Source organism: Dipodomys merriami, unplaced genomic scaffold, assembly GCF_024711535.1.
Source record: "Dipodomys merriami isolate MVZ:Mamm:240054 unplaced genomic scaffold, mDipMer1.0.p SCAF_5, whole genome shotgun sequence".
NCBI lineage: Eukaryota > Metazoa > Chordata > Mammalia > Rodentia > Heteromyidae > Dipodomys > Dipodomys merriami.
In genome coordinates, this window is record NW_027206068.1 from 40,589,526 (window position 1) to 40,877,883 (window position 288,358).

At 37.1% G+C, this 288,358-nt stretch overlaps 6 protein-coding genes and 1 long non-coding RNA gene across 27 annotated transcripts in view; 3 read left to right on the forward strand and 4 right to left on the reverse strand.

The window, feature by feature from the left end:
* Nucleotides 1-1,375: 1,375 nt before the first annotated feature.
* Nucleotides 1,376-131,765, forward strand: Akap9 (A-kinase anchoring protein 9). Of its 11 annotated transcripts, none has more exons than XM_069996454.1 (52): nucleotides 1,376-1,394; nucleotides 2,009-2,061; nucleotides 23,181-23,426; nucleotides 24,954-24,998; nucleotides 27,651-27,704; nucleotides 28,059-28,226; nucleotides 29,599-29,754; nucleotides 31,711-31,908; nucleotides 33,632-36,010; nucleotides 39,906-40,119; nucleotides 46,255-46,334; nucleotides 50,144-50,282; nucleotides 50,966-51,051; nucleotides 52,404-52,518; nucleotides 53,563-53,761; nucleotides 55,475-55,571; nucleotides 56,499-56,591; nucleotides 59,882-60,238; nucleotides 63,194-63,418; nucleotides 64,449-64,589; nucleotides 65,061-65,164; nucleotides 68,023-68,228; nucleotides 73,405-73,637; nucleotides 79,291-79,453; nucleotides 80,158-80,370; nucleotides 81,756-81,794; nucleotides 83,161-83,393; nucleotides 85,397-85,516; nucleotides 90,762-90,935; nucleotides 92,064-92,168; nucleotides 96,335-96,487; nucleotides 96,835-97,014; nucleotides 97,928-98,977; nucleotides 100,938-101,075; nucleotides 101,545-102,027; nucleotides 102,657-102,720; nucleotides 102,845-102,966; nucleotides 103,658-103,849; nucleotides 108,357-108,545; nucleotides 110,760-110,901; nucleotides 115,279-115,498; nucleotides 116,632-116,782; nucleotides 119,003-119,671; nucleotides 119,871-120,079; nucleotides 120,322-120,427; nucleotides 121,824-122,006; nucleotides 123,029-123,229; nucleotides 124,242-124,474; nucleotides 127,496-127,581; nucleotides 128,667-128,793; nucleotides 129,268-129,407; nucleotides 131,219-131,765. In XM_069996454.1, exons 2-52 carry the CDS (start codon nucleotides 2,014-2,016, stop codon nucleotides 131,254-131,256), a joined length of 11,706 nt encoding a protein of 3,901 aa, XP_069852555.1. In that variant the 5' UTR covers nucleotides 1,376-1,394; nucleotides 2,009-2,013; the 3' UTR covers nucleotides 131,257-131,765. The 11 variants fall into 11 exon arrangements, with proteins under 11 accessions (XP_069852555.1, XP_069852558.1, XP_069852560.1 ...); XM_069996453.1 differs by lacking the exon at nucleotides 1,376-1,394 and adding an exon at nucleotides 1,809-1,863; XM_069996457.1 differs by lacking the exon at nucleotides 1,376-1,394 and having other exon boundaries at nucleotides 1,800-2,061; nucleotides 127,496-127,533.
* A 2,813-nt stretch (nucleotides 131,766-134,578) lies between these two features.
* LOC138809668 (lanosterol 14-alpha demethylase-like) lies at nucleotides 134,579-163,880 on the reverse strand. 2 transcript variants are annotated; one of them, XM_069996465.1, is made up of 10 exons: nucleotides 163,526-163,880; nucleotides 159,199-159,297; nucleotides 154,586-154,762; nucleotides 153,935-154,061; nucleotides 151,919-152,093; nucleotides 142,508-142,627; nucleotides 142,077-142,272; nucleotides 139,500-139,595; nucleotides 137,074-137,242; nucleotides 134,579-134,838 (listed from the first exon to the last, which is right to left on the reverse strand). In XM_069996465.1, the coding sequence occupies exons 1-10, from the start codon at nucleotides 163,697-163,699 to the stop codon at nucleotides 134,660-134,662; spliced, it is 1,512 nt and encodes a 503-aa protein (XP_069852566.1). In that variant the 5' UTR covers nucleotides 163,700-163,880; the 3' UTR covers nucleotides 134,579-134,659. The 2 variants fall into 2 exon arrangements, with proteins under 2 accessions (XP_069852566.1, XP_069852567.1); XM_069996466.1 differs by lacking the exon at nucleotides 142,508-142,627.
* Nucleotides 163,881-179,531: 15,651 nt separating this feature from the next.
* LOC138810092 (uncharacterized) lies at nucleotides 179,532-189,827 on the forward strand. The gene is made up of 3 exons (XR_011367023.1): nucleotides 179,532-179,593; nucleotides 189,091-189,217; nucleotides 189,692-189,827. It is a non-coding gene; the product is annotated as an uncharacterized lncRNA (long non-coding RNA).
* A 4,613-nt stretch (nucleotides 189,828-194,440) lies between these two features.
* LOC138809670 (lanosterol 14-alpha demethylase) lies at nucleotides 194,441-217,015 on the reverse strand. 2 transcript variants are annotated; one of them, XM_069996469.1, is made up of 10 exons: nucleotides 216,889-217,015; nucleotides 213,905-214,003; nucleotides 210,352-210,528; nucleotides 209,524-209,650; nucleotides 207,523-207,697; nucleotides 204,842-204,961; nucleotides 204,421-204,616; nucleotides 201,116-201,211; nucleotides 199,837-200,005; nucleotides 194,441-195,256 (listed from the first exon to the last, which is right to left on the reverse strand). In XM_069996469.1, the coding sequence occupies exons 1-10, from the start codon at nucleotides 216,913-216,915 to the stop codon at nucleotides 195,078-195,080; spliced, it is 1,365 nt and encodes a 454-aa protein (XP_069852570.1). In that variant the 5' UTR covers nucleotides 216,916-217,015; the 3' UTR covers nucleotides 194,441-195,077. The 2 variants fall into 2 exon arrangements, with proteins under 2 accessions (XP_069852570.1, XP_069852569.1); XM_069996468.1 differs by lacking the exon at nucleotides 216,889-217,015 and adding an exon at nucleotides 216,453-216,754.
* A 5,479-nt stretch (nucleotides 217,016-222,494) lies between these two features.
* Nucleotides 222,495-233,965, reverse strand: Lrrd1 (leucine rich repeats and death domain containing 1). The gene is made up of 6 exons (XM_069996467.1): nucleotides 233,893-233,965; nucleotides 230,451-232,431; nucleotides 227,021-227,219; nucleotides 225,773-225,934; nucleotides 223,381-223,495; nucleotides 222,495-222,809 (listed from the first exon to the last, which is right to left on the reverse strand). The coding sequence occupies exons 2-6, from the start codon at nucleotides 232,365-232,367 to the stop codon at nucleotides 222,629-222,631; spliced, it is 2,574 nt and encodes an 857-aa protein (XP_069852568.1). The 5' UTR covers nucleotides 232,368-232,431; nucleotides 233,893-233,965; the 3' UTR covers nucleotides 222,495-222,628.
* Nucleotides 233,966-234,053: 88 nt separating this feature from the next.
* Nucleotides 234,054-288,358, forward strand: part of Ankib1 (ankyrin repeat and IBR domain containing 1) — a 131,683-nt gene continuing 77,378 nt past the window's right edge. For 4 of the 8 annotated variants that reach the window (XM_069996474.1, XM_069996470.1, XM_069996475.1 and 1 more), the window contains exon 1: nucleotides 264,853-265,357. The gene's annotated coding sequence lies outside the window, so the exon portion shown is untranslated. Of the gene's footprint in view, nucleotides 234,169-235,009; nucleotides 235,194-264,851; nucleotides 265,358-266,961; nucleotides 267,097-288,358 lie in introns of those variants that run through there. The other 4 variants (XM_069996472.1, XM_069996471.1, XM_069996473.1 and 1 more) reach the window with 3 other exon arrangements.
* Nucleotides 240,601-264,774, reverse strand: Krit1 (KRIT1 ankyrin repeat containing). 2 transcript variants are annotated; one of them, XM_069996480.1, is made up of 17 exons: nucleotides 264,273-264,774; nucleotides 261,079-261,202; nucleotides 260,178-260,337; nucleotides 259,263-259,355; nucleotides 257,682-257,811; nucleotides 256,848-257,091; nucleotides 256,526-256,641; nucleotides 256,172-256,315; nucleotides 252,574-252,730; nucleotides 251,839-251,946; nucleotides 249,183-249,339; nucleotides 247,785-247,936; nucleotides 245,921-246,087; nucleotides 245,066-245,153; nucleotides 243,655-243,861; nucleotides 242,028-242,144; nucleotides 240,601-241,074 (listed from the first exon to the last, which is right to left on the reverse strand). In XM_069996480.1, the coding sequence occupies exons 2-17, from the start codon at nucleotides 261,178-261,180 to the stop codon at nucleotides 241,006-241,008; spliced, it is 2,211 nt and encodes a 736-aa protein (XP_069852581.1). In that variant the 5' UTR covers nucleotides 261,181-261,202; nucleotides 264,273-264,774; the 3' UTR covers nucleotides 240,601-241,005. The 2 variants fall into 2 exon arrangements, with proteins under 2 accessions (XP_069852581.1, XP_069852580.1); XM_069996479.1 differs by having other exon boundaries at nucleotides 261,079-261,231.

Consider the following 288,358-nt stretch of genomic DNA (forward strand, 5'->3'; position numbering starts at 1 on the left):
CCTCCTCTTAGACAATCAGTCTTAACTAGTCCTAACTCTGTTTACCTTGATAAGTGAGTAAATCACTTCTTCTTTTTTTGATCTCAATTCTTTTATTCCTGTGATAAGATGTCTAATCTCACTCAGTATCCGGTTCAAATTGGGATAACGGGACAATTTGTACTTGGTTGTTTCTAGTTGGTACAATTTGCATGTAATAGTGAGCTTGAGAGAAGAAAAATTCTTAAATCTATGATTTCTGAATTGGGGGCTATTGGAATTAGATTTTGGCTTATAGTCAAGGTTTTAGTCTGTCCCTATTTCTTTTTAAATCTAACTTTTTTGGGGGGGGGTCCGGTCGTGGGGCCTGAACTCTGGGCCTGGGTGCTGTCCCTCAGCTCTTCAGCTCAAGGCTAGCGCTCTACCACTTGAGCCACAGCGCCACTTCCGGCTTTTTCCTTTTTCTTATGTGGTGCTGAGGAATCGAACCCAGGACCTCATGCATGCAAGATAAGCACTCTACCACTGAGCCACCTTCCCAGCCCCTAAATCCAACTATTCTAAATCCTATTTTAGTTTTCACCTCCCAGTCCTTTAGTTCAACCTAGCTTAAAACCAAGGAGAAACAGTATGACATTAAAATGTGTAGCTCAGCCCAGGAATGGGTTTGAGAGTGGATGATAAAGGATGTACTGAGAGAGCAGATGAGGATTAGAAAGATAAGATAGCATAGCATTGTTCAATTTATAAACCTGGCTCAAATCTATCCAACAAATTTACTACTACAAATTTAGGACAGTGTGCTACATCACTACATTAATGTCAAGATAGGTATGATGTATGCCACCAAGGAGCTGGGAATCCTGAGCTGAGAGTCCTGATGTATGAGCTGAACCAAGACTCACACAATTAAAAAATCATCCAGGGACACAAAGGAAACACAAGGGGAAATAAAACTGTCATTAACTCAGATGTTTTAACATGCTAGGGTCAATCATACATATTAACAATCCTTCCGAAAATCCTAGGTAAGATCAGAGAGGAAGAGTAACTGTTTTTAAGCTCATTAAAGCTAGAAAGCTAATGTAGACCAGCTTTTGTCTCCGTGGTAAATTCTCAAGTTCAGGCTTCTTTCAGAACACCATAGCTCCAGGAGTGGCAGGAGCATGTGCACTGGAACAAAGAGTTCAGTAAAGCTATCTATCTGGTGGTAAGCTCGTAGGTAGGCCTTGAAGGATGCAGCTGAGATGGGGGTTTAGGGAGGGGCTTAGTCAAGCTAGGCTGAAAAGGACTCCTCCCTCCAGGCATTTTTTCCATTAGTCTTTTCAGCGCTCACCATTCTCACCCTTAGGCGTCTGAGATTTCTGTAATTTGATTAAAAAAAAATGCTTTAGGTGCCCTGAATCCCTGAGACGGTAGGTGAATGACAGGCAGGCCAGGAAGAGAGGGGAGGGGGGGAAGAGAGAGAGAGCGAGAGCGAGCGAGAGAGAGAGAGAGAGAGAGAGAGAGAGAGAGAGAGAGAGAGAGAGAGAGGGAGAGACAGAGAGACAGAGAGACAGAGAGACAGAGAGAGAGGAGAGAGAGAGAGACAGAGAGAGAGAGACAGAGAGAGAGAGAGAGAGAGTGTGTGTGTGTGTGTTGGGGGGGCAGGGGCGGATCCTGATCCTAGCTGGGGCGGGCCCGAGTCCCGGAGGAGGCGGGGCCACGGGCGGGGCTTAGTTCCCGGGGGCGGGGCCTCCAGCGCACCTGCCAGGCGCGTCGAGGCCTGCCTGCGGCAGCGGCTGCGCGAAGTGACGTCCCCTCCCCCGCCCCGCCGTGTGTTTACGTGGAGACGAAGATGGCGGCGGTGACGGCGCGGCCCGTGCACACCGGGACGATTAGCCCGTGAGCGCGCACTGGTTCCACGGGAGGGGGAGGATCGCCGGCCGGGCCCTGCGCCCCGGGCCGCAAAGCCTGCCTCCTCCTCTATCTGAACCGCTCTCTCCTTCCCACCCGACCCTCCCCGACTCTTTCCCCGCCCACTCCGCAGAAGCCATGGAGGACGAGGAGAGACAGAAGAAGCTGGAGGCCGGCAAGGCGAAGGTAGGAGAGTCCCGGGTCAGCGGCCCGCGGCGGGAGGCGGTGGCCGGGACCGGTGGGAGGAGGCCCGGCGAGCGGGGTTCCGACGCCCCCCCCCCCCCGCCACGCGCGGCCCGGGCCCGGAGGGAGGTGGGGCCGCGGCGTCTGCCCCGCTTTTCCCGAGGGGAGCAGCCGGGCGCCCCTGCCTGGCCCGGGACACTGCCGAGACCGTGCGACCCCGCTCCCGTAAATGGCCGGAGAAAGCCCTTGTGGTGGCCGGGAGCCGCTCCTCAGGGGCCTGTCGGTCCTTTTTCCCGGGTGGCGGCGGCGGCGGCGGCGGCTTTGTGCGGGTTTTCCAGGGCGGGATTTGGGCTGGTCTTCTCCCCGCGGGGGGCTGTGCGCCGCGGCCGGCCCGGCCCCGCGGCTCGCCGGCTCTCCCGAGTGAGTGTGTGACAGGCCCGTGACAGCTGGCTCGCCAGCGGTCGGCGGCGGCCACAAGTGCCCGTGGAGAACTTGGCCTGTCCGCGGCGTCCTCCGAAGCTGGTCTTTGTATGCCTGTCGGAGGGCTGTTTTTGTCTGGTGGCTTCGTGGTGGGTTTTTTTGTTGTTGTTGTTGGTTTTTGTGTTGTCATGGCACACGCTTTTGTAGCCTGCTCTGCTGGGTTGGAACTTGGGGGACAGAAAGGTTCCACGTAGCAGGCAATACTTGTAGAATCTGCTTTGGTGGTTTATTTGTTGTATGTGTGAGCTCGGTGTGTGTGTGCGCGTGTGTGTGTCTGTGTGTGTAAAATGCTGTAAAGCAAACAATAAGGAATTAGACACTACCGTTCTTCAGTGGGTGTCATTAAAAAACGTGACCTAGACAGAAATATAAATTGAATAGCCTATTTCTTTTAAACATAATTACTTGTTTGAGCCTGTCCTCTGGTCAGCCCCGAAGGCCCCAACAATGAAATTACCTCTTATAGGTCATGTTGTCTTTTAAAAAACTAATTGTTAGCAATCATCCTTGGACCACAGTTTTTAATTATATTAACTGTTTTACCTCTCTGTCTTTCCCACTCTCCACACAGAAACAAAGGAAACCAGCCCAGTGGTTTCAGTAATAAATATGGGCCATACTGCAGATATGTAGTAGTAGATGTATCCAATGCAAGTTTGTTAAAAGAATATGTACGTTAACTTCCTATTTCTAAAATAGAATTGGCTTTTCCATGTAGCCAGGTGGATTTTTTTTTTAAACAGCCATAAACAGGAAAGTGAATCAGGGCATTTTCTGAAGCCCTGTTGCTTAAATTTGTGCAAATCATGTGCATGCACAGAATTCCAAGCATAGTGTGCGCCCCATCAATAAGTGCACTGAAGTTCTCATGAGATGCCTCATTTGTTATCTCATAATACTTACTACTCACCCCTAAGTGTGCCCTTCCTAAATGTATATCCTATTACACAGGCTACTACATAGGGTTCAATTTAGACAGACATATTTCATGATTGAATTGCTTGCCATGAGTACCTGATTTGGAAAAAATAGAATTTTAGTTTCCTTATATGTGTATTACTTAGTCTTTCAGAATTGTCCCTAGTGGGCTGGGCTGAGGTGGCTCATGCCTATAATCCTAGTTACTTGAAATAGGAATTCCATTAGTGTCACACTTCCCAAATCCATGAGACTTACCTCCAATTAACCAACCAAAACTGGAAGCTTGGCCCGTGTTGAAGAGTGTCAGCTATGAACCAAAAAAAGAAGCTGAGCAAGGCACTGGGTTCAAGCCTCAATACCAGTACACACACACACACACACACACACACACACACACACACACACACACACACACACACACACACACACACACACACACACACACACACACACACACACACACACACACACACACACACACACACACACACTTTCTTCTATAATTGAGGTTTTTTTTTTCCAGTGAAAAATAAGTTTGTACAACTTGTAAAGCAAGGTATATTTGCTCCAGTATTAACTATACAATATAACACTCAATAGCTTTTAAAGACAACTTGAGAATAATCATAAGTTGTGTAAGTACTATGGAAAATTATAAAGTCATAAGTTTATGAAAATTGATAGGAATGTGGGAAATAGAGTGAAAACAGCATAGTTAAAAATAATAGCTGGCCAGGGGCCGGTGGCTCACGCCTATAATCCTAGCTACTCAGGAGGCTGAGATCTGAGGATCACTATTCAAAGCCAGCCCAGGCAGGAAAGTCTGTGAGACTCTCATCTCCAATAAACCACTAGAAAACCAGAAGTGGTGCTGTGGCTCAAGCAGTAGAGCACTTGCCTTGAGCTGAAGAGCGCAGGGACAGTGCCCAAACCCAGAATTCAAGCCCCATCACCAAAAAAAAAAAATGTGTATATATATATATATATATATATATATATATATATTAGGAGCCCACCATGGTGGGACAGGCCCATAATCCCAGCATTCAGGAGGCTGCATCATTGGAATGGCGAGTCCAGCTTGGACTACATTCCAAGATCAAGCCTGTGTCCAAAAAGAAAAAGTGGCCAATGTGCCTCTGATTATATAAAATAATATTTATCAAAATGAACTCCAGGAAATGGAAACAAGAGAGCTTTTTTCGTTTTGTATTCTTTTTGTTGTTTATCAGTCTTGGGGAAGCAAATGAGAGCACATAACTGGAGGGACAGAGGGTGAACAAATGCAGCAGTAGTACTGAGACACTATGTTGAAAATAAACTGTACAACTTGTGGATGGGGATGGGAGGGAAAAGCTGGGAGAGAGCAAAGGAAGTGGTGACATTGTCCAAAAAGAAATATAACATTTCCTGATTTATGGAACTGTACCTCTCTGTTTATCACCTTTATAATAACAATAAAAATAAATAAAAGTAGTGATACATTATTTTCTTTGTATAAGCATACATACATTTCAGTTGGGACTGAAAAACTGTATTGTAAGTTTTATTCTGAGGCTGAGGGTGTAGCTGTGTGCTATAGGGTGAAAAGCCCTGGATTCTGTCCTCAACACCAAAATATTTAAAAAAGTAGTTCAGCAAACCTGTATTGTGTTCCTATTTTATCAAGACCTGGAAATGGAGAGAAGCTGCCCTATGTTTCTTCTTTCTAGTTACTCAGTTATAGTGGGAGAGACAGGCATTGGACAATCAGTATAGGGAGAGTAAAGCGTAGTGGGATTTGGGGTTATTGTTTTCACTTATTGTTAAAATAGTTTTAATGCTTCCACCTTGTTTTCTAGAACACTGTGCAAAGAAGGCTTTAGTGTTAAGATCAATGCAGTCTAGCATCATGTCTGTCAGGTAATAGTTATTCAGTAAATCTTTGCCTATTGAATGAATGAGCAGATTGACTTGAGTCCATCATGGGTACTGATTTTACTGGAATGGTTATAATTTAATAACAGTATAATTTTAAAATAGAATTCAGAATGTTAATTAGGAATTTCATATTGATATCAGAAGCAGTTTCCAAAATTATTTAGACTTGGTTCTCTAAATCTTATTTGCTCATTAAACTTTATTGTATTTGATAACCACAACTGTTTACTTCTGTTCTTGGTAATTGATAAACTGTTCCAATGAAAATTTTATTTTACCTAGACCTCATAAATGATCATTTTAAAAAAAAGCTTGTATATACAGTATAGCTTATGTTATTAAATACTTTATACCAACCAAAAATATGTAATAATAGAACAAATAATAATATTTAGCTGTTGAGATCATTCTGCAAAAACTTTTTTTTTTTTTTGGTTGGTCGTGAGGTTTGAACTCTGGGCCTGGGCGCTGTCCCTGCGCTCTTCAGCTCAAGGAGAGTGCTCTACTGCTTGAGCCACAGCGCCACTTCTGGTTTTCTAGTGGTTTATTGGAGATAAGAGTCTCACGGACTTTCCTGCCCCGGCTGGCTTTGAACCACAATTCTTAGATCTCAGCCTCCTGAGGAGCTAGGATTACAGGCGTGAACCATCAGCGCCCAGCTTGCAAAAACTTTTTGAGTTGGAAAATGTCAGGTTAAAAAAACACAAAGCTCAGCACTGGTGTCTCATGCCTGTAATCCTAACTACTCAGGAGGCTGAAATCTGAGAATCAAAGTCAGACCAGGCAGGAAAGCCTATGACACTCTTATCTTAATTTACCACCCAAAAGCTGAATATGAAACTGTGGCTCAAGTGTTAGCCTTGCACAGAAAAGTTCAGGGACTGTGCCTATATTGTGAGCTCAAGCCCCAAGATTTGAAAAATAAATAAAAATGAAATGAAAAGGTTCTGCACACATTTTAACATGTGAAGACACCTAAAAATGTATATTTCTGGTACATTTATAAATGGTAGTTATCTTTGGGAAGTAGGTTATAGATCTTTTATGATCAGGCCAATTATTCAGATGTTATATTTCAAAATAATAGAATTATTAAGAATCTGTGTTTTTTATTTTTTAATGTTTTGGTTGGGGTCAGTTTGGGGCTTGAACTCTGGGCTTCTCTGTATTTTTTTTTAAATGACAATAATAGAAAAGAACAGGAGGAACAAAATAACCAGATATCCTATTTCAATGATGTCCTGAAGCTGTAATTCTTCCTCCAGGATTGCTTGCTTGATACACTTCAGAGTAAATTATTAGACATTTATAGATCTCCTTTTAGTTTTGTCATTCTTATCCTTGCCTTGCTGTCAGTTCTTATGTAACCCTGTTCCTTTTCACTTTGCCTTTTCCTCTCCTTGTCAATTTATCTATTTTTTGTTGTTTCTTTTTGGTGGCACTGGGATTATTCTTTCTAGGCAGACAATCCACTTGAGCCACACCTCCAACCCACTGTTTGGTTTAGTTATTTTTCAAATAAGGTCTTAAGCTTTTTGCCAGGTGCTGGCTTTAGGCTGCGATCATTCTGATCTCTAGCTCCTGAGTGGCTGGTATTACAACTGTTTTCCACTAGACTCTGCTTGTTTGTTGAAATGGGGGAGTCTTGCTATCTTTTAGCCCTGGCTAAAGTGCATCACTAAAACCAACCTTACTTGCAGTTTTAGATTTTCTGACCAAATAACTCAGAAACTGAGGTTAAGAGAGATTTGTAAAAATCAAAGACCTTTGGAGCACAATGGAATGAGTTTTATGTCTTTAGTTTTTCTGTTGTTTGGTGGTGCTGTAGTTTCCTATTGAGGCCTCAGCTATGTCCTTAGTATGATGTTGCACATACCTGCCTGATACCTGCAGCAGCAAGACATTTATATATTGTTAAGTATCATTTCAGAGCTAGAGTGATCCCATTTACAACATGCTATCAGGGATGGTTCTAGATAGGCTGTCTTTCTATTAAACCAACTCCACTTCATTTTTTTCCAAGTTATTCATGGTTATATAAACATTAGTATTAGTGGGCAAAACTAGAGGACCGTTGTATATTAGTATAAAGTTTTTCCCATAAATTATATAAACTATATAATCTCCTTCTAACAGCAAAATCCAAAATTTTACACCAGCTAGTCGGGATTTTATATAATTGACATTATTTATTGAATAACTAAAATTGCCTTCTACATCTTTAACGTAATTATCTGATTTGTTTTTCCATTGTTTGCAGTTTGAACAGTTGTGCCAGTTGTATGTGAAAAGGACAGTGTTTTTGTGTAAGCTACTAGACAAGACTTTTCAATTCCTGCTTCCACCATAGTAGCCAAAGTTATAGTGTGAAATTGTACTTTGCATTTTTCAGATACACTACCCACAGCTATGTTACTGTTCTCCCTCCTTGTTTTCTTTTAAGCCTTCTAGGTTTTATACTTAGGTGTGACTGATCTAAAAATAGCTTTCAAAGTAGATGCCGCAGTTTGATGCTTCTCAGCATTTGTATATTCTGGTGCAATGTCTTAAAACCAACTTATGACCTTGAGACTTTGCTGAAAATAAAACCAAACAAGACGTGTCTAGAGAGATAAGATGGAGGAAAGAATGAACAGAACAGACTTCTTGAAATGTATTTAGAGAAAGGTCCCTGAGGCAAATTAAAAAAATGCAGCTATATGAGCTGAGAAGTCATGGTTTTGTTTGAAAACTTCTGTCTTACTCTTATCATTGTTCAGTCTCTTAGATATATTCCATCTTCCTTTGCTGCTGCTTTTCTGTGTGTGATCATTCAACAAGGAGGTTCTTCTGTCAAGAAAACAAAAAGCTGAAAAAATGTAGTCAGTAAAAATGGGATAAATCTAAGAAATTGGACTGTTACAGGACTGGGGCAAAAATTGGATCCAAACTAAACTGTAGCTTACTTTTGTAAAAAGAGTTGTAGTGCAAGCTCATCTTTAACTGCTACTGATTATTAAAATGTAAGCAAATGCTTTCTTGTATTGCAGCTAGAGAAAGTTCTTATGATAAATTGCTAAATATTATTGGTAAAGGACATTATATTTATTTCTCAATAATATTCCTCTAAAATTGGACATTCTGTGTAGTGTTTCTTTAAAAACTTTAATTTGGAAATGCTACTGAAAATTTAGAAGTTTATTGAATATTATTTTAAACGTGTGTGTGTGTGTGTGTGAGAGAGAGAGAGAGTGAGAGTGAGAGAGAGAGAATTTGGGTGTATGAAAGAGAATGAATTTAATCTAGCAGAAAAGGCACTAGGATTCTTGGACATTTATTTTTCTCATTTGGTCAGTGAACATTTTTGAACGCCTACAACTGCAACTATGGATTTTTACTTAGCAAGCATTTATTTAAGTCATTACAAGTTCTTATTGTCTGGGAATAATACTATCACAGTATGTGGAATGTAATCTGTGTTTTGAAGGATAAGTGGGATAATGGTAGAAAGTTTTTTTTTTTTTTTTGGTAAGTTTGTTCATACTGGTGCTCTAACTCAGGGCCTCATATATATATATATTTTTTATTGTAAAAATACTGTACAGAAGGGTTACAGTTACGAGTAAAGTAATGAGTACATTTCCTATAGAGCATTGTTACCTCCTCCTTTGTTTTTCCCCTACCATCCCTTCCCTCCTCACCTCCCCAGCTTCTCCCTCCCCCCCCCCACGCTGAAGTTGTAAAGTTCGTTTTCAATGTAGTGTCTTGTACATCTCATTGTTACAATGGGTCATCCTGTATCTTTATTTCAACATTTTGTTTTTTCCCTTTACCTCTCCAAATTAAAAAAAAAGTATATACAAGATGCAGGGCACCGGAATCAAATGCAGTGAAAACAGGGGTTATACCATGGGGGAAGAACAAATAAAAGAGACAAAAAAAAATCACATAGTACATGATAAGTACATTAAAACCAAGCAAGAAAGATAAACCCTCTTGTGTCCCTATCTTGGGGTTTATTCGCTTAGCATCATTTTATATGGTCATATGTACATAGCTTTTGACCTTTTCTGCTTGTCCTAGACATATACTACTTATTGCAAATAAGGGAAACCATGGGACTTATATTTCTTTGGGCCTGGCTTACTTTGCTTAATATAATTTTTTCCTAGTCTTTCCGTTTCCTGACAAATGGGGTGGTGTCATTCTTTCTGATAGAGGCATAGGATTCCATTTGTGTGTGTGTGTGTGTGTGTGTGTGTGTGTGTGTGTGTGTGTGTGTGTGTGTGTGTGTGTGTGTGTGTGTGTGTGTGTGACATTTTTTTGATCCATTCATCTACGAGGGGCATCTGGGTTGTTTTCATATCTTAGCTATGGTAAATAATGTTGCGATAAACATAGCTGTGCTGGTAGCGTTAGTATAGCCTTGTTTGTGATTGTTTGGGTAAATGTCAGGGCCTCATACTCTTAAAAGGCTTTCTTGTTCACAATTGGTGCTCTACCACTTGAGCTATGGCTCTAAATCCAACTTTTTGCTGGTTAATTTGGAGATGGAATCTACCAACTGTAATCCTTCAAGTCTTACCCTCCTTAGTAGCAACACCAGCAGCTGGTTTTTAGAGAACTTTTTCAGTTCTTTCCATGCTAGCTTTATATGGTTTTTAAATTGAAGTGAGACATAACAAAGATGAAGCATTTTAAAGCAAACATTTGAGTGGCATATTTATTATGCATCTACCACTTCTATATAGTCCCAAACACATTTATTATCCCATAATAAAACCCTGTGTTGCAGACACTTTCTATTTTTTCCTCCTCCCTTCATCTACTAGCAACTATCAATTTACTTTGTTTCTATGGATTTTCATATTCTAGATAATTCACATAAATGGATTAACTCAATACATGACTTTGTGGGTGTGGCTGCTTTCCGTTAATATAATGTGTTTGAGGCTCACCAGAGTTGTAGCATGTATCAATACTTCATGCCTTCTTTTGATTAAATAATATTCCTATGTGCCTATATACCAGAAATTGTTTATATTTTTATTCATCAATAGGCATTTAAGTGGTTTCTACCTTGTAACTATCATGAATAATGCTGTCATGAACATTTGTGTACAAATATTTGAGTACCTGTTTTCATTATTGGCATATATACCTGGATCATATGCTAACTTTTAACTTTTTGAGGAATCACCGAATTGTTTTCCACTCTGGCTGTACCATTTTGCTTCACTTTGGCAATGCATAAGGATTCCAGTTTCTTCCTATCTCACCAACATTTGTGTTTTCCTTTTTTTCTCATAGGCACCCTGGTAGGTAATCTTATTGTGGCTTTAGTTTGCATTTCCCTGATGATTAATGTTATTGAGCATCTTTTCATGTACTTGTTGATCATTTCCATTTCAGGTGCATTCTTAGCCTTTAGGGAAATATCTTGCTGAGTCTTTTGCCCATTTTTGATTGTGCTGTTACCAGCTTGTTTTACATACTATTTACATACATATTAAATGTAATATTGTATATTACATATATATAATCAACATTTATATGTATATGGAAACTTGCTTGTGTGCAAGAACAAAGCAGGCAGGAACATGAATTTCTAGTTTGATTATTTTTCTGGGCTTATTAAAATGTAAACTGTTACTTCCTTTGAATATAGGTAATTTGATTAGAGCATCATGCTAAAATTTGATTTCTATGTTGGCTAGTGAGTCATTGAGTTCCCTACAAGTGCATTTAGTTGGTCCAAGGAACAGCTTTTGGATTTTTAGTTTGATCATTACCAATCCATATGTACTGTGGGGCATAAAAAACAAACCTTAGTCTTAAGTAATGAAAAGGTCTTGTATTTTTATATGTGAACACAATAATCCATATGTTTGTTTCACCAATGTAAGATAGTTTTGTTGTAATACTCCTCTGTTACTTATTTTGGTGCTTGTTACAAAAGACAGTTTTGGTTACTTAACTGCCTATCAAGGAACATAAAGCTTTGATTGAGTTACACATGGGCTGAACATTATTAACAAATACTGACTGTTCAAAAATTTAGCATTGCTCTAGTAGTAGTGCCAGATTATTTATTTAAATCTGTAGATTTTCTGTGTAGAATTCATTCATCCTTTTTGTTGAGCAATGTTTTTTAGTTGCTTTTGGGTTTAGTTGCTTTTGTGGGTTAAGATTCACAGATGTTTATGTCATTTAACGTTCTCTAAGTCTAGGGACTTCGTGTTTATGCTATTATTTTTAACTTCTTTTCAAGAGATGATTTCTTAAAGCTTGAAAGTTATTTTGTCTTTTTGGGACTACAGTAAGCTTTGTTGTACAAACTTTTAGAGATTTGAGTTTATAATAAATTGTATTAATCAATTGTCTAACTTACAGTTCTCTGAAAAACTAACAGTAAGAAGTGGGAATGAAGCCAGGGGCTGGTGGCTCACGCCTGTAGTCCTGACTACCCAAGAGGCTGAGACCTGAGGATCACAATTCAAAGCTACCTCCCCTTACCCTTGATCAGAAAATTCCACAAGAGTCTTATCTCCAAAAAATTTTCCCCTCAGAAGAAAAAAAGAAAAAAGCTGGAAGTGGAGCTGTGGTTCAGTTGGTAGAGAACTAGTGTTGAGGAAAATAAGCTCAGGGACAGTGCGCAGGCCCCAAATTCAAGCCCCAAACCACCACCACCAAAAACAATAAAAATAAAATAAAAGAAGTAAGGGTGAACAGTATCAAAATACACTGCATCTGTGAATGCACATGGCAGAACAAAGCTAACTGGAAGCAATTGAACTACAAGGATAGTGGGGTTGGGGAAAGTAGGAGTAAGCAAGGGGCCAGTCTGATTAAATTACTGTCTGAATATGTATGAAATACCACAGTGAAGCCCTTTTGAATAATTAACATGCACTTTAGCAAAAATGAATATGAGAAAAGTGAAACGTGCTCTGTCTGAGGTGTGGGTAGGAGCAATGAGGTGTAGGTAGGAGCAGGGAGAAAGGGGGGGAAATGAATGTGAATATGATCAAAATATTTGATGTGTGCACATGTATTAAACCATTTTAATACATGTGCACACATCAAATATTTTGATGTGAAGCTTGTTGAGGCTAAATTGGGAAGAGGGAAGGTCAGATGAGGGAAAGTGATGGAACAGGTGATTCTGGTTATGTGGACATGCTAAAATAAAACAACCTTATACAACTAATTGCTGTCAATTAAAAAAAATCACAGCATACAACCTTGAATCTCTTTTCAGTTTTTGCTACTGAATACGCCATAAAATTCTTTATTGCTTTTATTGTGGGCTCTGTGATTAGGTTGTATTTATTCCTTGGGGTCTCGCTTTTATTTAAGTTGGCATTGTTTTATTGTTTCTACAGGAGAGACAAGGTCAGGGACCAATTATAACTAAAATATTACTTTTCTACATGTATCATGAACAATTGTGAAAGTGTGAGAGGGAAGGGTAGGAGATTGCAATAGGTATGGAGAAGTAATTTCAGTTAGTTCCCATACCATTTATGTTCTGTTGAGTGTATATGGATATAGTTACATTTCATATACATTTGACTTATTTCTTAAGAGTCAAATAAATTATTTGATGTTCTAAAGAACAAGTCTAAGAAAATGTAGAAAAACCTCATTAGGCAAATCAAAACAACATTGAGATAACATCCCACCCCAGTTAGAATGGCTATAATCAAGGACTCTAATAACAACAGATGCTGGATGGGATGTGGACAGAAGGGAACCTTACTGCATTGTTGGAGGGAGTGTAAACTTGTTCAACCACTTTGGAAAGCAGGATGGAGGTTCCTCAAAAGACTCCACATAGAGCTCCCCTATGACCCAGCAATCCCACTTTTGGGCATTTACCCAAATGTTTACAAACAAGACCACACTAAAGCTACCAGCATGACTATGTTTATTGCAGCATTATTTACCATAGCTAAGATATGGAACCAACCCAGATGCCTCTCAGTAGATGAATGGATTGAGAAAATGTGGTATATATACACAATGGAATTCTATGCCTCCATCAGAAAGAATGACATTGCCCCATTTGTTAGGAAATGGAAAGACTTGGAAAAAATTATATTAAGTGAAGTAAGCCAGGCCCAAAGAAACATAGGTCCCATGGTTTCCCTTATTTGCAATAACTAGTATATGTCTGAGTCAAGCAGAAAAGGGTCAGATAAGTTGATATTAGGGAAATGAACCCTAAGATAGGCATTCAAATGGTTTTTTTCATGCCATTGTTTCTAACACATTTATAAGATTATTTCTTTGTTGCTTTGTATGTTACCCCCACACACACACAGTATAACCCCTGCTTTCACTGTATTTGATATTTGATGTCTGTGTAATTTGTGGAGGGGAAGGGAAAAAAAACAAATCGTTTAAATAGGGATACAGGTAGACCCGTTGCAACAATGAGATGTACAAGTCATTATGTCAAAAACGAACTTTACAACTTTGGTTGAGGGGGAGGAGGTTTGGGTGGGTGGGGGAAATGGTAAGTGATGGGAAGGGGAAACAAAGGAGGAGGCTACAATGCTTGATAAGAAATGTACTCATTGGGGCTGGGAAGGTGGCTCAGTGGTAGAGCGCTTGCCTTGCATGCATGAGGCCCTGGGTTCGATTCTTCAGCACCACATAAGCAAAAAGAAAAAAAGCCGGAAGTGGCACTGTGGCTCAAGTGGTAGAGCGTTAGCCTTGAGCTGAAGAGCTGAGGGACAGCGCCCAGGCCGAGTTCAGGCCCCACGACTGGACCCAAAAAAAAAATAATAATAAAAACAAAGAAATGTACTCATTATCTTGCCCATGTGATTGTAACTCCTCTGTGCAGTATTTTCACAATTAAAAAGGAAAACTTCATTAGCAAATGCCTACAGGGGAGACTTATAGGAAGTAATGAGGCTTAGCTAAAAATTATATACATCCTGTATAGGATCACTTTTATTAAAACATATTAATTACATTATGATATTTCCACATTGTATACTTACTCCTCTATTACTCTTATCACTCTCAATCCTCCCTTTCCAGTAACAATTCTTAAGACAAAGATTGAGAAAAAGGAATATTTGTTGGTTGAGAAGTGTGTAAAATATGTACATATTCATGAAATGAAAGGTGAAATAAAGTAAGATTTAAATAGGTTTCAGGGTTTTAATCAAATGGCAGAAGAGTCAGTATCTTTCCCCTTGATTCTAGATTTAATTTTTTAATATTGTAAGTTTTTTCTTTCTATCTTATGTGTCATCATATTTTCTGGGTACAGTTTATACTTAGAATAAAAAAATTTCTTTGAATCATTCTGTGATTATTTTCCTGTCTTGTGCACAATTATCCCAAATCTCATTGCTTTTTTAATTCAAATTTTGCCTCACATTTAGCCTTTGCTTTCTTTTCTCACACTATAACCAAATAAAATAAGTCCCACCTCGCTTTCTTTCTGGTTTTCTTGCCTCAATTCATCTTTTCCAGTTGGTTCTGTACATTGTCACTGGATTAAATTTACCTTTCTTTTTATTACTCAGTTCTTTCAGTCTTTCAGAACAAATCCCAGATTTGTTAACCATTTATTTGAGCTTCTACTCTGCAGTCAATGGGAATTTGGACAAGAATCACATCCCTGCCTCTGATATTTTCATATCCTAATAGAGTAGGAAGTTAATCACAAAATAAGTTAAATATTCACAATGAAGTTGCAGGATATGAAAGACAGGGATTCTGCTGAACACAAGTGTTATCTAGATAGTAGACAGAATCATAAACAGTTACAAATAGAGGCTTAATATGATTCTGTCTGAAAAACAGGAGGGATATCTGACTATTTGACAGAAGAGGCTTTCTTGATGGGTATACAGGGAAGCCTTAAAGTAGGGGGAAGAACTAGCCCTTCTCTTGAATGTGTTTAGTCATTCTAGGGAGAATAAGACAGCGTAAGTGAAGTACAGAAGTGTCACAGTTTAACTTCCTGGGTGGAAGGTATACCAGAGTGGTAGTATTGGAGTATGAAGTTAGAAGTAGAGTGTAGTAAGGGATGAGGGTAATGGAGTAGGCCAGGGCTCCATCTTGAATATCCTTGAATCTCATTTAAAGGAAGTTGATTTTTATTCTGTACATTGTGGCATCTATTGATTAGTTCATAAATAATGAGCAAGTTTTACATTTTTAGTAGCTTATATTAGTTATACAAGGGAGATGTTATTGTTACATCTCCACACATTTACACTGTATTCTAATTAGTCTCTTTAATCTCACTCTTCCATCACACTCCCTCCCTACTTCCCCTATTCCCCCCCTCCCAAAAAAAATCCTCAACTTACAGGTATGTGCCATTATGCATAGCTTATTAACTTTTTCCCTCAGCTGACCTTCAGTCCTCCTGATCTTTACCTTCTAAATAGTTACAATTATAAATGTCAGTCACTACACCTTCCAGTTCTGTTCTGATTACCCAGGGTTTTTTTGTGGGGGCTTGAACTCTGGGCTGGGTGCTGTGCCTGAGCTGCTCAAGGCTAGTGCTCGACCAAGGTGCCACTTTCAGCTTTTTCTGAGTAGTTTATTGGAGATAGAGTCTCACAAACTTTCTTGCCCAGGCTGGCTTTGAACTGTGATCCTCAGATCTCAGCCTCCTGAGTAGCTAGGATTACAGGCATGAGCCGCCAGCACCTGGTGAGCAATTATTTTTGACAGGTATAATACTACACTGCATTTTTCTGCACTAATGTGGCCATGGGTCTAATATATCATCTTAGTTTTTTTTTTTTTTAGAGTAAGTATTCTCAAGTTTTGAGGAATAACACCTAATATTCTTTAGTGGGGCCCCTTTGCTGTAAAATTTCATTTGTTTTTGTTTAAACTCATCCAATATTTATTGAGGACCTATCTATAACCAATATCTAGGCTTAGTGTAGATACATTTTGCTTTTGTCTTCCAGGACTTTACTTTGTAGCAATCTATATGAAACAACAAGGCTACATACTGTTAATAACATGGGACTAAAATAATCTTTTGGCAATCTTATTTACTTAGAAGTGATTGATTGTAAATGTTAATTGAATCATTGCACTGTTGAGTCTATATAAGCTGTTTTCCATTTGGGATGATTTAGTAATGGATATTATTTATTGATGTGTTTTTTCAAGCAAGAGTTTTTAGTGTTTCATAATATATCTCCTTGTACAGTTGAAGAAACTGAGCTCTGCTGAATTTAAGTGGTTTGTCCAATGTTAGTCTTTGTACATTTAGCAGTCTAGTACACTTATTATTTGTAATCCACATTCTTTTTGAAATTCAACAAATATTTGTGTTTACTATATGACAAGCAATGAACAACAATAAAGCATGAAACTATTCCTTAGCTACAGAATCTCCTCTCTTCTACTGATCATTTTTTGTGTAGTATGTGTGTTCATCCTGGGCTTAAACTCAAGGCCTTGATGATGTTCCTAAGCTTTTTTGCTCACTTTCCCACTTGAGCATAGCTTTACCTCCAGCTTTTTTGGTGATTACTTGAAGATAAAAGGGTCTCATGGACTTTCTTGCTCAGACTGGTTTTGAACTGCAATTCTCAGATAGCCAGATAGCCTCCTTAGTAGTTAGGATTACAGGCATGAGCTAGTATTGCAGGACTTGATTGTTTTAAGCTCATATATAAAAGAAAAAAATACTGCATTGAAAGATATTATATAGCCTGTAAATAAATTTGGTGACTCAATAATATGGTCTTAAGACCTCTTACTTATTTATTTCTGTAAGTCTGTTTGGCATTTTTTTTGTACTGTTTGCTTTTCAACAGGTTTTTAAAAAATATTTTTATTTGTTTCATTGTTTTTGTTTGAGAGGATCATGCTGTGTTGCTCAGGTTAACATCAAACTCTTATGCCAGCCTTCTAATTAGCTAGGGTTATAGTGCTGAACCTTTTCATATTAGAACATGTGCTTCAGAACACCTTAAAATGTAGCTTTTGGAGCTAGGTGCCAGCGTCGGTGGCTCACGCCTGTAATCCTACCTACTCTGGAGGCTGATATCTGAGGATCACGGTTCAAAGCCAGCCTGGGCAGGAAAATCTGTGAGACTCTTATCTCCAATAAATCACTAGAAAACCGGAAGTGGTGCTGTGGCTCAAGCAGAACAGCGCTCACCTTGAGCTGAAGTGTGCAAGGACAGCCCTCAAACCCAGAGTTCAAGCCCCCCGCCAAAATGTGGCTTTTGTCTTTCTTGCTTTCACTTGCTCTGTATCAGCTATCTATGCAAATGGTCATTATGTCAAGACACTAAAGTTTTGTTGTAATAGTTCATATAATATTCTTGTTTATGGTTCATTAAAGAATATTAAAAAGTTTTAAAGGCAGTATTGAGAAGTCACATATTTAGAATTAATAATTAATGAATTAGGGTTTATTAAAATATTTACAGCAAAAATAAGGAAATCACTATATAGTTACTTAGCTAGTCAATACCACAGAGTCTAGATTCACAATTAAAATATTTTGCATCATTCTCTTTGGGATTTGAATTCAGGGCTTTGTAATTGCTTGGCTTGCTTGTTCTGCTGGTTTCCCACCACTTAAGCCATGCCTCCAGTTGGCTTTTTGATAATCTAGATATGGAATCTCACAGACTTTTCTGCACAGGCTGACTTTGAACTGAAATCATCTGGATCTCAGCCTCCTGAGTTTCTAGATTTGTAGGTTTGAGCCACTGGCACCTACCTAGTATCTTTGGTTTTATTTTTCCTCTACTTTCGTTGGGTAAAAAAAGAACCTTGTTTGGTGATTTTGTTTCTTCATATCTTTAAGGTTAGCATATTGGATTGTGAGGTTTACAATGACCTTGAAGGAAATGAGCTACAAATACACAGAAAGCAAGTTGACACAATGGAATGATATATATGAAGTCATATTCTGTCTTGCCACTTAATAATTGTGATCATCTTTATGTCTCAACCAGCTCCTATGTTCTTAATAGGTTGTTTTCTGCCATCTACCCAAACTCTATTCAATTTAAGATTTTCTAATGTAGACTTTCTTAATACCTATACATTTTGTTCAAAGCCCCTTTTATCACTTGAAATTATACATTTCAGTGTTTATGTTTATATAATTTGTTTTTCCTATTGCATTGGAATTCATAACAGTAGAGAACTCTTGTCTGCTTTATTCACCGCTTCATACCCTGCCTTAACACACTACTGGTTACACAATAGACAAACAATAAATATTTGTTGAATAAATAAGCTTAACATATAACATATGCCCATCTTATATCTTTCACAAATATAAAACTGTACAACTACATCTCATCTGGAAAGCCTTTGAAAAAATTAAGAGTGGTTCTTATACCCTATACTTAGATATATCTAGGAGTATCAAGCTTAAGAAATTGTGCTCAGACCTTTATGTCCCTTGTGTCTCACAAATTAGTGAAATTGGCTTAGACTGAAAAGCTCTCCTGTTAGAATCACATATTTTGACTTATGGCTAATAGAGTTGCTGGCTCATATAGTAAGTACTAAGAATATGCAAAAAAAAAAAAAAACCTAAACCCAAAACACTGCCCCCCCAAACCTAAATGAGTTAGCAGTCGTCTTTTTTTGAAATGACATTAGGAATAAATTGTTAATTTGTGTTTAGACATTCATTTTCTGGTTAGAGTAAGACATTTGTTTGGGATGTGAACCAGCTTTGAAAGATAAATGTATACAGACATAATCTTTCCAGTAAATCTTGCTACTATTTCTGTGACTACATATGTTAACATTTTTATAATTTGCTTCCAAATGGCAAACACAGATGGCCGTAGTATGAATTTTCAGCATGTTTTAGAATAAATGTTTTCTCAGTAGTTTAAAATGCATCATTTCAGTATCAGATGGTTACCTAATTGAGTAGTTTTTAAATTTTTTTTTTGCTAATTTGCCAACTACTTTTGAGATTTAAAATAAATAGCTGTTAGAAATTGAATAAATGATAAGATCTGTGTTTTCTCTCATTTTATCAAACAGGACTCTTGGCAGAAACCTACTCTAGCTATTTTTTTTTCTGAAAATTTGTTTCTTGGAGAAGATTATAGAGGGAAAGATTAATTTCATGTCTTCATGTGCCTAATAACTAGAAATTATTTATTTTAATCTTGAACATACAACTTTTTAAGAGTTGAATTGTATATGCCTTTTATGTTGTCTTGGTTTATCATGTTAAGTGAAGGAGTACTTAAAAACTATTGTTTGGTGGGTGCTAATTTTGCTGTAAAAGATAAATATATTCAGTGTATTTTTATTCTTGAGTATTGTTTTAGTACTGAAAGTTGTAGAATACTTGGAATACTAGTATTCAGAATTTAAATTTTACTATTTTGTTATATACATGTATGTCTAAATAGATGTTGAATATAAACTATATGTAATTTAACAATCAGAATTTTGAATACTTCCATTCTTATCCTGACTTATTCTGTTTTCTAAATTTATTCTAAAGAGATAATGTGCTGCTTCAAGAAGTTACTAAAATATAGAATAAATATTGAGAATGTCATTATTAATATTTTTGGCATTTCATCCTTTCTGAAGTTTCCTTCCTTATTAAATGATGTATTTAGACTTTTAATTCTGTTTACAGATTATGTATTCAGATGTATTTCAGTTTATTTTTAAGAATGAATCTGTTGTCCTTCAAAGTAGTTTAAGCACATTCTAGCAGCTGAATAATGTACAAATAGACACAACTGGTCTTGCACCTGTTCCTCAAGCAGACATAAGTTGAAATAACTAAGTATTTACTTAAATAAGTAGGACCTTTTAAAATATGATATATTTTATAACTAGTGATTAACTGTTTCTTTTCCTTTTTTCCTTTTGAGACAGTTTTATGGGTAGCCCATGCTGGCCTCAAACTCCGAATCCTGCTTACCAGGATTATAGGAGATTACAGTGATACCTGGTGTCATTATCCCTTTTTAATTTATGAGTTAAATGATACCTTCATATAGTAAGTAGAACAGATATATCTTTTTCTACTATAGCAGGTAAAAATAACTATGAAAATACTACATTTTATTTATAGGTAATATATTTTCCACATATTTTGGTAGTTAATAACATCAGCATCATGAACATCATGTTTTAATAAATAAGAAACTGGCCATTTAAAATTTTTCATAGTTAATAGTTATAGCAATTGTAGTTGTATATTCTTTTTAAAAAATTTATTTAGTTTTTGTTTATGTGGTACCAAGGAATCAAACCCAGAGCCTCATGCATGGTAGGCAAACACTCTACCACTAAGCCACATTCCTAGCCCTATTCCTTCTTTTTAATGCACAAGGAAGTCTAGTCCTCTCATTTTTCTCAGGATGATTTAAGTGCGTAAATTAAATTTGGAAATTGTTTATAGTTTCTTATAAAAATTAGAACATTTTTTATTGCATAAAATGAAATTTAATCAGGAAAAAGAAAATTACCTATAATCTCAAATGTAGAGATATACCAAAGGTATATATATACTTTTTCAGAATTTACCTGTGCCTATGTGTAAGGTGTTATTAAAATTCAGGCTACGTATAATTGTTGAAAGCTATGAGTATAAGGTTTGACATGCTTTGTCTTTATTAAAATGTTTAAGCTAGGTGCCAGTAATCCTAGCTATTCTGAAAGCTGAGTAAGATCTGAGGATCATGGTTCAAAGCCAACCTGGGCAGGAAAGTCCCTGAGACTCTTACCTCTAATAAGCCACTCCCTCCCCCCCCCCAAATAAAAAAGCCAGAAGTAGTGAATCAAGTAGTAGAGAGTACTAGCTTTAAACAAAAAAGCTCAGGGACAGCACTGAAGACCTGAGTTCAAGCCCCAAGACTATAAAAAAACAAAAACAAAACTAGGTGTTTAATTTTTTTCTTCTATGAAAATTATAGCACATAAATGACTGGAGGAAGGATTACAAATATAATCATTATATTCAATGTATACTGTGGAAAAATTGAGCTATAATTGAGAATGAAGAAAGGGGTAATTTTGATCAACATGCATTGTACTTATAGCCTAACTTTTGGAATTGAAGCCTCTATGTACAAGTACTTAACAGTAAAAATTTAAAAGTAATTGTACTGCAATACTATTTCCTACTACCCTGTCATAACTATCTTTATTAGCAATAATAGTTTGCACTAATTATTATTTCTTACTAGGGTAATTGAATTCAAGGTGCTCTACTCCTAGCCAATTTTGCTTTAGCTATTTTTCAGATAGATTGTAGCATTCCTGCTTGGGATTGTTCTTAGACCACAGCCCTCCTACTTGTGGACTCCCTCATATCTGGGATTACAGCACATACCACCATAGCCAGCTTGTTTGTTGAGATTGAAGCAGGTAGAGGGAGGAGAGTATAATAACTTGGGTCTAAGTTGGCCTTAAACTATGATCCTTCCAGTCTCTGCCTCTCAAGTGGCTGGAATAATAGATGGGAGCCACTGCTCATAGTCATACTTATTTATATTAAAAAGCACTAAGTATCATTGTAGGAATGCTTTACCTCTCCCAGTTTTCTTCGGATTTTGATAGCTGTGGTTTACGTACTTTTGTCCTATAATCCTTCTAGTACATGTCCATATATCTCAAAGTCTTCAGCAACCTCTAACATTTTAATAATGTATTTATTATTGTTTTTATTTTTATTTCTTTTGAAAAGGAAATGAGATACAGACTGATTTTTAACTTACACAGGATTAAAAGTGTCCATTTAAGATACATTGAAATAAGAAAATACACTAGTTAGCTGGGCACTGGTGGCTCACGCCTGTAATCCTAGCTACTCAGGAGGCTGAGATCTGAGGATTGCTGTTCAAAGCCAGCGTGGGCAGGAAAAGTCAATGAGACTCTTGTCTCCATGAGACTCTTTTATCTTAACCACCAGAAAACCAGAAGTGGAGCTGGTTGCTCAAAATGGTAGAACACTAGCCTTGAGCAAAAGAGCTCAGGGACAGCACTCAGGCCTAGAGTTCAAGCTCCACAACTTAAAAAAAAAAAGAAAGAAAAAAGAAAATATACTAGTTAGAACATACTAAGTAATACAGTAATATATAGGTGGTATTAAGGTGTAACAGAAATCCTAGTTAGATTTGCTGATTATTAAGGGCCTAAGCATCCTAAAGTCTGAAATTTAAATTATTCTTTATTTTTTCCCTCTTATATTTTAGTTACAGTGACCATTTAAAGAGTGTTTTAGCATAGAGTAATTGCTTTTAGTATAAAGTAGAATCCGCAGAAACAGAGTTGGAGCTACTTTGTGTGTGTGTGTATATATATGTTTTCACTTAATCTTAGATCTAGAGATTTTACTGTTCCCAAATAAACACATTTCAATATCTATTTTCTCTGAGTCTACCTAACCCTTGAGCTAATTTCAGACATGACATTTTCAGTTTTCACCCCTAATTTAGATGGGACTAGTTTTTTTTTTTTGGGTGTGTGTGTGTGTGTGTGTGTGTGTGTGTGTGTGTGTGTGTGTGTGTGTGTGTGTGTGTGTGTGTGTGTGTGTGTGTGTGTGTGTGTGTGTGTGTGTGTGTGTGTGTGTGTGTGTGTGTGTGTGTGTGTGTGTGTGTGTGTGTGTGTGTGTGTGGTTTGTTTGTTTTTGCAGTATAGTTAGACATCATGTTAAAGACTGTAGTGGTTGTCCTTTACTTTTCTCTTCTTTTAGGTTGAACTTTGAAAAATCATTTATTCATAGCTTTGATCCCAAAGCTGCTTTATTCTTAATAACAATAAAGATCACTTGAGGATAATAGCACTTTCTTTTTTTTTTTTTTCTGTAGCTTGCCCAGTTTCGACAAAGAAAAGCTCAATCTGATGGGCAGAATCTTCCTAAGAAGCAGAAAAAAAAGAGAAAAGTCTCAAGTTGTAAGCATGATGTGCATGGTTTGAGTATTGATCAACAGAGTGATCAGATATATATAAATAGTTCTCAGGAGGTAGAATCAACTATGACTCCTGATTCCAGCATAATGAGAACTTTGCACAGTGGAGGAATTGTCAAGCATGACCAGCTCTACTCTGCTGAGGTAAGTATCCATTCTGATTCTGAAACCTTAAGAGCTCTAAATGGAAAGTAGTTGCAATTCAGTTGTAGTTTTTGTATTCTTTTGCAAATTTAAGTAGTATGACAGCTAAATAGACCTAAAATATGCAATAACTCTTGAGAGTAAGTTTGTGAGAGAAATTGTAGTTGGATTAGGATGATGAGTGGATCAAGGCTAGGTAAAGAAAAAAGATAAATTGCTTAGAAGGAAAAGGCAGATGTTGATAATTATTTGGATTATTCTATGACATATTTATTTGAAAACAGCAAGACTAGCATATGAAGGGATTTAAACTGTGTTGAGAAGGTCAGGATAAGCTGGACAGCAGTGATTTATACTTGTAATCTTGGCTATTCAGGAGGCTGAGACTTCTAGTATCACAGTCTGAAATTGCCCTGGGCTGGAAAGTCGGCAAGACTCATCTCCCACTAACTAATTTGGAAGTGTGGCTCAAGAGTGCCAGCTGTTAGCAAGACAGCCCTGCAAAAGTATAGGACTTTAGTTCAAATCCTGAAACTGACACACAAGAGAGGGGGAAGGAGGTGTCAAGATAGAATGGAAGGCAGTTTCTCTTGCAGAAAAATAAGAATACAGTGTAAAAAGAAAGATGAAAAGGCATGGGTAGCTGAAACAAGAGGGCCTTAAGTTTAAGGTACATGCTATTGAGCAATTTTTTATCCTTCAAATACAGGGAATTCCTGTCATCTGCCCTGTATGCTGAATTAGTGGATATTGAGCCATTTCTCTTAGGAGAAATCAGAATTAGTTTCCTAGGAGCCATGGAATATTTTATCAGCTATTTGATACAGTAATTTCATTTTATATGTATTTGTATATCTAACTCTCTCCTTATTCATTATTACCATTAAACTGTAGTTAAAGAATCAATAATATACATTAATGAATCAGCCATGTATATTAAGAAATAGAAACATAAACCTATATCACAAAAAAAAATATAAGCAAAGCTCATCCTAATACACATTTTCTTCCTAAAGTACATCACAACCTTTCTACTCCTAGGAGCACTATGACAGCATTATACTTTGTGGTCATTTTACACAGTGAATGCCCAAGTTAGCCTATTGTATATTTGGGAGGATAGAGATACAAGGATTAGAGTAATGGTATTCTCCTTGGTGCTCTTGGCTTATAGATCATATGTACTGTGTATAAGAACACACATGGAATATGGTCTCATACATGTGGAACATTCCTCTTGAGAATACTATCTTTAGAAAAATGCTTTGATACATTTTATATGCTTTATTTAGCCATGTAATTTATTAAGTAAGCACAAGTTGTACAAATCTGAATGTTCTTTGTTAGACTTTTAGTAGTATTTTATGTGATGTTTAGAATTTTATGTGAGTTTTCTAATATAGCTTAGTAAAGTTATGTGAGTTTTCTAGTATAGCTTAGTTAGTTTTCTAATAATAGCTTAGTAAAGTATGATACTTAGCAGTTTTAAAAAGTCATGATTATAATAGGTTTTTACTTTTGTTTTAGCCAGAAAGTGAAATTTCAACCACAGCAGATGATTATAGTTCAGAGGTAAGACTTCATAACATCTTACATTTTAAACAAAATTGATGTTCTATATTATTGAAAATATTAGTTGGTATTTTATGTCTTGTAAATTTACATGATTCTATTGTATTTTATGAATATAACAATGTAAATAGAAAACACGCAGATGTATTTTACAATGACATCTTTTTTACAGATTGTTTGCTTGGTCTTTAATTAGAGAACCAGTTTTTGTTTCTGGAAAAGTAATGATATTGGATTTTTTAGTACACATAACCATAACAAAGTATCCTCATTTAGTATAGTAGAAATTTTGTCAGATATTTTCTTTGGAGTATATGCTTTACTTTTTTTTTAAATTTGGAGTGAAACATTTTATAAATGCTTGAATTATAGTTAACAATACAAGTTTGTCTATTGAAATTAATGTTGTAACAATTATTTTAGGTTGTAAACTATAATTAGCTTTTTGGGAATATTTCTATATGTATTGGTAATATAATATATCATTTTGTTATCTTATTTTAGATGTGATTGTCATTTCTTGACAATCATATTGGAGTTAGAGGATATGGGAAATTATTCCATTCTGTCTCATCAACTTAATGTATTCCTGAGTCTCAATTTATTGTAGGTTTCCAAAATAAGTATCTGACTTATATTAGTTATATAAAGTTGTGCCTAGGGGAAGTATCTTGATTTAAAATTTTTCAGAATCTGCTTTTGTGACTTCAAATTTAATGTTTATGTATAGTATTAGAAATTCTTGTTACAATGAGACATTCTTTGCCTAAATTTTTAATTAAACTAATGGAGATTATGAAATTTTAAAAAATATATTGAAATTTTTTATTCATGACATCTATGATGTGTTTCAAAATAATGTATAAATGGAATTTAATATAAGCATTAAAGATAAAATTTAGAATAGTATTTATCAAACTTGTTAACAGTGGTTCAGCAAGAAATATATTTTGCATATGTATGTAATTTCATATAATATAGTTACATCTATGTGGTTATATATATGAATAATCCATGAATAAAGACATACATACACACATATGTTTTTCAAGCAAGCCTTACTTTTATAGTAGAGCTTATACTGTGATACTTTTTCTTAACTGCCTTACAGTTTGGGGAAAACAGTGATTTAGAAGATTACATTGAAAAAAATTATGACTAGTTGTAATCACAAAGCATAATGATGATAAAAATCAGTGCTTGAGAGTCTTCTGCTGGTGATCCTTTACTGTATGTACAATTCCAGTGATCCCAATTGGCTGGGGTATTGAAGTAATCCTCTGCTGTAAAGAATATCAGATATAGGCTGGACACAATAGCTTATATCTAACATATCAGCTACTTGGAGGTATCCAAGCAAAGCGAATTGAAATTTAGAATTATTTAACTTGGAAGGTATTAGTTTATTTTAATAATCATAATAGAATATTGCCTTTTAAGAATTTTCACTAACCTCTTTAATGTGTTGTAAACGTTTTTTTTTTTTTCCCTTAGATTTTTTTCTCTCTCTCTTAGAAATTATCCTTAGGATTAAAGCAAAAGAATCAAACTTGGATTAAGAAGACATGATTAGGATTTTCAGTTTTGAAAGTATGGCCTATATGAATAAATTCTAATTCTAGGATTTTACACATTTCAGTAGTAACAACTTAATTATCTTAGATTCTGTTACTATAGAATTGTGACCAAGATAAGGAAAGAAATAGAGTTGAGTTTTATATTGGTAATGGGAAAGAGGGAATTAAGTAGACTGATTGAGCTGAGATTAATTTCCCACTAGGTACATTGGAAAAATATTCTATGATTCTTTCTGTTACTGCAAATCATTGTAAAGAGACAGATGATGATGTATTTTTGAAAAAAAAAAACAAAAAACTCCATACTTTTCAGCTTTGGCATGATTATCCAAGATGAAAGTACTACGACTAGTCTCAAAGGAATGTTCTTTTTTTTTGGGGGGGGGGGTTGTTCCGGTTGTGTGGGGCCTGAACTCTGGGCCTGGGCACTCAGCTGTCCCTCAGCTCTTCAGCTCAAGGCTAGCGCTCTGCCATTCGAGCCACACTGCCACTATTGACTTTTTTCTTTTTGCTAATCTGGTGTTGAGGAATCAAACCCAGGGCCTCATGCATTCAAGGCAAGCGCTCTACCTCTGAGCCACCTTCCCAGCCCCCCAAAGGAAAGTTCTTAGAAGAATGTTTTTCTTTTCATTCTCTCCAATTCCTTGGCTTGCTTGCCAGCCTTCAAGGAATTTATACCAGTAAATTACCTTACTGGAAAATGTGGAAAAATAATTACTCAGATTATTTTAAGAAAGCAGTTTTGTAGAAAAGGATCTAGTAACTTGAGGGTTATAATTACCTTCTAAAAACCAATAGAATCTGCACTTAGAATTTTAAGTCATTTACATGAAAAACTACAGTATAGTGGCTTGCATTTGTAGACATTCAGGTGTGTGAGGAATGATTGGCATTTGAAATGGTCATATGTTTTTGGATATGTCAATAAATTTAAACAATGTACCTGTTTGTTTTTTGTTTTTTTTTAACCAATGAGGCATTTTTTTGCTAGCCATAAGAGATAGATATAGTTAGAATGTTGTTGCTAGGTATATTAAATTCAGTTTAAGATCATCACAGACTTGTTTTTATACAGGTAAATGGTTGCAGTTTTGTGATGAAAACAGGAAACCCCACAAATTTATTAAGGGTACAGTATTCAAAACTACTTATGATACTAATGTTTTATACTACTTAAGATCATCTGGCTTACTAACAGCTTTTTCCTGCATGTTCTTCTTTGGGTGTAGAATTTCTAAATGCATTTAATATTTAGCAAAACAAAATTATCTACTTTTTGTTATATAACAGTTGTAACAGAATTTGCAGTTATTATCTTTATGCTCTTAAGATCTATATCAGAACAAAGTAGATTTCCATTTAAGTAAACTTCCAGAAGGTGAGTGTGTGTAAAGTAGACCTTGATAATGAATTCAGTACTTGAATCCCTCTCCCTGTGGAATGTTGCTAGTACTGAATTATTAAAAGTCTTGGGTTGATTTAGGAAGAAGAATTTGGTGTTGATTCTTACTCTGAACAAGGAGCACAGTACGGTCATACTCAAGTAGAGATGATGGAAAATGAATTGGCTGGAAAACAGCATGAGATTGAAGAGTTAAACAGAGAACTGGAAGAAATGAGGACCACCTATGGGACTGAAGGACTGCAACAGGTATGTTCACCTTTTGTGGCTATTATTTTCACAACTCACAGAAACAGGAAATTTGAGAAATAGTGTAATAGAGTATTTCTCTCTCTTTATTTCTTCTCTTTCCTTCATTTTCCTTCTCTTCCTTCCTTCTCTCTTTCTTTCTCTCCTTCCTTCCTTCTCTTTCTCTCTCTTTTTCTTTTTCTTTCTCTTTCTCACTCTCCTTTCCTCCCTACCTCCCCCCTCCCTTCTTTTCTTTAATTTTCTTTTCTTTCCTTTTGTTTTGTACTGGAGCTTCAGCTCAGGGCTTGGCTCTTTTTGCTCAAGGCTAGTGTTCTACCAGTTGAGCTATGTCCAGCTTTCTGGCTTTTTTGGTTAATTGGAGATAAAGAGTTTCACATACTTTTCCTGTCTGGGCTGGCTTTGACCTGCAATCCTCAGATCTCAGTCTCCTGAGTAGCTAGGATTACAAGCATGTGTACCACTGATGCCCAGCATGTACTCTTTAAAACTAGTGCTTTGTTGTTTTTATTGTTGTTTGCCAGCCCTGGAGCTTGTACTCAGGCCCCATGCTCTTGCTTTCCTTTTTCAGTCAAGGCTGGCACTCCACCATCTGAGCCATGCCCCCAATAGTCTCTTGGATTTGTTTGCCCTGTCTTGTTTTAAGCCTTAATCCTTGGATTTTAGCCTCTTGAATAGTTAAGATTATAGGCGTGGGCCACCAGTGCCCAACTAAAGAAAGGGTTTTAAAATGTTAACATTACTTCATAATTTCTGTCCTTGTACATAACATGATCTACTCCATTTAAAACTAGAATTCTATTACCAGGCCTTTTTAAAAAAACTTTATATACTAGCTAGAATTAAATCAGTAAGCAGATGTTTTTCTATTCAGCCTGAGAGAAAGTAACAAGCCAAAAAAAGCCATTATGATTATAAGGATGTCAGTGAGTCCTTGTAAATAATTGCTGTAGTTAGAGTGACATCTCTTGTCCAAGCCAGTTAGTTATGAAACCAAGATAAGGAACACTGATGAAAATGATGACAGAGAGCATACTTCAGTTTTAGCCTCTTCAGAGACAAGTTGGGATGAAATCTATGAGTGTTATCTATTAGCAGATTGAGGAGTCACAGAATGTAAAAAGGTTTGTTCTCCTAGAATTAATTGCATGAAAAAAGCCAGATTAAATGTATCTTTTTCCTTAATGCAGGTAACTTTTTTTAAAGTTGATTTAGAAATAAATCAGTTTTAGCAAACTAATAGCATTCAAATATGGAAGGTTGTTTAAAAGTTATAAAAATTCACCAGTGTCTTTTGAGTATCTTATTTTTGAAGACCAACACTTTACTTAAAAAATTAAGTCTAGCACTTGTTCTTTTCACTTGTTTTCTTTAGTTACAAGAGTTTGAAGCTGCCATTAAGCAAAGAGATGGTATCATAACCCAGCTCACCACTAATTTACAGCAAGCAAGAAGAGAAAAGGATGAGACAATGAGAGAATTTTTAGAGTTGACAGAACAAAGTCAAAAATTACAGATTCAGTTCCAGCATGTAAGTACTATTAAAACAAGAATATTAGTACTGGTTTATTTTTTTTCCCCACTTTCCAGACAGACTTAAATTGGTTAGAAAGCCATTTACTTGTTTTTTTTATATTAGCTCATTCTTTAGTACGATACTTACTGAGAGGTTTGCTGTTACTATTTTCTTTGTTCTTCCCTGTCTTTGTTTTGAAATGACACAGTATCTTACCAGGCTGATTTAGAAAATTTTCGTAGACATAAACCTTTTATTACATCCTCCCTGTGCCAACCCAGGTATGGTTTTGTTTTAGTTAGGTCTAGTTTAGTTGGTAGCTCAACTGAATGAATTGTTTATTTTTTTGAGAGTTTTAACAAGGGTTTATTGTAATATAACAGGCAAAAGTAGTGAAAAATAGAAAAGAGATGAGAGTTAAAGTCTCCTCGATTTTCTTTCAATTAGAGCTACAGGTTTTGTTTGTTTGTTTTTTCCCTTTTGTCTATACTGGGGCTTGAGCTCCAAAGACAGGGAAGAACAAAGAAAATAATAACAGCAGACCTCTCAGTAAGTAATATAATAAAAACAAGTAAACCATCCTTGTTGGTTCTCTACACTTGAGCCATACTTCCACTTCTGGCTTTTTGCTTGTGAATTAGAGACTAGAGTCTCTTGGATCTGTCTGCCTAAGCTGGCTTTAAATGGCTTTGAATGATCAGATCTCAGCCTCCTGAGTAGCTAGGATTGTAGGGCTGTCACCAGTGCCTGGCTAGTAACCTTTTTTTTTTGTTTTTGGTCGGTCATGGGGCTTGAACTCTGGGCCTGGGCGCTGTCCCTGAGCTCTTCAGCTCAAGGCGAGCGCTCTACCACTTGAGCTACAGCGTCCCTTCTGGTTTTTCTGGTGATTTACTGGAGATAAGAGTCTCACGGACTTTCCTGCCTGGGCTGGCTTTGAACTGCAATCCTCAGATCTCAGCCTCCTGCATAGCTAGGAGTACAGGCATGAACCACCAGTGCCTAGCAACTAGTAATCTTTTTTTCTTTTGATTTTTAATTTTTAATTTCTAGGAATTATTAATAGTTTAAGGGAATTCATTGTAAAATTTTCATAAAAAGTAATTTTACTTACCCGTGTATTATACCTTAATCATTTCTATGGATTTTATTTCTTGCTTTTTGAGATTGTAGCATATAAATAAATAAAAAGACAACTAAGTAACTGTGCCAAAACTTTCCCAGGCTTTGGTTTGACTTGTTATCTGACGTAACTGTGATAATGAATATACCTTGGTATATGTCTAGATATAGCATTAACTACATTTTCAGAATTGTATTTTGAACAAATTCACTTTCACTATATGTTCTTAACCTTGCTTTTTCCAACACCTCTCCAAACAGTGTTTGGTTGTTTTCATTATGGTATCTTCATATATAAACTTCCCCATCCTATCCCAGTACTCTTCCCCTCTCCACTAAGTTTCTCTCCCCCTACTCCTCCCGTAACACTCATGTTTTATTGTTGTTATTACTGTCATTTTGACACAGATTCTAAATATGAGTGAAAGCATGAGATATTTGTCTTTTTGAGCTCAGTTTATTTGTTAGAGCCACAGGAATCTAATTGCATTAATTTGAAATAGCCTCAGCCAAAGGGAAGAATATAATCTTACAGAATTTATGAATAAAAATAAAGCCAGGCCTTTGAATGTAATTGGAACTAGAATCTAGAAACTTACTAAGAATCCACAAGGTACTGTCATCAGGCCCCACTTGTCTTTGCATGTGTATTTGTTTCCTTACTGGACATACTTTCTCTGACTTGTCAAGTAAAAATCTTTTATAGTGCAGTCAGTCATGGTAACATGTTTGTTGAAATCTCAGGCCTATAAAACAGAGTTCCCAGATAGCCATTGTGGATTGAGTGCTACACTAAAAGATGTCTAGTCTGTAGTTGCTCCAGAATTAATTTGAGATTTCTCTGTTTTCAAGTTACAGGCTAGTGAAACTCTGAGGAACAGCACCCATAGTAACACTGCTGCAGATTTACTACAAGCCAAACAGCAGATCCTTACTCATCAACAACAGTTGGAAGAACAAGACCATCTATTAGAAGATTATCAAAAGAAGAAGGAAGACTTTAAAATGCAGATTAATTTCTTACAAGAGAAAATTAAAGTATATGAAATGGTATACTAATTTTAAAAAAGACTACCAACTTGTAGTATCTTTGAAATTTTAAAGCTTTTTATGCATGTAACATAAACTTTATAATTAAGAAACAGTATTTGATCAAAGATAGTTCTACTTAGACCTGTGTTAGCAGAATCAGATGTTAGGTAACAGTAGGCTGAGATAAAATGATGTATCCATTTCAAAGCAATAATGTTCTTACTGATAGATTCAAATTCTTTTTTTTTTTTTTTAGATTCAAATTCTTAAATGCTATTTTCTGTTATTCCCATGACTGCTTTCTACATTAGGTATGATTTTTCTAAAGGACCAGAATTCTCAGACTAATGGTACATTGGTCTTCTGTGGGCTGTACTTGGTCACTGCAAGGTTTCTGTCTAAGACTTCTCCTTTTTTAAGTCTTTTGTCTTTTGACATTCTTTCTTTACATGTGTTAATAATACATTCATTCAAGGTATCTTTAAGTACTTTTACCAAGGACTCTTCTCTTGCTTATACTTTGATCATTTCTATGGATTTTATTTCTTGCCTTTTGAGATTGCAGTGTTTATATAAAAAGAAACTAACTGAGCCAAAACTTACCCAGGCTTCCGTTTGACTTGTTACCTGATATAACTGTGATAATGAATATGCCTTGGTTTATGTCTAGACTTAGCATTAAGTACATTTTCAAAATTGAATTCTAAATAGAAACTGGGAAAAGTGTCTTCTGTGTTTTAAAAATTTCTGTGTAAACAACAAGTCTAGGGTTGAGTTGATCTTCCATAAGCACTTTAGGTGACTTAGATATTACTTGTGATATGGACAGTTAAACATTGCATAATAAACTTCTGATTCATCTATGTACCCATGGGTGCAGTTAAGGTAGACCCATAGTAATCTTTTTTTGTTACTGTTATTTTTATAGTGCTTGTTAGTAGAATACCTTTAAGTTCCTAGAGTCCATGCGAATACCTGGATTCATTTTTTACTCAGAGAGAATCCAAAGAGTATGTAATAATATAATTAGCTATTAAAATACTAAGTATTTGCCTAATACAATGACTCATGCCTGTAGTCCTAGCTACTCAAAAGGAATAGATCAGCAGGATCACAGCTTGAGGCTAGCCTGAGGAAAAAAGTTACCAAAACCCCATCTCAAAAATAAAAACAAACGCTGGGTATAGTCACACTTCTCTTTTATCCCAATGGAGGCATAAAATAGGAAGACTACAGTCCAAGCTGGCAAGAAAAGCAAATCTACATGAAAAATAACTAAAAAATCAAAAAGGGCTGGAGTGGTAGATTGCCTTCTCTGAGTTCAAACCCTGTTACTACTGACGAGAGGAGGTGGGCATTTGATTAGTTAGAAAAATGAAATAATACTGGTTTATTTAGGGAAATTTTAGTCTGACTAGATTTTGTTTTGTATAGCAGTACTGGATTGAATTCAGGGTCTCATACACATTGGGCAAGTCAGACTATGTTTATAGGTTTAAAATTGTAATCATAACAATTTAAGAGATTTTTTTCTTTTCAGGTAGGCTAAAATTGTTGTATTATTTGCTTGCAAGTAGTGTCTAGGTACACAAAATTAGGTGTCATTGCTATGGGAGAAACTGGGGCAAGTCTAACAATTTTTTAGAATTATGTAAAAAGGAGATTTCTATCTGTTTTAATAATGAAGGTAAGCAATATTAGTGGCCAAAGTGCTTATATTTTCCTGTTTTTGTTTCTAAAGGAACAAGATAAAAAAATAGAAAACACAAATAAAAAAGAAATACAGGAAAAAGATGCAATCATTGAAGCATTAAATACAAAAATAGTAGAAGAAGAAGGAAAAAATATTGAACTCAAAGATAAAGTAACAGCTACTGATAAGTTACTGGGAGAATTACAGGAACAAGTTGTACAGAAGAACCAAGAGATAAAAAATATGAAGCTAGAGCTGACTAATTCTAAGCAAAAAGAAAGACAGTGCTCTGAGGAAATAAAACAGTTAATGGGGACAGTTGAAGAACTTCAGAAGAGAAATCATAAAGATAGCCAGTTTGAAATTGATACAGTACAAAGAATGAAACAAGAAACACAGAGAAAATTAGAACAGCTCCGAGCAGAGTTGGATGAGATGTATGGACAGCAGATAGTACAGATGAAACAAGAATTAATAAAACAACATATATCACAGTTAGAGGAACTTAAAATACAGCATAAGGGAGAAATGGAGAATGTTTTAAAAGCACATTCAAATATTACAGTTAATGAAGATCAAGTAAATTTAATGAATGTGGCAATAAATGAACTAAATATAAAGCTACATGATACTAACTTTCAAAAGGAAAAACTCAAGGAAGAACTAGGGGTAGTTTCAGGAGAAAAGTCTACTCTACAGAGACAGCTTGAAGATCTTCTTGAAGAATTGAGCTTTTTAAGAGACCAAATTCAGAGAGCTAGGCAGACAATAGCTGAACAGGAAAGCAAGTTGAATGAAGCATATAAATCTCTTAGTACAGTGGAAGATTTGAAGGCTGAAATTGTTTCTGCATCAGAATCCAGAAAGGAACTTGAGGTAAAACATGAAGCAGAAGTTACAAATTACAAGATTAAACTTGAAATGTTAGAAAAAGAAAAGAATGCTGTGTTAGACAGAATGGCTGAATCACAAGAAGCTGAATTAGAGAGACTGCGAACACAGCTCCTATTTAGTCATGAGGAAGAACTTTCCAAATTAAGGGAAGATTTAGAAATTGAACATCGAATAAGTATTGAAAAACTTAAAGATAATTTAGGTATTCACTATAAGCAGCAGATAGATGGCTTACAGAATGAAATGAGACAAAAGATAGAAACTATGCAGTCTGAAAAAGATAATTTGATAACTAAACAGAATCAATTAATTTTGGAAATTTCAAAACTAAAAGATTCACAGAAGTCCCTTGTGAATTCAAAATCAGAAGAAATGGTCCTTCAAATCAACGAACTTCAAAAAGAAATAGAAATACTCAGGCAAGAAGAAAAGGAAAAGGGTACTCTTGAACAAGAAGTTCAAGAATTACAACTTAAAACTGAATTCTTGGAGAAACAAATGAAGAAAAAAGAGGATGATCTTCAAGAAAAATTCACACAACTTGAAGCAGAGAATAGCATTCTTAAAGATGAAAAGAAGGCCCTTGAGGACATGTTAAAAACTTATACTCCTGTTAACCAAGAAGAAAAATTAGTTTTCATAGATTCCAGTAAGTCTAAATCCAAAGACTATAGCTGGCAGAAAGAAATACAGATACTTTCAGAGGAAAATAAGGACCTCAAACAACAATGTATTCATCTAAATGAAGAAATAGAAAAGCAAAGAAATACGTTTTCTTTTGCTGAAAAAAACTTTGAAGTTAACTATCAAGAGTTACAGGAAGAATATGCTTGCCTTCTTAAGTTAAAAGATGATTTGGAAGACAGTAAAAGTAAGTTAGAGTTGGAGTATAAAAGTAAGCTTAAAGCACTTAATGAAGAGCTTCATTTACAAAGAATAAATCCAACTGTGATGAAAATGAAAAGCTCCATGAGCTTTAGTGAAGACAAAACTTTTATTTCTGAGCCGTTGGAAATTGGTGAGGTTGTTGAGAAAGATACAACAGAGCTCATGGAAAAACTTGAAGTGACCAAGCGAGAAAAATTACAGCTGTCAGAAAAACTGTCTGATATTTCTGAACAACTGAAACAGAAACATGTTGAAGTTAGCTTTCTAAGTGAAGAAGTTAAGTCTTTAAAGCAAGAGAAGGATCAAGTTTTATTGAGATGTAGAGAGCTAGAAAGCATAATTAACCACAACAGGGTAGAAAATATAAACATGTGTGATGTTCAGTTAAGTGTTTTAAAAGATGGAGATGTGACAATGACAAGTGGGGATTCTGGAAGACTGATTTCTAAACTAAGTAAAGATTTTGGTGCAGAATCAAAAGTAATAGAAGATAAAACGCCTTCTGAAAATACTGCTGTTAGAAAGGAAGGCAAGCAAGAACCATTATTTTCCCCATTATTAATAAATGAATTGTTGCCTGGATCAACTGAACCATTGGAAAATGATAAACTTCAGCAGGAACTTCATTTACTTCAATCAGAACAGGTATGTTTATTTATATTTAATAAAGCACATTAAAATATATTTCTAACTAAATTAGTTAGAAACAAATTCATATCCCATAAGAGAATAAAAATTAACCCTTTCATTTGAACCCATCTTTATCGTGTAACTACGTTTCTTAAACATTGTTGCCTGACTTTTAGTTAATGTTATATATTTTATTCAGAAAATAAAACATACTAATTGTTTTAGTTTCCTGAGGACTAATGTTGAAATAAGTTTATTGAGAATCTCAGCTTTTTAAAGTTAGTAACTTTATAGAGTAGTTACTTTATACTATTTTTTTCAAGACTCCAAAAATGTAAAGAACTCTTTAAGATTTTTACTGTTCTCTACATAGTTGTTCATTAGTTATGAAATTATATTTCTCTGGGGAAATGAAACATTAAGTAATAGAGTTCTCTGAGTCTTATTATATCTGAAGAGGAAAAACACTATTAACTCTAAATATAGTGAAAGGAAATAAAGACTGCATATATTGAGCAATAAAAACATTCCTGATAATTTATATTTGCCAGATATTGACATTAGAAATAACAAGAAAATCTAGTGTCTGCATTATAATTTATAAACACATAAAGACACACAGCCTTTATATGTTTATAAATACATGAAACAAATACTTTTGGATGTCTTACCAGTATGAGTATAGTGGTGAATGAGAGAGAGGGGAGTTTCTATTCTCAAGAGCATAACTTCTAGTGCAGGAAGTAGATAATAAATAAATGGGAAACAAGTAGAGTGGTTAGAAATGGTGATCAGTTCCCTAAAGAAATAAAGCAGAGGGGCTGGGAAGGTGGCTCAGTGGTAGAGCGCTTGCCTTGCATGCATGAGACCCTGGGTTCGATTCCTCAGCACCACATAAGCAAAAAAAAAAAAAAAAAAGCTGGAAGTGGTGCTGTGGCTCAAGTGGTACAGCGCTAGCCTTGAGCTGAGGGACAGCGCCCCGGCCCAGAGTTCAGGCCCCATGACCAGACCCCCCCCCCAAAAAAAAAGAAAGAAAGCAGAAACTAGGCATCAGTAGCTCATACCTGTAATGCTAGCAGCTTCTTAGGAGGCTGAGATCTGAGAATCCTGATTTGAAGCCACCAGTTCATTATCCACAATAGAAGAAGTGGAGCTGTGGCTCAATTGGCAAAACATTAGCCTTAAACATAAAAGCTCAGGGACAGCCTCCAGGCTCTGAATTCAAGTTCTAGTACCAGTACCAAAAAAGAAAGAGAGAGAGAAGGAGGGAGAGAGGAGGGAGGGAAAAAGGAAGAAAGGAAAGAAAGAAAAAGGAAATAAAGGGGGGAGGGAAAAGAAAAGAGAAAAGAAGGGAAAGAAAGCAGGATGTTAGGGGCTGGGAAGGTGGCTCAGCGGTAGAGCGCTTGCCTTGCATTCATGAGGCCCTGGGTTCGATTCCTCAGCACCACATAAACAAAAAGAAAAAAGCCGGAAGTGGCACTGTGGCTCAAGTGGTAGAGAGCTAACCCTGAGCTGAAGAGCTGAGGGACAGTGCCCAGGCCCAGAGTTCAGGCCCTATGACTGGACCCCCCCCCCAAAAAAAGCAGGATGTTATAATAGAGACTGATGGGTGGTATAGTTTTGAATACAACATTATTTGATATGTCCTTTGAACTGAGATCTGAATCTGTGACAGGGAGGAGCCTATCATGTAGGACTTCGAACCATCCATTGTGAAGCCATGAGTGAGTTTGTAGAAGAGAATGAAGGTCTTTGTAGTTGGCTTAGAGAGGGGCAAAGGAGGAAAAAGAAGCGTTTGAAAACAGAGCAGACCAAATATTAAGAGGACCTAGATTTTAAGTGGGAAGCGACTGGAAAATTTTTATTTCTAATAACATATTTACAGTTATGACCTGATAACATGTGGCAAGTTCTCATTCATCATTACCAAGAGAACTTATGGGTAGAGAGGGGAATAAGAAGTGTATATGTGCAGAGAGAAGTTCACAGAGGAAATGCATCAGTGACTTAGGCATCAGCAACAGAGAGCAGCCTAAATATGCTCAGACTAATGCAAAACCACAAAAATACTTTTGCTATTGGTACTAAGCTTAGCGGTTAAAACATGTTTTATTAAAACCAAAATAAATGTAGCCATAAGGACGTTCTTGGTATTTTTTAACTGAAAATAAATTTGAAATGGTGGTGCAATAATCCTAGCTATTCAGAGGCTGAGATCTGAGAATTGAATTCAAAGTCAGCCTATGCAGGAAAGTCCATGAGACTTTTATCTCCAATGAACTACCAAAAAGCTGCAAGTAGGGCTGTGGTTTCGGTGGTAAAGTGCTAGCCTTGAACAAAAAAGCTCAGGGATAGCAGCCAGACCCTGAGTTCAAGCTCTAGACTAGCACAAAAAAAAATTAATAAACATGGGTAACTTTGGAATACAATTCCAAATTATTTTAGTACTCTTGGGAAATTTGGACAGAAAGAAATCAGCAATCTTCTCAGTGTTCAGATGCATGGAAGATAAGAACAGCAGGACTAATATAAGTGCTTGTTATTTATACTAAGTAAAAGTCATGGATTGAAATGTATTTGTTTAAAATTCAAAGTAATTAGAATGGAAGCCAGTAACTTCAGGAGAAACTGCTACAATGGTCTGCCTACTATACTCCTACTGCTAGAATAATGTCTGACACATAGTAGGCAGTTAACACATTTTTTGGGAGGTGAGGGGGCGGTCCGGTCGTGGGCCTGAACTCTGGGCCTGGACGCTGTCCCTCAGCTCTTCAGCTCAAGGCTAGCTCTCTACCACTTAAGCCACAGCGCCACTTCCAGCTTTTTTTTTTTTTTTCTGCTTATGTGGTGCCGAGGAATCGAACCTAGGGCCTCAGGCATGCAAGGCAAGCGCTCTACCACTGAGCAACCTTCCCATCCCTAACACATTTTTATGAATGAATAAAAGGGACAAAAAAGGAATCAACATAGGTCTTCATGTTAGGAAGATTAAAATAGCTTTTTCTTTTTTTGGGGGGGTCCAGTCATGGGGCCTGAACTCTGGGCCTGGGCACTGTCCTTCAGCTCTTCAGCTCAAGACTAGCACTCTACCACTTGAGCCACAGCGCCACTTCTGGCTTTTTTCTTTTTTTGCTTATGTGGTGCTGAGGAATCGAACCCAGGGATTCATGCATGCAAGGCAAGCACTCTACCACTGAACCACCTTCCCAGCCCCTAAAATAGCTTTTTATAATTTGCTGTTCAGTATTAAGTCTTAATTGACAAAAGGAAAAGATACATAATATCAATAGAAAGATAGTTAATTGTCATAATTCATTGGTATATAAATAAGAAACTAAGAAGATCTACACAAAATGAACCACAAAGCCATAAAGTAAAATAAGTATGAAAAAGCAGACCCAGAAATGTTATGTAAAAGAAATTTCCTGAATTTGTATCAGATTTATAATAATGGTTGCTGGTAGAGAAGAAGTAATGAGAAAGTAGCAGATTGAATTTCATCTCTATAGTGTTTAAATTTTATCTGTAGTGTTTTCTTTCTAAATGAAAAGAGTTGTATTAGGAGTAAGAGATTTGCATTGTGAATAGATTAGTATTTGTTACAGTATTCTTTGCATTTATTGGTATTTAACATGTTTTAAAACAAAAATCAAGTATAAGTCATACTGGTTACAGCAAGTATCAAGTTTTACTATAAAATTTAAATTACGAAAATGTGCTACTTTTCTTGAAAATAGCAAATGGATCAGTGCAACTGAACATCAAGTGAGAAAATAGAATTCAGTTCATTTTGTGAATTTTTAAACTGTAAATTAATGCATTTTCTCTTTATAGTTCACAATATGCAAAAAAGAGTTACATTATTTGTAAGGATGTTCTAACATTTATATATGTATATATTCACTTAAAGAATGATTTAAGGCTACAAATGGAAGCTCAACGCATATGCCTCTCTCTGGTTTATTCAACTCATGTGGATCAGGTTCGTGAATATTTGGAAAGTGAAAAAGATAAAGCTCTTCACAGTCTTAAAGAGGAGCTTATTTCTGCTCAAGAGGAAAGGATCAAGGAAATTCAGAAAATACACCAGTTAGAGCTGCAGAATGTAAAAGCACAAGAAACAGGTAAATAGTTTTTGACTTTTAAATACCATAGAGCTGATATCACTAGAATCCACCATACTATAATTTTATCCTTGTTTCAGAACCAGTAGGAGAAGGTGGCCTGTATTATTTGAGTTCTGAGTTGATTTGTTCATATAATCATTATACATTCATTGAAGTGCTTGGGAAAGGTAATATCCTTGAATCATTTTCCCATCATAATCCATTCAGAAAGCATATATAAAATCAACGGATACATTCTGAAATAGATGAATGGGTAGGAAGAATGGGAGGGGAAAGGAAGGGAAAACCTAGTGCTTCCCGAGTAGATGAGTAGAGGTGGTTGGCAGATATGATTGGGATAGTGATACTCAGTTAAAGTCACAAACACATTCTAACTTTCCTGGAGCAAATTTTCTATCACAGTCTATAACATTTATGAGTTCTGTGAGCTTTGCAATACAGTTATGTCTTCCACATTGGATGGTATGTACATTTCTTTTGTTTTGCATAGCATCAGCTGTTCCCTCTTTCCCATTTGTTCCCTCCCTCCCATCACTGCCATTGAGTCGCTTAGTTCATTTTGGTCAATGTCCAGTGCAACTGATGGGTCCTGCTGTTGTATATTTTTTCCCTGATTCCTTCTAGTTCTGTGTCGTCTTTCTAGTTTTCCTCCGGTGGTTCGACCAGATGAGTGGAAGTTCTTTGTTTCTTAAGTCCTGTTAATTTTGTCATATCACCTAACATTTTGGATTTAACATCCACTTATCAGGGAGACCATGTACCGTTTGTCTCTTTACTCTTGGCTTACCTCGCTCAACATGATTTCTTCTAGCTCCATCCATTTCCCTGCAAATGTCATTATTTTGTCATTTCTAATGGTTGCATAATATTCCATTGTATATAGATACCACAATTTTTGGATCCTTTCATCTGTGGTGGGACATCTGGGTTGTCTCCATATCCTAGTTATTGTGAACAGTGCTGCAATAAACATGGAGGTGTATATGTCCTTGTATACTGGTTCCTGTTGTTCAGGATAGATGCCTAGAAGTGGTATGACTGGGTCATAAGGGAGGTCAATATTTAGCTTTCTGAGGACCCTCCAGACTGCTTTCCAAAGTGGTTGTATAAGTGTACATTCCCACCAGCAGTGTAATAGGGTTCCTCTTTCTCCGCATCCCCTCCAGCATTTGTCGTTGGCTGACTTGAGGATGTGGGCCATTCTGACTGGGGTAAGGTGGTATCTCAGGCTTGTCTTTATTTGCATTTCCTTCACAACCAGGAATTGTGAACATTTCCTCATGTGTTTCTTTGCCATTTTTATCTCTTCTTCTGAGAAATCTCTCTTTAATTCCCTTGCCCATTTAGTAATTGGTTTGTTAGGTTTGGGGGGGGGATTAGTTTCTTGAGTTCCCTGTATATACTGGATATTAACCCCTTGTCTGATATATTGCTGGTAAATATTATTTCCCAATTAGTTGGTTGTCTTTCTAGCTTGGTTGCGATAGCTTTAGCTGTGCAGAAGCTTTTTATTTTAAGGTAGTCCCATTTGTCAAGTCTCTCTCCAATTTGTTGTGACCCTGGAACTCTGTTCAAGAAGTTCCTTCCTGTGCCTATAAGTTCAAGTGTCTCTCCTACTTTGTCCTGAAGTAGTTTCAGAGATTCAGGTTTAATGTTAAGGTCTTTAATCCATTTTGAATAGATGTTGGTGCATAGTGATAGGCTGGGGTCCACCTTTAGTCTTCTGCATGTGGCCACCCAGTTTTCCCAGCACTAGTGGTTGAAGAGGCTGTGTTTCTTCCATTGTGTGTCTTTAGCTCCTTTGTCAAATATCAGCTGACTGTAGGCCTGTGGATTTATTTCTGGATCTTCTATTCCATTGGTCTTTGGGACTGTTTTTGTGCCAGTACCATGCTGTCTTTGTTATTATAGCTCTATAGTAGAGTTTGAAGTTTGGCATGGATATCCCTCCCATGTTGTCTTTATTCCCTAGAATTGTTTTGGCTATTCTAGGTCTTTAGTTGTTCCATATGAATTTTTGGACTGTTTTCTGTATTTCAGAGATGTACGTCATTGGGAGTTTAATAGGAATTGCATTGAATTTGTATATTAATTTTGGCAGTATTGCCATTTTCACTATATTAAGTCTGCCTATCCAAGAGCATGGAAGGTCTTTCCATTTCCTAGTATCTTCTGTAATTTCTTTCTTTAAGTTTCTATAGTTTTCATTAAATAGTTCTTTTATATCTTTGGTTAGGTTAATTCCTAAATATTTTATTTTTTGGGAGGTTATTGTGAATTGGGTTGCTTCCTTTATTTCCCTTTCCGCTTGTACATTGTCAGTCTACAGGAAGGCAACTGATTTTTGTGGGTTGATTTTGTATCCTGCTACTTTGCTGAAGTGATTTATGATTTCTAAGAGTTTGAGGATGGAGTTTTTGGGATCGTGAAGGTACAGTATCATGTCATCTGCAAAAAGAGATAGTTTAACTTCTTCTTTCCCTATGCAGATCCCTTTAAATTCTTTTTCTTGCCTTATTGCCTTGGCTAAGGGTTCCAGGACTATATTGAAGAGGACTGGAGACAGAGGGCATCCTTGCCTTGTTCCTGATTTTAAGAGAATTGGTTGTAGCTTTTCCCCATTAAGTATAATATTGGCTATTAGTCTGTGTAAATGGCTTTTATTGTTTTAAGAATTGTTTCCTTCTATTCCTATTTTCTCCAGAGCTTTTAGCATGAATGAATGTTGAATTTTATCAAAGGCCTTTTCTGCATCTGTGGAGATAATCATGTGATTCTTGACCTTGGCTCTGTTGATGTGTTGGATTACATTTATTGACTTAGGTATGTTAAACCATCCCTGCATCTCTGGGATGAAGCCTACCTGGTCGTAGTGTATGGTTTTTTGTTTGTTTGTTTGTTTTTAATGTGTTTCTGGATTCTGTTAGCTAGAATCTTGTTAAGGATCTTTGTGTCTGTGTTCATCAAGGAAATTGACCTTTAATTCTCTATTTTGGTTGGGTCTTTGCCTGGTTTGGGAATGAGTGTGATATTGGCATTGTAGAATGAGTTTGGGATAGCTCCCTCCTTCTCTGTTTCTTTGAAGAGCTTGAGGAGTATGGGTATTAGTTCTTCTTTAAAGGTCTTATAGAATTCTGCTGTGAATCCATCTGGTCCTGGGCTTTTTTTTGTTGGAAGTCTTCTGATTGCTTCCTGTATCTCGTTGTAGGATATTGGCTTATTTAATTGATTTACTTCTTCTTTGTTCAGTTTGGGCAACTTGTATTTCTCTAAAAATGCATCCATTTCTGCCAGGTTTTCTTTCTTTAGAGAGTATAACTTTTGAAAGTAGCCTGTTAAGATTGTTTGGATATCTTGGGTACGTGTTGTGATTTTTCCCATGACATCCCTAATCCTGTTAATATGGGTTTCCTCTCTTCTTTTTTTAATTAATCTTGCCAATGGTCCATCAATTTTATTTATTTTTTCAAAGAACCAGCTTTTTGTTTGGTTAATTCTGGCTATGATTCTCCGATTCTCTAATTCATTAATCTCTGCTTTTAGTTTGGTTATCTGGCTCCGTCTAGTAACTTTAGGACCCATTTTTTCATGTTTTTCTAGCTGTTTTAATTGCAACATGAGATTATTTACTTGGTCTGTTTCCATTTTCTTGATGTGGGCACTGAGGGCAATAAATTTGCCCCTCAGGACTGCTTTTGCTGTGTCCCACAAGTTTCTTTGTGAGGTGTTTTCATTTTCATTAAGTTGTAGGAAATTTTTTATTTCTTCTTTGATCTCCTCCATTACCCAGGCATTGTTTAGAAGTGTGCTGTTCAATTTCCATGTATTTGAGTAATTTCTGCGGTATGCTTTGTTATTGAGAACTAGCTTGATTCCAACGTGGTCAGATAGGATACAGGGGATTATGTCGATCCCCTTGTATTTGCTTAAGGTCTTTGCATGAACTATGATATGGTCTATTTTGGAGAAAGTTCCATGAGCTGCTGAGAAGAATGTGTACTGTGTTGTTTTAGGGTGAAATAGTTGGTAGATGTCAGTTAGTTCTGCCTGAAGTATGGCCTCACTTAATTCGGTAGCTTCTTTGGCAGTCCTCTGGTTGGTAGACCTGTCCTTTGGTGAGAGTGGGGTGTTAAAGTCTCCTAGTATTATCGTATTGGGATCTATTTTCAGAAAGTGTATTTAAGCATTATGCTTTTGAAAAGACCCACTGTAGGATTTTAAATAAAGTAATAAGATTTTTTTTAGATGATACTAGTGAATCATTTTCCCATCATAATCCATTCAGAAAGCATGTATAAAATCAACTGATACAGTCTGAAATAGATGAATAGGTAGGAAAAATGGGAGGAGAAAGGAAGGGAAAAACTAGTGCTTCCTGAGTAGATGAGTAGAGGTGGTAGGCAGATGTGATTGGGTTGGAAATTTAAGGAAATTTTTGAAGAATTAAGAATTGAGCTGTGAGAGTGCATCCATCTTGGAAAACTGAGAGAAAGTATCAGGGATATTGCTGGAGACATTGACCAGAGCTTGGTAAGAAAAAAACTTGACCCTACAGAAAGTATATTTAAGCATTATGCTTTTGAAAAGACCCACTGTAGGATGTTAAATAAAGTAATAAGATTTTTTTTTAGATGACAGTAGTGGGATGGATTGGATACCACGTACATAATTATTGGTGGGAAGACTCACTTTCAACTTTGGCAGTGATAAACTATTAATTACACTAAATATTATGGAGAGTAGAAAAGAAAGTTCAAGTGTTAAAATGGTAGTTGGTAGTTGGTAGTTAGTATTAGTGAAAGTAAGAATAAATAAGAACCATCCCTAAGTTTCTTGCTTGGGTTACTGGATTAAATGTGATTCCAGTCACAAAGAAGAGCATATTTATAGACAAATTAGTTTGGGACATACTAAATATACTTACTGACTTTGAAAAATAAATATTCACTAGTCATTGAAAATGGAAGTCTGAAAATAGAACTCAGAAATTAGAGGCTCAAGATAAAGATGTAGAATTAATAAGGAAATGAAAAGTAAGAAGCCCTAATGCTAAGTTAATAATGAGACATCCTGGGAGACATAAGATGGCACTGTATGAAGCAGTAGCATTCAGGGGACCATAAATGGAAGGAGAGACCCATTTATGGACTCATTGAAGATAACTTTTGTCTTTAGTAATTATGTAGTTGCTCAGTTAACTAGGATTCCTCTATTTAAGGTATGAGGTGGTTCATAACTTTTTAATAGAATTGCTCTTTTTAATACAGAATTTCAAATAAGAACATTTTCCTTTTTTCCTTTAGGAGTTCTTTTGGTTTGAATTTGCATGGAATAATATTTTTTAAATGTATGTTTGCTTAATTGATCTCCTGTTTAGAGAGTCTGTTGAATATTTCCAAGAGTAGAATGAAACAAAAAGTCTCGGCATACATAGCATGTAAAAAAATATTTTTTATTTATCTTATTGGAGGTACAGAGGTTGGAACTCAGGACTGTGTGCTAGCTCAACCACTTGACCCATGCATAGTTTCATAGGGTCCTACATTTTTACTCAGATCAATTCTCCTGTTCACCCTTCTCCATGTAGCTGGGATGACATACACCTACCACTGCATTCAGGACTTTCATTGGTTGAGATGTCATGTCTTGAGCTTTTTGCTCATGTTGCCTCAAATCCTGATCTCTATTTCCCAAGTAGCTAGGATTACTGGTGTAAGAAATCAAATCTGACCCTTTTTCCTTTATTATCATTATTATTTTTCAGTACTAGGGACCAAACATTCAGCTAATTTTTTTCTATTCTGAGCTGTACCCTCTGCCTGAAAAGAAAAATAGTGATTTTGAAACTTTTGTCTCAGCTTCATAGAGCGTTATATAAGAAATAATGATATATGATGCATAATATAATATTTCTTATATTAAGTGGTCATTGCCTTATATAACTTTGTAAAATAGAAGCTAAAAGTATACAAATTTTATCTGAGATAGTTAACATTGAACAATGGAAACTAACTTGGAAAAAATGAAGAATTTAACACCAGTTTTTTTCAGGGAAGCTTCTAATTCAGAGATAGGTTAAATGTAATAGCACTCAAGCATATATAAGTTAACTAACAATATCTGTTCTATTAGGTGATGGAGCAAAGCCTTTGCAGAAGCTCATTGGAAGACTTCAAAAGGCAGTGTCTGAAGAATGTTCCTCTACTTCAAAGGTAAGATATTAATCATACAGTTTTTATCTTCAGACTCTGAATGAAAAAGTTGAGAATTGAAAGAGAGATTATATTTGGAAGACCAAAAGTGAGGAAGAGCACTTAGAACCATGAAAGAGGAGTAGGAGAACTGTAAAGTGTTAGGAAACAGAAAGGGATGCTCACACCTGTGATTCTAATTACTCAGGAGTCTGAGATCTGAGCATCACAGTTTGAGCCCAGTCCTGGGAGGAAAGTCTATGAGACTCCAATTAACCACCCAAAAGCCAGAAATAGAGCTGTAGCTCAAGTGGTTAGAGCACTAGCCTCAGAGCCAAGAAGCTCAGCATGCAGGCATGAGGAACCCAAAAGAAAACTAACCCAAAAAGAAAAACTAAGAAACATTTTGCAGGTTCATCCCTGTCTACCCTGGTGGAGAGGGAAAGCCAAAGTCGCCTTCATCATGTAAACAACTGACTTCTGTAACAAACTGGCAAACATATATATGGGACAAAATCTATACCTCCTGCAAGAAATAGTAGAAAAAAAAATAAAAAATTCATATGAAATCACATGAACCCCTAATAGTCAAGACAGTCATAAGACAAAAAGTAATGCAGGAGATATTACAATACTAGACTTTATATTATAGTATAGTCAGCTGGTGGTTCATGCCTGTAACCCTAGCTTCTCACGAGGCTGAGATCTGAGGATTATGGTTCAAAGCCAGCCCAGGTAGGAAAGTCTGTGAGATTCTTATCTGCAGTTAAACAAAACAACAAAAAAAAGGTGGGGGAAGGGAGGGAGGATAGAAAGGAAAGGAAAAGGAGAGAGAAAAAGGAAAGAAGGAAGGAAGGAAGGAAGGAAGGAAGCAAAAGGGAGGGAGAGAGGGAAGGAAAGAGGGAGGGGGGGAAGAAAGAAAAAGATTGGCTAGAAGTGGAGGTGTGGCTCAAGTGGCAGAATACTATCCTTGAGCAAAAAAACTCAGGCCCTGAGTTCAAGCTCTAAGACTGGCACACACACACACAAAAGAAATTATACTACAGTCATAGTAAAAATAGCATAGCACAAAAACCAACCTGAAGATCAATGGAACAAAATCAAGACCCAGAAATAAAACAACTCTCAGCTAACACTCTAATTTTGACAAAGGAGCCCAAAACATTTGTTGGAGTAAAGATAGCCTTTTGAACAAATGGAATTAGGAAAACTGGACATCCCTAAGTAGAAGACTGAAACTATATCCCTATTTTTCATGCTGTATTAACATCATTGAAAATAAATCCAGGGTCTTGATGGAAGGCCTAAAACTGAAACTACTATAAGAAGGAATAGGGAAATCTCTGGAATATAAACAAATGGAGTGAAGATGGCCAGGTGAAACTTGTTGAAAGCCTTTGAACAATTGGGGGTAGTGGGCATGGGCAAAACAAAAATAGGTAAGTCAGCCTGATGAAAGTACTATATATATGCATGTGTAAAATACCACTGTGAAAGACCTTTAGACCATTAAACACTTAAAGAAAATTAATGACAGGAATATAAACCATCCTGTTTCATGTATGGGTACTAATGAGATAGGGGAGGACAAAAAAAGAGGGTGAAGAGGGTAGATATGGTCAAAATACTTTACGTTTATGTGTGAAAAGGGAAGTGTGAAGCTTACTGAGATTGACTTGGAAAGGGGAGGATGGGAGAGAGTGACAAAACAGATGGGTCTAATCAAGATACATTGTATTTAGATGTAGACACGCAGAAATGAAACCTTCTGTACAATTAATTGTTGTTAATTTTAAAATGTGGGGGAAAACAGCAGTATTTCACACACACACAGTAGCTTGGGACAAGTGGAACTAAATTTTAAATTGATACTTACTTGATGGAAAGAATTATCCATCCTAGATTTTTCAAATACCATATTTCTAGAACTTCACTTAGAACACACTCCTAAGTTGTTTTTTGTTGTTGTTTGTTTTTTAGCTCAAAATGCACATTTACGATTTGTCTGGTAATCAGTATGAAGCCAAAGACATAAAGGACTGGGATTATAGCTCAGTAGTAGAACTCTTGCCTAACAATATGACATCTTGGACTTAATCCCTAGCACCATATAAAAGAAGAAAAAAATTCACATAAATTATCAGAGCAGAACAGACAGTAATCATCAGGGGAGCTATACAAGGACTATTAATCATTCTGAGTCTCAATTCAACTCGATAAAATTTTATGTTAGGAACTGTGGTGAAAATTTAGTACACTCAGTAACTGATTACATAAGAGATACTAAGAAACAGTTGTATAATCTGTAAGCCACACTATTCAGGAGTCTGAGATCTGAGGATTACAGTATTAACCCAGCCCAGGCAAGAATGTCTCTAGGTCTCTTATCTCCAATTAACCCACCTCCCACCCCTCTAAAAAAAAAGCTCAAGTGGTAGAGTACTAGCAATGATCAAAAATGCCCAGGGACAGCACCCAGGCTCTGAATTCAAGCCCCATGTTCAGCACAAAAAAAGTAGCTATATATTGTAATTTGATTTTAAGTCTAGAATTAGTTGATGTTTGTTTCCAGTTATTGAAGGGCAACAGTGAAACTTTTTTGGATATTTATAACATCATTCACAAGTCATGCAAAACTATCAATACAGTCAGATGGGCAGCAGGCAGCTGATGAGAAGCCTATGTGTCTGTTCTGTCATGTACTAAAAGCTTTTCAAGGGCTTAGAGGACAAACATTCTTCACCTCTGCAAACTGATCATAGAATGGTCAGTTCTCTGGAGAACAAGCACAATATCAAATGTTTTTAATTTTTGTGTGTGTTTAAACTGTCCAAAACTACTCTCCTATGTTATTCTATGTGAGTGTTATCTCTTGCTCATTACAACTTTAAATTTCATTTGTGATTTTTGTCTTGTGCTGCATTGTTTTGTCAAGGATAGTTTACATAGTAATACAACATGTTAAGGGTACCGAAATAAATTGGAATAGGATCTAAGCTAGGAAGTGATGGGTATTAAAAAGTGTAAGTTACACTTCATTGGGCTGGGTATGTTGGTGCATGCCTTTAATTCCATCTGTCAGCAAAGATTGAGCGCGTCATAGTTCAAGTCCATATCAGCGAAAACCTCATCTCACCCAACAAGTTAGGCATGGTGTTATGCCTCTGTAACTTGAGAAGCATAGATACAGACACTATAGGAGAAATAACAAAGGTGCAAAAAAAATGACTGAAAGCTTGACACAGTGATAGAGTACTTGTTTAACAAGTGTGTGGCCCTAAATTTAAACTGCACTACTGCAAAAAAAGAGAAATCAAATTAAAAAATAGAGGCCAAATTAAAAATACAGTTTGTTTTGTTTTGTTGTTGTGGGACTTGAACTCTAGGCTTGGGCGCTGTCCCTGCGCTCTTCAGCTCAAGGCAAGCGCTCTGCCACTTGAGCCACAGCACCACTTCTGGTTTTCTAGTGGTTTATTGGAGATAAGAGTCTCACAGACTTTCCTGTCTAGGCTGGCTTTGAACTACAATCCTCAGACCTCAGCCTCCTCCTGAGTAGCTAGGATTACAGGCATGAGCCACCAGCGCCCGAAAAATACAGTTTGTACAATGAAGATTATCAGTTTTTTCCTGATGTAAGAATTTTGTGTTAGAGAAAGAATATTTAGACTTAATTTTGTCTCTTCTGCAGCTTGATTTGGTGTATGGAGAAAGAGTTATGAGTTTTCCCTGCCATTTGACTATCTTTTGCTTCTAGTGGAAGGAATGCTTAATGATATTTAGAGGTAGAAATAAAAATTTTAATATTTTGAAATATTCAATTTTGTTACCAGACTTTGAGCCATGTCCTTGGTGAATATTATACTCCCGCTTTAAAATGTGAAGTGGATGTAACACAGAGAGAGAATTCTGGTGTTGATGTTTCTCTAAATCAAGGTCCAGTATTACAAGATTATAGATACGAACTTCAAGGTAATAAAATCTTACCTTTAATTTTTAAGTTAATTAAGAACAAGCTTTGAGCTTTCATCATGATCTAATCACTCTGTGAAGTTGAAGTTAACTCTCAGTATCTTGCCTTATTCCTAGATATGAAATACTGCATTTACTGTATACATTTTATTATGCTGCAGTAATTGTGCAATGGAAATAATCACACCTGTCTATAGAAGGTTCCTCATCTCCCTTGCTGTTTCTCAACTCTCACCTTTTTCTTTGTTGTTTTTTTTTATTAAAAAAGGCATGGACCTAGTTGTTACTGCATATATTTATGCAAATGGTTTATCATTTTAAAAATCGATAACAAGATTGAGAGATAAGTTATGTTAAGGAATGCCTTTCTTACTATAAATCCAGTATTAGTACACTTTAACAAACTGTTAAACTCAAGATTTTGGTGCTTCTTCACAGATAAAATATTCCATTAGATTCCAATAGATATTTCATTTCCATGAGTAGTGGATGAATTGTATACAGTTTGGAAATTGTATACAATTCTTTAAAAAAAAAGAAATTTACATTGTAATATAAAATTTCACAAACGTTTCATGTTGTATTTCAGAACATTTCCAAAGTTATAAATAAATGAATGATACTTACTGAAAGGTATAATCTTTTGTTATGAAGTGTAATTATTGTCATTATTTACTACATAGACTTTCAAGAAAACATGTACATCCTTCTCAACAAAGTAACAGAAGAATACAACAAACTCCTGGTACTCCAAACTCAATTAAGCAAGGTTTGTAAAATACAAAATGCACTCATGTGCATTAATTGTGTTGCCTGCTGGTTTTTTAACTGCTTTATCAGTCTAGAAGTTCTAAAAGAAGTAAATATGAACAAAGGAGATTAAAAAAACATTTAGGTCCATAGTAAAGCATTTAGAGCAGTGAGCTGAAGGGATTTCTGTACATATATGTAATACATAACTCTGGAGAAGATTTTTTTAAGCAATGATAAATTATATATGTCCAGTGTTAAATTATGTGACAAAATTGCATCATTTAATTATGTGTAGACCTTTTTGTTCACAGTGGTTGGGACCAAACCAAGGTCCTTAGACATGATAAGCAAACACTACCACTGAACTACATCTCTAGTTCCCTACACTTAGAAAGCAATGGATCTATCTTAATGATTTTTGAAAAATATGATTATTAGTTCATTTGTTTCACAGATAGCTAATTACTATTTAACAAGTTAATTATTTAACATAGCTATTACATTGGGTTGTGACTATATCAATTTTATTTTCAAGCAATTAAGAATAGTTTATAAAAAAAAAAGTATGAAAGCCGGGCGCTGGTGGTTCACGCCTGTAATCCTAGCTACTCAGGAGGCTGAGATCTGAGGATCACAGTTCAAAGCCAGCCTGGGCAGGAAAATCTGTGAAACTCTTATCTCCAATAAACCACTAGAAAACCAGAAGTGGCGCTGTAGCTCCAGTGGTAGAGTGCTCGCCTTGAGCTGAAGAGGTGAGGGACAGTGCTCAGGCCCAGAGTTCAAGCCCCACAACCAAAAAAACAAAAAATAAAAAAATAAAAAAATTTAAAAAGTATGAAAATAGAGTATGCATGGCCTAATACTTTTAACTATATTAGGAAAATAAAGCACATATTGGTGAAGATGTGTTGTAATTATAATGAAAAAAATTAAGAAAGTTTTTTTTTTGGCAGGACTGGGGTTTAGACACAAGGTCTTGCACTTGCTAGGCAGTTTTTGGTTTTGTTTTGTTTTTAATCAGATATTTATATATTAAATATTGTGTATGAGTTAAAACTTGAAGATGAAGTTGTATAATAGATATTGTTATGCTCTTTCTATCAGATTGTCTTGGAGCACTTGTTTTTGTGACAATGAACTTATGAAAGAATATTACTAATATAATTTGAGTGCTGTAAAAAGGATTGGATATAAATCACTCATTTGTCAAAAAGAACAGGAATGCTTATAATAGAAAATGTGTCAGAGTATCATACTTTGGAGTGGTTTTACAAAAATATTAAATGCAAATCTGCTTTAATTGCTTTAGTATTGATTTTTAAGTATTGGACTGTATATTCATGCTACTGCTCTTATTGTTTTTTATAGATTCAAGGTCAGCAAATAGATGGTATGGAACTTGGACTTACAGAAGAAAACCTTACAGAACAAGAAACAGAGATTTCATCAACCCATTTACAGATGACCAATTCACAAAACATTGGTAAAGTTTAATGATATAGCACTTTGTTATTTTTATATCAAGTATTCAGTAATTTGCCTTTTTACTTTAAAATTTGAGATAGTTTGATGATTTTCAGCACTTCATTAAAACCTGTTAGATCTTTTCTTTTCTTTTTTCTTTTTTTTTTTTTTTTGGTCAGTTGTGGGGCTTGAACTCTAGGCCCTGGGCCCTACCCTCAGTTCTTCAGCTCAAGGCGAGCACTTTACCACTTGAGCCACAGCACCACTTCCAGTTTTCTGAGTGGCTTATTGGAGATAAGAGTCTCACAAAGTTTCCTGTCCAGGCTGGCTTTGAACCACGATCCTCAGATCTCAGGCTCCTGAGTAGCTAGGATTACAGGTGTGAGCCACCAACGGCCAGGTCCTATCTAGTCTTAATTTTCTCATCTATGAAATGATAACTGTAAAATAGTCTTTTGGTCCCTTCTCACTTTTTATATTCTTTCTTTATTTTTATTTTTATTTTTTGGTGTGACACTGGAACTACAACTCAGTACTTGATGCTTTTGCACCTACCTAGCACTCTACCAACTGAGTCATGCTTCTAACCCATTTTTTTCTGAATTATTTTAAATTAAAAGTTATATATTGAATTTATCCAAGGTAACACATAATCCTTGCTGCTTAGGAGATTGAGATCTAAATATGGTGACTTGAAGCCAGCCCAAGCAGACATACCCTAAAGGCTCTTATCTCCCAGTTAACCAACAAAAAGCTAGAATTGGTATTAGAAGTATGGCTCATGTGGTAGAACACTAGCCAAGAGCAAAAATGTCAAGCAAGCCATTAGGTCTTAATTCAAACCCCACTACCAGCTTGGACAAATAAGGAAACAAAAATTACAATAATGATGACAGACTAATGGTCTTGAATGCATCTATTTTCTTATTTTCTTCCATCAGAGTAAATCAAATTAAAGCCTGAGTTATTACTAAAAACAATCACTGCATACAAATAAGTGATACTTTTATTTCACTAAGAAATTTTTATTAAAATAGCATTTTACTCTGTTCCTGTAACATAGGTGTCGATCACAAATACAAATTATATTCTCCGCAAGATGTCAAAAAAATCCAACAACTTGAAGAACAAATTCAAGAATTAGAAAAACTCATATCCTCTTTGCAGCAACAGTTGAAAGAAACTGAAGAAAGCTATGGAGCAAAGATCTATTGTTTGCAAGAGAAGCTTCAAGCTGTTAGTGAATCTGCAGTTCAGACAAGGTATCTCATCTTACAGCCTGCTTTATTTTATATATATATATATATATATATTTTTTTTTTTTTTTTTTTTTTTTTTTTGGTCGGTTGTGGGGCTTGAACTCTGGGCATGGGCGGTGTCCCTCAGCTCTTCATCTCAAGGTGAGTGATCTGCCACTTGTGTTACAGCGCCACTTCCGGTTTTCTGATGGTTTATTGGAGATAGGAGTCTCACAGTCTTTCCTGCCTGGGCTGGCTGGGCTGGCTTTGAACCGTAATCTTCAGATCTCAGCCTCCTGAGTAGCTAGGATTACAGGCATGAACCACTAGTGCCCGGCTAGCCTGCTTTATTTTAGAGTAATTGTGGGTTACTAAAAACTAGAATCACCTGGATCTGGTTATTTTTAGACTAAAATGTAACTTATTCAAGGAGATAGGATGTAGCATTTTTAAGACATTTAGACCAGGAGATAATTCTGTACCTTAAAAATGTCTGAAGTAAATGAAGACATAGGAATATGTTTTAGTTGGATTACTGTATCTCCTCCCTACAGTCTATTCCCCACATAGACCAACACAAGTGGCCGAGCTTTGTCTTTAGAAAATATATATCATAGGGCTGGGAATATGGCTTAGTGGTAGAGTGCTTGCTGGCTAGCATTCATGAAGCCCTGGGTTCAATTCCTCAGTACCACATACACAGAAAAAGCCAGAAGTGGTGCTGTGGGTGAAGTAGTAGAGTGCTAGCCCTGAGCATAGAGAAGCTCAGGGACTGAGCCCGGACCCTGAGTTCAAACTCCAGGACCAGCAAGGAAAAGAAAGAAAGAAAAAGAGAGAGAGAGAGAGAGAGAGAGAGAGAGAGAGAGAGAGAGAGAGAGAGAGAGAGAGAGAGAGAGAGAGAGGGAGGGAGGGAGGGAGGGAGGGAGGGAGGGAGGAAGGAAAATATAGATCATGTTAATCCAAGGTTCTTATGTTCTTTCAGTGTCTTACTAGGTTTTATATAATAAGCCACCTTGACCACTCTAATCTCTTATGAATTTGGCTGTAACAATCATAAGCCATACAACCTATCTGGGGTCCTCAAATAGATTTATCTGTATTGTTCTGCTTTAGGGAATTGTCATTTGCTAATTCTTCTGTATCTAAAATGGTCATTCTTCAGGTGTTTATGTGCCTAACCTTTTATCTCTTTTGGATCTTTAAAACAATCCTACTTTCGAACAAAAGAAGAGTTTCTTTTTTACTGATTATACCTTAATGACCTTGTAAGAAAGTACCTCATATGAAACATTGAAAGTGATCTTACAGATTTAGTGATCTGTTAAAATATTCTGTCATGCAATTGTGGGCTTTTTTGTGTATTTATTTATTTATTTTATTCATTTATCTATATATTTAGTTTGCTGCTAGTACCAGGGCTTGAACTCAGGGTCTCATGGTCTTCTTCAGTGTTCTTGCTCATGGCTTTGCACTTACTACTTGAGCCATGACTTCTTCCTAGGCTGGCTCCAAACCACAAACCTCCAGATCTCAGCCTCCTGAGTAGCTAGAGCCACTGGTACCCAGCCAGTTGTGTTATTCTTACATGGAAAAGATCATCAAAAATACATTGTTACAATACTTGAACTCTTGACCTGTCATTTTTGTCTCCCCTACCCCCATATATATTGTATGTATGATATAAATTGTGGATGAACAGTTAACAGCTTTCTTTTACTCCCTTTTATTTATATTTAGCTTCTCTGTTGATTCAGTGATAATGAAAGAATCTGAGGTACAGAAAGCAGTGTACCCTGGAAACTGTCTTACAGAGAATATTGATGGTACAGTAAAGGTATCATTTTTTTATCTTTCTTTTTGAGCTGTTCTGAACACTTTCTTACTACCATTTTTATGACTGGTTTTGTAATTATGCAATAAATAGTTGGTAAGAAGTAATAATACAGGTATTAGGATAATGCCAGTATAAAGACTCAATAAAGACAAATGCTCCTGTTCTGAAAAATAAATAAAGACTCAAATATATAAAAACAATGTATTTTCTTTTCTTTTTTTAATTTAATTTTATTGTCAAGGTGATGTACTGAGAGGTTACAGTTATATATGTAAGATAATGAGTATATTTCTTGTAGAACATTGTTACCTCCTCCCTTGTTTTGCTCCCTTTTTCCCTCCCTATAATTCTCCCCCAAGTTGTAAAGTTCATTTCCAACATATTGTCTTGTAAGTATCGCTATTGCATGATGAGACAAAGGACAAAGGGCAAACCAATGTATTTTCATAACATAGGAAAAGCACTGAGAAATTTAAATTTGAGGAAATTTTCCCTTTATATGTGGTTTGAATTTTGTCTTGGTTTTTATGACATTTATTTATGGGTTCAAATACAGATATTGTCTAACTTTTTACTTAAAGTAACATACAGGAATATACAAAATATTATTCTATTTAAACTGTTAAGCCATCCTATAATTACATTAGTAAAATTATAAACATGTAACTGTTTCTTTACATCTACAGAAGTAAGTATAATTAGTAAGTTCACAGAAGTAAGTATAATTAGTAAGATTATTCACTAATTACTCACTTTTTAGCTAAAAGGAAGAACTAAAATTTTATTTTTGTTGAAGATGCCCTGAAGTTTTATAAGAAATAATATTTGAGACCATTATGAGAGAAGACACCTTAAAAATAAGTAGCATTTTAAAGTCAGTAGTGTACAATTTGTGTAAATAAATGTCATTTTTTGTTTTGCATTTAGTCTTCTGGTGAATTTGGAGTAAAACAAGAAACAAATATGGTTAAGTTGCTGGAAAAACAGTATCAAGAACAATTAGAAGAAGAAGTAGCTAAGGTATGCTTGTAGTTTATCTTTAAGATTATTTTAATTTACATTCCATTTGAATCTTCCAAAAGTATGTGTTTTTTTGTATACTATATTCTTTGGTATAAGTTGTTTCAACTTGAAGTTGTCATGTAGTATCAACTATAATTGCTTTGTTTTCTATTTTGTTGTTTTGTTAAGATAGGATCTTGCTTATGTAGCTCAGGTTGGTATCGGACTTTGCCATCCTCCTGCCTCAGCCTCACAAATGCTAAGATACAAACATGTGTCACCATAATGAAGAAAAAGATACACACTTTGATCACCCCCAGAAATTTCCTAATGCCCCTCTGAAAAACCCCCTCTATTTATATATTGCTGGATTTTGGTTACTAATACTTTGTCAAGATATGTATGTCTTTGTTTGTTTATGAGGACTTTTACCTGTAATTGTAAATTTCAAGTTCCTTCTGACATTACTTCTCTTTAGCCTGAAAAGTTTTCTTTACCCTTAACTTATCCTTTTTTTACTCATGTCAAGATATGTAAAGGATTTTGCAATGCACAACGTTAAAGTTCTAAGAGGTACATTAATCTATTTAAAATAATTATGTGCTTTTTCATTAACTAGACTGTGTGATATATATGTAAAAAAGTACTTTTGCATGTGTTCCCCAATTTTATATGTGTTGACGTGTAAGGTGCTAAACTCTGCCCAGAGATGCTCTTGCCAGAACATTATGACATTTCCAAATGGACATTTTCCAGAAACCTGTAAAAGGAAATTTCAGAGGCTTCTTTTTTTTTTCTTTTTGAGTTTGAAAAATAGAAGTAAGACAATTATATTAACAATTCAGACAACTGAAATAGAAAACAATATGTAAAAAAAGGATTAAGAAATGCAAATACTCAATATAGTAAAAAAGTCAGTATAGATAAAAATGAGCACAAAACATTATCAACATCTACAACTTACCATATAATGCCATATAATTAATTATAAAGCATCCAATTTTTACGTTTATCGAAGAATTTGAATGTCACATTGTATGGTCTCATTACAATCCTCTGAAGAAGGTAAAGATAAAAACAACAACATACAATTAATCCAGTTAACTTCAGACCACAGTTCCATTTCACCTGATGCCTACAGGTCAATTTTCTTTTTTTTTTTTTTTGGGTCCGGTCGTGGGGCCTGAACTCTGGGCCTGGGCACTGTCCCTCAGCTCTTCAGCTCAAGGCTAGCGCTCTACCACTTGAGCCACAGCGCCACTTCCGGCTTTTTTTCTTTTTGCTTATGTGGTGCTGAGGAATCGAACTCAGGGCCTCAGGCATGCAAGGCAAGCGCTCTACCACTGAGCCACCTTCCCAGCCCCAATTTTCTTTTTTTGTTTCACTCCACCCCTCTCCTTTTCATCCTACCCACCCCCCTTCCCTTCTCTCCTCCTCTCCCTTCTTTTCCCTTTCTCTCTCATCCTTTCCCTCTTCTTCTTCCCATCTCTTCCTTCACTCCTCCCTTTCCTTTTTCTCTTCTCTCCTCCCCTCCCCTTCCATCTCTTCTTTATGTCAATTTTACAGGCTAACATTTCCCATATAGTTCAGAATTATTTTTAATTATTTCAGTTGTTGTACGAAGGGGTTGCCAACAAAGCAGTTTATTAATAGAATATATCTTGATCAGTGTCACCCTGCTATCAATATTTAGATTTGTTTTTTACTTATTGTATGGGATATCTTTGCATTTATTTTATTTAATATTCAATCTTTTTTTGCTTGGTAGACTTTCCTTTTAGGATCATTTCCCCCCTTTTTGAGTTCTAAAGGACTTTATTGAAAAACAAACTTTATTTCTTTTATGTCTTTATGACTAGCTACTTGCATCAAGGTTGATAGTTGTTTTTATGTCTGAACTTTCAAGATAGCATTTCACTGTTTTCTAATTTCTCTTGTTTTTTACTGAGAAGCTCTTTATGAACTTATTCCCATAAAGGCATTATTTTTGGAAGCCTTTTGATCTTTCTGTTCTTGGTGTTTTTATTTGTCCATATAGCTCATAATTCTTGAAATATTTCCTTTCCCTCAGTCTCCATTATATCCTCCTGGAACTCTGCTTAGATACTAATTGAATATTCTTACTCTATCCTTCATATCTCTTTGATTGTCTTTCTTTTTCTTTGTTAATATGGAGAAACCTGGAGGCCAATCAGATTTAATGCAAAAGCCTTAAAACCTTGCCCACTAGTTAGAAAAGATCAGAAAATACATTTTTGCTAAGTTGTGTTGCTTAGTTAACTAGTTCTTTCTTTTATATCTTTTAACTATAAGGGTATATATTCCAACATATCTGAACATTATTTTTCATTATTTTTCTGTCTGAGCTAACATAGCCATCTAAGAGATCCAAAATGATAGATAAGACATAGGCAAGACGTAGTTTACATGAACAGAAGCAGTGTGTAATATACAGTGCTTTGAAATGCTTGCTCTCTATAGTTAGACATACTTTTCATTAAAATGAATTCAGTATGTAACATTTGATGTGATTCCTAATCTTTTGCACTTTATTTTTCTTATCATTTGGCTTGGTGTGACGATCATTCTTTTTATTTTTTTTGGGTCCGGTCGTGGGCCTGAACTCTGGGCCTGGGTGCTGTCCCTCAGCTCAAGGCTAGCGCTCTACCACTTGAGCCACAGGGCCACTTCTGGCTTTTTTCTTTTTGCTTATGGGGTGCTGAGGAATCGAACCCAGGGCCTCAGGCATGCAAGGCAAGCGCTCTACCACTGAGCCACCTTCCCAGCCCCACGATCATTCTTTGTAACTCAATGGTAGCATTATATTTCTAGACAGATTAATTCAGATTTGATTATCATACTATGATGCTACATTTTAGATGAGATGAAGTAAAATGGCAGAATCTTTTTATTTTTATTGTGAAAATACTGTACAGAGGGGTTACAATTACATGGGCAAGATAATGAGTACATTTCTTATCAAGCATTGTAGCCTTCTCCTTTCTTTACCCTTCCCATCCCTTCCCAGCCTCCCCCCTCCCCCCCAAATGGCAGAATCTTAATCCCAGGTTCCATCAATTTATGTAATCTGTTTCCTTATTTTTCTAATCTTTTAAACACAGGCTGTAAAATACTTTGATGTTACATTTGCTGTAAAATAGAGAATCTATGTATCACATTACATGATTTCTTTTTGTTTAAAACTATGAGACAACACATTCTTCTTAATATTATTTTTAAATTTCAGGTGCCTCTAATAAATCTAATCCAGTTTTTTCTTTTTTTTTCAATTTGTTTACTTTCTTTAGGTCATTGTGTCAATGAGTGTGGCCTTTGCTAAACAGACTGAGTTGTCTAGAATATCTGGAGGGAAAGAAAATGTTGCATCATCAAAACAAGCATGTGTTCTGGATCAACGGGAAGAATATTATTTTAATGAAATGGAATTTTCAGAAGGCCAAGTTGCTCTTCAAACTTGTGAAGCAAAAGACAAAAAAGTTAAAGAAGAATTTAAACCACTTAGTAAAGAGTTAGGAGAAGATGGAAAAGGAGTTCTTTTGTCAAATAATAATGATCTTGATGATATACTAGAATCAAAGGACCACGGACTGACTATTTCACAAGAAGTGTTCTCCAAAGATAAAGCCTTTGTAGACAGAGATTCTGTAAGTATGCCTCCTTGTATATAAAATATTTTATAAAAATAAGACTCCCTTCAATATGAAGTTATTTTATTTATTTATTTATTTATTTATTTATTTATTTTGGTTGGTTGTGGGGCTTGAACTCTGGGCTTTGGTGCTGTCCCTGTATTCTTCAGCTCAAGATGAGCACTCTACCACTTGAGCCACAGCACCACTTCAGATCTCAGCCTCCTGAGTAGCTGGGATTACAGGCGTGAGCCACTGGTACCCGGCAATATGAAGATATTAGTAGTAATACTTCCTTAAAAGAGAAGAAAAGAATCGAGTTCACTTTGTTTTTAATTTTACTCTGTATAGTTCCCTGTATTTTCATTATCTTGTCTTTTGTTTGTTTCTTTTCCCAATATTCACAAATTAGAGAAAACATGGGAAGTTGGTTTTATGAAACTGGCTTATTTCAATTAGTATGATCTTCAGTGCAATCAATTTTCCAGCAAATGACATAATTTCGTTCTTCTTTATGCTAAGTACAACTCCAATATATACATAAGCTAAACTTTCTTTATCCATTCATCCATTAATTGCTACCAAGGATGACTTTACTGATTATCTATCTCTAATAGTTGTGTGAGAAGTATGGGCATAAAGAAGTAAGTTAATGTTGATTCTGGAATGGGTATGGCTGGATCATATAGGAATTTTGTGTTTGTGAGAGCCATCTTTTCACAAGTAATGAACTAATTTGGGTTCCCACCTTCAGTAAGTAAGAGTTCCATTTTCTTACTTCTTCACTAGTATTTGTTACTTTTTTCTTGTTGAAAACAGTGCTGATTTGTGTGAGGTAGAGTTCAATGATATGATATGCATTTCCCTAATGGCTGATACTTACTGTCACATATTTATTGGCCATTATATACTTTATTGGAGAATTGTCTGTTCGGTTGATTTTTCCGTTTATTGACTGGCTTATTTGCTGTTTTGGTGTTTACTCTTTTGAGTTCTACATATATTCCAAGTATTAATCTCCAAACAGGTAAATATTTGTCAGCGATTTTCTCCCATTCCATAGGTTGTCTCTTCACTGTGGTTAGGCTTTTGTTGTGCTGAGCTCCTATCTTGACTTAGGATTTACTTTTTTCTTTTTTTTTTTTTTTTTTTTTTTTTGTCGGTCGTGGGGCTTGAGTGCTGTCCCTGCACTCTTAAGCTCAAGGCAAGTGCTGTACCACATGAGTCACAGCACCACTTCTGGTTTTCTAGTGGTTTATCAGAGATGAGTCTCACGGACTTTCCTATCCAGGCTGGCTTTCAACCGCGATCCTCAGATCTCAGCTTCCTGAGTAGCTAGGATTACAGGCATGAGCCACCTGTGCCTGGCGCCAATTTACATTATTATGTTTCATTCATTGTCACGTATATGGTTAAAGTGATATAATATTAGTAATAAGTCAAAACAAGTCTGATCTATAGTACTCTGGTTTGTCTTCAACACATTGTACTTCAGATCTAATTATCTACATTAACTTTATTTCACTTATTTAAAATTAATTATACTATATTTTGCCAAAATCTGTGGCTAAAAGATTTGCTCAGTTAACTGTAAGAGCATATAAGGAAGTAGCTCTCTGTTTAAGAAGATAATTTAAAGAATTTTACTTTGCATATTCTTTTTTTCTTTTCCATTTCCTACTTTTCCTAAAAATTATCTGAATCCAACTTTTTTATTTTAGGGTATGTTATATCTTGTTCAGACGATATTCAAATATAACTGCTTTTCATGAAATGCAAAATTTATGAAGTTATAAAAACCTCATTAATAGTACTTCTTCATGAATTGAAGTAGTAATAGAACCCTCTTAAGCAGTTAATTCTTCTATGAATAAAAAATCTGATATATATAAAGGTTTTATTTCTAAATGAAGTTTATTGATAATTTTTTATCAAACAGTTCTCTATATTACAATAATGAACCACTGAATAATAGAAATTAAATAAGTAAAACTTCTCTTTTACAATTTTAAGCTGTGTCTATGTTATTTCCCTATTATAATACAATCAAAAATAGTGGATGAAGATCTTATTTTTAAATTTTTATTTTATTGTAAGAGTGATGTACAGAGGGGTTACAGTTACATATGTAAGTTATAGCTTATTAAGGGTAGAGGAATCATTAGTGTTTTTATTTTTCTCCCTTAGAATTCAATTTTAGACAAACTGACAAGTAGCTAGTTTCCTTTTAGAAAGTAACATACAATAGTAATACACTTACTTAATTTTGTTTTGGAATGATAAATAAGAGAGACACCTTTTTTAAAGTTAACTATGCTTTTACTTATTAGTAAAATTAGTCCCCTCCCCCACAGTATAACCCCTGCTTTCACTATATTTGATGTCAGTATAACTTGTGGAGGAGATGGGGAAAAACCAGTTGTTTAAGGATACAGGTGGACCTGTTGCAACAATGAGAAGTACAAGTTGTCATGTCCAAAACGAGCTTTACAATGTCGGTGCAGGTGGGGGGGCGGGGGGGGGGAAGGGGGGGGAAAGGAGAAGGATTGGGATTGGGGGGGAGGGGGGAGGCTGGGAAGGGATGTGAAGGGTAAACAAAGGAGGAGGCTGCAATGCTTGGTAAGAAATGTACACATTATCCTGCCCATGTAATTGTAACTCCTCTGTACAGTATGTTCACAAATAAAATTAAATTTAAAAAAATGAAAAAAAAATAAAATTAGTTAGTTTTTTTTTTCTTTGTCAGTCCTGGGGCTTGAACTCTGGGCCTGGGTTCTGTCTCTCAGCTCCTCAGCTCAAAGCTAGTGATCTACCACTTTGAGCTACAGCACCACTTATTAATAAAATTAAATACCATGTGTGTTACAGGTTTGGTAGAATTGCTTTCGTATTAATTTAAAATATCAGTGTTAACAAACTTTCACAAATGTGGTTTTTTTGTTTTTCATTGTTTATTTTTTACTATTAAAGATGCATAATGAGATGTTGGCATCAGGCATAGATGCTTCTAGACAGCTGATGTTAAATGAAGAACAGTTGGAAGACATGAGGCAGGAACTTGTACGACAGTATGAAGAGCATCAACAAGCAACTGAACTGTTGAGGCAAGCACACATGCGACAGATGGAGAGACAGCGAGAAGACCAGGAACAACTGCAAGAAGAGATTAAGAGACTTAATAGACAATTAGCTCAGGTATGGGACTTAGATTCCCTTTCCATCTAATTAAAGTAGCAGTATTCTTAATGTAGAAAATATTTTTGTCTTAATTACTTCCCCACGATCTGATATTTTATATCAGGAACACATTCCACCAAGCCCACAGATTTTGTTAGACATTTCTAACTCAATCTTATAGTGCAGTAACTTCTTGTTTTATTTAACTGAATTTAGAAAATAGAAAAGTGGCTGTAAAGTTCGTTTAAAAGATAATAATTCCATTTACCACAGAAGTACAAAAGCACTTCTACACTTTTGGAAATACTTTGTACGGAGGTACCTGCATATGTGATTGCTATCATTAAGCTTTCCCATATTCATTGTCTGAGTCCATTAGTTAGCATCTCCCACGTTTACCTTTCCCTTATCTTTACTTTTAAATCACAAATTTAAATGTGAAATAGCATGTTTCTGGGACTTTCTCCTGGGAAATATCTCTTACTGATTTAAGAAATACAAATTTATATAATATTCTTACCACTTTCTTGACTAAATTTAAATATTCCTTGGCATTTGGGTATTCTTGGTATTCTTGTATGCTGTATATAATACACTTGCAAAATCATTGCAGAAAAGCAAGAAAGACAAAGTTACTATGAAAAAATTTTTACTGGACTTGATTTTGAATGCTGTAAGGAGAAATAGAGCTCTTAACATGTACTTTTAAATGTAAAATAATATAAAAATTGGAATTGAAACATAAAACATTATTGGGGAAACCAAGTTTGCTTTTCTTCATTGCATTTTGTGAATTCAGTTTTCTGGATTTTCAATGCAAAATTGACATCAAAGTATTAATCAAGCTGTACAAATTAACAACTTTTTCCTCAAATTTCAAATTTTGCATTGAACTTTATATATGCCTTTTAACCCCTTTTAAGGAAATATGAATCATAGGTAGAAACAAGGCCTGTTGGTCCAAAGGGGTTAAAAGAAATCTGCTTAATGTTCTGTTCTTTTCTTCTATCACAAACAATATTCTCTCATGACCTTTTTTCTTATTTAGAGATCCTCAATAGATAATGAAAACCTGATTTCAGAGAGAGAGAGGGTGCTTTTAGAGGAGCTGGAAGCACTAAAGCAGCTGTCTTTAGCTGGAAGAGAGAAGCTGTGTTGTGAGCTGCGCAACAGCAGTACGCAAACACAGGTAGTATGGACCTTGGCCCGCTAGGAGCAGTGGATCAACAATGCAGTAGGATTTGTTTGTGTTTGTTGTTGGTGTGAAATGTGTTTTTTTAGCTATTGAGTTTAACACATTTGTCATTGCTTACATGTAAGGTAGGTAGAATTCAAATGCCATGCATTCAAATGCCATGCATTCTACGGTAATTTGAATCTGTCATTGCTATGGCAGCAGGTGTTGTTCCACTAAGGAACAGCCTAACAAACTTTATTGTTGCAATAGATAGCATGCAGTAGTTTGAACTCATTAAAATTGCTTTCAGTGTACTAGACTGCTTTATCTTTTTTATAATGCTAATCTTGATAAAATATGGTTAAATATTATTTCAAGCAGTGTCTACTTTGTACACTTCAGACCAGAATATGACATGCTCCTTCTAAGATGACAGGTTTTCTTTCTGTCTTGTCCTCTCTGCCTTTACACAAACTTAATCAGGATCGAAATGAAAACCAAGGGGAAGTTGAAGAAGAGACAGTTAAAGAAAAAGAATTAGACAGAAAACCTGAAGATGTACCTCTTGATATTCTTTCCAATGAAAGGTATTTAAAATGTACTTTTTCATTGCAAAATAAATTAAGATTGTTGTTTCTATATAATGAACTTTATTTGTCCTTATTTTTATTTTACATTTGTATTTAGTCTTATAATACTATGTATGAGTATATCCATAGATGTGCAGTATATAAAGGACTATCAATACGTAAATCATTAAATGGATAAATATTTTAGAAATCTCATAATTTGTATTGGATATTGTGCACATACTTGGCTGTAAATATTTAGGTTTTTTTTATATTAGACTTTGATTACTTTTCTTCTTCTTAATGCTATATTTTGAATCTTAAAAACACTTCTATTTGTGAGCTTTATTTTTTGTTTCTTCATTCATTTTTTGAATAAGCATTTAGTGTTAGCTATTCTCTCTTTTTTTTTTTTTTTTGGTCGGTCGTGGGGCTTGAACTCTGGGACTGGGCGCTGTCCCTCAGCTCTTCAGCTCAAGGCGAGTGCTCTACCACTTGAGCTATAGCGCCACTTCCGGTTTTCTGGTGGTTTTATTGGAGATAGGATTCTCATGGTCTCTCCTGCCTGGGCTGGCTTTGAACCGTGATCCTCAGATCCCAGCCTCCTGAGTAGCTAGGATTACAGGCGTGAGCCACCAGCACCCGGCATAGTGTTAGCTATTCTCTTATTGGTTTATGTTAAGCAAAAGTACGATAAATACAAGTATTTCACATTCAGGTTCTTTCATATGTTTACTGTATTACAGAAGTAAACTTTTAATCCATATCCCAGTTTTGAAGAAAATTAAATTGGTCAGCCAATGTTAACAAAACTTTTCCTCACTTTGATTTATGTAGTAATTAATATGAAAATATGTAAAACAATACCATATGAGAATTGTCATTCCACATTAATATTAAGGCCTTTTAAGCAGCACCCATGTTTTAAATTTTATTTTGTTCAAATGAAGATAACTTCTATAAGATTAAGTTAAAACTAATATCTACTAACATAATTTCCTCCTTTTCTAACTTCTGTGACCGTCAATCCTTTGTGTCCTCCTAACCTCCTTCCTCAGCTTGCATGGAGGAATTTGGCCCTTAAGATTTTGGCTTCCCCATTGGATCATCAGTATGGAACACAGTCAGTATGGAACTCAAACAAGAAAGACAGTGTATGAAATTTGGAGTTACCATGGAAATATAAAATAAACAATGTTTATTTTATATTATTTTATATTATCACTAATTTACATATTTTACAAAATATGCAGTGTATAATTTTTAGGAATCTTATACTGAGTGCTGATAAACTGAATATTCATCTTTATTTCTTTTTACCGTTATTTTTATCTATTTCTCTTTTAAGTAGAGATATTTTTCACAATGTCTTACTCTTGAGACTTGAAACTTGAACAAAAACAGTAAATGTTAGGGAAATAAAACCATTTATTTCTTACTAATTTGTTTAGGCTTTTATTTTTAATATTCTTGATCATCTAAGCAAAGAACCTGATCTGGATACAAAAATAGAACTGTGGCTTTCACTTGACAAATACTAAAGGAAGTCATCTCCATTTATTACCTTGCCTAAAAATAGGTGTATCATGTGCTTGTGAAATGATATCTTTAGCCTGATTGTTGGTAATCTCCTGCAATGTGAAGTTGAGAGCTAAAACTTTGTTAAGCTAGGGGACCTTCCCATAAAAGTCTTTCATTTTGTCTCCATGCATTAATAATTCTATTTGCCATTGTAATACCTCTGGTGAATTAAGCTGTTGAGTTATTCAAAATATTAATCAAGTAATGTTTTGGATTACCATTTATGGAAGTACATTTGTTAGCATGGTAAAATGTTCATTGTAGAAAGAAAACTTACAAAATCATCTTGTCCAGGATGACCCCTCTTTGTATTTAAAATGTTTATAGGGGGAAATGTCTATAAATTAAAATTATAATGCTGATTATTTCTGAGGTCCAAGAGTTAGGAGGATGATTAACAATATTTTCTACGTAAAAATGATGTATTCTTTTTTTAAAAAAGGAATGCTATTGATTGAATTTAGTTGAATTTTTTTTCTATTGGCTGAAATGTGTGATGTGTATAACTAGATATATTTTTGTCTCAAGAGCATATGTTATAAAAAATGAAACAGCCTATGATATTCCCTCTCACTGAAATTTCATGATAGACCTTTGTAAAAAAAAGTGTTCTCTGCCTATTTGTGCAATTTAACCTCCTATTTGTAGTTATTAAGTACTAGAAACTACCACATTTTTTTCTAGTGGAATTAAATATTTTTAAATCTGTTCTTCAAAACATAAAAACATGGAAGGTAAATATATAGAGACATATATTTAGAGAGACAGATAACCATGAACAATATTAGAAACTAGTAATCTACATATGCTTGAGTATTGCCACACTTTTCTGAACTTGAATTGTATGTATCCTTAATTTTTTTCTAATTAAAAGTTGAGTTACTTGATTTATTTGGTGTCAATAAGATGTAGATTTTACAAAGATTTCAGTTAATTTGCCCAAATTTTTAGAAAAGAAATCAAATCTTCTGTAATATAGTCTTACTGTAAATCAGAATAGGAAGCACTTCCTTGTAGGTATTGTTATACTTTATTTAATGGGATCCTATGGGAAGGGATGGTAGAGGAAAAAGAAAGGAGGAGGTAACAGTGCTTGATAGGAAATGTACTCATTACCTTATTCATGTAACTGTAACCCCTCTGTACAGTATCTTTACAATAAAAAATATATACTAAAAAATAAAGTAAATAGGATCATATATTTTTATTTACATTTTATAGTACATGTTTGTGTGATAATAACAATGTATTTCCTTTAAAAAGGTCAACATTTTAATAAGTGATTCTTTGTACAGGTATGCACTCCAGAAAGCTAATAACAGACTTCTAAAGATCCTCTTAGAAGTTGTAAAGACAACAGCAGCTGTTGAAGAAACAATTGGCCGCCATGTCCTGGGGATTCTAGATAGATCTAGTAAAGGCCAGTCAACTACTAACCTTATCTGGAGGTCAGAAGCTGAGGCATCTATAAAGCCTTGTGTCCAAGAGGAACATCCAAGAGGTACTAGTGTTATATGTTATTGAAATAATCATCCTCAACAAATCTGTTTTTTTAGTTTGTTTTTATTAGCATACATTAATTGTGTAAATAGGATGTATTGTATTTCCATACATGTATATAATGTACTTTGATCAAATTTGCCTCTCCTATTTTTCTTTCTTATTCTTTTACTTTCTTTTTTTTTTTTTCCTTTCTTTTCATTTCATTTTATTTTATTTTATTTTTTGGTGCCAGTCCTGGGACTTGAGCTCAGAGTCTAGGCTCTGTCCCTGAGCTCATTTTGTTCAAGGCTATTGCTCTACCACTTCAGCTTTTGTTCTTACTGTTATTAGTAGGTAATTGGAGACCAGAATCTCATGGACTTACCTGCTCAGTCTGACTTCAAACCAACAATCCTCAGGTCTCAGTCTCCAGAGTATCTAGGATTATAGACATGAGCCACCAGCACCCGGCCCTCTACCTTTTATTTTATTTTTATTTTGTTTTTTGCTGAAAGTGAGACTCTAACCACTTCAGCCATAGCTTTTGGTGATTCATTGGAGGTAAGAGTCTCATCGGTTTCCCACCCAGGCTGTCTTTAGATCATCAGATCTCAGCCTCCTGAGTAGCTAGAATTATAGTCATGTGTGCCTGGCTTTCTACCTTCTTTTTAAAACGATTTTTAGCTGATGTCATTTTTTGTATTTTGATACATGTATATGAAGTTCTTCCATCGTATACAACCCTCTTCACACTCCCCTCCTACCCTTCATACTGGTTTGTACCCAAAAGAGCCCCCATTCCCCATTTTATACTCATGATAATCATTTATTTTTATGTCTAAATTCCATATATACAAGACCATATGATATTTCTATTTTTTGTCTAGTTTCTATAATAATTTAACATGGTAATTTCTGGTTTTAAACCATTTTTCTAGAAAACACCATAATTTCACTTTTTGTGGCTGAATTATAATCCCATTTTGTATATATATCATATTTTCTTTATTTATTGATTGGTGGACTCTTAGGTTGATTCCACAGAGTGGCTGTTGTTGACTAGTGTGTTGACTTCATCCGTGTGTGTGTGTGTGTGTGTGTGTGTGTGTGTGTGTGTGTGTGTGTGTGTGTGTGTGTGTGTGTGTGTGTGTGTGTGTGTGTGTGTGTGTGTGTGTGTGTGTGTGTGTGTGTGTGTGTGTGTGACATTGTGGTTTAAACTTAGGGCCCTTTTCTTTCTAGGCAGGTGCTCTACCACTTGATCCTTAACCCTAAACAACCTTTATTGAATTTATAGAAACATTTGTTATACAATTTCTATGTAGTTTCTGCTTTATAACAGTTCATAGTCTAGTGAAGGAAGCACTAAGATTTCTACTCAAGGGAAGGTAAATCTATAGTACTTAATAATTTACTTTAAATCATTCACTGAAGCTAATCACTTAAATCTTTTAAAATGCTGATTATTGTTAACTAATTCTGAAAGAATAATATTATGACCTAAGAGAAATTAGCCCCAGAAAAGAAATATAATGTTGAGAATATTATGACAGATAATTTTGCTGGTATTAGTATCATTGGTTATATGCCGTTTCCATTTAACTCAATTTTTATGTCTTTTATGTTAAACAGTATTTCTTCACAGTAAAGTTAATATGATCACCAATATTATTGGGGGACACTTAATCTGATCTATTTTACATCTTGAAAGATATTTTGAAGTACTAGACTTCATTGTTTAAAACATTCAGTTTTGGGCTGGGAAGGTGGCTCAGTGGTAGAGTGCTTGCCTCCCATGCATGAGGCCCTCCCTGGGTTCTTTTCTTAGCACCACATAAACAGAAAAAGCCAGAAGTGGCGCTGTGGCTCAAGTGGTAGAGCACTCGCCTTGAGCTGAAGAGCTGAGGGATAGCTCCCTGGCCCAGAGTTCAGGCTGCATGACCAGCAAGAAAGAAAGAGAGGGAAGGAGGGAGGGAAGGAAAGGAAAGTTATAATCTAAACATACCCTTGGAAAGATTTATTTTATGCTTCTATAACATAACAGGAAATGCTGTTTTATTTATTTATTTATTTATTTTATTTTATTTTTGGGTCTGGTTGTGGGGCCTGAACCCTGGGCCTGGGCGCTATCCCTCAGTTCTTCAGCTCAAGGCTAACACTGTACCACTTGAGCCACAGCACCACTTCCAGCTTTTTTCTTTTTGCTTATGGGGTGCTGAGGAATTGAACCCAGGGCCTCTTGCGTGCAAGGCAAGCTCTCTGCCACTGAGCCACCTTCCCAGCCCTGAAATGCTAGGTTTTAATCTGATTAATAACTCACTTGCTTTTGAGCTTTTGCATATGACTGTTCTAAACAAAACTTGTGATCTGTTTTCAGCCTTCAGGTTTGAACTTGTTTAGAATTTAAACATGTATGGACTTGTTAACACTTGAAAAAATAATTGGTTTGCTTCTGTTTGTTTCTGAAGAACAAATGAGCTCATGAATTGAAAGGAAATTTTGAGCCACTATGAAATCACCTCAACTTGAGCAAATAATAGACCAGTTCACAAAAATTAAGTTTCTCAGTTGTATTGAAAGAAAATTACCTACATTGTAATAGTTTAGGGATAGAATGTTCTCCTCTCTTATAGGAGGGTAGGGACTAAAGTTTGTTTGCTTCATCCTTTTGGAACAGTGTGATATTGTGGAAAATACCGACTTAACAATAACAAGGCCTTGCTAGGTTTTGGCTGTCTGTTTCTTTGGACAAATCTCTTCCATTTCCCAGATCTTCATTACAGTTTTTCTGTCTGTTATTCTTATATGTCAGACTACATGCTGATGATTTCCAATTAGTGCCATAAACATCATCACAGAGCCATTGAGGCAGGAAAAGATCTTACATTAATTACCCACTCTAACCTAAAGAGCTTATTGCTATCTATTAGAGAATGAATGATATAATCCATAAAACATGTGATTAAAAGACTACAACTGCTGTTTTTTGCTTTGTTATCAATATAAGTCTAAGTGGTTCATCAATATAAAAAGATTCTGTTCACTAAACTGGAGTTCAAGATATGTCTACTAGCATGTTGTGATATTATTCTGCTTATTTGTATTAATTACTCTTGAAATTTTTTCATCAAGACTAGTATGAGCTTGATTTGATTCAGAATATTTCCAAGAGTTTATATCTTCAAAATATTTCTTGTTTTGATTTTTGTTGTTTCATTTTATAGTGCAGGCAGTTGTATCTAGGGTCTTCTGTATGCTAGACATTGCACTGTTTAAGCTAGTTGGATTTTTTATCTTTTCCAAGTACTAAAATTTAGTGCACATTATTCATTAACTGTTCCAAAAAACTAACATTTTGTAATCTGCTTTATTGTCCTCTCCATGTTGTGCTTGGGATTTGCTCTCAGGATACATTAGTATCTTTAGTCTTTTCCTTATCATTGATTGCTGCTCTATACCACAAAAAAGGCTGCAATATTTATACTATTTTAAAAAGGGGGGGATTGTTCTTAGCTTTACCCTCCTCCAAGATAAAATTCAATACATTTAGTGAAAAAATAGACTAGCTCCTGCCTACATTAACCAACTTACAGTACCAAAACTGTTCTCTCAGAGGATAACACGACTTCCTAGTTATTGAACCTATAACATCTTTTCAGTCCTTGCCTTAATAATGTCATTGATTCTTTTTGTCTCCTTTATATTTCTGGTATTTTTATGCAGATTCTTTTGTTGTGGTATCTACAAGTTCCAACTTTGTTTTCTTTTTTTCCTCTAAATGTTACTTCTAAAACAAATGTCATTTCCAGTCTTTCCAATCTTACCTTTCTACAGATAACTTCTAGGTCTCCAGACCCAAATTTACAACAGTTTACACACATCCTATAAACACTTCAGATTAATAATTTTTTCATGCCTACTGTGAATACTTTCTCCTGACTTTTTTTCTTTTTTCTTTTTGTCGGTCATGGGGCTTGAACTCTGGGCCTGGGCGCTGTCACTCAGCTTTTCAGCTCAGTGCAAGCGCTCTCCCACTTGAGCCACAGTGACACTTGTGGTTTTCTTATGGTTAATTGGAGATATAAGAGTCTCATGGATTTTCCTGCCCCAGCTGGCTTTGAACTGTGATCCTCAGATCTTAGCCTCCTGAGTAGCTAGGATTACAGGTGTGAACTACTGGCACCCAGCTTCTCCTGATTTTTTTTTTAAGCATTTCTTTTCTTTTCTTTTTTCTTTTTGTCATTTGTGGGCCTGAACTCTGGGCCTGGGCGCTGTCCCTCACCTCTTCAGCTCAAAGCTAGTGCTCTACCACTTGAGCCACAGCGCCACTTCCGGCTTTTTCTATTTATATGGTGCTGAGGAATCAAACCCAGGCCCTCATACATGCAAGGCAAGCACTCTACCGCTGATCCACCTTCCCTGCCCTAAGCATTTCTTTTAATGGCTTCAGTCTTGTAAGAATCATTTAAGCTGGAAACCTAGACTCATGTTTTACTTTTCTTCTCACCTAGTCCTATACATTCAGTCTTTTCCAACATGTGTCTTTTCCCAGTTGCCACCAATCCTGCCATCTTATTTCATGTTCACCTCACTTCTCATCTGGGTAATTGAAGTAGTCTTTTAACAAGTTCTCTCTCCTCCATTGTTGTTAATGACCTGAATAAGTCATGCAACCTAGTGTTTTTTCACGTGATTATATGTTTATTTCTTGTGAAAGGAAATAAAATATACTTTCTTTGAGGATAAGAACCAGATCTTGTTAACTACATATTCTTGTTACTTAGCAAACTGTACCTCTTTGACTTTTGGTAAATATCTACTAAAAGTTACCTTGAAAGTTTTTGTCAGGCTGAGAATATAGCTCAATGATTAGCGTGTATACTTAGCAAATTGAAGACTTCAGTTTGATTCCCAGCACCAAAAAAGGAAGAAATTTTATGAAAGAAAAATTCCATATAACACAAATACTAGACTTATTGCATATCTACACAGGATATACAAAAAGGATAATAATCTAATGTTTCTTTTATAAACTTGGCAACTTGATAATATTACATTATGCATTTTCATGTTATTTGTTTCATTACAATGCTGTTATTAAAAGACCTTGTAATTTCAATGATTTCAGGCTTCTGACTTATAATTAATGACATAACACAAAACACCTAACATATGCCTTTAGCATACTATTATTCTAGTTACAGATGAATCCATGCCTTCTTATTCTGAAAATGATATGCCAAGAAATGACAGCAGCATGTGGTCAAAAATAACTGAGGAAGGAACAGAGTTGTCACAACGGCTTGTGAGGAGTGGTTTTACTGGAACTGAAATAGACCCTGAAAATGAAGAACTTATGCTGAATATTAGCTCTCGACTGCAAGCAGCTGTTGAAAAACTCCTAGAAGCCATAAGTGAAACCAGTAGTCAGGTAAAACCTCTTAATCTTCCTAATATCTACTGAGCTTGAAGCAGATTTTTTTCAAGTTGGAAAATAACTAAAAGTTTCTCTCTGCTGTCCCACAGAAATTTGGTTAGGTTTTCCTTTAGTAATTGGGTGTTTTTGTGACAACCAACACTAGTGTCAGAAATCTTCTTTTTAGTTCATAAGGGATAATCTAATAGTAAAATTTATTTCTCTTTTAATATTCATATTGTTACTTTTCATATTATTCATATTATTTTCATATTATTCATATTATTACTTTTTATCAAAAAATTTTCAAAGCTGAGCATTGGTGGATTGTGTTTGTAATCCTAGATATTCAGAGCCTGAGATCTGAGGATCTCACTTGGAAGCCAGCCTGGGAAGAGTTAGATAATAATAATAATAAAGGCAGGTTCATCTTCATAGCCTAGTAGGGGACATAAGAAACCACGACAGCATTTTTCTGAATTTTGAGAGGTAGCTTCCCTCTCCAGCCACAAGCTAACTCCCTGAATACCAGGCCTTCTGGGGGAAAAAAAAAAAAAATTTAAAAAATCTCACTTTTTGTTTTTTGGGTTTTTGGGTTTTTTCTGCGAGTACTGGAACTTGAACTCAGGACCTGGGTGCTTCTCCTGAGCTTATTTGCTTAAGCTGGTGCTCTACCACTTGAACCATATCTCCACTTCCAGCTTTTTGCTGGTTAATTGGAGATAAGAATCTCACAGACTTTCCTGCCAGAGCTGGCTTTAAACCTTGGATCTCAGGCTCCTGAATAGCTGGATCACAGGCATGAATCACCATCACCAGGCTAAAATCTTACTTTGTTTCTGCCTAATTATTTGTGTCCCACAAAGAGGTTGAATAATAGCTGGAACAACTTTATGTAGTGAGAGTGTCTACTAAGAGATTTTTCTTATTACCTGCATGCTTTAGTATGGGTTTTTCTACTTACATAAGGTCTTAGTGGTTTTGTGATGTTTAGTTACTAGACAGAAAAACATGTGCCATAGAAAAGCCATTTTCTTTTTTAAAGCAACTCTCATTATTGAGAAAATTTTAGTATTAAAAACTCTCTTTAAAAATTCACTTTTTCTTCACTATTATTCACAGGTTTATTCACTATTATACAAGTTTCTGGATCACCAGTAGCTAGCCACAAACTACCAACTATTATATACTGAACAGCTTTAAAAAGGATTATTTTTCCTTAGCACACACTCTGTAAACAAGTCTGAAAATAGGTGACAACTGGACTATCTATATTTAGTCTCAGTAGCTGCTCAAATGTATTGTTTCTAAGAAAATGTCAAAAAAGTGTTCTAATTCATAGAATTCATCATGATTATTTGATATACTTCAGTAACTGATTAGTGCTCCAATAACTAATATTTATTTTTAAATTTCTAGTGAGATGGAAAAACTCTAGCTTATCTTAGAAACATCATAAACTTATCTAAATAAGTCTTTTTCAAAGACCTGATGTGGAACTTGGATCCTGTTAGGCAGGCTTTTTATTTTGTGGGCGTTTTAATTCACATTCCACCTGTCATTGTACCTATATAGGTAAAGACATTAAACCACACCCTCTGTGCTGACCTTTCTCTCCAGGGACACTGAGTAGAATCTTTTAGCTCAGGGAAGAAACTATTTGAATACCTCTGTTAGGAAGAGCTTCTGAATAGAGTGAAGCCGCAACCAGGAAAATAATGTTGCAACTACATTTTTCAAGACTGCTACTATGGAGATTTAAAACTTGACCTTCCCTGCCAGGAAACTTGGAAGGCTTACTTATTACAAGATGCACTGGAAACTGCGAGCAGTTTTTCTGCCCAGCTAATTTGATAATTATATTTTCATTTGTCAAGGACTTATTCTAGTTAGAACCAGTTTGGGTTTTTTGTGTGCTTTTATTTTTGTTTTTATTGTTTTTGTTTTGTTTTTTGAGGTGAGGTTGCCTGATGAACTTTTTTTAGGTTTGTAAATTTTTATCTAGATTTTTCAGTCCTTTTATTGTTTATTTGTATGAATTTTATGTTTATTTGATAATGCTAAAATGAAATTTTTACAATGGTATGGAAAATCTTGATAAACTGAAAAGAACTTTTTAACATGGTGGAAAATTGAAAAAGTAAATGGAGAAGTGTGGCAGCTTCATCTTCTAGAATGGATTCTTACAGGACCTATTTAGCAACTGTTAATCTCAATGCCTCTTGCTTGGAAGAACAAGATGAAGACATTTATGAGGTTGAATCTCGAGTACCTTTACCATATCCTTTTCCTCTTTGTGAACATTTGGATGAAAATAATTCAGTAATTATTAATACTTCTATTTTTCATTTTATTCACAAAAGAAATGGGCACATATTAAAGCTTATTTCTAAAATTTCATTGCCCACCCCTCCTTATTCAGTAAGTATTTTAAAAAGTAGTTTGGTTTAAGAACTAAATATAATGAGAAATGAAAAATTATCCTTATTAAGATTAAGTACAATCATGTTTTGTTATTAGTTGGTGTGTTACTGCTCATTGATTCTAGATACATTGAAGGACTAAATTTTTTAATTCCAGAAAGCAGAATGCGATATTACACTTCTTCAATTCCAAGAAAGCTATTTTAAAAGATCTTACTTGTCCTTGAGATTCTTGGATTTGTATGTGTATAATGCTGATCCTAAATAAAATGGAATGAATATATTTGATAGAATCGCATTGTAATACATAAACAGCAAAGTAAATTGTCAGCCATTTGGGAAATATTGATAATCATGCAGCATATTAGCTGTGCTTTCTAGACAAAATAAAGTCAGATTCTAAATTTTCTCCGCACATTAAGAAGCTTAACTTTTCTGTTTCTAATATGCCTACTAATCTTGTAGAAAAATGCCCTTTTCTGCTTTTAATTGGAAATGTCTTTTATAAACATTGCTATGGGTGTGTTTAGCATAATGATCCCTACACATTCAGTATTTCAGGCTCATTTGATACTTAAATCTGCTGTAAATGATTCACTAAAAGCTTACAGCCCTTTTTATTACTTTCTAGCTAATATTTAACAAGTCAGATGGATTTTTAGAATAGTTATAACTCTGGAATACCTACTGCTTTACCCATACTTTACATCTATAATAAAGTTGTCTTAAAACATCAGATACTGAATTTGAAACATATATACTTGCAACTATTTCAGTTACTAGGGCTAAATTGTACACTGCTTGGGAGAGATTTTTAAGTATGAAGTATTGAGGTAAGACTTAGCTCAATAAACTGTAAGCCCCATCTGTCATCATAAAATTTGTTTGCTGGATTTACTTTACTTGATTGCATCAACATTTTTGTTTCATTTTTGTAAAACTAATGTTATTGCTTGTGTTTTTATTCTATTTAAATGAATGAGAAGCTAGTTGAGATCTTGTAAAATAGAACATAAAAGCCAAGACTTAGTTTACTTTTCTAAAGCGAGCACTTATTTTGTTACAAATAATTTATAGTAAATTAAAAAAGGAAAATTTAATTGTTTTAGTTATGGCTTTGAACTCTTAGAGATTTCATGTGTTAATAAGTAACGATTATAATAATATAATAGACTAATGATAATATAATATATAATAATATAATAGGAAAAGTACATATGAATATTTAAAAGTAATTGATATATTTTAAAATACTGATTGTGACTAAACAGATTTATAAGTTACATATAAATTAGTTCATGCTTTCTGGTCATGTTCATTTGATTTATAAGTTCATGTGTTTTGATTACCTACAACTAAAGAAAAAGGAGTATTTGCCAGTGAACAGTTAATAACATTAAAACTGAGTTTGGTGATTCAAGTCTGTAATCCTGGCTACTGAGACTTTGGTCTCAACCAATGGTTTGGTATGGTGGTATGTTCCTAATCCCAAACTACTAGGGAAACACAATGGTTAAGTGCAGTGATATGCACCTATCATCCCAGCTACATAGGGAAACACAAAGAGGGAGGATCTTAGGAAGATCAAAATCTGGACTGCCCATAAGTCAAGACCTTATCTTGGAAATAACCAACCCACAAAGGGAATGGCAGAGTTGCTTAAATGGTAGAGTGCCTGACTAGCAAGTGTGAGGCCTAATTTCAAATCCTAGTACAGTCATTTGTAATTTCAACTTCTTTTGTGTGTGCAGTCTTGGGGCTTGAGCTCAGGGCCTAAGTACTATCCCTCTGCTTTTCTACTCAAGGCTAGCACCATATCACTTGAACCTCAGCTCCACTTTGGGCCTTTTGGGGAGTTAATTAGAGATAAGAGACACAAATTTTCCTGCCTATGCTGGCTTCAAATTGCAATCCTCAGATTCTAGCCTCTTGAGTAGCTAGGATTATAGGCATGAGCTAACAGTACCCACCTTGTAATTTACATTTTATGCTTAATTTCCCATGAGTCTTATATGTTTACTCATTTTAAAATATAAGTTATAAATGGTATTTGAAACATCCTATTAAAATAATGACTGCACAGTATTTTAACAATAAAAAATAAATAAAAATTAAAAAAATTCAAAACATGATCACGTTGAACACAAAGAAACACACAAATATAAAGTATTTCTTTTAAAAAAAAATAATGACTGCATACTAGATATTTTTAGAAATTGATTTCACATGACCATAGAAAACTTCAGTAACACTACAATCATGTTCTTTGGAAAATAACACTTTAGATATGAAGATTGGAAGTCTTTTAAGAATACAATATTATTCAGCCTCTTAAAGAATACAATATTAAATATATCATTACTTATGATAATGAGTAACTCCTCTGTACAACCTAAACATTAATAACAATTTTTCTAAAAAATTAGAATGAAATGTTAAGTATATCATAATTTTATAATGCATTACTAACTCATAGGTTAGAAACTACTACATAATAAGCTTAAAATGTAGTAATGTATCTTTCAGATGCATAAAAACTTCAATTTTTCCCAACAAAGTTTTTTTGGTAGGACAAATAAGCAAATAGTGATATTAACAAACCATGTAACCACAGTGGAGACAGTGCTTTTTTGTTATTTCATATACCTGACTCAATCCCTAGTGATCCATTTACCTCCTGAGTGAAAGCTGTGGTCTCAAATCTATACTGACATTTTTGAAAATGTTTAGGAATGTCGCCAGTGTATGCCAATGTATGTACTTTAATTAGGCTGTATTTTCAATATCTTTGTGTTGTAAGATTTTTGAAAATCAATTATTTATACTGGTTTGTTGTTTGATACCACTAGATTAATCTGTATCATTAGTCTGCCATATAGCATATACTATAAGAGTATAGTCAGTATATGTTAGTTAAAAAAGAAATAAAGTTTGTCATAGATCAAATATACAAAATTCTTTAGGAAATACAATAAATGTCTTGCTTTAGTTTTTTTGTTTTCATTTATATGATAGAATATTTATCCATTCATTTAAGGTGATTTATTTCTAAAAGAAGCACATTTCCCTCCCCTTTTGGAAATGGTACCGGAAATTGAACTCAGGGCTCCATGCTTGCTAGGCAGCTGCTTTACCACTTGAGTTCAGGCCCCATGACCACCACCAACAACAACAAAAAAAACACCACAATACTAGTTTTCCTAACAATTTATTTTCCTTTATATATTCTTTCCCTCTTTGTATAGCTTGAACATGCAAAAGTTACACAAACAGAGTTGATGCGTGAGTCATTTAGACAGAAACAGGAAGCAACAGAATCCCTTAAGTGCCAAGAAGAACTGCGAGAACGCCTTCATGAGGAGTCCAGGGCTAGAGAACAGCTGGCTGTGGAACTCAGTAGAGCCGAGGGTAAGCACCTTACCATTGGCAATTGGGAGGAAAGAAATTCCAATATTAAAATACAGATTTTTTTATATATAGCCAGTTTTTGGAAACTACTAGTCTACTGTGATTTATAGTCACCACTTAAAAGTAGTTGCCATTTGTCTTTAGAGTTCTTTATGCAATATTTAAATTTATAACTAAGAAAATGTACTTAACTATAAACATAATTTGTAGAATCAGAAAATATTAAAAATGTTAGAAAATACAGAAATAGGTGGTGGTGAGTTCTTACTGTAATTCCACCAGCGTAAGACAATTCTTAGAATTTAAAGAAGAGCAGACTAGGTCTAAAAGATACTGTTGTATTATAAGGTCTTTATTAAGTGTGTAAGCTTCTGAAGCCTCTGATGCTGTTGTAGGTGTTAAACTTATAGTAGTACTTAAAGTATCAACCTCCTCTAGTATATTTGAAATGTGATTCAGTTCACAAACACCTCATTTATATGAAGCTTTCCACAAGCTTATCTACTTCAGTCTATTAAATAAAATGAGTCACATGAACAAAATGTGATACTTTAATGTAGCAAAGTACTGGAAAGTTTAGAAATTCTTCATATTTGTATATTTATCTCATACAGAGATAAACAAGCAAAAGAGTGTTGAACATACCGTAATAAAGTTTAAGAGTTGGTACTGTCAGCAAATTCCCTGTTGATTCTGTTTTACAGGTGTCATTGATGGCTATGCAGATGAAAAAACTCTTTTTGAAAGGCAAATTCAGGAAAAAGCTGATATTATAGATCGCCTTGAGCAGGAATTGCTATGTGCAAGTAATAGATTGCAAGAATTGGAAATAGATCAACAGCACATTCAAGAAGAAAGAGAGTTACTGTCTAGACAGAAGGAGGCTATGAAAGCAGATGCAGGCCCAGTTGAACAGCGTATGTATTTTCAGACTTCATATGTATTTTCAGACTTTGTATGATAGTTTTCTTTTTATTCATGTTTATCAAACGTTCAAGTTGACCTTTTTATCTCTTTCAGTGCCATTATTAATATATTTTATATAAGAACTTAAAAAATTACAAGATAATGTATTTTGTAGCCAAATGTCTTTATTCATGTGGAATTGGTTTTTTCAATTCATTTTTATTGTAAAGATGATGTACAGAGGGGTTACAGTTACATAGTTCAGGTAATGAGTACATTTGTTTTTTTAACAGTATCACCTCTTCTCTTGTTTTCTCCCAATTGTTTCCCTCCCAACCTTCCTCCCCACAAAATTGTATAGTTCTTTTTCAACATAGGTCTAGTGAATATCACTGCTAGTGGAATTGGATATTTTTGTTGTTTTACCTTTGACAGATAAGATAACAACAACAACAAAAGAAAATTTAGTTCTTTATTTTCAGACCTGTCCTCAAGTAATTATTGCTGGATTTTTGTAAATTGTGTTAGCTTTCTTGTTTTAACAGAAGAAAAGCATAAAAATTAGATGGTTTGATTAAGTAACTCAAAAAAACTGATCTTATACCAGAAGTGAGCAGGTATGGGTTGGGCTTATAAGCAGAACATGTTGAAAAGGTCTGTTGCTGTTAAAACAAGCTAGCATCTAGTTTAATTATAACAGGAATTCAAGCTGGAAACTGGTGGGTCATGCATGTAGTGTTAGCTACTAAGATCTAAGGACCACAGTTCAAAGACAGACTAGACAGAAAAGTCCATGAGACTCTTCTTTTCTAACCAGCAAATACCCAGAAGTGGAGGTGTGATTCATCTTGAACAGAAAAAAAAAAAAAAAAAAAAAACTGAATGAGAGTATGAGCTTCTGAGTTCATGCTCCATTACCTGTACATACACACAAATGAGTTCAATATTTAAATATTTAAATTTACAGTAATCTTTAGTTTTCCTTAAATGAAAAATGAGGTAACATCTTAAAGCTTGTTTAATGGCAAATATCAGTCTTTGAAACAACGGAACATTAAATTCCATTTTCATGATCTCTTTAATATTGAGCAAATACTTGAAATTATAGATGTATATTTTCTCTAGTTTCATTTGTCAATTTAGAATGCAGCATACATTTTTCTGATGCTCAAATTAGTTTAAAACATTTAGGGCTAGAATTTTTAATGTGGGAAAGAATATGTCACACAGAAAATATACAGGAACTATTGGTCCTTCTCAAAGTATTAGCAATAATAACGGGTATCTTAAACTTTTTTTCAAAGTATGTGTGCACATTCATTAACTTATTTTAGAAAATAGAAGGCGTAATTCTATTTCTGTTGTGTTTTGTTTTGTTTTGTTTCTGTTCTCATAGGATCCATAAATGCTGCAGTTGATGCAGCACCTGGAACAGGTGTGTGTGTGTGTATACAATTGCATGGACTTCTTTTTGGTAGTAGACTTAACTCAAATTTTGGTGGCCCTTGATTTTTCAACCAACTAACATGTTCCTAATTTTTCAGTCTTGTTGCTGTTTCATGCTTACAGTTTTCTATTTAACAACACAACTTAGTGATGTAAGAGTGCACACTTTTATTTGAAATTAACAAATGAGAATCATAGTAACCATCATCTTATTATACCTGTTTTTTTTCAGAGAGCTTAAAAATATTTAGATTTTTTTTCCAAGAAAATGTTTTTTAGAAAAAGAACCAAAAAACATTTTGTCTTGCCAATAGCTTAATCTCTTCCAGTCTGTTGTTTCAGAATGCTCCTTCTAAATCAGGAGGTTTATAAGATGATGGTAGGAAAAGGATTAATAACATTTAATAAAAGTTACTTTCTGATTGATTTACTGTTATATTAATATTTAATACCAGGATTGCTTTAAAGGAAAGACATTTTCTATAGATTCCCAGTCCTGAGTATAATGTTGGCATATCAGTATAAAAACTATATGTCCTTTCCATTTTCTCCAGTAGTGAATAGTTTTACTTTGGCTGTGTACTCTTTATCATTGTAGTAATAATAGTTAACACTTCCATAGTATTTACCATACACCGGTCACTGATCTTGACAAGCTTTACCTTATTGAATGCCAAATCTAAGAGATAGTTAATGATGGTATCCCTATTTCACATATGAGGAAACTGAAGATCTTTACATTGAATGTCACACAGGAACAAATGGCAGAATTAGGGTTTGAACTCAGAGTCTACTCATGTGACTATGCAAAAGCAACTCAGGAGTATGAATCTAATCAGGAGGAAGACTAACAGGAAATTCTGATTGTAGTCTTGGTTGTTTTTCTTTTTTATTTTTTATTTTTTTGTAACTCTTACTTGCCTTGGTTAACGACTTTACAGAATTTGACTTTTGTGTGTATTATATATGCATATAAAGTAAACTTTTGGGGTTTGGAATGAATGAATTTGCCTGTGATAAAGAAAATGGTGAGTTTTTTCTGTTTGAATTTAGTTGAGATTTCTTCTTTTCCTAATAGTGGAAATAGATTACTTTGTTATTTACTATGTTGTATTCACAAGAAGTTATTTTTTGTGATAAGGTAAATTTCCTTTTGTTATTGTATAATGTTATTACTGTTAACTTGTGTATATAGGAATAAAAGACAATAGTTTTATAAGAGAATATAACACTTTCTATATATATTTAAAATTCTAAATCGTATTTCATTTAGGCAAAATTTAAACATAGTTATGGATGATTTCATTACAACATTAATTATAACTTAACTAAATATATGTTCCCATTTTAAACAGAATTACTACAGGAGACAGAAAAACTAATGAAGGAGAAGCTAGAAGTACAATGTCAAGCTGAAAAAGTATGTGATGACCTTCAAAAACAAGTGAAAGCTTTAGAAATAGATGTTGAGGAACAAGTCAGTAGGTTTATAGAACTGGAGCAAGAAAAAAATGCTGAACTAATGGATTTAAGACAACAAAGTCAAGCACTGGAGAAGCAGTTAGAAAAAATGAGGAAATTTTTAGATGTAAGTATTCACAATTTCAGTATTGATTTTTCAATACAGTGCTACTGGGTTCTACTTTAGGCTGTATATGAGACATTCTGAAGAATCTTAAATTACTATTTTCACTTATATATTCTACCAGTTTATCAAAAATACTATTATTAAAATTTGACCAATTTTGAGGGGGAATTGGGGCTTGAACTTGGCCCTCTCACTTTCATTCTGCTTTCTTGCTCATGGTTAACTCCCTATCCTTTGAGCCATGCCTCCAACCAGCATTTGCTGGTTGATAGGGGACTGAATCTCTCAGTTCTCTGCCCAGGCACTCCTTCAGATCTCAACCTTCTGACGTTCTAGGATTATAAGCATGAGCTATCAAAAATGTTAACAATTTTTAGTTTGTGGTAATTAGAATTAAAAGTAGTACAAGATATGGGCATCATGGTTACATCTGTAATCGTAGTCACTGGGAGGCTGAAGCAGGAGGATCATGAATTCCAGGCCAGCTTGGGTTAGATAGGTCCCTGTCTATAAATAAATGCATACAAACATACATATGTATAAATGTAATCCCTAAAGTGTCAGTACAATTAGAGCTAGGACTGGAGTTATAGTGTAGTGGTAGAGCCCATGCTTATTATTATTAGCCCCTGAATTTAATCTGTAGACCAGGAAAGAAGGAAAGAAGGTAGGGAGAGGACCCAGAAAAGAAGGAAAGTAGAACATTTAACTTGTGTATAAGTTTAACCAGTTAGCTTATCTAACTTGGGAATTAACCTTATACTAGTCTTTCATTTAACAAAGAGCAAACTCAGGGAAGATTTCCCAGTTCATGGGCTACCACTGCTTCCCTTCAAAAGGACTAGAGCTCTTATCATGTTGCCTTTGCTCTGTCCCCCCAAAAAATGATTTTTCTTCATTAGGATTTTATAAGCTGATGTTTTCTTCATATAGTGACCTATCAGTCTTGCACATTTTACAATTTTAGGTATAAAACAGATAGCATTAAAGAAATTGATTTACCAATTTGTGTAGTGATTTTTTAATACTAACAGTGGAATGCTTCTTTTGTATAAAAAAGTAAGTTCATTTTAAGGAGAATTACTTTATTTCAGTCTTCATTTAATTTTACCTGAGCACTGGAGCTTATGCCTATAATCCTAGCTACTCAGAAAGCTGAGATGTAAAGATTGTAGTTGAAAATGAGCCTGGGCAGACAAATCCAGTCCAAAATTGGAAGTGGAGGGTAAAGTTCAAGTGGTAGAACAGAAAGGTCAAGCAAGAGTGAGAGTTTCTGAGTTCAGTAACAATGTCAGCTAGAAAGAAAAAGAAGAAGAAGAAAAAAAAAAACTGTACTTTAGAGACTTGAAGTATGGCTCAAGTGGAAAAGTGCTTACCTCGCTATCACCCTGAGCACAAACCCCAGTACCCCCCAAAAAAGAAAAAGTATTTTAAAATGTTTACTATTTTACTGAAGAGACTAGACTGGATGTGTAGTAACTGATGCCTTTAATCCTAGCTAAGATTGGGAGAAATGTGGTTCAAAGGCCAGCCTGTGCAAAAAGTTTGTGAGACCTTCCTCTCAGCTAATTACTAGGCATGATACATCTGTCATCCTGGGTCATCCAGGGGGTAGAGGACTGAGGAATGCTCATAAGGCTCCATTTCAGTGGAAGAACCTGGACATATTGATGTGTACCTGTCATCCTAGCTTAGGCAGGGAGCATAAAATAGAATGACCACAGTCCAGACATAGGCTGAGACAAAAATCAAAAGCCCATTTTACAAACAACTAGCGCAAAAAATGGACTCAGTACTTCCACCCCATAAAATTAGAGCCAAAGCAGTCTCTGACTATACCAAAAATTAAGTTAAATTTTCATACCTCTGTGGCTTAGGGTATTAAGTATTCCGTGGTGATGTCCTTCATATTCAAAGTAACTTAAAACTAAAGAGTGATATAGGAAAACATAAGCTTAATAATTACTGTTTCTTCTGTTATTACTATTATTATTCATCTTCAGGAGCAAGCCATTGATAGAGAACATGAAAGAGATGTATTTCAACAGGAAATACAGAAGCTAGAACAGCAACTTAAGGTTATACCTCGATTCCAACCTGTCAGCGAACATCAAACTAGAGAGGTAAGAACTGTTACTGATATTGCCTGATTTTATATATTAGCTTATCTTGAGTATAAAATGAGGATTTTATCATGAAACTTAATTGAGTTCTTTCTACTATGTATAAATCTTATAAATCAGATAATTAAGTATTACTTAAATGTGAGATATTCACCCTAGAAATTTTAGTGAGCTGATACAGCTCAGTGGGGTCTTGAGTTTAGTCCCTAGTGTCTCTCTCTCTCTCTCTCTCTCTCTCTCTCTCTCTCTCTCTCTCTCTCTCTCTCTCTCTCTCTCTCTCTCACACACACACACACACACACACACACACACACACACACACACACACACACACACACACACACACACACACACACACACACACACACACACACACACACACACACGCACGCACGCACGTTGAAATTCTGAATCAGTCCCATCTGAATCTAATATTACCCAATTAAGCAAAACTTCTCTGTTCATTTCTCCACTAAAAAGAGTTACCCTGTTTCCTTTTATATCCACTCCAGTGAAATTTCCAGCTCTTTTATCTCCATTCAGACTATTCTGTGAAAGTATCCAGAGTCCAATAATTACCTCTCTGTCTTCACCTTACTCAACCAATCATAGTCTTGTGTAAATACTTCCTTTTCTTTGCTGTAACATACCTTCTCCACTGATTTTTCTTCTCTAATATTTTTCTTCTCTGTATAACCAAAGTTAATGATGGGATACCCTACAACTTAGTTTGAGTCCCCCTTCTTTAATATTTTTTATATTCTCTTCCCATGCATCCATGTATAAATCCACATTTGTACCTTTATTGCTGACAGCTCTATATTTGAATAGTCAGCTGCCAACTCTGTCCTGAAATGTCTCAATTAATTTGCCCAAAAGACAACTCTTGATTACTGACTAGCATATACAAAAAAGGTAATGTTAAAATATGTCCCTTCTTCATGCAAATAAATTTTGTGCCCTCTATACCTTTCTCATTACTTAATCTTAGAATTCTTCAATCTCACTCCTTTTGTCAACCTTGCTTCCAATTAATGGGTCATATTTGTGCTGCATCTTCTATTCTTTCCACCTTGACTCATTTTCTACATTCTAGTTGTCATCATTGCTTGCCTAGATGGTCGTGATAGACTCCTGTTCAGTCTCTTCTGTTTTACACTTACTGCCTGTTTCCCATGTAGAAATGTCAGAATTCTATTTTTAATGAATGAATTCTCCATGAATGAGGAAAGATTGAATGTGTAAATTTCTAAAGATGGTTTGTCATAAGACTAGATGTGGTAGCTCAGGCCTGTACTCCTGACTACCCAGGAGGCAGAAATCAGAAGGATTATAGTTTAAGGCAAGCCTAAGCAAAAAGTAAGAGAGATTCCCATCTCGCCAACCATCCATGTGGTGATGTTCATGAATAATCCCAGCTACACAGAAGGAATAGGTAAGAGGATCGCTGTCCAAGACCATCCCTAAGCAAAAATACAAGACCCTATCCAGAAAATTCACAAAGCAAAAAAGGGATTCAGGTATTACGTAAGTACGTAAGTGGTAGAGGTCTTGCCTAGCAAATGCAAGGTCCTGAATTCAAACTCCAGTAACCAACAAAAACAAAAACCACCAAGTTTGTTATGGTGATATAGAAATTGTACTTGATGCAAGGCAGACCTATTTTGGATCATGGCTCTCTTGTTTCCTATCATGGCTCTCATGTTTTTCCTATGTAGCAATGTTTCCTATGTGAATGAGTAAATTGAATTAACATAGTTTCTGAATAAAATTTTCATTTATAAAAATTGGTTTTTCTGGGGCTGAGAAGGTGGCTCATTGGTAGAGTGTTCGCCTCGCATGCATGAAGCCCTGGGTTCAATTCCTCAGCACCACATAAACAGGAAAAGCCAGAAGTGGCACTGTGGCTCAAGTGGGAAAGTGCTAGCCTTGAGCTGAAGAGCTGAGGGACAATTCTCAGGCTCAAAGTTCAAGCCCCATGACCGACAAAAAAAAATTTTTTAATAAAAAAATTGGTTTTTCTATTCATTTTATTGGACTTCATCTAAAATGAATTTCTAAGAACTTAAAAATACCTATAAAGTCACTGTAATAAAGTGTTACTTCTAGAGAAGCAGAAAAATTATCGATCCTACAGAGTTTGTATTCATTGCCCTTACTCTTCACAAAAGCATCTTCACCTTTTTTGAAAAAATAGTGTTTTATTGAAACTCAAAAGATTGTATAAACTCTAGAACTTAGAAAAACTTAGGCAACTAGAAAGGGTATTTATGCTCAATTTTTCTTTGGAACATTATACTCCATTTTTTCTCTCTTTCCTTTGCCTGATCTGATTCAGATTCTGATTTTCTCAAGGTCAGAAGAATGTATTAATTGTATATTGTACCATTTTAGTCTACTTGGTTTTGCCTTTTCTTTTGACTTTACTCCAAATCTTAGCCAACATCTCAGTAGCTTTATTACAGTCATCTTTGAACCTATAATCATAGTTAAGCTTATAGTTTTTAAATGTTTTGAGAAATAATTATCATTTTGGGTAATTTTCTCAGTAGTTCACTGGCAGAGCACTATTCCTTTCTTTCTTACCATCATGTGTATTTTTAGTAACTTTCTTTACTTGATCAGAACTAATTTCTTAGGGTGTCATTTTAGTCTGTTTTCTTCTGTCACAGAGCCATTCATCTGAAAGGGCCTGTGTATCAGTCTTTTATTTCAGGTAGAAGAGAAACAAAGGCTAGAGACACTTGAGAAACTTATCTTCAGCACCAGTCCTCTTAGTTCTGGTAGGGTAAAATGTGTGAACTGAATGACTTTCCAAATAACTGTTGTTTTTCCAAATAACTATTACAAAATATGCATGAAAAAGGTTTTACGGTCTTCTTATCTCACATAAGAATAAATCAGTACCCCTCTATACAGTATCTTTATAATAAAATATATATTTATTAAAAAAATAATAAATCGGTAAATAATATTTGTCATCTTTACAAGGTCTTGGTGTGGTTGTGCCATTAGATAATCATTCAAAGTATATTTCACCCCTTTACTATCTAGAGGCAGTCTTAATCTTAGGACAAAGAACAAGTTTTACAAATAGTACTGCATCAAACTCAAGCTTCTGCACAGCAAGGCATAAAGTCACTTTGCAGAAGACAATCTACAGAATGAGAGAAAATCTTTGCCAGCTATTTATCTGAAAAAGGTCAGAGGCATGGTTCAATCATGAACTATCAAGTCCCAGTCTTGGACCAAAAAAATAAGAGAGAAAAGAAAAGAAGGAGCTTAACAAAATACTAATGAACCAATAATCTTATCAATAAATTGGTAAACTGAACAGACACCTACCTTTTGGAAAGAAGTAAAATTGCAAGTAAATACATAAAGAAATGCTGAACATCCCTGGCCATAAAGGAACTGCAAATCAAAACAACATCTTACTCTAACAGAATGGCCATCATGAAGAACACAAACAACAAATGTTGGCAAGGATGTGGGGAAAAGGGAACCCTAATATATTGATAGTGAGAATGCAAACTAGTACAACCACTATGGAAACAAGTAAAGAGATCCCTCAAAAAATTAAGAATACCTTACAACTCAGCAATGTCACTCTTGAGTGTTTATCCAAAGGAATATAAAAACAGATAGAATATGGACACTTGTACCCCACTGTTTATTGCCATATTAACAATAGGCAAGATATGGAAACGGCCCTAGTGACATGGACTAATGAATGTATTAAGAAAAATATATATATATATATATATATATATAATGGAATATTAATCATAAAGAAGAATAAAATGTCATTTGCAGGGAAATGGATGGATCTGGAACCATCATATGAAGCAAGGTTACTTGTTTACTCTCATATGTATGTAAAACCTAAAATATAGACATATATAAGTATGGGCATGCAGATATCACTGTTATGTTTATCACATTAATATGTATATACATATATATATGTATACCTCCAAGAGTGAATTGCAGATTCTTAAGATAGTTCTATTTTTAGCTTTTTTATTAACCTTCATATTTGATTTCTAAAGTGGCTACACTAATTTACATTCCCATGAAGAATGTATTAGGGTTCTTTTTACCCACATCTTTGCTGGCATTTTTGTTTGGTTTCTTGATGATTTTCATTCTAACTGGAATGATGTGGGATTTTAATGTAGTTTTGGTTTGCATTTTCCTTATGACTAATATGTTGGATATTCCTTTATATATTTATTAGTTATTTGTACTTCATTCTAGAAATGTCTAATTGATTTGCCCATTTGTTAATTGGGTTATTTGTTGTTTTAATGTTTAGGTTTTTGGGCTCCATATATTCTGGAGGCTAATTCTTTATCAAATGAATAGTTTTTGAAGATTTTCTCCTGCGTTTAGATGTAAAAATTATCTATAAAATACTTGCAAAGGGGCTGGGAAGGTGGCTTAGTGGTAGAGCACTTGCTTTGCATGCTTGAGGCCCTGGGTTCGATTCCTCAGCACCACATAAGAAAAAAAAAAAAAAGCTGGAAGTGGCGCTGTGGCTCAAGTGGTAGAGTGCTGGCCTTGAGCTGAAGAGCTGAGGGACAGCGCCCAGGCCCAGAGTTCAGGCCCCATGACCGGACCCAAAAAAAAAAATACTTGCAAACTAAATTCAATAACACATTCAAAATATTATATACCAATCAAGTTGGTTTTATTCCAGGGGTACAAGGATAAAGGTATACGCCCCAAACAATAAGTACTTAAGTTTAGAATCAAAGACAGTGACGACATGATTTTCTCAGTAGATGCATTTGACAAAATTTATGATCTTTTCATAATAAAAGCTCTGAATAAACTAGGAATAGAACGAAATTACCCCCAACAAAATAAAGGCTATACATAACAAATCTCTAGCCAAAATCCTGTCAAATGTATTAAGAAAATGTATATATGTATAATGGAATATTAATCATAAAAAAGAATAAAATGTCATTTGCAGGGAAATGGATGGATCTGGAACCATCATATGAAGCAAGGTTACTTGTTTACTCTCATATGTATGTAAAACCTAAAATATAGACATATATAAGTATGGGCATGCAGATATCACTGTTGTGTTTATCACATTAATATGTATATACACATATATATATATATACCTTCTGAGCTACACTCTCAGCTGTAAAGAAAACATTATTTAAAAATAAAATATGGTTTTCAGTTATGTATCCTAATTTTTTAATGTGGCTTATTATATTTTCAGGTTGAGCAATTAACAAATCATCTAAAAGAGAAAACAGACAAGTGCAGTGAGCTTTTGTTGTCAAAAGAACAGCTTCAGAGAGATGTGCAAGAGCGGAATGAAGAAATTGAGAAATTGGAATGCAGAGTAAGAGAACTGGAGCAAGCATTACTGAGCACAGACACTTTTCAAAAGGTGAGACAATGTTTTTGAGTTGACGTGATAAAGTGTCTTAATAAAGATCATTCTTGGATATACAAACATTAGGTCTAATAAATTTTAAAAGTGTTAATGAACTTGTTACTTAAAGAGAGTAATAATGTATATCTTTATGTCTGTTGACTTTTTCACCATTTTTGTTTATTTACTTTTAAATGGTATTTGTATACCTTAGACTTTATGAAGGATGATTAATTGTACTAGAAGAGTTAATTATCTTTTTAGCCATCAAGAATAGCTAACTGAAAAATGAATGCCAGTTTAGGATGATGCTTTATCCCAGTGTAAGAAGTAGTGAAATACGTCCCATCATCCTGCAGAAAGTAAAGATGAGTAAATGAAGAAGCCCAGAATGAGGAGCTTGAGAGTAGGACAAATGGGAGCTAAGTCTTCAGTTTATCTTTTTTTTTTTTTTTTGGTTCCAGTTGTGGGGCCTGAATTCTGGGCCTGGGCGCTGTCCCTCAGCTCTTCAGCTTAAGGCTAGCACTCTACCACTTGAGCCACAGTGCCACTTCCGGCTTTTTTCTTTTTGCTTAATGTGGTGCTGAGGAATCAAACCCAGGGCCTCAGGCATGCAAGGCAAGCTCTCTATCACTGAGCCACCTTCCCAACCCAGTCTTCAGTTTATCTATGTAATGAATTTTACCTGTTAGAAATTCATGATTGTAACCAGGCACCAGAGGCTCACGCCTGTAATCCTGGCTACTCAGGAGGCTGAGATCTGAGGATCAAGGTTCAAAGCCAGCCTGGAGAAGAAAAGTCCATGAGACTCTTATCTCCAATAAACCGCTTAGAAAACTAGAAGTGGCACTGTCACTCAAATGGTAGAGCACTAGCCTTGAGCTGAAGAGCTGAGGGACAACACCCAGGCCCAGAGTTCAAGCCCCATGACCAAAAAAAAAAAAAAAATTCATGATTGAATTTATGCAGGACGATGCATTCAGCATCAAATATATGCAGCTTTTTTACTGCTCATTGATGTTAGTTTTCTCCTTACCAAAGAGATCGAATTGGCACTTCTTTTTAAAATGCTGTGCACACACACAAATTGAGTAATTAAAATGTAATAGCTAAAATTTTGAGAAAATTCTTATATGTTTAAAGGTAGAAGATGGCAAACAGTTTGGAGCTATAGAAGCTAAAGCAGAATTGTCTCTAGAAATACAGTTGCAAGCTGAACGAGATGCTATAGACAGAAAGGAAAAAGAGGTAAGGCATTTATTTTTTAATGTTAAATGTAGTTTGAAATACTTTCAATCTATTTCCTGAAGGGATCATTTGAACAGAATGTCATTTATGGCCTGAGGCCAAAGTTGGGCTGTTTTTCAGTTCAGTGCTTAAATCACCATTTTAGTAGGTGTAGACTGAATAAAGAAGAGAGTAATGTAAGGATAAAAGACAGTATCTCTCTTCTCCTGTCTATACTTTAGGAACTGAGTTACTCCTAACCTCCTGTGAGGTTCTTTTTTCCTTTTTTTTTTCTTACTGTTCCTTTGAGATTATACTTTTGTTTACACATGAAGCATATTCTTAGGACAGATCATTAACAATGAAGTAACTAAGACTGAGAATGTAGCCTGCACAATATAAATATACTTTAATAAGTATTTTTTGAACTTAACATAGAAGTATTCGTAACTACTATAAAAAATTTTTTGTTGTTAAAATAATTTAGATAAAACTATAGCTCCGAAAAGTTATGATTTAGAAAAGATCCGATCAGGAAGTGGCGCTGTAGCTCAAGCAGTAGAGTGCTCAACTTGAACTGAATAGCTGAGGGACAGCGCCCAGGCCCAGAGTTCAAGCCCCACAACCTACAAAAAAAAAAAAAAAAGAAAGAAAGAAAGAAAAGATCCGATCATTTTTATGTATGATTAGGAGCTGAAATTATTTCTATTAGAAATATTGTTTTCTTACTATCACACAATAATAAGGTTTATCTGAGAAGTTCTTGCTTATTTTGTCATGGAAGCAGTAAGCATGTTTATTTATATTAAATCACTTCACACTCATTTGCAAAGAAATAATATTTAAACGTGTCTTTTACATTATCTTCTCAGAGTGAGCTTCAAAAATGTATCCATAACAGTGGAAATTGATTATTTATGGGTAATTGCTTAAGCTTGCTAGTTTGAGACAGAGAAAAAAAAATTTTCCCCAGTGTGGGATATTGAATCCAGAACCACATATAATCTCTACCACAATCAGCTCCCAGCTGATTGTGTTTGTGTGTGTGAACATACACACACATACACACACACACACACACATACACACACATATTGCTTTAGATGTAATTTCTTTATCCTGCCTAGTCTTCCCCCTGGGTTCAAGAGACCCTTCTACCTCAGCCTCTTGACAGAAAGCAACCATCAATCACCATGACAGCTAGTTTTATTATTTATTGGATACATATAGTTCTGACACCTTAATTCCTTAACCATCTAATAAATATCTGCATTTACTCAGAAACATACACTACAATAAACTGTAGAGAGCATGTACAGGTTAAATTAGCAGCAGATGAAGATCTGCTAGTTTTTAATAACATGAACAAGTATTTTGACAGAACCCACTCAGTTATCTGTAACTAGAAAATCTGTAACTAGAAAATTTCTGTAACTAGAAAGGTAAGATCATGATCATAGATGTATGATCTTACCTTTCATTTTCTAGTTACACTGTCTCACACTTGTAATAGTAGCTACTCAGGAGACAGACCAGAAGGATCTTAGTTCAAAATCAGCCCAGGCAGAAAAGTCTCCATCTCTAAATAACCAGCAAAAATCCAAGCTTAAAAGCATGAGTCAAGTGGTAGAGTGCTAGTTGTGAGAAGGCAAGCTGAGCAAGCATGAGACTACCAAGTTCAAGCCCAAGCCCTGACAAAAAAACAAGACAAAAAAATTGTCCTCTCTGAAAACTAAGCAAACATTAAAAGAATTTCTTTCAGGTTTTGCTGATCCTAGAGCTCTTGTAATGTTATGCTGCCAAAACATTAGGATATATTTTGTTTGTTGGCAAGATGTATTAAGGACTGTAATTCAATATTCATTGAGTTATATGTAGAGTTGTAACCTTTACAACGGTAAAGAGGTACTCTATACATAGTAACCAACAGACTTCGAGGAATCTACTCATAATGAGATATTTGTGTGTTAATAAAAAAAGTTTAAAAAGAACCCACAAAACCACACAAATTTATGTAATCCTAATAGTTGAGATATCAGTTAATAGATAAACATGAGTAAAACAAATTTAAACCTTTATAATGATTTTGTGGCTTGGGAAATTGTTCAATAGTGAGATAGCCTGAGTTATTATTTGCATTTACAGAAGTATTACATAATGAAACCCCTTAGTATATCTAATTATAAGTATGTCATTTTAAAAAATGACAACCTAAGCATGAAACTAGAGTAGTTGAATAAGAAGAAAGAAAATCACCTGCAGTTCTTGTAAAAAACAAATCTTGAGTGTAGCATGAGATTCTGCTCTAACAACATGCTCTCACATGATGCTAGATCTCACTTTGAGTAGCACAAAGCTAGGAATTTGTAAAGTGATATATCAAAAAAGAATGTGTATGTCACGTGAGGTAAGGAAGAGATTTTGAACAAATTACTATTTACTTGTAATGCACCTGTATCTTCAAAAGTATTTGTAACAATAGGAAAGAGGTATAAATACTATTATGCAAAACAACTTTCAAGAAGGTATAATCATTAGTTTTTATCAAATAGTCTGTTAATTACATATACATAACCACTAAATATATTTAAATGCCTACCGAGTTTAATGCCCAGTGTTACAAAAAAAAAATTAAATATAAGTCTCCAGAAGTTAAATAGAAGGTTACAAAGGTTAACTCTGAAGGTTCAAAAGATAGCTTCACCACATACTAGCCAAGTGACCTCAGGACAGGTTAGTCATCTTTATGACTCCCTTCCTCATTTCTAAAATGAAGATAATCATAGACCTCATGAGGTTCTTACACAAGATTTTTTTAATACAAGTAAACATTTTATATAGTGAGTAGCAGTAAATTATCTATATGAGATGGCTGTTATTAATACTGATACTATTTTTGTTTAAGAAATATTAGTCCTGTTTTTAAGGCCTTGCCTTGCCAGGCCTAAGATATGAGTCTACTTAAATAAATTGTCAGTGTGTAAGCGGCTTGTGTCCAAGCAACTTCTCAGGCACTGATTTATAGGGTACACTGAGCCACTGTTTCTGAATACTGCTTCTGTGTCTTAGGTTACTTTTGGTACAGCAGATTTGATCATCAGGTAAATACACATTTAGAAATGCTTTCATTGAACATTTATTAAGTAGTTGAAAAGCAGTTACCTAAATGACTGTTAGGTCCTCAATCAAACACAGTCTTTTAAAATATAATAATAATTAGCTCTTAATATTTGTCCTTTGTTTCAGTTTCGCTATTACCATCACATATGGTGGCTTTAGACAGGTAAAATAGTGGCATATGCCTGTCATCCCAGCTAGCAGAAGGGTTAAGATTGAGAGAAGGGAGGTTTCCATGCCAGCCCCAACAGAAAAGTCGGGGAGTCCGTGTCAGTAGAAGACACTGGGCATGGTACACATACCCCAGCTAAAGTAGGAAACGTAAAATATTGAGGTCCAAGTGTGTACCCAGACAGGAAGTGACAAAAAGGCTGGAAGCATGGCTTGGCAGTACAGCACCTCCTAACATGCACAAAGTCCTGAGTTCAAACCCTAGTACCGGGAACTGGGGGAGACAATAGAAGAATAGTGCTTTACTATTATTACTGATAATCTGACTTCAGAAATTAAATTTCTTTGGTTCTGCCAGGGAACTAATTATCTCTCTAAAATTATATTTCCTTACTTAGAGGTTTCTGTAATTTAGACCTAGCATCCCTTGGTGTTGTCAGCCTCTGCTTTCTGCCATTCAAACCATAAGGAAGATAGGCCTCCTAGTTGTTTAATTCAGTAGTTGAAATAGTTTTAGTGGTAAAATAACTGAATATTATGGAGTCTTTGAGTTTTTTGAAATATACAACTAGATTTAACATAAAATACAGACCTCTCTTTCCTTTTATGCCCTCTTAGGCTTCATCAGAATATACTTTACATAGGAAAGAGTACCTTGTATTCTTTTTGCTTAAGGATTCCTGTCTGCTTTAGACAGGATAGTTTAAGAAGGTGTAGGTTGAACATGTCTAGGAATCAAACATGTGTACCTGGCTTAGGAAACCACTCTCTTTTATTCCAATGATTTACTTGTTTTAAGCATGCATACTTTGTTTAAAAAAAAAAATACAGTACTCTTCTGTCTTAACCAAAATCCATTGTATAAAGTTCTTTTCCTTTTGACAATTGCTATATTGAAGATCACAAACTTGGAAGAACAGTTAGAACAGTTCAGAGAAGAGCTAGAAAATAAGAATGAAGAAGTGCAACAACTTCATATGCAATTAGAAATACAGAAAAAGGAATCTACCACTCGCCTACAAGAACTTGAACAAGAAAACAAATTATTTAAGGTAATGGCTTTAGAAAAACTTTTGAAATAAATAGTTTGGTTTTCATACTTTATAATGTTAGTATTTGCTGTGTCCAGCTACTGAATAATACTTAACAGAGGAATAGTTGTAGGCAAATGGATTTGCAGGGAACCTACTTTCTGCTCAGCCTAAACATTTAGAATTAATCATAAATGAAAATACGTTAATTCTTTATTAAAATATTATAAGAATTACTGAAATTCATTATCTATGACTTTTCTTCATTTTTACATATGAGTATTGTTATATTTCATAAACTTAATTGAAAGAATATTCTGAAAATGAAATGAAGTATGTTCAACTGTGACAGTTATTTTTGTCCCTAGACTGAAATGGAGAAACTGGGATTTGCCATAAATGAATCTGATACTATTTCTACCCAGGATCAACATATACTATTTGGGAAATTTGCTCAAATAATACAAGAAAAAGAGGTAGAAATTGACCAATTGAATGATCAGATTACAAAACTTCAACAACAACTTAAATTTAAAACAGATAACAAGGTATATTCATTTAAAATTGGTTTTTATCCAGCTATTATAATATAGAATTTTAAGACAAAGTGCTAACAATTTTCATGTCCTTGCTGAACTTAAAAAACAAATCTTAATTCTCTTTTACTTTTTAACTTATGACCTATTGGCTTATTAACAAGCTGTGGGTACTTTTGTTCCCTCCTAATTTTTTTTTTTTTTTATGAAGGTGATGTACAGAGAGGTTACAGTTACATACATAAGGTAGTGACCCTTCTAATATTAAAAAACATCTTTTAAAGATTATAATAAAGATTATATTGGCTCATGCCAATAATCCTAGATCTCAGAAGGCTGAGATCTGAGGATTGCAGTACAAAGCCAGCCCAGACAGGAAAGTCCGTGAGACTCTTATCTCCAATAAACTACCAGAAAAACAGGAAGTGGTGCTGTGGCTCAAGTGGTAGAGCACTTGCCTTGAGCTGAAGAGCTGAGGGACAACGCCCAGGCCAAGAGTTCAAACCCCACAACTGACAAAAACAAACAAAAAGATTTCAAGAAAACTCTTGTCTCATTTCATCATATCATTCTAACTAAATATGTTCAGTTTTTTCCTATAAAATAAATTGGATATGGTAATTACCTATGAGTGCCATTTGTTGTAGATATTTCACTACTTTCTCCTTTTCAAAAGAATATAATGTTATTAACTATTTCTTCATAGGAAATAAACTACTAAAAGTATAAACCAGATCTTCCAGAATAACATTCTAAATAAGGTCCTTGTTTTACATGATAGAGGAGATGGTGCTGTATATTGAAATTTGTCTCAGTAGTGCATTGAGTTTATATATAATCATCTCTTTTAAAATCTTGATCTTAATAGAGCTTCCAAAATATTGAACACATATTTATTATGTTTCCTTTTTTCATTAACTAATAGGTCATTGAAGAAAAAAATGAAGTAATAAGGGATCTAGAAACACAAATAGAATGTTTGGTAAGTGATCAAGAATGTGTGAAGAAAAACAAAGAAGAAGAAATAGAGCAACTTAATGAAGTGATTGGAACACTTCAACAGGAATTGACAAATATTTCACAGAAGCCATCTGTGGATACTAATTCTTTTCCAGAAGAATCTGATAGTTTAAAACATCAGTTGGATAAGCTTATAGCTGAAAAATTGGCTTTAGAACAGCAAGTAGAAATCACTAATGAAGAAATGGCCTTCACAAAAAATGTTCTTAAGGAAACCAATTTTAAAATGAACCAGCTAACACAAGAATTATGCAATTTAAAGAGAGAACATGAAAAAAATAAGGAGAAGATCCAAAGTGAACCTGAGAAACGTGTTAACATTGCTATGGATGATCTTAGTAATGACAAACCTGAACTGGAAAGAGTCCTTACTGAGAATGCTCTTAAACCCCTAGAAAGCACCAAGGTTTCCAGGAGAAATTTAGAAACAAAGGTGCTACAACTTGAGAGCTCTGTTAGTACAAAGGACTTAGAACTTACCCAATGTTATAAACAAATAAAAGACATGCAAGAGCATGACCAATCTGAAACCAAAGCACTTCAAACAAAGATTATAAACCTACAGAAAATACTTGAGGAAAAAGTAGCTGCTGCTCTTGTTAGTCAAATCCAACTTGAGGCAATTCAGGAATATGTGAAATCCTATCAAGAAAAAGAAACAGTTTCATCAGAGTCTGAGAGGATAAATATGCAGAATTTAAGTCAACTAACAGAAAACAAGATGGAATATGATGTTTCTGCATTAACCTTGAGAATATCAGAGTTAGAAAGCCAGGTATTTGAAATGCACACTAGCTTGATCTCAGAAAAAGAACAAGTAGAAATTGCAGAGAAAAATGCTTTGGATAAAGAAAAGAAACTGCTAGAACTACAGAAGATATTGGAAGACAGTAAGAAAAGGCAGGAAGGGAAAGAAGACAAAGGAAACCCTCAAAAAGGTTTTGAAGTTCTCAAGGTTAGTTTTATATGACATTTGTCATTAACCAAATTCCCTAGAAAACTTTTCTTTTGTTCATTAGGTTGATTATTTACTAGATTAAAAAATGTTCTGTTTATATCTGGCAATTTTTATATGTAGTAAGATTTTATGAAAATATTTTACTGTTTAAAAAAAAACTTGAATCAAACTAAATTTAATAGAATTTATCTAAAGTGTGTTTTACGAATTGTGCTGCTTTCAGACCCAGAAGAAGTTTAGAACATTTACAGCAGTCGGCAGTATTTCCCCACCCTTTGATTGGTCATGGGGCCTGAACTCTGGACCTGGGAGCTGTCCCTCAGCTCTTCAGCTCAAGGCTAGCACTCTACCACTTGAGCTACAGTGCCACTTCTGGCTTTTTTCTTTTTCTGCTTATATGGTGCTGAGGAATTGAACCCAGGGCCTCATGCATGCAAGGCAAGCACTCTACCACTGAGCTACCTTCCCAGCCCCAGTTGGCAGTATTTATACTCAATTATAATACTTTACTTAATGTGTTGTAAGTACTTTACTGTCTACAATACTTTTTCTGTACTTATTCTCAATAATGTATGGAAATAGTTTAATTGGTTATAGAAAGACTTTTGTTGGGTATGATCTGATCAGCTGGTTGTCTGTGATTGGCTGAGATTTGTTGTTTATTATACTCCTAAACTCAATTTTGTTTGTTTACAAAGCTGTTAGGTTAAATTAGGTTCCAGTTCCATACACAGCAAACAGTCTAAATTTAACGTTCTAAAATCTTTATGTACAGCAGTCTAAATTTAACATTCTAAGATCATTGTTATCACTGAAATAATAGATAAATCAATCAATCAGAGTAGTCAATTAATTACAGTAGTCAGAAATGAAGCTGTGGTCCAGCTGGTAAAGCACCAGCCTTGAGCAAAAAAGCTAAGGGACCAGTGCCTATGCCCTGAGTTCAACCTTAGGTACTGGCACACACACACAAAAACAAGATAAGCAATGTCCTCTAGAACTTAAGTAAAGATTTTTCCTCCAAAACCTCTTTCTAGTACATGTATCATGTCTTCATTTCTTCTAATTCTCCCAAATTAATGTGTGACAGGTAAGTATATTCTAAAAATATTATACTTGATCATAGATTTTGCCCTTATGAAAATATTGTTTGACCTCTGTATGTCTACTTAAATAAAGATCTAAAATTGTAGTTATCTCTTAGTGTATAACAGATACGACAAAAACTTTTTTCATTAGATTGTCACTTTAAATTTACAATTAGGACTAGTAAAAGTATAACCTTATCTGAATACCAGGAAATTAATTGGTGTATCAGGATTTTATAATTTATACTTAAATAATAATTCCACACTTACTATATTGTCCCCTACCTCATTATAAGTAATTAATGTGAAATATTAATATGACTTCCTATAAGAAGTATCACAGTTATATCTGCTATACTTTAAGGAAAGGGAAGGGAATATAGAAACTCTTTAGAATGATAACAAAAATATCTTAATTGTATATATTTTCCATATATACATGATTTACCTTTATTCACAGAAAACCTTTTTTTTACTCTCTTTAAGAATCTAAAGTGGGGCTTGGAAGGTGGCTCAGTGGTAGAGCGTTTGCCTTGCATGCTCAAGGCCCTGGGTTTAATTCCTCAGCACCACATAAGCAAAAAGAAAAAAGCCGGAAGTGGTGCTGTGGCTCAAGTGGTAGAGCACTAGCCTTGAGCTGAAGAGCTGAGGGACAGCGCCCAGGCCCAGAGTTCAGGCCCCATGACCGGACCCCCCCCCCAAAAAAAAAAAAGAATCAAAAGTGGTTCCAAAACATTTCCTTATTTGTTGAGAGAGGACCTCTTCCATCTGTAGCCTGTCATTCCTGAAAAGGCTTTATTAGAAAGCCTAAGAACCTTAAAGTTGACTATAGTTTTTAACTGTTTCTCTTATTTTCTATTGTAATTCAGACAACTACTGAGCTAATTCATACCAGTGGAGAAAGTAGATTTTTTGGTGAACTTGAGGCTCATAGAGCCCAGTCAGTGGCTATCCAAGACCTTGTCCATTATAAAGAAAAGGCAGAAAAACTTCAAGAAGAGCTTTTGGTAAGATAAGTAACACAGCTGTAATTCTTTTTTATTTTTGTCGTTTTTTTACAGCTGTAATTCTTTTCAGTATATTCTGTAAAATTAAACCCAAATCCATAACTTGAGTGCTAGAAAATAGTCTTGTAGACCTCATGATAAATTCTTTTGTTACAAGTTTATCGCCCTTTCTGTGGTTGGTTTTCCTAGGAATCTTTGTCTCTTCATCTCAGCCTAATCAGACATAGAGAAGAAAGATAATTATTGAGGAGAAACATAAGTCTAATGAGAACCAAAACAAAAATAAAAATATTTCACTTTCTATAGCAATCCATGACTACTATACTGATACATAACTGTGAAGGCTTCTAAGAATTTTTTTATTCTGAGGCAAATGAACAATAAATATGAATTGTACTTTCTCACTTTCCTACCCAAACTTCCACATTGTGTGAAATTTTTAACTGAATTCTATTCCTTATGTTTTTAGGTAAAAGAAATTAATATAGCATCTCTTCAGAAAGATTTAAGCCAAGTGAGGGATGAACTCACACAGGCAGAAGAGAAATTATCCTGCTTAGAAAAAGATGAGTCCAAGGTACAAGAAAACAGAAAGATCTGCATATTAGAGCCACTTCCCACTATAATGGGTAAATGTTCTGCATCCCAGACAGAGGGAAATCTCAAGGTCAGCAGCAGCAATCAGACTCCACAAATTCTTGTTAGAAATGCAGGAATTCAAATTGATTTACAAAACGAATGTTCATCAGAAGAAGTTACAGAAATAATCAATCAGTTTACTGAGAAAATTGAGCAGATGCAAGAACTACATGCTGCTGAAATTTTGGATATGGAATCCAGACATATTTCAGAAACAGAAACTTTGAAGAGGGAGCATTATGTTGCTGTTCAGTTATTGACAGAGGAATGTGGCACCTTGAAAGCTGTGATACAGTGTCTGAGATCCAAAGAGGTATTTGGTTTTAATAAAATAGTTTTTTCCAACACTCCATGATATTTCCTTTGATATTTCCATGACATTTCTCTGTTTTCAAGAAAAAAATTTAAACATAAAAGAAATGTCTTTCATGATACATTGTAATTTTAAATCTTCCCCTTGTATGGAATTAGAAAATAAAGTTTCTAGCCGGGCACCGGTGGCTCATGCCTGTAATCCTAGCTACTCAGGAGGCTGAGATCTAAGGATCCCAGTTCGAAGCTAGTCCGGGCAGGAAAGTCTGTGAGACTCTTATCTCCAATAAACCACTAGAAAACCAGAAGAGGTGCTGTGAGTGCTCGCCTTGAACTGAAGAGTGCAGGGACAGCGCCCAAGCCCCACAACCGACCCAAAAAAAAAGAAAAGAGAAGAAAAGAAAAGAAAGTTTCTATGGTATTAGAACCTTTTGATTCTTTAATTCATAATTGTCTCTCCTCAGAGTGATATCCATGAGGAAATAGTTATATAGACATAAACTATAGATAGTTTTATTAATAATACAAATTGAAATATTAGATTGATTTAACTCTCAGAATACAGCAGAGCAATTCATAGGGTCTTACTAAGTAAGAAAATATTTAATTTTTGTTGTTTTCTCTAAATAGGTATCTTCAGTTCCTGAATTAATGTATTCTAAAGCTTACCAAACTAGAGAAATATGTTCCAGTGGTAAGATATGTAAATTTCTGTAATATTTATAGTGTTTACAGTGTTTATAATGTTTACATTGTTATAGTTGACGGGTGATTGAGGGGGGCTATTAACTACATTTAGTTGTTTTTCTCATTTTTAGATTCTGGATCAGACTGGGGTCAGGGAATTTATCTTACACAGAGTCAAGGGTTTGATGCAACATCAGAAGGCCAAGGAGAAGAAGGTGAAAGTTCAACAGATTCATTTCCAAAGAAAATAAAGGTACTAAAAGATAAAGATCCCTTAGGAAATTTAGCCAGTACTGTATTTATTTGAAGTTACATGGTAGAATTCTCCCTTAAGAGAGAATTGAATAGCCACACAGAGTTTTTGGGTCCTGTGCATTTTATTCTCTTATTTCACAAATAATAAAGTGAAATATGATCAGTGATGTTTTGTATGAGGATCCTTTTTTCTCTACCACTTGAGCCACATGCCACTGTTAGCTCATTCTGAGTCATTTATTAAAGATAAAAGTCATGAACTGGCTTCTTCAAACCACAATCCTCAAATCTCAGCCTCTTGACTAGGATTATAGGCATGAGCTACCAGCAATGAGATTCAAGATCTTTTTTAAATAACTTTATTCTCGATTTTGCTTGCCAAAATTACTAAAGTCATCTTAAGGAATAGAAGTTACTTTATTTGGGTCTAATCATTAAATCTAGGAAGAGTATGTTAACTAAATAAAAAGAAGAAATTTGATGATGAGAGTTATGAAAAGTCATGGAGGGACTGTTGGGATTGTCTTATTACTCCATAAGAAACAAGTGTTCAGTAAAATTGGAATGGAGTTTCCTGTGGTTTTTATTAATCAGTCTAGCTTGATAAAACTACTTTGCTTAAAATATATTTACCTTGTATGTCTAACTATGAAGAAGTCAAAATTTTGCTTCTGGATTTTGATTTTTAGGGATTACTAAGAGCTGTCCATAATGAGGGCATGCAGGTGCTTTCTCTAACGGAGTCACCTTATGGTGATGGAGAAGACCATTCTGTTCAGCAAGTACCAGAATCTTGGCTAGAAGAGAGAAGAACTTACCTCAACACCATCTCATCTCTTAAGGATTTAATTACCAAAATGCAAGTGCAAAGAGAAGCTGAGGTATTCAAACAGGATTATGCTTCTAAATAGGTTTTTAAATTTTTTCTTGTAAAAGTGATATACAGAGAGGTCACAGTTACATAACCCCAAGGTGTATATTTCATTTCCAACATAGGATCTAGTGACTAACACTGCTGAATTGGTTCATCCTTTGTCCTACCATTTCTGTGCTTCCCTTTCCCCTCCTCAAATCAGATAAACTTATGTAGAAGATAAAGGGTACAAAAAATTTTTTTTAAAAAAGGACAAAAGGAAATAAACCAAAATTTTTTTAAAGAAAGAAATATCAAACTGCAATCAGTACAGTAAAAAAAATCTCTTGTTTCTCAGAATTCATTTTGATAAGCATCATTTTATATGACCATCTGCACATAGCTATTGAGCTCTGTGATCCTCTCCTAATAATATCCTCCTTTGATCTCACTGTGAATGTTTAGAGTGCTGTTTAATTAATCATGTCCAAGTGTAATTATTTGTCTTTTACTATCCTTTGGGTTTACTTGTAGATTTATAGACACATTCTAATTATTACAAATGAGTGAAAATATGTAGCCTAAGTTTCTTTGGGTCTCTCTTTCTTTAGTATAATAGGGCAGTGTCATTCGTTCTGATGGAAGCATAGAATTCCATTGTGTATATATGCCACATTTTCTTGATCTATTTGTCCACTGACAGGCATCTGGGTTGATTCCATATCTTAGCTATGGTAAAGAGTGCTGCAGTGAGCATGGTTGTGCTGGTAGCTTTACTGGGGCCTGGTTTGTGGTCATTTGGATAAATGCCAGGAGTAGAATTGCTGGGGCATCGAGAAGCTCTATGTTTAGTTTTTGGGTAACCTACATACTGCATTCCAGAGTAGTTGAACAAGTTTTCATTCCCACCAACAGTATACTAGCATTCCCTGTTGACCACATCCCACCAGAATCTGTTATTGTTAGTTTTTTTGATAATCGTTATTCTAACTGGGGTGAGGTAGAATCTTAAAGTTGTTTTGATTTGTATTTCTTTTATAGCCAGAGATATTGAGCACCTCTCCATCTGTCTATTGGCCATTCTTATTTCTTCTTCTGAGAAGTCTCTTAAGTTTTTAGCCCAATTTTAAATGGGGTTGTTGTTTCTTGAAGATTTGCTTTTGAAGTTTTAATTTTTTTAGCTCTTTGTATATTTTAGATTGAAACCCTTGACATCTCCTATTCTGTGGGCTTTGTATTTTTCTTGCTAGCTATGTCCTTTGTAAAAACTCTTCAGTTTGATACAATCCCATTTATCTAGTCTTTGTTTGATTTGTTGTGATTCTGGATCTTTACTTAGGAAGTTTTTATCTCTTCCAAGGAGCCCTAGTGTTTCCCCTATCACTTCCTGTAATATTTTCAGGGTATCTCGTCTTACATTGAGGTCTTTGATCCATTTGGAATTGATTCTGCTGCAGAGTGATATATGAAGATCTAACCAGTTTTCTGCACGTTGTATAGCCAATTTTGCCAGCACATATGTTGAAGAGGCTGTCTTTTTTCTATCCTGTATTTGGCTCCCCTATCAAAGATTATGTGGCTATAGGTCTGTGGGTTCACTTCTGTGGTCTTCTATTTCATTGATCCTCAAGCTTGTTCTTTTGCCAGTACCAAGTTGTTTTTATTACTACGACTTTGTAATAGAGTTTGAAGCTTGGTGTTGATATTTTTTTCAGCACTGTTCTTCCTGCTAAGGATTGTTTTCAATATTTGGAGTCTTCCACTATTCCATATTGAGTTTTGGATTGCTTCTTCATAGATTACTGAAGAATGTTATTGGGATTTTGATGGATTTTGCATTGAATTTATACATAGCTTTGAGCAGTATTGTCATTTTCCTGATGTTAATCCTCCCAATCCAGGAGCATGGGAGATTCTCCTATTTCCCTAAATCTACTTTAATTTTCTTCACATCTTTGGTTAATTTAATTTGTAAGTTGCTGTTTTTTTCTTTTCTTTTCTTTTTTTTTTTTTTGAGGATATTACAAATGGAGTTGCTTTCTTAATTTCAGTCTTGTTCTTCTCATTGTTGGCATAGAGAAAAGCTACTGCTTTTTGTGAGTTAATTGTATACCCTGCTGTTTTGCCAAAGTTTCAGATCAGCTCAAGTAACTTGGAAGAGGAGTCTAAGGGGTTCTGTAAATACAGGATCATGTCAGTTTTACTTCTTCTTTCCCTATTTGGATCCCCTTTATGTTTGTCTTTTGCCTCATTGCTCTAGCTAGGAATTCCAGTACTCTATTGAAATGAAGAGAGCAGACATCCTTATCTTGTTCCTGATTTTAGAGGAAATGGTTTTAACTTTTCACCATTAAGTATAATGATGGCTGTAGGTTTGTCAGGTACAGCCTTCATTATATTGAAGAAAGCTCCATGGATTGCTATCTTCTTTAGAGCTTTCATCATAAAGGGGTGTTGGATCTTCTCAAATGCTGCTTCTGCATCTATTGAGATGATTGTGGTTCTTGTCCTTGCTCCCATTGATCTGTTAAATTACATTAATTGACTTGCATATATTGAACCAGATTTGCATCCCTGGAATAAATAACATTTTAATTTTTTTGGTTAGTGGTTGAATTTGGTTGGCCAGAATTTTATTGAGAAGTTTTACATCGATGTTCATCAAAGAGATGGTTCTGTAGTTCTCTTTCCTTGATGGGTCCCTGTCTGGTTTTGGGATGAGTGTGTTATACTGTTTCATAGAATGAATTGGTAGTGATCTTTTGCTTTCAATTTCATAGAATAGTTTGAGGAGTGTTGGGGTGAGTTCTCCTTTGAAGGCCTTATAGAATTCAGCTGTGAATCTGGTCCTGGGCTTTTCCTGTATGGCGGGTCTTTTATTGCCATTTCTATTTCATTATTTGCTGTGGGTTTATTTAGTTGGTTTATGTCTTCTTGGTTCAGTTTGGGCATATCAGCATTTGCTAGGAATTCTTGGTATTTCTTCAGGTTCTCCAATTTGTTAGCAGAAAGGTTTGCAAAATATTCCTTATAATGTTCTGGATCTTTCTTGTTTCTGTCATGATGTTCCCATTTTCTCCCAAATTTTATTTGGGGGGGTGTTCTCTTCTTTTTTGGTCAGATTTGCTAAGGGTCTGTTAATCTTTTCAAAGAACCAATTATTTGTTTTGTTGATTCTTCTTTTGGTTTTTTGGTTTCTCATTCATTTATTTCTGATTTAATTTTGATTCTTTGTTTCTGTCTACTGGTTTGGAATTCAACTTGTTCCTCTTTTTCAAGGAGTTTAAAGTGCATCATTAAATTGTTTATTGGCCACTGATGGCACATGCCTGTAATCCTAGCTACTCAAGAGATTGAGGCCTGAGAATCATGGTTCAAAGCCATCCCACGCAGAAAAGTCCATGAAACTCTTATCTCCAATTAACCAACAGAAAACCAGAAGAGTTGCTGTGGCTCAAAGTGGTAGAGAGTGCTAATCTTGAGCAGAAAAACTCAGGGGCAGCTATTTTTATGCTTGTTTTTGTTCAATTCCATAAACATTTCAATTTCTGTTCTGATCTCTTCAGTGACCACACTTGTTATTCAACAATGTGTTGTTCAGTCTTCATGAGTTACAGAATTTTCTATGATGGGTTTTAGTGTTGACCTTTAATTTTATTCTTTTGGTCTATATATAGGGAATAGTTTCAATATTTCTGAATTTGTACAGACTTTTTTTTTTTTTGGTCGGCCGTGGGGCTTTAACTTTGGGCCTGGGCTCTGTCCCTCAGATCTTCAGCTCAAGGCTTACGCTCTACCACTTGATCCACAGTGCAGCTTCTGGTTTTTTGGTGGTTAATTGGAGATAAGAGTCTCATGGACTTTCCTGCCCGGGCTGGCTTTGAGCCATGCTCCTCAGATCTCAGCATCCTTAGTAACTAGTATTATAGGCATGAGCCACCAGCATCCAGCTTGTACAACTTTCTTTGTGGCCTCAAGTATGATCTATTTTGGAAAGTGTTTCATGTGCTGCTGAGAAGAATCTATATTCTCATGCTGCTGGGTGAAATATTCTGTACATGTCTGTTAAGTCTAGTTGATGGATGTAATTATTTCTGAAGTTTCTCTATTGAGTTTTTTTGCTGGGATGATCTATCCAGAGGTGACAGTGATGTGTTAAAGTCACCAGCAATCAGTGTGTTTGGATTTATTTGTGTTTTTACATTAATTAGTATTTGATAAAGTTGAGTGCTCCAGCATTTGATATGTAGATACTTAAAATTGTTATATCCTCCTGTAGGAGAGAACCTTTTATTAGTATGTAATGCCCTTCTTTGTCTCTTCTCGCTAATCCTAATTTGAAGTCTTAGTTTTATTTTAATAATAATAATTCACTTTGTATGTGTTCCGTTAGTGTTACTATTTATGTTTTCAAACTAGAAATACATATATTCTCAGGCTTTAAAATTTTATTTTAGTCAGTAGATTAATATTTTTAGAATGTTTTTTAACTATGCTTATTTGAGAACTAACTTTTATATTTTGTATTCTGCTAGGTTTATGATAGTTCTCAGTCTCCAGAGAGCCTCTCAGATTGGCGGGGTGAACTTCTACTTGCCCTTCAACATATTTTCTTAAAGGAACGCAGTTGTTTACTAGCCACATTTCAAACTGAACTGACTGCTTTAGGTACTAGAGATGTAGGTGGATTATTAAACTGTTTGGAACACAGACTACAAGAACAGGTATCAAAACAAAACTTTATTTTAAAAAATATTTTTAAAAAGTAAGAAAATGAATTACTGAGTCATTCAAGTATTAAGCATAATTTGAACAAGGACTACTAATGATACAAGAAAAAAAATTATCTTACATATCTTATGGTAGACAGTAAGAAAGAAAATGAATGAGCTGTTTATCAAACTTGGGAAATTTATTTAAAAAAATAACAGACTAAAACCAAAGAAGAAGAGATAAGATAATCATTTCTCATTTTTCCCATTAATTATGTTTTGTGAACTTGCCAGCAGCCATTGCTCCTAGTGGAAATACACAAGTTTCTGTAACCCTCTATTACATTTTTATGTTAGAACACGATCTTGCTTTCTGTGCAGTTGTATTAGACTTTGTGTGTCTATAACAAAATATCTAACACAAACAACTTTAGACAATAAAATTTGTTTCAGCTTGTAATTTCAGAGGTCTCAAGTCTATAATCCTTAGCTTTGTTGACGGTGAGTGGTGAGCTACAAAATTGGAATCTATGAATAATGAATGTGGAAGTTCTTTGAAAATGATAAAAACAATTTCTGGAGAACTGTTTTAAGAAAAATGACACATTACAATGTTAAAACATTAGCTTAAGATATTAAAAAATAGAATATTGTGAATAATTTCCTTTGCATTTTGAAGCATGGGTGAAATAAACAGATTCAGTAACAAACAGAAAACCTAAAACGACCTGTGTCTGGTGATAGAGTCTACACCATAGTTAAGTTTACTCACAATTCTTAGTGCATGGGTCTAAATTTTAAATACATTCTCTGTTAAAATAATAAGGTTCTGTGGACAACTTGGGATTCCAGGGGTGCAGCAAGGAAGGTACTAAATAGATGAATTTGGAGTATCTTGTTAAGGCTAAATTTGGAAATACAAGCATCAAACTAAATGATATTGGTAGATTGTAAAACTGAGTAGAACAGTGAGTTCATATTGATAGGAATGGATATGTAAAAAGTATGACAGTGGAATGACCTTTATTAATGTAGAAGGGTTGATAGAATTAGCAAATCACCTTCATTAAACCTGATCTATTCAAACAATAATTAGCAATGGATGCTAAAAATTAGTAGGAGAAAGTTGTTCAAATAACATTTGCATAGTTTTGTAGTTCATTTTGTACACTGAATATAATGACTGTAGGGGGAATATCAGGGAGAACGATAGAAGGGATGACACTGACCAAGAAACATTCTTGAGTACCTAGAAGTACTCATAACCTAACTTAAGGAATTCTAGTCTCTTTGTACAACTATTTAATAGTAAAAGAATGTTTGGACAATACCAAAGTAAACGTCTAGAAGGACTTCTGTAATTACAAAGAGAAAAGCAATAACTTCATAGTGGAGAGACATTGCAAACAACCACAAGACCCAAACAATCAGTTAGTATTACTAGCAATGAAAACATGCATGCATGTTTTCACATTTATTCTTATCTGAAGATGCACATCACTTTTGTGATACTTCCGTTAAATGTATAACCAGAATCCACTCTTGAGAACAAATCACAACACTATACAACTATAAGAATAATGAAGATGAGGGCTGGGAAGGTGGCTCAGTGGTAGAGCGCTTGCCTTGCATGCATGAGGCCCTGGGTTCGATTCCTCAGCACCACATAAGCAAAAAGAAAAAAGCCAGAAAGTGGCATTGTGGCTCAAGTGGTAGAGCGCTAGCCTTGAGCTAAAGAGCTGAGGGACAGCGCCCAGGCCCAGAATTCAGACCCCACGACTGGACCCCAAAAAAAAAAAAAGAAGAAGAAGAAGAATGAAGATGAAAAAAAAAAATACAAAAACCTTACTCAGATTTTACTAAATGCTAAAGCAAAAAGATAGTGATATTAAGTTTTTGTGACTTATTAATTGAAGAATACTGATTAGGCATTTTGCTCTATGTCCTTTGATTTTAGGAGGTATTTTGTTAATTTTTTTGGTAGTTATTATTGCAGTTAATAGAATTTTCTTGCTTTTAGGAAGTACACAGCAGTATACAAAGATGAAGGAGCATCTGTCTAAACCATATCTGCACACATTGTGGGACAAAAAAAAAATTACTGACATGTCTTCCAAAGGCCATTCCATTCACTCTTCAGAGTTTATGGTTGCTAATTTTATTCTTGTTATTTCTTTACAACTCTCTTCATTATTTTTTTTCATTTTCCATTTTCCTTTGTTACAGGGCATTGAATATCAAGCAGCTATTGAATATCTACAAAAAGCAGATAGAAGGAGTTTGTTATCTGAAATTCAAGCACTACATGCTCAAATTAATGGTAGGATGATCCTGAAAAGAGACCAAGAGAGTGATAAACCAAGCCAAGGTATGTTAAATGGTATTTTCAGCTTAATGCCATTATTAGTCAGTTAAAACATTTCTTCGCATTTTCTTCTCATTTTCTTTATGCTGAGTAGATAATTTATCATTATTACTGTAGGGTTGGCAGCTGTATTGAACTTAAAATGTGTAGGCTTACATTCAGGTTAAGATTGTTCTTCATGTTTGTTTTAATTTTTTTCTTATTTATTGTAAAGATGATGCAGGGAGTTATAGTTACATAAGTAAGATAATGACTACATTTCTTTTTGGACACTGTTACCCCCTCCCTCATTTTCTCCCATTTTCCCCTCCCTGCTCCACCTCCCCCCAAGTTGTAAAGTTCATTTCCAACTTAGTGTCTAGTGAGTATCATTGTTGTATTAGTTCATCTTCTGCTCAGCTGTTCTTTGATTCCCTTTTCCTTCTGTGGGCCAGATAAACTTATATACATGACAAAAGGTACAGCAAACAAAACAGAACAATAAAACAAAAACAAAAGAGAAAGAAAAAAGAACTGCAAACAGTAAACAGTACATTATAGAAACCTTTTATTTCCAGTTATGTGTTTGTCTTAAAGCTGTATGATAAGAAAAGTCTTTCCTACTCTTTTTGTGAACAACTATCCAAAAAAAAGAAAATCCACAATTTTTAAATAGTTTGTTTACAAAATTGGGAGCAACCATACATATTTCAAAAAGTACAAAATTCAAATACACATTATGACAAGCTTATTAAATGAATATTAAGTTATCTGAGTGCTGGTGACTTACACCTGTATTCCTATCATCTCAGTTTTGTTTTATATAATGGTAGAAACACATTTTTTCCAATTTTGACATCACATTCTAGGCTTACACATTCATTTTAAAGCTGAATCAAGTTTAAATTACTTTTGAAAAAGCAGATATGAGATAAGCATACCCCTTTAAGCACAGGTTTAATTAAAAATTGCTTTGAAGATAACTATTAATATCTTATCTAACTTAAATAGAAGTTCATTGAAAACATGATTTCAAAATTAGGAACTATTATACATACAGAAAAGTATAAAATTTAAATACACATTATAACAAGTTTATTAAATGAGTATTATGTTAGCTGGGCACTGGTGATTCACACCTGTAATCCTATACTCTCAGGAGGCTGAGATCTGAGGATCAGAGTTCAAAGCCAGCCCAAGCAGGAAAGTCTATGAGACTCTTGTCTCTAATTAACCACTCAAAAACTGGAAGTGGAACTGTACTAGCTGTGAGCAGAACAGCTCACGGACAGTGCCCATGCCCTGAGTTTAAGCCCCACAACTAACAACAACAAAAATTACATATATATATATATATATATATATATATATATATATATATATATATATATATATATATGTAGTGTCAGCATCAATGTGTAGAAGAACATTCCCCAAATCCTAAAAGGCCCCTCATATGCTACTCGGTAGTAACTTATAAGTAACCATTATTTCAGCTAGGTGCCAGTGACTCTTCAAGATATTGAGACCTGGAGGTTGCAGTTCAAAGCCAGCCAATGCACAAAAGTCTGTGAGACTCCAATCTCCATTTAACCAGCAAAATGATGGACTAGAGGCATAGCTTGTGGCAGAGTGCCAGCCATGAACATGAAAACTGAGCCAGAATGAGGCTTGTATACACACACACATGCAACCAATGTATATATTTGTATGCCAATATAAATATACCATTTTATGTATTCCTAAATCTACATGTTTGAAGTTTGCCTAATTTTGAACTTTATCAATCTGTACAAATTTTATGTCTTACTATAACAATCTTCCAAGTTACTTCATTTATCAGTAGTTCACTTTGTTATTCTATTGAATTCCTTTGTGTTGATAGTGCATGATTTATATATAAATTTATATGTAGTTGAACAGTTGATATACTTGTCAGTTATTGCAATGCTGATATTAAAATTGTTTGCTATGTTTCTATTACACGTATACATGTAAGAGTGGAATTTCTGTGTCCAAGGATTCATAGGTTTAAATTTATTAGATTTTGCGAACAGTTATAACAAGCAGTCACATCAATACACTCATTAGCAGTGTGTGAATTCTATTTGCCCATGTCTTTGCCAGCAGTATCATTAGAACCTTTGTTTCCAAACTGCTGGTTGTTCTGTGGCTATTAAATATTGTAGGATTTTTTTGGGGGGGTGGGGAGGGCCTTGTGCTTGTTTGTTTATGGTATTGGGCATTGAACTCAGGACTTTTACAAGTACTCTACCACTTGGATCACACTTCTGATTTCAGATATCTTTTAATTACTGAAATAAGTCCTTTTTCATTATTATGAGTTAGTTGGATTTTTACTTTTGTGATATGATATACTAACAAGTCTTTTCCCTACTTTTCAGTATAGTCATCTATTTTTTTTTTTTTTTTTTTTTTTTGGTCGTGGGGCTTGAACTCTGGGCCTGAGCGCTGTCCCTTAGCTCGCTCAAGGCTAGCACTCTACCACTTGAGCTATAGGCATCTATTTAAATTGAGCTATAAGTGAAAATCATTAGAGATTAAATGTTCATGGTATCTAGTGAGGACAGTTGCCTACATGTAGCTGTAATAGTTTTGTTTTATACAATGGTAGAAACACATTTTTTCCAATTTTGAAGTCACATTCTAGACTCACATATTCATTTTAAAGCTGAATCAAGTTTAAATTGCTTTTGAATAAGCAGATATGAAATAAACACCCCTTTAGGTACAAGTTTATTTAAAAATTGTTTTGAAGATAACTATGAATATTTTATCTAACTTAAATAGAAGTTCATTGAAATCCTGACTTGTATCATATAGATTAATATTTATATATGTGTAAATCTTTAGCTTTACTCCTATAAAACAGGTTTAAAATCTTAAATTAGCATTGAACATGATTATCATTAGTTCCAATCTCCTTGTAATTCACTGTAATGTGAATTGATGATTTTGATAGAATTTCTAGGTTAAGAAATTGTTTTCTTATTAGAGTACTGTTGTATGTTGGTGATAGAATAGGAAGCCAAACAAGAGAGCAGAAATCCCACATAGAATTATATAAAGCCTAAAATAATGACTAACGTCCAGGTGACCATGTCCACAGAGCTTTTCAGTGTTGTGCCAATGTATGTAAGTATATATTGTTCATAAACAAACTCAGTGCATATTTGGAACCTTTTATCACCTCACATATTTGAAGATTTAAATTCCGGGATATATTTTCATAATGATAAACATGTAGCAAGAGTTTGACTGGTTTTGAAAAACCAGGATCCAAACTGGGGATTAGACTCTACCTTGTGAGATAAAGTTCCTAGGGACCATCTGCAAAGAGAACTGAACTAAAGAAGCCAGAACTGTTTATCGTTGTAGTCACAGCTCTATGGGATACTTCAAGTACTGTGTATGGCACTTTTAAGTGTAAATGTTTAGCATTCTAAATGAGCAAATAAGTACAGAAATCCCTCCTTAGAGCATATTGTGTACATGTAAAATTTTGCATTTTAAATTTTTTTTTTTTGGGTCCGGTCGTGGGGCCTGAACTCTGGGCCTGGGCGCTGTCCCTCAGCTCTTCAGCTCAAGGCTAGCGCTCTACCACTTGAGCCACAGCGCCACTTCCTGCTTTTTTCTTTTTTTTGCTTATGTGGTGCTGAGGAATCGAACCCAGGGCCTTGAGCATGCAAGGCAAGCGCTCTACCACTGAGCCACCTTCCCAGCCCCTGCATTTTAAATTTTGCACCATGAATATATTCTGTCAAACTTTTATTTTTTTTTTGTTTTTTTGTTTTTTTTGTTTTTTTTTTTTATCCGGTCGTGGGGCCTGAACTCTGGGCCTGGGCGCTGTCCCTCAGCTCTTCAGCTCAAGGCTAGCGCTCTACCACTTGAGCCACAGCACCACTTCCGGCTTTTTTCTTTTTGCTTATGTGGTGCTGAGGAATCGAACCCAGGGCCTCAGGCATGCAAGGCAAGCGCTCTACCACTGAGCCACCTTCCCAGCCCAATATTTTGTTTTTGTTTTGTTTTTATTTTTATTTATTTATTTATTTATTTATTTATTTTTGTCGGCCGTGGGGCTTGAACTCTGGGCCTGGGCGCTGTCCCTCAGCTCTTCAGCTCAAGGCAAGCGCTCTACCACTTGAGCTACAGCGCCACTTCCGTCTGTCAAACTTTTAAACTTACACATTTATAGTTCTCAAATAGCACAAGCACAATGAGCAAAACAAGCAGTTTATTTGTGTAAATCACCAACTTGAGGGACAATACTCTTTTCACAGTTGCTTTGCACTAGTATCCTGTTACACATCAGTTATTAATAATATAAGGCAAACATTAATTTCTAGATTGTATTTTAACTGTTAAACATATTCCCTTCAGAGTTCCTGGAATATAACATGCAGCAGAAGCAGTCTCAAATGCTGGAGATGCAAGTGGAGCTCAGTACTGCGAAGGACAGAGCAACTGAACTGCAGGAACAGCTAAGTTCAGAAAAAGTGGTGGTTGCAGAACTAAAAAGTGAACTTGCACAAACAAAATTGGAGCTGGAAACAACACTCAAGGCACAGCATAAACACCTAAAGGAATTAGAAGCATTTAGGTGCGCCAGATTTTGTAATTACAAAATAAACATGGATTAGGAATTGGAATAGCTTTGTCTAAATATTGTGCAAATAATACAGAAATAAAACAACATACATGATGTTTAAGTAGCATTAAACCTTGCTATTTACAAGAAAAACTGATGTAGACAGGGAAACCTCAGATTTTTCTGAATTATAAACTCAATTATTTTGTCATATTGTTTACCATGATTTCAGTTCTACTAAAGAATTGTAGATGTTGTTTTGGCCTGTATTTTACCACCAACTAATTTGAAGTAACCTTCATGATTTCTTTAGAAATAATTCATGGTTTAATTAGCTAAAATAGACTTAAGTGTTTGAAGAGATAATGCTGTAAAAAAAGAGATGTTTGTTGTTAAAAATACTGAGATATTGTTCTTGCCAATGACACATTTCAAGTGCAGTTGTTTTTATTTTGAACATTTATTTCATATGCACAAATCCATGAGACGATTTCCTTAGTAAAAATAGTCAGTAAAAAGACAAGGGAGGAGGCTGCAATGCTTGGTAAGAAATGTATGCATCATCCTGCCCATGTAATTGTAGCCCCTCTGTACAGTATGTTCTCAAATAAAATAAAATAAAATTTAAAAAAAAAAGACAAGGGAAAATATTACTTAGTAGCAGTAAATGGTTTAATTGTTTACAATAGCATTATAAGAATTACTGAAAATAATTAATTTGAAATTAACTGCAATCAAGAATCCATCTTTACAAAGTTTATAACATTCTTTATGCTATAATCTAACATGCTTTAGCTTAATAGCCTAAAACATGCTTCAGCCATCCACCAGAGGCTCATGCCTATAATCCTAGCTACTCAGGAAGCTTAGATTTGAAGATCACAGTTCAAAGCCAGCCCAGGCATGAAAGTCCGTGACACTCTTATCTCCAATAAACCACTAGAAAACCAGAAAGTGGTGCTGTGGCTCAAGTGGTAGAGTGCTCACCCTATGCTAAAGAGCACAGGGACAGCGCCCAAGCCCAGAATTCAAGCCCATGACTGACCAAAAAACAAACAAACAAACATGCTTCAGCTTTTCATTGGTACCTAATTTCTCTCTATAAATATGTACTTAGATCAAAACTCATTTTTCTCTTGATTTAGGCTGGAAGTTAAAGATAAAACAGATGAAGTACACTTGCTTAATGATACTGTGGCAATTGAGCAAAAGAAATCAAGAGAGCTCCAGTGGGCTTTAGAAAAAGAGAAAGCCAAGTTGGGGCATAGTGAAGAGCGTGATAAAGAAGAGCTTGAGGTATTATCATCTTTGGCTTTATGTGTCTCTGGTGTATTTGATCTTCAGAATTTCCCCTGTGTAAATGATAAGCGGGGGGGGGGGGGGGGCGGTTACGTTGCATAACTAAGACAATAAGTGCATTTATTTTTAATTGTTACCCCTTCCCTCATTATCTCCCACTTACCCCTTCCTATTCCCCCACCCAAGCTGTATTAAGTTTTCACTGTGCATTGACTAGTACTGAAATGTTTATCTAACCTGTTCTGACTTAATGTAAATGACCATAATTTTTTTTATTTTGCTACATCCAAGAGTGCATATAGATTCGACCCTGAAATATGTTTTGGAGATGTGAGTTAATACACACACCATTTAATAAGTAAGAATGTCATGGCATTCTTTAGTGCAGAAGTAGTATGGGTTCCTGTTTTCTCCTAGTGAAGGTGAACAGGAATCTTTTTCTGGTACCTTGTCCAGTATTTTCTAACTGTGGTAATAAATAAGTGTTGCTAGCATTTTTGCCCCACCTCCCATCCATCCCTCCCTCTCTTTCCTTCCCTCTTTCCTTCCTTTCTTCCTTCTCCTTTTTTCCCCTCTTTCCTGTTTATTTAATTTCCACTGTGGTATCCCTGTTTAATTTCCACTGTGGTAAACTCCACATGAGTACATGTTACTGCTATACTACTAGTCTTTTTATTATTAAAAATTCTCATATAGTTTAAGTACTCTGTCCCTAACTCTGCCTTCCTTATAAGACCTATTATTTTTAGTTGGTAATACTGCCAAACACAGGTTTTTCAGGAACTCCTATCACTTTATATTAGGAACACATGTATTTTCAACTTTTTGTAAGAGAGAGAGAGAGAGAGAGTGTGTGTGTTTATGTGTGTTGGTAATGAGGATTAAACTCAGCACCTGGGAATTGTCCCTTAGCTTTTTCTCTCTAGTTTTGGTATTCTACCACTTTAGCCACAGCTCTACCTCTGACATTTGATGGTTAGTTGGAGATAAAATTCTCCTTCCCTGCATGGGCTGGCTTCAAACCATGGTACTCAGATCTCTAGACTACTCAATAGCTAGGATTACAGGCATGAACCACTAGCACACAGGTTTTATGTGTTGTTTTTAATAGTTTCGTGAATGAACCAAAATTTTTTTCTTTGAACAAAAAGGAAGCCACCCTGCAGGATATTGTAGTTGTTTGGTATCTCCATCATATTACTGATGGATAATGTTATTTTCTCATACTTACTTTACTAATAGTAAAGATTTGATATGATATTACATAAAAAACTCAATAGGGAACCCTTATTTCACATCCATGTGGCAGAAAAGTGTCTACACTAACTTAGATCCCTTTGTACTCATAAGTATTTGATTTATAAAAGAACTGGGTATTTTGAGGATGTAAAGAAATACATAGTAACTCCCAATTTTGATAAAAATGGAAAAGTTTTAATGAAAAAATGAGTAAATATAGGACTCAAATTTAGGTTTTTTCAAATATGGATAGAGGCTCACATACTTGAATGGTCCAATTGTATTTTCTACACTTAAAATCATACTTTAATTGGGAGTTAGAATTAAATGAGAACTAAAATATTGTGTTGCCTGAGAAATGTATAGTTTTCATCAGTAAAGTAGATCATATCACTTCAGCCTAAAAAAGAGAGTGATTATTAATACTGTGAGAATATAAGAATACTTACTTTTAAAAATTGTTACTAGCAGAAAAGTCCCCTGCTTCATATTTAGCCAGAGAAGGTTAACATTTTAAGAGAAAGATGTTATTTATTTTACCTATTTTTGTTAATATTCATTGATGAAAAATCAGTTAACTATCTAAAGAATTACAGTGTAGCTGGGCACCAATGGATTACACCTGTAATCTTAGCTACTCAGGAAGCTGAAATCTAAAGTTCACGGTTGAAAGCCAGCCTTAGCAGGAAAGGCTATGAAACTCTTTATCTCCAATAAACTACCAGAAAACCAGAAGTGGTGCTATGGCTCAAGTGGTAGAGCACTAGCCTTGAGCTGAAGAGCTGAGTGACAGTGCCCAGGCCCACAGTTCAAGCCCCATGACTGACAAAAATAAAAATAGAATTATAGTCTAACCCCTGAAAATGTAAGTTAACTGGATCACACACTTCCAATTTGGTATTAATAAAGGCATGGTTGTATACTTATAAAGTATTTTTAAGAATATTAACACAATTTCAATTTTATTTTCTCTTAAAGGATCTGAAATTTTCACTTGAGGATCAGAAAAAGAGAAATATTCAGTTAAATCTTCTTTTAGAACAACAGAAACAACTCCTTAGTGAATCACAGCAGAAAATAGAATCACAGAGAATGCTATATGATGCCCAATTATCAGAAGAGCAAGGTCGAAACTTAGAGCTTCAAGTACTTCTAGAGTCTGAGAAAGTTCGAGTTCGGGAAATGAGTAGTGCCCTAGACAGGGAACGGGAGTTACATGCACAGCTGCAAAGCAATGGGGATGGTGGGCAGCCTCGACCATCTTTGCCCACAGAGGACTTACTTAAAGAATTACAGAAACAGCTAGAAGAAAAACAAAATCACATCGTAGAATTATTAAATGAGACTGAAAAATATAAACTGGATTCCTTGCAAACAAGACAGCAAATGGAAAAGGATAGACAGGTTCATAGGAAGACATTGCAGACAGAACAAGATGCCAACACTGAGGGACAGAAAAAAATGCATGAGCTACAATCCAAAGTAGAAGATCTCCAGCGCCAGCTGGAAGAGAAAAGACAGCAAGTTTATAAGTTAGACCTTGAAGGAAAACGACTTCAAGGAATCATGCAGGAATTCCAAAAGCAAGAACTAGAACGAGAAGAAAAACGAGAAAGTAGACGCATTCTTTATCAGAATCTTAATGAGGTAAATTGGCTTTTTCTTTTTAAATATTTTAAAGTTTTTTTTAACTTTAAAACTTTGATCATAAAATTTTGATACTGCATTAAATTATTTAAATATTTCAACTGAAGTTTATAGGACTTTGGAAAATAATTATTCTTTAATAGAGAATATTAAATAATACTCATTTTTTTATTATTGCTGTCTTTTTCTAAATTGCCAGCCAACCACTTGGAGCATAATTAATGATCGAACTAGAAATTGGGTTCTTCAACAGAAAATAGAAGGAGAGACAAAAGAATCAAGCTATCCAAAATTGATTGAAATGAATGGAGGAGAAAGTGGCTATAATCATGAATTAGAAATGATCAGACAGAATCTTCAGCACGTGGATTTGAAACTTCAGCATCTAGCCCAGAAAGCCTCAAATAGGTTAAACATTTTATTTGGTCTTTGAAAATGGCATTCTTAGACATGCTAGCCAAGAATGGGGAATTTGTATTAGGAGATGATATAAAACTCCTGAATCTGCAAACAAGTAAAACCTTTGACACAGAGAAAAAGAACACTTGGCTTCAGGTTCCAGTGATAAGTGAAATGAGGCATTGTAGTTTTTAATGTGTGTAGTAAATGGTCCTGAAAAGATCTCTGATGTTTTTGTCTTTTTCTTGAAGACTACAGTTTGAAGCAGCAGATGATGAAGCTTTCATTTGGGTTCAAGAAAATATTGATGGAATTCTTTTACAACTACAGAAATTAATTGTCCAGTCAAGTGAAGAGGTAAGACTTTTTTAATGTTATTTATTAACAATAGGGTGCAAATTATGAATTAAGAATTGTTTTAGGGCTGGAAATGTGGCTTAGTGGCAGGATGCTTATTTAGCATGCATGAATCCCTGGGTGTGATTCCTCAGTACTACATAAACAGAAAAAACTCAAGGTGACACTGTGGCTCAAGTGGTAGAGTACTAGCCTTGAACAAAAGAAGCTCAGAGACAGTGCCCAAGCCCTGAGTTCAAGCCTCAGGACTGACTGGCAAAAAAGAAAAAAATTGTTTAAAACTATTGTATATGACTTTTCAAGTATCTGTGTGTATGTATGTCGGTATGTTGGTATGTATGTGTGTGTATGTGTATTCCTATTTCTCCAATAAGAGGAAAAGTTTGAGGGGAAATTAACTTTCATTATTGTTACTGAAAAACTTCATTGTCCCCCTAAGAGGCCAAGATTCTTGAGAGAGCATCCTACCTTCATCCACACTTCATGGAACTACTCTTCAAGTTCACTTAGTCTTCACTGTTGACTCATCTGATGAATCTTTTCACTCCCTATCTTTCTTGACTATGTAGCATTTGAATTTTGTTTTCTTTCTTTGCCTGTCCTGGGGCCTTTATCACAGGGTTTAGTGCGGTCCTTGAACTTTTTTTTAAAAAGGCTAGTCTACAATGATCCTATTATTTATGTTTCCCACATAGTTGTGCTGACAAGCCATGTACTAGCACACCCTGCTTTACTGGTTGAGATGTGGCTTACAAAGTTTTTGCCAGAGCTGGACCCAAACCATTACCTTCCCTATCTTAGCCTCCCAAGTAGCTAGGTATACAAGCATGAGCCAGTAGGCTATTGCCTAATAAAATCCTGTGGTTGTAAAGACCCTTTAACTTGTGGTACAGGCTTATATTTTCAGTTTGTTACTAGACCTCTTTTGTAGGAAAGTGACCCCTTAAGAACTTAGCAGGCATATTCTAAACTGAGCACCATCTTCCTTTTATCTTTCCTGACGCAGACCCTGTGTGCCCTTGCCTCCCTGTCCTCTGTACGTAGGCATTGCTCCAGGCTTCCAGTGTTTCTTATATGGAACTTTACTTCACACATACTACAAAAGGAATCTTTAGGAACACATATATTTATTTGAGTCATGCTCCTATCTGAAGACTTTCAGGCCCTCCATTATCTTCATTTAAGGCTGTTACATTTTATGAAAATGATGTGACACTGTCTCACCAGCAACTTATAGCAGCATACTCTTGCATAAGCTCTGTGCCTCCTAAGCACATGTAAATGTGCTCTCTCTTAGACTTTCTGTGTCCTTTCCTAGCTTCTTTCCTACCTGGAAAATTTCTCCCTATGACTTAACCATGCATAGTTATGTGACCTTATGCCACTATTTTTCCAGCCTAGATTCATGGCCCCCAATACTTCTTGTGGCTCACTGACTGAAAGACTACTGAGACAAAATGCTGAGCTGACAGGACATATCAGCCACCTGACAGAAGAAAAGAATGATTTGAGGAACATGATTATGAAGCTGGAGGAGCAGATCAGGTGTTACCGACAGACAGGAGCTGGGATAGATTATGTACGTTATTTTCACTGGTAGTGAAAAGCTAGTTTTTGCTATCTAGTTTCACTTTTGAAACTTGATATAAAAATATCAAGTGTCTGACTCTCAGGAAGCTCTATGAATTGTTATAGAAATGACGGGAATAATAATTGCTATTCTTGGGGACCTTCTCTCTTCTAGACTCTGGGTTATATACATACAGAATCTAATCCCCAGTAAGCCTTTCATGCAAGAAACCAAGATCTGTCTCCAGAACAAATGACAGATACATGTAAAGAAACTCTCCAATGTGATTCAGTGAAAAATGGCTTAAATTATACATTTCACTCTGAGGACTTAAATTTTCCCACTTAAAAAAAAACTATAAAATAATTAGATTCTATTTAAGTGGGAAAGACCAGTGAGACAACTATGTAATTAAATAAATTGTAACATGTTTACTAGCTTCCATAGAAATTCTGCTTCTCTGTGTACATTCAGGGTTATTTCTTCTTCATTTCAGGCTCCGTATCCTTTTGACTAGATTTGACAAGAGACTTGGTCTGTCAAGTCCCTCGACTTTTTATTCAGTGCTCAACTATATCTGCTAAACTTTCTTTGTCCTTTCTGCAAGGACACAAAGGACATTGAGTTGAAAAGCTAGTCTCTTCAGCAAAGGACTACATACTTAGAGATTGGGAATATTCTTTCATGTCAGTAGTGATTGGCTCTGAGCTCTCTCTGACTGAGGTTAGAAAGCCAAGAGTAGGTATCCAACATAAGGATCCCTCGAGGAGGAGGCTACAATGCTTGATAAGAAATGTACTCATTATCTTGCCCATGTAATTGTAACCCCTCTGTACAGTATTTTCACAATAAAAAAAGGATACCTTGAATATGTTTAATTCACATTCTTATATAAATTTTGTTCTTAAAAACCATACATGTCCTAACTGATAAAGTACCTGTCTAGCAAGTGCAGAGGCCTCAGTTCAAACCCTTCAATCAGCTCCACCCCCAAAAAACAAAATTATATAAGTAAGCTGTGGTCTCTCCAGTCTTCTAGGTTTGCATTTGGTGGTAGTGCCAACATTGAAGCCATTGTTGCTTCTGAAAAAGAAGTATGGAACAGAGAAAAATCAGTTCTCCAGAAATCCTTGAAAAGGGCAGAAGCAGAAGTGTGCAAACTGAAAGCTGAACTACGAAATGATACGCTGTTGCAGAATCTGAGCCCTGACTCTGAACATGTTGCGCTAAAGGTAGGAAACCTGTCCATCCCTTTTTGGCTTGTTTCATCTCTCTGTCACTTTAATTGAACAATCTAAAGATACATGCAGGTTCAGGCTGTCTCTATATAGTCTGTGTCATGATTGCAAGGCCTCTCTAGCTGTACACAGGAGGTTGTAGAGATGGGCTGGGACTAGATTATGCTCCATTGATTGTCACAGTATCATCATCCAGAGTTCTCTTGGTCATGCTTCCCATAGTTCCTTCCCAAAAAACAGGTAGTATCCTTTAACTTTTATCTTTCAACAAAAACACTACTGCCATCCATGTAAGAGCATTGTGCGACTAAAAGACAGGAGTCTTTCTGCCTAGCCTACCCAAATTTTTAACATAATCGGTTCAGCTAAAGTATAACACAAAGAGGTAAAATATTTGGAATTAAATATTCCCTATTAAATATGGAGTAAACAAACATGACTTACAGGAACAAAAATACTAATAAAAAAGCTAGATAGATAAATGAACATAACAATAAAAACATCTCTAATAAATATAAATAAAGAAAACTTGTATGATAATAGGGTAACAAACAACATTTGCATTAAATAAAAATATAGACTAAAATCTGAAATAAATAACAAGCATAACTATAAGATTGATATTCATACTCATTGACCAAAAGAAGAAAAATACAGAGACTAATCCTTTATCTTAATTTTCAGCTTTGCTAATAATGTGGACCACCTAGAATTCTACAGGTTGGGGAAAGAGAAGGAGAGAGAGAGAGAGAGAGAGAGAGAGAGAGAGAGAGAGAGAGAGAGAGAGAGTGTGTGTGTGTGTGTGTGTGTGTGTGTGTGTGTTTGCTGGTATTTGAACTAAAGACCCTATGTCTTGCTTTGTTTTTTTTTTACTCAAAGCTGCTGCTCTACTATGTGAGCCATACAGACACTTATGCAACTATTTTTAAAGAAGTCTAAGTAACTTCCCCTCAAGGACAATTTAAATGACTTCTATGTCTTAATGTTCCCCCTCTATTAAATGTAGAGAATTTATGGAAAGTACTTGAGAGCAGAAAGTTTCCGCAAAGCTCTCATTTATCAGAAGAAGTACTTGCTGCTGTTACTGGGTGGGTTCCAGGAATGTGAGGAGGCCACCCTGGCACTGCTCGCCCGCATGGGGGGACAGCCAGCCTTCACCGACCTAGAGGTGATCACCAACCGCCCAAAGGGCTTCACCAGGTTTCGTTCTGCTGCCAGAGTGTCCATTGCAATTTCCAGGTAAGTCCTCACAAGAAAACTCATTTTATTAACAGATTCTCCCAATGTAACTTTACATGATTGGAACATATTAACCACCACTGAAATATGTGCTTATTTCTCTCTGAGGATCTCATTCTTTTAGCATAGTTTCCATTATTTAATTTATTTATTTACTTATTTATTTACTTATTTATTTATGTCAGTCCTGGGGTTTGAACACAAGATAGGCCTTACACTTGCCAGACAAGGGCTCTATACTTGATACCCCAGTCCTTTATGCTTTACCCTTCACAGAGAGATCTTGGTTTGGTTTGGTAGACTGTAATGCTCCTATCTGGTCTCCTGCGTAGCTGGGATTTGAGATATGAGCCACCATGTTTGAGTTGTGGATTGTGATAGGGTCTCACTTTTGTTTAAGGTAGCCTGAAACCAGGATCTTCCCAACCTCCACCTCCCAAGCAACTGAGATTATAAACATGAGCAACCACATGCTGTGGTAGCAGGGATTCTTTACACTGTACTGTGTAAATCCTCTGAAATGGGACATTCCAAATAACATGCAGCTGGTGACTCAGCTTATATATCCAGCCTGCATTCTTTTTTTATTATTAATTCCAAAGAAGCCCATGAATATATAGTTGAGATCATTAAAGGGAAAGTTTCTGCAAAATTGCTCTTTAGGCTACTGTACACTCCATTTCAGTGCTGAAATAAGTCACACATAGTACCCAACATAGAAAGCCCTGACCTCACTCTGCATTTAGATACTAAGCTATAGGGCTTGAGGCTTTGCTGGTGCTGTCACTGTTTCCCTAGTAATCCCAGGCTAGAAACTTGCTCTGGGTTCTCTGTGGTTAAAATGGAGGCTTAGCCCAATGTAGTCTTGGCCTGGCCAGTCTATATACCATACACCTAGGCTTCTCTTAGGACCCCCTCCCTTGTGGGCCAAAGGAATTTTGCTTTGCAAAAAATGCTATGATCAGATCAGGTTATATCTGATGCTTCATCAGGGACTTTTGCTCTGCTTTTCTTCACTTAGTTTCTTTGAAGTATACACTACAATTTCTGAACTGGCAGCTGTCTGAAATTACTAGTCCATATTCTAAGTTCACAGATGAGGAGACTGAGATGGATGAGGTTACAAAGCCAGTAGACCAAGTCCCAAAAGCAATCCTGGGCCAAAAAAACAGTAGTTCTGGCAGTATAACAATACAAGACTTAAGGGCAGGGGAGGTGGCTCAGTGGTAGAGCGCTTGCCTTGCATGCATGAGGCCTTGGGTTCGATTCCTCAGCACCACATAAGCAAAAAAGAAAAAAAGCCGGAAGTGGCGCTGTGGCTCAAGTGGTAGAGCCCTAGCCTTGAGCTTAAGAGCTGAGGGACAGCGCCCAGGCCCAGAGTTCAGGCCCCACGACCGGACCCCCCAAAAAAAATACAAGACTTAAAACTTTACTACAGAGCTGTAGTAATAAAAATAGCTTGGTACTGGCACAAAAATAGGCCTGAGGACCAATGGAACAGAAGACCCAGAAACAAACCCACAGACTTACAACCACCTAATATTTGACATGCATGATTTCTCTCATTTGTGGAAATTAGATCTAATTTATAAATATATGAGTAATTATGTATTGAATCATATGCAAGTGTTCACAAACATATTGACCAAAGTATGGTATTTACAGAGGTGAATTCGAGTGATGTGAATCCTTAAAGAAACTAACAAGTACTTTCAACAGCAACTTGTACTTGAAAGGTGGGGGAAGGCCCATGGAAGGTGGGGAGGCAAATGAAGAGAGGAAGTGGGGAAAATGCAGTCACAGTATTCAATGCCTAGCCATGAAGACACTAGGAACATGGAGGGTAGTGAGATGGGGAGGGATGGGGAAGATGATAAAAGGAGTGTTATCAATCAACATGCATTGTTCTTATAAACTAACATACTGAATGGTCACCCTTTTGTATAGCTACTTTACTTTTTAAATTTTAAGCTAGTAGGGCTAGGCACTGGTGGCTACCTGTAATCCTAGCTACAGGAGGCTCAGATCAGAAAACTGAGGTTTGAAACCAGCCATGGGAAAGTCCATGAGACCCTTATCTCCAGTTAACCACTAAAAAATGGAAATGGAGCTGTGGCTCAAGTGTAGAGAGCTAGAATTGAATAATAAAAACTCAGGGACAGTGCCCAGGTCCTGAGTTCAAGACCCAGGAAGCTAGTAGGACCAGCCAGTTCTCTAAACCACAGCTCAGGTTTTATCTTAGTGTTAGGTTGTTTACTTTCCTGCCTCTTTCATTCCACATTGTAGTTTCACATTCTCCAGTTGGATAGGGTAATCAAAGTAAGTGCTGACACATACTCTGATTGACAAAATAGACCTCATACCTGCCTAAAAAACCTTCAGGCCACTCACTTTTTAGAGACAGAAGTAGACTCAAACTTTGAAGACACAAATGAGAGGTCACAAGAATTAGTAATTTTGAACAGAGAAATTGAGGCTCCATGAGGTAAAATGCGCTACTGGAAGACTTCCATTCTATTTTTTTGGCACCCTTATCAAAAATTAGGTGACTATAAGTGTGCAGGTTCATTGCTGAGTCTTCAGTTCTATTGCATTGGTTCTCAGGTCTGTTCTTCTGCCAGTACAAAGCTATTTGATTACTATGCCTAAAGGACTTTTCTTTTCCACTCATGTGTCTTTCTTTCTCCACTTTTTTCTCCCTTTATTGTCTTCTTTTTTCCCACGTTTTCTTTGTTCATCTACTTTTCCCTGTCTCCTTTTGCTCTAGATGTTTTTAGGCCCCTTTCATCCCTGAAGCTAGAAATTTAGGAGGACAACACTAGATTTTTTATTGCCTCTTGGGAAGTGGGTGAAGGGAGCTTTTAGCCTTGTTCTTTTCTTCCAGTTGATTGTTCTGTAAACCACAGGGGCATTTATGTAGTTTAGGTGAAGCAATTGTGATGATGTTGTACATTGTTCATATTCCATACAATTTATCTTCTATACATGTGCTGCTAAATGTTATGTTGGCATCTTTTTTAGGATGAAATTTTTGGTTCAGCGGTGGCATCGAGTCACAGGTTCGGGTTCCATCAATATTAACAGAGATGGTTTTGGACTGAATCCAGGTGAAATCCAATAGTGTATTTTCTTAGAACTCTCTGAAATCTCTGCATGTATAATGACTTCCAAATATAAATTCTTAAGCCATTGTTATCCAAAACAAGCCTAAGTAACAAGGCTGAAGGCTCATCATTTCAAGAATATCAATAGCCTATTTAAAGGAGCACTTAGTTTGAATTATGCTTTATTCATGTAGTCTCCCAGCACTGTGGTGGACACACAGTTACTCTTATTTCCACTGGTAAGATGAAAAGCTGAGCCAGAAAAAATATATGTCTTTTGTTCCAGATTAGCTATCAGGGAAGTAGTGGAGCCAGATCTAGAGGCTGCCTGCCTTTCCAGCCTCGTTCTCCTTACAGTACATTTAAGTATGGTTCAAGAGAGAGTATTTGTTAGTCTACTGAAAGACTTAAGGGTTGAGGCTTCATAATTTAACAATGTACAGCTTCTGAGTTTACTAATAGGCTACATAATTATGATAAGTTACAATTCCTTCTCTGTGCCCCTAATAGAAAGTCCTGTATTTTGGACATTACAGGGGTGAGGCTGAGGTCAAAAGCTGAAGAACACAGAGTTCTCTCTCAGGCACTGTGGACCCACAGTATGGCTCTGAGTCACCTGCAGCTCCCAGGAACTGAGCTGTAGGGAACATTTGCTACCTGAATATAGTCTGAAAGACACTGAAACAGCCAAGATTTTTGCCACAGGTTTTTCTTGTGTATTAAAAGTTAACAAATCTTGATTGCAAGGCTTTTTTTCCCCTATAAAGGTCAGAATATAGTGGTAAAAGGACACAATTGTATCATATTAATTAATTTTATCCACACTATATTTTGCCTCAAACCCCTCCCCTCAGTCTTATAAAGAGGTTTTTTTAAAAAGAAAATTTTCCTATTTCCTTCAAAAGTGAATTCCAGATACCAGAGAGTCATGTTCAGAGAAAAACCCCGTTTGAAAATCTGAAAGGCAGATTATTGTCTGCACTATTCCTTTCTTTGAGCAAAATTAATTGAAACTGTTGTAGACCTTTTTACGCATGTTTAATGGTTTCTTTTTATTTTTTACAATGGTATATTTTGTATTACTTTAGGTAATGAAAAGACTGACTCGTTTTATCATTCTGGTGGGCTGGAGCTCTATGGAGAACCAAGACACACAACATACCGGTCAAGATCAGATCTGGACTATCCTAGGTCTCCTTTGCCATTTCAAAATAGGTAAAAATCTCATCAAACCTGCCTGGTGTGTAAATACATTAACATTTGAGTCATACACACCATTAGAGCTTTGACTTCTGCGTATTGCAATAGCTAGACATATTTTACATAACCTAAGATTCAGTGTCATCATTTTTGAGTTTATAAATGGCTTTTAAGGGTTTATAAAACAAGTGACCAAGTGTTAGTTAATATATGTTGTGGTTAGGGATTTGGAAAAATATTGACTAACCTTCCTACTGGCCATTAGGAAGCCATTACAATCCACACAGAGGAAGCCTTTCTACTAGGACCTCTGGCAGCCTTTGCACTAGGCATTCTTATGATGGCTCAGGGGATATATTGAAGTCTCATTTCTTTGTCCTCTCAAACTTAGAAGCATAGGGAGGGGAGTTGGAAAGAGAGGGATGGAACTAGGTTGGTAATTTAGTTCCATGGGATCATTTGGATTCATTACATACTTTTAATCCTTAGGTATCCAGGCACTCCAGCTGATTTAAATCCTGGTTCCCTAGCATGTTCTCAGCTTCAGAATTACGATCCCGACAGAGCCCTGACAGATTATATCACTCGACTAGAAGCACTGCAAAGAAGACTTGGAACTGTACAGTCAGGTACTATTTTTAACCACTTCAGCAGTAGTACCAGAGAGCTATACCCAGAGCTCATTTGGTTTTTGAAACTCCTTACTTTCATAGTTTAGGATAATCCAGTCCTCTAATTCAATACACAGCTACCAAATTAAGTCAAAACTCTGTAAGTAACAGAGAAATTGACATTAAAAAATTTAAGTCATGGTTTATCATCTCCATTGCTGCTTTCTCCAAAGAATGATTCTGTATTATCTTCATTAACAAACAGGTTAAATAACATATACCTGGTGCAAGGGATGCTGAAGCTTTGCTCTAGCATGGAAGAAACCTATAAAGGCATGCAAATAAGGGTGTTGAAAAGTAGTTGCCTTAAGCATGTACCTTGTCCCCTCTACCTTACCCTTTTTATGACATCCAAAAAAAATCCCACTTAAAAACTTTCTAAGAATAATCTTTTATTTCTCCTATGAAAAATACACCTGAAATGTCGAGTCCCTGATCATAGTGAGCAAAGGTCTTTTCCTTATTTCTTTACAATTCCTTCCTGATCCATACTCACCTCAGTTGACATGATTGTGCTTTTCAACTTTTATAATTTGTCTATTAAGGACAGTTTTTTCTACTAAACTCACAAACTGTGGACTAAAAGAAGTTACATTAGTAGCCTTCTAAGAAATTTCTTTCTTTCTTGTTTTTTTGATACCAGCCCTGGGGATTGAACTTGGTACATGGGCATTTGTCCCTGAGCTTTTTTTTTTCCCCTCAAGGCTAACCCTCCACCACTTCACCCACAACTCCACTTTGGCCTTTTGGTAGTTTGTTGGAGATCGAGTCTCATAGACTTTCCTGCCTTGGCTGGCTTTAAACATCAATTTTCAGCCCTCAGCCTCCCGATTAGCTAAGATTACAGGCATAAGCCACTGGCACTAGCCTAAAGAGTCCTTTTTTAACCCAATTTGTAGTTTAATTTAAAAGAAAAAAAGAACAATAACTTTGTGTGGTATCTGAGTTTCACTTTTTTTGTGTGTACTTGGCTTTTTATTTAAGCAGCTGTGTTGCTTAAGGCAGATTATTCAATACCCAAGATTTCTCAGGACATATGAAATAGAATGCCCACTCTCACCAGCACTTCCTCTATTATCATTTACTTTACTTACCTACTATGGAGCTGGTCATGATAACTTTGAAATAGATGTTCAAAAACATTTAACATGGGTGCCAGTAGCTCACACCTGTAATCCTAGCTACTGTGGAGGCGCTGAGATCTAAGGATCATGGTTCAAAGCCAGCCCGGGCAGGAATGTACATGAGACTCTTATCCCCAGTTAATCATCAGAAAACTGGAAGTCACCATATGGCTCCAGTGCTAGAGTGCTAGCCTTGAGCTGAAGAGTTCAGGGACAGCACCCAGCCGTTCAAGCCCCATGACCGGCCACAAACAAAAATTAAAAATCAATGCAAATAATTGCAGCCTCCTCCTTTGTTTACCCTTCACATCCCTTCCCAGCCTCCCCCCTCCTACCCCCCTGTTAAAGGTCTTTGAATAGAAATATTTGTTTTGAAATTTCTGGTAGTCTCTCCACCAAAACCATGTCAAATAAACTTGCAATCATTGAAACTAAAAAAAAAAATCAATGCAAATATAAGATATTTTAATGAAAAAAGGCTATTTTATTTTCCAGAACTGAGAACTAAACTCACAGCCTTTCCCTTGGCAGGCAAGACCCCAGGCTATTTTTCCATGGAGCATAATAGTAATAGCGGGCCCTATGTGCTAACATAGGTATCATTCTAATTTGCAGTCATTTAAATGTCCTGTTTTTCTCTTGCAGGTTCCAATACACAGTTTCACACTGGCATGAGAAGATAATCGTTTGAAACTTTAATGCTTGACATGTTTTAAACAAATTCCCTTTTGTAAATCAATGGCTCTTTTGTGCTTTTGTATTGTGAATATTCAATGGGACCAATACAAACACAGCTTCTGATTGTAGACAAATCCCTTGCCCAGCCCAGGAAAACAAACTGGAGTTTGTACATACAAGCATTGTGTATGTAGTCATGCACAATAATCATTGTTACATGTATATGTGTGGAATGCTAATTTAAATGATTAAATTATAAACCTGTGTATTTATCAAATGGGTGAACAGATCAAACTTTTGCAAATTACGATACTGCTGAATGTGTAGCTTGCGGTGTCCTGCACTTTTCTTACAAGGCTACTGAAGTTACATGTTTCTGCCTAATAGATTTGCTACTGGTGATAAGGACAGAACTTATCACTTGTAGAGACTTATTTTTGTATAACGGTAGAAGTTTTGAATTTTATGGGGTATTTTGTCAAGTACTGAAATAAAAATGACTTCACCATTTTCACCATACTGTATTTGATCTGTCTTCCTTTTCAGCAAAGCTGTAACAGGTGCATATCATCCTGTTACTTATCCCACCTGGGCAGGACTTAGGGATTCAGAACTTTGTTGAAATCTGTGTTAGGGTTTTTCTATCCCGTAGTGAAGAAGAAAGCTTTTCATGTGCCTTTGTCTCAACTTCCCAGCTGTAGATATGTGTTGGTATTTCCATAATCAAATATAAATTTGCTGTTATTACTTCTATCTAAGATGTTTCCTCACAAATTTGTGATCTTTTGCTGAAAGAATCTGAAATTTTTATTAATCACACTATAGCAAGTTCACCACAAGATTCTTGTTCTCCAAACCAAATCCAGATTGGGAAGCTCTCACAGAGATAATAGAGTGTTTGGGAGTGGGGAGCAGTAAAGGCTTAAACCAGGCAAGGCAGATGCTGTACTCTTTGAGCCACGCCTCTAGCTCTTTGGGTCCTGGTTATTTTTCAGATAAGGCCCTCACTTTTTCCTAGATCACCAACCTTACACTTATACTTCCTATGTAGCTGAGATGACTATGTGTACCACCACACTCAGCTGTTGGTTGAAATGAGGTATCATAAACTTTTGCCCAGACTACCCTCAAACTGAGACTTTCCCTATCTCTGTTTCTTAAGTAACCAGGATTAGAGGTCCAGACCAGCACTTCTTTTTGTCTAGTCTTTCCTAAAAACATTAGTAATAGCCAGGCACTGGTGGCTCACGTCCGTAATCCTAGCTACTCAGAAGGCTGAGATCTGAGGATCACGGTTCAAAGCCAGCATGGGCAGGAAAGTCCATGAGACTCTTATCTCCAATAAACCACTAGAAAACCAGAAGTGGCACTGTGGCTCAAGAGGTAGAGAGCTGGCCTTGAGCTGAAGAGCTCAGGGACAGCGCCCAGGCCCAAGCCTAGAATTCAAGCCCTATGACCGACCAAAAAAAGAAAACTTCAATAATATTTATTGATTACATTTAGAGGCTTTTTCTTCTTACTGGATGTTCTGTGGTTTGTATTAGCACAATAGACATGACTGCAAGTTGTACATTCTTGGAAATTGCAATTACTTAAATTTCTTGTAGCAGCAGCTAGTCTCCAGTAAGAGAAATTCTAGAAATAGCAAGGGTGTTCTAAAACAGCTTAAGGAGCAGTTATAGACAGAACGCTTTTTTTTTTTTTTTTTTTTTTTTCTTATGTGGTGCTGAGGAATTGAACCCAGGGCCTCAGGCATGCAAGGCAAGCACTCTACCACTGAGCCATCTTCCCAGCCCGACAGAACGCTTTTAATAGCAAACATGGTTGCCATTCAAGGCTGTCCTGCTATCGAGCCAGAAGAAGAAAAAAAGCAGGTGGGCAAGTAGTCTACAAATGAGTGCCTCTGCAATCACTGCTATTCAGGTGTATCAATAATTAGTGTACAAAGTCTGAATCTTGCCTAGCACGCACAAGGTCTAAGCCCTTAGTACTTTAAAAACAAAATCCTTTGAAAGTGAATTCACTAAACAAGACTGATCGTTTTTCAGAGTCTGGATGTTTTTTGTGCCACAAATCTCTCTCGATCTCTAGTGAGAATAAAGATCCCACCTCAAAATAATGCCAAAGAAACTACAGTCAACTCTTTTTTAAATTTAATATAATTGAAACATTAAATACAATCTAGCAGTAGGCAATATAACTACATAAACTTCAACATGAGAGTAAAATATACTTCAATAAATCTCTATCATCTATAATTTGTTATGAAAATAGTTGTGATTTATACTGACAGATTCACAAGGCACTACACTAAGAAGGAAGTACTAAATTACAGTTAGAAGTTAGTGTAAATAAAGATGTAATTTTTCCCATCTATGTTCCTATTTCATGAACACTATTCAATGAAGTAAATACTACAGATTCATGAATAAAAGTTGTTTAAATGGTGGACTAAGATGTGGGCCACCAGACCCAGCAAGATAAAATAGTTTATCTAGTAGTAACAGAGGACAGGTGGCTGATATTGTTAGGCTCCAGTTACGTCGTGAGTTAGGTCAATTCCTGAATACTGAATATGACCAGTGGACCATCTCCCAAAGACCCTGCTTCCTATTACCTTATCTTCAAGTTGATCTTCAATCTTACTTTAACTGTTCAACAAAACTTGTAATAAAACCCTAGTTGTGTTCTGGAGACAGTGAAGGAAACAACATTGAGTAAATAATAAAAACAAAATTCCCTAAGGATTTGATTTTGGAATTTGACACAAATGCGGTCTTGTGAAACCAGATGCATATTTATTACACATAAGCACTATTTAGTATTAGTGTATTGTTTTTAGGAAATATGTTTATGTAGGCATGGCCCTAGATCTCTCAATGTCATATAGCAAGGCTTCAAATAAAATTTTCAAAGGACATACTTTTCTATAGCAAAGCTCCATCACTGCTGAATATTATTGTATCAAAAAATAGACTACACCTATACCTAAGGCTTTAACTGTCAGTATTCCCACCCACCCCATCTTTATATACAAAAAACACTCCAGGTAAATGAATTACTTAGGCTTTTTGAAGTATTTCACTAGACTTTTATACTAAGAGCTATTTGTACTTTTAAAACTGAAACCTGGAAACTACCATTTAAAATCTGTCACCTAAATCCCCTAAAAAAATTTTATTAATGAATGTAACGTCCTTAAAGTACATAGTTTCAAAACTGTTAGAACACTGTTTCAATACCATTGACTTAAAAGTATGATTCAGTTAAGAAATCTTCAAATCCTACTGACCTTTAGAATTGCACACTCAAAAGTATTACACAGAGTTGTTTCATAAACTTTATTCTCTTCAAATGCCTTCGCATCTTTACAGTGATGTGTTACATGTTAGTTCCCTGCAGCCTTTTTCATTTTGATCTTCGTTTGTAACGGATTACTGGGTTTTCAGGGGTGTGAATCATGGTTGTATAATTCACAGTGGGGAAATACCCATCAATGAGATCAAATTCATATAAACGGAGCATAGTGGACCAAATTGTCTTAATTTGAACATAAGCAAAATTTTCCCCAATACAACGATGACGTCCTGTTGGATAAAAGAAGTTTCATTAGTCAGTTTTAAATACTTTAACATAGAGTGAAATTTAAAATCAATAACACATGTACAAATAATGAAAGTAAATTATTTTCTATCACATAAAATAAGGATGTAAATAGTTAATTGAACATCAGTGGAAATTTTCAGTGTTCTAAGCAAATGTCATTTGACTATTACTTTTCCAATGATGTTTTTTAGAAATTTAACAAGAAGGTTTTCATCATAAGATAGTGATCTAGACTTAGAATGTACTAGAATATTCTCACTTCCTGTCCCATAAGAACTCTACTATTAAAGTCAATATGAACATACTAAAAAAAAAAAGTCAACTGTCATTACAAATGATTGTGGAAGGTGAAAGGACTTAATAAACCCATAATAACAAACTGAGTTCAAAATTTAGAAGGTCAATCACACAAGTTGAGAAGATAATGCTCAAATGCAGAGAAAAACTCAAGAGCCTAGGATTTCTAAAACAATTCTAAAAATAAACCATACTAGACAACTTAAGTTGAATTGAAGTTTGACTTCCTGACTATAGGTTCAGTAACCAAGACAGCATGGTACTGGACAAGGAGCAACAAACAGACCTGTGAGACAGGGCAGAAAGCTCAAAAATGCTTAGGTGTTTATTTGGTTATCAACACAAGTGCTGAACAATCCAGTGAAGAGTCTTCATAGGGGTGGGGTAGGGGAATCAATTCCTACTTAATGCCTTTTTAAAATAATCATTGGAGCTGGGCACTGGTGGTCATGCCTATAATCCTAGCTATGCAGGTGGTTTAAAATCTGAAGATGGTGGTTCTAAGCCAGCCAGGGCAGGAATCTCCAATTAATCACCATAAAACTAGAAGTGGCCCTGTATCCCTACCTTGGACAGAACCTGTTTTACATTCTTCTCATACATTTTGTTAGTATGTAATATTAAAAGAGGTTTCACCATGGTATATCACAATGTATATACTGTATTTTAATCATATCAGTCCTCTTACTCTTGAAAAGATGAGAGAAAAGATTATTTTTAGGTTAATTTTGGCAGCCAACTAGAAATATTCTAACTGAATTAACAAAGGAGTTGATAAGATCTGAAGATTAAGGAAACATAACATCATGAAAATGAGTGCACTTATATGAACCAATATAGAAAGATAAACAGCATTTAGAAGTTTAGAAAGGAGTCCTCTCTTGTGTTATAGAATTTGGGCCTCAGAATTAATATATTGTTATTAACATAATAACTTAATAATCTTAAGATCCTTTGCTATATTATATATCACATTATTAAATTTATTTTCATAACTACAGATCTAAAATTCTTGAAGTTCTTTATATTCTCATTTACATAACAAAAAGTCATCTGACATTATAAAAGCCACAGAATAGAGTACCGATAGAGAAATTATTGGTCTCTGTGATTATTTTGGGATCCTTCTAGAAATGCTTGACTAAAACTCCACTTATTTCTGTGTGCAAACCTACACACAGCTTTCTCAGATTTAAAAACCATATAAGAATATTCAGAAAGACAAAAATATTGACTAACACTTCAGAAAGGCTTCAATTATAAAAGCAGCCTTTGCTCTCTTCTGAATACTAATAAAGTTATATTTAACCTGACATAGCTCCCTAAATGGTGTGCTAACTCCAATGTTTCTTTAATTTTTAATTGTCATTATAAGAGTGATGAAAGATGGGTTAGTTGCATAAGTCAGAATTGATTTAACAGAATTCACAGAGGTCCCTAAATAATATAAGGGAAAATACAAGTACACTATAAAAATTAGAACTAAGTTAAAAGGTATTAAAGTATTAAAAGTATAAAAGAGATTAAAAAGGATTACAAGGATTTATAGAACAATTCCCCGTGAATAAATGAGTTACATTTTGGGTTTCTTTGTTATTTGTTTTTTGTTTTTGTTTTTTTGTCGGAAGGCTTGAACTCTGGGCCTGGATGCTGTCCCTCAGCTCTTCAGCTCAAGGCGAGCGCTCTACCACTTGAGCCACAGTGCCACTTTCGGTTTCCTGGTGGTTTATTCGAAATAAGAGTTTCACATACTTTCCTGCCTGGGCTGGCTTTGAACCACGATCCTCAGATCTCAGCCTCCTGAGTAGCTAGGATTAGAGGCATGAGCCACCGGCACCTGGCATGAGTTACTTTTTTTTAATTTACAATGGAATGCTCCTATGAACAAACAGTCCAAACCCAAATTGTAATCATCTTACCAGCTCCAAAGGGCACATAGGCAAACTTCTCTCCTGACGCCGGGTTATCTTGTAAATAGCGATCAGGATTAAAGTCCAGACGCTCTATCCACAAGTCTTTCAGTCTCTGATTGACAGTGGGAGAAACACACACCTGATGTCCTGGGGGAATGGTATACCCTGCCACGGTCTACAAAAGAAAGCAACACATTTTATTAGAGAATACTGAAATATGCTACTAAAAAACACATCGTTATGTTAGAAAGCATTCATACACTTAGCCTTTATACAGATATAGAAGGTGGCTATATAAATAGGTCAGCTACCACACTAAAGCTACCAGCACGACTATGTTTATTGCAGCATTATTTACTATAGCTAAGATATGGAACCAACCCAGATGCCCCTCAGTAGATGAATGGATCAAGAAAATGTGGTATATATACACAATGGAATTCTATGCCTCCATCAGAAAGAATGACATTGCCCCATTTGTTAGGAAATGAAAAGACTTGGAAAAAATTATATTAAGTGAAGTAAGCCAGGCCCAAAGAAACATAGGTCCCATGGTTTCCCTTATTTGCAATATCTAGTATATGTCTGAGTCAAGCAGATGTTAAGGTGATGTTAGGGAAATGAACCCTAAGATATGTATTCAAATGTTTTTTTTTCTTTCATGCAATTGTTTCTAACATATTTATAAGATTATTTCTTTGTTGCGTTGTATGTCCCTTCCCCACGGTATAACCCCTGCTTTCACTGTATTTGATGTCGGTATAATTTGTAGAGGGGAAGGGGAAAAACAAATCATTTAAATAGAGATACAGGTGGACCCATTGCAACAATGAGATGTACAAGTCGTTATGTGGAAAACGAACTTTACAACTTTGGTGGGGGGGGGGAGACGATTGGGTAGAGGGGAGGAAGGATGGGAAGGGATGGGAAGGGGAAACAAAGGAGGAGGCTACAATGCTTGATAAGAAATGTACTCATTATCTTGCCCATGTAATTGTAACCCCTCTGTACAGTATTTTTACAATAAATAAATAAATAAATAAATAGGTCAGCTAAATTTTAACTCAAAATGATTTGCAAGTGAGCCACCAATGAGTTAGAAGTATACAGACAAACCAAACTCATAATGCATATGAGGTAAAGTAGAATTTCAAGGAACCGTCCATTATCTGATGTGTATGATTCATACTGTTACAATTATTTATAACAACAACTTGCTTTACAATTATTTATAACAACAGCTTGCTTTTTTTAAAATAAACCAGTGCTAGTGATCAAAGCCAGCACCTCATATATACTAACTAAACAAGCACATTGCCATGCAGTTTTTTCTCCAACACAAAACATTATTTTAAATTTAATTTTATTGTCAAGGTGATGTACAGAGGGGTTACAGTTACATACATAAAGTAATGAGTATATTTCTTATCAAACATTGTTACTCCCTCCCTCATTTTTCTCACACTTTCCCTCCCTCTCCAGCCCTTCCCCAACAAAACATTATTAGTTAAAGCAAGTAAAATGTATTTCTAAAAAATCCCTATTGTTGGGCTGGGAAGTTGGCTCCGTGGTAGAGCGCTTGCCTTGCATGCATGAGGCCCTGGGTTCAATTCCTCAGCACCACATAAGCAAAAAGAAAAAGGCCGGAAGTGGCGCTGTGGCTCAAGTGGTAGAGCGCTAGCCTTGAGCTGAAGAACTGAGGGACAGCGCCCAGGCCCACAACCGGACCCCCAAAAAAAAAATCCCTATTGTTAACTGAGAATGAATAGCAGAATTAGCATTCGAGATTAGTACATATGCTACCTGCAATTATGTAAAAATATGTCTTTAAAATTATCTTTTGAAAAAGTTCAGAAAAATTTTTTAAATTAAATAAAATGTTAAAGAAAATTATAACTTACTTAACAAAAAATTAAAAACTATTCTGAAGTGAAGATAATTTAACTGTTTTAATTTTATTTTATTGTAAAGATGCTGTACAGGGGGGGTTACAGTTCTGGAGTAACATAATGAGTACATTTCTTCTCGAACAGTGTTACCCCTCCTTTGTTTTTCTCCTACTGTCCTTCTCTCCCACACTTCCTCCACACCTCCCCCCATCACAGACGTTGTAAAGTTCATTTCCAACATAATGTCTGTGAGTATCTCAGTGGGTCATTCTGTGTCCTTGACAATTTAACTTTCATAATTTAAAAAAGTGTCTTTGGCCATAGTGGTGGTAGATACCTATAATCCCAATACTTAGAAGTATTGGTTGGACAATTCCAAGTCCAGCGTAGGCCAATCTGAGCTCCATAGAAGACCCTGAATAAAAGAAGCTAAATAAAGGAACCTAATAAAAATTAATTTTAAAATGTTGTGATGCTATTATATTTCCTTTCTTTGATTAAAAAGCAAGGACATAGAAGGGGAAATCTAGCCAAGACACTCACCTGAGCAGTTTTGGCCATTCTCATTATAGTCATTACAGGAGGTCTAAGTCTGAATGTTTCTTTTATGCAGCGATCAAGCAAATGTAAGTCCTTGAGCTAAAAAGAGAAAGAACTTCCTGAGTTGTTTTTTTAAAAAAAAACATTTAACAGACGAACAGTATAAAAATTATTTTAACTTCTTAGTACATGATTGGCTGGTAGAGGAGAAGGGGGAACCGGTTTAATATGGCTGAACTCATCATGTTACATTTCTATCCATCGAAAGAAAGAAAGAAAGAAAGAAAGAAAGAAAGAAAGAAAGAAAGAAAGAAAGAAAGAAAGAAAGAAAGAAAGAAAGAAAAGAAAGAAAGAAAGAAAGAAAGAAAGAAAGAAAGAAAGAAAGAAAGAAAGAAAAGAAAGAAAGAAAGAAAGAAAGAAAGGAAAGGAAGGAAGAAAGGAAGGAAGGAAGGAAGGAACAAGGAAAGAAAAGAAAGAAAGAGAGAGAGAGGAAAGGAGGGAGGAAGGGAGGGAGGGAGGGAGGGAGGAAGGGAGGCAAGATGTGACAAGAAGAGTGGCAGCCACTCTGAAGAATAGTTCAAGTAAGGACTTACAGAAAGTTTTCTTTCAAAGAATAAGAACATTTGCAAAACTCGCCAATGTCAACTTCTTCAGAACTCAGATAAATTAACCAAATATTTTGCAACATCTAAATAGTTAGCTGGCACTGGTAGCTCAGGAGAGTCTAAGATCTTTTTTTTTTTTAAGGAGAGGCTAAGATCTGACAATCATAATTCAAAGTCAGTCTGGGCAGTCTCTCAAAAAAATAAAAATAAAAATGCCTGCAATGGAGGTATGGCTCAAGTGGTAGAACACTAACCTTGAGCTAAAAAGATTAGAGACAATGCCCAGGCCCAGAACCAGTTCAAAAAGAGAGAGAAAGAGAGAGAGATAGTTAACTCAAGGATGAAAGAAAAAAAGAATCTTAGAAGAGTAAATCTTGTAGTAATGTAACTACAACTTGCAGATCCATTGTAGTCTTGGAAACAGTAAGATTTCAATTACAGCAACCAAACAACTCTAAAAGAGCCAAAACTTGTCAAACCCAACCAACAGAAATTATATTAATATTACAGGCAGATGAGGTTGTGGTATTACTTAGAGCCAACAAGACATAAAACAAAATGTTTAACAGGAAAAGTAGGGAATCAGATGGCTATAAGAGACTTTAAACTTTGAAGTGTGTTTGCATATACAGAGTAACCACATGCCCAAGTAATATCTGACAAGGCTCTGATGGCTCACCTATTACTAATCTACACAAACAGAAATGAAGGCTGAATTTTAATTGCTATTATTGATATATAAATGGTATTAATAACATGTTGACATAAAAAGCCCCTCAGAAAAGTTGAAAGACTTTATTCAAGACATAGTAAAAAAAAATCTCTAAATATCATTAGGCGACTACTAACATTTAAAAAAAGAGTTAAACAACTTTATAAGACAAATATGTACTTTAGATACTTAATCCAGAAAAGTCAGTTTTTTAAAAAACTAAACAAAAAAACCCACCTTCCAACAAAGAACTTTGATGCCCAGAATTGTCTCATTCTGGTTTAATTTTAGATTTTTCATGGCAATACTGCAATTTCAACTCAAGACCTCCAGCTTGCTAAGCAGATACTCTACCACTAAGTCCACCCCAGATCAATTTTACTTTCTAAATATATAACCTTTATGAATTTCAGTGGAAAATCCTCAAAAGAATATATTAGCAAAAAAGATGCAGGAACCTATAAAATGACCATAAAGCCCAGGAATGTAGCAATTATTTACCATTTAAAAATTAATGTTAACACACCATGTTAAAGGACTTAAAACAGACACACACCCAGAAAAGAAAAAAAAAAAACTCCAGGAAGAGTATATAGCCAGATTTGCTTCAAAGACAAAATAGCAGGTTGCATAGTCCTCTTTTTTCTGCCCAGCAAGCTAGATGCAATGTTTTGGGTTTCTAATCTCCATTACTATCATTATTACTCTGGATGTTCCCTGAACAATTTGACCATCTGGACCAGAAACTTTATTTTTATTTTTATTTTTTTGGGTCTGGTTGTGGGCCTGGGCGCTGTCCCTCAGCTCTTCAGTTCAAGGTTAGCCCTCTACCACTTGAGCCAAAATGCCACTTCTGGCTTTTTTTTTTTTTCTGGTTATGTGATGCTGAGGAATCGAACCCAAGGCCTCAGGCATGCAAAGGCAAGCACTCTACCACTGAGCCACCTTCCCAGCCCCTGGACCAGAAACTTTAATTCAGAGATTTTTACCTTTTCTAAGACACACAACATACACAATACTTTCCTGAACCTACAGAAGCCAGACTTGAAAGCCAAAGTACCACCATAGAATTCCCAAAGCATCTGTGTAAAACAGAGTAAGTTGAATAGAAAAAAGCAATCACACTGGAATAGATAGATAAAGTTATTGAGTTTTCTAAAAATATAGAAGCTTATTAACTTAAAATATACAGACAAATCTCAAAGTGTCTATTTAAAAGGGACAATATAAAAGGCAGCAATGAAACAGAAAACTCCAACAAACCTGGTCATAAGTTAAGGGAGGCAGATTCTCTCCGCAGACAGTTTTCTGTTCTAAGTAACACTTTTCTTGAAGTGTTTTGTCTCTGGCCAAAAAGAAGCCCATCCAAGCACTAGTGGTTGAGGATGTATGCTGCCCAGCCAAGAGCAGCACAATAAGCATGCCTGCCACTTCGTCATCTGTCAAAGGCCGCCCATCTCTAGGGAAGAAAGCACACAGCCACTCAACATTCCATGCCTCCACCCTTAGACAAAGAATCATATTTACATACCAATTTCATTATTCTTGGTCACAGGGTTCAATACTAATTTAGGTTCCATCAATTAAAAGCACCTTAGCTTCTACTCTTACCTTTTAACTAAAAATACTATTTAATTATGCGTTAATGACTACTTTCCTGCTTCAATTTGATATGCAATCTGATCTGCTCTTACTTGTATGTAGAATCTAGTAAAGTTTGAAGAATGTCATCAATTTTTTCTGCTGACTGCCTGCGTTTTTGGATTACTTTGTAGAACATATTCTTGATCTTCCGATGAGCTGTGTCCCTGCGCCTATAATTCAAAAATAAAATTATTTTTTAAAAAATAGTAATATTTTCGAATGGGGGAGAGAGAAGATGGCAGAGGAGAAGCTGGGGACTAAGCAAGCTCTCACATAGAAGCCAGTTTTAGTATTCCAGTGAAAAGTCCAAGGCTGGAGAGTCACACTAAGTGTGCCATCATAGTACAGAGAGTTTGGCCAGAGAGGAAAAATTCAGGCAACTTGGTTAAGGAGAGAGATTTGAGCACTCATCAGTGTCCATAGCAGCTGCCATATCAACAGAGAAGAGCCCGCGAAAAAGGCGCCAGAGATGGTGTGAGAGTGGATTCTACTCACCACCAGCAAGAACTGAGAAGGAGTGGAAATCATCCTGCTGACCACAGACAGTCGCAGACTGTGGACCACCCAGAAACAAAGGGAAAGACGTGAGTACCCCACAAGACATTCTCATGCTTTCTCACAGAGCAGCAGTGGGAAGGTAGCCCCTCCCCCACCACCAGAGAAGAACTCCATCTTTGATACTGACAAAGACCAGGTTAGAGCAGCTAGCTTGTAACTCAGGCCTTCGAAGAAGACAATAGGGTCTTTCAACAGGTCCAAAGAACCTGACCTGCTGGGCTCAGCTCCACCCCTGTCCCCAAAGTTGCCCTTCTCAGCAGAGCAAGTTCTGCCCAGGGCAGAGTAACTTTCTTCACTGGGTAAACAGCCACGGGCTGCCCCATCCCTCTGCAGCACAGGCAGCAGCCCCAGGTGCAGAAGGGTAAAGGAAAAACAATTGGAAACTCAGTACACATAAATCCTGACATTCATTGGCTTTAGGCTGGGCTGTGTGAGTGTCTCAGGAGCTATCCCTCAGGGAAAAGCTACTGATTGCTGACAGGCCTCAACCCTACTCACAACTGTAGCCCCAGCACAGGAACTCCAAGCTAGAGGAAACAGCCATCTCCCTCTTTTGTGATACTCAAAGCAGTTCACCTCCTCTGAACTAGCCTGGGAGGTGGGTCATAAAGTCCCTGGGAAGGCAGAGCTTCTTTCTGCCTGCTCAAACTGATTTAAGAAACCAGGCAAGCCAGAGGAAAAACTAAACACCACAAGAAAGCCAGAGATTCAACCAAGAGTCTGGTTACAGATACAGGGGAGACTCAGATCCTCCCCCCAACCCCCCAAAAAATCGAAGAACTCTTTTTTTCTACCTAATTTTCTTTTAAAATAATTTAAAAATTGTTTTCCATTTTTTTCATCATTTTTATTTAAAGTTTATTTTTTAATCCTCTTTATACTCTTTTCACTTTTGGTCCTTTTTGGGTTTTTTTGTGTTGCTTAATTGCTGTTCTGTTCATCCCCAGAAATATACCTGTCTTCAATTATTAGACTTTATCCTTCATTGTGTGCATACCTAATTCAGATATTAAGTATTCAATTAACAAACTCTGAGCCTTAAATCCTTTAATTGTAGTATTATTTCATTATACTTATATAATTTTTCAGTGTTTCATTTTTAAATTTTTTATTATTCCTTTTTCTTTATGTCTCTCCTTTTCTTCTATCCTTTTCCTCTCTCTGAATTTAGGTCTATTATATTTCCTCTCTCCTTTTCCCTCACCACATTCCTCTAATCTTATTTTCTCACAATTCTGCCAAATTAATTTAATTAATTAATTAATTCTCCCCTATTAATTTCTGGCCTGCTGACTCCTCCTTTGATTTTCTTAGTCCACTGATCTCTAGTTGTTTTTTATTGAACTAGATTGTATCAGTTGAACTAGACTATATCTGTACCCATTTTGACTGTGTCAAACAATCTGTGCAACTACAGGGCTCTAGTTGATGCTTGTCTTAAAATAGTGTTCTAGCATGGAATTGGTTTTGTTTTCTTACCCAAATGGGCAGAACAAGCCAGAAAAACACAAGAAAAATTGCAAGTCCAGGTATCTCAACTCCCACTCATGATAATCAGGCAACAGAACAGTTAATGAATAATTTAGAGGAGAGTTCCCAAAATGGCCTGCAAACACTACTAGCAAACATGTTGAATGAAAAGACTAAAAGCCTGCAAAGGGCTCTATGCAAACCTGATAGGGAAAAGGGTGAGGGTGATGAGGCTAACCAAAAGGTAATACAGGAATTTCGTGAGTATGAGGAGGCTAATAAAAGATTAATAGAGAAATTGCGTGAGCAGAATGAGAATAAACAAAGATTAATAGAGGCATTTATGGAATCCACAAACAGAAAGCTGGAAGAATCCAGGGAGGCCACAACAGGAATGATGAATGAAGCCCAACAGAAGGAAAGGGAATCCAATGAAACTATAACTAATCAACTAAGGGATTTGAGAATGAACACTGAAAACCAAATTAAGGAAGTAAAGAAGTCCATACAAGATCTAAAACAAAGTTCCAACAAAGAATCTGACCAATTAAAAGGAAAGGAAATAAAAAACAAAGTAGAAAGTCTTGACAGTAGAACATGCAGAAGATTGAACATCTGGGATTGAAGATAGGCTAAACATTTTAGAGAAAGAACAGACAAGTATTCAAGAAAAATTCAAGAACTATGATAGATCCATTCAACTTTTAGAAGGCACCATCAGAAGGCCTAATTTAAGGTTAATGGATGTAGAGGAGACCCTAGAGACAGAAGTTAAAGGTCTAGGAAATGTATTTAACAGGATCCTAGCAGAGAACTTCCCAAACATGCAAAAAGATAGGCCCATTCAGATACAAGACACTTTTAGAACCCCAAACAGACAAGACTAGAACAGGACATCCCACCGTCACATTGTAATCAGCACAGGATCAATTCAGACCAAGGAAAGGATCCTTAAACCTGTCAGGGAGAAAAGATCAATCACCTATAAAGGGAAATCAATCAGACTAACCATAAATTTCTCAGCAGAGTCCATGAAAGCAAGAAGAGCCTGGAATGATGTATGCCACATCCTGAAGACAAACAACTATCAAACAAGAATAGTGTACCCAGCTAAACTCTCCATAGCAGAAGGACAAATAAAAACCTTCCACAGCAAAGAAAAATTGAAGCAATATATCTCCACAAAACCAGCCATACAAAAGATACTTTAAAATGTCCTACACATAGAAAACCAATAAGAGCTCAGTAAAGGCCAACAAACAGCCCCCAAACAGAGAATCCAAGAATCATGGAAAGAACCCAGTTGGCACAACCCTCCAAAAATGTGGATAACATGGCAGGAACTACCAAAAACCTCTCAGTCCTAACTCTCAATATTAATGGACTTAACTCTCCAATTAAGTGACAGATTATCTAGTCGGAACAAAAAGCAAGATCCTTCTATCTGCTGCCTTCAAGAGTTACATCTTGCCCACAAAAACAAACATATTCTGAAAGTGAAAAGCTGGAATAAAATCTACCAAGCAAACGGCCCCCAAAAACAGGCAGGAGTTGCAATATTAATATCAGATAAACTTCAAATTAAAATTAGCAAGAAGAGATAAAGAAGGTCAGTACATACTAATTAAGGCATCTCTCTGTTAGGAGAATATTAAAATTTAGGAACAAAACATGGATTTCTGCTCTCTCCACTCCTCTTGAATTTAGTATTAGAATGCCTAACTAGAGCAATAAGACAAGATGCAAACATAAAGGGGATCCAAAAGGGGAAAGAAGAAGTAAAACTCACCCTCTTTGCAGATGTCATGATCTTGTATTTAAAGAACCCCATGGGCTCCAGTCCCAAGTTACTCGAGCTACTTCAAAACTTTGGCAAAGTAACAGAGTATAAAATTAACCCTCAAAAACCAGTGGCTTTTCTGTATGCCAATAACCAGAAGATTGCAACTGAAATCAGGGAAGTAATTCCTTTTGTAATAGCCCCACAAAAAAATACATAGGAATTAACTAAAGAAGTAATACTTCCTAGGATTCATTTCATTTTGACTACTTTAATCTTAATGCTTCTAAAATAATTGATAAAACTCAGAACCAAAGTGGAAAAAGAAGTCATAAAATATACTGTTAAGAATTACTACAGTCACTGAGGGCAATATGCAGTGTTACATCTATCCATCTCTCTATCAAGAGTGTTAATGTGTTGCCTATCTTCTACCTTAGGTCTGAAACAAGTGTATAATTCCTTTAGAAGCATTTTCCAGTTCAAGAGAAATCTGCACATGATTTTCATCATGAAATACTAATTTTAATCAAGTCAGTTCTTGGGGCAGAATAGTTCTAGAATGGTTCTTCTAGAGGATCTGATTAGACTTTTCAGTTTCTAAAACAACATAGTTTTTACAGTAGATTTACTACTACAGTAGTAGTAGATTTGTAAAATAAGCTTTACTCTCAGAAGGTTATCTTTAACATGCTCACTATGCAGCAAGTAATTTGAGACAGATAGTCATCCTAAACTCACTGGTAGCTCTTGAGCACTGAAGCTGGAATTTAAATCCAGGCAATCTCACTCCTAGGCTCCCTCTTAAGTCAAGCTTTATAATAGGAACTCCTGCCCTGTTTCCCTTGCATGAGTGCTATTGAGGATTAATAGAGAATATGCACAGGAAGGAAGCACTCAGGGTTAACCCTGAAACAAAACAGAGCCAGAAAAACTCATGGCTTATTTAAGAAAGTAAATGAAGGCTAGATGTACAGCTGTGGAAGAGCATCCTTATGCACAAGGCATTGGGTTCCATATTTCGCACCAAAAACCACTAAGAATAAGTAAAATTTTTGTCCAAGTAAATGGAACAAGACTAGCTTATCATGTCAAGCTAAGAACTGCAACTTAACCCAAAAGACTGGGAGTTGGAAACAGGGTGGGGGTGCACATTTATGGAAAGCTGACAATGGACCAAACTCTCTGCTGGGTGTTCTCACAGAAGATAAAAAAATTTCATGCAATCCCACTTGTCCAACCTTTCTTCGATTTGTTGTGTTTCTGGGTCTCTATTAAGAAAATTTTGGCCTGTGCCAAGGAGACCTAGAGTTTCTCCTATTCCATCCTGTAGTATTTTCAGGGTGTCTGCTTTGACTCCAGGTCTTTGATCCAGCACCATTTACTGAAGAGGCTTTCTTCCATTCTATTTTTTTAGCTCCCTTATCGAAGATTAGATGGCTATAGGTCTGTAGGTTCATTTCTGGGTTTTCAATTCTATTCCATTGGTCCCGAGGTCTGTTCTTGTGTCAGTACCAAGCTGTTTTGATTACTATGGCTTTGTAGCAGAGTTTGAAATTTGGTATTGATATTCCTCCAGCGCTGTTCTGTTAAGGATTGTTTTTGCTACTGAGACAAGCAGAAAAGGTCAGATAAGTTGATGTTTGGTGAAATGAACCCCATGATAAGTATTCGAATGTTTTTTCTTTCTTGCGATTGTTTCTAATATATTTATAAGATGATTTCTTTATTGCTTTGTATGTCCCTCCCCCACAGTATAACCCCTGCTTTCATTGTATTTGATGTTGGCATAATTTGGAGAGGGGAAGGGGAAAACAAACCGTTTAAAGAGGGATACAGGTGGACCCATTGCAACAATGAGATGTACAAGTCGTTATGTTGAAAAAGAACTTTACAATTTTGGGAGGGGGGGAAGGGGGAATGAGAAGGGATGGGAAAGGGAAACAAAGGAAGAGGCTACAATGCTTGATAAGAAATGTACTCATTATCTTGCCCATGTAATTGTAACCCCTCTGTACAGTATTTTCACAACAATTTTTTTAAAAAAAGAGATGCAGGAAGCAAGATGGAAACGAAACGGTGGGGAAACACCAAGCTTTCTCCAGCCAAATAGAGAGTTTGCGTTCCACCTCTCAGTTCCCCCAAGAGATCGACAACAGCAAAAAGACAAACCAGAGAAATACACGAACGAAAACAAAAGAAGAAAAATACTTCAGAACCTGCACAAAGATGAAAAACATGAAGACCCTTCCCCTGCCCCTCACAGGAGCCATCGTGGTCCATACAACTCCAGCCCAGAAAACTCCATGGCGCTGGACCTGACCCAGTAAGCAGACAGAGACTGTGAAACCTAGGCCAGAGCCCCACACGGCTCAGCCCACAATCATCGCAATGGAGCACAGTGGCAACCAGTGATCTACAGTACACAGATACAGTGATCTGCCACACCATCACTGGACGGCCCTTAACCAGTTCCAGGATAAGTGAGTGCCCCATGGGGGACACCCCCACCCTGCCACGGGAGACCAGCGCTGGTGGTAACGCCCAGAGCTAGACCTAGACCCCTCTGCCTCCCACCTGGGCTTCTGGTCCCACTGAGGCAGGAATTGTGAAATCGCCCCAGCAACGTGGGGAATACACCCAGCCTGCCAGGTCACAGCCGGTCCTCGGAACCGCAGAAGGAGCCCCGCCTGTGTGTGCGGGGTGGGTGCTCTAACAAGTTAAACTGGGGGTTCCTGGCTGAAATCGGGAGCCGTGAGCAGACTCCAGCAGCCAGGGGCAGAAGGACCCCCACAGGTGTGTTCTGGATGGCTGCTGTTGACCCAGGAACCAACGCAGGATTTAACTCTGATAATCACTGAGTCCTCAGGCAAAAATCCCAGAGAAAAATTACAAGACTCATCAGCAGGGAAGACATCAAATCATCCCCAAAGGCCAGCAGCCACACAGCCAAGCACGCCAGTGAAAACGAAAAAGAAATGGAAGGCAAAGGCTACCTCCAAGAGATGATAGAGGATTAAAGACCTTCACATCAAACCTGAAACTCTGAAACTGCTTCAGGACAGAGTAGGAGACACATTTGAACTTATAGGCACAGGCAGGAACTTCCTGAACAGAGTCCCAGGGTCACAACAAATTGGAGAGAGACTCGACAAATGAGACTGTCTTAAAATAAAAAGTTTCTGCACATCTACAAACATAGAAAGACAACCAACCAATTAGGAAAAATTATTTACCAGCAACATATCAGACAAAAGTCTAATATCCATTATATACAGGGAACTCAAGACACTTGTAATCCCTCCCAAATGTAGCAAACCAATCATTAAATGGGCAAGGGAGCTAAAGAGAGACTTCTAAAAGAAGAGATAAAAATGGCAAAGACAACGCCGGGCGCTGGTGGCTCACGCCTGTAATCCTAGCTACTCAGGAGGCTGAGATCTGAGGATCGCGGTTCAAAGCCAGCCCGGGCAGGAGAGACCGTGAGACTCCTATCTCCAATAAACCACCAGAAAACCGGAAGTGGCGCTGTAGCTCAAGTGGTAGAGCGTTCGCCTTGAGCTGAAGAGCTGAGGGACAGCGCCCAGGCCCAGAGTTCAAGCCCCACGGCCGACAAAAAAAAAAAAAAAAAAAAAAAAAAAATGGCAAAGACACACATGAGGAAATGTACATCATCCCTGACCATAAAGCAAATTCAAATAAAAACAATCCTGAGATACGACCTTACCCCAGTCAGAATGGCCCAAATCCTAAATCAGCCAACAACAAATGTTGGCAGGGATGTAGAGAAAAAGGAACCCTATTACACTGCTGGTGGGAATGTACACTTAATACAATCACTTTGGAAAGCAGTCTGGAGGTTCCTCAGAAAGCTAAATTTAGACCTCCCCTATGACCCAGTCATACCACTCCTAGGCATCTACCCTGAGCAACAGGAATCACGATATGAGGGCACATGCACCCCCATGTTCATTGCAGCACTGTTCACAACTGCCAAGATATGGAAACCCAGTTGCCCAACTACAAAAGAATGGATCCAAAAATTGTGGTACCTATGTACAATGGAATATTATGCAGCCATTAGATAGGAAAAAAATGATGGCACTTTCAGGGAAATGGATGGAACTAGAATAAATCATTTTGTGTGAGGTAAGCCAAGATCAGAGAGACAAACAGCACATGGTCTCCCTGATATGTGGATGTTAAATCCAAAATGCAAGGAAATATGACAAAGTAAGCAAGACACAAGAAACAAAGGACACCTACTTAATTTGTCATATAATTTCTAAATGACTCCATGTTCTTGATCTCACATATTATACATATGCACATCTGAGGAAAGCTAGGAGGACGGCACAAAATCAGAGGGAAGTGGCGGAAAATACAACAGAGGGGCCCATCAGCTACACTGGACATTGATGAAAATGAACTAAGCAACTCAAGGGCAGAGATGGGAGGAAGGGAATGAGAAGGAAAGAGGGAACAGTTTATACTAAGCAAAAGGAAAGAAATGTACATATCACCTGATGTGGAAGAAATGGTTGTATTGTCTAAGCTTATAGAATTCACAAACTGTATAGACCATAATAATGACAATTTGCCTAGTGAAGTTTAAAATGTATATGTGACTTTAAGTATCACTCTCCCACAATAGTGTGAAATCTGTGACATTTATGTAATCACTTAATCTCAATAAATAATTATTTCTTTTTCAAAAACCTGCAAACTTGCCAGGTACTAGTATCTCAAAACTCTAATCCTGGCTACTCAGGAAGCTGAGATCTGAGACTCAAGGTTCAAAGACAGCCTGGGCAGGAAAGTCTGTGAGACTCTTATCTCCAATTAATAACCATGACCAACAGAAAAAAAAAAAGGAAGAAGAAAGAGCCAAAGTACCAACTAACTCCACCCCATTCTTTTTTTTTTTTGGTTTTTTGGTTTTTGGGGTTTTTTTTGGGGGGGGGTGGGTCTGGTCATGGAGCCTGAACTCTGGGCCTGGGCACTGTCCCTCAGCTCCTCAGCTCAAGGCTAGTGCTCTACCACTTGAACCACAGCACCACTCCCGGCTTTTTTTTCTGCTTATGTGGTGCTGAGGAATCGAACCCAGGGCCTCATGCATGCAAAGCAAGTGCTCTACCACCGAGCCACCTTCCCAGTCCCAGCACCCCAGTTCTTATCTAAAAAAGATTCAGTAAAGTTAGAGGAAGGCTATTAACAGAACTCAGAGCTGCACAGCAAATAAGGGTACTATTGCTTTGCATCACAGATGGTCACTGTCCTTGAGGAAATCACAGTATAGTTGGCAAGCTGACCAACAGAAAACTAAATGAAGGGCAAATATTCCCAAGAAAGAAGTTTCACAATGTGCATATACAAAAACCATCGAAGACTTTCACACAGTGCTTTAAAGAGTGCTGCATCACAGAGGTCCAGCTCAGACTTTCCTGAGCACAGGAATATGTGACAAGTAAATGTTAAAACCTTAGGACAGACAACAAATTCCCTTTTTCAATCAGCTGAAACAGCTTCAATGAGTGCATTAAAGAAACCTGTCTTGATTTCTTATAAAACAATAGGGACTCTCCTAACACACCAATATCACAGTAGTTACACAAAGTTAAACAACCAAGTGCAACATTTTCTTTATCCATACCTGAAACTCGGCAGAGGCAGCCATCCTGGCAGGAGCCAGGCTGCATGGCTAAAACCTCCATCCAGATCTGCATACAGCTGGGCCACCTTCTCATTGAGTTGACTTCTGATTTCCTTTCCATGCAAACAATGGCTAGCGGTTAAAATTATAAGCTCAGAAAGAGCTTCAAACACATCTAAGGGAAAAAGGATCATTATCATCACTACTACCCAAAGTCTTTGGAAACATTTTTGTAAAGGCATAAAGGATTTGTGAAGAAAAAAAATGACAATTAGAAAAAAAAAAAAAAAAGACAAGCACAGCCAGGCTTGGTGGTTCATGCCTGTAATCCTAGCTACTCAGAGGATAGAGGGAGAAGGTTTGTGAGTCTGAGAGGCCAGCAACGCTCCAGCTAAAAAGGCAAGGAAGAACAAAAAGGGGAGAGGAGGAAGCTATAGGTACAGTTCAAATAGCAGTGTGGTGATCCGAGGCCCAGAATTCAGCCCCAATGCTACAATAGAAGAACATAAAGACAATAAGCAAAATTATCCAATGTACAATGCACTTTTTTCAGCCAAAATAGATGCCACAAAGGCATCTCTAAATTCACTCATGAGCTCTTCTACACCGTGAAAATAAGGATAAATATGGTTATGTGGTTTTCAATTCACAGTAAAAACCATCAATAAGGTTGTTTAAAGCCTCTGAGGACATGCCAGGCATGGTGATGCATACTTGTAATCCCAGCTACTTGGTAACTAAGGAGGGGGAGGGGGGAATCAAGGTTTTAGGCTAGCCCTGGTTTAAAAAAGAGAAAACATGGCAAGACCTCCACCTTAACCAATAAGCTGGGCACAATTGTCATATGTAATTTCAACTATGCAGGAGTCATGACAGGAAGATGGTGGACAAAGTGGGGAAAAAAATGTAAGACCTATCCAAAAAATAACTGAAAGAAAAAGGAGCTAGAACATGGCTGAAGGGGTAAATACCTGCCTAGCAAGTACAAGGTCCTAAATTTAAATCCCAGTAAATGAAATAAATAGAATGAGGACAATAACTGGGTGCTTTCCCAATACAAGGCCAAAGACTGAATTTTTTTTTACCTAGGTCAAATCAAGAAGATAAGGAAAAATATTGAAGTGTTAGCCATAGAGGATAGGCAACTATAATTGCCAATTGCTATATCCCAGCATTAGAGACAGATGTGTCAGGCAAAAGCCACTTTGTTAACTTAAAAGCCACGAAAATTATCCAGTTAATTCCTTGTCCTTTAATTCCACATTCATCAGTGACCTTCTATGTAACTATGTAACTACGTAAGGTCAGCAAATGTTCTGGCCATCTTGATGCTAAAAGTATCTATCAAACATGCATTTATTAAATTGGAATTCTAACCAAAGGGGTAGCACATGCCAATAGTTCCAGCATCAGAAGGATGAGTTAGAGGGAATACAAGTTCAAGTCCAGCTTAGGATATAAAATGAGACTGTGTATGTATATTTGCAAGGCATGCACTCTACCGCTGAGCTACCTTCCCAGCCCTGTATGTATATTTGTACATATATGTGTATATATGTACATATGATGTGTGCTTAAATGGAGAGAGAGAGAGGTAATAGAATAAAGAAATGTTCTAATATTCACATCAGCTTCTTTCATAGTTAGAAAATATACATATCACCTTTAGGTGCATTAATGATAAGAACAAGTTTCTAGACACTTTACAGAAGCTGAAACCTAAGGCCTGAATGTAGTGAACTGATGTTTTCTACTATAAATAAGGCTATTGCTTCAAAGGCAATAGTTACAGTCTAATGTAGACTGTATTTCTGTTTACAACTCCATGGTAGTCAAACATGTCCTTCTCATTAAATCCACAGTAGCTTGATACATTCTGCTTTGTTTGGCACACACACACACACACACACACACACACACACACACACACACACACACACACACACACACACACACACACATTCTAGATCCCTGTTCACAGAAAAGAACAGGACAAGTGTAAAACATTTTGCTTACTTTTTTCTCCACTTTCTCCCCAACTTTGGAAATATTCCTTTGTTTCTTTTTCAATTATTGAAACACACTGCTTAAAGTAGTCTAAGTTAAGACCACGTACTAACATTTTCTTCTGTTCTTGGAAAATCTTCACAAAAAAAAAAAAAAGACAGAAAATTTCAAGGGTATACGTTAAAGTAACTTTTTGTTTTATCATAGGATCCTGTGGGTTGTTCTAACTATACAGCACTTAGAGAAAACCACATTCTAAAAAGTAGAAAATAAAAATAAGAGCACTTTTTAGCTATGGGACACTTCAAGCATTTCTGTATTTATATGAAGTAGCCTACAGCTATCAAGGTCCTAGGCAAGTGATAAACTAGCCCCAACTCCTGCTTCGCTTTGGTTCCTTTTCATACTCCTAACTCCAGGGACCATTTTGCTATGGAGGTTACTTTCCAGTCTCCCAACCCAGTACAAATGCCGATGCAATGTCCCAAGCGTCCACCATACTTTGACATTATTTTTATCTTCCTTCAGTTTTCACTTATTTAATGCCTTCTAGTTTTTCAGATCATTTGATCCAAGAGATAAATTATTTATACATTATAAATGTATAACACACATCTAGCTATATTTAGTTTAGTACGGAGCCATAACAGTACCACCTACCGCATTAGGCACATCATATACAATTCCCTTTCCAAACACAGGTGTTGTGAGTCGACTGTAGACATCTTCTGCATTCAGGTCTTCATTTTTACTATTAAAAAGCAGTGCAGCAGCATCACTCCCCAGAAGGTAAGTAAATGTCTTGCCCATCATGGTAAAACTAAATACAGGTCCATACTAAAGAAATAATCCACAGTGAGGTTAGCACACACACAAAAAGGCAACACAAAGGTACTTCATGTTCTTAAATTACAAAATAATATTTCATTGAGAAACATTTATGGCATTTGAATCTTTAAAAAATTCCCTTCATCTTTCAATACCCTCAACCTTTGTTTTAATTTGTAATTATGTGCATCCAGTTGTAAAGACTGTATAAATACATTTAATTCTTCCTTTTCTCATTTGCCCTGTTCTATCACTTAAACATCATATTTTCTACCATTAGATAGGACAATATTAATTTAGTTAATTTCTCAGTTAAAATTGGACATGTTGATAATGTGTCACAGGTATGTTGGGGTTTTTTTTTCTTTACTATAAAATTCTGTAATGAACACTTCTGAGAACTCTGAGAATATACTTCTTTTTTCCTTGTGTAAAATAAATGTACGGGGGAAGTGGAAGCATGGCTCAGGTGATAGAGCACTCATGCCCAGCAAGCATGAAGCCTGAGGTTAAACCCTATTACCACCATAAATAAAAGAATGAATGTAGAGGAGCAACCAAACGTTCTGGCCTTTTTTCTAGTATTTGGTTCAGGAGGGTACCAGAACACTATTTAATTATCAATGTTTTGCTTGCTACCTCATCAACACTGATTTCATTTTTGCTATTACTGTCAGTTTTGATAGGTATCAAATGCTTCAGCTTGCATGTTTATAGTTATTATTAAAGACTAGGTTGTGGGATATAACCATGAATAAAAAAAGGATTGTCCCTGATTCATGAAGCTTTTGTCTATTAGAAAAGATAAGACAAATAATCACATTAACAAAAGTAGAATTCCAAATGCAAACACATATTACACAAAGAAAAGAAACCCAGACTACAGAAGGAAAAAAGACACCAGGACTGAGAATGAATGGCAAGTGTAGGAGTAGTTGAGTGTGCACAAAGGCCTAAAGGTGAAAGGGGGAAAAATAAGAGGAGATGGGAGCCAAGAGTCAGGCAGAGCATAGACATATAGACCCTGACAAGCCATATTGAGGTTTTTCTTTGCAAGCCAAGGAAAACCGGATATATTTTCAATTATATGGTGAGGACACATTTATGAATGTGGGTGAATATACATATTAATCTATGCAAAATATGTGATAGGAGCAAAAGCAATGCCACCATAGGAATCAGAACCTACTGCAAAATTTAATAAACACGTGACATGAGGTCATAGTGGCACAGGGAGATACAAGCAGAGAGAAAATTGCTATTTTGGAGATGGAATCTGCAGAACTGGCAATGGATAAGAGTTAGAAGTATCAAGAAGGAATTTTTTCTTTTTTCTTTCTTGGTGTCAGTCCTGGGGCTACAATTCAAGGCCTGAGTGCTGACCCTGAGCTTTTGTGCTCAAGGCTAGTACTACCACTGGAACTAGACCTCTGCTTCTGACCTTTTGGTGATTAATTGTAGATAAAAACTCTCACAGGTGGGCTGGGAAGGTGGCTCAGTGGTAGAGCGCTTGCCTTGCATGCATGAGACCCTGGGTTTGATTCCTCAGCACCATATAAGCAAAAAGAAAAAAGCCGGAAGTGGTGCTGTGGCTCAAGTGGGAGAGCACTAACCTTGAGCTGAAGAGCTGAAGATAGTGCCCAGGCCCAGAGTTCAGGCCCCACGACTGGACCCCCCCCCCCAAAAATAAATAAATACAAAAAGTCTCACAGGCTTTCCTGGGGAGGGGCGAGAGGGAAGGAGGTTTCCAGCAGTGATCCTCAGATTTCAGCCTAAGTAGCAAGAATTACAGGTGTGAGCCACTAGTGTCCAGCTTCAAAAAGCAAGTTTATGCTTCTAGTATGCCTTGAAACTTGGAAAACAACAAGGAGGAGACTAGGATAAGATGATCATAACTGGAGAGAGGAAGAAAAAACAGTGGTTAATTAGAAATATTGGCTTTCAGAAGCCTTTCAAACAACTAAGAGAATCCTATGGAAATTGGACATCCAGGTTTATAGCTCAGAAAAAAAGACCTGAGCCACAGACATGAATTTGGGTGACACCTACATATAGCCAGTAACTGAAGCTGTAAGAAAAAAGATTACTAAGAAAATACAGGCATAGGACAAAAAGTTAGAGCACCCCAATATTAAATGGCAAATATCTGCCAATAATTGAGTTACAAAAGAGACCAAGACCTTTGGGTTAGTGACATGGAGCTTATTGATGAAGGGAGTAAAACAGAGACCAAAGAGAACTGAAGAAGATGTAATAAAAAAAAAAATAATAATAATATGCTGGGCGCTGGTGGCTCATGCCTGTAATCCTAGCTACTCAGGAGGCTGAGATCTGAGGATCGCGGTTCAAAGCCAGTCCGGGCAGGAGAGACCATGAGACTCCTATCTCCAATAAACCACCAGAAAACCGGAAGTGGCGCTGTAGCTCAAGTGGTAGAGCGCTCGCCTTGAGCTGAAGAGCTGAGGGACAGCGCCCAGACCCAGAGTTCAAGTCCCACGACCGACAAAAAAAAAAAAAAAAGAATATGTAATAGGAGTCATCGAAACAGACAGTGAACACAGACAAGTCCGTAAATGGGTGTGACAGGAGACTAAGTAGTTAAGAGAAGTCTTCTACTTCTTAAATGAAAAACACTGAACATTTTTCACAGAAAAGGAAAAGAGATTCAATGAGGAGATGTACACATTGACAGAAAAAATAATAATAACATAAGGTTTTAGAAACAAAAGAAAGGGATCAAGAGTTCAGTCTTCAATAGGAGACAAAGGATTACACAATAAAATTAGGGTAGAACATAGTGAGCTAGAGCACAAGATTCTGATCCCAAATTGCCTGCGTTCAAACCCCTATTGGTCCATCATCCAACATTCAGAAAAATTAACCTTTCTGTGCTTCAGCGTCCCTGATCTATAAAATGGCACTAGCCAAAAGAGTCTAAAGTTCGTGGAACTGCTGTCAAGATAATATAAATTACTCATAGAGGGAAAAGTATCTTGGTCATAGAAAATATCATTTGTTTTCAGTAAGAAATCATTGTGTGTAAACCTTGACTTGGCCCCCAGTAAGAAATGACCTGTTTTGTTATCTATATAATACATACACCTGAAGGAGGTTTTGTGAGGCTTCAGTGGAAGAATTTTTACAAAGCACTAAACTGTGAACAAAGTAGATGTTTAATAATTATTACCATGATTATAAAAAAATAAGATTATATAAACACAAATGGGTTGATATGTTTGAAATCAAGACTATGAGGGGTTTGTTGTTGTTTTTTAGCTCATCCTGGGGCTTGAACTCAGGGTTCTGAGTGCTATCCCTCAGCTCTTTTGCTCAAGGCTAGTACTCTACCACTTGAACCATAGCTCTGCTTCTGACTTTTGGGTGGTTAATTGGAGATAAATGTTTTGTGGAATTGCCTGTTCAAGCTGGCTTCAAATTTCAACCTAAGATCTCCACTGCCTGAATAGCTAAGATTATAGACATGAGCCACTAGCTCCAAGCTAAGTGGCTTTTTAACTCCCTTTTCATTAGGAGCCAAAATCATCTGCTTGGATGAAGAAGTAGAAAGGCTCAGAAGTTCAGACATATAAAGGCTTGAATTAGTCATTAGGGTGCATGTTAAGTCAAAAACAAGAACATTAAATAATTGAGCAATATGAAATTTCATTTAATATGAGTACTCATGACATTAGGAAGGAAGCAATCTGGCACAAGGAATAAGAAAATGAGTAACTCTCCCCACAGATAGTGTTTAGCCAGGTGAGCACAGTGAAAAGATCCAAAAACAAGGGAACTAGACTGGTTGACAATGCTGTAACTGAAATGAGGGGCCATGGACCCAAAGTAGCAAAAACCGGAAAACCAGAAAGAAGTCTGCTGGATCAAAACTTAAGCAAATGGGAACAGGGACTAATAATGTTAAACAATGCTTATTTTCCAAGAAGTTGCACAAGAAATCAGAAGGTATGATCTAAGAATAAGGTGACTTGCTGTTGTGAGGTAAAATAGCAAAGTCCAAGGCACAAGTATAGAGTTAACAGCTGAACTGACAGGAAAACTCATTAGAGAGGATCAAAGATTCCAGTGCCCATGATATCATGTAACCCAACCCAAGGGGCAAGTGAAATCACAGAAAATGAATGGAACAGGTCAACACAATCTGAGATACATGATTAACAAGAGTATTAGTTTTATCAATCTTAAGTATAATCAGTGAAAAATAAAATTTAGAACTATCCCAGAACACTGGGAGAAACTAAAGGGATCTACAAGGCCTTTGTCCTTCTCAAACCAGAAAAGCTTCAATTTTTATGTTTTTCTTTCTCCTGTCAATAAGCATAACATCACCATTTTACAAGAAAAGTTTGCAAAGTACTTATCTAAACTAGCTCTTTTTTTTTTTTTTTTGCTTGTGGTTTTGGGGGGAGTCTATTTTTAAGACTTACCTTCTCATATGCATTTTCTAGGAATTCAATTGGACTTTTCCCAAATGCTATGGCATGCCCAAGGAATGGAATTGGGGAGAAAATGTATGGTGGACTTTTCTGTAAGAGAAAAAGAAATATTTCAGTCTCCACTTCATTTTAAGAGAAAAACTCAGACTAGTTCAATGAACAGTTAAATGAATTTGCCATTAATCAAAAAAAGTTTACCAAAAACTGAAGCATCAAAAGTAACAAGAACAGCCAAACAGACAATATCATTGAAGAGAAGCTAAAAAGAACAAAATCTGTAAAGATGATATATAACATAAATAACTAGACAAACAGGCTCTGGGACTTTAAACGATGGACAGTGCCAAGTATGTCTAATATTAGTGGTGTACCTGTTCAACCTAGGAGAGAGGCAGAAAGGGAAGAAACCTGTGTCATCACTTCTACTACCACGGGCAATTTTAGTCCCAAAATCTTGTTTAAAAAGAAGGAACCACAAAAGCTGAACTATGGAATTGGCCTAGCACCCATCAATTAATGAATGGATAAAGAGATTCACTGGTGACTGATGCCTGTAATCCCAGCAACTCAGGAGGCTGAGACCTGAGGATTACAGTTCAACGCCATCTCAGACAGGAAAGCCCATGAGACTCGAATCTCCTATTAACCGCCAGAAAACAGGAAGTAGTGCTGTTGCTCAAACTGGTAGAGCACTGACCTTGAACAAAAGAACTCAGGAACAGTGCCCAGGCCCTGAGTTCAAGTCTGTGACCAGAAAAGAAATGTAATTCATACACAATAATTATATTATTCTATTATTCAACCACAAAGAAGAATGAAATTTTGTCATCAGGGAAAAAATAGAGTAGACTATCACGATCCAGACTCACAAAAATTAATACAGCATGATTTTCTCCTATGAGTAATTAAAAATAAAAAATAAAATAAAAATAAAAATAATGACATGAATATAAAAGCATAAGTATTTGGGAAGGGGTAACCAGTAGGCAATAGAAGGTGAAAAAGCATGGGGTCAAGGGGGTTAAATATAATCAAAGTACATTATATGTATGTATGAAAAGAGTGTTTAAACATAATAAAAATTGTACAAAAAAGGGGGACAGGAAAAGTAATAGAGAAGGTAAATATGATCAAAATACATAGAATAAATTGCATTGCACTATTAAAAATATAAAATAAAATATATCCACACAGGACTGTAAAAGTACGGATTTTTTCGCTAGGAATTGCTTTAGCATTATCCATCATATACATATTTATATATTTCTTTACACATATTATTTACACACACACACACACACATATGTAGGTAGGTAGGTAAGTCCTGGGGCTTGAATTCTGGGTGTGAGCACTGTCCCTGAGCTCTTCAGCTCAAGGCAAATGCTCTACTATAGCACCACTTTAGGTTTTCTGGTGGTTAATTAGAGATGAGTCTCATGGATGTTCTTGCCCAAGCTGGCTGTGAACTGTGATCCTCAGATCTCAGCCTCCTGAGTAGCTAGGATTAAAGGCATGAGCCACTGGCACCTAGCGATTTACATATATTTTATATATTTATTCTTTAACCATCGTCTCTATATTCTGTAGTATTGTTTTATCTCCTCTAAAAGATGTGTAAGTGAATTTTTTAATATTTTGAAATAATGTTAGACTTTTCACCTTAATTTCAAATATTATACCACTACAATCTGAAATAAGAGAAAGATTTTTTTTTAAGCTGAACAAAAACTTCAGATCTGCAAGGAAAGTATTATTTAAGCAACATTTACAATCAACATGTTTATCTCACTGCAAATGAACTAGCTCTGCCAGGCCACCTCCCTCGGAGTGATCGCGTTAGACAAAGAGCTTCAAGGAAGCATGCCTGCAGGAAGGGGGTGTTGGTTCAAGGCTTCCCATACACTTGGCTGCACCTTTGTAGCCTCTACCTTTATTCTTACTATATTCTTCTTGGCTGTACATTCATTGCCTTTATTCTCATTTTGGCTATTTTTCTATTGATCCGCGAACAGAGTATGTTGTATCTTTCCAGTCCAATAGAGATGGCTTCTCTGAATAATAAAGACTAGGACCAAAGATTAAATGTGGGCAATGCCCCAATCAATCTATCATCTAATGTGACGCTGCCTCCAGAAGAAACTCCTACAACTTCACAAGCAGTTTTGCGGCTCACACATAGTAAATATAGAAACTTAAAATTTCCAGATATGTTACAACAGGCAGAATTAATGAATTAAACTAAGCTAGAAGGAGTTATCGCAGAAGCTCAGAGAGTTCTAGAAAAAGGGACCCCTGATAATAAAAGGAAAAGAAAGATTCCCCCAACAGTTATGATTAAGTTTAGTCCAGCTTACGTTATAGGGAATAGATGGTGGTTTCTCACTAAATATAAAGTTAGTGACATCACATTTCCTGAACCGACCGATGAACCATTACCTTATACAGGAGCTTATACAGATGAAAATAGATGGATTAATGTAAAAGGAAAAAGGGTATTATGGAACTCATTAGATTTTATGTAAAGATTAGGTAGATCTAGACCATTATGGTGTTTATTATCAAAACAACAATAAGATAGTTTAAAATAACAATTAGAAATTAATGTGAACAAATATTGGGATTAAAATCATAGGAAACAGAGAATGCCTGGCTCAACCTGGAAGTGGTTTTTAGGATGGTTTCAAAGGGACTTGAAAAATATATGGAAAAAATGAAAAGAGTACAATATAAGTACAACCCTGTCTTAGGTTTGTTAATTATTAAACATAAAAAGGCTGAATAGATGAGGCATTGTATTAAACAATATTTTAGACTTGTCTCCCACCACTTAGCCTTAGTCATCAATTTTCATGTAATCCATCAATGTTTTGCTTTTCTTAAAAATTGATTACGTGCTTAAATAAACAAAGAATCTATGTCACAGTCGTTATGTCGAAAAACAAACTTTACAACTTTGGTGGGGGGGAGAAAGGGGGGGACGAGAAGGGGAAACAAAGCAGGAGGGTACAATGCTTGATAAGAAATGTGCTCATTATCTTACCCACATAATTGTAACCCCTCTGTACAGTATTTTCACAATAAAAATATATTTAAAAAAAAATCTATGTCACAATCACACACTGTATAAAAATGTTAATTCTCCTCAATAAAGATACACTCAGATGCAACTCTTTTGAGTCTGTGTCTGTTTGTCACTTGGCCGACTCCTTGCCCACCTATCCCGAGATCCCTGCCCAGTGCTCCGGCGGAGCTGGTCTGTCGCATAGACCCACTGTTTTTTTTTTGTTTGTTTGTTTGTTTTGTTTTTTTAAACAAGGAGATCAACTCCAAGAGGAACCTTCTTGGCACTCATCATAAAATCACCACAGATTACAAGACTAAGACTCCTGAAAAATCTAAACATGTAATGATAGAAAAGGATGATGTTAGGAAAACGGAAGAGAGAAAAAAAGGAAAAAGCCAGACTCCATTCTCAACAGTCTAGGACTGTTTATTGAGGCCCAAATAGCATGGAACCCAGCTTTCCCATGACCTTGGAGACTGGGGGGGTGGGGGGGAAGGGGCAGGGAAGAGGGTGGAGGTTGAGTCAGGGTTTTATAGAGTCTGAGCAAGGAGAGAGGTTACTTGAGTTTAGTATAAGGGAGTGACTGCAAAGACAGAGCATACGGTAGGTATTCACTTATCTTAGGTTTAATGTTTAAACCGCTCTGTACCTGTCCTGCCTAAAGGATATGACCTTCACAGGGTCCAGTCCGGTCTTCCAACTGGCCTCACAGCCTGACCTCAGCGCCTTACAGGCCAGGTCCACAGTGGAGTGTTGACAGCCAGGCTCGGGTCTGATGGCCCCGCCTGGGGGGTCACGCACACCCTGGCATACCAGGGGCTTCGCCTGACATGGGTGTGCACCTGGCATAATAGGATGGGGGTCAGTCTTTCAGATGACCTTTCTCAGATCTTTGGTGGTCTCAAATGGGCCCAACACTCCTCAGGTAGGAAGAAAACAGCTTCAAACACCGAAGGGATCTCTGTCTTTCCAATGATTATAAACAGTAAACACAAAATCTCATGTGTAGGCCGGGGACCGTGCTGGTCGATGCGAGGCCGGCAAAGGCCACGGCGGTGGCCGACGGTCGGCTCCACCAGCAGCAGTGCTGCAGTCGCCCGGCTCCCACCCCGACCCCAAGCCCGGCTGCGGGCGCCGGCATCTGGAACCCGGCACTGGCATCACCGGCTGGCTGCACCGAAGCCGGCCCGTGCCCGCCCTTCGGCCCCCGGGGCCGCCGTCCTCCGCGCCCGGACCCCGGAGGGTGCAACTTACCGCCCCGGGAGGCAGCGGGACCATGTGGCCCATAGCGAGGCGGAACAGGTAGACCAGGCTGAGCGTGAAGGCGCAGGCGACCAGCAGCGTGGACAGCAGGTTGCCGCCCGTCACCTGCTCCATCGCCTGCTCCAGCACCGACCCTCCAGCCTGCAGTAACCCCAGTAGCACCATCTCGGCGGCGGCTGCTGCTGCGGCGGCCGCGGCTCCGCTTCACTCCGCCCGGGACACTGGAGGCCGAGGTCGCGGCCGCTCCTCCCAATAGATGGAGCCAGAGAAGCCGGCAGATGGGTGATGGGAGGCGGCCCCGGCCTCCAGGTCTCCAGCTAAGGCCGGTGCCACCCCGCCTGCCACACCCACCACCCGCCTGCCCGCCACGGAACGGGGCGGAGCCTGCCGCTGGCCACGCCTCTAAAGAGCACTCCGTGACCCTAGTCCACCACAGAAAGGACCTGAGGAAACCCGAATGCAGCTGTGCCCCAAGAGTACCAGGACGGGAGAGATTTGGCTTAGCAGGTGACAATCCCCCTAGGAACCTCATGCTAGTCGCAGCTGTGTGTCTGGGTTAAGATAAATGTAATTCACCTTGTCAACAGAGCCAAGGTCAAAAACCACATGATCATCTCAATAGATGCAGAAAAAGCCTTGGACAAAATACAACGTCACTCGTGTTAAAAGCTCTGGAGAAACTAGGAATAGAAGGAATTTTCTTTAAAACAATAAAAGCCAGGGGGGCTGGGAAGGTGGCTCAGTGGTACAGTGCTTACCTTGCATGCATGAGGCCCTGGGTTCGATTCCTCAGCACCATGTAAGCAGACAAAGCCGGAAATGGCACTGTGGCTCAATTGATAGAGCTGTAGCCTTGAGCTGAAGAGCTGAGGGACAGCACCCAGGCTCAGAGTTCAGGCCCCACAACTGGCAAAATAATAATAATAATAATAATAATAATAATAATAATAATAATAATAATAAGCAAATAAATAATTTTAAAAAACAATAAAAGCCACATACAACAGACCAACAGCCAGTACCATACTTCCCCTAAAATCAGGAACAAGGCAAGGATGCCCACTTCTACTCCTCTTCAATATATTCTGGAATTCTTACCAGAGCAATAAGGCAAGAAAAGGACATGAACGGGATCCACATAGGGAAAGAAGACATTAATGAGTCTGATGGCTTCAAATAAAAGCATCTCTGACAACATCACTGCCAAATTTAACCCTCCTTCTAGATTATTAACAGGAGGTCCTGACCAGATTGATTTATTGATTTAAAGCTAGGTTTTATGCTAAGCTTGGGAATACAAGGAACAAAACAAAACTGCAAGGCCTTTTGGAAATGAATAGGTATAATTGCCTGCTAGATACTTCTACGAAAAAATCATCTCATCTCAGTAAATCCAAAACCTAAACTCACATCCTCCTATCTATCTGCTCTCCTATGATGCCCACATAGAGATGGCAACACTGTCCACTCTGTTTTCCTTCTCTTCCATTCCTCACATCTACTCAACTTCCTTCTTAAAAGTTTCTACGTTCCTATTGCCAATGCCTTAGGTAAGGCCTTGATCATTTTTTTTGTCTACATTGCTGCAACAGGACCCTACTGTTGTATCTCAAGAAAACAGAGAAGCCACATTTTGAAAGGTCAAATTGGGAGTCTTTATTAGAAAGCCAGCATCTGCAGGAGGACTGCTGTCACAAAGACACAAAGACCTGATGCAGAAATAGAGCTACCACATAGCTTTTCAAAACCACATGCTTGGGGTGGAGACCAAGCCTTCACAAAAGTGCTATACATAAAACAAAGCAAGCTAGATGAGGATATTTATTCCTAATAAAAGTGTTATACATACACAGAGCAAACTATGCAGGGGAAGAATAAGGGGCAATCAGAACTCCAATTTTCTAGAAGGAGCTAGAACTCCTCATGACATGTTTATAATCCAAAGATGTCCTCTATCACCTCCAGAGTTCTCAGAAAGTCCCCATTTTCTATTAACTTTTATTAAGATGGCAAGATAGAGTTAGTTAGATACAATATCCATATTTCATTACTACAACAGAAGCCTCTTACTTCCAGGTTTTTTTTTCTTTTTTTTTTTTTCCGGTCCAGTCGTGGGGACTGAACTCTGGGCCTGGGCGCTGTCCCTCAGCTCTTCAGCTCAAGGCTAGCGCTCTACCACTTGAGGCACAGTGGCAATTCTGGCTTTTTTCTTTTTGCTTATGTGGTGCTGAGGAATCAAACCCAGGGCCTCATGCATGCAAGGCAAGCGCTCTACCACTGAGCCACATTCCCAGCCCTACTTCCAGGTTTATCTTTGTCCTTTACACTATTGTTACTTCTTGAGTCATTAAAGTAACTTTGGGCCATAATCCCAAAAGACACAATCCTCAACACCATGATCACAAATGTTGAAATCCTGATCAAAAAAGCTGGGCACTGGTGGCTCATACCTATAACCCTAGCATAGGATCCCATAAGATCAGAGGTTGTGCAAAGAGATGTAGTTGACTGGGCCTTAAATAGGGTTTAAGTAAGGAGGCAGAAGTTAATGAAAAAAGTCCTTAAGTCAAAGGAGGTGGGCTTTTTGGACCAACAATGGAATGTTTACAGCCAGGCTTAGGTGGATTGCCCTGCCAGCGTCAGGCAGTCTACAAATATCTCTACCTGACATCTGTATAAACCTGAGAAAATAGGGTGGGGGTCAACCCTTCCTATTCCATCTTTAGATACATAAAAAGATTGGGCTGAGAGGGAAGAGCCAAGTCCTTCATATAGGGTCTTTGGCTACATAAAAGGAGTGGGCTGGAAGAAGAGACTGGGTCCGACTCCTCTCTGGAAATTCTTTGTCCTGCCCTGGGGTCTTATTGTCCCAACTGTCCTGTTTGGGGCTTCCAGTGTACACAGTCCTGTATGGAGAGTTCTATGGAGGGGGATCAAGCCTGAAGTCCTTCAGATAAGGTTCCTGAGAACCAGGCCCTGAGTGAGGGTAGTCAGTGGGCCATGGGAGCAATACGGAATTATGAGAATAAAGCAGATGCCCATCGTTTGAAATGCTGAAGGGGTATAAAAAGTTGAAGGACATCATGGTCTTTTCTGGCTACTTCCTGCTGACATGAGGGCATCAAGGAGTCACTGGAGCAGGGGTCTTCAGGGTCCAGGTCTGTGTTGGGCAAGGCAGGGTGGCATAAGTGAAGCCTCCAGTTGCCTGCAGTAATAGGATGGCCTTGACTTGCTCTAAGGTAGTGTCCTGTATGAGGGTTGTTATCCTGTTAAAGAGAAACTTTTGAATATGGATAAGAAAACAGGATCCAAGAAAGTGGAATTTCCATATAACTGGACTGGGGTCAGGAAGGGAGTGTTTATGGCTTCTGATGACGGGGTAGGGGAGAGCATGATGGTAAAAAATAAGCTGTCAGAAGGTGGGGCTGGATTGGAGTGGTTAAAGGCTGGGTGAGAGTTCTTGATCATTTCCTGTAACTGCATGTCTGGGCTTATAGAATCTGGACTATAGAGTACAGATGGGAGACCCAGTAAGGTGCCAAGGCAAACTGTCCTGAGTCCAAGACTCATTATAAATAGAAATAGTAGGTAACAAAGGCAAGAATTAAGTTCCTGGAAGTAGTGCTGTGGCTCAAGCAGTAGAGTGCTCGCTTTGACCTGCAGAGCTTAGGGATAGCGCCCAGGCCAAGTTCAAGCCCCATGACTGACAAAAAAAAAAAAAAAAAGAAAAAGAAAGAAAGAAAGAAAGAAAGTTTCTGTGTCCAATTAGAAGATAGACAGGTATGGACATTAGAAAGGTATGCTTATTAACTATTTTCTTTTGATCTCCCTGCTGTGGTTAATTTTGAAAGGGTGAGTGCAAAGTAACTCTATTTAGGATGTGACACCATCCATTCTTGCTCCAGGACTAAATTTGTTCCAGGGGTCTAGGTGCTCATTGCTGGGATGGCTTGTCCAGGTTGGCATCTCTTTTGTCAGTCATGGGTTTGAACTCAAGGCTGGGCTCTGTCTCTGAGCACTTCTTCTCAAGGCTAGCACTTTACCACTTTGAGTCACAGCACCACTTCCAGGATTTTGCTGGTTAATTAGAGATGAGAATCTCACAGGGATTTTTTTTTTTTTTTTGGGTCCGGTCGTGAGGCCTGTACTCTGGGCCTGGGCGCTGTCCCTCAGCTCTTCAGCTCAAGGCTAGCGCTCTACCACTTGAGCCACAGCGCCACTTCCGGCTTTTTTCTTTTTGCTTATGTGGTGCTGAGGAATCAAACCCAGGGCCTCAGGCATGCAAGGCAAGCGCTCTACCACTGAGCCACCTTCCCAGCCCACCTCACAGGGATTTTTCTGCCAAGGCTGGCTTTGAACTATGATCCTCCTTACTCCCAACTGAAGCAAGAAGGAGATCAAATTAAATGTTGTTATTTTAATTGCATATAACATTTTAGGATAGTAATTGAAGTTAAGACATTGTGAGTGTCAGTATAAGCCTTTGTGATTACAATGAAGAATGCAGGAGTTGGTGTCCTTTGAGCTCTATATCCAAGGCAGCTTACATATTAAACAGGGAAAAATGTAATTCGAGTTAAAAGGTGTTCATTTGAAGGAGCTTGACCTAAACAAACACTTAAGTGAACTTTGGTTTATACAATTACTTATATAGATGGACATAATAAATAAGATGTTGGCTTTACATCAGTGTATTAATCTTGACCTTATTTAAATCATAGTCAACTTAATTACATACCAACTTTATGAAGGATGTAGGCTTGCTAGTTTTTTTCCAGCTTTGTTTCCAAGGAGCCTTGTATACTTGGGGGGCAGAAATATTAATAACTTAGGAAAAAAATCTTAGATCAGTTTTTAAATTACAGATAATTACATGCCAATTTTACCAATGTATAAGCTTTATCTTATAAAACTCAATATTCACATCATCCTCTACTGACTCACACCATATTCTACTTATTCAAACCTTCTGGGGTTAATTCCTCCCATTTTGGAGAGACATTGAAGACAATGCTTACTTTCCAAAATATTTTCTTACCCAAAGGAAACTGTCAGGCCACTGGTGGAAGCAGGCAGCCGGAGAAAATGTCAGGCGCCCGGGGTGGGGGTGGGGGGCAGGGTACAGACCTGCTGCCAAGAAAGACCACATCCTTCTGAGTCAACCGTTCTTTGAGTGCACTGGCCTAAAACCTAAAACCCCTGCTCAAACTTGCAAAACAAGCTACATGCCACAAGTCCCTACTCACTAACAGTTCAGTTTTTACCCCCACCTGTTAAAGCTCTGCTGCAACTAAACTCAGTGCAAGCTCTCTGATCCCAACCAGGGAGTTCACCCAGGAGCGTACCCCAATAAACTTTCCTGTCAATCTTTTTATTTCTCTCTGAGTGGTCCTTTTCTTGCCTAAAACCTTACAGAAACCATTTTGCCTCCTCAATTCCTTTCTCAATGCATTCTCTACTGGCTTTCCTCTTTCTTTACATTCCTAATTTCTTTACTGTTTTTTCCTTAATTTGTGTTTTGGATTAACTCTTTCTTTGGCCTGTGGAGCCAGGTTATCTCAAAACTGAACTGTTGCTCCACCCCAGTCAGGCTGCCAGAGCAGAGCAGTTTGCTAGATTTTATCCCAATTGAAACTGTCACATTCTAAGCATAATTGATTAGCAAGGTTAGAAAGGAGTCTACAGTTTTGTCTATCACAGCTGGCTAAGAGCCAGACTGGGTCACAATCCTTTTACTGCTTTCATTGATAAAGATTTCTCCTTCTAACAAGCAGTTACAACTGCAGTCAAAAAGCAAATTATTTCAGTAAATACTAAGTTTGAAGCATGTTAGTTGGTAGAAAAGACTTTTTCTTACTCCATAATGACAGATTTTATGCATTAAGATGAGATTATTTTGGACATGTCATCACACATACACATGCACAGAAGTTTTAAGGCACACTTAGGTTTTAAGAAATGAAAAACGTCCATAAGATTTTTGGAATTCCAATGGTAAAAGACATCTTTGCCCACTGTATGATAGATCCATGTTGTCAATGCTGTAAAAACAGGCAACCCTGAACAAAATACAAGGTAAAACTCAAAATGTAAAACTTTTGCTAACAACAAACAGAATTTAATCTCCACGCTTAAATATTGATAACACTGATAACAAGAATAGAAAACCTTTACAATGACTTTAATTATGAGGCACATTAGCATATGAATTGACCTTTGTACACCTAGAGGAGTGAAGAAGGAGTAAGCCTAGTATAGATCTTGCTAGGATGATGTCCCATTTGCTCATTGCGAGGATAGTTTGTCACAGTTGACTGAGGCATGTCCTATAGTGGAGGGGCAGGTGATTGACAGATCAAGTAGAGTCATGCCTATTGAAGCAACAAGGAGGTCAATAAAAAAATAGTTTTTGCAGGGCCTACCTAGAACTTATTAAGAACAGTTAATAGTTAATAAGTTAATAGTTTAACTTATTAAGAAATTAAGTTTACTGGACTCTGGTGGCTCACGCCTGTAATCCTAGCTACTCAGGAGGCTGAGATCTGAGGACCATGGTTCAAAGCCAGGCCAGACAGGAAAGTAGTCCATGAAACTCTTATCTCCAATTAACCATCAGAAAACTGGAAGTGGCACTGTAGCTCAAGTGGTAGAGCTCTCACCTTGAGCTGGCTGAAGAGCTGAGGGCACTCAGGCCCAGAGTACAAGCCCCACAATGAAGAAGAAGAAAGAAGAAGAAGAAGAAGAAGAAGAAGAAGAAGAAGAAGAAGAAGAAGAAGAAGAAGAAGAAGAAGAAGAAGAAGAAGAAGAAGAAGAAGAAGAAGAAGAAGAAGGAGAAAGAAGAAGAAGAAGAAGAAGAAGAAGAAGGAAGAAAAGAAGAAGAAGAAGAAGAAGAAGAAGAAGAAGAAGAAGAAGAAGAAGAAGAAGAAGAAGAAGAAGAAGAAGAAGAAGAAGAAGAAGAAGAAGGAAGAAGAAGAAGGAAGAAGAAGAAGGAAGAAGAAGAGAGAAGGAGGAGAAGGAGAAGGAGAAGAAGGAGAAGAAGGAGAAGGAGAAGAAGGAGAAGAAGGAGAAGAAGGAGGAGAAGGAGAAGAAGAAGAAGAAGAAGAAGAAGAAGAAGAAGAAGAAGAAGAAGAAGAAGAAGAAGAAGAAGAAGAAGAAGAAGAAGAAGAAGAAGAAGAAGGAGAAGAAGAAGAGGAGGAGGAGGAAGAGGAGGAGGAGGAGGAGGAGGAGGAGGAGGAGGAGGAGGAAGAGGAAGAGGAAGAGGAGGAAGAAGAAGAGGAAGAGGAAGAGGAAGAGGAAGAGGAAGAAGAGGAAGAAGAAGAGGAAGAAGAAGAAGAAGAAGAAGAAGAAGAAGAAGAAGAAGAAGAAGAAGAAGAAGAAGAAGAAGAAGAAGAAGAAGAAGAAGAAGAAGAAGAAGAAGAAGAGGAGGAGGAGGAGGAGGAGGAGGAGGAAGAGGAGGAAGTTAAGTTTAACCAATAAACACTTATCCCTCTGTGGGTCTGACTATAAATTCTGTAGAGGATAAAACTTTGTAAAGTCAAAACTCAATAGACATGATGAGAGTTTTGAAAGAGTAACTGATCAAACTGAAGATAGCACTTTAGGACACTAATTAAGATTAAAACCATTGTCCTCTCTGTATCAAAGATGGTTTCGAGTGGATTTGAGTTAAAAGGAGTTCATTTAAGGACCTTGACATAAACACTTACATGAATTTTGGTTTTAACTCTTATACACATTTGTTAGAACCCAAATCTGATAAGGAGTTTTAAACTGCCCAATTTTTTCTCTTGGCCTGCAGAGCCAGTTTAAGCCAGTTTAAGCTTTGGTTACCTTAGAACTGCATGATGAGTCTCAATGCAATTTATTATTATTCTACCCAGAACCAGGCTTCCTGGGCAGAGAAGTCTGTTTGGTTTTTATCCCAATCCATACTGTCCTTTCTCCTTGTCAAGGAGATAGACTCACATTCTAAGTATAATTGATTACCAAGGTTAGAAAGGGGGTGAATTATTCCTTTTATGTCCATTGATAAAGATTTCTCCCTCTAACAATCACTATCAAAAAATCTGTAAGACAGAACACTTTAAAAAAGACAGAAGCACTTTAGTTTGATTTTTTAAAAAAGACTTTCTCACACAATGATCACAGTTTTTATGTATTACAATGAGTTTTTTTTTTATCATGTTCACACACATACACACTTGTGCACAAAGGTTTTAAGGCACGCTTTGGAATTCCAGTGGCAAAAGATATTTTTGCTCATTGCATGATAGAACCACATGGTCAATGCTAGAAAAACATGCAATACCAAACAAAACTCAAACCTTTGCCAAACATCTTAACAAAATCTCCACGCTTAAACAAGCATTGATTAACAAGTACAGAAAATCCTTAAGATAATTTGGTAGTGTAACACATTAACATATGAATTGATCTTTGAACACTGGGACTAGTGAAGAAAGAGTAAGCTTGGTGGAAGAGTGGGGGTGGGGGTTCCTGTGAAACCTACTATGTGGCCTAGATGGCAAATTTCTGGACAAATCACGATGGTAAAGAAACTTGGCATAATAAGCCAGCAAGCAGACAAATAGAGAAGAAGAAAGGAAGGGTGCACCCTAACAGAATGTGGGTGCTCTGGAGGAGAAACAATGAGTGAGACAAAGAGCTTTAGCTAAGAGAATACAGGCCCTAGAGAAGAATACAGTGACAGGAGCAAAGAAAGAAAAAAGGCTTGAGCTTTAGGGACCTTGGGCCCAGGATGGCTAGCCTTTAAGAGGGAACCTCCAGGACCCAGCCTTGCTTCACACTCAAGGGGATAAGCCAAAGGGCTGTCACCTGGAATGGAGGCCATCCAATCTCAAACAATCAAATGGGCGATCAAATGGGCGAACGTGTAGGTGGGGGGGGGGGGAGGGGAGGAGGAATTGCTACAAGACAAGGAAAATTACCTTTCCAGAGAAGATGGCTGGAAGACACAGAGGTGAAGGTTGACAGAAGGAGTTTGTTTAGAGAGCTGGAGAGAAAGACAAGCAAGGAGAGCAAAGCTTGGACATAGGGAATTTCAGCCCACTGTCTGTGTAGGTCTAGAAACTGTTTAGATCAGGAAGGACTACAAAGTCTAGGGTGCCATCTTCTGGCCATTTGGAGTCATTATCCAATCTATATTGTGGCCTGGCCATGTTGCAAGAGAAGATTAATTTAGGAGGCCTAATATGGTCTTTAAGGCCCAGAGCAACGGAAGTTGCTCAAAAGACAGCCCAGTGGCTTGCCTTTGTACTGTTTGGAATGTGCAGTCCCCATGACTCTTAGGAGAAGCAGGAAAGGCCCAGAGAGGAAGCACAAAAGACATCCCAGTGGCATGCCTTTGTCCCATGAGGAGTGTGCAGCTCCTAGGACTCATGGGGGAGGAGGAGTAAGGCACAGAGAGTCAAGGGAGTGCAAACACAGCCTAGAGGCATGCCTTTATCCATTACTGACTGTGCAGTTCCCATGACTCTTGGGAGATGAAAGGGTAAATAAAAAAGAAACAGGAGGGGGAAACTCCCAATAGGTTGGAGGGATGTTTCCAGAAGATGGGCATCCCCAATTGGGTGAGAGGTGCCTGATGAAGGGTTGCTGTCCTGATTCCTAGGCAGGACCGGCCAATAAGCTTAGGAACACTTCTGGCGTGGTGCCACGTCTAAACAGCAGTGGAGAGAGAGGCAGAGGAGTCCGGTGTAGGGAGGGGGGACTCACCCCTAAATAGATAAAGAAAGAAAGAGAGAAAGAAAGAAAGAAAGAAAGAAAGAAAGAAAGAAAGAAAGAAAGAAAGAAAGAAAGAAAGAAGGAAGGAAGGAAGGAAGGAAGGAAGGAAGGAAGGAAGGAAGGAAGGAAGGAAAGGAAGGAAGGAAGGAAGGAAGAAGGAAGGAAGGAAAGGAAGGAAGGAAAGGAAGGAAAGGAAGGAAGGAGGTGGTGATTGCAGGGGCCAGCAGAGGCAGAGGGGCCAAAGAGGCCATGAGGCTCAGACAGAGGCTTGGGTCCTCGGGCGAGGCAGTCAGGAGGATGAACCCTCAGAGAGAGAAGAGGATGGGCTCCAGTGACTCCTGACACTGGCCCCTCCCAGGTATTGGCAGCAGATGTAAGGTTCACCAGAAAGGAGTACTCCACAGAAAGAAAGAAAGCAGTTTATTAGGATACAAGCTTCAGGCTCACCCAAGCAGGCATGTCAGAGACCATTCCAGCGATATATCACTGGCCCAAGTCCCACTTTTAGTGCCAATCTGTACCAGGCATGGTTTCTATAACAATGGCTCAGTTCCCCTTTTGGAAGCATGCAACGGGTCACATAGGTTAAGGCACAGGTGGGTGTCCTGTGCAGGCACAGACAGAAATACCTTGCTTAGGTTTATTTTTCCAGCCAGGTCAGACCCTACATTAGGACTATAGGAGTGACCTGTCCCGCTGCTTCAGGCATCCCTGGCTTTGGGAAGGCAAATGGACCTTTCACAGTAATTAGGAGAGGGCATCCCCAAAGTCATAATTAAAGGTATCAGGGGGTACCAAAGCATGAGAGACTCAAGTATCTGAGCATCCTACAGACAGGGAGTGGAGGACTTCTCAGAGCCCCCAGGTCCATGTTGGGGTGTTTCCGCCAAGGATCATGGCTGTACTTGTGCCGAAGACTTTTAAATGGTGGATGGAATTGGTCAGAGGGCAAAGAGTCTCCTAGCTAATCAGGAGGCTGATGTCTGATAATCGTGGTTCAAAGCCAGCCCAGGCAGAAAAGTTCCCAGGAGACTCTTATCTCCAATAACCTACTCAAAAATGCCAGAAGGAGCACTATGGCTCAAGTGATAGAGTGCTAGCCTCGAACACAAAGAGGTTCAGGGACAGCGCCCAGGCCATGAGTTCAAATGCCAGGACCAGCAAAGAAAACAAAACAAAACAACACAAAAAACTTTTAAAAGTTGAAGGATGTACACGAAATATCTAATCAGTATTCTTCAATTAATAAATCACAAAAGACAATATCACTTTCCTTTTTGCTATAGGGCATTTAGCAAAATCTGAATAAGCTTTTTATATTGTTAATTTTAGTGGTAATTATATTTCATGTTATAGAATTTTCTTGCTTTTAGGAAGTACACAGCAATATATAGAGATGAAAGAGCATCTATCTAAACCATATCTTCACACATTGTGGGCAAAAAATATAAAACTACTGACATGTCTTCCAAAGTGCATTCCATTCACTCTTCAGACTTTGTGGTTGCTATTTTTATTCTTTTTTATCACTTTACAACTCTCTTTATTACTTTGTTCCATTTTCCATTTTCCTTTGTTACAGGGCATTGAATATCGAGCAACTATGGAATGTCTACAGAAAGCAAATAGAAGGAGTTTGTTGTCTGAAATTCAAGTACTGCATGCTCAAATTATTAGGATGATGCTGGAAAAAGAATGAGAGCAATAAACCCAGCCAAATTATGCTCAATGACAGGCTCATGTGATTTTACAAATAGATGAAAATATTTCAGCTTGATGCCTTTATTAGTCAGTTGAAACATTTCTTCTCAGTCATATTTTATTCTCATTATCTTTGTACTTAGTAGATAATTTATATTTATTACTGCAGGGTTATAGGTATATTTAATTTAGAATAAGTAGGCTTACATGCAATTTAAGACCATTAATTTCTTTGGGTTTATTTTATTCTTATTTATTATAAAGGTGATAAACAGGGGGTTACAGTTACATAAGTAAGGTGATGAGTACATTTCTTTTTGTTACCCCCCCCTCATTTTCTCCTGTTTTCCCTTCTCCACTCCTCTACCCCCCCCACCCCCAACCAGGATGTAAAGTTCATTTCCATCTTAATGTAGAATGAGTGTCATTATCGCAGCATTAGTTCATCGGTAGCCCAGCTGCTTCTGTGATTCCCATTTCCTTCCACTACTTATATACAAGACAAAGGGTACAGCAAACAAAATAAAACAAAAAAGAGAAAGAAAGAAAAAAGAAATGACTGCAAGAGTGCATTATAGAAGCCTCTTGTTTCCAGTTATGAGTTTGTCTTAAAAGCTCTATAAGAAAACAGTCTTTCCTACTCTTTGGTGAACAGCTATCCAAAGAAAAGAAAATCCACAATTTTCAAATAGTTTGTTTACAAAATTGGGAACTACTGTACATATAGAAAAGTGTAAAATTCAAATACATATTATAGCAAGTTTATTAAATGAATATTATGTTATCTGGTCACTGGTGACTCGGCTGTAATCCTATAATCTCAGGAGGCTGAGAACTTAGGGTATTCTAAGCTAGCCCTGGCAGGAAAGTCCGTGAGATTCTTCTCTCCAATTAGCCACTCAAAAACTGGAAGTATAACTGTGCTAGCCTTAAGCAGAAGAGCTGAGGGACAGTGCCCATGCCCTGAGTAAAAACCCCATGACTGACCAAAAGAAAAAACAAAAAGGAAGAAAAAAAGAATATTGTGGCAACATTATCCATGTGGAGAAGAACATTCTCCAAATCCTTAAAGGCCCCTCATATGCCACCCAGTAATAACTTAGAACCAACCATTATTTCAGCCAGGTACCAGTGGTTCACACTATAATCCCCGTAATCCTAGGCTCTTCAAGAGGATGAGACTGGAGGTTGCTGTACAAAGCCAGCCAGCACACATAAGTCTATGAGACTCCTATCTCCATTTATCCAGCAAAACGATGAACTAGAGGCACAGTTTATGTGTCAGAGTGTCAGCCATGAGCAAGAACAGTGAGCCAGAATATGAGGATTGTACACACACACACACACACACACACACACACACACACACACACACACACACACACACACACACACACACAATTTGAATGACTTCTATGTCTTAATGTTCCCCCTCCATTAAATATAGAGAATTTATGGAAAGTACTTGAGAGCAGAAAGTTTCCGCAAAGCTCTCATTTATCAGAAGTACTTGCTGCTGTTACTGGGTGGGTTCCAGGAATGTGAAGAGGCCACCCTGGCACTGCTCACCCGCATGGGGGGACAGCCAGCCTTCACCGACCTAGAGGTGATCACCAACCGCCCAAAGGGCTTCACCAGGTTTCGTTCTGCTGCCAGAGTGTCCATTGCAATTTCCAGGTAAGTCTTCACAAGAAAACTCATTTTATTAACAGATTCTCTAATGTAACTTTGCATAATTAGGAGATATTTACCATCACTGAAATGTGTGCTTATTTCTCTCTGGGGTCTCATTCTTTTAGCAATGTTTCCATTTATTTTATTCATTTATTTATTTATGTCAGTCCTGGGGTTTGAACACAGGATAGGCCTTACACTTGCCAGACAAGCACTCTATACTTGATACCCCAGTACTTTATGCTTTACCCTTCACAGAGGATCTTGGTTTGGTTTGGTAGACTGTAATGCTCCTATCTGGTCTCCTGGGTAGCTGGGATTTAAGATATGAACCACCATGCTTGAGTTGTGGATTGATAGGGTCTCACTTTTGTTTAAGGTAGCCTGAAACCAGGATCTTCCCAACCTCCACCTCCCAAGCAACTGAGATTATAAACATGAGCAACCACATGCTGTGGTAGCAGGGATTCTTTACACTGTACTGTGTAAATGGGACATTCCAAATAACATGCAGCTGGTGGCTCAGCTTATATATCCAGCCTGCATTGTCTTTTTTTTGTTATTAAGTCCAAAGAAGTCCATGAACTAACTCAAATATATAGTTGAGATCATAAAAGGGAAAGTTTCTGCAAAATTACTCATTAGGCTACTGTACACTCCATTTTCTTCACTACTGAAATAACTCACAGATAGTACCCAACATAGAAAGCCCTGACCTCACTCTGCATTCAGGTATTAAGCTATAGGGCTTGAGGCTCTGCTGGTGCTGTCACTGTTTCCCTAGTAATCCCAGGCTAGAAACTTGCTCTGGGTTCTCTGTAGTTGAAATGGAGGCCTAGCCCAATGTAGTCTTGGCCTGACCAGTCTATATACCACACGCCTAGGCTTCTCTGAGGACCAAAGGAATTTTGCTTTGCAAAAAATGCTATGATCAGATCAGGTTATATCTGATGCTTCATCAGGGACTTTTGCTCTGCTTTTCTTCACTTAGTTTCTTTGAAGTATACGCTACAATTTCTGAACTGGCAGCTATCTGAAATGACTAGTACAGATTCTGAGTTCACAGATCAGGAAACTGAATGGATGAGGTTATAAAGCCAGTAGACCAAGTCCCAAAAGCAATCCTGGGCCAAAATAAAAGTAGTTCTGGCAGTATAACAATACCAGACTTAAAACTTTACTACAGAGCTGTAGTAATGAAAATAGCTTGGTACTGGCACAAAAATAGGCCTGAGGACCAATGGAACAGAAGACCCAGAAACAAACCCACAGACCTACAGCCATCTAATAGTTGACATGCATGATTTCTCTCATTTGTGGAAATTAGATCTAATTTATAAATATATGGGTAATTATCTATTGAATCATATGCAAGTGTTCACAAACATATTAACCAAAGTATGGTATTTACAGAGGTGAATTCAAGTGATGTGATTCCTTAAAGAAACTAACAAGTACTTTCAACAGCAACTGGTACTTGAAAGGTGTGGGGGAGGCCCATGGAAGGTGGGGAGGCAAATGAAGAGAGGAAGTGGGGAAAATGCAGTCACAGTATTCAATGCCTAGCCATGAAGACACTAGGAACATGGAGGGTAGTGAGGTGGGGAGGGATGGGGAAGATGATAAAAGGAGTGATATCAATCAACACGCATTGTTCTTATAAACTAACATACTGAATGGTCACCCTTTTGTATAACTACTTTATTTTTTTTATTTAAGCTAGTAGGGCTAGGTACTGGTGGCTACCTGTAATCCTAGCTACTCAGGAGGCTCAGATCAGAGAACTGAGGTTTGAAGCCATCGGAGGGAAAGTCCATGAGACCCTTATCTCCAATTAACCACCAAAAACTGGAAATGGAGCTGTAGCTCAAGGGTACAGTGCTAGCCTTGAATTAAAAACTCAGGGACAGTGCCCAAGTCCTGAGTTCAAGAACCAGGTATCACTCATGTCAGTTCTCTAAACTGAAGCTCAGGTTTTATCTTAGTGTTAGATTTTTACTTTCCTGCCTCTTTCATTCCACATTGTAGTTTCACATTCTCATACCCTTCATTACCCTTGGTAAGGGAAACAAAGTGCTGAGACATATACTGAATGAAGACCTCATACCTGCCTAAAAAGCCTGTAGGCTAGTCACTTTTCAGTGGAGAAGAGTAGACACAGAGCTTTGAAGACACAGATGAGAGGTCACAAGAATTAGTAATTTTGAACAGAGAAATTGAGGCTCCATGAGGTTAGAAAGTGCTACTGAAAGACTTCACTTTAGCTCCCTTTCTTATTCTCTTTTAAGTTCATCATATTTGACCCTCCTAAAACTGAGCCTTGATACTAATTAGAATTAAGAAGTCAAAATTGGCTTTCCATAACGCTCAGAGAGTCAGGATGGTTCAGGCAGCAACTTAAGGCAGCTGATTCAAGACATGTATCCCATTCCCACTGAAACCAGCATTGTTTTCTTGCTCTTGATAACATGATCTAACCTGTCCTCTAGCTTTTCCAGCTCTCTCTTGCCAACCTAAAGATGTTTCCTCTACTTTTTTCTCCCTTTTTTGTCTTTTTTCCCCCCACATTTTCTTTGTTCATCTACTTTTAACTGTCTCCTTTTACTCTAGATGTCTTTAGGCCCCTTTCATCCCTGAAGCTAGAAATTTAGGAGAACAACACTAGATTTGTATTGCCTCTTGGGAAGTGGGTGAAGGGAGCTTTTAGCCTTGTTCTTTTCTTCCAGTTGATTGTTCTGTAAACCACAGGGGCATTTATGTAGTTTAGGTGAAGCAATTGTGATGATGTTGTACATTGTTCATACTCCATACAATTTATCTTCTATACATGTGCTGTGAAATGTTATCTTGGCATCTTTTTTAGGATGGTTCAGCGGTGGCATCGAGTCACAGGTTAGGGTTCCATCAATATTAACAGAGATGGTTTTGGACTGAATCCAGGTGAAATCCAATAGTGTATTTTCTTAGAACTCTCTGAAATCTCTGCATGTATAATAACTTCCAAATATAAATTCTTAAGCCATTTTTATCCAAAACAAGCCTAAGTAACAAGGCTGGAGACTCCTCATTTCAAGAATATCAATAGCTGCTCTTTGCTCTTTTCTAGCTCTTTCTCTTCTCTTTCCCAGTTCTCTCTTTCCCAGCTTTCCCAGCTCTCTTTCCCAGGCCTTTCCCCACCATGTGGAAGACCAAGATGGCCTGGTGCCAGCCAAAACGATGAATAAACCTACCCCTTACCTGAATACCATATGTGTGGTGCTGTTCTTACTTGGCCATCTCTTTTTAAAAACCTAACATAAATGGTGCCGTGACTTGGATAAAGGGCTTAAAGTCAGGATAGCTGGGATTCCTCTGTTTTTTTTCCCCTCTTTTTTCTTTTTTTGTTTGTTCTTCCCTTTTTGCTCTGAGGAATACCCACAGTTCTGATGGCCTTTTGCAAAACCATCTGTCTGCTGCGGACACAACACATCAATACCATTGCTGGCCTTCACATCCACGTCCACACCACTTCTCTACTCTGGTGAGTGAAACTACTCTATACGGCTCTCTGTGGCTCAGTCTCTGTCCAGATGTGGCGCCACGCCAGAGAGCTCCTATGGCCTTTAGCTGAAAGGCGGTCACCTCTGAAGCCGAGGATGCTTGGTTTTGGGGGCTTGGCCATTTCTCTCTAGAGGGTTCTGGGGGAAGTTGGGACGCCGCTTCTGCCTGGTCAGCTCTCCTTCGCTCACCAGACTGACTCTCCTACTCATTTAATGCAGTGCTGCAAATCACGCCCGAGCCGTGAAACCTCTTTGAAATGCCTCCTGCACTCCCTGGAAAGCCAGAGCACCTCATTTTTATGCCATTCTCAGATGTAGACAGTTTTTGCCACTGCAATGGTAAATGGTCAGAAGTCTGTTTACTTTCAGGCTCTCATTGCTCTCTCTCTGCCATTCATTCCAACTTTACCTGTTTCTCCCTTTCTCTTTTCTACATTTTGGCTTGTGCCCTGAAGAGTGCAATGCAGTCTGGATCCCGGGGACCCCCCTCTAGGTTCCCTCTCAAAGGCTAGCCAATAGGCTTGATCTATTTGTTCAGGCTTTCTTTGCATTTTTTCAGAAATTCGTCATCTTGAGTTCGCCATCTTGGCCACATGGTGGGTTAAGGATTTGTTTGGCCCCATCTGGTCCTTAACCTTCCACCAAGCTTACCACTCCATCCAGCAATTCTAAGGTGCCTTTCTAACAAGTTGCTCTTTTCACAGGCCCTGGTAACCGAGGCCCAACCATCTGATGTGCTTTGTTAGCAAAGATGTCTACATATTGTTGTCAAAAATTTTAGGTTTTAAGTTTTGCCTTTTTTGTTTTGTGTTGTGTATTCTACTATTGACTATGTGGTTCTAAAATTCTGGGCCTATCTGTGCTAAAATTCTCATCATATCTAACAAGTTTTGTCATTTCAGAATATTTGTTGGCAATCCTTGATAAGGACCAGGTAAGCTCTACTTATTCTATTTGATCTCCTTGTTGCTTTAATTGGAAATAATAAAGGGTTTTTGTGGCAAAGATTTCAGTTCAAAGCCAGCCCGGGCTGAAAAATCCCTGAGATACCATCTTCCAGCTAACCTGCAAAGAGCCAGGCTGGAAGCATGGCTCAAAACTCTTATCTCTAACCAGTCAAACTGTACAAGTGGTACTATAACTCAAAGTGGTTCAGTGCTGGCCTTGAGCAGAAGTGCTCAGGGACAATGCCCAGGCCTTGAGTTCAAACCTCCTTGAATACCAACTGAGACAAGCCATCCTAGCAACGAGCACCTAGACTCAGCCAGTCTGGGGAACAAGGGAACATGGAGAGGAGTAAGAGGAGATGATGTCACATCAACCACTTTGTGCCTGCCCTTTCAAAATTAACCAGAGCCGGGAGGTCAGTGGAAGTAAGAAGCCTGCCCATCCAATGTCTATACCTGTCTACCTATTAACTGAACAGGAATTTATATTCTTAGTTTTGTCACCTGACTTCTCTACCTAGTCGCCAGATGTCAGAGGTAGCTAGGGACATTTCTAACAACATTTTCAGCCCCAAGTCCTTCCTCTTGCCATTTATTTGCTCTCTAGTATTTTTTCCAGCCCCTCAATGCTCATGAGACTTCTCCAGACTTCACATAAGGACTCACGCCACCAAGGGACAGCTGCTGCTCACTGCCTTCTCTGGGAGGGGACCAAATTCCAGCCTTTTAACCCTATTGTCAACGCCCTTGTCAGCAGGAAGTCGCCAGAGAGAATCCTTGCCCTATTTCATGATTATTAAAAGGCTGGAATGTAAGGTCCTCTCCTGGATGGCTAGCAGACTCCACCCTCCTCGCAGCAAAGTCTCCACGCAGTACCTGCGTTATCTAGGCAACTGGGACACCTGGAAGAGGTCACATCTGAATTTGATGTGGCCACAACTTTCTCCACCCATACCCTAGATAAGGCCTAGCCTTATCTAGGCCAGACGCGCTTTCTCTGCTCTTTTCTAGCTCTTTTCTCTTCTCTTTCCCAGCTCTCTCTTTCCCAGCTCTCCCAGTTCTCTTTCCCAGGCCTTTCCCCACCACGTGGAGGACCAAGATGGCCTGGTACCAGCTGGAACGATGAATAAACCTACCCCTTACCTGAATACCACGTGTGTGATGCTGTTCTTACTCGGCCACCTCTTTTTAAAAACCTAACCTTTTCTAGCTCTTTTCTCTTTCCTCTTTCTTTCCCAGCTCTCTCTTTCCCAGGCCTTTCCCAGCAACGTGGAGTGTCAACCTTGCCTGGTCCCAGCAGGTTTACTGAATAAATCTACCCCTTACCTGAAAAAAAAAAAAATATATATATATATATATATATCAATAGCCTATTTAAAGGAGCACTTAGTTTGAATTATGCTTTATTCATGTAGTCTCCCAGCACTGTGGTGGACACACAGTTACTCTTACTTCCACTGGTAAGATGAAAAGCTGAGCCAGAGAAAATACATGTCTTTTGCTCCAGATTAGCTATCAGGGAAGTAGTGGAGCCAAGACTTAGAGCCTGCCTGCCTCTCGAGCCTTGTTCTCCTTACAGTACATTTAAGTATGGTTCAAGAGAGAGTATTTGTTATTCTAGTGAAAGACTTAAGGGTTGAGGCTTCATAATTTAACAATGTACAGCTTCTGAGTTTACTAATAGGCTACATAATTATGATAAGTTACAATTCCTTCTCTGTGCCCCTAATAGAAAGTCCTGTATTTTGGACATTACAGGGGTGAGGCTGAGGTCAAAAGCTGAAGAACAGAGTTCTCTCTCAGGCACTGTGGACCCACAGTATGGCTCTGAGTCACCTGCAGCTCCCAGGAACTGAGCTGTAGGGAACATTTGCTACCTGAATATAGTCTGAAAGACACTGAAACAGCCAAGATTTTTGCCACAGGTTTTCTTGTGTATTAAAAGTTAACAAATCTTGCATGGAAGCTCCCCCCAACCCCAAGGTCAGGACGGAGTGATAAAAGGAAAGTTACATTCATCAATGTGATCCACACCCTAGCTCGTATCGATCCACTCATGTCAGTGTCATGAGGCAAAAAGTAAATATGCCTACTACTGAGTTCCGCATGCCGGAGTGTGGCGTTCGGAGAGAAATCAATTGTGAGCGGCCAGGATGGCGACAGACCCACCGGGAAACACCGCAGCCAGTTCCGTCCTTGAAGAGACCAACAGCAACAAAGAGGCGGCTACTCAGCGGCCCGGGCGGGAACAGCCCAGCCCAGACCTCTAGCACACGGCCTCCCCGCATCAGCCTGCGGGAACAGCCCAGCCAGCCCCGGGCAGGGGCCACAGCAGCCCCAAGCTCCCAGTTTAACGGGCCCAGCCCGGGGCGACCCCAGCCTCCATGCGGGGCACAGCGCCTCCCTGCCCCGGCCTGCATAAGCGGCCCAGCCAGCCTGGGGCGGCGGCGGCGGCAGCAGCGGCTTATGACCCTAGGCCCCGGACGCCTCGCCCCCCCAGCCCAGCTCAGGTGGCCGTGACTGCGGTGGGCGCAGCAAACGACCCCAGACATGCTGTGCCGGGTGATGCCTCTCTGCACAGGCCCACGCAAGCAACCCAGCCCGGAACACAGCGGCGCTGCGGCGGCGGAAGCACAGGACTGGCAGCGCCACCCTGGGCCTCCCTGCGCTGGCCTAGGGAAGCAGTCCAAAGACGGTGAAACACAGACCCAGCCCACACCACCATCCAGCATAGCCCAGAATCATCTCAAGGAACCGGGAGCACGGTGTTGAACGGCAACCTACAGTGCACAAAACCAGCCATCTGCCACAGCACCTCTGGACAGCTCCCGACCAGTACCAGGATAAGCAGGAACCCTAGCTGTCTTCACTGGTCAGGATCTGAGTGCACACCCCAGCAGACAGCCGAGTGTGTCTGCCCACCTCAAAGTTTGAGGTGAGTCAGACCAGCAGCTGGGAAGCAGCCCCTCCACAACAGAACCTTGGACCAGCTAAAATACTCCCCACCAGCCCAGCACCAAGAAACTTCCCCAGTCTTACAAGAGAAAATCTTACTTACATAACAGAGGCCTACAGAACACCTAACAAGCAAGATCCCAGGAGGAACACTGCAAGGTACATTATAGTAAAAAAAATGCTAGGTTTTAGCAATAAAAAGCAATCTTGCACAAAGCAAAAGCATAGAAGGAGCTATACGACAATGGGAAAAAATTAGAATCGCTGCAGATCTCTTCATACAGACTCTGAATTTAAGGAAAGCTTGGGAAATACCATCTGAGCCCTGAGAACCAACAACTGCCAGCCCAGACTGGTATATCCAGCAAAGCTAGTATTCACATTCAAGGGAGAAACTAAAATTTTTAACAGTAAAGAAAAATTAAATGAATTCATAAACAATGAGCCAGTATTACAAAGAATATTAAGAGCGGGAAAACAATCCGAAGAAAGCATTCAAGAACAGGGATCCAGACCAGATAGATATCATTAGGAGACCAACATAGTAAAGACAGGAGGGAAGGAGAAAAGAAAAACTTAGGAAAGTATAAAATGACAGGAAATATAATATACCTCTCTATAATAACCACAAATACTAATGGACTCAATTCACCAATCAAAAGAAAAAGAACAGCAGATTGGATCAGAAAACAAGATCCATAAATTTTCTGTCTTCAAGTGACCCACCTCACAGCCAAAGATAAAAGCAAATTCCAAGTGAAGGGATGGAGAAAGATCTACCATGCAAATGCCCCCAGCAAGAAGGCAGGAATTGCCATTATGATATTTGATAAAAATAAACTTTATACTAAAAGACAAAGGAGGTCACTATGTAATAATACAGGGAACAATCTAAGAAAAGGACATCACCATTGTCAATCTATATGCCCAAACATCAGTGCACCTAAATATGTTAGGCAACTACTCTCAGATTTACAGGAAAAGATGGATCCAAATGCAATCATACTAGGAGACTTTAATACTCCACCCTCACCAAAGGACAGGACCACCAACCAAAGAATTGGCAAAGAATTCTCTGAATTAAATAATGTCATATCTCAAACAGACTTAAGCGACATATACCGAGTTTTCCACCCAACAACAACCCAGTACACATTCTTCTCAGCAGCCCATGGAACTTTTTCTAAAAGAGATCATATCTTAGTTCATATAAAGAATTTAAGCAAATACAAGAAGATGAACATAATCCCCTGTATTTTATCTGACCATAGTGGAATCCAACTAGTCTCAATAACAGGCATACAGTTGAAAAAACTCAAACACATGGAAATTAAACAGCACACTGCTGAGCATCACATGGGTCACAGAAGAAATTAAAGAAGAAATTAAAAAGTTCCTATAATTCAATGAAAATGAAGACACATCACAAAGAACCCTATGGGACACAGTGAAAGCATTCCTGAGGGGCAAGTTTATTGCCCTCAGTGCACACATCAAGAAAACAGAGACAGACCAAATAAATAATCTCATGATGCAACTAAAACTGCTAGACACACAAGAAAAAGTTGAACCTAAAGTCGCTAGATGGAGCGAGATACCAAAATAAAAGCTGAAAATAACAAAAGAGAAAACTATAAATAAAATTAATAAAACAAAAGGCTGTTTTTTAAAAAAAATCAATAAAATTGATGGACCATTGGCAAGATTAACTAAAAAAAGAAGAGACCCAAATCAATAAGATCAAAAATACCACAGGAAAAATTAAAACAAACATCCAAGATCGCCAAACAATTATAAAGAAATATTTCCAGACTTTATATTCACAAAGGAAGGAAAACCTAGCAGAAATGGATGAATTCCTAGAGGAATACAAATTGCCCAAACTGAACCAAGAAGAAATAAAACAATTAAATACGCCAATAACCTATAATGATAGAGTAAGCAATCAGTAACCTTCCAACAAGGAAAAGCCCAGGACCAGATGGATTCATTACACAATTCTATAAGACCTTTAAAGAGGAATTAATTCCCATACTCCTCAAGCTCTTCAGAGAAATAGAAGCAGAGGGAGTAATCCCAAACTCATTCTATGAAGCAATATCACACTCATCCCCAAACCAGGCAAAGACGCAACAAAAAAAGAGAACTACAGTCCAATCTCTTTGATGAACACGGATGCAAAGCTCCTCAATAAGATTCTAGCCAACAGAATCCAGAAACATATCAAAAAAATCATACATTATGACCAAGTAGGCTTCATCACAGAGATGCAGGGATGGTTTAACATACATAAGTCAATAAATGTAATCCATCACATCAACAGATCCAAGGTCAAGAAGCATATGATTATCTCCATTGACACAGAAAAGGCTTTTGATAAAATACAACATTCATTCATGTTAAAAGCTCTGGAAAAAATTGGAATAGAAGGAACAGTCCTTAAAACAATAAAAGCCTTATTTGACAGGCCAACAGCCAATATCACACTTAATGGGGAAAAACTACAACCAATTCCCCTAAAAACAGGAACAAGGCAAGGATGCCCACTCTCCCCACACTATTCAATACAGTTCTGGAATCTTTAGCCAGAGCAATAAGGCAGGAAAAAGACATTAAAGGGATCCACATAGGGGAGGACGAAGTTAAACTCTCTCTTTTTCAGATGACATGATTTTATACCTTAAGGATCCCAATGGCTCCTCCATCCCCAAACTCTTAGAGCTTATAAACCACTTTGGCAAAGTAATAGGATACAAAATTAACCCACAAAAATCAGTCACCCTTCTGTACACCAACAATGTATAAGCAGAAAGGGAAATCAAGGAAAAAACCTCATTCACAATAACCTCAAAAAAAAAAAAAAAAGAATCTAGGAATTAACCTAACCAAAGATGTAAAGGATCTATTTCATGAAAAGTATAAAAAGCCTTAAAAAAAGGAATCATAGAGGATACCAGGAAGTGGAAAGATCTCCCATGTTCCTGGATAGGCAGAATTAACATAGTGAAATGGCTATACTGTCAAAATTGATATACACATTCAATGCAATTCCCATTAAAATCCCAATGACATACTTTACTGAAATAGAGAAAACAGTCCAAAAGTTCATACTCAGCAACAAAAGACCTAGAATAGCCAAAGCAATTCTAGGCAAAAGAAACAACTCAGGAAAGATCACGATACCCGAATTTCAAACTCTACTACAGAGCCATAATCACAAAGACAGCTTGGTACTAGTACAAAAAGAGACCTGAAGACCAATGGAACAGATTAAAGGACCCAGAAATAAAGCCGCATATGTACAGTCAGTTGATATTTGACAAAGGAGCCAAAGACATACAGTGGAAGAATCATAACCTCTTCAACTATTAGTGCTGGAAAAACTGGGTGGCCACATGCAGAAAAATGAAAGTGGACCCTAGCCTATCACCATGTACTAACATCAACTCAAAATGGATTAAAGACCTTAACATCAAACCTGAATTTCTGAAACTACTGAAGGACAGAGTAGGAGAGACACTTATAGGCACAGACAGGAACTTCCTGAACAGAGTCCCAGGGTCACAACAAATTGGAGAGAGACTGGACAAATGGGACTACCTTAAAATAAAAAATTTCTGCACAGACAAAGAAATAGCAACCAAACCAGACAGACAGCCAACTAATTGGGAAACAAATATTTACCAGCAAAATATCAGACAAGGGTCTAATATCCATTATATACAGGGAACTCAAGAAACTAACCCCTCACATATCTCACAAAACAATCATGAAATGGGCAAGGGAACTAAAGAGGAAATGCAAATAAAGACAACCCAGAGATACCACCTTACCCCAGTCAGAATGTCCCACATCCTAAAGTCAGCCAACGACAAATGCTGGAGGGGATACATAGAAAAAGGAACACTACTGCATTGATGGTGGGAATGTATACTAATACAACCACTTTGGAAAGCAGTCTGGAGGTACCTCAGAAAGCTAAATATAGACCTCCCCTATGACTCAGCCATACCACTCCTAGGCATCTACCCTGAACAACAGGAACCAGTATACAAAGACACATGTACCTCCATGTTTATTGCAGCACTGTTCACAATAGCCAAGATTTGGAAACAACTCAGATGCCCCACTAGTGATGACTGCATCCAAAAATTGTGGTAGCTATATACAATGGAATATTATAGCCATTAGAAAGGACAAAAAATGACATTTGCAGGGAAATGGATGGAACTAGAGCAGATTATTTTGAGCAAAGTAAACCAAGAACAAAGAGACAAATGGCACATGGTCTCCCTGAAATGTGGATGCTAAAGCCAAAATACAAGAAAATATGGCAAACAGGATTCAAGAAACAAAGGACAGCAAGCCATTTTGTCATATTATTGCTAAATGACTCCATGTTCTAGACCACATATATGGTAGATACATGCACGCAACAGAGGGAAGCCAGGAGGAGGAACAGAGTAAGTGGGAACAGCCCACACTAAGCAAAAGGAAAGAAATGTAAACTTCACCTGATGTGGAAACAATAACTTGTCAAAGCTCATAGGATTCACAAACTGTATAGACCATGATAATGACAATTTGTCTTGTGAAAGTTAAAATGTTTGTGACTCTAAGTATCACTTTTCCCCAATACTGTGAAATATGTGAAATTGATGTAATGACCTAATCTCAATTAAAGAAAAAAGTAAGAGAAGGGATGGGTTAAGAGAGATGGGTGACAATGTTGTCAGACACTTTGTTCTCATATACTGTTTTGAAGAATGGGAATTTCTTTGAACAACTAGAGATAATAAAAATATAAGTAAATAAAAACAAAATCAAATTGTGTTGTTCCTTTCTTTGAAAATAATTCAAACTTGACAATAGTAGGATATAGTGTGGTATAATATGCTCAACTTTTACACCTTTATTATTAAAGTGTTGTAGACTTTTTACACATGTTTAGTGGGTTTTTTTATTTTTTACAATGGTATATTTTGTATTACTTTAGGTAATGAAAAGACTGACTCGTTTTATCATTCTGGTGGGCTGGAGCTCTATGGAGAACCAAGACACACAACATACCGGTCAAGATCAGATCTGGACTATCCTAGGTCTCCTTTGCCATTTCAAAATAGGTAAAAATCTCATCAAACCTGCCTGGTGTGTAATTACATTAACATTTGAGTCATACACACCATTAGAGCTTTGACTTCTGCGTATTGCAATAGCTAGACATATTTTACATAACCTAAGATTCAGTGTCATCATTTTTGAGTTTATAAATGGTTTTTAAGGGTCTATAAAACAAGTGACCAAGTGTTAGTTAATATATGTTGTGGTTAGGGATTTGGAAAAATATTGACTAACCTTCCTACTGGCCATTAAGAAGCCATTACAATCCACACAGAGGAAGCCTTTCTACTAGGACCTCTGGCAGCCTTTGCACTAGGCATTCTTATGATGGCTCAGGGGATATATTGAAGTCTCATTTCTTTGTCCTCTCAAACTTAGAAGCATAGGGAGGGGAGTTGGAAAGAGAGGGATGGAACTAGGTTGGTAATTTAGTTCCATGGGATCATTTGGATTCATTACATACTTTTAATCCTTAGGTATCCAGGCACTCCAGCTGATTTAAATCCTGGTTCCCTAGCATGTTCTCCGCTTCAGAATTACGATCCCGACAGAGCCCTGACAGATTATATCACTCGACTAGAAGCACTGCAAAGAAGACTTGGAACTGTACAGTCAGGTACTATTTTTAACCACTTCAGCAGTAATACCAGAGAGCTATACCCAGAGCTTATTTGGTTTTTGAAACTCCTTACTTTCATAGTTTAGGATAATCCAGTCCTCTAATTCAATACACAGCTACCAAATTAAGTCAAAACTCTGTAAGTAACAGAGAAATTGACATTAAAAAATTTAAGACATGGTTTATCATCTCCATTGCTGCTTTCTCCAAAGAATGATTCTGTATTATCTTCATTAACAAACAGGTTAAATAACATATACCTGGCATGCTGAAGCTTTGCTCTAGTGGACAGTATGTTCCCAAATAGCATGGAAAAACCTATAAAGGCGTACAATTAAGGGTATGGAAAAGCAGTTGCCTTAAACATGCAGTGTAGACTTCATCCCCCTGCCTTACTCTTTTTATGTCATCCCTAACACAATCCCACTTAAAAAAACATTCTAAGAATGATCTTTTCTCTTGTGAAAAATATACCTGAAATGTAGAGATGGAGTCCCTATCATAGAGATCAAAGGTCTTTTTATTTCTTTACAGTTCACTCCTGATCCAGACTTCCTTCAGTTGATGTGAGTGTGCTTTGTCTACTTTTCTAATTTCTCTATTAAGGACTGCTTATTATTTATTTATTTATTTAGCTACTAATCCCACAAACCATGGAGTAAAACAGATCATGTGAATAGCCTTTAAATTATTTACTTTTTTGATGCCAGTTCTGGGACCTGAACTCAGATCATGGCCACTTGTCCCTGAGCTTTTTTTTTGGCTCAAGGCTAGGCCTCTACCACATGAGCCACAACTCCACTTCGACCTTTTGGTAGTTTGTTGGAGATGAGTTTCACAGTTCCTGCCTTGGCTGGTTTTCAACATGAATCTTCAGTCCTCAGCCTCCTGAGTAGCTAAGATTACAGGCATGACCCAGTGGTGTTGGCTTAAGAAGTCATTTTTAACCCAGTTTGGGATTAAAAGTGTGGTAGCTGAGGTTCGCTTTTTATTGTTTACTTGGCTTTTCATTTGAGCAGCTACATTGCTTAAGACAGATTTTAAGTATCCAAGATTTCTCAAGACATATGAAACTGAATACTGGTTCTTGCCAGTACTTCCTTTACCTATCTATGGAGCTGGTCAAGATAACTTTGAAATTTATCATCAGAAAACACTCAAAAATTAATGCAAGTATGAGACATTGCAATGAAAAAGGCTATTTTATTTTCCAGAGCTAACTAAACTGAAAGCCTTTCACTTGCCAGGGAAGGGCTCTTCCATGGAGCTAAATCCCCAACCCCAGGCTTTTTTTTATGGAGCGTAATAGTAATAGCCTGCCCTGTGTGCGACATAGGTACCAGTCTAATTTGCAGTCATTTAAATGTCCTGTTTTTCTCTTGCAGGTACACAGTTTTACACTGCCATGAGAATGTAATCATTTGAAACTCTAATGCCTGACATGTTTTAAACAAATTCCCTTTTGTAAATCAATGGCTCTTTTGTGCTTTTGTATTGTGAATAGTAAATGAAACCAATACAAACACAGCTTCTGATTGTAGACAAATCCCTTGCTCAGCCCAGGAAAACAAACTGGAGTTTGTACATACAAGCATTGTGTATGTAGTCATGCACAATAATCATTAAGTTACATGCATATGTGTGGAATGCTGATTTAAATGATTAAATTATAAACCTGTGTATTTATCAAATGGGTGAACAGATCAAACTTTTGCAAATTACGATACTGCTGAATGTGTAGCTTGTGGTGTCCTGCACTTTTCTTACAAGGCTACTGAAGTTACATGTTTCTGCCTAATAGATTTGCTACTGGTGATAAGGACAGAACTTATCACTTGTAGAGACTTATTTTTGTATAACGGTAGAAGTTTTGAATTTTATGGGGTATTTTGTCAAGTACTGAAATAAAAATGACTTCACCATTTTCACCATACTGTATTTGATCTGTCTTCCTTTTCAGCAAAGCTGTAACAGGTGCATATCATCCTGTTACTTATCCCAGCTGGGCAGGACTTAGGGATTCAGAACTTTGTTGAAATCTGTGTTAGGGTTTTTCTATCCCGTAGTGAAGAAGAAAGCTTTCACGTGCCTTTGTCTCAACTTCCCAGCTGTAGATATGTGTTGGTATTTCCATAATTAATCTATATTTGCTTTTATTACTTATATCCAAAGATGTATTCTCACAAATCTGTGATCCACTAAGACACAGGAATCTTTTAGCTGAAAGAATCTGAAGGTTTTATTAATCACAATGCAGCAAGTTCAAAACAGGACTCCTGTTCTCCAACCAAATTGAGATTAAGAAGCTCTCACAGAGATAATAAAGTTTGGGAAAGGGGAGCAGTCATTTACTTATTTTTCCAGTCATGGGGCTTGAACTCAGGGCCTACACACTGTTCCTGAGTTTCTTTTGCTCAAGGCCAGCACGCTACCACTTGAACCATGGCACCACTTCTGGTTTGTCTGTTTATGTGGTACTGAGCAACTGAACCCAGGGCTTCATGCATGCAAAGCAAGCGTTCTAGCACTAAGCCCATTCCCAGCTCAGGGAATGAAGTCCAGGCTTCATGGTTGCAAGGCAGATGCTGTACTCTTTCAGCTCTTTTGATCCTGCTTATTTTTCAGATAAGGCCCACACTTTTTCCTAGATCACCAACCTTATACTTCTATGTAGCTGGGATGACTGATGTGTACCACCACACTCAGACATTGGTTGAAATGAGGTATCACGAACTGTTGCCCAAACTGCCTTCAAACTGTGCTTTCCCAATCTCTGCCTCTCAAGTAACCATCCAGACAAGCACTATTTTTTGTCAAATATCAATAATATTTACTCCTGACATTTAGAGGCTTTTTTCTCTTACCGAATGTTCTGTGATTTGTAGCAACACAGTAGGCCTGGTGACAAGTTGTACATTCTTGAAAATTGTAAGTACTTAAATTTCTTTTTTTTCCTTCCTTGAAAATTGTAAGTACTTAAATTCCTCCTCCCCCCTCCTCCCTCCCCCTCCCCCCTCCCCCTCCCCCTCCCCCTCCCCCTCCCCCTCCCCCTCCCCCTCCTCCTCCTCCTCCTCCTCCTCCTCCTCCTCCTCCTCCTCCTCCTCCTCCTCCTCCTCCTCCTCCTCCTCCTCCTCGTCTCTCAGCTCTTCAGCTCAAGGCTAGTGCTCTACTACTTGAGCCACAACGCCACTTCTGGTTTTCTGGTAGTTTGTTGGAGGTAAGAGTCTCATGGTGTTTCCTGCCTGAGCTGGTTTGAACTGGGATCCTCAGATCTTAGCCTCCTGAGTAGCTAGGGTTATAGGCATGAGTCCAGCTTGTAGCAGCATCTAGTCTCCAGTAAGAGGAATCCTAGAAATAGCCAAGGTGTTCTAAAACAGCTTAAGGAGAAGTTATAGAACCCTTTTAATAGCAAACATGGTTGCCATTCAAGGCTGTCCTGCTATTGAGCCAGAAGAAGAAAAGCAGGTGGGCAAGTAGTCTACAAATGAGTTCACTCCCACTCTGGCCATCAAGCTTTCTTCTGGTGGGCCTCTGCAATCACTGCTATTCATGTGTACCAACAATTAGTGTACAAAGCCTGAACCTTTTGAAGTCTAGCACTTGCCTAGCATGTACAAGATCTAAGCTCTTAGCACCTAAAAAAAAAATCCATTGAAAGTGAATTCACTAAACCAGACTATTTTTCAGAATCCGGATGTTTTTTGTGCAACAAATCTCTCTAGATCTCTAGTAAGAATAAAGATCCCACCTCAAAAATAAACTAGTCAACTTTTTAAAAACTTAATATACTTATAATGGAAACATTGAATACAATCTAGCAGTGGGCAATATAACTATATAATCTTCAACATAGTGATAAGAGCAAAAGATACTTCAAGAAATCTGTATCATCTATAATTTGTTGTGAAAATAGCTGTGATTTCTACTGACAGACTCCCAAGGCACTACACTAAGATAGTGATTTGTTACCTCAGTTTATAAATGAAGAAAATACTATATTACAGTTAGAAGTTAGTGCAAATGAAGATGTAATTTTCTCTATCCATGTGTCTGCCCTAAACGCTATTCAATGAAGTAAACACTACAGATTCATGAATACAAGGCGTTTTTCTCAAGGTGTTTTTAATGTGAAATGTTATCTAACAGCAGAAATAATGGCCTTCACAATTAGTTTTAACATGAATCTTCTAGCCTCAAACAGAATTGTAACATATATGAGAGGAAAACAAAACTCTTCAAGGCAGAGTCTAGCTGTGTAGCCCAGGCAGGCCTCAAACGCATGATCTTTCTGCCTCAACCTCCCAAATATTGGGCTAAGATGTGGGCCACCAAACCCAGCAAGAAAAAATAGTTTATCTAGATGACAGATGGCTCATATAGTTAGGCTCCAGTAACATTGTGAGTTAGGTCAATTCCTGAACACAGAAAATGATCAGTAATACCATCTCCCAAGGACCGTGCTTCATATTACCTTATCTTCAAGCTGGACTTTGATCTTAGTTCTGTTCAAAAGAATTTGTAATAAAACCTTAGTTAGGTTCTGGAGACAGTGTAGGAAACAACACTGAGTCAAATAAAGATTTGATTTTGGAATTTGACACAAATATGGTCTTGTGGAACCAGATACATATTTATTACATATAAGCACTATTAAGTATTAATGTACTGTTTTTAGGAAATATGATTATATCAAGGCATGTCCCTAGAGCTCTCATTTTCATATGAGGCTTCAAAGTAAAATTTTCAAAGGACACATTTTTCTACAGCAAAGCTCCATCACTGCTGAGTATTATCATATCAAAACAACAGACTACTCCCATACCTAAGGCTTTAAATGTCACTTTATTCCCACCCACCCTATCTTTATACACAAAAAAATACCCCAGGTAAATGAATAGAATAGCCTTTTGAAGTATTTCACTAGACTTTTATACCAAGAACTATTTGTGCTTTTAAAACTGGTACCTGGAAACTACCATTTAAAATCTGTCAGTTACCTAGATCCCCTAATCTTTTTTTATTAATGAACATAACATCCTTAAAGTACATAGTATCAAAATTGTTAGAAAAATGTTCCATTAGATTTAACAGTATCATTCAGTTAAGAAATCTTCAAATTCTACTGGCTTTTAGAATTACACACTCAAGAAAACATTACAGTGTTGTTTCATGAACTTCATTCTCTTCAAATGCCTCTGCATCTTTACAGTGATGTGTTACATGTTAGTTCCCTGCAGCCTTTTTCATTTTGATCTTCGTTTGTAACGGATTACTGGGTTTTCAGGGGTGTGAATCATGGTTGTATAATTCACAGTGGGGAAATACCCATCAATGAGATCAAATTCATATAAACGGAGCATAGTGGACCAAATTGTCTTAATTTGAACATAAGCAAAATTTTCCCCAATACAACGATGACGCCCTGTTGGAAAAAAGAAAAGGTTTTATTTGTCAGTTTTAAATACTTTGATGTATAAAGGTGAAATTTAAAATCAACACCAAATGTACAGATAGTAACATGAAATGAGGATGTAAACAGTTTATTGAAAATCCCTGGCCATTTTCAGTGCTTTAGGCAAATGTCATTTGACTAATTATGATTACTTTTCCAATGACATTTTCTAAAAATTTAACATATAGAAGGCAAAACCTTCTATGAAGTAAACATAAAGGAGGTTTAAAATCATAAGACAGAAATCTAGTTTTCCAATGTACTAGAATATTCTCACTTCCTATCCTAAAAGAACTTTACTATCAAAGTAAATATGAACATACTAAAAAAAAGTCAAGTGTCATTAAAAAGGATAATAGAAGGTGAAAGGACTTAATAAGCCCAAAAGAACAAACTGAGATCAAAATTTAAAAGGTAATCCACACATACAAGTTGAGAAGAGAATTCTAAAATGCACAGGAAACTCAAGAGCTTAGGATTCCCAAAACAATCTTAAAAATAGACCATCCTAGAAGACTTAAGTTGAATTTAAGTTTGACTTCCTGACGCAGGTTCAGTAACCAAGATAGTATGGTACTGGACAAAGAGCAACAAAACAGACCGTGAGACAGAGCAGAGAGCTAAAAAATACACAGGTGTTTATTCAGTTGTCAAGTGCTGAGGCAAGCCAGTGTAGTCTTCTCAACACATGGTACTGGAATACTATGGGGTTAGGGAGGAGGAGTCAATTCCCATCTAACATTATATTCTAGGGAGGAGGAGTCAATTCCTATCTAACATTATATTCAAAAGCCAATTTAAAATCATTAAAGCTGAGTGCTGGTGGCTCATACCTGTAATCTTTGCTATGCTGCTGAGAATCTGAGGATTATGGTTCAAAACTAGCAAGGACAGGAATGTCTGTCCATCAGACTCTTATCTTCAATTAACCATGATAAAACCAGAAGTGGTCCTGTGGCTCAAAGTAATGAATGAGTCTAGTCTTGAGTGAAAAAGCTTAGGGACAGTGTCCAAGGCCACTGAGTTCAAGCCCCGTTACCACCACCATCAACAACAAAAAAAAGATCATTAACCATAAATGCAAAACCACCAAGATTTAATACAAAAGAATAGGAGACTAGCATCACTTGGGGCTAGGCAAAGACAAGACTAGATGGAAATGGTAATTTTAAAAGTTGAGAATTCAGGTCATTTTTCAGGATTCTGAATACTAACTTAAAACTGGCATTCCATTGTAATTTTTTTTTTTTTGTCAGTCATGGGGCTTGAACTCTGGGCCTGGACACTGTCCCTCAGCTCTTCAGCTCAAGGCTAGCGGTCTACCACTTAAGCCACAGCGCCACTTCCAGTTTTTCTGAGTGTTTTATTGGAGATAAGAGTCTCAATGGACTTTCATGCTCAAGCTGGCTTTGAACCGTGATCCTTAAATCTCAGGCTCCTGAGTAGCTAGGATTACAGATGTAAGCCATGTAAGCATGGCTGTAAAATATTTTTTTTATCAACAAAACAAAACAAACAAACAAAAAAAACCCTCACTGGGCACCAGTAGCTTATGCCAGTAATTCTAGCTACACAGGAGGCTGATATCTGAGGATAATAGCTCAAAGCTAACCCAAGCAGAAAAGTCCATGAGACTCATATCTCAAATTAGCCACCAAAAAGCCAGAAGTGGAGGTGTGGCTCAAGTATTGAATGCCAGACTTGAGCAAAAAGCCAAACTCAAGCCCCAGTACACATACACACACACACACACACACACACACACACACACACACACACACACACACACACACACACACACACACACACACACACACACACACACACACACACACACACACACACACACACACGATATGAATGGTTAGCACAGTACTTGCTTGGCCCAGAATTACACTTACAGGAGCCACATTTAAGAGGAACATTTACAAACTGGTTCATATGAAAAAAAAACCCAAAAAGGTCTGGCTTAAAAGAAAAATAGATAAAGCATTATTTACTAAAAGTTGTTTGACTTTTTTTGTAAACATCAACTAATTGCACAAAGGGTTTTAATGTCTACATATAATGCATCTTGATCCAATAAACCTCATTCACAATATATAAAGTTTTTGACCAAATTCACCTTCATCTTTCTGTATACCTTCATCCTTCCTGTAATATCCCTACCTTGGACAGGTACTGTTTCACATTCCCCTCATTCATTTTGTTAGTGTATATTGCTAAAAGAGGTTCCACCACTGTGAGCCAGTGGCTCATGCTTGTTATCCTAGCTGCTCAGGAGGCTGAAAATAAGGATTACAGTTTGAAGACAGACTAGGCAGAAAAATCCAGGAGACTCTTATCTCCAATAAACTATCCAGAAAAAGCTGGAAGTGGCCCTGTAGAGCAAGTAATAGAGCACTTAGCCTTGAGCACAAAGAGGCTCAGGGACAGCACCCAGGCCTTGAGTTCAAGCCCCAGGACCCACAGAGAAAAAAACAAAAGAGGTTTCACTATGGTATATCACAGTGCATATATGGTACTTTAATCAGATCAACCTTGCTTACTCTGGAAAACACGAGACAAAAGGTTATTTTTAGGTTAATTTTAGCAACAAAGTAGAAGTATTCTAACTGAATCAACAGAAGAGTTAGTAAGTTCGAAGAATTAACAAAACATAACATTATGAAAACAGACTATAAGAACCAACATAGAGAGATAAACAAGAATGTTTTTCATACACAGTGTGACAATAGCTGAAGCTGGGTGTGGTGGTATGTGCTACCTATATTCCAGCTTTTCTTTTTTTTTTTTTTTTGGTCCAGTCATGGGGCCTGAACTCTGGGCCTGGGCGCTGTCACTCAGCTCTTCAGTTCAAGGCTAGCACTCTACCACTTGAGCCACTGCGCCACTTCCGGCTTTTTTCTTTTTGCTTATGTGATGCTGAGGAACCAAACCCAGGGCCTCAGGCATGCAAGGCAAGCGCTCTACCATGGAGCCACCTCCCCAGCCCCTAATCCAGCTTTTCTGCATAGTAAGGTAAGATTGCCAGGTCTTTAGGGAGTATGTAACATAACAAGTCTCTTAAAGGAGGAAAGGGTAAAGGGAGGAAAACAAAAAGGGAAGGAAAACTTGAAGAAACTGGATATATGTAATATGTCCTCCTTTCCTACCCTAATCCAAGTTAGAAATGTTAGAAACAGAACAGTTAGAAATGAAGTTATACTAAGTTAGGGTAGGTCCTAGATTCCATGACTGGTAGCCTTAATAGGCCTTAGAAAACAGTTATATACAAGAAGAGTCTAGTAATAATGTCAGAAGCATGATTACAATGATGCAGATATAAGCTACTGATCACCAACCTAGGAAGAGGCAAAAGGACTCTCCCCTAAAGACACTAGCAAGAGCATGACACTGCCAAAACCTTGACTTTGGACTACCAGTCTCTAGAATTGTGGGGGTAATTTTCTCATTTCAAGGTACCCAGAGTTTGTGATAATTATAGGTTACAGAAGCCCTCAGAAATTAACACAATGATTTGAAAAATGCTGAGAAGACATATCTTCACTCAAATAGTCACAGATAGAAAAAAAAGTTTCAGAAACCACCTTATCATTATGTTCAAGGACACCTCCCTCTTGGAGAATTTTGGCCACAGAATTTACTAATAGTTACTATGTCATTATAAACATTGGAACCATTAATAATCTTAAGATCCTTTGCTATGTTATATACCACATTATTAAATTTAACTTCATAACTACAGATCTAAAATTCTCAAAGGTCTTTATATTCTCCTTTACATGAGAAAGAGTCATCTGACATTATAAAAGGCACAGAATAGAGTACCAACTGATAAAGAAATGGTTGGTCTCTGTGATTTTAGGATACTTCTGGAAACATTTGACCCATAAATCACTTATTACTATGTGCAAACCTACATACCATTTGCTCAAATTTAAAACCGCTGTGCTAACTCCAATGGTTCTTTTTTTTATTTTTGTAAAAAATTTTAATGTTCACTGGGGTTACAGCTTCATAAATGATATTACTTTTTTTTTTTTTTTTTTGCCAGTTCTGGTCACTGAACTCAGAGCCTGGGCACTGTCCCTGAGCTTCTTTTGCTCAAGGCTAGCACTCTACTACTTGAGCCACAGTACCACTTCCAGCTTTTCCTGTTTATGTGGTACTGAGGAATTGAACTCAGGGCTTCATGCATGCTAGGCAAGCACTCTACCACTAAGCCACTTTCCCACCCCCAGTACATTTCTTTTAAGACTATATCACCCTTCCTTTGCTCTATCCAATGTTTCTTTAAAAAAGAATTCACAAATATCTCTAAATAGACTAGTATAAGGGAAAATAATATTCTATAAAAATTAGAACTAGTAAAACTAGCTAAGTTAAAAGGTAATGGAAGATTACAAGGATTCATAGAACATTTCCCCTTGAATAAGTGAATTATTTTTTTTAATTTACAAAGATTCTATTCCTACAAAAAAAATGATGGAATGCTCCTATGAACAAACAGGAACAAACAGTCCAAACCCAAATTGTAATCATCTTACCAGCTCCAAAGGGCACATAGGCAAACTTCTCTCCTGATGCTGGGTTATCTTGTAAGTAGCGATCAGGATTAAAGTCCAGACGCTTTATCCACGAGTCTTTCAGTCTCTGATTGACAGTGGGAGAAACACACACCTGATGTCCTGGGGGAATGGTATACCCTGCCACGGTCTACAAAAGAAAGCAACACATTTTATTAGAGAATACTGAAATATGCTACTAAAAAACACATCATTATGTTAGAAAGCATTCATACACTTAGCCTTTATACAGATATAGAAGGTGGCTATATAAATAGGTCAATTAACCTTCATTTTAATTCAAAATGATTTGCAAGCCAGCCATCAATGTAGTAGTAGTATATAGACAAACCAAAGTCATAATGCATGTCAGGTAAAGTAGAATTTCAAGGAGCCTTCCATTATCTGATATGTATGCCTCATACTGTTACAATTATTTATAACAACAAAACAAAACATTATTTTCCACTTGCCTTGGTTTATAAATCCATGCTAGAGGTCAAACCCAGCACCGCTGTATACTAAATAGGCAAGCCCTTTGTCACGCACTTCCTTCCCCAACATAAGACATTATTTTTAAAGCAAGAAAGATACATTTTTAAAAACCTATTGTTATGTGCAAATAAATAGCCTAATCAGAATTAGAGATTACATATACTACCTACAATTACGTAAAAATATCTAGGTGTCTTTTGAAAATGTTCAGAACATTTTTAAAAAATTTAAAAAATGTTAAATTATATTATTTAACAAAAAAATTTAAAACTATTCAGAAGTGATGGTAATTTTTTTTTGGGGTCCGTCCGGTCATGGGGCCTGAACTCTGGGCCTGGGCGCTGTCCCTCAGCTCTTCAGCTCAAGGCCAGCACTCTACCACGTGAGCCACAGTGCCACTTCCGGCTTTTTTCTTTTTCTGCTCATGTAGTGCTGAGGAATCGAACCCAGGGCTTCATGCATGCAAGGCAAGCACTCTACCACTGAACCACCTTCCCAGGCCAGATAATTTAATTTTTATAATTTAAAAAAGTTGTCTTTGGCCAGAGGTGGTGGTACATGCCTATAATCCCAACACTTAAGAGGCTGAAATAGGACAACTCTAAGTCCAGCCTAGGCTACATAATGAGTTCCTAGACCAACCTGAGCTACATATTAAACTCTGAATAAAAAACTAAATAAAGGAACCTAATATACTAAATTTTAAAATGTTTTCTTTGATTGAAAAGAAAGGACACAGAATTAGAAATCATGCCAAGACACTCACCTGAGGAGTTTTGGCCATTCTCATCATGGTCATTATAGGAGGTCTAAGTCTTAATGTTTCTTTTATGCAGCGATCAAGCAAATTTAAGTCCTTGAGCTAAAAAGAGAAAGAAGTTCCTGAGGTTTGTTGTCTTTTTTAAGAAAAAAACCAACATGTAACATACTTGAATAGCATAAAAATTATTTTAACTTTTTAGTACATGATTGGCATGTATTTTAGGTAGAGGGTCAGAGGGACTGGTTCAATGTGGCTGAGATCATCATGCTTCATTTCTATTTATGGTCAAAAAAGAAAAAGAATGAAAAACAACAGGCAGCCTGATAGGAAGAGTGGTGGCCATCTGAAGAATGATTCAGTAAGGACTTACTAAAAGGGTTCTTTCAAAGAATGAGAATGTTTGCAAAAATCACCAATGTCAACTTCTTCAGAGCTCAGATCAATTAACCAAAGATTTTGTAACATCTAAATAGAGTTAGCTGAGCCACTGATAGCTCACACTGGTAACCTTACCTACTCAGGAGAGGCTAAGATCTGAGGATCATGGTTGAAAGAGAGCCTGGGCAGGAAAATATGAGAGACTTTATCTCCTATTCTTTTAATATTTTTTTATTGTAAAGATACTGTTTAGAGGGGTTACAGTCACGTGAGTAAGGTAATAAGTACATTTCCTATAGAGCATTGTTACCCCCTCCTTTGTTTTGCCCCTACCATCTCCCTTCCCTTCCCACCTCCCCAATTCCTCCTCCCCCACCCAAGCTGTAAAGTGAGAGAGAGAGAGAAAGAGAGAGAGAAAGAGAAACACTACTAATTCAATGGGGAAAGAAAAAGAATCTTAGTGAGAAGAGTAAATCTTGTGGTAGTATAACTACTACTTTCAGATCCATTATGTAGTCTTGGAAACCAATAGCATGGTTTCAACTACAACAACCGAAAGGATGGGCTTGTAGGTTGGTATTGTCACTTGGCAATTCCTCAAAATGCCAAGTATAATGTTGCCATGTGACTCCAGCAGTTCTGCTCCTACATATGTACCTCACAATGTTGAAAATACCCACAGAAAAGTATTACAAACATTTGCAAATAATATTGAAAACGTAAAAACGATCCAAATGTCTATAAACTGTGATATATTATGCATATATATGTAATCCAATATTACTGGTGATATATATTGATATATAAAACATTGATACATGCCACAACATTCTACTATCATTTGAATATAAGTTAAGTGTATCCTGCAAAGGTTCACCTATAGGAAGCTTGGTTGTCAATGTGATGATGGTAAGAGGTAATATAACCATTAAGAAGTGGGGACTAGTAAGACATTCTGGGGTACTGCCCTCACAAGAAAAAAGGTCATTCTCATGGAATCCTGAGTTTATTCTTGAGAGATGTTATTTAAAAAAAAAAAAAAACCTTATTTTGGCTATTTTGTCATGTGATCTATCTTTCCCTTTTATACCACTCCTGCCATGATGCTATCCTGCTATGATATGACAAAGGGACCTTTGAACCAAAGAAATTCTTTTGGATTTTAATCCTCACATTTTCAAAATGGGTTGATTGCTGAGTTGCTTATATCTTCTTAATGTGCTTTGGTATCCATGAAACCATTCCCTAATAAAAATGCCTGATTTATTCCTATGTGAGCTAAATAAATCTGTTTTCTTTTTTCATTATAGTAATTGAACAGTGAGTAAAATCATGCTAGGTGGAAGAAAACTAGTTATGAAAGACCACATTATTGAATCATTCCATTTATATTAGACTAGAAGAACTCACAGAGACAAAAAGAATGTTCATGGTTGCCAGGGGCTAGGGACAGGGAATAGAGCATAATTGTATATGAATACTCTTTTAGGAATAATATAAATGTGCTAAAATTAAACTATGATGGTTTCCTAATTCTAAGCAAATTACTAACTTGTACAAGGAATCATTAAATGGATTTTGTAGAAGCTGCTATTTTTAAAAGTTACTAATTTAAGAAGGAAAAAGAGGTATTACCATTGATCTTAGGATTATAATAAATTATGAACAAGTGCATAGCAACAAAGTGGCCAAAGTGCAATGGACAAATTCCTGAAAAGACAAACTTTGGAATCTGGCAGAAAAAATAAATGGAAAATCTGAATATACTTGTAACAAGAGAATCAGTAATTAAGAAACTTCTCATAAAGATACATAGAAAATTCTATTACCCATGGGAGGGAAAAAAAGAATGAATATCAATTCCCCACAAACTCCCAAAAACAGTAGAGAAAGGGAACATATCCAAACTTATCCTGAGACTAGTAAAAACCTGATACCAAAGCCAGTCAAAGATATCACAACAAAATTATAGATATCCTTTATAAATTTCACTGGAAAAATCCTCCAAAGAATGTATTAGCAAACTGTTGCAATAATATATAAAATAACTGTACAACCAGGGAATATAAGAATTATTCACCATTGGAAAATTAATGTTAGGGCTAAAATGTGGCTTAATGGTAGAGTGCTTGCCTAGCATGCATGAAGCTCTTTGATTCTTCAATAACACATAAACAGAAAAAGCTGGAAGTGGCACTGTAGCTCTAGTGGTAGAGTGCTAGCCTTGAGCAAAAGAAGCTCAGGGACAGTGCTCAGGCCCTGAGTTCAAGCCCCAGGACTGGCACAAGAAAAAAGAAAAAGAAAAATTAATGTTAATACATCACGGTAAGGACCCAACACTCAATCTCTCTCTCTCCTCTTCCTCTCTCTCTCTCTCTCTCTCTTTCTCTCTCTCCTCTGTCTCTCTGTCTCTGTCTCTGTCTTTCTTTCTCTCTCAGATGATCAGAAGAAGAGGGGGAAAAAAATCTCCAGGAAGAGTATATGACCAGATTTGCTTCAAAGACAGAATAGCAGGTTGGACAGTTAGCCCTCTCTTTTCTGCCCAGAAAGCTGGATACAATGTTTTGGGTTTCTAATCTTCATTGCTACCATTGTCTCTTCAGGAGGTCCCAAAACAATTCCACCATCTGGACCAGAAACTTTAATTCAGAGGTCTTTACCTTTCCTAAGACTCAACATATATAATACCTTCCTGAACCTACAGAAGCCAAACTCGAAAGCCAAAGTACCACCATAGAACTCCCAAGGCATCTGTGCAAAACAGAGTAAGTTGAATAGAAAAAAGCAATCACACTGGAATAGATAAAGTTATTGAGTTTTCTAAAAATAGAGGTTACTGACCTAAGCTAAAATATACAGACAAATCTCAAAGTGTCTATTTAAAAGAGACAATATAAAAGGCAGCAATAAAACAGAAAACACCAACAAACCTGGTCATAAGTTAAGGGAGGCAGATTCTCTCCGCAGACAGTTTTCTGTTCTAAGTAACACTTTTCTTGAAGTGTTTTGTCTCTGGCCAAAAAGAAGCCCATCCAAGCACTAGTGGTTGAGGATGTATGCTGCCCAGCCAAGAGCAGCCCAATAAGCATGCCTGCCACTTCGTCATCTGTCAAAGGCCGCCCATCTCTAGGGAAGAAAGCACACAGCCACTCAACATTCCATGCCTCCACCCTTAGACAAAGAGTCATATTTACATACCAATTTCATTATTCTTGGTCACAGGGACCCATAGTAATTTAGTTCCATCCATTTAAAAAGGTGATAGTTTCTACCTTATGTTTTAAGTGTTGAACTATGTTTTACAGAGTAATTTCCTGCTTCAGCTTGATATGCACTCTGAACTGCTCTTACTTGTATGTAGAATCTAGTAAAGTTTGGAGAATGTCATCAATTTTTTCTGCTGACTCCCTGCGTTTCTGAATTGCTTTGTAGAAAATATTCTTGATCTCTCGATGAGCTCTGTCCCTGCGTCTGTAATTCAAAAATAAAATTATTTTTTAAAAATAGTAATACTATCTAGGATCAAATTCATTTGGAAAACTTTAATCTTAATGCATTTAAAATAATTGACAAAACTTAGAACAATTGGGGGGGGGGAGAAGCCATGAAACATACTGTTAAGAATTACTACTGGGGAGCCGGGCGCTGGTGGCTCACGCCTGTAATCCTAGCTACTCAGGAGGCTGAGATCTGAGGATCGCGGTTCAAAGCCAGCCCGGGCAAGAAAGACCATGAGACTCCTATCTCCAATAAACCACCAGAAAACCGGAAGTGGCGCTGTAGCTCAAGTGGTAGAGCGCTCACCTTGAGCTGAAGAGCTGAGGGACAGCGCCCAGGCCCAGAGTTCAAGCCCCACGACCGACAAAAAAAAAAAAAAAAAAGAATTACTACTGGGGGAGGGTGGGGGGGGGAGAATGGGAAGGGATGGGAAGGGGAAACAAAGGAGAAGGCTACAATGCTTGATAAGAAATGTACTCATTATCTTGCCCATGTAATTGTAACCCCTCTGTACAGTATTTTCACAATAAAAAGAAAAAAAAAAAAGAATTACTACTGGGGATGGGGGGAGAGTTGGGGAGGTAGGAAGGGAAGGGATGATAGGGGAAAAACAAAGGAGGTGGTAACAACACTCAGTAGGAAATGTACTCATTACCTTACTCATGAAACTGTAACCCCTCTGTACAGTATTTTTACAATAAAAAATATATGTTAAAAAAAAGGATTACTACAGTCCTGAGGGCAATGTGAAGTGCTACATCTGTCCACTTATCTAACAAGATTGTTAAAGTGCTACCTAACTTAGCATTTCCACCTTAGGTCTAAAACAAGTATATAATTCCTTTAGAATCATTTTCCAATTCAAAAGAAAGCTGTACTCTCTTTTAAACTAACATGAAATAGTAATTTAGCCAAATCAAGTCTTGAGGCAGAATAGTTCTAGAATGGTTCTTCTAGAGGATTTGATTATACTTTTGTTTCTAAAACAACATAGTTTTTGCAGTTTTTATGAATCTACTTATAGTAGATTCATAAAATAAGCTTAATCTCAGAAGGTTATCTTTAACATGCTCACTATGCAGCAAGTAATTTGAGACAGATAGTCATCCTAAACTCACTGGTAGCTCTTGAGCACTGAAGCTGGAATTTAAATCCAGGCAATCTCACTCCTAGGCTCCCTCTTAAGTCAAGCTTTCTAATAGAAACTCCTGCCCTGTTTCCCTTGTATGAGTCCTACTGAGGATTAACAGAGAATATGCACAGAAAGGAAGCACTCAGAGTTAATACTGGGAACAGAACAGAGCCAGGAAAACCCATGGCCTATTTAAGAAAGTAAATGGAGGCTGGAGGTATAGCTATGGAAGAGCATCTTTAGTATACACAAGATAATGGGTTCAGTAGTCAGCACCAAAAACCACTAAGAATAATAAAACTTTTTTCCAAGTAAATGGAACAAGACTAGCTTATCATGTCAAGCTAAGAACTGCAACTTAACCCAAAACACAGGGAGTTGGAAACAGGGTGGGGGTGCACATTTATGGAAAACTGGAAAACTGACAATGGACCAAACTCTCTGCTGGGTGTTCTCACATAAGATAGAGATTTTTCTTAAAAAAAAAAAAAAAAAAAAAAAAAAAACCCTGCAAACTTGCCAGACACTAATATCTCAAAGTTATAATCCTAGCTACTCAGGAGTCTGAGATCTCAGACTCTAGGTTCAAGGACAGCTGGGAAAAAAATCTGGGAGACCCTGATCTCCAATTAACCAGCAAAATAAAAGAAGAAAAGTACCAATGAGCTTCAACCCCAACTCTTACCTAAAAAAAGAGTCAGCAAAAGTAGAGAAAGGCTATTTACAGACAGAACTCAGAGCTGCATAGCAAATAAGGGTACTATTGCTTTGCATCACAGATGGTTACGATGAGGAAATCACAGTATAGTTGACAAGCTGACCAACAGAAAACTAAATGAAGGGCAAATATTCCCAAGAAAGAAGTTTCACAATGTGCATATACAAAAACCATCGAAGACTTTCACACAGTGCTTTAAATAGTGTTGCATCACAGAGGTCCAGCTCAGACATTCCTGAGTACAGGAATACGTGACAGGTAAATGTTAAAATCTTAGGACAGACAAGAAATTCCCTTTTTCAATCAGCTGAAACAACTTCAATGAGTGCATTAAAGAAACCTGTCTTAGGGGCTGGGAAGGTGGCTCAGTAGTAGAGTACTTGCCTTGAATGCATGAGGCCCTGGGTTTGATTCCTCAGCACCACATAAGCAGAAAAAGCCAGAAGTGGCGCTGTGGCTCAAGTGGTAGAGCGCTCGCCTTGAGCTGAAGAGCTGAGGGACAGTGCCCAGGCAGAGTTCAGGCCCCACAACCGACAAAAAAAATATAAATAAATAAATAAAACCTGTCTTAATTTCTGATAAAACAATGGAGACTCATAATCTACCCAAATTTGAAAAACGCACCAATATAATAGAAGTTTTCCAAACTTAAACAACCAAGTGCAACATTTTCTTTATCCATACCTGAAACTCGGCAGAGGCAGCCATCCTGGCAGGAGCCAGGCTGCATGGCTAAAACCTCCATCCAGATCTGCATACAGCTGGGCCACCTTCTCATTGAGTTGACTTCTGATTTCCTTTCCATGCAGACAATGGCTAGCGGTTAAAATTATAAGCTCAGAAAGAGCTTCAAACACATCTAAGGGAAAAAGGATCATTATCATCACTACTACCCGAAGTCTTTGGAAACATTTTTGTAAAGACAAAGGATTTGTGAAGAAAAAAAAAGACAGGTACAGCCAGGCTTGGTGGTTCATGCCTATAATCCTAGCTACACAGGAGATAGAGGGAGAAGGCTTGTGGGTTTGAGAGGCCAGCAAGGCTCTATTCTCAAAAGGCAAGGGGGAGCAAAAAGGGGAGAGGAGGGATCTACAGATACAGTTCAAATAGCAGTGCAGCAGTCTTAAGCTCCAGAATTCAGCCCAAATGCTAAAAAATACATAAAAAAAAGAAAAATATCCCACTCATACTGCCCCCCAAAATCTAGAATATCTAGAACATGAAGGCAATAAACAAATGCACAATGTCCTTTGTGTGAGCCAAAATAGATGCCACAAAGGCATCTCTAAATTCACTCATGAGCTTTTCTTCAACATGAAAATAAAAATACGGTTATCTGATTTTCAGTTCACAGTAAAAACCATCAATAAGGTTAGAGCCTCTGGGCACAGACCAAATATGGTAATGCATACTTGTTATTCCAGTTAGATTTCTATTTTAACCAATAAGATGGGCAGAATGGTACTCCCATGTAATTCCAACTATCCAACTAAGCGTCACAAGCAGGAAGACAGTGGTCAGAGGCCAACCTGGGAAAAAATTGTAAGACTTATCAAAAAAATAACAAAAAGAAAAAAGAGCTGGAGCATAGCTCAAGTAGTAAAGTACCTGCCTAGCAAGTGCAAGGTCCTAAATTTAGGCCCCAGTAAATAACTTAAATAGCACGAGGACAATAATGGGGTGCTTTCCCAATACATCAGTCCAAAGATTGGATTTTTTTTCCCCAAGTCAAATGATGAAGATCAGGAAAAATACTGAAGTCTTAGCCATATAGAATAGGAAACTATAATCACCAATTGCTATATCCCAGCATTAGAGATAGATGTATCAGGCAAACACCACTTTGTTGACATAAAAGTCATGAAAATTATCCAGTTAATTTCTTGTTCTTTAATTCCACATTCATCAGTGAACTGTCAATTGGCCTTCTAACTAGATTTGTAAAAGAAAATAAAGTTCAGTAAATGTTCTGGTTCTCTTGATGCCAAAATTATCTTATCACTCATGCATTTATTTAATTGGAATTCTAACTAGAGTAGTAGCACATGCCTACAGTTCCAACACTCAGAGGATGATTCAGAAGGAACACAAGTACAAGTCCAGCTTAGGATATGAAGTAAAACCCTGTATGTATGTAGATACATACGTATGACATATATGTAGATATATGTAGATACATACAAACATACATACATATATACATAGAACAAAGAAATGTTCTAATGTTCACATCAGTTTCTTTCATAGTTAGAAAACATACATATTACCATTAGGTACACTAACAATAAAAGCAGGCTTCTAGAGCCTTTACAGAAGCTAAAACCCAGACTGGAAAGATGACTAAGTGGTAGAGTGCTTGCCTAGCATGCATGAAGCCCTGGGATGGATGCCTCAGTACCACATAAACAGAAGCCAAAACCTAAACCCAGAATGTAGTATGGTGATGTTTGCTATAAACAAGACTATTGCCTCAGAGGCAACAGTTACTGTAACCTAAAAGCTCTATTTCTGTTTACAAGTCCATGGTAATCAGACATTTCCTTCTCTAAATACAAGGTAGTTTAATACATCGGCTTTGTTATGCATATATATATAAGTATGTGTGTGTGTGTATACATATGTATACACACATTCTATATCTCTATTCACACTAAGAACAGGACAATTGTAAAACATTTTCCTTACTTTTTTCTCCACTTTCTCCCCAACTTTGGAAATACTCCTTTGTTTCTTTTTCAATTATTGAAACATACTGTTTAAAGTGAGCTATGTTAAGGCCACTTTTTAACATTTTCTTCTGTTCCAAAAAAACCTTCAAAAAAGAAAAAAAGAAAAAAAAATCAAGAAAATATAACATTAAAGTAACTTTTTGTTTTATCATAGGATCCAGTAGGTTATTCTAACTATATAGCACTTAGAGAAAACCACATTTTTAAAAATAGAAAATAAAAATAAAAGCACTTTTAAAATGACATTACCCATGGGACACTTCAAGCATGTCTGTATATATGTGAAGTAGCATATAGAAAAGTGTCTGCGTGAGAGAAGGGCTAGGTTAAGAGAGACAGGTGACAATGTTGTCAGACACATTGTACTCATATACTGTTTTGTAGAATGGGAACTTCTTTGTACAACTACTTAAAGATAATAAAAAAAAATTTTAATAGGGAAAAAAAAAGAAAAGAAAGGTGTCTGCTACTGAGGTCCTAGACAAGTCCTAGCCCAACTCCTGCTTCGCTTCCTGTTCCTTTTCATACTCCTAACTCCAGAGACCAATTTGCTATGGAGGTTACCTTCCAGTCTCCCAACCCAGTACAAACGACGATGCAACTTCCCAAGCATCCACCATACTTTGACATTATTTTTATCTTCCTTCAGTTTTCATTTATTTAATGTCTTCTAGTTTTTCAGATCATTTGATCCAAGAGATAAATTATTTATACATTATAAATGTATAATAACACACACCTAGCTGTAATTTTTTTAGTACGGAGCCATAACAGTACCACCTACCGCATTAGGCACATCATATGCAACTCCCTTTCCAAACACAGGTGTTGTGAGTCGACTGTAGACATCTTCTGCATTCAGGTCTTCATTTTTACTATTAAAAAGCAGTGCAGCAGCATCACTCCCCAGAAGGTAAGTAAATGTCTTGCCCACCATGGTAAAACTAAATACAGGTCCATACTAAAGAAATAATCCACAGTGAGGTTAGCACACACACAAAAAGGCAACACAAAGGTACTTCATGTTCTTAAATTACAAAATAATATTTCATTGAGAAACATTTATGGCACTTGAATCTTTAAAAAATTCCCTTCAGAACCTTACTTCATTGTTGGTGGGAATGTAAACTTGTTCAACCACTTTGGAAAGCAGTATGGAGGTTCCTCAAAAGACTTCACATAGATCTCCCCTATGATCCAGCAATCCCACTTTTGGGCATTTACCCAAATGTTTACAAACAAGACCACACTAAAGCTACCAGCACAACTATGTTTATTGCAGCATTATTTACCATAGCTAAGATATGGAACCAACCCAGATGCCCCTCAGTAGATGAATGGGTCAAGAAAATGTGGTATATATACACAATGGAATTCTATGCCTCCATCAGAAAGAATGACATTTCCCCATTTGTTAGGAAATGGAAAGGTTTGGAAAAAATTATATTAAGTGAAGTAAGCCATGCCCAAAGAAACATAGGTCCCATGGTTTCCCTTATTTGCAATATCTAGTATAGGTATGAGTCAAGCGTAAAAGGTCAGATAATGTGATGTTAGGAAAATGAACCCTTAAATATGTATTTTAATGTTTTCGTTTCTTTCATGCATGTGTCTCTAACGCATTTATAAGATTATTTCTTTGTTGCTTTGTATGTCCCTCCCCCAAAGTGTAATCCCCGCTTTCACTATATTTGATGTCAGTATAACATGTGGAGGAGATGGGGACAAACAAGTCGTTTAAGGATTCAGGTGGACCTGTTGCAACAATGAGAAGTACAAAATGTCATGTCAAAACCAGCTTTACAATGTCGGTGTGTGGGGCGGGGTATGAGTGGGTGGGGGGGAGGGGGGAGGCTGGGAAGGGAGGTGAAGGGTAAACAAAGGAGGAGGCTGCAATGCTTGGTAAGAAATGTATGCATTATCCTGCCCATGTAATTGTAACCCCTCTGTACAGTATGTTCTCAAATAAAATAAAATTAAATTAAAAAAAAAATTCCCTTCATCTTTCAATACTCTCAACCTTTGTTTTAATTTGTAATTATGTGCATCCAGTTGTAAAGACTGTATAAATACATTTAATTCTTCCTTTTCTCATTTGCCCTGTTCTATCAATTAAACATCATATTTTCTACCATTAGACAGGACAATATTAATTTAATTACTCAGTTAAAATTGGACATGTTGATAATGTGTCACAGATATGTTGGGGTTTTTTTTTCTTTACTATAAAATTCTGTAATGAACACTTCTGAGAACTCTGAGAATATACTTCTTTTTTCCTTGTGTAAAATAAATGTACGGGGGAAGTGGAAGCATGGCTCAGGTAATAGAGCACTCATGCCCAGCAAGCATGAAGCCTGAGGTTAAACCCTATTACCACCATAAATAAAAGAATGAATGTAGAGGAGCAACCAAATGTTCTGGCCTTTCCTCCAGTATTTGCTATGTGAGGGTACCAGACTACCTAATTATCAGTGTTTTGCTTGCTACCTCATCAACACTGACTTCATTTTTGCTATTACTGTCAATTTTGTTAGGTATCAAATGCTTCAGCTTACAGGTTTATAATTATTATTAAAGACCAGGTTTTGAGATATAACATGAATAAAAGAGCTGTCCCTGATTCATGAAGCTTTTGTCTATTAGAAGATATAGACAAATAATCACATTAACAAAAGTAGAATTCCAAATGCAAACACATATTACAAAAGAAACCCAGACTACAGAAGGAAAAAAAGGAGACCTAAAGAGGAAAACACACCAGGACTGAGAATGAATGGCAAGTGTAGTAGGAGTTAAGTGTGCACAAAGGCTTAAAGGTGAAAGGGGGAAAGATAAGATGGGAAATAAGAGTCAGGCAGAGCATAGCCATATAGAGCCTGCCAAGCCTTGCAAGCCATAGGAAACTAGGTACATTTTCAATTATATGGTAAGGACACATTTATGTATGTGAATATTCATATTAATCTATGCAAAATATGAGGTAGAAGTAGAAGGAATGTCATGGCATAAATCAGAAGAACCTATTAGCAGAAACTTAATAAACATCTGACATGAGGTAGCGTGGCATAGGGAGGTAAAAGAGAGAAAATTGTTATTTTGGAGATAGAATCTGCAGAACTGGCAACAGATAGAGCTAGGGGGAAGTAGCAGAAGGGATTTTTTATTTTGTGGTGCCAGTCGTGGAGTTACAAGTCAGGATCTAAGTAATGTCCCTGAGCTTTTATGCTCAAGGCTAGTGCCACCCCTTGAGTTATAGTTCCACTTTGACTTTTTGATGATAAATTGTAGATAAGAGTCTAATAGGCTTTACTGGGGGTTGAGAGGTGGTTTCAAGCAGTGATGCTCAGATCTGTCTCCTCAGTAGCTAGGATTACAGGCAGGTGCCACTAGCTCTACTAGCTTGGAAGCTTTTTAATCTCTTTTTATTTAGGAGGCAAAATCACCTTGCCTGGATGGAGAAGTAGACTCCGAAGTTTAGACAAGTAAAGACTTGAATTAGTCATTAAGGTGAATGGGAATGTTAAGTCAATAATAAGAACATTAAATAATTGAGCAATAGGAAATTTGGACATTAGGAAGGACGCAATCTGGCACAAGTAGAAGAAAATGAGTAACTAACTTTCTTCGTAGATAGTGTTTAGCCAGGTGAACACAGTAAAAAGATCCAAAAACAAGGGAACTAGACAGGTTGACAATGCTGTAACTGAAATGAGGGGTCATGGACCCAAAGTAGCAAAAGCCAGAAAACCAGAAAGAAGTCTGCTAGATAAATGGGAACAGGGACTGATAATGTCAAAGACTGCTTCTAATCCACAGAGTTGCACATGCAAACCAGAGGTTATGATCTAAGAATAAGGTGACTTATTGTAAGGTAAAATAGCGAAGTCCAAGGCAAGAATGTGGAGTTAACAGCTTAACTAACAGGAAAACTCATTAGAGAGGATCAAAGATTCCAGTGCCCATGGTATCATGTAACCCAATCCAAGAGGCAAGTGAAGTTACAGAAAACGGATAGAGCAGGTCAAGACAATTTGAGATTCATGATTAACAAAAGTATCAATCTTAATCATAAGCTTATCAATCTTAAGCATAATCAGTGAAAACAAAATTTAGAACTATGTCAGAACACTGGGAGAAACTAACGGGACAAAGGCCCTTTCAAACCAGAAAAGCTTCAGTTTTATGTTTTTTTTTTCTACTGTCAATAAGCATATCATCACCATTTTTCCAAACTGTTGTATTTTACAAGAGAAGTTTGAAGAGTACTTATCTAAACTAGTTCTTTTTTTTGTTTGGACTTGTGGTTTTAGAGGGAGTCTATTTTTAAGACTTACCTTCTCATATGCGTTTTCTAGGAATTCAATTGGACTTTTTCCAAATGCTATGGCATGCCCAAGGAATGGAATTGGGGAGAAAATGTATGGTGGACTTTTCTGTAAGAGAAAAAAGAATATTTTTAAGAGAAAAATTCAGATTAGTTCCATGACTGAACAGTTAAATGAAATTTGCCATTAATACTTAAAAAAAGTGTAGCAAAAAGTGAAGAATCAAAATAAGAAAAGCCAAACTGACAATATCTTTGAAGAAAAACTAAAAAGAACAAAACTATAAATATGGTATATAAGATAAATAACTAGACAAACAGACTCTAGGACTTTAAACAATAGACAATGTCAAATATGCCTAAGATTAGTGGTGTATCCTGAGAAGAGTCAGGAAGGGAAGAAACAAGTGTTGTCACTTCTATTACCACAATTTTACTCCCAAATCTTGTTTAAAAAGAAGGAATCACAACAGCTGAACTATGGCACCCATCAATTAATGAATGGATGAAAAGACAATAGTGGTTCATGACTGTAAGCCTAGCTACTCAGGAGAATCAGATCTGAGGAGCCATTAGCCACCAGAAAACAGGAAGTGCTTTTGCTGCTCAAAGTTGTAGAGCACTATAGTCTTGAGCAAAAGAGCTCAGGGACAATGCGCAGGCCCTGAGGTCAGGTCCTATGACTGGAGGAAAGAAAGAAAAATAGAAAATGTATTCATACACAATGAAGTGTATTATTCCATTATTCAGCCACACACAAAAAAATGAAATCTTATCATCAGGAAAAAAACAAAGCAGAGATTATCATGAGCCAGACTCAGAAAAAACAAATATAACATGTTTCTCTCCTATGTGGAATATAAAACTAAAAAATCAAAATAAAATACAAATGACATGAAAGTAAAAGCCTAAGTATTTTGGAAGGGATAACCACCAGGAGATAGAGGTGACAGACAAAGAGTACAGGGGGAAGGGAGTGAATATGGTCAAAGTACATTATATGTATGTATGAAAAGAGTAATTAAACCTAATACAAATTGTACAAAAAAGGGGGGCTGAAAAAGTAATAGGGGAGATAAACATGATCAAAGTTCATGAGAATAAACTGCACTGCACAATTAAAAATATGAAATAAAATATATCCATTTTGGACTGTAAAAGTATGGATTTTTTCACTAGAAATTGCTTTAGCATTGCCCATCATATACATATGTATTTCTTTATAAGTGTTATTTAAATATATTTTATGTGTTTACTTATTTAATATTTTGAAATAATTTTAGACTTCCTTTCACCTCAATTTTAAATATCACACCACTGCAATCAGAAATAAGTGAAAGAAACAGCTGAACAGAAACAAAGTATGCAAAGAAGACAATTATTTAAGCAACATTTACAATCAACATGCTTATCTCACTACAAAAGAACTAGATCCGCTGATTTTTAAAGGGAGTGGATCAACTCTAAGATGAATCTTCTTAGCACTCATCATAAAATCACCACAGATTACAAAACTAAGACTCCTGAAAAACTCAACTTGTAATGATAGAAAAAGGTGACATTTCTCAGCTCTTTGGTGGTCTCAAATAGAACATCATAACCTCCCAATACTTCGCAGATAATAGGAAAGACAACTCCAAACACTGAAGATAGCTCTGTCGCTTTTAAAGCTATTTGGTCAGACCTTGGTGTTAAGTACGATAAACTTTGCGTGGTCCATTTGTCAGTTTTTGAAGGCCAGTTTCCAGAGCCTGCCTTTCCTGTCAAGTATACATTCACGAATCAAACTCCTTTGAGAAAGCTGAAGCCAGCCGTCAAAAAACAAAACACGCTGCCAGATTACAAAAACGGATACTTTAGACGCAGCAGATGAAAGCCAAGATCACACAAGTCACAACTCTTAACAAGCGGAACTCATCCCCTCCCACCTGGACACTGATACAGATCGCCATTAGAGGACAAAGCCCACAGAACGCCGACCCACACAAGTGCGCTCAGACTGATGACCACCCAGGGCCTCCGCTACCAATAACTTCACCATCAAGGCCCTCTCCACGATCCCCTCACCGGGAACTGCAGCCAGCACGACCCCCGAGGCGCCGCGCTGAGCGCTACAGCGAGGGCCGCGGCTGCCGGACCGGCCGCCCCCCACCGAGGCCACCAGGGCCACGGCCATCACTAAGACCCACGCGCGCGCGCCAAGCTCGTCCCTGGCCAGGTGCAAAGGGCGACCCGAGCGGTCACAGCCGTCGCTCAGCATCGCGACTCGCAGGCACCATCCCGGAGGTCTCCTCGGGGCCGGGGACCGTGCTGGTCGATGCGATGCCAGCGGTCGGCGAGGCCGGCAAAGGCCACGGCGGTGGCCGACGGTCGGCTCCACCAGCAGCAGTGCTGCAGTCGCCCGGCTCCCACCCCGACCCCAAGCCCGGCTGCGGGCGCCGGCAACTGGAACCCGGCACTGGCATCACCGGCTGGCTGCACGGAAGCCGGCCCGTGCCCGCCCTTCGGCCCCCGGGGCCGCCGTCCTCCGCGCCCGGACCCCGGAGGGTGCAACTTACCGCCCCGGGAGGCAGCGGGACCATGTGGCCCACAGCGAGGCGGAACAGGTAGACCAGGCTGAGCGTGAAGGCGCAGGCGACCAGCAGCGTGGACAGCAGGTTGCCGCCCGTCACCTGCTCCATCGCCTGCTCCAGCACCGACCCTCCAGCCTGCAGTAACCCCAGTAGCACCATCGCGGCGGCGGCTGCTGCTGCGGCGGCCGCGGCTCCGCTTCACTCCGCCCGGGACACTGGAGGCCGAGGTCGCGGCCGCTCCTCCCAATAGATGGAGCCAGAGAAGCCGGCAGATGGGTGATGGGAGGCGGCCCCGGCCTCCAGGTCTCCAGCTAAGGCCGGTGCCACCCCGCCTGCCACACCCACCACCCGCCTGCGCGCCACCCAGTGCGTCACAGAACGAGGCGGGGCCTGCCGCTGGCCACGCCTCCGAGCAGTGTACCGATGTGCGGATGTCTTCTTTCGCCATAGAGAGGTTCTGATGGAATGGGAATGCAGTTGTGGCCCAAAGAGTACCGGGACCGGAGAGAATTGGCTTAGAAGGTGACCAGTCCCTAGGAAATGCGTGCCACTGGCATCTGTGTGCCCGGTGTGCGGGGCGACTGGAAGGGGGCCGGGAGGACCCCGGCGGAGGAAGCTTGGCGGAGGGATCTCCGAGCGCGTGATTGGGCGGGCCCGCCTCAGCGGCGCGCTCTGTGATTGCTCCGCTCGCTCCTGAGGTGATCTCGGCCTATGTCGCGTCAGCCGGGTGCGTGGCCGGGGCGCCGCCCACCATCGGGAAGTCGGGGCTAGCGTGCTGGCTGCACCGCGCCCGCCAAGGTATTGGCGTCCTGAATAGCCTTTGGGCCTTGGAGTCGTGAAGAAAACCAGGTCTCGAAGATAGCTGCTACCTCCTGCAGGGTGGGACGGGAGATGAGCCCTGTCCTACCCCGGTCAAAATCAGTGTGACAGGTAGTGTGTACGAGGCCGGAGAGCTAAACCAACGCTGATTATCTGGTGTGCTGGATTGTTAAAACAAGGGTAAGAAAATAAACGTGGAAGGTATGTCGTGAGCTTGTTATTTACGGTCACATTTCCCAAGAACACCCGTTATCTCGAGGATTTAGAGGCCCAAGGGTTTTGCAGCAGGAGAAACCTTGATCTTAATTTAACCCTCCTTCCAGATGATTAACAGAGGTCCAGACCAGATTGACTTATTGATTTAAAGCTAGGTTGTGTGCTAAGTTTGGGGATACAAGGAGCAACACAAAACTGCAAGGCCCTTTGGAAGCGAATAGGGACAATTGCCTGCTAGATACTTCTACCTAAAGATCATTTCATCTCAGGAAATCCCAAACCTAAACTCATCTCTTCCCACCCTTCTGCTCTCCCATGATGCCTACATAGCGATGGCACCACTGACCACACTTCCTTTTATCTAGTCTGTCAACAAATCCTCTAAGTCTTCTCTTAAAAGTTTCTCCATTCCCATTGCCACTGCCTTGGGTAAGGCCTTGTCTGCCTTACTGCAACAGGATCCTACTGCAACAGGAGTCTCTTCCAGGCTTGTCTTTATCTTGTACACGACTGTCACTTCCTGACACAGTAAAGTAAATTTGGGCCATAATCCCAAAAGACACAATCCTAAACACCATAATCCCAAATGTTGAAATCCTGAAAGATCAAAAACTTGGGCATTGATATGTCATGCCTTTAATACTAGCCATCATGAGGCTGAGATCTGAGGATTGCAATTCAAAGCCAGCCCTGGGCAAGAAAGTGTGTGAGACTAATCTACAGTTAACTACCAGAAATCTGGAAGTGGAGCTGTGATTTATAGAGCTCTAGGCTTGTCAGGATGGCGCCCAGACCAAGCCCTAGTACCAATCCATAAGGTTTAAAATCCTGAAAGATTGAAATTCTTAAAATATACATAATTTATAGACATATAAATGAACATATATATTTCTGTATAATTCTGGAAAAATTCTTTAAAAAACATTTTAAAATGATTTGAGAAAAACTGCAGAACTTTTCAAAGGCCATTTTACACAATAAAGTAGGCAATAGTATGTTTTTGAAAGCATAAGCATAGTATATAAACATGAGAAAATGAATAAGGAAATAGATTTTAAGTGAATTATATAATTTATATAATTTCATCTCAGTAAATCCAAAACCTAAACTCATCTCTTCCCACCCTTCTGCCCTCCTGTGATGCCTACATAGACATGGCACCACTGTCCACCTTAAAATACCACAATTCAACCCAAATCATAATGAGACAGATCAAAAACATTAAAGCCAGACAACAGTGTCTTATCAGCTCATTGTAATCCTCAGAAGGCTAATATATAGAGGAACCAGATTTGATTGATGTCAGCTTTGGCAGAAAAGTCAGTGAGACTCCATTTCCAAGATAATCAGCAAAAGGCAAGACTGGAGTACTGATCCAAAGAGCCAAGTTCTCAAAGAACTTCTCTTCAGGGGCTGAGAAGGTGGCTCAGTGCTAGAGCGCTTGCCTTGCATGCATGAGGCCCTGGGTTCGATTCCTCAGCACCACATAAGCAGAAAAAAAAAGCCGGAAGTGGTGCTATGACTCAAGTGGTAGCGTGTTAGCCTTCAGCTGAAGAGCTGAGGGATAGCGCCCAGGCCCAGAGTTCAGGCCCCACGACGGGAACCAAAAAAAAAAAAAAAAAAAAAGAACTTCTCTTCATTTGTTGATAAGTGTCCAATGTACTTATCAGCTTACATGAAAACTCAATTGTATTGTACTTTTGAAGAGTCAAATTTGAAAAAAAAAAAAAAGCAACATAAATTATAATTCTTCAAAAATCTTCACACAGTATCTCCAGTATTGGGGATATATAAAGATAAACAAGTGGCAACAATTTAAAATATAAAAAAATCAAAACAAACTGAAAATAACATATAAAGCCCCCAACTCAAAAATGTCTAACCTGATCTGTTTTGTGAAAATAAATAATGTAAACTTGGTGTTGTATTTTTAAAGCATTAAAAAATACATGCTAAGTTCTTTTTTAAATACCTACACTAAATATATATATAGTAAGTATTAAAGCCTCATTAGAACATAGCATCTTACAAAGTCTCTCTGTCAAGACAGTTTATTTGACTTTTATAAAACTAAGCAGCTGGGCTAGGGAGGTGGCTCAGTGGTAGAGCACTTGCCTTGCATGCCTGAGGCCCTGAGTTTGATTCCTCAGCACCACATAAGAAAAAAGAAAAAAAGCCGGAAGTGGTGCTGTGGCTCAAGTGGTAGAGCTCTAGCCTTGAGTTGAAGAGCTGAGGGACAGCACCCAAGCCGAGAGTTCAGGCCCCACAACCGGATCCCCCCCCAAAAAAAAATTGTACTAAAGTCCATGTTTGGTTCATAATAATCCAAGGTAAACTGTGGGAAATGCACTCAAAATATTGTAGAGTGACATAACAAACCATCATAAAAACTAATAGGACTTACCATTTTTAAAGATTCTGCAATTTCATTAACCATAAAGACTATCAGCACTAGCCTGAGATCAGCATGGTTCCTATAAAGAAATATAGAGGGCTAGTGATATAGTTCAGAAGTATAATTAACTTTAGACAAGGCTGAACTGGGGCCCACACAAATACAGATGGGTTCTATACATAAATCTCTCAACAGACTATCACAAGCTATGTCTAGCAAGACACTAAAACTAAAAACCTTACCAGCAGAACGAGTGCAACTTCCTTATAGCTCTCCAGAAAAGCCCAAGGAAAATTTTTTTTTTGATAGATATTATTTTTATTTTTGTCAGTCGTGGGGCTTAAACTCTGGGCCTGGGCGCTATTCCTCAACTGTCCAGTTCAAGACAAGTGCTCTACCACTTGAACCACAGTACCACTTCTGGTTTTCTGAGTCATTTATTGGAGCTAAGAGTCTCACAGAGTTTCATGCTCAGGCTGGCTTTGAACTGCGATCCTCAGATCTCAGCCTCCTGAGTAGCTAGGATTACAGGTGTGAACCATGGATGCCCAGCTTTATGTTCTTATTTTTACTTTCTGATAGGATAAATCTTTCTTCGATAGTCAAGCAACTTTCAAATGGCCTAATGGTAGTCAGTATTTATTTTATTTTTTTTTTAATTTTATTGTCAAGGTGATGCACAGAGGGGTTACAGTTATATAAGTAAGGTAGTGATTACATTTCTTGTCTAACTTGTTACCCCTTCCCTTATTTTTCTCCCTCTTTCCTTTTCCCCTACAGCCCCCCCCCCCTAAGTTGTACAGATCATTTCTAACATATTGTCTTGTATCACTGGTACCTAGGCTCTCCCTTTGTCCTTTGTCTCACCATTTTGTTGTTCCCCTTCCCTTCACCAGTTCAGATAAACGTATATACAGCACTCAGGGTACCAAAATCAAATGCACTATCAATAGGGGGTAAACCATAGGGGGGATAAATCACAAAAGAAAAAAGAAATCATGTAGTACATTGAGAAGAACAACAAGAAAAACCTCTTGGTTCCATGTCTTGGAGTTCATTTCACATTGCCTTATATGGTCATATGTACATAGCTATTGAGCAATTCTGCTCATCTGCTAAGATTATCCTAGTTTTATTCAATTATTACAAATAAGGGAGACCATGGGACCTATGTTTCTTTGGGCCTGGCTTACTTCACTCAAAATGATTTTTTTCCAAGTCCTTCTATTTCCTTACAAATGAGGTGGTGGTGTTCTTTTTGATGGAAGCATAGAATTCCATTCTATATGTCACATTTTCTTGATCCATTCATCTAATGAGGGGCATCTGGGTTGGTTTCATATCTTAGCTAATGTTGAAATAATGCTGATAGCTTTAGAAGCTTTAGTGTGGCCTTGTTTGTGATTGTTTGGGTAAATGACCAGAAGTGGGATTGCTGAGTCACCCAAGAACTCCATGTGAAGTCTTGAGGAACCTCCATAGTGCTTTCAGAGTGGTTGAACAAATTTATATTCCCACCAACAATGTAGTTATGTTACCTTTTGGCCATGTCACCTCCAGAATCTGTTATTAGATTTCTTGATTATAGCCATTCTCACTGGGGTAAGGTGGAATCTCAATGTTGTTTTGAGTTCCATTTCTTTTATGGACACAGAAGTTGAGCATTTCTTCAGGTATCTATTGGCCATTATTTCCTCTTCAGAGAAGTCTCTCTTTAAGTCTTTAGACCACTTATCAATGGGGTGGTTGTTTCTTTGAGATTTGTTTTGGGGGAAATCTAATTTTTTGAATTCTAAATATATTTTAGGTATGAGGCCCTTGTCTGTTGTATGGCTAGTGAAGATCTTCTCCCAATCTGTGGCCTTTCTACTGATCTTGCTAGTTACATCCTTTGCCAAGCAGAAGCTCTGCAGTTTAATGCAATCCCATTTCTCCAAACTTTCTTTGATTTGTTGTGTTTCTGGGTCTTTATTAAGAAAATTTCAGTCTGTGCCAAGGGGCCCTAGAGTTTCTTCTATTCTCCTGTAATAAGTTTTCAGGGTGTCTGTTTTCACCTTGAGATCTTTGACCTATTTGGAATTGATTCTGGTGCAGGTGATATATAAGGATCTAACTTTAGTTTTCTACCCAAGGGAAATTTTTAATGCCATAACAAGTCAAATGGCTTTCCCTGAGTCAATCACTGTCCTTAAATACATCAAAGACTCTGGTGTTAGTGACTATGGCAAAGGAATAAGGTGTTAAATATATTCCCTGTATGGAAGGTGATTTCTAGTAGGAAAAAAAAGGGAGGAGCACCAAAACAGGAAAATCTTGCTACCTGTAAGTCTTATGCAAAAGTATAACAATTTTTTAACTCAGAGCCTTTCACTCATTAGGTTTGCTTGCTCTGCTGCTGCTCTTATCACTTAAGCCTAGCTTCCAGCCCTGTTGGCTTGAACCTTGTTCCAGATCTCAGCTTCCTAAGTAGCTAGGACTATAGATGTAAGCCACTGGCACCTACCTGGCTTACATCAGAAATTTTCATGAAATTATTTGCAAATTCAATATCACTCTAAGGCAACAGAAAAATATACAAAACTGTCTATAATATTTTATTGTGCTAACGTTAGAATTGTAGTCATGAATTGGCGTAGTCATAAATGGAAAGTGATAATACTCTTGTTTGATGAAATGAAGTGACTTGAAAATCCAGCTTCAACTATGTAAATGCTTCATAAATTTCCAACGTTTAGAATTTAATTGCACGTGTATAAAGAGTTAAAGCTGTTATCTTGTCCATTATTTCATAAACTCCAATCATTTTTAGTGTCCGAACTAGTTGGTCTCTTAAAGCGGCAGCAGTGAGTGATGGGTTTTCATTTTTCCATTTAACCAAAGTTTGGTAGGCTCTTTCCTTTAATGGAACATTGCTGAAAAAAATTAAGTAACAATTATTTTAATAACCAAACTTAAATTGTATATATAAGTTTTTCAAACCCATTTACCAAATTAAAGTGAGCCTAAAATTAATCAGTAAATAATCAGTAAAGTGTCTATATGAAAGTTTGCCACAAAGTTTGGCACATAGAACATGAATGGTATCCCTTGTTTCCTTATAAGTCAACAATTCAACTTACATTCAGTTCTCAAGACTGCAAATAATAATTGTGGATTATAAACAAATACTACTATTAACCACATACTTACAGCTTGATTTCACTTGAGTCTAAAGACAAGTCTCTTAGAATCTATTGTACCAGGGAAGAAGTTGAGGCACACAAAAGTTAAAGGGTCTTTCCAGAGTCACGAAATCCAGCTGGATTAAAAACCAAGCATTTTTATCTTTAGAGACTTTTTTCTTTCTTTGACTCTATGGCCTTCCCAACATGAATCTCAAATGTGTAATAAACTAAAATAAATCTTCCATAACAAATAAGAGTTTAACATGACTATGTCAAAACCACATATTATAAAGATGACGTAAATGTCATTCCTACATACCTCTTTGAGATACTGGTTTCTGAGCTTGCCAGGTTTAGTTTTTGATGCAAAAATTCAAAATTTGTTTCACTGATATTACTGGCAACAACCTTCATTATCTTCTCTAAGATTTTCTCTATATTTGGAAATAAAAGAAATTTTAGCTATTTCTTTTGAAGAAGATACTCCATTTTGAATTAATATTTTGTTTTCCTCTGTATTTCTATCAAATATATGTCAGTATTGAATTATATATATTAGTATTATACTTCAGATCTTCCATTCACTATGTTCATCTCAAATATATTTTGGGTTTTCTTCTCTCTCTTTCTCTCTCTTTACTTCCTTTATTTTTAGAGGTAATGGGGATTGAATTCACAGCCTTCTGCTTGCTAGGCATGTACTCTACCAATTGAGCCATGTGCCTCCAGATCCCTAGTTTTTCTATTCTTTTTTTTTTTTTGTCAGTCGTGGTGCCTCAACTCTGGGCCTGGGCACTATCCCTCAGCTCTTTAGTGCTCTACCACTTGAGCCAAAGCACCACTTCAGCTTTTTCTGGTTATGTGGTGCTGAGGAATCAAACCCTGGGCCTCATGCAGACAAGGCAAGCACTCTACCACTGAACCACTTCCCAGCCCTGGTTTTTCTATTCCATGCATATATGACAATGCCATGAAAATTCCAATCCTACAAGTAAAAGTTTCATAGAGAGACTTTATGATTTTTGATAATTGCAGAATAAATACATCCCCCATAGGACTTCTCCTCACCCTTATGGGTGCTTAAGCTGCAGTAGGAAGACTTTCTTGAATACACAGAAACTTAAGTGAGGTTCTCTCTCTCTGATCTATTGCCATTGCCTATTGCATTTTCCCATAAAGACTACAATGAGGGGCTGGGAAGGTGGCTCAGTGGTAGAGTGCTTGCCTTGCATACATGAGGCCCTGGGTTCGATTCCTCAGCACCACATAAGCAAAAAGAAAAAAGCTGGAAGTGGCGCTGTGGCTCAAGTGGTAGAGCGCTAGCCTTGAGCTGAAGAGCTGAGGGACAGCGCCCAGGCCCAGAGTTCAGGCCCCACGACCGGACCCCTTCCCCCCCCAAAAAAAAAGACTACAGTGAATCCTCCTTCCTTGAGAACTTGAGCAACACAATTTTAGCTAGGAGGTTAATTCCATAACAGTATCCTTTCTCCTAAAACATCAGAAATACTTTGTGGATCCTTGGGAAAAAAAACCCAAATCTTCATTTTACAGAAAGAGAATTATTGTGGGATATTCCTTTTTAGTAACAATAATTAACATGGATTACACAGAAAGTTAAAGACAGCTACTATGGTCTTTTAATTTCAAAGATGGCAAACAGATGATTGCAGAGGGGCCCAAACTAATAGGCATCAGTGGAAATATCTACAGACTTCCTTCAAGGCAAATATATCTGTTAGAAAAACTATCTATTTAAAAAAAAACATTAGAAATAAAGCAATCCATCTATGTATTCTCTGGATCAGGCCACAATTAGGATGCAAAGCCTACGAAAAGACTAATGCCGAGCACTGGTGGTCATGCCTGTAATCCTTGCTAAACAGAAGGCTGAGTATTGTGGTTTGAAACCATCCCAGGCAGGCAAGTCCCTGAGATTCTTATTTTGGGTGGGGGGGGGGGGGGTCCGGTCGTGGGGCCTGAACTCTGGGCCGAACTCTTGGCCTGGGCGCTGTCCCTCAGCTCTTCAGGTCAAGGTGAGCGCTCTACCACTTCAGTCACAGCCCCACTTCCGATTTTCTGAATGGTTTATTGGAGTCTCCCGGACTTTCCTGCCTGGGATGGCTTTGAACCGTGATCCTCAGATCTCAGCCTCCTGAGTAGCTAGGATTACAGGCCTGAGCCACTGGCACCTGGCTCACTTCTAGTTTTTGTGTGGTTAAGTGGAGATAAGATCTCAGGGACGGGGGCTGGGAAGGCTCAGCGGTAGAGCGCTTGGCTTGCATGCATGAGGCCCTGGGTTCGATTCCTCAGCACCACATAAGCAAAAAGAAAAAAAGCCGGAAAAAAAAAAAAACTGGAAGTAGAGCTGTGGCTCAAAGTGGTAGAGCACTAGCCTTGAGCACAAGAGCTGAGGGACAGCACCTAGACCCCGAGTTCAAGCCCCACAAAGAAAGAAAGAAAGAGGTATTGAGGTCAATGTGTAGGAAGTAGCCCACCTTTCCATGGAATTTGCCTCTTTTCAAAGGTTCAGTTTGTGTAGTTCTGAATTAAATTATTCTGAATAAGAAAATAAATGCCTAACTTTCAGAATAGTGAAGATGATATTCTATTGGCTTTGCTAATTGAATGCCTTCAATCATCGCTACCTATCTTTTAATATACAAATGATACCATGAAATCGCTCCTATTGACATAGAGCACTCATCACCTACCATCTCTTTCATCTGCCTTTTGTAGATATCGTGTAATGGTATATAATTGTTTTCCTTTACAGATTTCCATGGGAGGTCTCAGCAAAAGGTTGTCATCAAAATTTATCTCCTTTAGTGAAAAAAGGTTGTGGATACCACTAGGCAGATCTGTCAGATTGTTTCCTAATAGTAAAAGAAAAGTAATTGAATTATGCCTTTCTATAAAATCAAAAATTACCAAGACCCTATCTCAGAAATCAAGCTGGGAAGCAATGGTGTGTAAGCATTGGTGGGAGGATCTCAGTCCATGTTTGAAAAATAACTAAAAGCAAAAGTGGCTAGGAGTATATGGCTCAAATAGAGCATTTGTCTAGGATATGCAAAATGCTAGCAGCCAGTATGTAAAAATGAATACATAGGCATTTATTATTTTCTGTAAATGTGAATATTTCATGGTAGGAATTATGAAAAATACTAACCTAGTATTTCATGTACTTTTAGGAATATCTTCTGATATCTTTCAAGTAATCTTTTTTTCTGTTGGTTGTGGGGTTTGAACTCAGGGCTCAGGTGCTGTCCCTGAGCTCTTTTGCTCAAGGCTAGCACTTTGCCACTTTGAGCCACAGCTCTACTTCTGGTTTTCTGGTTTTTGTTTGGAGGTAAGACTCATGGACTTTCCTGCCTGGACTAGCTTTGAACCTTCATCCTCACATCATCTCAGCCTCAGTTAGAATTACAGGCCTGAGACACCAGCACCCAGCTGTGATTTACTTTTTCATATCCCTTTTGTTTTGAGTTTGTAAAAGATAACTTTTGGGGGCTGGGAAGGTGGCTCAGTGGTAGAGCTCTTGCCTTGCATGCATGAGGCCCTGGGTTCGATTCCTCAGCACCACATAAGCAAAAAGAAAAAAGCCGGAAATGGCTTGTGGCTCAAGTGGTAGAGCGCTAGCCTTGAGCTGAAGAGCTGAGGGATAGCGCCTAGGCCCTGAGTTCAGGCCCCATGACTGGAACCCCCCCCCCCAAAAAAAGATAACTTTTGAAGGCATGTAAGCTACTAGTGTGTTGAGTGTGATCAGGAGAACCAGCATGTGTTATAAAAAGATTTGTTCAGGTTTTGAAAGAGAAGACATATGCAATGCTTGATATTTCCAGACAAGACTGGAACTGTTCCCATTTCCTGTGCCTGTGAATACATTGCTTAATATCTCTTCAGCAAAATTTGCAACTATGTCATTTATATTCGACCTATTGATGATGTTTGCTACTTACCCTTTAGATTTAGTTGCTGGAGAGATTTTAAAGATAAAAACGATGGTGGAAGATAATTTATTTGATTGCTGACTGCATCAAATCTAACCAGATTTCTCAATTGCCCTATGTTTCCTGGAATCTCTTTGATCACATTATATGAGATATCAAGTCTTTTAAGCTGAGTCATATTACACAGCTCTTTTGGAAGTCTTGTTAGCTGTAACAAAAAAATGAATTATGCTTTTATAATTCCAGATACATATACTTTGAAGGTACATCAGAATAAGTTGGGGAAGTAAAGGAGAGTTTTATGTGAAAGATGAAATTTGAATGGACTTTTAAGAAGAGTAGGATTAAAGCCCAGTGCCGGTAGTTTTAGTCTGTAATTCTCCCTAGCTCAGGAGGCTGAGGTCCACAGTATCTTACTTGAAGCCAGACCAGGCAGAAAAGTTCAAAGACTCCATCACAGAATAGCCAGCAAAGAGCTGAACTGAAGGCATGGCCCATGTGGTAGAGCACAAGTCAAACATGGAAGCCAAGCAAGCTCATGGTCCTGAATTCAAATCCCCTCAGTTCTCTGGTTGAAAACATCACTTGCATATTTTCATAGGATATTCTTTTTGAATAATAGGGTATACACCAGATTTGTCTCAAACTCTCAACTCTTTTTGACTCAGACTTTGGAGTGCTAGGATTCTGGGCATCTCCCAGCAAATTAACTGCATTCAGGACTATTAAGAATTGTCCTCTGGAATGAAGTCTGATTGTTTTGACTTACTATAAAGGTTTACTATAAAGGAAACTAAGTCAGAGAGGATAAGAGGATATCTAGGAGGTTTTCAAAGTAATCTACGCATGAAAGGCTCAGTGATAAACAGGGACCAGAATAGGAAAAGTGACATTGGAAACTCCAGGAGAACTTGTAAACTATGAGACTGAGTATTGGTCAAGATAGCTCCAATTATGCACATTTGGGGACTACTATGTACATGGAAGTGACAGCAGGTATGATGAGGTCTAAGAAGTTCTTAAAACAGAGAATCAAGGGCACAGCATTGAAGGAAGACATCATATACATAAAGGAGATGGAAAGGATCATACATTAGTAAAGGAATTAGCTGATGATTATATTTAAAACTAAAAAGAGTACAATAGCAACTTTTTGAAAATACAGCATGTACCGCTAAGTTACATAAGTACATGGAACTAATGTTCTGGACTTGTTTCTGGAGTTGTCTTGCTGGAAATAGATAACAGATGTCATTGTATGTATGTATGTATGCATGTATGTGTGTATGTATGTATGTATGTATGTAATATATTTAGGCAATACAACGATTTGAACTCAGGGTTTGTGCTTGCTTGGTAAGTACTCAACTACTTGGGCCACACCCCCACCCTTTTCTTTTAACTATTTTTGAATGAGGCTTGGATTGGCCTCAGTCTATATTCTGTATACTCATACTTCTCATATAGCTGGATCATTAATCAACACATTCCACTATAATCACCTTATTGTTAGTGAGGTCTTGCTAATATTTTGCCTGTGTTGGCTTTGAACTGAGATTCTCCTGATCTCTACTACCTGAATAGCCAGTATTAGAGGCAAGAACCTTTCTCCTTAATGAAAGGTCAGATTTATCACTGAATTATTTCCTCAGCCATTGAGGGAGGGAAGGATCAAGGTAGGAGACAAATGATAGATCTTTTTAAAGCAAAAGATCACAGAACTAGGGTTTTTAGGAACAGATATTAAGCTATCTTACTTTTAGTTTAGTATTAAACATAGTCATATTGTGATTACTGAGATTCTAGACAAGTCGGTATAAGCATTATATCAGTATATATACATATACCAAATACACACACACACACACACACACACACACACACACACACACACACACACACACACACACACACACAGAGGAGACTGAGCTTTGAGGATCATGGTTTGAAGCCAGCCTTGGCAGGAAAGTTTGTGAGACTCTTATCTTCTCTTAACCACCAAAAGGCCAAAACTGGAGCTGTGACTCAAGTGGTAGAGCACTAGCCTTGAACAGAAAATCTCAGAACAGCATGTAGGCCCTGAGTTCAAGACCCATGACCAGCACAAAAAGAAAGAAAGGAGGGGGAGGGAGGAAAGAAGCAAGAAAAGAATGAAGGAAGGAAGAAAGGAAGGAAGGAAGGGAGAGAAGGGAGGAAAGGGAGGGAAGCTAGGTGCTGGTGGATCATGCCTGTAATCCTAGCTACCCAAGAGGCTGAGATCTGAGGATCACGGTTCAAAGCAGCCTGGGCCAGAAAGTCCATGAGAATCTTACTTCCAATTAATCACCAGAAAATCAGAAGTGGTGCTGTGGCTCAAGTGGTAGAGCACTGGCCTTGAGCTGAAGAGCTGAGGGACAGCGCTCAGGCCCCATGACTGACAAAAAAAAAGAAAAAAAAGAAAGAAGGAAAGAAGGAAAGGAAGGGAGGAAGGGAAAGAAAGGAAAGGAAGGAAGAGGAAAGGAAAGGAAAAGAAAGGAAAGGAAAGGAAAGGAAAGGAAAGGAAAGGAAAGGAAAGGAAAGGAAAGGAAGAAAGGCAGGCCCTGATCTAGCAATTCTCCAGAGAAATTTTCCTAAGGAAACAGTGTAAAATACAAAAAAAGATTATCTTTATGAAGAAATTTAACACAGCATTAGAGAAAATACAACTTTCTAAGTACTTAACAATAATTATTAGCAACATCAGTTATACACTGGTTATAATTATTGGGAAGATTACATATCTAGGAAAAATGCTTAGGAGAAATGCAATATGAAGGGAGAAAATAGAATTAAAATTGAGTATGTTCAGTGGTTTTATAATTACTTAATTACAAACTCACATAGGAAAAAGGAGATGAAAAGTAAGTTGACCTCAGCCTGTGTCAGTATTATTATAATAATATGCTTGTGGGATTTTTTCTAACATATTGTCTCAAATTTATAGATTTTCAGAGATGTGTTTATATGACATTTGTAACTTTAAAATTCCTTTTAAACTGGAACAAAGATGTAGAAAATTGTCAGTTTTATTTAATTCATATTGAATTGAAGTGAAAATGTTCCTGTAACTCTTTATGTTAAGAAGTGTATCTAAACTAGCTTTACAATGTAGGTGCGGGGGGGGGGGGGAGAGGGGGGAAGGAGGATTGGGATTGCGGGGGAGGGGGGAGGCTGGGAAGGGATGTGAAGGCCAAACAAAGGAGGAGGCTGCAATGTTTGGTAAGAAATGTACGCATTATCCTGCCCACGTAATTGTAACTCCTCTGTACAGTATGTTCACAAATAAAATAAAATTAAATTTAAAAAAAACACAAGCAGCACAAAAAAAAGAAGTGTATCTATAAACCATATTTTTGTGGAGCACTTTAAGTTTAAAACACCTGTACAACACACTTATATACTTATAATAGCAGTCTCTTACCTTTCTCCCATTTATCTGACTTATGCAGAGTTCTTCCAGTGATTGAAGTTGACATAGTTCAATAGGAAAATACATAAATTGGTTGCTTGAGAGGTTTAATTTCTGGATTCTTTTAAAATTATGTATCTCTGAAGGGATTTTCTGTAGCTGGTTATTGGAAATATCAAGTACTTGCAAATATCTTAAAGTACACAATTCTGCTGGAAAAGTTTCAAATTTATTATAAGATAAAATAAGTACATGGAGTGACACCATATTTGAAACAGATGGTGGAATTTTCTTGATTAGGTTTTTACTAAGATCCAAGTAATTAAGATGAATAAGAGAACACAGGTGTTCAGAAAATATGAGGAGTTTGTTTTCATTCAACTCCAAATGGAGTAGTTGTTTACTGAAAGATATATCCACAGGTATTTCTGAAATAAAATTCCCATTAAAAGTCAAATAATAAAGTGACTCTAAGGCACACAGTCCCACTGGGAAATACACTATTCTATTATAATCTAATCCAACTTTAGTTATTTTTCTGCAGTTTTTTACTTCAATGGGAACATGTAAAATCATATTTCCTGAAAATTCCAGGCTACGTATATTACTAAGATGCGAGATCATGTCAGTTATTTTCATCATATTGTTTCTGTTTACATGGAGTTTTCGTAAATTTTTGAGCTTCTGGATGTTTTTAGGTAGTTCTGTCAGTTGATTATCACTAACACTAAGGTATTCCAACATCCTGCAGTTGGTAATTTTCTCTGGTATAGCTTTCAATACATTTTTATCAAGTATGAGGATCCTAAGCTCTCTGAAATTCTCAATTTTGTAAGAAATATCTTCCAATAAATTGTCAGCCAGTCGAAGTTCTTTCATTCTGAATAACTGGAAGATTTCCACAGCCAAAAATGTAAGTTTATTGTGATCCATTGTTAGTTTTTCTAAATGTTTGAGTTCTCTAACTTCTTTTGGCAAACTGCCTATTGAGTTCCCATTGAGATTCAGTGAAAGTAAGTTTGGAAGAAAGCATAAAACTTTAGGAAATATTGTTAACTGATTATATTCCAGATTGAGAACACTCAAGGTTTTCAAATTAGGCATAGTGTCTATATATTCTAAATTATTTTTACCCAAATTTAAAATTTTCAACTTTTTAAGATTTTCTAAACCAGAGAAAGGAAAATGTTTGATGCAATTGTTATTGAAAAGGAGTTGTGCTATATTCCCAAGCTCTGATATTTCTTTAGGTATAGATGATATTTGGTTGTGACTGACATTCAATATCCTTAAATTATGAAGTAACTGAATTTCAGATGGGAGTGATGTTAACCCATTTTCCTGCAAAGACAGAATCTCAAGTCCTAGAAGATCTGCTGGGTCTGCTCCTTGAAAACTTCTTATTTGATTCTTATTTAAGAATAGATACTTTACATATTTGACTTTTAAGATGTCCTTAGGGAATTCTTGTAAACCATGAGCCTCCAAATTAACTGTAAACAGATCTGAGTTTGAGACAAAGCTTTCCTCATTTTCTTCAGAGACTTGAGGACTAACTTTTTCTATTGTCTCATCAGATAGTATTATGTCTGCAATCTCCTCAATGGTTTCTAATGATGAAATTACTTCCGGTTCAGGCACCGGGCTGGTATCTGTAGTACTTGTTTCAGTAAACTGAATTTGTTTCCTTTTGTCTTCATCTCTGTCTCTTTCAAAGGAGGATGTCGACTGTAATGTATCCTCCACGGAGTCGGTTTCGAACGTCTGGTCAGAAGATTTCCTTTCCTGGTGATGAGAAGCTTCATTTAATGAAGTTGATCTTTCTTTAATAAATTGAGGCTCCTTCACTGACTGTGATTGAGATTCTTTCCTAAACTGTGCACTTATATCTTCTATGTTCCATGATTCATCATTCTCTTCAGACATCATATTTGCCTATGTTTTACATCAATTAAAACAATAACTCTACTTTTTCATGTTTTTCCCTTTGAACCTACAAAACAAATGTTAATATTAAGGAAAGCTATCAAAATTACAAATGACTTGTGCTATAACTATTCATAAGGAATAATTAATGAATACAAAGACAATGCATTTATAACAAGCTTATTTTGAACAAGATTCCTGGTTAAATATTGCTTATTTATTGCATGTTTTTATCATATGATGGTTGAAATTACATTAAAACTGTAGAAAAAGAAGTTCACTACTCTGGCTCATACCTACAATCCTAGATTCTTGGGAGGTAATTGATCAGAAGGGTCAGTCTGACACCAATCTTGGGTAAAAAGTTCTCAAGACGCCATCTCAACCAATAAAAAGCTGCACAAGATGGTACACATCAGTAATGCTAGCTACACAGGAGCCATAAATAGGAGGACTAGTCCTGGCTAAACACAAAGTGATATCTATTTGAAAAACAACAAAAGTTTTGGGAAAATGGCCCAACTGGTAGACTACCTGCCTGGCAAGTGTAATGCTCTGAGTTCAAATCCCAGTACTGCCATTTTTTTTTAAATATAGAAAAAAGAATGGAAAAAGATCAAAGAAAATTAGGAAGGATACAAAAACAGCTGAATTTACCAAGTTTTGGAAAACAGAAGTCTATCACCATTCTTAAAAGCATAGAATTTCATTTTAAAACAAATATTGTTCATTTGGCAGGCAGAAATAGACTCCTATTTTTAAATAATTCTTAGTAAAGTTAAAAGGTCCATGTTAATTTGTTAATATCAGAAAGACTTGGATGAGCCGGGTGCTGGTGGCTTATGCCTGTCCTAGCCACTGTGAAATCTGAGGATCACGGGTTCAAAGACAGCCCGGGCTGAAAAGTGCCCATGAGACTCTTATCTCCAATAAACTACTCACAACAACAACATGGAATAGCGGTGTGGCTCAAGGTGATAGAGCGCTTAGCCTTGATCAAAAGAGTTCAGGGACAGCACCCAGGCTGTCCAAAAAGACAGAACAAGAAAAAAAAGATGTAGATGGACCTTCATGGAGGAAAAAAAAATCAACAAAGCCCACCCTCAGAGGTGAAAACTTTTTTTTTTTTTTTTGGTCGGTCGTGGGGCTTGAACTCTGGGCCTGGGCGCTGTCCTTCAGCTCTTCAGCTCAAGGCTAGCACTCTACCACTTGAGCTACAGCGCCACTTCCGGTTTTCTGGTGGTTTATTGGAGATAGGAGTCTCACGGTTTCTCCTGCCCGGGCTGGCTTTGAACCGCGATCCTCAGATCTCAGCCTCCTGAGTGGCTAGGATTACAGGCGTGAGCCACCAGCGCCCGGCTAGGTGAAAACTTTTTAAACTAGAGGCAGAATGCAAGCACGTGAAGTGCAAGCACCTTGGAGTGTGGAGACAGGGGAGAACAAGCCAAGCTGCAGGTTCCCAGGGAATGGGGGAGGAAGAACCAACCATGCCCACCCTGGAAATCTCAAGTCCCAGCGCGGGGCTCACCTGGGGCCTTCCACAACCACTGTAGTTTCTCCTCCGGCCGGCAGGGGGCGCCTTGGGCAAGGACTCCCCATTGTGGCGCCAGCGGCGGCGGCCCGGCGCTGCCCTGACGCTGGCCCTAGGTCACGTGGGGACATTGAGCTGGAGGCCGGATCCCCATCACTTCTCCAGGAGGGGGGGCCGCGTTGCAGTCAGGATGCGGAACCCCTGGCAGGCTTCTGGTCCCAGGTGCTGGCCTTGAGCTTCGTGGGATGCTGGTGCTCCCCAGGGGCTTCGCAGGTGACATAAATGGCACTCCGTGAAGGGGGGCACCCCGCGGGTCGCTGTGCAGACACCCCTCGTGGCATCGGGCCTCCTGGGTCCTGGTTGGCTTACCCTAAAGGCAGTCCCCACCCGGTATGACCGGCCCGGTGCTGTCTTCAGCCCACCACCGACCAGGGTGAAGGTCACTGAGAAGTCACCCGCTGGCTGGGTGCAGCCCCGGGGACAGCCCCTTCTCCCATCTCCTAACTGTGCAGGACAAGTCAAGGTGACAGAAGACGAACTTACCTTTCCTGTACCTATGTGAAGATAATAAAATAAGAATAAAAGATCAATTTAGTTCTAAAGTACTAATTTCCGCATTCACAACAAAAATAAATGTAATGCGAGGCTTGAAGGGAAAAGCGTGGCCATCTCCTGGTTGAACCACACCTCCAGCCCTCTTTTGCTCTGGTTATTCAAACAGGCAGGGTCTCGCTTTTTGACTGGATGTCCTAGATTGTGATCCTTTTGTTTATGCTTTTTACTGTAGCTGGGATGACCGGCACAAACCACACCACCTTTTTCTGATGGGGTCTCAGGAACTTTTTGCCTGGGATGTTCTGAAGCCGTGATTCTTCTGATTTCAACCTCCAACATTTTGTTCGTTGGCCAGGAATCATAATCCTTCTGGTCCGAGTCTTCCAAGTTTTGAATATAGGCGTGACTTTCTGCACCTGGTCCTTTTAATGAGAAACAGAAACAAGGACACTTGTATCATTACCCCTATTTCACGGTGATGTTTAACATGTATTTTACGTGCTTAATAGGATTTGGGATCCAGTTTTTTTTCTTAAACGCCATTGCCTTTGATCTGCAGGGTGGAAGGCCGTGCAGCATGGCAGCTGCCTCGGAGAGAGCTGTCCTTGTTAACAGGATGGATAAGGCCCACGGCTTTTCCTTGTTCTTTTTCTTCTGGCCTGCAGCTATTTCCAACATGTCTCAGTGTATGCATCCCCTGCTTCAGTTCCAAACACCATCTAATTTCAGTTCTGAATTTAAAGGTAATGAATGTAGTGAATTTCTAGAATTTATGAAAAGCCTTGATATTCCCTTTTCTATAATTCTGTATGTGTAGACTTTTAGTAAGTAATCTATGTATTGGATTTTCAGTTTGTCATTTACCTGAGTTGTCAATCTAACAGTAACTATGGGAAGTAAATGTTAGTGTTCCAGAAATATGCAAGTCTTTGATTTTCTTTGAAACCATTAAAAACAATTGCTTAGTATGCTTACCTCCTTTACTCAGTATAGAAGTAAAAAAAAGTTTCTTAATATAAAATTTATATTATCTCTTTGGAATAGACTTTTTTTCTAATTTTACTTTCCTTTAGAAAGAGTAAATACTAGGGGCTGGGAATGTGGCTTAGTGGTAGAGTACCTACATGCATGATGCCCTGGGTTCGATTCCTCAGTACCACATAAACAGAAAAAGCGCGAAGTGGCACAGTGGCTCAAGTGGTAAGTGTTAGCCTTGAGCAAAAGCAGCTCAGGGACTGCGCCCAGGCCCTGATTTCAGACACCAGGACTGGCAAAAAAAAAAAAAAAAAAAAAAGATTAAGTACTAACTTTCGGGTTGCAATGTAAACTCCACATTAGATAGCAGGTTAGGATTATCTTTACCTAAGTATTGTTGAAGTTGAAAAACATTGGTTATGGTAGCTCCTGAAACAGTGTTTATCTTGGAAATGTTCTGTTTGTGTATTTTTCTTAAACAAGAAAGTTTGCTTCACCACTCATTTTAATGCTTGATTATGAAAAATGAGGGTGTTATTACTTTTATTGTATTCAGGAAAATCTTGCTTTCAAATGATTATATAGCATAAAATATATGGTAAGTAGCTATCCATAAATTTAAAAAATTTAAATGACATATAAGCCACAGTTCAGATAAGACCTAACTTTTAACTATATACAGTTAATTGTTAGTAAAAACTGGCTGAACTAGAATTGTAGGCTGAATTTTCTTCATTAGTATTTATGTGTGAAAAACTAAATCCAGTATTAATTGAAAGCAAACAATGAAAAAATGACACATTTAACTCAGGTATTCAAGAATTGTTTATTCATCATGGCAGGCAATTTATCATTTATCATTTAAGATTTTTTCTCTTCCACTGTCCTATTAGTGTGTCAATACAAACACAGCATTTACAAAATATAATGAAAATAGGGGTTGGGAAGGTAACTTAGTGGTAGAGCGCTTGTCTTGCAGGCATGAGGCCCTGGGTTCAATTCTTCAGCACCACATTAGCAGAAAAAGCCAGAAGTGGCGCTGTGTCTCAAGTGGTAGAGCACTAGTCTTGAGCTGAAGAGCTGAGGGACAGTGCCAAGTGGTAGAGCGCTAGCCTTGAGCTGAAGAACTGAGGGACAGTGCCCAGGCCACACAACCGACAAAAATAAAAAATAAAAATATATATCATGTAATTATATTTATCTATATATATTGAAAATGCATGCTATTGAAATACACATACATATATTAAAAATACCAGTTGTTCGTGGACAGAGATTGGAAGTGGAGGTTTGAGGCTAGCCTTGTAAAATTATTAGTGAGCATCTCAAAAAACAAGCTGCACATGATGTATGGATGTAATCCCAGTTACCTAGGAGACAGGTAGGATTACAGTCCAAGGCCAGCCCAGGCAAAATCAAGGAACCTATCTTTTTGGTGACACTGGTGATTGAAAACGCCATGCCTCACACTAACTAGGCAGGTGCTTTATCTCTGGATCCATGTCTCCAGCCCATTTTTTTTTTTTTGTCAGTAGTGGGGCTTGAACTCTGGGCCTGGGCGCTGTCCTTCAGCTCTTCAGCTCAAGGCTAGTGCACTACCTCTTGAGCCACAGTGCCACTTCTGGTTTCTAGTAGTTTATTGGAGATAAGAGTCTCATGGACTTTCCTGTCCAGGCTGGCTTTGAACCGCAATCCTCAGATCTCAGCCTCCTGAGTAGCTAGGATTACAGGTGTGAGCCACCTGCGCCTGGCTCTCCAGCCCAATTTTAACTTTTTTTTTTTTTTTTTTTTTTTTACCATACTGCTTAAAAACCATCATTGTGTTTTCGTGTTGAAATGGAACTGTTTTCTCCCTACAGAAGTAGGGGAAATTGTGAGTGGGATGTGGGGTTTAGGTGCCTCATCCTTAGGTTCTTTCAAGTGTAATCCTCAGGCTAAAGGGAGTGAACAGTTACTAGATTGCTTTGCCAGACTGAACTGACTTTCAAAACATCTTCCCACAGATTATTTATTTTTAATGATTGTGATTAACTTTTGCTGTTTCTAAGTACAAAAAAATGCATTTCTCCATTTTTGAAGGTTGGCTGCATTTCCAGGTAATTTCTATCTTTGACTATAAATTAAGTGGAATTTGGGTATTGATGTATCTGTTCTAAGTTTCTATTAGATGACAAATATTTTGAATATTTCACCTGTAGAATACCCCTCCCTACTCCTAATTCCTTCACACTGCCCCCTTTATATATTATCTCTCTCATCCCTAATCTCTAGTAAAAGCTGTAAGCTTTCAGATTCTACAGTTTTGTCTTTTCAGGATGTCATCTAAAGTAAATGGTATAGTGCCTTTATACTTATACAAATATTAATCTTTGCTAACATAAACACCAAAAAGAGCCTCATTAAAGTAGTTCACCTATATTGTTCATCAATAGTTTATTCCTTTTTCTTGTTAATATTCCATTGTGTGGATGTACCTGTTATACACTCACTGAAGACCTTTTATATTGTTTCCAGTTTGGGTCAATTATGAATAAATTACTTTACATAATGATAACACTGCAGTCCATAAACTATATGCTATACAGCTTATGTGCAAACAGCAGTATTTGTTTGGGATAAATACTTGGGAATTGAATGTTGATTCCAGAGTAGATATCCAAACCCTGAATCATTTACTTTTCTTTTGTGTACACCTAAAAAAGCATTTAAATTCTTCCATTCCTATTTTAAAAAACTCCAGGGGCTGGGAAGGTGGCTCAATGGTAGAGTGCTTGCCTTGCATGCATGAGGCCCTGGGTTCAATTCCTCAGCACCACATAAGCAAAAAGAAAAAAGCCAGAAGTGGCGCTGTGGCTCAAGTGGTAGAGCACTAGCCTTGAGCTGAAGAGCTGAGGGACAGTGCCCAGGCCCAGAGTTCAAGCCCCATGACCGGACCCAAAAATAAATGAATAAATAAATAAACTCCAAAAATGAATGTGCTGACAATATTTTCTCCCTAGTGATAATGAGTACTATTTCAGTATCTTCCTTTAGTCTACTGAATCTATAGTATATGCTATGGTACCAAGCTGTTTCTTTTCGTATCATTATCCACTTATCCTACCAGGATGCTTTGTGTTTCCTTTCACCTTTATATATTACTCAAATGTTGGGATTCTGCTCTGTACTCTGGAGTTATAACGGCTACCTCCTACAGGGCCTTTGGAGCTGCAGATCTGGAGATTTTGATGCCTACTGCACATCACCAGGCACAAGTTTTTCAAAACCTCCTCCATTACTATCTTTGGCTATTCATGTTCTGACCTCTTCCTTATTTCCCCATCTGAAGGGTCACTGGATTTGTCAAAATGTCATTTCATTTCTACCCATCAATGTCATCTGAGGTTAGATGCTTTACACAACCTTGCTCAGAGCCACCACACTGTACTGTCCCTGGGGCATCTTTCAACAAACTGCACTGAGTCTGGGACCAGAAGCTCCAGGGACTACTCAACAGCAGTGAACACAGCACTTTTCAAGGTTTGGTCTTTTTAGTCTTCTCAAATTTTCCAGCTACCTTTGTTTATCTAATGTCCAAATTCAAAGCCAGACTCCCAGACTCTGAGTTCTTAGTTTTTTTTTCATCTTGTACAAGTAACATAGCCTGCCCATATACAATTATATTTAAAATTATACAATATGTAAAATGGAAACATATATATCAGTTATGGACTTTGGTTCTTAAACTTTTGAAATATTAGGACTTCATACCTTTACTAAATCCTGTTTCTGATTCACTTAATACTCTGGAGCCTGACTGCCTAGACATGAATCTCAGCTCCATCATTTGTGTTAGCTATACTTTGGCAACTTCTACTTTGCTAGCTATTATTGTTTAACCAAATGGGAGAATAATTCCTGATTTGCTGTCCCAAACCCAAGCTTCAAGGAACTTTGCTTTCATCATATACAGAATTTGTTTCCTGTTTGTGCCATTATATCTATGCACTGTATTTCCTACTTGGTTAATGGTAATGTCAGATTTCAGTTAGTTGCTTAGCCTAGACATACTGAAGTGGTCTTCAGCTTTTCTCTCTTTTCTCAGCCTATACGTGTTGATCATGTTATCAAATATCTTGCGAGACCTTTTCCATTGGCTTCCTTCCTTCCTGGTACTACAACCACCTCAGTTCAATTCCTTTCATCTTTCCCTTGGCTTGTAACACTTAAAATTCCTGCAGCTCCTTGAGGCTATAAATGTGGGGTTAGAATAACAGCAACTTGGAATTAAGTTCTAAAGTTGAGAGAGAGGAGGAAGCTGAAATTTTAAGCTTAGAGAGTCAAATTTTAGGTTTAGGGAGTATTTGTTAACTATGAGGCTCTGGAACAGATGACACCGATGAGGGAGGGTTTTGGTTTTTTTTTTTTTTAAATATAGAACTGAAGTTGCCAAGTGCAGAATTAAAGATAAATCAAGATTTCTTATTAATCTTCCCATATAATCTAAATTTTGATAAGGCTTAGATACAGTACCATTACAACTAAGCAGAGTTAAAGTGAAGAGTAGAAAATAAAATTTAAAAATTATTTGTAATTTGTTGGAAAATTTCCAATATGCTTAATAATCTCCAAACTTAGAACATATCAGACCAATAATCTGGAAAGCTTGTAGCTTCTAGATTATTAAATAGCACTTTCATCAAGTTGGCTCTTCATCTATGTATCTTCACTCTCTAAATGAAACTGGTATTTGGTGACCTACTTCCTACAATGTAAAGGCAATATAAAATCTCAAGCCATAAAAATACACTGTGTACTTCGTAAGTACAACTACTGATACCCAGATTGTTACATAAAACGTACTTGTGTGCTTGTATGTCACAAGCAATGGTATAACTTCTGAACTTTGATATCTCCTTAATGAGTCTGGAATTATCTCCAAAGAAAACATAAAATAGACCTCCAAACTGTAGTATTCAGTTCCTGCTACTTCCAGAGAATGCATGAACTTGTTTAGAAGAAATCTCTGAGATCTACCTTTTTACTTAGGTAATAATTAGGTCAGAGTTTCAAGAACAATACTTTGAGAAACACTGTCTTATGCTATAAACACATTTTAATCAAGAATTTTATAAAACATGTTAAGAAATGTTATAGACTATGGAAAGATGTTTTGAATAACCATGATATATGGCCCAAGTAGAAAATACATTTTCTTTATTCAAATAATGTTGACTTTAAGTATTCCTTAAAATAAGTTATACCAAAGCTACATTTTAATTTCATCACATTGTACTCCAAATTCTTTACCATTTACCAAAAAATAACTTTATAAAGCTTTACTATTTTGTCTACAAGTATACAGACTGCCAACCTATAGTTTTATGTGTTTCTCTCAAAAATTAGAATAGCTTATGATAATATCATATAAAACGATTTGGTATATTACACACCAAGGGTAAGTACAGATTCTGTACAATGTAATAGTACACACATATATTATAGGAAAACAAATGCCTTGCAAACATATTTTAAGAAATCTTTCATGGAAAAAATTCTGCATTTCACAATGTGGTAGCTTGGATACCAGCTATTTTCCTTTCATGAATTTCTTTCAGTAGGCATTAATTGTCCATTTAACTTCATTAGCAGTTTTACCACCAGACCAGCCTAGAAAATAATATATATATTAACAGTAAATATGAACATAGAGAAATTTAAAAGACATACATTGCAGTGGACAATATCTATTTGAGAAGGAACTTTGTTAATAGGAAGCAATTTGGGTACAGAGGAATAATCATTCCAGGTTTTTGGAAAGATTTAAGAAGTAGCCTGCTATATAGAACTAGTTGTTCAGACAGAAGTCAAAAGGAAGGACTACCTAATTCCCATCTTGGAAGAGAGAGAGAATAACAGATCAGAATGAAAAGAAATGGTATAAGAATTTGTCTAAAACAATTTAGCTAGGCACTGGTGGCTCATGCCTCTAATCCTAGCTACTCAGGAGGCTGAGATCAAAGGATTGTGGTTTAAAGACAGCCCGAGCAGAAAAGTTCATGATACTCTTATCTCCAATTATCCACCCCAAAGCAAGAAATGGCGCTGTGGCTCTTAATCGATAAAGCCTTAGCCTGAGCACAAAAGCTCAGGGTCAGCGCCCAGGTCCTGAGTTCAAGCCCCACAACGGACAAAAACAAAACAAAAACCCAGAAATTATTCAACTTTCTTTCCTTGCTTAGTAGCAGACTTCCATGTTTCCTTTGTCTTAAGGTACTTAAATTTTTCTACTAGAGGTTTCCCTGAAATTTAAATGGCTGTCCCCCTTCCCCTCTTTTTCTTCCTTTCTTTGCTAGTATTTAGGCTTGAATTCAGAGCTTCTATCTCTCACTCAGATTGCTCACTCATGGCTGTCACTTTACACTTGAACAATGCCTCCAGCCCAGCTTTTTGATGATTAATTGGAGATGGAGTTGTGCAGATTTTTCTGCTCAGGCTGGCTTTGAACTGTGATCTTAGCCTCCTGAGTAGCTAGGATTACAGGTGTGAGCCACCAGCCCCTGGCCAGTCTGTCACTTTTTAGCAAGAAGTAACATTAATAATACAGTAGTATTGATACATACCTGCTTTGTGTGTACTATAAAGCTCATTTTATTTTCCATACTATGGATCTGAAAACAAGTATCAGCATCTCCCAACTGCCACATGAAACAGCCATACTTAAGACTGATGAGTAAAGCCTGTGATACAATTAGCAAATGTTATATTAAAATATAACATTAAAATTAATGGCTAATTTTCTTGCACTTCTATAGTTACCTAGTCAGATCTAAACATAATGGTTTTCATTATAAAACTTTATTTAAAATATCTAAATGCAGCTAGATGCCTGTGGTTCACACCTGCAATCCTAGCTAATTAGCAAGGTACTGATGGCTTAGTCCTTTAATCCTAGCTACTCAGGAGGCTGAGATCTGAGGATCACAGATCAAAGCCAGGGGTTATCTCCATTAACATCAAAATGCAGGAAGTGGAGCTGGGGTTCAAGTAATGAGTGCCATCCTTGAGTGAAAAAGGTAAGGGCATCCAAGCCTTTAGTTCAAGTCTCAGTACTAACACATATATACATAAAAGTTACATGAAATGCAAAACATGTATTCAAATGAACAGTCATAATCCCTTCAACACTAAATCCTATCTTCCAAAAGCTTCTAATAGCTAAATCCTAATTTTTTTAAATGAAGGGATGTTGAATTTTTCTTAAGTCTCCCTCCCCTCCTCCTCTCACTCTTTCCAGGATCCAGGATCTCACTATGTAGCGTAGGCTAACCTTGAACTCACTAGGTAACCCAGGATGGGCTCAAACATGTGCTCCTCCTAACTCAGCATGTCCTGGGTGCTAGAATTACAGGTATGCACCACCATACTTAGTTATACTATCATTTCTTTCATTTAATGGATATTTAAAACAGGTAATTCTAAAGTTAAAATTTCTATGTTACAAAAAGCTTTTAACTGTTTCTGTCCTTTCTTCAATTCCTATGTTGAAACTCCTACTCCCGAAAATGTAGTATGCTATTAGGAAGTGAGGCTTTTGGGAAGAGTGGAGCCCTCATGGACAGGATTAGTCTTCTTACAGAGAGGTCCCACAGAGCTCTGTCTTATTTTCCACCATGTGAAGAACAATAAGAAGTCAGCAGTCTGCAACCCAGACGGCCTTCATAAGAACTTGACCATACTCATGTCTGATTTCAGACTTCCAACTTCTTCAACTGATAATCAAATTTAGTTCATGGTGCTCTGTTATAGAACTAAGATGGGTATATTGTGAAGTCTTCCTTTTAACTCCAGTGCCTAATTAGTTTTCTCCTCTAAAGGTTTAAAAGATTATTATATTACAAGAAGTATGTATTTATGTAAAGTCTTCAGTTCTTAGTGTTTGTGTGTGTGTGTTTACTAATAACACGTTATTTGAGGTTCAGTACCCCGTTCATTAAATATATCTTATAAACATGCTACACAAAAATATTACTAGGTCTTTTGTATGGCTGGAAGCTATTCCAATGCAGAAATGCATTATAATAGGTCATAATCTATAGTTCTCCTCAGAGTCATTTAAAAAATTTTCCTCTTATCTTTTGCAATGAAATTAGAATAAACAGTCCTATATACATTCCATTTCTATATTCTTCATGTAGGCTGTAGATATTCCATGACATGACTGGTCAAAAATAGCTGAAAAAAATCTACCTTTGTTTCCATGTTGAGGAGATGAAGCCCTTTTATATTCACTCCTACATACACAGGGATTACTTTATGATTGCTGGGGCTTGCCTTGGTAAATATCTGTCCTGTGAAAAAGGCTGCTCCATATGTAGGAATTTCCCAACAATTCTGTAAGAACATGCGTTGCAGGTGATGCATTTCTTTACTGACACCCTCACTTGTACTTAGATTCTGAAAACAAGGCAAAATAAAAATAAAAGAACTGAAAGGAGAATTATACCTTTTGTCATCCAAATTAGGTCAACTAAGTGAATTCTAAAAATAAGGTTATCTTTAAAGAATGAAATTATGGCACAATATCTCAACAGTATTTTCTTATTTCCTTTTGTGACACAGGGGATGGAACCCAGAGCTTCAAGCTTACTAGGAAAGTGCTCTACCACTTAAGTCACATCTCTAGCCCTATATTTTTCAGGCAGGGACTCCTGCTTTAGTCCAGAGCTGCCTCAAATTGAGATACTCTTACCTATACCTCCTTTGTAGCTGGGATCATAGGTATGTAGAGCCACATCAAAGTTGTTATTTGAGAAAGGATCTTGCTGTTTTGCTCTGGGCTGTCTTTGAACTAAGATCCTCCTAACTTGCCTCCTGGGATTGTGTGTGTGACAGTTTTTTATTATATAAAAGACATTTGGTAAAGGATTCCACATTACAATGGGTTGTCAGTACTCATATATGTCATCCTACTACTCAAGAGACTGAAATCTGGAGGATCCAAGTTTAAGGTTGCTCTGAACAAAAAGACAATGAAACTCCAATTCCAATTAGCCAGCAGAAAGCCAATCTCTAAGCTGGAGATGTAGTTCACAGGGTACAATGCTACCATGAGCAAAAAAGCCAGTAAGAGAGTGGTAGTAGTGGGGTTCTCTAGTCCTAATAAAAATATTTACTACTTTCAGTTTCAGTCATTGCAAAGTAGAAAATCTAATTTTAATTTCAGGAATATGAATTTAATGTACCCATGTTTACAACATTCATAATACTAAGCCAAGCATGGTGGCTTAAACTTGTAATGACACTTACTAGGGAAGCTGAGAATAAGGGTCATGGTTTGAGGTCAGTCTGGTCAAAAAGTCTACAAAAGACCCCTATCTTAACCAGTGCACATAGTGACGCATACCTGCCATCCCAGGTAAATAGGAAGAATAACATAGGAAGATCCTGGTACAAGACAGCTTGATCAAAAAGCAAGACTATTTGAAAGGTAACTAAAGCAAAAAAAGGTTGAGGTATGCCTCACATGGCAAACTGACTGCCTAGCAAACATGAGGCCCTGAGTTCAAATTCTAGTACCTAAAAAAAAAAAAATAATAATAATAGCACTAAAACATATAAATTAGGTCCTACAATGTCTTTAGTTCATTGAACTGCTTACCTTATACTCATGAAGAATTCGATTTGTCCAGTGAGGTGCCTTACTTTTCAGTTTGGTAACTGGTACAATGGATTTCAGATTTTCTTCACTGTAAGCACATATGCCAACATTCTTTAAAGAAGCCATCTTTAGTAGCTAAAGTACAATATTCCTTCTGTCACAAATCATTGTAGGGAACAGAATTTTTAAACTGAAAACACTACTTAAAATATTAGAGAACTAAAGAACTTTTGAGTTAAAAAACAACTACAATCTTAACATTGTCATGGTAGAGAAATATTTTCTTCTTTCATTAATCAGATATAATTTTTGAAGATTGAGAACTACAATAAAGTTTACATGTGTTAAAATCTGTGTTTTCTCTCATTCTATTATTTATATAATGAGATTCTTAAGTAAGTGCCTTATAAAAATTTTATAGTTTTTCTTTTACATAATCAAGATTTAAGAATCAAATTTATTAAACTACATTGAACATCCTCTAAAGAAATACAAATTAAAGAAAAAGAGATGAAGTATATTAGACTTAACAAGAAAAAGAACTTCGGGAAAAAAAAACTTTTAAGAATGCTTTATTGCGTTAGTTTTTTTTTTTTTTTTAATCTCATTCTATGCCTTGTATTTTTTGCAAACCAATGTCCAAAAAAAAAATTTTTTTTTTTTTGTTCAGACACACAGGGTCTTGCTATGCAGCCCTGTAGGCTAGCCCCAAACATGGAATCCTCATGTACCAACATGGCCTCATGTACCAACATCCTTGGCTATCAATATAAAAATATTCTATAACAATATTTTAAAACTTTCTGGGTAAATTTTGAACATAGCACAGGATCATGCATTGTACTAAATACTTACTTTAGGAAACCTTGTTTATGTTTCTTACTCTCATAATTTCCATAAACTATTTGCAACAAGAGACTTGCCAAAGTTATCAGTTTAGCATCAGGAGCTGTATAAAAGCCCTTCAGTAAATTGTATCTGGCTTCATCAAAGAGAATAAGAATTGCTAGTGGGTCTTCAATCTTAAAAAGAAAAGTATAACTCTGTTATTAGGCTATAATTTCTTTTTTAAATAGCAGTAGCTACATATTTGTATATAAATGAGCTTATTATCACTTTTAAAAAAATTTATTTAATTATAAAGATACTGTACAGAAGGGTTACAATTATATAAATAAGGAAATGAATACATTTCTTGTCAAGCACTGTTATTACCCCTTCCTTTGTAATGTTCTCCCACTATCCTTTCCCTTCTCCTCCTCCCCGCCCCCCACTATTATTATTTGATGCAGGAGTTGCCAAATTTTTCAGTAAAATTTTAAAGCTTGTGAACCATATAGTTCCTGTTGCCAACTACTCAAGTCTGCCATTACAGGACAAAAGCAGCTATAAGTAATACAAATTTGTGTTGCAATGTTCTAATATGGCTTTTTGTACAGATACTAAAATTCAAATTGTTCTACAGTGTTTTATATTTTTGGTGTACGAGGTCTTGAAATTCTTTTGTTAAATTTTTCCTGGTATTTTGTTTTAGATATTATTTTAATGGGCTTCTCAATTTCCTTCTTAGATTATCCATTACTGGGTATATAAAAATACAATGATTTTGTGTGTGTGTGTGTAAACTTGTACCCTGGTTACCTCAAATTAATTTACTAGCTTCCATAGCTGTCTTCTAGATTCTTTGGAATTTCTACCATTTCTTTTTCTTGTCTACCATAACTTTTTCTTGCCTGCTTAATCCTCCCAGGACATAAATTCCAGTGGTACACACAAGCATCCTTATCTTCCTTGTGATCTTAGGAAGAGATTGTCAGTGTTTTACCTTGAGTAAGATATTAGCTGTGGGTTTTTCATAAACCCACATGCTGAGGAAGTTCCCCTACCATTCCCAGTTTCCTGAGTTTCTACTGTGAAAGGATGTTGGATTTTACCAAATGTCTTTTGAGTTGAGAAGACTGTATGTGTTTGTCTTATTCTGTTAATATGGTTCAAACACATAATAATCAATACTTTAGTTTTTGGTAAACATACAAATTTTTATGTAACTCCAAGTGTTTTTGGCAGAGAGGATCAAAGCTACTTTTGATCTGATAATACAAAGACAATATAAATACAAGGGCTGATGGAGGCAGCCCAAATTATAGTGTTTGATTAGCAAGCAAGGTCCTGAGTTCAATCCCAGTATTACAAAAATAAATAAACTTCAAAAAAATAAATGAAGACAACATAAACAGACAAAATTCTTATCAAGTTTGGACTTGGATGCTAAAATTTTTACGTTCTGAAATTTGCTTAGTCTTGTCTACTTAAATTCCTTTGATTAAATCATGAAAAGCATTTTTTTTTCTTCAGTAATATTGTGAAGCCTCTCACCTATTCCTAATGTTTAATTTTCACAGATACTACAGTATGTAGATAGATGGTTATCCCTACTTAGGTTTCCCTTGTGTACATGTATCCTTCTTATTAAAATCAACAGTAGTTCAAATCCAAACATAACTGTTTGGAACAGATCTATCTATCAAATGTAAATTCTGTCCTTTTTTATTCACTATGTAGTTCTCTGCTACATACTGTTTAGAATCACTTTATATTCCCTTTGCAAATATATTCTCCATTCAGAAGGTATTTTTCTGTTCTCTCCCTCACTTCCTGTGAAATTTTTTACACAAATGACAAAAAAATGAAAGAAAAAAAAAAAGAGTTCCAAGCAAACCTTTTTCTCAACTTCTAGAGGAAGTCTCACATCTCTTCTCAGGAAAAGCTGTGGTGTTTCTCTTTGGGGATCCAAATTAGTCAATTCGGCAAGTATTTCTGGCCAGTCACGAACATGTTGCAAGGGTTTATGATAAGGCTTGAGCTGAAGGCCTAAAAAACATCTTTTCTTTTATTAATGTTAATGTGAAAATATTCAATTATATCAGTATGTTGCATTGAACTATTTATGCTTAAGTACTGAACAGATTCAAATTAAAGGTCTAAATTTAAATCAGTATTTAATCATTATTAAATTCTGAGCAACCACTTGTTTTGAAAAATTTGAAGAATAATACATGGGCCAGGTGCCTATTGTTCACACTTGTAATCCCAAATAATTGGGAAGATGGGAAGATCTGGATCCAAGCCAGCCAGGTATAAACACAAGACCCTATTTAAATGAATAGCTAAATGCACTGGTTCATGCATGCCACTGTAGCTATGAAGGAAACATAAATAGATAGGTAAGTCCAAGACTGTTCATGGCTGATGTGGTTGAGCCTGACAGCCAAGTGCAAGGCCCTGAAGAAGGAAAGAAGGAAGGAAGGAAGGAGGGAAGGAAGGAAGGAAGGAAGGAAGAAAGGAAGGAAGGAAGAAAGGAAGGAAGGAAGGAAGGAAGGAAGGAAGGAAAATTCTTGGGCTGTGGATACAGCTTAATGGTAGGATGCTTCCTTAGCAAGTGTGAGAGTTTAACCCCTAGCACTGAATAAACAAGTTTTTTCAGTGAAGGAGTTATGAAAGGGGTGATATTAACCAAGATGCATTGTATGCATAAACTGATAAGCTGAATTGAAACCTTTTTGTAAAACTTCTTAGAGGTAATAAAGTTACAGAATATATCATAACATAAAATTTATCCAATGTGCATGAAATTGTTTCATTACAGCTTAATTATGAAATAATCAGTATAATCTGGTGTTAAAGGTATATTTAAAGTATTAGAAACCAATAACATCCCTAATTAAATTCTAATATATTTGCAGTTAAGGAAGAATCAATCTATAATGATACTAGGGTGATTTTAAATAAAAAGATTTGATAAGACAAATGCAAAGAAAGAGAGGATTGAAAATAAAGACAAGTTGTGTGAGCACTACAGTTAATGTTATTTAAATCAAGGGCACTGCTAGAGAAGGATAGCTTTTTTTTTTTTTTACTAACTCACAAGATGCTTTGAATGAATTTTGAGGGTCTTAGGTCAGAACCTTTTGCAGGAGTTTGAACACTAGTAATTTATATAAAAAAGAATCCTCTATTATTTCAATTTTGAAATATCGACTGTTAAACTGACATGTATGAATCTACTCCCCCAAAAGTTTAAACTTTTAAGTTTAAATAACAAAGTAAACTTTCTTACTAAGGTTTTCTGAACAGATCCATATAGTGAAATACTGCTGAGTTTCTTGAGATAGACGCATTCCTTCCATTATCTGCTGCACTGTGGTATTATTTCCATGCCTCAGTTCAACAGAACGGTATGATCCATCCATTCTATATATTCGAACTTTTTCATACTAGGACAAAAAATGATACTATGCAACTAACTTAAAAATTACATTATCAAAATCTAACAAATATTTTCAACTTATTTTATATTATAAATCTTTATTTTTTTGCTTGGTCATAAGGTTTGAATTTGGGGCCTGGGTGCTATCCCTGAGCTCTTTTGCTCTACCACTTTGAGCCACAGTGCTGCTTCCAGTTTTCTGGTGGTTAATTGGAGTTAAGAGTTACAGACTTTCTTGCCCCAGATGGCTTTGAACCATGATCCTCAGATCTCAGCTTCCTGAATAGCTAAGATTACAGTTATGAGCCACTGGTCCCAGTTATCGCATAAATCTTTAACATAGAAAATTGCTTCAAGTGAGAACTTGACTCTATTTGAAAAGCTCTTCACAAGCATCTACTATTATATTTTCTTAGTTTCTTCTGAATGTTCTATAGTGAAACAAGTTTGTGAAACAAGAAAAATGGCTTTTTAAAAACTACTGAATGCTGGGCTGGGAAGGTGGCTCAGTGGTAGAGTGTTTGCTTTGCATGCATGAGGCCCTGGGTTCAATTCCTCAGCACCACATAAACAAAAAAGGCCAGAAGTGGCACTGCGGTTCAAGTGGTAGAGCGCTAGCCTTGAGCTGAAGAGCTGAGGGACAGTGCCCAGACCCAGAGTTCAAGCCCATGACCGACAAAAACAAAGCAAAACAAAAGAAAAAACTACTGAATGTTGCCAGGTATAACAATCTATCAACTGATAGATATATGTATGATATCTATGTCTACAGATATCTATAGATAATACAGATATAAATATATAGTCATTTTCAACATTTAATGTTGTTAAACTACCATATAGTCAATAGTTTGTTAAAAGGCTTAGGCACATGAATTAAATCTATGAAATTTTCATAATTTATTTGATGACAAAAATCTTTCCATCTTTTATTTATTTTTGGTGGTAGCCTAGTACTCACTAGTAATCACTAGTAATCACATTCCCAGCCCTCTGAATTTCTTCTCATTGTTACTTCTCTATCTTAAAGTCATGTTGTCACTTAAATTTTACTCTGTGTGTGTGTGTGTGTGTGTATGTGTATGTGTATGTGCATGTCGGTCGTGGGGCCTGAACTCTGGGCCTTGGTGCTGTCCCTCAGTTCTTCATCTCAAGGCTAGCACTCTACGACTTGAGCCGCAGCACCACATCTGGCTTTTTCTGCTTATGTGGTGGTGAGGAATCGAACCCAGGGCCTCATGCATGCAAGGCAAGCACTCTACCAGCCATCTTCCCCGCCCAAATTTTACTCTTTTTAATTGACAATGGTTTTTTTTTTTGTGTGTGTGTGTGTGTTTTTGGGTCCGGTCGTGGGACCTGAACTCTGGGCCTGGGCGCCGTCCCTCAGCTCTTCAGCTCAAGGCTAGCACTCTACCAGTTGAGCCACAGCGCCACTTCCGGCTTTTTGCTTATGTGGTGCTGAGGAATCGAACCCAGGGCCTCAGACATGCAAGGCAAGCTCTCTACCACTGAGCCACCTTCCCAGCCCCTTTGACAATGGTTTTTAACAGCTGTGTATGACCAGGATTATATTTATTGAATGTAATTAGATAGAAAACTCAAGATGAATAAGCAGAACAAAAGACCTATATTTATTTTACTTTTGTGATTAGAAAAATGAGTTTGTTATATACACACTAATTTGTTCAGACTAAATTAATGATTGATATACAATACAAATGTTTCTTAGGAGGCCTAAGTAGGATTTACTTCAACTAAAAGATCAGAATTATTTGTGTACAATATATCAAGTACAGTCAAGTTGTCTACTAACATTTTGGGCTATGAGAAAATTACATATATAATGACACCACATATTTGATAGCATATCATACCATATGGCCTCGGCATGTTATAATAGTCTATGTTGTTTTTGTGTTTTTGTGAGTTTTTTTTGGTTTTTTTTTGGGTCCAGTAGTGGGGCCTGAACTCTGGGCCTGGGCACTATCCCTCAGCTCTTCAGCTCAAGGCTAGCACTCTACCACTTGATCCACAGCACCACTTCTGGCTTTTTCCTTTTTGCTTATGTGGTGCTCAGGAATTGAACCCAGGGCCTCATGCATGCAAGGCAAGCGCTCTACCAGTGAGCCACCTTCCCAGCCCCATATAATAGTCTATGTTGTTTGGCATGTGTAAATACTCTATGATGTTTGCACAATGATGAAATTGCCTAATGAAGCATTTATCAAAATATATCCCTGGAGTTAAGTGATACATGGGTATATCCCAGACCTGAAATTAGTTGTCAGTAAGTTTTCTTACCTTTTTCTTATCTTTTCAAATTTTATTTCATTATGCAAAATAAATGTCTGGATATCAGGAATGCTACAAATCCAACAGACATATATTCTAACAATGAATCGTTATATTAGTACAGAAGCCATCTCCCCATTGCTCCTCATTGCTCACTCATACAGAGATCCTCAAATTACCTATAACTGTAACTATTTATGAAGATAATGCTTACTGGTTTATTAATGGCTTCCTTCAATAATTTTGCTGCTTCTTCCCAATTATTTTGTTTGTTTTCTTCACAAATATTTAATGGGGATCTTCCTTGTTGGTCTGTTATGTGCTAGAAATGGGGGTAGATGGAGAGAGAAAGACATCTCAAATACATGGTATTCCAAACCTTGTACTCACTAGGCTAGCACTCCATCACTTAGCCCTCTGAGTTTCTTCTAATTATTACTTCTATCTTAATATCTAAGCAAAAATGTTACGTACTTAGTAATTCTTGTTAAATATTAAGTAAATACTAAGAACTGCCATATAGAAAAGACTAAGGCCTGGATCAGTGGTAATATCTTTGAACATTCTGAATAGATATAACAAAGGTTTTGTTAATGGCTTAATTTTCCCTTTATGAAATTGTTAGTACAAACTATAGAAAACAGGTATAAAATCTTTCTTTTTTAAAAACACTTTTTGAAGATATTCAATGTAAAATGAATTTTATCTAGATTCTCAAGAGGGATGATGGTAATGATTGCACAATAATGTGAATGGACTTTTTATTTTATTACAATAAGAAGGATTTTGAAAAGTGCAGCTTATACATAAATATTACTCATTCTATAAAGTGAACTTGCCATTTTTTTCAGCTTAACACTCAATTGTACTATTCAACACTTTAGTATCATTACTTATTAGTCAATGCTTAAACATAAGCAAAGCAAAATGAATTTATAAAATAACTTACTCTGTCAACTTCTGGATGGTTTAGGAGAATCTGAACTATTTCAGCATGTCCTCCTCCAGCAGCAAAGTGAAGAGGAGAACTTAGCTGTCCATTTAAAAGGTTTGGATTGCACTTTCCTTTCTCTAGTAATATGCGAGTGGCCTCAACTTTTCCATACCTATAAAAAAAAAAGACTTACCTAAAAAATGGCATCTGAAATACTTAAAAATTTCAAAATTTAAATGATCCCTCAAAGAAATATAAACACTTAAGACTAAGATATTGACATAAATAATATATATTCAAACATATTATTCTTGCTCAAGTCAACTGTTTCTATTCAAATCAACTGAGAAAAAAACCTCAAATAGGAGAAAATAAATGGCATAGAAATACCCATACAAAGTACAATAGTTATGGAGTTAGAATTTTTAGTAAAATAAGATTCAAAGGGTGTGGATTAGTGATAGACACAGCATGAATGAGAAACCTACCACATCCAAATGATGTACAAACTAAGCCCGAAGATAATTCTACTTTTAGTTTCAATTAGGCAATGTAGAATACTTAAAAATCTATATATATAAGACCTGTGGCTCTGAAGGAGTTACAACATAATCAGAGACACGAGACACAAACACCTATAAGTTACATAATGCGGTATAATTTAGTATAATACAAAAATATGGCAAATAATACTAGATATATTCCACAAAAACAAAATCTCTTTGTGATATTAAAAGGGGAAGGGCTCATGAGACTAAAACTCTAAAGTTCTTAAATCTGAGATCAAGAAGTTTATATAAAACATATTTCCTAACTTTATAAAGATAAGAACATACCTCAGTTTCTAAACTGAGATGGTCAAGTATACTTTACTCAATCTTGGTACCAATTAGTGAATGAGTACATTTCCAAAAGTAAGATTTTAGCAAATATTTAAGCCAGTCTTTTTTATTTTTTTCTTTCTGATCCATACTACTATTTGTGTATTAAAATTGACTATTACTTCTAGCTGATAAAATAGTAATTTTTATCAAGAGATAGAATCCTTTTTCTTGGTTTACTCTACTAACAATCAGTTGTAATTAAAAGTAAGATAGATTAATAAATTTCAGATTTAGCCATCAAAAACCTAAATTTATTTTTTTTCTTTGTTTTTTGGTACTCTATCTCCCAGTCCTTGTATTTGTTTTAAAAGGCAAGATTTATTGGGTTCTTATTATGTACTTTTAAAGTACCTTATTTGTATTTTTTTTTTTCCCTAGGGAAAGTGCCATTTTATCCTTTTTAAAAACTTAAAAAAGCAGGGCGCTGGTGGCTGTAATCCTAGCTACTCAGGAGGCTGAGATCTGAGGATCGCGGTTCTAAGCCAGTCCGGGCAGGAGAGACTGTGAGACTCCTATTTCCAATAAACCAGAAAACTGGAAGTGGCGCTGTAGCTCAAGTTGTAGAGCCTTGCCTTGAGCTGAAGAGCTGAGGGACAGCGCCCAGGCCCAGAGTTCAAGCCCATGACCGACAAAAAAAAAAAAAACTTAAAATTTTTGTTCCAGTACTGGAGCTTGAATCACTCTCACTTGGCTTTTTCTCTCAAGGTTAATACTCTTATTTGAGCTACATCTCCACTTCCAACTTCTTGCTGGTTAATAGGAGAGAAGAGTCACACAACTTTTCTGCCTGGGCTAATTTTAAACTTTGATCCTTAGATCTCAGCCTCTAGAGTAGTAGGTAGGACTATAGGTGAGAGTCACTTGCAAAAGAAGCAAGTGCTAATATAGGATAGATGTGTTGACACACACCTGTAGTTCCAGTAATCTGAGAGAGATAGATCAGGAAGATCATGGTTCACGGCCAAGTAGGCAAAAATTTAGTGAGAACCTTCCATTTCAACCAACAAGCCACAGTGATATGCAACTGTGATACCAGCTATGTGGGAGGCATATGTAAGAGGATCTTGGTTTAAGGTCAACTCAGGGCAAAAAGTGGACTAAATCTGGAAGTGGCGCTGTAGCTCAAGTGGTAGAGCGCTCGCCTTGAGCTGAAGAGCTGAGGGACAGCGCCCAAGCCCAGAGTTCAAGCCCCACGACCGACAAAAAAAAAAAAAAAAAAGTGGACTGAATCTGAAAAATAACTAAAGCTAAAAATGTCTAAGGCTAGAGCATGTACTTAGCACAACTCAGGCCCTGAGTTTAGGCCTAGTAATGCCAAAATAAAGTCTATCTTGAAGATAAGCAAAAAGTCTTAAAGATATTAAGAAACTTGCCAATAGTTACAGTTTAAGGAACTAGCCACTGGGACTGAAAGCGAGGTATATTCCAATGTATATTAAATACTATACTTTTGTTTTCATTTAAATAAGTAATTGAAAGTATTACCACTCTTTTATAAGAGTAAATAACCACCTGCTACAAAGACACCAACAATATAGCCGAAAGTATATTTGGAATTCCTAGACTAAAATATACTACCTATGTAGTATATTCCTAGTGTAATTATTTGGGGGGGGGGGCCTGAACTATATTTCACTTCTTGTGCTTAGCTCTAATGTATTCAGTCTCATTTATAATTGTTTCTATCACTAGTATTTATTTGTAATCTAAACAAAAACTACTAGATCGGCTAAAAGCCATTTAGCTTGACAGCTTTTAAATCTAAATCTAAAAATTCCCTATAATGGGAAACAAAAGGAAACAGAAGAAAACATGTATGTTAAAAGCAACTATTTAGCTACTTAATTAAAAATATTAGAATCTGAGAAATAAATTTATTTTGAATTGGAAATAACTAGAAATGGCCTAATATTACTATTTTTTAAAATTTTTTGCATTGCTGCTCATAGAACACATCTTAGCATATGCTAGGTAAGTGCTCTCTAAACTACACTGCAGTCTTAATGAATTTTAAAAAGGAGTAAATAAACAGATGCAGAAAGGTAAAGTTCTTTTCTCAGTGTGATACAGTCAATACCTAAGAAAATTATATAGTACTTCTGAAACATGCAAGAAAATTGTAAAAGAGGATGATGTCCTTTTGAGACAAAAGAGCTATAGTATTCAGTTAATTACTGCTATGGCTAAGAAATCAATTCATCTAAGAAACTATTATTATATGAGAAGAGTAGGTGAACAAGAACTACTGAGCAACTAGTCGAAAAAGCTCATCTCAATTTTGTTCCAACCCTAATATCTAAAAAGATGGAGGATTGATCTTAAGAAGGCTTTTGGAGGTTTCTTGATAACCACAGCATCCCAAAGAACTCAAATAATACTTTTTAAATATGATACCAAGATCAAACCAAAAGTAATTAACACATGTAAATGTTTTATAGTTAAGGATAAAATAATCTCCATACTAAACAACAATAATGGCATTGACTAGTCATTATGTTACTCATGACTTGACAATAGCTAAGAATACTTGCAGGGCAGAACTTGTAATTATGAACAGTGGCATATACACAGTAATAAGATCATAGAAGGCTCAGAATTTGAACATTAAAGTGTCTAGCATGAGAACAGTTGTTGTTTTTTATTTTTTATTTTGTATGTGTGTGTGATAAACACTAATATTCAATAGCTGAAAATTTACTTTGTATATAAAGAAAAAGTAATCTATTTACCAGCATGCATAATGAATAGGTGCCCAGTGGTCACTGTCTAATTGGTTGACCGAAAATCTCTCATTAAGAAGACGACTTAGTAATTCTGAATCTCCTTCACAGGCACTTCGATGGAGAGGAAAATCATCTACCCATTGTCGTTCTCTAATCATTAAAAAGAAATTAAAAAACAGAAACACTGTTGAAATTCGAATTGTTTCAAAGCGAATATGATATATCTGTGAAAGTTACAAAACCCTAAGCCACTCATAAGCTAGTGATTAGACTGTATACTTACTACACATTTAATTTCAAACATTTTAACATTACAATGCAGTTTTTAAAAAGGCAATATATAGTAAAACCAAACAGTACTTGTCTTCTGTGACACTGCTCATGCTTCTCTGCCACTTTTCCTGTTTGGGTATTTGTATTTTTGAGTAGTCTGGAGCTCCAAGGCCAAAGTATGGATTTATTACCACTTTATCTACCTAGAAAGGGAAAATGAAATAGAAACAAAAACCATTTAAGAGTTTTAAACTTTTGATGTGTGTTTGTGCGCACACACATATACGTATGTAAATGGAGCCTGGATATTACCTTAATGTTTACAATAATTCATGTATTTATCTCAGGGAAAAAAATTACAACTGAACTGTAATGTCTTTTGAAACCAGAACCAAAATACAACTCTTACCCGATTTGTATACTGAAGATCTGATCCAAATAAAGGGTTGTAAACACAAGTATCTGCTTTCTCTAGTGCTAACATTTTACTCTTTATTTCCAGTGCACTATAGCCCATATGTAGTGAGTTTTCTGTTTGACCTGATTCAGTAGCATATGCAGGGTTTATAACATTAGTTTTTATCCGCTCAAGGGGAGAAGGTCGGAATAAAGCTGGAATAAAGTGAGATTGTGCGTGACGTTCATCCAACCACCTGGCACAAATAGGAAAAAAGGAAGTAGAAATGCCTGCTCAAAAATGAAGATGAAAAAACAAACAAAAAAACCAGACTTACTCAGATAAGTGATACTTTCTAAGATTATAGTCAGATTTTTATAATTTTAATTCATGTTTATTTGTTAACAGTTCTGTCAAGTGACCTAGCAAGCAATTTTTCTAAAATGTATATATGCTATTGTCATAAAAAAACTTCCTTAAAAATACAAAGTACTTTTAAAATTTAAACCACTGAAATGTACTGATATTAATCCTATTGTTACAGAAAAATAAAGGCAAGAGAGATTAAGTGATTTATCACTGAGAAGAATACTTAAACTAGATTTATAACAGAAGAATCTTAATTTGTAAGCCAGGGCAGTGTTGTTACTCTTAAAGGACAAAGTTAACATGATATAAGTGGACCAGACAGGTCTCTCTTAGGGTTTTCCATTTTTATATAATTGAAAAACTTACCATTTATCAGTAAAGTATGTATTTTCATTACTTTCTTCCAAAAATGTCTATCAAACTAATTCTCCCTCTGAAGATATATCTGATGAATAAAAAAATAATAGTAATTCTTACTTGTCCAAAGCTATTAGCATCCTTGCTGTAAGTGTTGCAAAGTGAGTACTGGACTCACTACACACTCTCATAATATCTTGTAAGCAGTAAAAAATTGGGCATCCTGGTGTGTATGTATACTTAGTATTATCTGAAAAAGAAAAAGTGAAGAATGATGCCAACATATAAAAAGCTTATAACAACAGTTTCATTTAAAAATGCAAAGTTTAAAAAACAAATCCTGTAGAGCCAGGTGCTTGTGGCTTATGCCTGTAATTCTACTACTCAGGAGGCTGAGATCTTAGGATCCAGGTATGAAACCAGCCTGTACAGGAAAAAACAAATGCCAAAAGTGGAGCTGTGGTTCAAGTGGTTACAACACTACCCTTCAGCAAAACAGCTCAGGGACAGCACACAGGTCCTGAGTTCAAGCCTGAGGACTAGTGCATGCGCACACACACACCCCCGCACCCACACAGACATCTTGCTTTCTCTTCTTCAACAATGTTGTAAAACATAATAATATTTCCACCACTATTTAAAATGCTCAACCTTTAATTTGAGAATGCCTGGAAAAATGTATTTGGAATCCAGAGCTGGCTAATTAAATACTGTCTAGTTAAATACAAGTACTGTGATACAGCAGGCCAATGGAATATCTGTGGTGGGTCATTAACATTTCATCTTACCTGAGGCAAGTAATGTTTAGATTTTAGTGATTTGACATTCAACACCTAAAATAAATTCTTCCTGAATATCAATAAAGTATGGGTAGATAGCAATATTATTTCTATTTTACAAAGAGTAAACTAAGGAATAATTTGTACAACGTCATTTTTTTTTTTTTTGTGCCAGTACTGGGGCTTAAGCTCATAGCCTGCACACTGTCTCTTAGCTTATTTGCTCAAGATTGCTGCACTGCTACTTGAGCCACAGTGCTACTTCCAGCTGTTTTTGCTGGTTAATTGGAGATAAGAGTCTTATGGACTTTCCTGCCTAAACTGACCTTGAATTGTGATCCTCAGATCTCAGCCTCCTGACTAACTAGGATTCCAGGCATGAGCCACTGGCACCTGTCTTGCAAAATCACAAAATGAGCCATAAGGTCTGCACTGAAACACCAAATGTTTTCTATTTTTAAGGATGTCCAAAGCTCAAATTAGACTTTCATAGAAGATCTATGGTCAATGAGTATTGCCAACAAAACTACTGGCTGGGAGGCTTTAGAAACTATTGACATTTTCTCCTCTCCAATCTAACATAGGCTTTATTCATAATGTTGTTTTTCTAGAATACTTAAGATTTATTTCTGTTCTATCTATAGCACATCCTTTGACAAGTCTTTTAAGAAAACTTGAATATTTTAAATTTCAACAATTATTTTCCCCCTCATTTCTGCATCTTCTTTTAAAATGAAAACATTTCTGTTCAGCTAATATGCCTACACATTACAGTAAAACTGAAATATTTTGGATAAGTAACACATTCTTCTATTTTACAATACTAGTATAGTAACTATAAATGCAAATTTCTAAGTTCCCCAATAGACTTTCAATTACATCTTATGTACATAAAAACTTACAAAAAAAATTTAGACTTTACCTTTGACAACTGATGGAACTATAAATAATGCTGCTTCTCTGCCCATCTTCTCTCCATCTAAAGGAAATCTCTTCATTAGTACCACTCGTTTTCCTAATCATTAACAAAAAATCAGCAACAATTAAAAAAATCAACTTTCATTTATTTTGTTGAGACAAGAATATAACCAAACGTATTATTTTATATACTTAATATGTGTTAATAAACTCTATAATAAAATAAATACAAAAATAAGAATGAAAATACTGTAATCAAGTTACTTTTTTCAATAATAGAGCTTTGACTGTAGCTTAGAAATGTTCTGAGTCTTTTGGCAACTTTCAAAACATAAAGTAACCTAAAAGGAAATCGACCTTTTCTTTTTTTTTTGTCCATTGTAGGGTTTGAACTCTGGGCCTGTGCACTGTCCCTGAGCTCTTCAGCTCAAGGTTAGTGCTCTACTACTTGAGCTACAGTGCCACTTCTGGCTTTATCTATTTATGTGGTGCTGAGGAATTGAACCCAGCTCATGCATTTGAGACAAGCAGTATACCACTGAGCCACTTTCCCAGCCCCAGAAATTGACCTTAAGATTTAAAAATATCTTTCTTCACATGTATTTTTTTTTTTTTTTGGTCGTGGGGCCTGAACTCTGGGCTTGGGCGCTCTCCCTGCGCTCTTCAGCTCAAGGCTAGCGCTCTACTGCTTGAGCCACAGTGCCAGTTCCGGTTTTCTAGTGGTTTATTGGAGATAAGAGTCTCACGGACTTTCCTGCCCGGGCTGGCTTTGAACCGTGATCCTCAGATCTCAGCCTCCTGAGTAGCTAGAATTATAGGCGTGAGCCACTGGCGCCCGGCTTCCTCACGTGTATTTAAAGCGATGTATTGACAAAAGAAAAAAAAGGGAAAGAAGAAAAAATAAAGGAAATTTTCCTACCTCTGATACCCTGGTTTGCTGGAGAAATTGGTTTGGTGGTTTCTACTACATAATCCAATATGCCTTGTGTTATTTCACTGTTGGCTTGAAGTTTTGTTTCCAACAAAACTTTCTTTCTCTTTTTCTTCTGTCCTTCAATAGGAACTTCATGCAATAAAATCTTAGATGAGAAGTATAACATTAAAGAAAGTTTAAAATAAAATGCATTTGAAGTATAATACTATGATACGCTGACAGCCTTCTTATAACTAGCTGCATATTAGAATAACTTAAAAGGTTTTAAAATAATACTCAGCCCCATCTCTACACCTATTAAGTCAGAATGTTTGGGGAGGTTCCTAGTACTGGCAGTTTAAAAATATTCTCCAGAAGAGTATTAATGCAGTAAACCAGAGCAATTTAAATAAAATGCTAGAGAAATTAGGTTATAAGATTTCATAAAGCTTAAAATCCATTGCATATAATGGATATAACTCCATGGTTACTAATATATGTAATTAAGACTACAGATAAATATAACTTGATTTCCTAAACTTACTTTCAAATGAGTTGTCAAAAATAATTTAAGCATAGCTAAGATTAATATTTGTATTAAATTTTTGCAGTACTGTTTTTTTCTAATAGCTTTTAATTTTTGAGAATTATTCTGTTATACAAAAATCTAAGTGCATAAGCTGTAAAAATCTTTCATAATCTAGTAATTTGTCATAATCTAATAAACCACAATGTCAAATAGCAAATAGTCAAAAGATATGCAGCAGAAAAAAAGGATAGCAATGGATAAAAATGTGGCATAACTAGCTTATCAATATTAGTATACAGCATCAGAAGGGCTATATGTAAATGGTAGTGTAGAATGATATTTAATATTAGAAAGCAAATAGAAAGTCTATGTTCTCACTTCATAGGACTTAGCTCTGTATTCCCGAGAGTTGAGACTGGCAGCATTCTTTGGGCGAATAACAGCAACATACGCATCTTCTATGTTTTCTGGATTTCCCATTGCTTTTTAAGACAAAATGTTCCTTGGGAGATTAAATAATACAATTGGTGGCTAAGTAAAAAAAAAACAAACAACTTTAATAGTACTTTTTTTCATCTTAATCTGATAACCTTTATTTACATATAATTCTTTGAAAAATAATTAAAATAAAATGATTTAAAACATATTTTTTTTAGTTTCGTGCCAGTCCTGGGGATTAAGCTCCAGGCCTGGCTGGGTGCTGTCCCTGAGCTGCTTTTGCTCAAGACTAGCACTCTACCACTTTGAGCCACAGTTCCACTTCTGGCTTTTTTGATAGTTTAGTGGAGATATGAGTGTCACAGATTTTCCAGTCTGGGCTGGCTTCAAACCACTATTCTCATATTTCAGCATTATTATTAGTTAGAAATACGGGCATGAGCCATTGGCACTCAGCCAATGATATTTTAATGTCTTATACAATACCTAAAAGGCAAGCCAGAGAGTATTTTCAACATTGAACTATTACAAATATTAGCTTAAAATCTGAGATTTTCCTTTAATCTCTTTCTTCTTACACGTAAAAATCTGACTTTGGGACTTAAAAATTGAAAAGATTATAAAATCTTATCGTTACTTGAAATAGTGATTAGAAATAATGCATATTTTCCATGTGTAACACAAGTGAATGTTATATCGGTAAGTTTAGACATATGGATGTCTAATTTTGAACATAGATATCAGCTAACATAGTTTATAATTGTCTTTGTTAGTGCCTATCAAAAACTTTTGGTCAGCTGATAAAAACCTTTCTGATGATGATTTAAGAATCATTTCTAGACTTGACATGTGACTCAACTGAAAGAGTACCTGTCTACAAAAGATGAGTCTCTGAATCAAACTCCCCAGAATTGTTAATTTGAAAAGTCCAATCCATAGATAATTCACTTTTCCTTCCAAATATACCCACTGTGTATTCTTCCCCTAAACTAATTTTAAGTTTCCAGTGTATAATTTCTAACAAATAATTGAATTTTAACCACATTCTTGATTGTTTAATGTTCTCTGAGTTTTAATATTTTGTGGCTAGTTTAAAAACTATCCCTTTATCATATTGTTTTTAAAGGTTCTCCTCAGGTATATACCAGTAATTTCTAAAAGAATATCAAAAAATTCTTTCCTAGCCAAATTTATATTACTTTTTTCAATTCTTTTAAATCTTATTGGTCATTAAAAATGGTCTGTTAATATTTAACAAGTTCCTTACAACACCAACTCTCAGGATAGAAACAAGAGAGACTATTTTCTAGATAGGGTTTTTAATAATACTTGAATAATAGTTTTGAATAATGCAGTTTTCTCAACTGTAATTGATGAGATTCTAGCACCTTTTATTCACTTAGACAATAGTTTTAAAGTATATTTCATTAAAGTGAAATCCATTTAAAATCCAGTAACTTCTGGAATTTTAAATAACTATGAGAATTAAGTATAGTTGAATAACTGAAGTCTTTCAAATTCTAAAAACTTTCAATGACTTAAATACAAAGAAACTGCAAGTATTTCATTAGAAAAAGTATAGTGAAACTTTAGGATGAAGGTATTTCATTTTGTTTAATGTACTGAGGAACTTATTAATTGTTGTTCTACATCTCAAGGAATTTTTTCAATTCCTTTTTTCCCCATAATTTAAAAAATCTACAGCACAGTCAGAATATATATTTTAGCTACTGCTTTCACCTCAGATTAACAATGCTTAAACATAAAGTACAAATTATGAAACATGCGGATGCCTCCTTAAATACTAAAAGCCTTCTAAAAAAGGATAAGGTTGTGGGCAAACACTGTACGTGTATAATGGCACAATTATAGATATGTTCTCTACAAAGAACCTAAAACAAAAACTGAGAAATTCTTGGTTTTCTAAACAGAATTTAAAGCAAATCAATTAGTGTATTGCTGTTTTTCTTGCTAAAACATCTATTAACAAAGTTGTTAATGCTCATTAAAAAATGAATTCAATTAAAATAAATGAATTCTATCATTATTTTGCTCAAGGATGGCACTACCACTTGAGTCACACACCTCACTCCCAAATGATTTTTAAAATTGATTTTCAATGGGGCTGGAAAGGTGGCTCAGTGGTACAGTGCTTGTCTTGCATGCATGAGGCCCTGGGTTCGATTCCTCAGAACCATATAAGCAGAAAAAGCCGGAAGTAGGGCTATGGCTCAAGTGGTAGAGTGCTAGCATTGAGCTGAAGAGCTGAGGGACAGCGCTCAGGCCCAGAGTTCAGGCCCCACGACCGACAAAAAAAAGGGGGGGGGGGATTTTTCAATAAATGGTCATACTTTACTAGCAGTGACATGAAAGAATGAAACAAAGGCTCAAACTGGAACAAAACCCAAAACTAACATATAAAGGAAAGGCTGTTAAAGGCAGAAACATAAATGCATAGGAAAAAGTGAAACTTGGGCTAAAAAAATAATGATATAGCTAAAGGTCGAAATGTCTACAATAAGCGTTTAATAAGAGTTCAAATGTCTGTACTCGGAAAATATGTAGCATTCGGTCATATGGCCTCCTCTCTGGGAGAAAATACTCAGGCATACATGGTCATAAGCTGCTCAAGAAATGAGGCTTAAAAATAAAGCGGTGGAAACGATTCTCAACTGGGAATGGAATCAATCTGGGATCACCTGGAAATATGTTGGGGTGCTTTTGGGAAAGGTGAATGAACAGATGCCATTTTAGTGCCCGCGGGCAGGGTAAAGTCCATTTAGTACGTGAGACGTTTTTTAAGAGTGGGAAAGGAGCTGAGCGGGACTCCCGAGTTGGAATAGCAAGACAAAAGGCTTTTGGTGCAGCTAAACAACATCGTGGAGAAAAAGCAAAGAAAAGAGGTTCTTAAAGGAGGAGAGGGGAAAAAATGTAGAAGGGGACGTGGTCCAGAACTTGCTGGGAATCGGTTTCCCCGCAAGGACAACACTAGTCAACCTGGGAGTTCTCCAGGGGCACCACCCATCAATGTCCACTGCCAGGCAAATTACAAGCTTCTAGGCTACAGAGTTCCCACCCGAGAAAGAGGTGATGGGGGGGGGAGGGTCCTATGTGATACAAAGTAAACTCCTTGCCTGGAGAAACTAGATGCGGAGAGGATCCAGTCTCCCACTTCGGCGTTCGGTCGCTGGATGCTGCTCCTCCTCGTTTCCGTCAAGGAAACCCAGCGGTCTCAGCCCAGCGGGCGGCCGGCCGTCTCCCAGGCCGCTACATTCAGCTCATGGGGGGGGGGGGGGGCAGTGATCAAGGGGCGGGGGCCACCGCCGTTTCCTCACTCCCCCTTCCCTTCTTTCCGGGGACACGGCCCGGCCCGACTTCCTGTGGCAGGAAGACCCACGGTCGCCACCAGAAGCCGCTCGGCGTGCGGCGCCGCCGACTCCGCGCCCGAAAGCGCGGGTCTCTGGAGCTGGAGAGCCTCTCGCACACCAACTCTTTATGTTTTTCTTTTCCTTTCCTCTCCCTTCCTCCCGTGTCAGCAACAGTCAGCCTTCACCTACTCCAAAGCTAAGAGGTCTCGCCTCTCCAAAGGCCTTCACTTTCCATCCCGCCGCTACCCGGGAAAGGAAATCGCTTCCGGTTCATCTCCTCCCCCCGGCAGCCCCGTGGTTGGCGGCGGAAGAGCTTCCGGGTCAGGAGCCTAGGCGCCTGGGTTCCGCGCTGCTGTTCGTCTGCGGTGCCGCTCCAGTAGGGTCTCGGACGAGCTCCTCGCAGACGGTGGTGGCGGCGGGAGCGTCCGCGACACAGTCCGAGGCAGGGGAGGGGAGGAGGGCGGCGAGGCTGCGCGCGCGCGCGCGCGCGCCGGGCTCGAGCATGAGCTGGACTTGACCGCGAGGCGGAGGCTAGAGCCACCGCCCCCTCGTCCCCTCCCCGGAGAAAGGCGGTGCGACGGCCCGCGAAGGATGGGGGGCGCCCGCCGGTTCTGAGCCTCGCCACGCGTCTTCGGCTCGCGCCGGGCTTCGCACGGGCCTCTAGTGCGCGCCCTCGGCCCCCAGCCTGCAGCCTCCGCACGGGCCGTCCGTGCACCCGGACCGGCGAGGAAGGGGCGTCCGTCAGGGTGGGTGGGGCGGGGAGGGAACCTGAGGTCACCGGCTCGGGGGAGAGGCGGAACTGCAGACCGGCGGGGTCCCCCCGACCCTTGCCCTCGGCTGAAGAAGTCCCCGTAAGTCTCAGCTGCGCGGTACGGGTTGATGGGGCTGTCTCAGTGCATTTTGAGGTCCGAGTTCAAGGCTGCCTGGTTCACGCCCTCCTGTGTCTGTCTGTCTGGCCCGGTCGCTCTGTCTCCGTCTGTGCTTAGGCACGATCCTCCGTCTGCCCCTCAGGGCTCTGCTCCTGGAAGCCGCCTGGGTTTCCAGGGCGCGTCCCATCCGCCCTAGCTATACTGGAAATGGATTTGTGCCCTCCCTCGTTTTTCTCAAGACCCTAGAGCGCACAGCCTTCCCGGACCATCTTTGAGATGTGGAAAGCCTCGGGCTCCACGGATCTCACGATCTAAGCGTAGGGGAACGGGTGGGCTAAGGTGTTCTGCAGGGCTGTAATGGGTGGGGATGGGTGCAGGTGGCTCCAGTGAACCTTTATTTTTGCTGCTTCTGCCACCAAAACAAAAGAATGGGCACTCCCTGTACCCTCATTCTTCTCCCTATGTGAACGAACTATTTTCTGTATGTTGCTCTTTGAGTAGAAGGAAATTGGAGGTAGAGCTGTAATTAAGCCTCTTCTGAGGAAATCTTAGTCTGTAAGCTCGGTTCACACGGAATGGCATATTGAACAATCTTGTGTTGAAAAGAATACCCATGCCCGAAAAGCGTTACCAATATATCTGACAATTGAATGTGAGAACAAGTCTGGTATTTCAAACAGTCTGTTTTAGCTACCTTTAGATGATTTTTAGTGTTCTAATTTACAGTTGGTTCTTAATTTACAAGTGTGTGTGTGTGTGTGTGTGTGTGTGTGTGTATGACGATCCTTGTCTCGAATCTTTTGCTTTGTTAGTGGAAACATAGAGCTTAAAATACTTTAAAGTGAGTTTTAAAACCTGTGTCACATTACATTTTACACTATTTTAAATCTTTAATTTCAGATGCAATTTTTTCTTCTTAGTTTTTTTTTAAAATTAACTGCAAATATCTCCAATGTGTATTTTCAGGTTTTTGACTAGATATTTCCCCCCCCCATTAAAATTTGGGTTGCTTTTTAAACTGCTGCTCCAGAACTTACCAGAAATTCGATTAAAATATAATTTTAATGCTGCCAATGATTGGACAATAACTGCGATGTGCCTTCATGCATATAACTTCTTTTCAAGGCATCATAGAAAACAAACTAATTTAAGAAAATTATTCTGTATTTTGTAGGTTCATTATTATTATTTTGTAAATTACTCTGTAATGTAATCTGGTAGCCTTGATGAATTGCACTGCATGATAAACACTTATTAAGAAAGATAGATGTGTTTAATGCTAATACCCCCATCTCCATGTCCCCCCTCCCATCAAAACAACTTTTGGGCAGTTGGTTTTGTACTGTTATTTGATCTATAATCTTGCATGATATATGTATCTCTTTCTGCCTCTCTGTACTTGGCACAGATGCCAAGCACTGTGCAGAGTTGAGCAAATTATTAGGGTGTGGCTTTTGTTTTCTATAAAATTGATCAGCTTCCGAACCACAAGATTGAGATGTTGCAATAAGCTGATAGGCAATAACTTGGAGAAATTTTTAAAAAGAAAAAAATAAGTCCATTGATTCACCTTATTCTTGGGGCAGGGAGGACCATATTTTCCATTTGTTCCTTTACGGACAGCTCTGAAGATTTTGAATTTATGAAATGAAAGGGTTCTGAAGTCTTTCAGACCAAGTTCCAAACGAGGGCTGTAACAGGTGGCTGCTGAGACATGGGAGGTAAGTTTTGAAAGTCACTAGTACTCCTGTGGTAGTGCCCACTTTGGTTGTCGTCTTCCTTTTCTGTGTATTTTTCTAACTTGTGAAAGTGAAATGTGTATTTTCAATTTTCTTGTAGGTAATAGTTTTAAGTGAGTAACTTTCATGATCATTTTGTTTTGTTTTTTAAAAAAGCCTTTATGGAGTATCTTTGTGGAAGTTCAGTTACTTTGTAGACCTACAAGATAAATATATATATTACGATTTCCTTTCTTGGGCTGGGAAGGTGGCTCAGTGGTAGAGCACTTGCCTTGCATGCATGAGGCCCTGGGTTCAATTCCTCAGCACCACATAAACAGAAAAAGCCAGAAGTGGTGCTGTGGCTCAAGTGGTACAGTGCTAGCCTTGGGCTGAAGAGTTTAGGGACAGTGCCCAGGTCCAGAGTTCAAGCCCCATGATCAACAACAACAACAACAAAAATTTCCTTGTCATTAAAATATTCAATTTTGCTATTCAGTTATGCTTCTTCCCATCTGCCTTTTTAGAGTTCAAGCCCCATGATCAACAACAACAACAACAAAAATTTCCTTGTCATTAAAATATTCAATTTTGCTATTCAGTTATGCTTCTTCCCATCTGCCTTTTTAGATTTCTCAAATAGATTTTAAAACCCTTGGGCCAGCCTGGTGGCTTGGGAGGCATAGGTAAGAAAATCACAGTCCAAGGCCAGCGTCAAGCAAAAAGCTTGAGCCGCTTTCCAAGCAATAAAGGTCTTTGGCATGGTTTAAGTGATAAAAGTACCTGTCAAGCAAATGCAGTCCTGAGTTCAAACAAAATTCCCAAACTACCAGAAATCAAGCCAAACATATACCCTACCAACCCCAACAACAAAAACTGTTTGATCTTTTTACAAGGTTGATTTGAAGCGCTTCAAGAAAGATAAGCACCATAAATGCAGTATGAAGTGCTTAATTTGTGCTAGTCACGGTGAGCATTATATGTTATTACATTTAATTTTAAGAATAGTCCTAAGAAGTCTTTAGTTTTCATTTAAATTTATGACTGAATTTTATTTCATTCTGTAACATACTAGAAAAGGTGAGGAAATTTTTTTCTTTATAAGCAAGCAAGGGTTCCTTTGTAACAATTCCAAACATGAATACATTGTATCAACTCCCCTCCTCTATCACTGCCTTTTATCCTACTCCCCAGTCCCAGACATTTTCAGTAGGTTTCATTGTTTTTATTTATTATTATTGATTAATCCAGTATGAGTACTGGAGCTTGGACTCAGGGCTTAGGTTTTGTCTCTTAGCTTTTTCATCCAAGGCTAGCACTCTACCACTTGAGTCGCAGTTCCACTTCTGGCTTGTGATGGTCAATTAGAGATGAGAGTTTCACACACTTTTATTCCTTGACTGGCTTTGAACCAATCCTTAGATCTCACCTTCTTGAGTAGCTAGTATTACAAACTTATTGTTCTATTTTCATATGTATATATATATAAACAAATTTTCTACCATATTCATCCTCTTTCATCTTCCTTAGCTTTCCTTCCTGCCAGTGGCACTACTACCCTCAACGATGCCTGCCTCAGTTTCCTTACAATTGTTTTCAGTATGTATTAGTTGCAAGAAGCTGCTCCATGGTGTTTCAGATGTACATATATTAAACCTTACACCACATTTTCTTGATTCATCCATTGTAGGATATCTGGTCTGTTTTTATAACTTGGCTATGGTGAATAGTGTAGTAAAACATGGATGCAAGTGTCTTTATTGTCTCCTGACTTGTAATCTTTTGGATAATTGCCTAAGAGTGGTATTGATGGAGCATAGGGTAGTTTTATTTTTAAAAATCTGTAGTTTTATATTTATAGTTTTTTAAGGAGTATCCAGACTGCCTACCATAGTGGCTGCACTAATTTACATTCCCAACAACAATGTAATAGGGTTTATTTTCCTTGCATCCCTACCACTACCAGCAACAATGTTTGTTTGTGTTCTTGATGATGGCCATTCTTACTGGGTGAGATGGATTCTTGTTGTTGTTTATGATAAGAGATGTTGAGCATTTCTTCTTGTATTATTGGCCATTTTTACTACTTCTGAGAAGTCTCTATTTAGCTCCTTTGCTCAAATCTATTGTTTATTGATTTGTTAAGGGTTTAGTTTCTTTATCTCCTTGTATATTCTGGATACTTAGGCCTTTGTTGCATTAAAAGCTGGGAAAATATCCTATTCTGTAGTCTTTTTAGCTTAGTAACTATGTTCTTTGCTGTGCAGAAACTTTTACCTTGATGAATTCCATACCCATTTGTTGAGCTGGAATTCTCAGGAAGTTCAGCCTATGCCAAATAGTTTCTGTTTCTCTTACTCCTTCCTGAAGTAGTTTCAAGGTTTCAGGCCTTACATTGAAATCTTCAACCCATTTTGAAATAATATTAGCACAAGGTAATAAGAATACAGTTTCAGAATCTGCATATGGATGTCCAATTTCCCAACACCATTTGTTGAGAAGGCTGTTTTTTTCCAACATATATTTTTGGCTCTCATCAAATATCAGATGACTATTGGTATATAGGTTTATTTCTAGGTCTTGTAGTCTATTTCATTGGTCTTCAGGCCTATTTTTGTTCCAGTACCAAGCTATTTTTGTTACTCGAAGTCTGTAATAAATCTGGAATTGTGATGCCTACAGCATTATTATTACTATTTTATCCCCCCCCCCCAGGATTGCTTTGGCAATCCAGGGTTTTTTATGGTTCCATATGAATTTTTGGTTGTTTTCTCTAACTCTATGAAGAATGACATTGAGATTTTGATGGATATAGCTTCAAATTTGTAGATTGCCTTTGAAAGTATGACCATTTCATGGTATTAAATCTTCACATTCTAGAACATAGGCAGTTTTTCTACTTCCTGATGTCTTCAATTTTTTCCTTCAAGGTTTTATAGTTTTCATTATAGAGGGCCTTCATTTTCTTGTTTTGGTTTATTCCTAGATTTTTTTTTTTTTTTTTTTTTGGTGGGCCATGGGGCTTGAACTCTGGGCCTGGGCGCTGTCCCTCAGCTCTTCAGCTCAAGGCGAGCGCTCTACCACTTGAGCTACAGCACCACTTCCGGTTTTCTGGTGGTTTATTGGAGATAGGAGTCTCACGGTCTCTCCTGCCCGGGCTGGCTTTGAACCGCAATCCTCAGATCTCAGCCTCCTGAGTAGCTAGGATTACAGGCGAGAGCCACCAGCGCCCGGCAGATATTTTAATTTTTAAGGCTTTCTTGCTTTCCCTATCTTCTTGTTGGTATACAGAAAAGCCACTGATATTCATGGGTTGATTTTATATCCTCCTTTGTTAAGTTATTTATCAGCCCTAGGAGCTTGAGAGTATAGTCTCTAGGGTTCTTTAGATATATAGAATTATATCATCTGGAAACAGGGATAGTTTGATTTCTTCCTTCTCTACTTGGATTCCATTATGTCTTTGTCTTGCCTTATTGCTCTGACTAGGAATTCTAGTACTATATTGAAAAAAGTAGTGGAGAGAATGGACATCTTTGTATTATTTCTGATTTTAGAGGAAATGGTTTTAGTTTTTCACCAGTATGATGATCGCTGTTCGTTTGTTACAAAAAGCCCCTATTATGTTGAGATATGCTTCCTCTATTCCTTGCTTTACTAGAACTTTTATCATAAAAGAAAGGTGGATTTTGTCAAAACCCAAAGTCTTTACATGCTAAATTTTATTCTTTTTGTTGTTGTTGTTGTTAATAGTTTGCTGTGCTTTAGGCTAATGCCTTTTGCATTTAGTTACAGGATTATAGAGTGGATAATTACTTTTTTTTTTTTTTTTTTGGGTCCAGTCATGGGGCCTGAACTCTAGGCCTGGGTGCTGTCCCTCAGCTCTTCAGCTCAAGGCTAGCGCTCTACCACTTGAGCCACAGTACCACTTCCGGCTTTTCTCTTTTTGCTTATGTGGTGCTGAGGAATTGAACCCAGGGCCTCAGGCATGCAAGGCAAGTGCTCTACCACTGAGCCACCTTCCCAGCCCCCATAATTACTTCTTGAAAGCAGTAGTGGTACTTGATTTATGAGTGATTAAACCCAGATCTTCTGTTATGTCAGACATGCATTTTACCACTGAGTCTTACCCAATCCTTTTAATATGTTGTTTTAGCCATGCTGCAACCCTTTATTTTGTTTTAGAATTCATGGGCTGGCCAGGAATTCTCTTATCTTACTGTCTCATGTAATGGCAGTTGTAGGCACCACCATGGCTAGCTTCACTTGATATTTTTCTGTCTCAGACTAGCCTATATTTTAAGTTGGCAAGCATAACTCTTCCCTTATGGGTGGTGGTAAAATACTGAAATTACTCAAGTTATTGTATTTTCCTGATTAGAACAATTTTGAGGGGCGAGTAGAATTTCTTTTCAGGATTATAAGATGGACAAAATGACAAGTCTGTTAAGTACTGGGACTACATCTTGAGCAAGTCAAGATGTCTTTCTTCATTGATCTATGAAGTATTCACTTATAACTCATGGATGAAAACTTCATGTAATTTTTTTTTGTCAGTCATGGAGCTTGAACTCTGAGCCTGGGTGCTTTCCTTTAGCTCTTGAGCTCAAGGTGTGAGCACTTTACCACTTAAGCCACAGTGCCACTTCCGCTTTTCTGAGTGGTTTATTGGAGATAAGAGTCTCGTGGACGTTCCTGCCCCGGCTGGCTTTGAACCGCAATCCTCAGATCTCAGCCTCCTGAGTAGCTAGGATTACAGGCATGAGCCACCAGCGCCCGGCTTTCATGTAATGTTCTTAGCTCTCCAAAAGGTATAAAAGTATTGCCTTCCTTGTTTATGTATCTACTCAGAGTATGGTAAGAGGAGGTATGTAAATATACAAAACTAGGGTTTTATTCTGTTTGCTGGCTTCAAACAATAGGTGATTATTTGTTCCATTATCACATATTTATTTGAGCTTTCAAAAATAATTTTGAAATAATTTCATCTTTACACAAAAAAACCCATCAGAATAGTACAAAGAACTTATATATCTCTGCTCTAGATTACTTTTTTTTTTTTTTTTTGCTCTAGATTATTTTTTTAACCTTAAATCTATGTAGTATTTCCTCATGACTCTAGACAGATAATGCTTTCAGGGCAGGTATTCCACAGAAAAGGCACTGTGCTCTTTTCAGTGCATTGCATTCTGAGACATCTAGTGTTAAATTCTATCACTAAATAGTAATGTTAATTCACAAGGCCATATTTATGTCCCTTTGTTTATTGTTTTCTGGAAGCATTTTCCTAAATTGTGCCCATACTTAGATTCTTACCAAACCTTCATGCACTAGCTTCAGTTAGTGTCATTGATGACTTAATTACTGCTGTGATTGCCAGATGATACTTGTTTCCATTATTCCTTCCACATTATTTTATTGATAGGTACTTTTCTCCTTATTCGTTAAATGAGTAAAGACTCATGGATTTTGACTTTATGTGATGCATTGTGCTTTAGTACCATTATCATTTATTTTGCTATTTAAGTTGTCCCAATTTAGCCAGAGGGAGCCCCTTTAAGCTGGTTCCTATGCCCATTTATCATGCTTTTATCTCATTCGTTGCACATTTCCTTATGACCTTTTGGCAGAATAAGCTGTTCCTGGATCATCTTGTGCTTTGCTTGTCTAGCCCTGAAATCAACCACTTCTCCAAGAAAATGTTTTGTTTTTCATTTTTGTGGAAGTTGGTCTTTAAAAAGAAAGATTTGAGATTTAGTTTTCTCATTACTACTGGGACATCATTGCTTCCAAGCCTTCTTAGTGAACAAAATTAAGATATATGTGTGTGTGATTTGTATGCGTACATATGTATTACACACATAGTGCTACATATGGGATTGTTTCTAGAGCTGAATGTTTTCATTATAAAATCTTAAGTTTGTTTCTGTAGTTCCAGCCCAATAACCAGAAGTCATTTTAACTCTCTGCCTTTCCATGTATATAAATACTTTCTCTTTCAGCAGGAAACTACATTTTAGACATTAGCCTAAATAGACATTGGCCAGTTGTTTTACTTACTTTCTCAATGTTTTATGCCATACAAACCATCTTCTACCTTCATCTGCCCTTGTGCCACTCTGCATCATTGACTGCTAGGTCTGTGCATTTCTCCGTTCCTCAAAATACTCATCGTCTTCAACTGTACGCTATTTGGTCAAAACCTCTACTAGCGTTCCTCACTTGGCCTCATTACCCTACATTCTGTTACAGTAGTTTACTTCTAAGTATATCCTAAGGATTTATGATCACATATATATATGATAACATATATATGTGATTTTCCTCACATGAACGGTAACATTAACTACAATTTGGTTTATGTTTTGTTTTATTTAACATATCTTTAAAAACTTTCCACAGGGGGGAGGGGGGTAAAATTGGGTGGGGGGAGGGGGGAGACGGGGAAGGGAAGTGAAGGGTAAACAAGGGAGGAGGCTGCAATGCTTGGTAAGAAATGTATGCATTATCCTGCCCATGTAATTGTTGCCCCTCTGTACAGTATGTTCTCAAATAAAATAAAATACAATTAAAAAAAAAAAAAAAAACTTTCCACATGCGTACATAACTCATTCTGTATAGCAATTCCTTTCAGAGAAAGAGAGAGAGAGGAGAGAGAGTATACATGTATCTATCCAGACATATAACCTCTACTTACCTGGTAGTATTTAGCGATTATATAAATTTCTTCTATCCTAGTGTGCAGTCCTATCTTCAGTGTGTCTTTGCTGCTGTTTCTACCAAGAAGTAGAATCTGTTTATCTCTTGAGCCTCTACTTTATGTTTATTTTGTCCAAATGGTAGAAGTAATGTGTAAGCTCTGGAACTAAATCCTTAGGACTGTTCTAAGAGTGCTTTCCTACAGTAAGTGTGTCTAACCTATAGGAGAACAAGAGGCCCATTATAGGAGAACCAACACACTCCTCTGACAATTATCCAGGAAACTCTAAAGTCAGTTACTGTGGACCTCCTAGATCAGCGGATACTTTGGCTGTATATATGTGCAGAAGAACCATAAATAAAATCAGCAGGGAAACTTTAAGTCATCTTACAGAGTTGTAAGAAGTAATATTGTTTTAAAACTTGAAGTTTAGAATAGCTTATTCTGGAGCAAGACATAACTGAAATCATATTGTGTTCATTTGGACACCAAACTAATCTCTAGCTGTCTACTTTGAAATGTTCATGTCTTTATACATAATATAAAGTATATACAAAGTATAAAGGGTATATAAAGTATACAGTCACTCAATTTGAATACATAATTTGAGTACTACTGACATAATTCTTATAATGTTTTTCCTTGACAAGCAAATGAAAGGAGAGAAACCCCCCCCCCCAAATTGTTAAGGTGCTTAGTTCTGCATTTCCCTAACTACTTCTGAGGCTGAGCTTTTTTTTTTTCTTTTTTTTTTTCAATAGGCTTCACAGTTGCTAGGCAGGTAATCTGCAACTTGAGCTGTTTCTTCAGTACTTTTTGCTCTGCTTCCTTTCTAAATAGGGTCTAACTTTTTGCCCAGCCTGGTGTGGAACCATGACCTCCTATTTATGCCTTTTGTATAGCTTGTTTGACTGGCATGCATTACCAAACCTAGCTGTTGGTTGAGATTGGGTCTCAAATGGTTTGCCCTGGCTGGCCTTGATTACTTTAGTTCTCAGCCTCCTCAGTAACACTAGCAAGGGTAAGCATCTTGGAAGTATTTATTTTTCATTTTGGTTTTTAGTGCTTTGAATATTTATTCATATCTTCCCTCAGTTTTTTTTCTGTTGGATTTTTTTCCCTTACCAGTTGTGATGCTCTAGGCGTGCGTGCGTGTGTGTGTGCGTGTGTGTGTGTATGTGTGTGTGTGTGTGTGTGTGTGTGTGTGTTGGTAGTAGAGCCTGAACTCTGGGCCTGGGCATTGTACCTCAGTTCTTCAGCTCAAGGCAAGCACTCTACCACTTAAGCACAGCGCCACTTCCGGCTTTTTCTGCTTATATAGTACTAAGGAATCGAACCCAGGGCCTCATGCATGCAAGGCATGAACATACTTCCCAGCCTGTAGGTGTAATCTTTCATTTGAAAATATGTTTCTTTTCAGTCTTTTGTTTTTGGCTTGGTTTATGGTATTAGCTGTGAAATTCTGTTTTGGCATTTCATGTCATCATTTATTGTATTTTTCTCTATGACTTTTGAAGTTTTTGTCTTGAAAATATCTCTCTGATCTAGGTAATAGAAACTTTGCTAGATTTTCTTCTGACTTTATACCATCTTTGCTGTGGAATAAGAATCATGTTCAGTTGCTTCAGAAATTTAAAAAAAGATGAGTTATGTAAATAAATTAGGGGGGAGTGTGTATGTTGGCACCTTCCTATAGTCCTAGCTACTTTCGAGGCTTGAGGTAGAAGAACCATTTCATCCCTTACCAAAACAAGACCTTATCTCCAGAGACACACACACACACACACACACACACACACAGCCACACACACACACAAATAGGTTAGGAGGTGTAGCAAAGTAAGACTTGATTGCCTCTCATTCTTAGGCCCTGGTTTCTATACCAATTGCCACAAAAATAAGGGGAAAAATGGACTATTTCCCTTCTGTGAGTAGTTGGAAGTGGATGTCCAGGATGGTGGCCCAGTGTTCTATGGAATACAGGCTCATTTATCTATCCAGCCAGTCTTGTGGTTCTGAGGTGACATATTGGGCTGAATAGCATCTTCTTTCTAATTCTTTCATCAGTCATTCTTTTGGTGAATGTGATCTTTGGAGCCAGGGCCAAGATAAAAAAGGCTTCTCAGAATAACTAGTTCTTGTGCAATGTTTTTTCCTTTTCTTTGAAAAAGTAGAATTGATTTTGTTTTTTGTATAATAATAAGTGTATCTGCAGAAGGCCTCAGAAAGTATTCTCTATAACCCATTGGATTACTGTGTTACTTTTTTTTTTTAACAAGCTGACCTGGAAATAAACAGGGTTATATTCTCAAGTTGGAAACTTCTCTTGGAAATACACACAGGTTTATCATTGTGTTGAATAAATCATGTTCAATAAAAGTATTTTATTTGCAGTAAGTGTAGTAAGCAGTAGTGTAAAACTGAAAATAGCTGAGTATTGATGGCTCATGTTTGTAATCCTAGCTACTCAGGAAGCTGAGATCCAAGAATTGAGGTTCGAAGCAGCTCAGACAGACAAATCTGGAGACTATTATGTGTAGTTTACTAGCAAAAGGCCAACTCCTTTGGGAGTTGGAAAGGGTATTCCAGGAACTATTAGTTCAGTAGTCAGCTGGATTATAAAAGACAGGCAGTAAAGAGATAAATGTTAGTCTTTGCAGGGAATTTTCTTTATGCCCAGGAGCCATTGGAAAATTCTGGAGTAGAATTGGGCAAGATCCAATTTGTCCTGGTTTTGATTTAACCTGGTTTTAATAAGAAAAATACACTTCATGTACAGTCTGGAATGAATAGAATCTCTTCTGATATATTAAGATCTATTTTAATATTAGTTAAGAACATTTTTATTGAATATTTGTATAAATATTATACAGAGAAATAGAGATATATAAAGTCACATATGTTGTAACTATACAGTTGTAACTATATAGTTTCTAGCCAGGTGCCAGTGGCTCATGTCTGTAATCTTAACTATGAAGGAGGCTGAGAACTGAGGATTTGAAGACAGCCCAGCTTTGTGAGACTTTATCTCTAGTTAGCCACCAAAAGTCTAGAAGTAGAGCAGTGGCTTAAGTGATAGAGTACTAGCTTTGAGCAGATAAGCTCATAAACAGTGCCCAAGCCCTGAGTTCAAACCCCAGGACCAGCACCAAAAAAGCCCAAAAAAACATACAATTCCAGTTTTTAAGGAGTTTGTATTTTAAACACATACTAATGCCTCAGTATGAGGCATTTTACTAATATTGTGGATTCTTCATTATAAAATTATATCAAGTGAGTGCTAGAATCAATAATTGAGCCTAAAAGATCTTTGCATTTTCAGGTGTTCTGCATTGTCTACCAGCAGTTATTTCCCCTGTTTTTTTTATTATATGTTGCTTGTAACATACCTTAGAACCCTTGTGAATTAAAAGTTTATCTGATGATTCCTTGAGGAAGTGGAACCCTATGTCTAAGCCAGAGGTTCTTCAACAAGTTTAGCATGTATCAAAATCAAGGGGTTATTCATACTCACATGGGTAGGCCTCACCTCCAGAGTTTTTAATTCTGTATGTCTAAGTGGAGCTTAAGAGTTTTCATTCCTAAGCAGTTCTTGGGAACTTGGTATTGCTGTCATCTATTGTATGAAATTAATTTCTTCTCCCATGCCTCTAGAATGATTAATTGTATACAACCACTAGAATTTAAAAATAGCTCAAATTCCCTTTTCTGTGTTTTGTGCTTTAGATGAAGAACTCTGATGGAGAAAACCTGAAACGGTTGGTTTTTGTTTTTAGTGTTTTTAAATGTGTATTAAAAAAAATTTGCTTACATTAGTTATACTGAGGGGGTTGGATTTCATTGTTACATTTCCACACATGTTTATAATATATTCTGATCAGTCACATTCTTCTTTACTACATGTGGGTGGGAGAGCTTTAAAAAATGGATAAAATTAACTAAAACTCACAAGAGAAGGTTGAAAACAAAGTTGTATTTGTAACCAGAGTTTTAGACTAGAGGATCAGCTCTAGGGGAGAAGGTGTCCTAAAATATTGTTTGGTCATCACAGACAATGGAAAAATAATGGTAGAAAGGATTTTAGTCAACATGGCATATTGGGAAGATGGACATCAAACATTCTGGCCTGTCTTCTGGGTACTAACATCTACTCTTGATTGAAATAGAGAAAATATTGGGGCAGATGGCAAGAGGTAAGCAGTTGTAATCAGACTATGTTCTGGTTAATTATTATCTCAGTCCTGGTTCTTCAGGATGATACCAGAGAAACTATTGTTTGAAAGGAAAATCCATTTCCCATGAGATGATTGTGCTTTCCATCATGAGGAATTAGCTTTCTTTCACTTCAGCTTCAGTCTTCTGAAGCTTCTTTTGTCTGCTTTATCTAATAGATCCCTAATAAAGTTAAATTTCTTCAAAGAACATAATTCAGCTATTTATTGAATTTTTTCTTTATAGTGTTTGTGTTAATGTAATGCAGTTTACCATTATTTTAGAAGTTTTGTTTGCATAAAGGTTGGTGACCACTTGTTAAAAAGGGTATCACTCTTGTTTCGCATCTTCCTCATATAGTAAGAAACCTGATATTTTGTTGAGACTCACCTCTATTCTTTGTCTGAAGTCTGAACCAATTGAAAGTAGGAAGCATTTCAGTTATTAATAATAATAATAATAATAATAATAATAATAATAATAATAATATTTTGTAGAGCTGAGGACCAGAATCAAGGCTTTGCACTTGCCAGGCAAGTGTTATTGAACTAAATATCCCTTCCTCTTCCTCCTCCCACCCAGTTTTTTTTTTTTTGTTTGTTTGTTTAGATCTGGTAATATTTCTGGGCTATATTGAAACAGTATGCTTTTTGCTAATGAAAGAACACATAAGGAGCATGGAAGAAGTGCTACCATCAACTCTAGTTTCATACTGTTTTTAGAGTCATATAAAAAGCTGCTAGAATGCCAAAGTATGATGAATTGGGACCTAGCTGATAGTTTTTTTTTTCAATTTTTATTTTTTGCAAGTTATGGGGCCTGAACACTGGGCCTGGACAGCTGTCCCTCAGCTCTTCAGCTCAAGGCTAGCACTCTACCACTTGAGCCACAGCACCACTTCTGGCTTTTTCTGTTTATGTGGTGCTGAGGAATCAAACCCAGGGCCTCATGCATGCAAGACAAGCACTCTACCACTGACTGAGCCACCTTCCCAGCCCCCCGATAGTTTTTATTATATTCAGCAAAAGATGAATAGGTTAATAATGTAGATATAGGTTACGTATTTCTATTTTCAGTTGTGCCATTCCTTATGGATATAATAAACATACCTCCAAGAAATTCCAAGACAAATACTATTCAAATATATTTGGATTTTGTATTTTTCTTCTTGCATGTCTTAATTTTAGATTTAAAAATTTACATTTATCTATGGGAAATATAATGAATTATAAAACCATATCAAGTTTACTATTTGCTTGGATAAGTAAAATATTCTTTCAGACAATGGACATGTAAATTTAAAAAATATATTTTCTATTTCTTTGTCTTCTTATTGTCTACTGCTATTTTGGGGGGAGAGGGCTTGAACTCAGGCCTGGGTACTTCCCTGAGCTCTTTTGCTCATATTTAGTGCTCTACCACTTTGAGCCACAGTGTCACTTCTGGTTTTCAGGTTGTTAATTGGAAATGAGTCTTACAGGGACTTTTCAGCCTGGGCATCTTCAAACTGTATTCCTTAGATCTTAGCCTTCTGAGTATCTAGGATTACAGGTGTGAGCCACCTGTATGTCTGTGTGTGTGTGTGTGTGTGTGTGTGTGTGTGTGTGTGTGTGTGTGCGTGTGCGTGCACGTGTGCATGTATGCATGCGCATGTGTGCTGATCCTGAGGCTTGAACGCAGGGCCTAGCCACTGTCCCTGAGCTTTTCTACTCTACTATTTGAGCCATAGCTTCAGTTTTGGCTTTTTGGCAGTTAATAGGGATAGAGTCTCATGCACTTTGCTTGGCCCAGCTGGCCTAGCTGGCTTCTAAGGTCCTCAGATTTCAGGCTCCTGACTAGCTAGGATGACAGACATGAGCCACCTGTGTCTGGCTAGTTCTGCATTTGCAAATAGCACACTTCCACAAACTAGTTTTTCTAAGATGGAGAGGGAAAGCATTGTGGCAGATTTGTACACACATATATGCATAAATATTTATATCTTCTAAGTCTGTAAATGGTATCTTATTTTTTGAGCTTGATTTCATTTTACTTTGTGGCAGAGTACTATTTCATAGTGTATATATAATATATATTAAACATAATATGCTTATATTTACATATATGTATATATTTTTTATCCATTTATTTTTGGGCAACTCCATTGATTCCATCATTTGGCTATTGTGAATAGTTGCAATAAACATGAATATAAAGGTGTCTTTCTGGTGTATTGATTCACTGTCCATCAGATAGAATGGTATAGTGGGGTCATTAGGGAGATCTGCTCTATAGTCTTCATCTTTTTGAGAAACCTCTGAACTTAATTTCTGTAGAGTCTGTACTAGTTTACATTCTCATCAACAATTTATGAAGGATTCTCTTTCCCCATATCCTTTCCATCATTTGTTGTTGTTTTCTAGACAGTTGCCACTTTGACTAAAGTGTGGTTTTGATTAACTGTTCTCTTACATCTAAGGATGTTGAACTATTTTTCTTTTTGTGCCAGTACTGGGGCTTGAACTCAGTGCCTGGGCACTGTCCCTTAGCTTTTCCACTCAAGACTGGCACTCTACCACCTGACCCACACCTCTTCTTGGCCTTTTTTTTCTTGGTGGTTAATTGGAGATAAGAGTCTCACAGACTTTCCTGCCTGGGCTGACTTCCAATCCTGGTCCTCTGCTCCCAGCTCCCAAGTAGCTGGGATTAATAACGAGTATCACGGACACTTGGATGAACATTTCCTGTATCTATTAGTCATTTGTATTTTTTATAGAACAGCCTTTTCGTTTTTCTTGACCATTTACTCATTGGATTCAGTCAGTATTCTGATTGTGTATTCCATTGTATTCTGGATATTAATACTTTATTTGTTGGGTTGCCAATGAAGATTTTCTTTTGTTCTGTGGGTTGTCTCTTGGTTCTGGTGGTTCTTGCCTTTGCTGTTCTGAAACTCAGTTTGATGTCCCATTTGTCAATTCTTGCTCTCATCCCCTGGCCATCTGGAGGCCTATTAAGGAAAAATTTATCTATGGTTATATCTTCTAGGGTTTTTCCTACATTTTCCTGTAGTAGAATTAAAGTTTCATATCTTACTTTCAGCTTTTTGATACAACTGTAGTCAATTTTTGGTTTAGTTTCAGTTCATTTTTCAGATACAGTGCTTTGCTTAGGTTTTCCTTGAACTGTAATCCTCCTACCTCTGCCTCCCTAGTATCTGGGAACAAAGGCAAATGCCAATACACACTTGGTGGTGTGTGTGTGTGTGTGTGTGTGTGTGCGTGTGCGTGTGCGTGCGCATGTGTATGTGTGTGTGTGAACTCAGGGCCTTGGAGCTGCTGTCCTTGAGCTTTTTGTCTCAAGGCTAGTGCTCTGCCTCATGAGCCACAGCACTTCCAGCATTTATGGTGGTTAATTAGAGCTAAGAATCTAGTGGGCTTTTCTGACAAAATTGCCTTTGAACCTTGATCCTCAGATCTCAGCCTTTTGAGTAGCTAGGATTATAACACCCAGCCACTCCGCAGTTGTTTTAAAAACAGAAAATGTTTGCTGTTGATAGGTATTGTAAGCTTTATCGTTCTCTATTATATGGTATTGGAGGCATAGAAATAGGATAAGGTAAATGAGAGAACATAGTTTTTGAAAAGAAAGGAAATGTTTTTGCAAGATAGGCATTGGTAACATAAATAGAATATATGCCTTTGCTTTGAAAGGGATGTAGTATATTATAACAGGATGAAAAAAACAAGTTTAAAATTGTTTATGAGTATGAGAAAATGAAATAATTCCCTCTGTGTTTCTGTTTTGTTCATGAGATAAGGTTGGGCCCTTAGAACATAGATCAGGAAGGAAGAATGTGTTTATAGGCTTTGGGAATACGTAGTAAACAAACCTTTACTTATGAGTTACACCCAGTCTTCCAGGGGTTGTTATTCTGTTTTTTAATAGGTGGATATCTAGTTGATTCAGCATCGTTTATAGAATGAACTATCCTTTCTCCATTGAATTTTGCCCCACCCCTGGTGTGAGGCCACTACTACTAAACCTAGTTATAATTTGTGCTATAAGGAATTTTTCCAACAAAAAAATGTTACTGTAGAAAAGGTTGTAATATTCTTGGGGTAAATAAAACGTTATTGGACTACAAGGGAGAAAAACATTGGTATTACCTTTATCTGTAAAAGAGTATGATTGTCTTTTTACAAAATTAGTGAATTAAAAGGTATTACTGTTTTAATGAAAGTCTAGTTTTTTAGAATATCTTCCTGTTAAATCCATTTTCTTTGAATAACAACCTTGATGCAATGATTGTGAATATTTTCTTTCAACTTGCATGTCCTCCTTTATCTTACATTAAGTTTTTGTTGAATAAACTTTGTGTAAGGGATTTAAAGTACAAATATCCTTTCTTATAAGAACAGCATATGACAGGGTGTTTGGGTGAGGCATCATTCTAAGGTATAAATTATTCATCACAAGAACATACTTTTGCAGACATAGCAGTGAGCCACAATGTCTTCCAGAATTTAAACACAATGACCATTAGAAATTGTATCTTTCATCACATAGTTGAAAATACTATGTTACACTTATAGGATAGGTCACTATCTTCTGGAATCTTTTTGCAATAGCATATTTTATCCTGTTTCTTAGCTTGAAAGAGGGACAGGATTGAGGGACAAGAGGATAAAATCCCTAGATTTTATTCTAACAGTTTCCTTAAGTGAAGGACAGTAGTTACTTAGTAGTAGAATAATAAGCTATTGTCAAATAAGCCTATGATTCTGAAATGATTTTTCACTTAAATGAGAAAAATGAAACAGCTTTCTCTTTAGGGGGATGCATTTAATAATCAAACTGCCTCACTAATGTTTATGTACAAGGAGAAAGGTAAAAGAAGTAGAATCAAGTTATGTGTCCTTTCCTGTAAATTGCTGAACAGAAGTCAAGAGTAGACACCCCTGAAAGGGATGTCTACAGTATATCTGGAGTAGGTAGAAGAGTCGTATTTCTTTTGATGTACTGTTCTGTATCTTGCAGCCTTTGGCAAGAATCATAAGTTACAAATGTAATTATCCACTGCACCATAAATACATTGTTGAACAGCAGTCTAATTTCAGATTGTCCCATCGGAGCCTTTTCCTACATTTGAGTGTGACCCAGACAATCCAGCCAGAATCTTTTTTTTTGTTTGTTTGTAGTTTAAGGCCCACTGATGAATATCTCAAATCTGTAACCATCCCAGAGCCTAAGTTCAGTTTGAGCCTGATCTTCTTTTCAGATCAGCATAGTTCATGAACTATGGCTAAAATGACCCACATCAGACAGTACCAGGTTTTAGCTTAGAGTTAGATCTTGGCAATTATGACTGGTAAATTCACAATTCTGAGAATGCTAGTGGCTAGTCTTTTGCAGCAGCAAGCCAAGACTGCAAGGCCAGGCTGTTGTATTCCAAGTTGAAATGACGAGCAAGGCTTTCTTAAGCTCTAGAGTCCAAATTGATCCACAAAAGTCATCCTTTAAGGGTTAAACATTTGCTTTTATAAGAGTCCACTATCAACTAAAAACTGGTTTTAAAACTCCAAAAGTATATCTCTATCTGGAGTTGTCTTTCATGTTACTCATTTTCTGCAGAGGCTCCAATGGGCAAAAATGATCAGGTACAGAAACTTAACTCTTTCTAATATTCAAAGGGTTCAAATTTCATTTATGGCTCATCAACAAAACAAGAAAAACAAGCTTTGTCCATCTATCACATCACAGTTTTATCAGTTATTATCATGCATCTATATACAGTGGTCACAAAATACAAAACAATTTTGTAAAATTTTCTTCTGTTTGCAAATTTATTGAGATCCTTAGCAGTAAAATTTGCATTTAAAGGTTAGTGTTACAGTTGTGAGGATGAAAAATAAAGTTAGAGCTTAGTGTAAATAATAGCTAGAATGCACAGGTATGGAGTTAGTACAGCAGTATCTGGGCTGTTCTCCTTTTTTCTAAGCATTTATTTTAGCACTGGAAGTTGATTTAACTTTTTTTTTCTCTTTTTTGGAGGAAGAAAAATGTAAACTTCTAACATATTTGGCCCACCCAAAGCTCATCTTTGAGAAGAAGTGGATCCCATATCCTCATTTTTATAGGAAAGAACATTCAAAACATCACCCAGATGTGCTTTTCCCTTTCTTCAGCCAATTTAGTCAAGGATTAGCAGGCTAGCTTGTTGGTGTCACATCATTTTCAAATTTTGTGGTCAACATTTTCCTTTCAAAATAGAAGGTAGCTCACTTAATGTTCATTTTGTAAATAATCCCATAGCTTCCTAAATACCAAAGATTCATTATACTGTATCCCTTCATCCTTTTATCGCCTCACAATGCTTCCACCATATTTTAGTGGAATGGCCTGGTGTATCCACTTCTGCCACCACTGTGTTTGGTAGTCTTTATGGCTATCCCAAGTTTAGTGATTCTCTTAAGGAATCACAGAGCTTAGTAAATAGTACACATAGCTAAAGTATATTATGGCAAAAAGATTCACAGCAAAATTAGCAGAGATATTAGGCTCATGGAATGAGACCCACAGGAAAGCCACCATAAGCATCTAAGAACCTCCTCCCTTTGGAGTCACATAAGATGTGCTTGATTCTTCCAGCATTGAATTGTGGCAACACAATGTTGTCTACCAAGGAAGCTCATTAGAGACTCAGAACCCAAGGTTTTTATTGGAGTTTAGTCATGTAGCTACCTTCTGTCAAACATGTACCAAAATTCCAGATTGCCAGGAAGAAAAAAATTATGTTTAGCATTTACTACATTATTTTTACAGTTAGGAATACTGAACTATTCTGGTCAAAGAATGGTAGGAACCCTTCTGAAGTCTAGCTTTCTAGACACCAGCAGTGAACCTTACAAGCAAACCTAAGAATAGCTCTCTCTAGCCTGCTGTGTTAACTCTTTGCCCTACATTATAATAGTGTGTCCTCTGAAATTATGATACTAAATAAATACTTTAACTTATTTTGTTTGTGCTTAGGAGTACAATATACAGGGTCCTGGAAATGGAAAGACCCTCACTTATACTTTGACATACTGTAACATTTCTTGATTTTCCTCATATTAATAAGCTTAAGAACAAACACCTTATAGTGGAGGATGTAGCCAAACTAGAAAGACGCATTGACTTTGAAACAGTGAATCGTAAACTGACACTGGTGGCTCACGCCTGTAATCCTAGTTACTCAAGAGGCTGAGATGTGAGGATCATGGTTCTAAGCCAGCCTACAGGAAAGTCTATGAGATGCTTATCTCTAGTTAACCAGCAAAAAATCACAAGTGGAAATGTGGCTCTAGTTGTAGAGCCCCAGACTTGATAGGCTGGCTTCCAACTGCAATCCTCAGATCTTAGCCTATTGAGTAGCTAAGATCACAGGTGTGAGCTACCAGTGCCCAAAAGTAAGTACTTCTAATTTAACATTTTCACTTACATTTTTTAAATGTAAGAACAGAAAATTATGCAAGCAAACAATGTTGAATACTCAGAGATGCCAGAGTTGCTGGAATTAAGAAACTATTCACTAACAGAATCATAGCCTTAGAGCTATGAAATGCTTGTCAGTTACTGTATGGAATTCTGCATACAAAGTTTGAAAAATAGTTGGCAGAGTATTTAAAACATACCATATTAACATTTTGAGTAGTTGAAAAGTTAAATATACATGAGAGCTGAAGAGTCCTAAGAAAAATTTTACCTTTCTGGGCTGGGAAGGTGGCTCAGTGGTAGAGCGCTTGCCTTGCATGCGTGAGGCCCTGGCTTCGGTTCCTTAGCACCACATAAGCAAAAAGAAAAAAAGCCGGAAGTGGCGCTGTGGATCAAGTGGTAGAGCGCTAGCCTTGAGTTGAAGAGCTGAGGGACAGCGCCCAGGCCAAGAGTTCAGGCCCCACAACTGGACCCGCACCCCCCTCCCCCAAAAAAAAAAGAAAAAAAAAGAAAAATTTTACCTTTCTGAAAGTTTTACTTATATGAAGTTCTGTGATCATGAAAGGCAAATTTATGTTTCAATAGGAAATTGAAAAGAATGACAGTTCATACTATAGGTATATCTTGTTTTTATACCGCTTCTCACTTAGGAAATTCTTGCTATTTTCAGTGTTCATTTGTCAGTTGGCAAAAAGCAGCAGTCAGCTGCTGCCTTTTACAGCTATTTTCATTTCTTCCTTTTCTAATTGCAACATTCTTTACACATTTTGAAAGCTATGTAAATCTAGAAGATATCCAAAAAGAGTCAGAGCCTGGTGGATTACCCCTTTTCTTTCTTAGGAAGGCAGGTAACGTTAATTAACTTTTTATTACTACCATGGTAGTACAGTAACACTCTGGTGTTTATGTATCTCTTCAGTTTTGAATGTTGCCAGATTTTAAGATACTATATTAACAGGGAAGCAAGTTTTAATTCTGTTATGTATTTTACAGGGGAGTTGCTATGTGTTAAAAAGGAATTTTCTCAGCTCAAGTAATTCTAGCAATACCCTAATACTCAGAAGTTTTTCTGTAAATTACGGTTATTCATGAACAATTTTGAGGAAGCTAATAGTGAAAGTATATTTTACTCCAATCTAATAGGCAGTTTGGCTAACTAAATCCCAAGTTTCTTTAGACAGACTTCATTATTAGCAGCATTTCAATTCAGACTTACATTGTGTCAAGTATTAAAAATAATTTAGGGAAGATTTAAAGGAAGAAGTGTAGGACAATGTATGTAGTTTATATGCACATTGAACCATTTTATGGGAGAGACCTCAAGTTTATCAGTGGATTTTGGTATCCACAAAAGATACCATCTTACAAAGAAACCAGATATATTTTAGTTTTTACCGATTTTCATCATTAGCTTTTTTGGGAGGTTTGAACTTAATGATTGTAAGGCATTTATTCTACCACTTGAAACACATTTCTGTCCTCTTTGGTGATTCTGTCCTCTAGTGATTTTTGAGATAAAGTTTCACTTTTATACAGGCTGGGTTGGATCTGGCCTCCTATGTACACTTCTCACTGTATCTGAGGTGACAGGAGCACCACCACACCCAGCTTTCCGTTATTGTCTTTCATTTTCCATTTCAGGCTAAATTAGTATCCCACATGGCTTTGTCAAGTCTTCTTACTCTCCACTAATCTGTGAACAGCTATACAGACTTTTTTCGACTTTCATAGTCTTAACACTTTTGAAGTTACTATTTCTGAGTACTAATATTTCTCAGGTAGATGTTATACATTTGTTTCCATGAGAAAACCTCAGAACTTAACTTCCTTTTGTAGTACATCAAATTAGGATGTATGTTGTCAGTATGTTTCATGAGGTTTTAGTCATGATCACTTCAGATTAAGAAGGCATCTACAATGTTTCTTCATTGTACAGTTACTGTAACATTATATAAATACTGAATATTTTGAGCAAAAGGATTCAAGTCACCAAAAATAACAAAAATTTTCTCAAATTTCTCACCAGGTATTTAATATCCATCTAGCTAGGTTAGTAAGGCAACATAAAGGGAAGAAAGACAACTGGCTCAATTTATAGATGATGGGAATCTATTTTAAATAATTCTCATAACTTTGTTTTTTTAAGCTCCTAGAACTAATAAGTGAATTCAGCAGGTTTATAGAATTCAAGGGCAATATATAATTTCAGTTGTATTTTTATATACTAGAAATGAGTACATAGAATTTCATTTTTAGCAGCACCTCCAAAGGAAATATGTATGAACCCAATATTTGATATAATACACACACACACACACACACACACACACACACACATATATACATATATAATGTGGAATTATAAGTCCATATTGCATGGAGAAATATTACTTGAAGGTTTTTGTTTGGCATTACTGTGGTTTAAATCAGACCCCTCACTGAGCAACACCACCAACTTTCACTTTTTCTTCTTCTTTTTTTTTTGTCTGTCGTGGGGCTTGAACATGGGCCTGGACACTGTCTCTGAGCCCTTCAGCTCAAGGCAAGTACTCTACCAGTTGAGCCACAGGGCCACTTCCGGTTTTCTGGTGGTTAATTGGAGATGAGTCTCAAGGCCTTACCTGCCCGGGCTGGCTTTGAACCAGGATCCTCAGATTTCAGCCTCCTGAGTAGCTAGGATTACAGGTATGAGCCAACAGTACCAGGCCATCAGCTCTTTTTATGTACTAGTTATTTTTGAGATAGGATCCCACTTCCTGTGCACATGACTTTCCATAAAGCTAGGATGACTGACACATACCACTCTAGCCACCTAATGCTGTTTGAGGGGTCTCATAAACATCTTTTGCCTGAGATGATCTGAACTACAATCTTCCCTGTATCACCCTCTCAGGTAGT

Excerpts from the sequence above, each read along its gene's own strand:
- Akap9 (XM_069996454.1), top strand. The coding sequence starts at position 2,014 with ATGGAGGACGAGGAGAGACAGAAGAAGCTGGAGGCCGGCAAGGCGAAG. Across the intron at positions 73,638-79,290 it reads TAAGTGAAACCAGTAGTCAG|CTTGAACATGCAAAAGTTAC; the intron begins GTAAAACCTCTT and ends CTCTTTGTATAG. Across the intron at positions 79,454-80,157 it reads GGAACTCAGTAGAGCCGAGG|GTGTCATTGATGGCTATGCA; the intron begins GTAAGCACCTTA and ends TCTGTTTTACAG.
- LOC138809668 (XM_069996465.1), bottom strand. The coding sequence starts at position 163,699 with ATGGTGCTACTGGGGTTACTGCAGGCTGGAGGGTCGGTGCTGGAGCAG. Across the intron at positions 154,763-159,198 it reads TAGAAAATGCATATGAGAAG|TATGGACCTGTATTTAGTTT; the intron begins GTAAGTCTTAAA and ends TTATTTCTTTAG. Across the intron at positions 142,273-142,507 it reads TTACTAGATTCTACATACAA|AGATGGGCGGCCTTTGACAG; the intron begins GTAAGAGCAGAT and ends TTTCTTCCCTAG.
- LOC138809670 (XM_069996468.1), bottom strand. The coding sequence starts at position 216,626 with ATGGTGCTACTGGGGTTACTGCAGGCTGGAGGGTCGGTGCTGGAGCAG. Across the intron at positions 214,004-216,452 it reads TCCCGCTGCCTCCCGGGGCG|AAAAGTCCACCATACATTTT; the intron begins GTAAGTTGCACC and ends TTTCTCTTACAG. Across the intron at positions 210,529-213,904 it reads TAGAAAACGCATATGAGAAG|TATGGACCTGTATTTAGTTT; the intron begins GTAAGTCTTAAA and ends TTATTTCTTTAG.
- Lrrd1 (XM_069996467.1), bottom strand. The coding sequence starts at position 232,367 with ATGATGTCTGAAGAGAATGATGAATCATGGAACATAGAAGATATAAGT. Across the intron at positions 225,935-227,020 it reads CCAGCAACTAAATCTAAAGG|GAAACAATCTGACAGATCTG; the intron begins GTAAGTAGCAAA and ends TTTTACTATTAG. Across the intron at positions 222,810-223,380 it reads GAAACCAGTATCTCAAAGAG|CAATGTTCCATTAAAGGAAA; the intron begins GTATGTAGGAAT and ends AATTTTTTTCAG.
- Krit1 (XM_069996480.1), bottom strand. The coding sequence starts at position 261,180 with ATGGGAAATCCAGAAAACATAGAAGATGCGTATGTTGCTGTTATTCGC. Across the intron at positions 257,092-257,681 it reads ATGCTAATAGCTTTGGACAA|GTGGTTGGATGAACGTCACG; the intron begins GTAAGAATTACT and ends TATTTGTGCCAG. Across the intron at positions 251,947-252,573 it reads ACCATCCAGAAGTTGACAGA|CACATAACAGACCAACAAGG; the intron begins GTAAGTTATTTT and ends CCCCATTTCTAG.